At 40.4% G+C, this 241,513-nt stretch overlaps 1 protein-coding gene, 1 non-coding gene and 3 pseudogenes across 5 annotated transcripts; 2 read left to right on the top strand and 3 right to left on the bottom strand.

Annotated features, from left to right (window-relative positions):
* The first annotated feature begins 32,817 nt into the window (after window positions 1-32,817).
* LOC136321181 (small nucleolar RNA SNORA5) lies at window positions 32,818-32,950 on the top strand. The gene has a single exon (XR_010728468.1). It is a non-coding gene; the product is annotated as a small nucleolar RNA SNORA5 (small nucleolar RNA).
* Window positions 32,951-44,487: 11,537 nt separating this feature from the next.
* PAK1 (p21 (RAC1) activated kinase 1) lies at window positions 44,488-214,982 on the bottom strand. Of its 4 annotated transcripts, XM_066249597.1 has the most exons (16): window positions 214,438-214,982; window positions 176,390-176,503; window positions 106,075-106,285; window positions 88,680-88,780; window positions 88,027-88,174; window positions 84,247-84,284; window positions 75,379-75,495; window positions 72,838-73,012; window positions 70,689-70,752; window positions 66,515-66,563; window positions 60,666-60,778; window positions 57,266-57,383; window positions 53,635-53,734; window positions 52,415-52,611; window positions 49,368-49,505; window positions 44,488-45,823 (listed from the first exon to the last, which is right to left on the bottom strand). In XM_066249597.1, the coding sequence occupies exons 3-16, from the start codon at window positions 106,262-106,264 to the stop codon at window positions 45,737-45,739; spliced, it is 1,635 nt and encodes a 544-aa protein (XP_066105694.1). In that variant the 5' UTR covers window positions 106,265-106,285; window positions 176,390-176,503; window positions 214,438-214,982; the 3' UTR covers window positions 44,488-45,736. The 4 variants fall into 4 exon arrangements, with proteins under 4 accessions (XP_066105694.1, XP_066105686.1, XP_066105676.1 ...); XM_066249589.1 differs by lacking the exon at window positions 176,390-176,503; XM_066249579.1 differs by lacking the exons at window positions 176,390-176,503; window positions 214,438-214,982 and adding an exon at window positions 125,211-125,432.
* Window positions 102,067-103,619, bottom strand: LOC136322118 (spindle and kinetochore-associated protein 3 pseudogene; annotated as a pseudogene).
* Window positions 214,983-218,457: 3,475 nt separating the features above from the next.
* LOC136320548 (protein S100-A10 pseudogene) lies at window positions 218,458-218,770 on the bottom strand (annotated as a pseudogene).
* A 20,597-nt stretch (window positions 218,771-239,367) lies between these two features.
* Window positions 239,368-240,122, top strand: LOC136319572 (small ribosomal subunit protein eS8 pseudogene; annotated as a pseudogene).
* Window positions 240,123-241,513: the final 1,391 nt, after the last annotated feature.

Genomic DNA, 241,513 nt, shown 5'->3' with positions numbered 1-241,513 from the left:
AACAGGGTGGCTTTCACTGGGAACTGAGAATATAGAAACTGAGGCAGCAAAGGGGGTGAATAGATCTAGGCCGCGGCACAAACGGCCGAACCAGGCTGTGGCATAGAGATCCAAGCCGAGGAAAAACTGTTCCTGTGGCAACCCGGGCAATACAAGCTAACACTCGCGCCAAACCCAGACAAAGAAAGACAAGTGGGGCAGCCATTTTCCCCGATCTCCTGGTCGATGCGCGCAGATAGTGGGCAAGAGATTCCTTCCAAAGCCCCGAGAGTGTGCGCCCATGTTGTCCCACAGAGAGGCAGAGTCAGAGGCCTTTGTGTGGGCCAAAAGTGGAATCTCTGGGCTGCCCCAGCGCCCTAGGAAAGCCACGCACGGAGAGGGAGCGAGAACTAATTCCAACGCTGGAACTTTTTCGTGCGGGAGGGGGAGTCACTCAGAGGGTGAGGTGGCTGGCCTGATATCCTGGTCAGCACTCATGGAGAGTGGGCAAGAGACTCCTCCCAGCACCTCAGGAGTGGGAGCCCATGTTATCCCACAGAGGGGCAGAGTCAGAGGCCTCTGTGTGGGCCAAAAGCGGAATCTCTGGGCCGCCCCAGCGCCCTGGGAAAGCCACGCACGGGGACAGAGAGAGAGCCAATTCCAACGCTGGAACTTTTCCGTATGGGAGGGGGAATCACTCAGAGGGTGAGGCGGCTGGCCTGATATCCTGGTCTGCGTGCGCAGATAGTGAGCGAGAGATTCCTCCGAGTGCCTCGGCAGTGCCCGCTCGTGTTATCCCACAGAGGGGCAGAGTCAGGGGCCTTTGTGTGGGCCAAAAAGCGGAATCTCGGGCCGCCCCAGTGCCCTGGGAAAGCCACGCATGGGGACGGAGCGAGAGCCAATTCCAACGCTGGAATTTTTCCATGCGGGTGGGGGTTTCACTCAGAGTGTGAGACTGCTGGCCTGATATCCTGGTCTACGTGCGCAGATAGTGGGCGAGAGATTCCTCCAAGTGCCTCGGCAGTGCACACCCATGTTATCCCACAGAGTGGCAGAGCCAGAAGTCTTTGAGTGGGCGGAAGCCCCGCCTGATTATGCTAGCAGCTCTGACTGACTGAGCCTTACCCAGAGCCCTGTGCTGAGTGGGAATAGAGTGGGGAATTGCCAGCTCTTTGAGCCTCTTACTATCCAGGCAGAGGCAGCAGCAACCCCATAGCTGGATTATCAGGCTACTAATTGAGGAAGGAAAGACTAGGAGAAAGGCTCCAGGAACACGGACTCTCTCACTGGTGGAGCCTATAAATGCTAATGAGCCTCGACTGCCAACGAGACTGAAGCACAATACAGGATATTGCCATAGAGACTTATCAACTGCAAACCTCTACCTGAGCGTGCCAAAGGGGCATAACCCGAGGTACAGAGTCACCGACCAGTAAGAGGGAGAGAAAAGAAAAAGCAAGAAGATAACCTCTCAAAATCAAGAATAATACGCAGACTTTATAGCCTATCCCATTTTATTATATTTGTTCGTTTGTTTCTCTTATCTTCATTCTTGATATTTTTTATTCCTCCTCCAATTTGGTCATTTAACTCTCTCCAAGTCTTACTCTTTCCTCTCCTTGAACTACACTACCCATAAGTGTTACATCTCCCATTATTTTTTCTTTCCTCTTACTTTCTCTCTATGAGGGTTGCACTCCAAAACCCTTAACTCTCTCTCTCTCTCTCTTTTTTCTTTTTTCTTCTTTTAGTGGTTCTCTCTTTTTTTTCTATCTCTCTCTTTCTTTTCTCCCTCTATATTATTTTCTTCCTTTCTCCTTTACGTCTCCTCTCATTCAAACCTCAATAACAAATAATATCTTATCTAGGACTCAAACTTATGTTTGTGGCATTTTGGGGGGTTTTGACTTCACCTTTTTAACACACTAGCAGTGCTCCCATCCCTGGCTCTTCATTTTATCTAATTCTTGTTCCACTAAATACAATAGTAATTTTTTAATTTGTCCCCCCTTTTTCCTGTTTCTCTCTTATTCCTCTCATCATAACTCTAAGTCAACCAACACCTAAAAGCAAATCATTTTATTCTTGACCCAATTTTTTTTCTTATTTGCTTTTTGTGGGTCCATATGCCATTTTTTTTCTTTGCCCCTTTATTACTTCTCCCCAATTCAGGCCCTCCATTACAGGCATTGTTTGTTCTATTTAGTACAATATAATTCACAGTTCACCACAAGATTTTCTCAAGAAAGAGGGGAGAGGAAAGGAGAGAAAAAAAGAGGGGGGAATAATTTCCTTTTAAAAAAAAAATTTATTTTATTTTTCTTTATTTCATTATTAATTTTTTTAAAAAAAACAACTCTTCGATTTTTTATTTATTTATTTATTTTTATAAATAAATTTTTATTTTAATGGGGTGACATCAATAAATCAGGGTACATGTATTCAAAGAAAACATTTCCACGTTATCTTGTCATTCAGTTCTGCTGCATATCCATCACCAAAAGAGATGGACCTCCGTCACCTTCTATCCAGTTTTTTTTTGTACCCCTTCCCCTCCCCTCCCCCCTCTCCTTCCTTCCCTCCCCCCCCACCCCCCCGTAACCACCACACTCCTGTCCATATCTCTTAGTCTCGCTTTTATGCCCCACCAATGTATGGAATCCTGCAGTTCTTGTTTTTTTCTGATTCGCTTATTTCACTCCGCATAATATTATCAAGATTCCACCATTCTGCTGTAAGTGATCCGATGTCATCATTTCTTCTAGCTGAGTAGTATACCATGGTGTATATGTACCCCATCTTCTTTATGCAGTCTTCTAATTTTTTTTACAGTGATTAAAAGCCTTTAAGCCAGGGGTCACAAACTCAACTCAGCATGTGGGCCGCAGAGCAAGATCACAGCTGTTCGGCGGGCCGCACTAGGTCTACAAAAGGCAACTGTTACGCAACACTTTTCAGTGTCACAAAACGACCAGAAACTGTAGTTCGTGGATTAGTCTGCGGGCTGCAAAAAATTGTTCGGCGGGCCACATGCGGCCTGCGGGCCGCGAGTTTGAGACCTCTCCTTTAAGCAAACTCTTGGCAAATACAGCAAGAATCCATAAAAGAGTAGTGTCCTTAACATGTTCAACAAGTCCAAGTTGGCCCCATCACCATGCCAAATCCCTGAGAAATGCAACCCAACCACAGTTCAGTCTGTTAGGATCAATTTTTTATTTTTTTTAACTTTTTATTCTTTATTAAATCTCATTAATACTATCAACAAAACCACCCTCAGATGCCATTAAGGAAGAGAAAATCAAATATCATGGATACAAAAGAAAGGTAACACAGATAGATGAGGAAAAATCTATGGAGAAAAAATTTAATATATTGGAAACCTTGGAGCTAAATGACAAAGAATTTAAGATAGAAATCCTAAAAATCCTCCGAGATCATACAAGAAAACACAGAAAGGCAATTTAGGGAGCTCAGAAAACAACTCAAATGAACACAAAGAAATATATTTCCAAAGAAATTGAAACTATAAAAAACAAATCAAACACAGATGAAAAACTCAATTCACGAGCTGAAACACAGAGGTAACAAGCTTAGCTAATAGAACAGGCCAGATAGAAGAAGAGGATTAGTGAAATAGAAGACAAGCAATTTGAGGCACAACAGAGAGAAGAAGAAAGAGAGACTCAAAAATTTAAAAAAAAAATGAGATAGGCCCCTACAAGAATTATCTGACTCCATCAAAAAGAATAACATAAGAATAATAGGTATATTCAGAGGGAGGAAGAGAGAGAAAAATGGAATGGAGAACATACTCAAACAAATAATAGATGAGAACTTCCCAAGCCTGTGGAAAGAACTGAAGCCTCAAATTCAAGAAGCAAACAGAACTCCGAGTTTTCTTAACCCCAACAAACCTACTCCAAGGCATATCATAATGAAATTGGCAAAACCAACAGCAAAGAAAAAATTCTCAAGGCAGCCAGAGAAAAGTAGAATACAACATATAAAGGAAGGCCCATTAGATTATCATCTGATTTCTCAACAGAAAACTCTACAAGCTAGAAGAGAGTGGACCCCAATATTTAAAGTCCTGAAAGAGAGGAACTTTCCAGCCGACGATATATTATACCCATCAAAGCTATCCTTTAAATATGAATGAGAAATAAAAACATTCACAGATACAGAAAAGATGAGGGAATTTATCATTAAAAAAAAACCCACTCAAGGAATTACTAAAGGGGGTTCTCCAATCAGATACAAAGAACAAAAAAAAAAAAACAAAGCCACAAGTAAAAGCTCCAAGAAGAACACAATAAAACCAAATTTAAACTGTGACAACAACAAAAAGAAAGGGGGGGGAGAGGATGGAGATTAACAGTAGCAAAGGACAATGAAGTGCAAAAGTACTCACAAAATAGTGCGCTACAATGACCAGGGTAGGAAACCTTTTCATTACTTAAAGGTAACCACCATTGAAAAAACCACCACAGAAGCCCATGAGATAAAAAAGATAGCAACAGAGGAAAGATGTATGGAATACAACCAAATAAAAACAAAAGGATAGAAAAAACGAAAGACAAGGATCAAACAAGACACAAAACCTAACAGAAAGCAATTATAAAATGGCAATAGGGAAACTCCAAGTGTCAATAATTTACAAATAAATGTAAACGGATTAAAGCTCACCCAATAAAAAGGCACAGAGTAGCAGGATGATTAAAAATGAAAAATCCAACTGTATGCTGCCTACAGGAAACTCATCTAAGTAACAAGGGATAAAAACAAATTCAAAAGTGAAAGGCTGGAAAACAATACTCCAAGCAAATAACATTCAAAAAAAAGCAGGCGTAGCAATACTCATATCTGATAATGCTGACTACAAGACAGCAAAAGTACTCAGAGACAAAAATGGCCAATTTCATAATGGCTAAGGGGGACACTGAATCAAGAAGACATAACAATTCTTAATATAATATGCACCAAACCAAGGAGCACCAAATATAGAAGACAGCTACTTATTGGACCTTAAAAACAAAAACTGACAAAAATACAATCATACTTAGAGACCTCAATCACCGCTGACGGCTCTAGATCGGTCATCCAAACAAGAGAATCAACAAAGACATAGTGGCCCTTAAACAAAACACTAGAGCACCTGGATATGATAGACATCTACAGGACAATTCATCCCAAAAGTGACTGAGTATACACTTTTTTCTCCAGTGTACATGGATCATATCTCAAGAATTGATCCATATGTTGGGGCCACAAAAACAACATCAAGCAAAATTCAGAAAAATCGAAGTTGTACCAAAGCCAATATTTTTCTGATCATAAAGCCCTGAAACTAGAATTCAACTGCAAAAAAGAGAAAAAAAAAACCACGAAAATGTAGAAACTAAACAACATACTTTTAAAAAATGAATGGTTCAAAGAAGAAATAAATGCAGAGATCAAAAGATATATACAGACAAATGAAAATGACAATATGACATATCAGAATCTATTGGGATGCAGCAAAAGCAGTGATAAGAGGTGGAAAGTTCATATCACTTCAGGCATATATGAAACAAACAAGAAGAGAGCCCAAGTGAACCACTTAACTTCACACCTGAAGGAACCAGAAAAAGAAGAACAAAGACAACCCAAATCCAGCTGGAAGAAAGGAGATAATAAAAATCAGGAGCAGAAATAAATGAAATAGGAGAACAGAAAAACTATAGAAAAAAATTAATAGAACAAGGAACTGGTTCTTTGAAAAGATCAACAAAACTGACAAAACCCTTGGCAAGGACTGTACCAAGAGATAAAAAAGAGAAAGAACTCATATAAACAAAATCCAAAATGAAAGGTAGGAGAAATCACCACAGGGGACCACCGTCAGATATACAAAAAATTATTGTAGGAATACTATGAAAAAACTTTATGCCACTAAAATCAACAACAATAGAAGAAATGGGACAAAATCCGTAGGAACAATACAACCTTCCCTAAACTGAGTCAAGAAGAAGCAGAAAGCCTAAACAGGCCTATATTGTAGAGAAGATAAATAAAAAAAAAAAAACATTAAAAAACCTCCCAAAAAATAAAAGGGTCCAGGCCCTGATGGCTATACCAGCGAATTTTATTCAAACACCTCCAAAGAAGGCCTTGGTTCCTATTCTACTGAAATGTCTTCCAAAAAATTGAAGAAGAAGCAATACTTCCAAACATTATTTTATCGAGGGCCAACATAACCCTCATACAAAAACCAGGCAAAGGATGGCACAAAAAAAGAAAAAACTACAGACCAATATCTCTAATGAATACAGATGCTAAAATACTAAACAAAAATACTCAGCAAATCGAATATAACAACATAATTAAAAAAATAATACATCAATGATCAAGTGGGATTCATCCCAGAATCTCAAGGATGGTTCAACATACGTAAAAACGGTTAACATAATACACCATATCAACAAAACAAAGAACAAAAAACACATGATCTTATCAATAGACGCAGAAAAGGCTTTCGATAAAATACAACCAACAATTTTATGTTTAAGACCTCTCAACAAAAGTGGGTATCAGAAGGCAAAATATCTCAACATGATAAAGGGCCATATATGATAAACCATCAGCTAACGATCATATTAAAATGGCACTAAAACTGACAGGCTTTCCCCCTTAAATCAGGAACAAGACAGGGTTGTCCACTCTTATTTAAATGTGGTACTAGAGGTTCTAGCCAGAGCAATCAGACAAGACAAAGAATAAAAGCTATCCACATCGGAAAAGAAGAAGTAAAGGTATCACTTTTTGCAGATGATATGATCCTATACATCGAAAACTCCAAAGAATCCACCAAAAAGATCTACCTAGAAACAATAAGCCAATACAGTAAGGGTCGCAGGATACAAAATTAACAATACAGAATTCAATTGCCTTTCTATATGCCAACAATGAAAACATTTGAGAATGAACTCAAAAGAAACAATCCCCTTCACGATTGGCAACAAAAAAAAAATAAAATACTTAGGAAAACATAACAAAGAAATGTAAAAGGACTTATATAATGAAAACTATAAACCATTGTTAAGGGGAAATCGAAACAAATATAGATGAGATGCGAAGGAATATACCTTGTTCTTTGGTTAGGAGAAGAATAAATATAATCAAATCGGCCATAATTATCCAAAGCAATTATACAAATTTTAATGCAATTCTCATCAAAATTCCAATGGGACATTGTTTTAAAGAAAATGGATCAAAAAAATCATCAGATTTATATGGGAACTATAAAAAACCCCGAATAGCCAAAGCAATCCTAAAGAAAAAGGAATGAAGCTGGGGGCATTACAAAACCTGACCTTCAAACTAATTTATAGAAGGCCACGACAATCAAAACAGCATGGTATTGGTCAGAAAAAATAAACACTCATACCAATGGAAACAGAAATAGAAAACCCAGAAAATAAAAACCACATATATATAGTCAAAATAATTTTGATAAAAGGGGCCAACAACACACAATGGAGAAAAGAAAGCCTCTTCAACAAATGGTGCTGGGAAAACTGGAAAGCCACATGCAAAAGAATGAAACTGGACTACAGTCTGTCCCCTTGTACTAAAATTAACTCAAAATGGATCAAAGATCTAAACATAAGACCTGAAACAATTAAGTGCACAGAAGAGGACATAGGTACTAAACTCATGGACCTGGGTTTTAAAGAGCATTTTAGGAACTTGACTCCAAAGGCAAGAGAAGGGAAGGCAAAAATTAATGAATGGGACTACATCAGACTAAGAAGTTTTTACTCAGCAAGAGAAACTGATAACAAAATAAACAGTCAGCCAACTAAATGGGAAATGATATTTTCAACCAACAGCTCAGATAAGGGCCTAATATCCAAAATATACAAAGAACTCATAAAACTCAACAACAAACAAACAAACAATCCAATAAAAAAATGGGAAGAGGACATGAACAGACACTTCTCCCAGGAAGAAATACAAATGGCCAACAGATATATGAAAAGATGCTCATCTTTGTTAGTTATTAGAGAAATGCAAATCAAAACTGCAATGAGATACCACCTCACACCTGTTAGATTAGCTATTATTAACAAGACAGGTAATAACAAATGTTGGAGAGGCTGTGGAGAAAAAGGAACCCTCATACACTGTTGGTGGGAATGTAAAGTAGTACAACCATTATGGAAGAAAGTATGGTGGTTCCCAAAAAACTGCAAATAGAACTACCTTATGACCCAGCAATCCAGCAATCCCTCTACTGGGTATATACCCCCAAAACTCAGAAACATTGATACGTAAAGACACATGCAGCCCCATGTTCATTGCAGCATTGTTCTCAGTGGCCAGGACATGGAAACAACCAAATAGCCCGTCAATAGATGACTGGATAAAGAAGATGTGGCACATATACACTATGGAATACTACTCAGCCATAAGAAATGATGACATCGGATCATTTACAGCAAAATGGTGGGATCTTGATAACATTATACAAAGTGAAATAAGTAAATCAGAAAAAAAACAGGAACTGCATTATTCCATACGTAGGTGGGACATAAAAGTGAAACTAAGAGACATTGATATTGGAGTGACGTCACGGAAATGGCGTCGTGAGCAGCGCGTCCGACAGCTCTCCCCTAAATCACAACAAATTTATCAACGAGAAACAGAAAAATTTATCCTCGGAGCATTCCGGAGTTCCACACAAACTGATAGCGAAAGGACTGTTATCACTTGAATCTGAGAGACGAGGGTGTGGAGGAATCTACCACAGGGACGTTCTTTCAAACCGCAAGGAAGTGCGCATGTGGTGAGTCAGCCCATATACTTGGGAACCACGAGCCGCCGCGAGCCCGGAGCGGCCGCCACGAGCCGCCGCCGCCGCGAGCCACCGCGAGCAGCCGCGCGCGCACGCCCGGTCGGGTTGAGCACCGCTGACGTTCCCAGCGGCCCACACACTGCGAGTGGGGGTCGCCGGGCACCGGTGCCCGGAGCGCCCCATTCGCGCGCGTGCCTTGGGCATTCCACTTGCCCAGGGCGCCCTGCTGGCCCGCACACCCAGGGGGCTCCATTATCCTGCGCCTGGTGCGGTCCAGCCGCCAGCGGCGGGGCGAGTGGGAGAGGCTTGGGAGATTCTCTCCGTGGGCGGGGCACCTCACCCAGCCATTCAAGCTAACAATCAAGCGTTGGGGGAGGGGCGCGCGCAGGCAGCCTAAAATACCTTCGGAAGCACAGCTGCGACCCAATCACTGAAATTAGCTTAACCCATGAAATCTGCGCACCCTCGGTTCTAATTGATAAGATCTCTCTCATTTCAGCGTTCCAAGACAAGAGGCGTGATATTTTTTAGTGCCTCTCGCTAAAGGGGCGGGGGCAACTTCTGATTAATAGAGCCTCCATATTTAGGGATAAACGCTAACAAGAAGGACTTGGCAGATAATAAGGTCTATACTACACAAGTCGTAAGCAGAGACTAGTGCCTCTTCTTCCCTGCAAAAACAGGCTACAAAGTGTGGAAAGCCTGGGTTGAGAGGTCCAACTAAATGATAGGCGCTGAACAGTCACCTTGACAACAATTGATTCCCACCCCCGCCTGATTACACTGGAGGCCCTGACTGTCAGAGCCTTTCCCAAAGCCTTGCACTGAGTGGGGATAGAGTGGGGATTTCCCAGCTCTTTGAGCCTCTTACTCCCCAGGCAGAAGCAGTTGCAGCCTTATAGCTGGATCACCAGGCTGCTAATTCAGAAAGGGGGGACTAGGAGAGAGAATCCAGGAAAGCAAACTCTCTCATCGTTGGACCCTGCAAACGCCAACAAGCCTTTACTTCCAGCAAGACTAAAGCCAATTATATGACATTGCCATAGAATCCCATCAACTGCAAATCCCTACCTAAGAGTGACACAGGGGCAGAGCCGGGGTACAGAGTCACCGACCAGGAAGAGGGAGAGAAAAGAAAAAGGAAGAAGTTAACCTCTCAAAATCAAGAAAAACCCACAGACTTTACAACTTGATCCACTATTTTTTTGTTATTGTTGTTGTTGTTGTTTCTTCTATCTTTTTGCCTTTATTTCCTCCACCTCGGTCCTCCTATTCTCTGCCCATCTTATGCTTCCCCTTTCTTGAACTACACTACGCATGAGTGTTGCATTTTATTTTTCTTCTTCATCCTCACCCTCCTTTAAGGTTATACTCCAAAACACTTAACTCTCACTCTCTCCTCTTTTTTTTTTTTTTTGTCTTGCTTTATTTTGTTTTTTTCTCTTCCTATTTTATTTCTTCCTTCGTTTTTCTCTTTTCTTATTTTTTCCTTTCTATTCGTTTTTTCTTTTCTCATTTTACTTTCCTCCCATATAATCCTCAATCACGAACAAATTAGTTAATTTGGGACTCAAGGCTTTTTTTTGGCTTTATTTCTCTTTTTTGCTTTTTGTTTTTATTTTTTTTTCTTGTTTATTTTTGTGGCATTTTGGGTCCTCCCAACCCAAGGTCTCCATTGTATTTAGTCTTCGCTCCACTTAATACAACAGATTTTTACTTATTATTTTTATTTTTCTTCTTTATTATTCTTTTTTGGTCCTTTTTTCTGGTTCCCTCTTATCCCTCTCATTATATCTCTTAGTTGACCATCACATACAAGCAAATCATCTTATGCTTGTCTAAGATTTTCTTCCTTTTTTTTTTTTTTTTTTGCATTTAGTAGGTCCCTACTCCCTTTTTTGCCCCTTGAACTCTTCACCCCAAATCAGGCCCTCCATTATAGGCACGAAATTTCCCTGAGGAGGGGAGAGAGGGAAAGAGAAGAGAGAAAAAAAGGGGAAATAATAAATTATTACTGTTTTTTTTTGTGGGTGTTTTACCTTTTTTTTTTTTTTTTTACTTTTTACTCTTTATTAATTCTAATTAGTGCTATCAATAAGACCACCCTCAGATGCCGATAAGAAAGAGGAAATCGAATATTATGGATACAAAAGAAAGAGAGGTAACACAAATAGATGTGGAAAAATCTATGGAGAAAAGACTTAACATATTGGAAGCCTTGGAGCTAAATGACAGAGAATTTAAAATAGAAATCTTAAAAATACTCAGAGATATACAAGAAAACACAGAAAGGCAATATAGGGAGATCAGAAAACAACTCAATGAACACAAAGAATATATTACCAAGGAAATTGAAACTATAAAAACAAATCAAACAGAAATGAAAAACTCAATTCACGAGCTGAAAAACGAGGTAACAAGCTTAGCTAACAGAACAGCCCAGATTGAAGATAGGATTAGTGAAATAGAAGACAAACAACTTGAGGCACATCAGAGAGAAGAAGAAAGAGACTCAAAAATAATAAAAAACGAGAAAGCCCTACAGGAATTGTCTGACTCCATCAGAAAGAATAACATAAGAATAATAGGTATATCAGAGGGAGAAGAGAAAGAAAATGGAATGGAGAATATACTCAAACAAATAATAGACGAGAACTTCCCAAGCCTGTGGAAGGAACTAAAGCCTCAAATTCAAGAAGCAAACAGAACACAAGTTTTCTTAACCCCAACAAACCCACTCCAAGGCACATCATAATAAAGATGACACAAACCAATGACAAAGAAAAAATTCTCAAGGCAGCCAGGGAAAAGAAGAGTACAACATATAAAGGAAGGCCTATTAGATTATCATCAGATTTCTCAGCAGAAACTCTACAAGCTAGAAGAGAGTGGACCCCAATATTTAAAGCCCTGAAAGAGAGGAACTTTCAGCCAAGAATACTATACCCATCAAAGCTATCCTTCAAGTATGAAGGAGATATAAAAACATTCACAAATACAGAAAAGATGAGAGAATTTATCAACAGAAAGCCCCCACTCCAGGAAATACTAAGGGGGTTTTCCAACCAGATTCAAAGAACAAAAGAAAACAACACCACAAGTAACAGCTCCACCAAGAACACAATAAAACCAAACTTAAACTGTGACAACAAAGGAAAAAAAGGGGGAGAGGATGGAGATTAACAGTAGCAAAGGATGATGAAGTGCAGAAATACTTATAAGATAGGGTACTACAATGAATATGGTAGGTACCCTTTTCATTACTTAATGGTAACCACCCTTAAAAAAACCACCACAAAAACACTTGACTTAAAAAAGGTAGCAACAGAGGAAAGAAGTATGGAACACAAACAAAAACAAATGATAGAAAAACAAAAGAGAAGAATCAAACTAGATACAAAACTAACAGAAAGCAATTTATAAAATGGCAGTAGGGAACCCACAAGTGTCAATAATTACACTAAATGTAAATGGATTAAACTTACCAATAAAAAGACACAGAGTAGCAGAATGGATTAAAAAAGAAAATCCAACTATATGCTGCCTACAAGAAACACATCTAAGCAACAAGGATAAAAACAAATTCAAAGTGAAAGGCTGGAAAACAATACTCCAAGCAAACAACACCCAAAAAAAAGCAGGCGTAGCAATACTCATATCTAATAATGCTGACTACAAGACAGAAAAAGTACTCAGAGACAAAAATGGTCATTTCATAATGATTAAGGGGAAGTTGAATCAAGAAGACATAACAATCCTTAATATATATGCACCAAACCAAGGAGCACCAAAATATATAAGACAGCTACTTATTGACCTTAAAACAAAAACTGACAAAAATACAATCATACTTGGAGACCTCAATACACCACTGACGGCTCTAGATCGGTCATCCAAACAGAGAATCAATAAAGATATAGTGGCCTTAAACGAAATACTAGAACACCTGGATATGATAGACATCTACAGGACACTTCATCCCAAAGCGACAGAGTATACATTTTTCTGTAGTGTACATGGAACATTCTCAAGAATTGACCATATGGGCCACAAAGACAATATCAGCAAATTTAGAAAAATTGAAATTGTACCAAGCATATTTTCTGATCATAAAGCCTTGAAACTAGAATTCAACTGCAAAAAAGAGGGGGAAAAACCCACAAAAATGTGGAAACTAAACAACATACTTCTAAAAAATGAATGGGTCAAAGAAGAAATAAGCGCAGAAATCAAAAGATATATACAGACAAATGAAAATGAAAATACGACATATCAGAATCTCTGGGATGCAGCAAAAGCAGTAATAAGAGGAAAGTTCATATCACTTCAGGCCTATATGAACAAACAAGAGAGAGCCGAAGTAAACCACTTAACTTCACACCTTAAGGAACTAGAAAAAGAAGAACAAAGACAACCCAAAACCAGCCGAAGAAAGGAGATAATAAAAATCAGAGCAGAAATAAATGAAATAGAGAACAGAAAAACTATAGAAAAAATCAATAAAACAAGGAGCTGGTTCTTTGAAAAGATCAACAAAATTGACAAACCCTTGGCAAGACTCACCAAGGAAAAAAGACACAGGACTCAAATAAATAAAATCCAAAATGAAAGAGGAGAGATCACCACAGACATCATAGATATACAAAGAATTATTGTAGAATACTATGAAAAATTATATGCCACCAAATACAACAATCTAGAAGAAATGGATAAATTCCTAGAACAATACAACCTTCCTAGACTGAGTCATGAAGAAGCAGAAAGCCAAAACAGACCAATCAGCAGGGAGGAAATAGAAAAAACTATTAAATATCTCCCCAAAAATAAAAGTCCAGGCCCAGACGGTTATACTAGTGAATTCTATCAAACATTCAAAGAAGACTTGGTTCCTATTCTACTCAAAGTCTTCCAAAAAATTGAAGAAGAAGCAATACTTCCAAACACATTTTATGAGGCCAACATAACCCTCATACCAAAACCTGGCAAGGATGGCACAAAGAAGAAAACTACAGACCAATATCTCTAATGAATACAGATGCTAAAATACTAAACAAAATACTGGCAAACCGAATACAACAACATATTAAAAAAATAATACATCATGATCAAGGGATTCATCCCAGAATCTCAAGGATGGTTCAACATACGCAAAACGGTTAACGTAATACACCATATCAACAAAACAAAGAACAAAAACCACATGATCTTATCAATAGATGCAGAAAAGGCTTTGATAAAATACAACACAATTTTATGTTTAAGACTCTCAACAAAATGGTATAGAAGGAAAATATCTCAACATGATAAAGGCCATATATGATAAACCATCAGCCAACATCCTATTAAACTGCATAAAACTGAGGACTTTCTACCAGGAACAAGGGGGGGGGGGGGGGGGGGGGGGGGGGGGGGGGGGGGGGGGGGGGGGGGGGAAAAAAAACAGGGTTTGTCCACTCTCTCCACTCATTCAACGTGGTCTAGAAGTTCTGGCCAGAGCAATCAGACAAGACAAAGAAATAAAAGGCATCCATATCGGAAAAGAAGAAGTAAAGCTATCACTTTTTGCTGATGATATGATCCTATACATCGAAAACCCGAAGGACTCCACAAAAAGATTATTAGAAACAATAAACCAATACAGTAAGGTCGCAGGATACAAAATTAACATACAAAAGTCCATAGCCTTTCTATATGCCAACAATGAAATATTAGAAAACGAACTCAAAAAATAATCCCCTTCACGATTGCAACAAAAAAAATAAAATACCTAGGAATAAACATAACAAAGAACGTAAAGGACCTATATAATGAAAATTACAAAGCATTGTTAAGGGAAATCGAAAAAGATACAATGAGATGGAAAAATATTCCTTGTTCTTGGATAGGAAGAATAAATATAATCAAAATGGCCATATTACCCAAAGTAATATACAAATTTAATGCAATTCCCATCAAAATCCCTATGAGATTTTTTAAAGAAATGGAACAAAAAATCATCAGATTTATATGGAACTATAAAAAACCCCGAATAGCCAAAACAATCCTAAGGAAAAAGAATGAAGCTGGGGGCATTACAATACCTGACTTTAAACTATATTATAGGGCCACGATAATCAAAACAGCATGGTATTGGCAGAAAAATAGACACTCAGACCAATGGAACAGAATAGAAAGCCCAGAAATAAAACCACATATATATGGTCAAATAATCTTTGATAAAGGGGCCAACAACACACAATGGAGAAAAGAAAGCCTCTTCAACAAATGGTGTTGGGAAAACTGGAAAGCCACATGCAAAAGAATGAAACTCGACTACAGCCTGTCCCCGTGTACTAAAATTAATTCAAAATGGATCAAAGACCTAAATATAAGACCTGAAACAATAAAGTACATAGAAGAAGACATAGGTACTAAAATCATGGACCTGGGTTTTAAAGAACATTTTATGAACTTGACTCCAATGGCAAGAGAAGTGAAGGCAAAGATAAATGAATGGGACTACATCAGAATTAAAAGTTTTGCTCAGCAAGAGAAACTGATATCAAAATAGACAGCCAACTATATGGGAACTGATATTTTCAAACGACAGCTCAGATAAGGGCCTAATATCCAAAATTTACAAAGAACTCATAAAACTCAACAACAAACAAACAAACAATCCAATAAAAAATGGGAAGAGGACATGAACAGACACTTCTCCAGGAAGAGATACAAATGGCCAACAGATATATGAAAAGATGCTCAGCTTCATTAGTTATTAGAGAAATGCAAATCAAAACTACAATGAGATACCACCTCACTCCTGTTAGATTAGCTATTATCAACAAGACGGGTAATAGCAAATGTTGGAGAGGCTGTGGAGAAAAAGGAACCCTCATTCACTGTTGGTGGGACTGTAAAGTAGTACAACCATTATGGAGGAAAGTATGGTGGTTCCTCAAAAACTGCAAATAGAACTACCTTATGACCCAGCAATCCCTCTACTGGGTATATACCCCAAAACCTCAGAAACATTGATACGTGAAGACACATGTAGCCCCATGTTCATTGCAGCACTGTTCACAGTGGCCAAGACATGGAAACAACCAAAAAGCCCTTCAATAGAAGACTGGATAAAGAAGATGTGGCACATATACACTATGGAATACTACTCAGCCATAAGAAATGATGACATCAGATCATTTACAGCAAAATGGTGGGATCTTGATAACATTATAAGGAGTGAAATAAGTAAATCAGAAAAAAACAAGAACTACATGATTCCATACATTGGTGGAACATAAAAATGAGACTAAGAGACATGGACAAGAGTGTGGTGGTTACCAAGGGTGGGGGGGAGGGAGGACAAGGGAGGGAGGGAGGGAGAGAGTTAAGGGGAGGGGGAGGGGCACAGAGAACTAGATGGAGGGTGACGGAGGACAATCTGACTTTGGGCGAGGGGTTTGCAACATAATTTGATGACAAAATAACCTAGACATGTTTTCTTTGAATATATGTACCCTGATTTATTAATGTCATCCCATTACCATTAATAAAAATTTATTAAAAAAAAAAAAGAGACATTGATAAGTGTGTGGTGGTTACAGGGGGAGGGGGGAGAGGGAGAGGGAAAGGGGGGAGGGGAGGGGCACAAAGAAAACTAGATAGAAGGTGACAGAGGACAATCTGACTTTGGGTAATGGGTATGCAACATAAGTGAACGACAAGATAACCTGGAGTTGTTATCTTTGAATATATGTGTCCTGATTTATTGATGTCGCCCATTAAAAATAAAATTATTAAAATAAAATTTTTTAAAAAGCAAAAAAAATAAAAAATTAAAAAAATTTTTTCAATGGTAGAAAGACCAAATTATGTGGTATGTGGCTTCACAATGTCATTAAGAACCAGACACTGTCCATCTTGCTGTTCCTCTGCAGCACAGGGCTTCCTTCTCAGGGTCCAAAATGGCTGTTCAAATATGTTCATTACTCCACATTCTAAATAGTAGTTAGAAGAAAGAAATGAAGAAGGGTGTCCTTCCTTTATTTGAAGGGCATTTATAGAAACTAAACATGACATTTCACTGACAGGGATTCTCTTACTAGTAAAAAAAAGAAAAAAACAGATATTGAGGGACATCTAATTGTCACTACTGCATTTTCTTATGCTACTGTGATGGAGTGTTGTTCTCATATATAGAATATTTTAGAGAATGTGTGAAATATGGGAGAGGACAAATTATTAAAAAATGAACATAAAGTTTTAAAGGACCTAACCCCAGGCAATAGTCTCTGCTCCTGAAAACATTGTTGTGCTCCACTGTTTGTTTGTTTTTTTGTGAAAGGCACTCTACTATTGTATTTAAAAGTGCACAGTCTGAATGTCTACTTCTGTCCAAGATGGAGAACAGGGATTGGAACCTTCTCACCTCACTAACTAAAAACTGCAGCAAATATGAAACAACAGTTTCCAGATTGTGGACAATAAGCAGCAATCCTTGAGAGAAGGGAAGCAATAGAACTGAGTAGTATAAATAGCCCCTTTATAAGATGGAGCACTGAAACTCAGAGGTAGGTGGTGCTTGGCAGTATCCCTGAATTTAGCAGACAAAAATGGGAGATTGGGAAGGTAAGGGTTCCCTCCTGTGTCTCCCTCTGACTCTCCAATTGAATACTAATCAGTACATGCTTTTGAACAAATTATTTGAGGCCACCAAAATAACCCACAAAAGAAAGTGGTGAGACAATCTCCAAGGCTCACAAAAGGCCAGCAATAGTTCATGTTCCCGCCAGAGCAGAAAAAACTTTGTAATACATGAGGCCCTATGTAGCATACCCAAGGGTATTGCCACAGCAGTGGAAAAAACTAGGCATAGATTCAAGGCTGCTAGGGTCTGGCTAGCAAAGCTTAAAAGTGAAGTTTGTGGCCCTGGCCGGTTGGCTCAGCGGTAGAGCGTCAGCCTGGCATGCAGGGGACCTGAGTTCGATTCCCAGCCAGGGCACATAGGAGAAGCGCCCATTTGCTTCTCCACCCCCTCTCCTTCCTCTCTGTCTCTCTCTTCCCCTCCCGCAGCCAAGGCTCCATTGGAGCAAGGATGGCCCGGGCGCTGGGGATGGCTCCTTGGCCTCTGCCCCAGGCGCTGGAGTGGCTCTGGACGTGGCAGAGCGATGCCCCAGAGGGGCAGAGCATCGCCCCCTGGTGGGCAGAGCGTCGCCCCTGGTGGGCGTGCCGGATGGATCCCGGTCAGGCGCATGCGGGAGTCTGTCTGACTGTCTCTCCCCGTTTCCAGCTTCAGAAAAATACAAAAAAAAAAAAAAAAAAAAAAAGTGAAGTTTGAAAGAATCAAACTGTTTCCAAGAAACAAAGTTCAGAAATATTTTTAATTCAAGAAGCAGCCAAAAAAGCAAAATTCACAATGCCTAGCACCCAATCAAAAATTAGCAAGCAGTGAAGAATTTGTGGTCACGGTGTAAGAAAACCCTGAACTTACTTTCTCCCATGGACACAAGAAATTTAAAGCTACATACAGAATAATTTCTCTCTGAAAAGAACCTTAGAACTAGATAAACAGCAACTTCATACAAAAGGTAAAAAAGACACATAGAGACAGAGAAAAGAGACAGAGACTCATAGGGAACGTCATCCCAGATGTGTGCTCCCACAAGTGGGAAGGGATCCCAAAAATATGGAACTTTCTTTGAAGGAGTGAAAGTACTCTGTCCCACATCAGGAACCCCAATCCCTGGCTCCAGCACCATAAAAACAAGCTCCCAATAGGTTTGGTCTTGAAAATCAATAGGGATTAAATCCAGGGGAACCACAGAGCTATAGGGAATGGAAAACAAGCTCTTAAAATGCTCACACAAAGACCCAAAGCACAAAAGCAACAGTTTGAAAAGCACCTAAACCACCTGTGAGGAAAACCCACTTATTTATCCTAACATGGTTTCCAGAAACACTGGAACCTTTGCACACTTTCTCCAAGGTCAGAAAACACTGGCTGGAGCCATTTTTGCAATCTCATTCTAACATGATGGTAATAGAGCTGGCAGGTATCATTTTTGGTTCCTCCCTGTAGCCTGCTATACCAGTGGACATGCTCTGTGCCACACCCCATACAGCACAGAAACCAAGAACCTGCTATAAAGGGCCAGCACACAGACCTACTCACTTTGTGATCCAGCACAGAAGCAACAGTTTGCAACACACATAGCTGATGAGGGATGCCCACTTACTAGTCCTAAAATGCCTGCCAAGGAGGCAGGAACCTGCAGAGAATGTCTCCAGGGGTGGAAATGCTGCAGGTGCCACTTTTGCAACTTTATTCTAACTTGCCAGTGATGTCGAGGGTGGACATTATTTTTATGCCCACCTGTTAGACTGCTAAAATCAGTGGATGTGCTCTGTGCCACACCCACCACACACAGTAGCCATGTCATAACTGGGATGAGCAACAGTCATACTACAACCACGTGAGGCAAGTGCCCTGCACCCAACCCACCAAGTACAGCAACCTCAGCCCTACCATAGCCAGTAAGAAGCAGCAGTCTGCAAGAGGACTGCTCTTGCAAGAAGTAGCATGTTAGAGGATTTCAACACCAGAATGAAAGAAGTAGAAGCAAAAGTCAGTGAGCCAGAAGACAAAGCAATAGCTCTCACCAGATACAGAAGCAAATTAAAACAAGAATTTTCTTTCTTTCAAAAAGAAATTTATTTAAAATTGATTTTATTGGGGTGACATTGGTCAATAAAATCATACAGGTTTCAAGTGTACAGTTCTATAATACATCATCTATATATTGTACTGTGTTCACCACCTCAAGTCTTCTTCCATTATTATTTAGACCACTTTTACCCTCTTCTACCTCCCCCAACCCTCTTTCCCTCTTGTAATCAATATACTGTTGTCTGTGTCTATTAGGTTTTTTTTCTTTGCTTAATACCTTCACTTTTTACCCAGCCCCCAAATCCTTTCCCCTCTGACATCAGTCTGTTCTGTGTCTATGAGTCTATTTCTATTTTGTTTGTTCATTTATTTTTTTCATTGATTCCACATATAAGTGAAATCATATGGTATTTGTCTTTCTCTGACTGGCTTGTTTCACTTAGCACAATACTTTCCAGGTCCTTCCATGCTGTTGAAAAAGGTAAGAATTCCTTCTTTTTATGGCTGAGTGATATTTCATTGTGTAAATGTACACTGTTTTTTTATCCACTCATCTACTAATGGGCACTTGGGCTGCTTCCAAATCTTGGCTGTGTAAATAACACTGTAATGAACATAGAGGTACATATATTCTTTCAAACTGGTGTTTTGAGTTCCTTTGGATATATTCCCAGAAGTGGAATTGCTGGGTCAAAAGGCTCTTCCATGAAGTAACTCCATGCTGTTTTCCAGGGTGACTGCAGCAATCTACATTCCCACCAATAGTGCAAGAAGGTTCCTTTTTCTCCACACCCTTGCCAACATTTGTTGTTTGTGAATTTATTGATGATAGCCATTCTGAGAGGTGTGAGGTGATATCTCATTCTGGTTTTAATTTGCATTTCTCTAATGACTAGTGATGTTGCACATCTTTTCATATGTCCCTAGGCCATCTGCAGGTCCTCTTTGGACAAGTGTCTATTCAGGTCCTTTGCCAATTTCTTAGTTGAGTTGTTTTTCTGACATTGAGTTTTAAAAGTTCTTCATAAATTCTGGACATTAAGCTCTTTACAGATGTATCAACAAATATGTTTTCCCATTCAGTGGATTGTCTTTTCATTGTTGATGGTTTCCTTTGCTGTGAAAAAAACTTTTTAGTTTAATATAGTCCCATTTATTTATTTTTTCTTTTGTTTCCCTTGCCTGTGAGGTATCAGAAAAAATATTGCTGCAAAAAATATCTGAGATTTTATTGTCTGGGACTTTAGTAGTTTCAAGTCTAATATCTAAGTCTTTAATCCATTTTGAGTTTATTCTTGTGTATGGTGTAAAAAAATGGTTTCATTTCAATTATTTTGCATATATCTATTCAATTTTCCCAACACCATTTCTTGAAAAGACTATCTTTATCCCATTATATATTTTTGCCTCCTGTGCCAAATATTAATTGACTATAAAGGCGTGGGTTTATTTCTGGACTCTCAAGCCTGTTCCATTGATTTATGTGTCTATTTTTAGTCTATTGCCATGCTGTTTTGATTACTCTGGTCTTGTAATATAGTTTGGTATCAGGTAGCATGATGCCTCCTAGTTTGTTTTGCTTCCTTAAGATTTCTGTGGCTCTTTGGAATCTTTTGTGGCTCCGTATAAGTTTTAGTATTATTCTAGTTCTGAGAAATACATCATTGTAATTTTAGTAGAAAATGCGTTGAATCTATACATTGCTTTGGGCAGTATGGACATTTAAATGTTAACTTTTCCTTTGCATGAGCATTATATATGCTTCCAGTTACTTGTACCTTCTTCAATTTCTTTCTTCAGTATTTAAAAAAAATTTTTTTCAATTACTATTTACTTTCAATATTATTTTGTATTGGTTTTACGTTTATAGTATAGTGGTTAGACAATCATATACTTTACAAAGTTTTCCTGCCAATACTTCCAGTACTCACCTGGCATCATATGTAGTTATCACAATATTATTGACTATCTACCCTAGGCTGTACTTTATACCTCCATGACTGTTTTGTAACTACCAATTTGTGCTTCTTAATCCCTTCACTTCTTTCACTCAGCCCAACATCCTTTCCTATGGCACTCCTCAGTCTGCTCTCTGTGTCTATGAGTTCATTTCAAATCTGTTATTTTGTTCCTTAGATTCCACACATAAGAGAAATCATTTGGTACTTTTCTTTCTCCAACTAAGCATAATACCCTCTAGGTTCTTATTCAGTGTCTTATAATTTTCCAAGTACAGGTCTTTTATATTCTCAAATAAATTTATTTCAAGGTATTTTATCTTTTGATGTAGTTATAAGTGGAATTTTTTTCTTAGTTTCCCTTTCCGATAATTCATTATTGATGTATAAAAATGCAGTAGTTTTATGAATATTTATTTTGTATCCTGCTACTGTATCCTGAATTTATCATTTCTAGTAGTTTTTTGGCGGAATCTTTAGGGTTCTCTATGTACAGTATCATGTCATCTACAAATAATGACAAGTTTACTTCTTCCTTTACAATTTGAATGTCTTCTACTTCCTTTTATCTGATTGCTGTGGCTAAGACTTTCAGTACTATGTTGAACAAGAGTGGTTAAAGCAAATATCCATGTACTGTTCCTGATCAGAAGAAAAACACTTTTAGTTTTTGCCCATTGAGTATGATGTTGGCTTTGGGTTTGTCATATATGGTCTTTATACATTGAAATATGTTCCCTTTAGTCCCACTTTGCTGAGAGTTTTTTGGGTTTTTTTTATATTTTTCTGAAGTTGGAAGCAGGGAGGCAGTCAGACAGACTCCCACATGCGCCCGACCAGGATCCACCCGGCATGCCCACCAGAGGGCGATGTTCTGCCCATCCGGGGCATTGCTCTGTTGTGACCAGAGCCACTCTAGCACCTGAGGCAGAGGCCATGGAGCCATCCCCAGCGCCCGGGCCATCTTTGCTCAAATGGAGCCTTGGCTGCGGGAGGGGAAGAGAGAGACAGAGAAGAAGGAGAGGAGGAGGGGTGGAGAAGCAGATGGGCGCCTCTCCTGTGTGCCCTGGCCGGGAATCGAACCCGGGACTTCTGCACGCCAGGCCAATGCTCTACCACTGAGCCAACCGGCCAGGGCCTGCTGAGAGCTTTTAATATAAATGGGTGCTAGATTTTACCAATTGCTTTTTCTGCATCTATTGATAAGATCATGTGGTTTTTATCCTTCATTTTGTTTATGTGATATATCGTATATATTAATTTGTGGATATTGTACCAACCTTGCTTCTCTGCAATAAAACCCACTTGATCATGGTGTATGAACTTTTTAATAAATTGTTGAATCTGGCTTGCTAATATTTTGTTGAGAATTTTAGCATCTATGTTCATCAGGGATATTGACCTATATATTTTTTTCTTGCTAGTGATTTTTCTGGATTTGAAATTAGGATAATGCAGGCCTTGTAAAATGAGCTTGGGAGTCTTCCCTTCTGTTAAATCTTTTGTAAAAAATTTGAGAAGAATGGGTGTTAGTTCTTCTTTGAATGTTTGGTAAAATTAATCTATGAAGTAAATTTTAAATTTTTGAAGGGAGTTTTGATTACCACTTCATTTTCACTAGTTGTAATTTCTCTATTCAGATTCTGTGATTCTTCCTGATTTAGTTTTGGAAGATTGTATGTTTCTAGGAACTTAATCATTTTGTCCAGATTGTCCAATTTGTTGTCATATATTTTTTTGGCATTAACTTCTTATAATCCTCCCTCTTTTGTTTCTGATTTGATTTACTTGGGTTCTCTCTCTCTCTCTCTCTCTCTGAGTTGAAAAAATAATTTCAAAGACCTTCAGGAACCTCTAGTCAAGAAAAATAACATTTATATTATAGGGGTTCCAGGAGGAGAAAATATAAAAAGGCTAGAAAAATTATTTGTAGAAATTATGGCCTGACCTGTGGTAGTACAGGGGATGAAGCATTGACTTGGAATACTGAGGTCACCAGTTCAAAACCTCAAGTTTGCCTGGTCAAGGCACATATGGGAGTTTATGCTTCCTGCTCCTGGCCCCTTCTCTCGCTTTCTCTCTCTAGTGCAGTCTTTAAAAAATAAAATTTTAAAAATTATTGCAGAAAAATTACCTAATCTGGAAAAGGAAACAAACACCCAGTCCAAGTAAGCCCAGAGAGTACCAGATAAGATGATACCAAAGAGAACCACACCAAGATACATTATAATTAAAGTGGTTAAATTTAAGAATAAAGACAGTATTTTAAATGCAGCTACAGAAAAACAATGTATTACCTACAAGGGAAACCTGAGGTTATCAGAAAATCTTTAAGCAAAACCTTTCCAGGCTAGAAGACAGATGCTTGATATAGTCAAAGTGCTGAAGGGAAAAATGTTTAATCCAGAATACTCTACACAGCAAGGTTATGCTGAATTAAAGGAGAGATAAAGAAGTAGCCAGACAAACAAGAGTTAAAGGAGTTCGTTCCTACTATACCAGTCTTACAAGAAATGTTAAAGGGACTTCTTTAAATGGAAAAGACAAGACTATAACTATAACTAAAAAAAAAGGCAACTTCACTTATAAAGCTAGTATGAAAATTTAAAAAACAAAAGTAATCAAATAAACTAACTATAATAATTAGTTAATGGATAAACAAAATAAAAAGATACAAATTATAACATCAAAAATATAAAATGGGACTGGCAAAAATGTAGTGCTTGTAGAATACATTCAAACTTAAACTAATATCAAATTAAAATGTACTGAGATTACATATATATTTATCTTTATAAATGAACCTCATAGCAATCACAAACCCAAAACATATAAAACACAAGAAAATAACGGGAAGACAATCCAAATATAACACTAAAAAAAAAAATCATCAAACCACAAAGGAAGAGAGCAAAAGAACAAGAACAGAAAAAAATGAACAAAATGGCAATAAATACACACATATCAATAACTTATTTAAATATAAATGGATAAAATACTCCAAACAAAAGACAAGTTGGCCAATGGATAAAATACAAGACCCATCTACATACTGCCTATAAGAGACCCACTTTAGAACCAAAGACAAACACAGGCTGAAAGTAAATGTATAGAAAAAGATATTCCATGAAAATGGAAACAAAAAGAAAGCTGAGGTATCACTTCTATATAAGACAATAAAGACTTTAAAACAAATACTGTAACAATAGACAAAGAAAGGTACCATATAATGATAAAAGAGTCAATCCAAGAATATGATATACCATTTGTAAATATTTATGCATTCAACATAGGGGCACCTAAATATACAAAACAACTATTAACAGACATCAAGAGAGAAATTGACAGCAATATAATAATAGTAGGGGACTTTAATACCCCACTTTTATGGATGGATAGATTATCCAGAACGAAAATAAATAAGGAAGCAATGGTCTTAAAAATTTCATTAGAACAGATAGAATTAATAGATACAAAATATTCTATCCAAAAACAGCAGAATACACATTCTTTTCAAGTGCATATGAAACATTAAACATGCTATGTCACAAAACAAGTCTCAATAAATTTAAGAAGACCAAAATCATATTAAGCATCTTTTACAATCACAATGGTATGAAACTAGAAATCATACAAAAAGAAAACTGGAAAAGACACAAATATGTGCAGACTAAACAAGACACTATTAAACAACCAATGAAAAAACAAAGAAATGAAAAAGAAAATTTTAAAAATTCCTTCAGACAAATAAAACTGGAAACACAACATTCCAAAAACTGTGGGACACAGCAAAAGCAGTTCTAAGAGGGAAATTTACAGCAATACAGATCTACCTCAAGAAACAATAAAAATCTCACTCTAAATTCACACCTAAAGAAACTAAATAAATAAAAATAGACAAAGCCCCAAGTTAGTAGAAGGAAAGAGTAATAATAAAGATCAGAGTGGAAATAAATAACATAAAGACTAAAAAATTTTAGAAAAGATAAATAATACTAAGAGCTGATTCTTTGAAAAGATAAACAGAACTGATAAACCCCTAGGCCAGATTCATCAAGAAAAAAAAAGGAGGGCCCCAAATAAGTAAAATCAGAAATAAAAGTTACAACCAATACCAAAATAATACAAAGAATCAATATAGTCTACTATTAATAATTATAAATCAATAACTTGGACAACCTATAAGAAGTGGATAAATTCCCAGAAACATACAATCTTCCAAAACTGAATCATGAAGAAATAGAAAATCTGAACAGACCAATTACTAGCAATGAAATTGAATCAGTAATCAAAAAACTCCCCCCAAAAAAGTTCACGACCAGACAGGTGAATCCTAGCAAACATTTAAAGAAGAGTTAATATCTATACTTCTTAAATTTAAAAAAAAATGAAGAAAAGGTACATTTCCAAACTCATTTTACACAGCTAGCTTTACTTTGATACCAAAACCATAGAAAGATACTACAAAAAAATAAAAAATAAAAAATTACAGGCCAATATCCCCAATGAACATAGATGCAGAAATCCTCAACAAAATATTATCCAATTAAATTCAACATTACATTATAAGTATCATACACCATGATCAAGTGGAATTTACCACAAGATGCAGGATGCTTTAACATTTTCAAATTAACCAATGTTATATATCGCATTAACAAAACAAAAGATAAAAATCACATAATCACCTCAATAGATGCAGAAAAGCATTTGACAAAATCCAGCATCCATTTATGATAAAACCTCTTAACAAAGTGGGTATAGAAGAACTTAGCTCAACATAGTAAAGACTATATAAGACAAACCCACAGCTAATATATATACCCTGATACTAAGATCAGGAAAAAGATAAGGATGCCCCACTCTTATCACTGTCATCCAACACAGAAAAATTAAAAATTAAAAAAATTAAAAGAGAAAACAAGTTAAAGGCATCCAAATCAGAAAGAAAGAAGTAAAGCTTGTGACATCTTAGGACAAGCGGTGCAGGCCACCAGCCGTGAAAACTGAGTACATCCAGTACATGGCTAGGAGGCAAAAGATAAACAACCGTTAGAAATGTAGCAATATTTTCCACTGAACTCTATGTACCCAGATCAAGGAAGCCCCTACCCTAGAGACTTAGCCAAGAATGAGGTCAGCTAACCGCACCCCTCCCGCCCTTGTAAACGCTGCTTGCTTGCTCAGCCTAGATAGCCACCCTATAAAAAGGAGCCATTTTAGAAGCTCGGGGCTGCAGTGTTCCCTTGCATTGGGTTGCCTGCAGTCCCTGTGCAGGTTTGCAATAAAACTTATAAAATTCACTTTGGGTTTGCTGTGGTCTGTCTCCTGGGATGTAACAAGGCTATCACTGTTTGCAGATGATGTGATACTATATACAGATCACCATGAGAAAACTATTAGGATAAATGAATTCCATAAAGCATAAAATTACAGGATATAGCCTGACCTGCAGTGGCACAGTGGATAAAGTATGGACCTGGAGTGCTGAAGGTGCTGGTTCAAAACCCTGGGCTTGCCTGATCAAGGCACATACAGGAGAGTTAGTGCTTCCTGTTGCCCCCCCCCCCCGCCCCGTTTCTCTCTTTCCCTCTCTGTTTCCTCTCAAAAACAAACAAACAAAAAAATTTACAGGATATAAAATTAATATACAGATATCTGTTGCATTGTTTTACACTAATAATGAACTATCAGAAAAAGAAACTTTAAAAACAACCTCATTTACAATTGCATCAAAAAGAATACTTAGAAGTAATTTAACCAATGAGGTGAAAGACTTGCACACTGAAAACTATAAGACATTGATAAAAGACATTAAAGATGACACAAATATGCCTAACCAGACAGTGGCACAGAAATAGAGCATCAGCCTAGGATGTTCTAGTCAAACCTGGGATGAGGACCCAGGTTCAAAACTCCGAGGTCTCTGGCTTGAGCACAGGCTCATCTGGCTGGAACATGGGCTCACCAGCTTGAGCATGGGGTTGCCTGGCTTGAGTGTGGAATCACAGACATGACCTCAGAGTCACTGGCTGGAGCCCAAAGGTTGCTGGCTTGAAGCCCAAGACTGCTGGCTTGAGCAAGGGATCACTGGAGTACCCTAGTCAAGGTACATATGAGAAAGCAATCAATGGCCTGACCTGTGGTGGCACAGTGGATAAAGCGTCGACCCGGAAATGCTGAGGTCACCGGTTTGAAACCCTGGGCTTGCCTGGTCAAGGCACAAATGGGAGTTGATGCTTCCAGCTCCTTCTCTTCTCTCTCCCTCTCTGTCTCTCTCCCTCCCTCTCTCTCTTCTCTAAAAATAAATAAATAAAATTAAATTAAATTAAAAAAAAAAGAAAGCAATTAATGGATGACAAAGGAGCTGCAACAGAGAATTGATGCCTCTCATCTCTCTGCCTTCCTGTTTGTCCCTGTTTGTCTGTCTGTCTGTCTCTCTCTTTTGCTAAAAAAAAAAAAGTGACATATATAAATGGAAAGATATATCATGCTCATGGATTGGAAAATTAATTTTTTTAAATGTCCATGCTACCCAAAGCAATCTACAGATTTAGTGCAATTTCTATCAAAATTCTTATGGCATTTTTCACAGAACTAGAACAAAGAATTCTAATTTTGTATGGAACCACAAAAGACACCAAATAACAAAGCTATCTTAAGAAAGAACAGGAACCTGACTTCAAAATATAATACAATGATATAGTAATTAAACAATACAGTACAAAAACAGACATAGAGATATTAATGAAATAGCAGAGAAAACTGAAAAGTAAATCCACACTTAATATCATCAATTAATCCATGACAAAGAAGGTAAGATTATATAACAGGGTAAAGACAGTCTCTTCATTAGATAGTGTTGAGAAAACTGGACAGCTAGAGGCAAAAAGAAAAAAAAAGAAACTAGACCACTATCTTAAACTACATACAAACAATAAACTCAAAATGGATTAAAGACTTAAATGTAAGACCTAAAACCATAGAATTTCCTAACAGAAAAAATAGGCAGTAAACTCTTTGATATTGGTCATAGGAATATTTTTTGGACCAGTTTCCTCAGGTGAGAACAACAAAAGCAAAAATAAATGAATGAGACTACATCACACAAAAAACCTTTTGCATAGCAAAAAAAAAGAAAGAAAGAAAGAAAAAAGGAACCTACTGAATAAGTAAAGATATTTTGTAAAGCATATCTTTCACAGGAGGCTGATATCCAAAAGACATGAAGAAGTCATACAACTCAGTATCAGAAAACAATGTGATTAAGAAATGGCCCTGGCTGGTTGGCTCAGTGGTAGAGCATTGGCCTGGCATGCAGGAGTCCTGGGTTCGATTCCTGGCCAGGACACACAGGAGAAACACCCATCTGCTTCTCCACCCCTCCCCCTCTCCTTCCTCTCTGTCTCTCTCTTCCCCTCCCACAGCCAAGGCTCCATTGAAGCAAAGTTGGCCTGGGCACTGAGAATGGCTCTATGGCCTCTGCCTCAGGCACTAGAATGGCTCTGGATGCAACAGAGCAACGCCCCAGATGGGCAGAGCATCGCCCCCTGGTTGGCATGCCGGGTGGATCCCAGTCAGGCGCATGTGGGAGTCTGTCTGACTGCCTCCCCTTTTCCAACTTCAGAAAAATACAAAAAACAAAACAAAACAAAAAAAGAAATGGACAGAGGACTGCCTAACCAGGCAGTGTGCAGTGGATAGCGCACTGGCCTAGGACACTGAGTACCCAGGTTCAAAAGCCCAAGGTCATCAGCTTGAGTGAAGGCTTCTCCGGCTTGAGCACAGGCTTGCCAGCTTGAGTGCGGGGTCGCTGACTTGAGCATCAGATCACAGACATGACCCAATGTCGCTGATTTGAAGCCCAAGGTTGCTGGCTTGAGCCCACGGTCGCTGGCTTGAGCAAGGGGTCACTGGCTAAGCTGGCCCAGGTCAAGGCACATATGAGAAAGCGATCATTGAACAACTAAGGTGCCACTACTATGAGCTGACGTGTCTCTCCCTTCCTGTCTGTCTGTCTCTCACTCACACACACACAGAAGAAAAAATAAAAAAGGAAGGGCAGAGGACCTGAACAGATATTTTCCCAAAGACATACCGATGGCCAATAGGCACATGGAAAGATCCTCGATATCACTAATCATAAGTTAAATGTAAATCAAAACTATAGTGATATACTAACTCACACCTGTCAGTAGGACTGTTATCAAAAAGACAAGAAGTAGCAAGTCCTGGTGAGGATGTGAAGTAAAGGGAACCCTTGTTCCCTGTTGGTAGGAATGTAGTTTAACCCCTATGAAAAACAGTATGTAGATACCTCAAAAAATTTAAAACTCTCATTCACTGCTGGTGGGAATGTAAATTAGTACAACCATTATAGAAGAAAGTATGGTGGTTCCTCAAAAAATTAAGAATACAACTATGATATGACCCAGCAATCTCTTTACTGGGTATCTACCCCCAAAACTCAAAAACATTGCTATGTAAAGACACATGCACCCCGTGTTCATTGCAGTATTGTTCATAGTAGCCAAGACACTTTGGAAACAACCAAAGTGTCTCTCGATAGAGGATTGGATAAAGAAGATATGACTCTACATACAATAGAATACTACTCAGCCATAAGAAATGATGACACGGTGCTATTTATGACAACATGGATGGCCCTTGAGAACATAATATTAAGTGAAATAAGTAAATCAGAAACACCTAAGAACCGCCTGACCAGGCAGTGGCGCAGTGGATAGAGCGTTGGACTGGGATGTAGAGGATCCAGGTTCGAAACCCCGAGGTCGACAGCTTGAGCATGGGCTCATCTGGTTTGAGCAAAGCTTACCAGCTTGGACCCAAGGTCACTGGCTTGAGCAAGGGGTTACTCGGTCTGCTGTAGCCCTACGGTCAAGGCACATATGAGAAAGCAATCAATGAACAACTAAAGTGTCGCAACGAAAAACTAATAATTGATGCTTCTCATCTCTCTCTGTTCCTGTTTGTCCCTATCTATCCCTCTCTCTGACTCTCTCTCTGTCTCTGTAAAAAAAAAAAGAAAGAAAGAAAGAAAAGAAACACCTAAGAACTATAAAATTTCACACATAGATGGGATATAAAACTGAAGATTCATAGACATAGATAAAAGTGAAGTGGATATCAGGACGAGAGGGATGTGGGGGAGGGGGTGTGGAGGAGGGTGTGGAGGGAAGGGTGTAAAGAGGGACAAATATAAGCTGACGGAAAACAATTTGACTTTGGGTGATGGGTATACAACATAATCAACAGTACAAATGGTATAGAAATGTTTACCTGAAACCTATGAACTCTTATTGGTCAATGTCACCCTATTAAATTTAATTTTCTAAATAAATATTTTAAAAATTTAAAACAGAGAAGCCATGTCATCCAGTAGTTCCACTTGTGAGTATTTATCTGAAAACAATAAAAACACTAATTCAAAAAGATATAAGCACTCCTATACAGTATTCGCGGCAGCATTATTTACAATAGCCAAAATATGAAAGCAACCTAAGTTTCCACTGATAATTCAATGGATAAAGAATTATCCATTATCAATAGTCTATGTATACAATGGAATATTACTCATCCTAAACAGAATATTATACATCTTTAAAGAACTGAAGAAAACAAAACATAACATATTAGAGTTCAACACCCAACAAAAACATTTTTAAAAAATAAAGGTAAAATAAAAACATTTTCAGATATTCAAAACTGGAAGAATTCATCTCCAAGTGACTTATATTACAAGAAATAATAAAGTCACTCAGTATGAAGGAAAAATTACCAGGTGTGAATAGCATCCACATAAAGATATGGGGTGCAGTGGAAATATAAAATATATGAATGGATATAATATAATGATGTTCTTATTTATAAAATCAGTTCAGAAGATAGTGAACTAAAACAGTAAACAATGACTATTACATCTTATAACAATTGTAAAAGTTCAAAGGTGAAGAGCAAGAAAATTAATGTGTACTGTTGTACAATTCCCATACTCTATGGGAACTGGTATTAAATTACTTGAGGGGGTCCTGGCCAGTGGCTCACAGGATAGAGCATCAGCTGGGCATGTGGACATCCCAGGTTCGATTCCCAGTCAGGGCACACAGAAAAAGTAACCATCTGCTTCTCTCCCCCACTGCTCCCCCTTCTCTTCCTCTTCCCCTTCTGCAGCCAGTGGCTTGATTGGTTCAAATACAGCCCCAGGCACTAAGGATAGCTCGGGTTGGTCCGAACGTTAGCTTCAGGCACTAAAAATAGGTCGGATAAAACTGAGACCAAGAGACATTGACAAGAGTGTGGTGGTTACGGGGGGAGGGGGGAGAGGGAGAGGGAAGGGGGAGGGGGAGGGGCACAAAGAGAACTAGATAGAGGGTGACAGGACAATCTGACTTTGGGTGATGGGTATGCAACATAATTGAACTTTAAGATAACCTGGACATATTACCTTTGAATATATGTATCTTGATTTACTGATGTCACCCCATTAAAAATAAATAAATAAATTAAAAAAAAAATAGGTCGGTACTCAAGCATCAGCGAGATTGCCGGGTGGATCCCAATCAATGTACATATGGGAGTCTTATTCTCTATCTCCCCTCCTCTCACCTTAAAAAGAAAATATTGCTTGAGGGTAGATTCTGATAAATTAAAGATATATACTATGAACTGCAAAGTAACCTCTGGGGAAAGATGTATGGGTATAATAAGCCAACAAAGGAAATAAAAAGAAATCATAAATACTACTCAATAAAAAAAAAGCAAGAAATAAATGAAAAAGGAGAACAAAAAGAAATCAAATAGTAAATGCCAGATTTACAACTAAATATGTCAGTATTCCCTTTCAATGTAAATGTCCTCAAAAAAAGAACAGAAATTGTCTAACTGGATTAAAATAATAAAACCCAGCATATGCTCCTTACAAACGGTTGGTTTGTTAAGACAGTAGCAGGTAAAACAATGGAAAAAGAGATATACCTTGTATGGTATATGATATTTATCAGTGTTGCATTACCACGATAATGCCATGTACCAACCAAAGGCAAAACCTGTCATGTAAAAATAAGCATTTACTGTTCACACACCTGACCTGAACAGTTACTGTTCTGTGAGCTAGACTGGCCTCAGCTACTGTGACTCAGGTGACCTGGTGCTGCTCCATGTGTCACTCAACCATGTTGGCCTTAGCATATTCTTATAGAGATGGAAAATGTCCAAAAAAGCAATTTCCCACATGCAAGTCCATTTACAGCTTCTGTTTCAAGAGATGATGTGAAGTCTAAGGCCAAAGGAGAGCTGGTCAACTCATGGTAGGAGGGCACTGTAAAATTACATGGCATAGTGTGTGAATATAAAGGGTTTAACTAAAGGGAGAGTGATGCAGCGTGTGGAGTTAGTGCCTGCCCCGCCCATGGCAGGCTCTGGCCCAGAAGGCTGCCACAGAAACACTGTGACTCATGGGCCCTGATCCCCTCTGCTGGGCCTCAGGGATAAATTTGGTTACAGACACCAGGAAAAAATAAAATAAAATAAAAATAAAGGGAGAGTGAGAATTGGAGCCATACCTCACTATATTACCAGCAGATCAAAATCTTGAGGAAAGAGTATTAGTAGACACAAAGAGGGACATTTCATAATAATTAAAATGATTTTCTTATTTCAGTTTATAGGCACCCAATCACATAGCCTCTATAGAAAAAAAACAGAGCCACAATCATGGAGATTTAGCACACCTATCTCGATAAAGGATATAGTAAGCAGATTTTTAAAAATCTGGAAGGATATAGAAGATTCTAACAACTTGATTAACAAACTAGTTATAAAACACTATATTCAATGACTACAAAATGTACATTCATTTTATTAAAAATTGATTGATTGATTTCAAAGAGACAGAAACTTGTCATCAACTTGTTCCACTTATTTATGCATTTATTAGTTGATTCTTGTATGTGCCCTGATCCTAGATTGAACCTGTAACTTTGACTTATGGAGATAATGCTCTAACCAACTGAGCTACCCAGCCAGGGCCTAGAATGTATATTCCTTTCAAGCAGAAATGGAACATTCACCAAAAATGATGTATTGAGCTATATGACTAGTTTTAATAAACTTCTAAAAATTGAAATCTTAAGAGTATATTTTCTTCTACTTTGTAATTATATCAGAAATCCATAAGAAGAAAATGATACCTAGAAAATTCCACATTTGAAAATTAAATACTATTATTTTTTTAATTTTTCTCTTACAGTTGACGTTTAATGTTATATTAGTTTCAGGTGTATAGCATAGTGCTTAGACATTTTTATAACTTATGAAGTGATCCCACTGATAAGTCTAGTACCCACCTGACAGCATACCTAATCATTTCAATACTATTGACTATATTTCCTGTGCTATAATTTACATCCCTGGACTATTTTATAACTGTTAATTTGTACTTCTTAATCCCTTTACCCAGCCCCTCAACTTTTTCCTGTCAGGCAACTGTCAGTTTGTTCTCTGCATCTATGAGTCTGTTTTCTTTGTTCATTTTATTTAGATTCCACGTGTAAGTGAAAACATGTACCAGTTGTCTTTGTTTGATTTACTTCACTTAGCATGATACCCTTTAGGTCCATCCATTTGGTACAAATGGTAACATCTCTCATTCTTTTCTTTTTTATGGCCAAGTTATATTGCATCGTATATATGTGTACCACATCTTCTTTATCCAATTTTCTGTTGATGGGCCACTTGGGTTGCTTGCATATCTTGGCTATTGTAAATAATGCTGCAATGAACATAGAGATGCATATACCTTTCTGAATTAGTGTTTTGGATAAACACCCAGAAGAGGTAGGTCTATTTTTAATTTTTTTGAGAAACCTCCACACTTAAAACCATATTTAAAAAAAAAAAAACACCATTGGTCAAAGGAAAGTGATCACAGTGAAAATGAGAAAACAGTTTGAATTATTTGATGATGAAACCACACAAACTTGAGAGAGTGACATCAGAGAATGGCAGTGTGAGAGATACTCCCAATCTCTTCCCTTGAAATTTCAACAAATTCTACAACTATAAACAGAGAAAGAAAAAAAACAGATGAATCTGACATATATACACACCAGATAAACAAGGGTATGATAACACGAGAAGGCAGGCCAAAGATAGAATCTGCTCACGGAAGAAAAAGCTTGAAGGACAGAGTCTTTCTCTTTCCTCACAGATCTGAGGGAGGGAGGCACTTTTAGCATGGGCTTTGTTTCAGAGCAGGGAGAAGAGAAGACTGAGGGGAAGGAGCTGAAATAAGACCAGCAACCAAGACCAGGAGCAGGGCCGATTCCCAGCGTCTGTTGCAATTGCAGGCATTGGGTGCACGCAAAGCCTGTGGTGCGCTCCCAAGAACTACATGCAAATAACCTGTGATGATCAGCCCACAGGGCCCTGAGGCATGCTCAATCTGCTCATGTGGGCCTGCGGAGTTTGGACTGTCTAGCACAGAGGCACGTTCCAGCTGCCTTCGTGGCCCGTGGAGTTTGGCCTGTGTGGTGTGAAGGCGCACTTGATCTATGATCTGCACCCCACCTGCTCCCGAAGCTCAGGCATCAGCTTGTGGTGCACAGCTCCTGCCCTGCCCATGGCTACACTTTGAGTGGTATCAAAGAAGGGACCAGCCTGTGTCACTCCAGCCTCTTGGGTCCTGCATTGCTCCCCTTGCTGTGTGAACAGTGGCAGTGGCAGAGCCCCCTCAGTAGAGTCTCCAGGCTGCTTTCTCCTGTGAGAGGCAGGGATGCCTAGGCGCTTAATCCCCTGCTCTATTGGGACATGGGTACCATATGGAAGGGGCACAAGAGGACCCCAGATGGCCATTGCTAGAGCCATAAAATTGCAAAGCCCTAACAACAAGCCCCTCCTACCAACACAACTGCGGCCCTGCCAATATCATTAAGACAGTGATGACTCAGCAGAATTCCACCCAAGAATCATGCAGAGGCAAATCTTGTAGTATGGAGCCTCCTACCGGAAAAAAGAAGTTACCTCTCAAAACTGGAAAAAATATTTTTTTCTTTTTTCATTTTTTCTTCTTTTCTTTTTCTTTATTCTTTTTTTCCCATTTGAACTTCATTATCCTCAGTTGTTATATATTTTATTCCTAGTTATTGCAAGGCTTTCATTTCTGACACTTCTTTTTTTCTCTCCCTTCCCTTTTCTTCCCCTTCTCTCTCCTTTTTTATTTTTATTCCTCTCACCTGAACATCATTTTTCATCAAATTATTTTATTTTGGACTCACACTTCTTTTTGTGGCATTTTGCTTGTTTATGACTTCATTTTATCTCTTTTTTCAATTTTTCTCTTTGTGTTTCTTATCAGTAGTGTTTGTCCTACTTATCATAATTTATAAAATTTTCATTTTTTCACTGTATTTTTTATTTATTTTTTATTTTATTTTAGTTATCTCTTGTTAGAGTTATTAACAATACCACTATCAAATGCCATCAGGGAAAATAAAATCAAATATGGATATTTAAGACAGATAGCTTAGATAGATGAAAAATCTCAGAAAAAAATCTCAATTACATGGAAACACTGGAGCTAAATAACAGAGAATTCAAAATTGAAGTTCTAAACATAATAAGATACAAGAAAATGAAAGGCAATTTAGTAAGCTCCAAAAACAATTTAATGAACAAAAAGAGTACTTCACCAAGAAAACTGAAACTATAAAAAAGAACCAAACAGAGATGAAAAACTCAATATGTGAAATGAAAGATGAGTTAACAAGCTTAGCTAATAGAACAGGCCAGATAGAGGAGAGAATTAGTAATATTGAAGACAGCTAGAGATACTACAGAGAGAAGAGAGAGACTCACGAATTCAAAAAAATGAGAAAGCCCTACACGATTGTCTGACTCCATCAGAAAAAGCAATATAAGAATAATGGGTATATTAGAAGAAGAAGAAGAAGAAAGGGAAAAGGGAATGGAGAACATATTCAAACAAATAATAGATGAGAGCATGTGCAAAAGTTAGAGCCTTGAATCCAAGAAGGAAACAGAACACTGAGTTATTTCAACCCAAATAGACCTAGTCTAAGGCACATCATAATGAAATTATCACAAGTCAATGATAAAGAAAGAATCTTCAAAACAGCTAGAGAAAAGAAGAATATAACATATAAAGGAAGGTCCATTAGGCTATCATCAGATTTCTCAGCAGAAACTCTACAAGCCAGAAGAGAGTGGACCCAACATTTAAAGAACTAAAAGAGAGGAACTAACAGCCAAGAATACTATATCTATCAAAGCTATCCTTCAAATATGAAGGGGAAATGAAAACATTTACAAACATAGATAAACTGAGAGAATTTATCACCAGAAAATCCCCACTACAGGAAATACTGAAGGGGTTATCTGACCAGATACAAAAAACAAGACAAAACTACAAGTAAAAGCTCCAACAAGACCATAATAAAAACAAGGATAATCTGTGACAACAATAACATTAAAGGGGAGAGGATAAAGATCAGCAGTAGCAAAACCAGATGGAGTGCAGAAGCACTCATGAGATAATGGACTCTAATGATATGATAACATTTCTTTGAATAACCTAATGGTAACCACTCCCTGAAAATGCCACTACTGAAACACATAGCTTAAAAAAAGAAGAAATAGAGGAAAGAAGTATGCAATACCACCAAACAAAAACAAAAGACAGAAAAACAAAAGAAAAGCACCAAACAAGACACAGAACTATCAGAAAGCAGTAAAGTGGCAATAGGAAATCCTCAAATGTCAATAATTACACTTAATGTAAATGGATTGAACTCACTAATAAAGAGGCACAGAGTAGCAGATTGGATCAAAAAGCAAAACCTAACTATATGCTGCCTTCAAGAGACACATCTAAGCTACTAGGATAAAAATAGATCAAAGTGAAAGGTTGGAAAATGATTCTCCAAGTAAATAATATCCAAAGAAAAGCAGGTGTGGCCATACTCATATCTGACAATGCTGACTACAAGACAACAAAGGTAACCAGAGACAAAGATGGTCATTTCATAATGATAAAGGGGACACTGTATCTAGAAGACATAACACTTCTTAATATATATGCACCAAACCAGGGAGCACAAAAATATATAAGACATCTACTAACGAATCTAAAAATACAAACCGACAAAAATACAATCATACTTAGAGATCTCATTATATCATTGATGGCTTTAAATCGTTCATTCAAACAGAAAATCAATGAAGAAATATTGGCCTTAAATGAAACACTAGAACAAATGGACATAATAGACATCTATAGGACATTTCATCCCAGAATGTCAGAGTATACATTTTTCTCCAGTGTACATGGAACATTCTCAAGATTAGACCATATGCTGGGAAACAAAACTAACATCAGAATTCAGAAAGACTGATATTATACCAAGCATATTCTCTGACCATAAGGCTTTAAAACTAGAATTCAACTGCAAAAAATAAGTAAACAAATCCACAAAAATGTGGAAATTAAACAACATACTTCTAAAAAACGGTGGGGTCAAAGAAAAAATAAAAGCAGAGATCAAAAGATATATACAGACAAACAAAAATGACAACACGACATATCAAAATTTCTGGGATGCAGCAGAAGCAGTAATAAGAGGGAAGTTCATATCATTACAGGCTTATATCAAAAAACAAGAGAGAACCCAAGTAAACAACTTAATATCACATCTTAAGGAACTAGAAAAAGAAGAACAAAGTCAACACAAAATCATCACAAGAAAGGAAATAAAAATTAGAGAAGAAATAAATGAAATAGAGAATAGGAAAACTATAGAAAAAATCAATACAACAAAACACTGGTTTTTTGAAAAGATCAACAAAATTGACAAACCCCTGGCAAGACTCACTAAGGAAAAAAGAGAAAGGACTCATATAAACAAAATCTGAAATGAAAGAGGAGAAATTACCTCAGATATAATAGATATACAAAGGATCATTGTAGAATACTATGAAAAACTATATGCCACCAAATTCAATAATCTAGAAGAAATGGATAAATTCCTAAAAAGATACAATCTTCCTAAACTGAATCACAAAGAAGTAGAAAGCCTAAATAGACCCATAAACAGGGAGGAAATAAAAACAACTATCAAAAACCTCCCCAAAAATAAAAGTCCGGGGCCAGATGGCTATACTAGTGAATTCTACTAAACATTCAAAGAGGATTTGGTTGCTATCCTTCACAAAGTCTTCCAAAAAATTAAAGAAGAAGCAATACTTCCAAACACATTTTATGAGGCCAACATAACCCTCATACCAAAACCTGGCAAGGACAATACAAAAAAAAAGAGAAAACTACAGACCAATATCTGTAATGAATACAAATGCAAAAATCCTAAACAAAATACTACCAAATAGAAAACAACAATACTTTAAAAAAATAATACATCACAATCAAGTGGGATTCATCCCAGAAGCACAAGGATGGTTCAACATACATAAACAAATTAACATAATATACCATACCAACAAAACAAAGAACAAAAACCATATAATTCTGTCAATAGATGCAGAAAAGGCATTCAATAAAATACAACATCCGCCTGACCTGTGGTGGCGCAGTGGATAAAGCATCAACCTGGAAATGCTGAGGTGGCCGGTTTGAAACCCTGGGCCTGCCTGGTCAAGGCACATATGGGAGTTGATGCTTCCAGCTCCCCCTCTTCTCTGTCTCTCTCTCCTGTCTCTCCCTCTCTCTCTCTCTCTCTCCTCTCTAAAAATAAATAAATAAAATAAAATTTAAAAAAAATACAACATCCTTTTATGTTTAAAACACTCAATAAAATAGGCATAGAAGAAAAATATCTCAACATAATAAAGGCCGTATATAACAAACCATCAGCTAATATCATACTAAATGGTTAAAAGCTGAAAACTTTTCCTCTAAAATTAGGAACAAGACAAGATTGCCCACTCTCTCCACTCCTATTCAACATAGTGCTGGAAGCTCTAGCCAGAGCAAACAGACAAGAGAAAGAATTAAAAGGCATTCATGTTGGGAAAGAAGAAGTCAAGATTACACTTTCTGCAGATGACATGATCCGGTATATCAAAAAACCCAAAGACTCCACAGAAAGGCTTTTAGAAACAATAAACCAATACAGTAAGGTCACAGGATACAAAATTAATACACAGAAGTCTATTGCTTTCTTATATGCCAACAATGAAACTTTGGAAAATGAACTAAAAAAAAAAAATCCCTTTTACAGTTGCAACAACAACAAAAAATAAGATACCTAGAAATTAACATAACAAAGAATGTAAAGGACCTACATACTGAAAACTACAAAGCATTATTAAAGGAAATCAAAAAAGACACAATGAAATGGAAAAATATTCCTTGTTCTTGGATAGGAAGAATAAACATAGTTAAGATGGTCATATTACTCAAAGCACTATATAAATTTAATGCAATTCCCATCAAAATTCCAATGTCATTTTTTAAAGAAATGAAACAAAAAATTATTAGGTTTATATGGAACCATAAAAAACTCCTAATAACCAAAGTAATCCTAATGAAAAAAAAAACGAAGCTGGAGCCATTACAATACCTGACTTCAAATTACACTATAGAGCCACAATAATCAAAACAGCATGGCATTGGCAGAAAAACAGACACACAGACCAATGGAACAGAATTGAGAGCCCAGAAATAAAACCACATATATATGGTCAAATTATCTTTGATAAAGGAACCAAAAACACACAATGGAGAGAAGAAAGCCTCTTTAACAAATGGTGCAAGGAAAACTGAAAGGCCGCATGCAAACAAATGAAACTTGACTGCAGTTTGTCTCCTTATACAAAAATTTATTCAAAATGGATCAAAGACCTAAATATAAGATCTGAAACAATAAATTACATGGAAGAAAACGTAAGTACTAAACTCATGAACCTTGGCCATAGAGAACATTTTATGAATTTGACCCCAAAGGCAAAGATAAATGAATGTGACTATATCAGACTAAGAAGCTTCTGCACAGCAAAAGAAACTGACAACAAAACAAACAGCCAACTAAATGAGAAATGATATTTTCAAACAACAGCTCAGATAAAGGGCTAATATCCAAAATATTAATAAAGAACTCACAAGATTCAGCAACAAACAAGCAAACAATCCAATAAAAAAAATGAGAAGAGGACATGAACAGACATGTCTCCCAATAAGAAATACAAATTGCCAACAGATATATGAAAAGATGCTCATCTTCATTAGCTATTAGAGAAATACAAATCAAAACTACAATGAAAAAAAAACTACAATGAGATACCACTAACACCTATTAGGTTAGCTATTATCAACAAGATGAGTAATAACAAGTGTTGGAGAGGCTGTGGAGAAAAAGGAACCCTCATTCACTGTTGGTGGGAATGTAATTTAGTACAACCATTATGGAAGAAAGTATGGTGGTTCCTCAAAAAATTAAGTCTAGAACTACCATATGACCCAGCAATCTCTCTACTGGGTGTCTACCCCCAAAATTCGAAAACATCGTAAAGACACATGCACCCCCATGTTCATCGCAGCATTGTTCATAGTGGCCAAGATATGGAAATAACTGAAGTGCCCTTCAACAGAGGATTAGATATAGAAGATATGGTACATATATATAATACAATGGAATACTATTCAGCCATAAGCAATGATGACATAGTATCATTTATAACAACATAGATGGGCCTTGATAACATTATAATGAGTGAAATAAGTAAATCAGAAAAAGCTAAGAACTGTATGATTCCATACATAGGTGGGACACAAAACTGAGACTCATGGACATAGATAAGAATGCAGTGGTTACCAGGGGGAAGGGAAGGGAGGAAAAGGAAGGGGTGACGGAAGGGCAAGGGGCATAAAGAGAAACAAATATAAGGTGATGGATAATGATTTGACTCTGGATGATGGGTATACAACATTATCAACTGTCCAAATGATGTGGATATGTTTTCTCTAAATCTATGTCCTCTAGTTGACCAATGTCACCCTGTTAAATCTGTCTAAATAAAAATAAGTAAATTTTTTAAAAACTACACAAACTTGGTGTTTATGTGGTAAATATGTAAATATTAGATTGCCAAAGAGAGATATGAGCAAATGCTCTGTGACTGAGAGGACAGTAAACAGCTTGAATACTCAATAAAAGGCAGCATTTTATCCAGAATCTATCACAACCATTTCCCACATATCTACAGGTCCTTTAAATTTGAGTCTACCAGGCAGGGTAGCCAAGTGCACATTGAAAATTTAATTACATTTAGGGGAAAATCAATAAATACTGTTTCCCTTCTAGACTTCTTCTCTGATTCCCAAATTCATATATCTGAAAGCCCACTTAAATTTCCACCTGCATTTCTCACAGGCTTCTCAAATTTAATTATCCTGAATCCTTGATTTTCCCTCCAAGATCCATTCTTCCCCAAGTTTCTCCCACCTCATTCAGGGGAACCATTATTCACTCAGCTGCTGGAGTCAAAAACCAGGGTGTGACTGTCAGGATAGAAGAACTAGAACAGGACTTAGCCTCCCACCATAAACAACCAGAAAACTGGACAGAATTCATTAAATAACTGTTTCTAGACGTTGAACAACACCAAACGTTGGGCTGTGATGTGCAGACAGAAGAAACAAAGGAGCCAAGCCCTTCACACCTGCAGGGGACTTCCGGTAAGCCCACCACAGGCCACCCTGGGTCTGCGGGACTTGGTGACCTTGTCCTATGGGGACTGACCCGCACAGGTGCAAGCCCCTTGGTCTCAGCTTCCTCCTATGAGCCCTGCAGGGAATGGCAGCTCCAGGTTCAACCGACACGGTGAGCCAGCTGGGTCCAAGGACCTCGGGTTTGGCTGCCAACTTGATATTAAATATAGCTCCTATTTCAGGAGACGCTTAAGTGGGAAACAGGTAGCTGGACACATTACTTACGGTGACTTCAAAGCCCAAACCCAAGTCGGGATCCTGCACTGGCGCAGACCAGCGTCTCTCAAGATGGAGGTGGGGTTGAACGACGCACCTGAGTGGGTGGGAGTGGGCGTGGCCTAGATGCTCCCTCAGGTTCTGGGAGAATGAATTTAAAGCCCACCGCACCCTTAGCTTGGAGCAGCACATCTGAAATGCTCCTTCTAGGGCATAGTCTCTGCTTTGTTCTGTTTGGGTTCTTATAAAAATAATTTATGTAAACTTAGTTTTTGTTAACCATTCAGTCAGGTATTAACTATTTTTATTAGCTTGGTTATTCATAGATTGCCTCTCTTTTTTTTTTTTTTTTTTTTACTATTTTTCTCGTTTTTTTCCCTGACTGGCTTCAAACAATGGGCCTGTTTTAACTTTGCTTAATCTTTGTTTCCTCTGGCTATTTCTCGAGCTCTGACCTCAGTTCTGAGCTCTAAACCCCTAGATCCAGGAGCCTAGATCCTTAACAGATGACTGAGAGCAGACAGAACATGGTAGGGTGTGCTGGGGAGAATTCTAAGATGGCACTTTGATTTCAGCCTAATAAGACCCTGAGCAGAAAATCCAGCCCTGCTTGCTTACAGCTCTGAAGTATAGAACCTGTGAAATAATTTGTTTCATTTTAAGCCACCGTGTTTGTGGTAATTTGTTAGGTAGCAATAGAAAACTAACACATAGGAGATAGATATGTTCAGCACCATTATGAGATTAGATAATCAGCAACTGTCTGTGAGCAGAGACTTTCAGAGTTCTCTTGCCTCCATTACTCTGCAGACATTAAAAGGCATGGAAATACGGTGTTAAACAGCCTAGGCAAAAAGAATGTTCCATCATCTGAGTAGATGTCAGTATCCCAGCAGTTAACAGTCATCCTTTAATGCTTAAATTGAGTGTTGCAAAGTTCACAGGACAGTTAATGCTTCTGTTCTAATATCCAACTAATCACACAACTCTAAAACTGTAGAGGGGCTGGCTGCCTCCCCGTTTCCAACTTCAGAAAAATACAAAAAATTAAAAAATTAAAAAAAAAAAATATATATATATATATATAAAACTGTAGAGGGGCAATCAGCTAACAAGTCCTCAAGCCTAATCCGACTAACCAGTTTACCCTTTCATCCCAAAGTGAGGAGGTAGTCTTTGGGTTCTCATCACTTCTGTACCAGCATCTAACATTCCTTCTCTCTTACACATAAGCAGTCCAATTGTACTTGTCCTTTCAGTAACTGCATGGAGGATCTCCTGTGCCTTTGTATTTTTTCTTTTCACAAAATAATACTGGGGCCATCAATCTTAATACATGACCCCTTGATCTAAAAGCCATAACCACATAGTATTTAGAAGAGTCGTCAGCTCATTTAATCACCTCATTCACCTGAAGGGGGAGCTGGGGAGTGTGGTGGTTAACTTTATATGACAACTTGATTGATCCATGGGATGCCCAGTATCTGATTAAACACAATTTCTGGGTGTGTCTATAGGGTGTGTCCAGAAAAGGTTCACATTTGAATTGGTAGACTCAGTAAAGTAGATGGCCCTCCCCATGCAGTTGAGCATCATCTAATTAGTTGCCTGCAAAGAACAAAAAGGTGGAAGAAGGTTGCTCTCTCTCTGACTGTTGATCTGGGGCTGTGATCTTCTCCTGCCCTTGGTGCTCCTGGTTCTCAGACATCAGAATTTGACTGAAATCTATACCATTGGCTCTCTGGCTATCTGACTTTTGAACTGCATCACTAGCTTTTCTGGGTCTCCAACCTGCAGGCACAGATCATAGGTCTTTTCAGGCTCAACTGCTTCAGCCAATACCTTATAAAATACAAACATTTTGGCCCATTTCTCTTCATTTATATTTAAAATAAATGTGTTAAGAAAGAATACACATTAAAGTATATAGAGGTAAAAGAGCATTTTATCTGCACTTAATCTCAAATGGTTCAAGAATATATTGTTTTATATATTTTCTTAAGTTTTCTATGTTTGAGATTATTTCAAAATTAAAAAAAAACATGAAATAAAGGAAAAGAGGAAAGGAAGAAACAAAGGCATATACTCATACTAGAGTATTTTAATCTCCTTTTATTGAAGGAAATAAAACTTGTGCTGCAGAGGCAGTGGTACCTCAGAGCACGACAAGGTAGCCAATGGGGCTGACATGACAAGCCACAATGCTGGCCAGGAGTCCAACCAGAGTGGAAGGACCAAAACCACAAAGATAGCAGGAGGTAGCAAACATCCCAAAAACCCAGTACAAGCACTTGCATTTGCAGAGAGCTTGGCCATGCACTGTAAAAACAGGGTCCCCTCATAGCTGGCAGAGTATCATCTCAAGCCTCCAAATCTATCCAAAACTAACATGTAGTCTCAGATTTGGAGATCCTTCCCTTTAACCTAAAGATTCGAGCCATCAGAAGATCTCCGTTAATCTTTCAGCTCCTTATCCCAAATGGAAAGAGACTGAGTTCTTAAAATATCACATAAGTATAGCTGGACAGGTGACGTCCAGCCTTGTTCTAAAAGCAGCTAAATTATTTTTCCTGACTTCTCATGCTGTTCTCACCCAGCATATGCCCTAGGAAACTTAATAATCTAAACAAGGACAGAATGGGAACAGCAGCCTAGGGGATGTAGGGAGTCAGAAGCTGCTACATAGCCAAGACCATTTCACAAGAAATAGCATGGGGAACACTACTGGGTCAAGATCCTCCCAAACAGCTGCTAGGAACACACACAAAGAAAAACATGGTAGCTGTCTCTCCCACATCAGGATCAGCTGTGTCCAGGAAGTTGAGCTATTTCATGTCCCTGATAGGTTATCAACCACCACGGCATTACTCAAGCTGTTGCAATTTTCAAGTACAATAAGGTGCCTGGACAGTTAAGTCACAGAAAAATCAAGCCCTAAAGAAACCTCAACCAATTACAAATTGATAATGTTATAAAGCCAAAAATTTATACAGTCAAAAACTGATTGGCTGGGGGCTTGAGGGAGGCGGTATATGGAGAAGATTTTGGTATGTAGAAACAGGAGTTCAAGGGTTTATTCATACAGGCCCTGATCATAAACCACCCTCACATCCACAAATTGAGAGGGAATTCCTTATTTAGTTGACCATCATCTGATTAGTCAGTTGCAGTTCTTTTCAAAGCTGGACACATAGTTTTCAAGGATCAAAGTCTTGAGAGCACTTAGACCAGGAAATGGGAGGATCAAGGCAAAGAAGAGAGAGCATCAGGGGTAGGCATTTCTGTAAAGAGCATTAATTTCACAGAAGGCTTGGCACAATGAGGCTGGGGTGAGCGTGGTTTTAGTGATTGTTCTTGGTTGCCTCCTTCGCTGCAGCGATCAGTGGAGTGAGGCTGGAGAGGGGCTTGGCAATCTTCAGGAACTGATGCTAGAAAAGAGAAAAAAGAGCAAAAGACATATGACTATTTACCATTCTTCCTCAGCAACCATTACAAGAGGTTAAGGGCACCCATGTTTGCACAAGATGCTACAAAGAAAACTTTAGATCATGCCCAAATTGAAGGACATCTTTAAAAGATAACAAACCATTTTAGAAAACTGTTTGGCAATATCTACCTTCAACTAAACACAATCTATCCTATATCCCAGCAATTCCACTACTAGGTATATTCCCAAGATAAAGGAATTTGGTATCCACCAAAAGACATGCAGGAATGTTCACAGCAGCTTTACTTATAATAGTCGTAACTAAAAAGAACCCCAATGTCCAAGGGAATGAAAGAATGAATAATGCTATATTCATAAAATACTATACAGATAATTACAGATATAAAAAAAATAAATAATTGATACACTGACAATAAGATGAAATCCACAAACATTATGTTGAGTGAAACCAGCCAGATACAAGAGAGTTTATATCATATTAGGTAAGACTAACATATAGTAATCATTAGAATAATAATTTCCTCTGGCGGAAGGTGTTGACTAATCATGACTCAATGGTACATTGTAATACTGCATTTCAGGAGCATTGATCTCATAATTTGTTATGCTATCCTTAAGTCCAGAAGGGCTAATTAATCCAGTATGGTCAATAGCTTGGTCCTTTCCCAAATCACTTTTACTGGGCTATACTTTGTGCTACATCCACCACTGTTAAAGAAGACCATTTTGGAGAAAACACCACTTGAAAACTGCATCTACATTTTCAGTAAAACTGTTATAAAAACTTTTTTTTCTAACTGAGAGAGAGAGTGAGAGAGAGATGAACAGAAGGGGACAGACAGACAGGAAGAGAGAAAGGAGAAGCATCAACTCATAGTTGCAGCACTTTACTTGTTCACTGATTGCTTCTCATACATGCGTTGACCAGGGGGCTCCAGCTGAGCCAGCGACCCCTCACTGAAGCCAGTGACCTTGGGCTCAAGCTAGCAATCATGGGGTCATGTCTATAATCCTCAGGTTTTGAACCTCGGTCCTCAGCATCCCAGGCCAACATTCTATCCACTGTGCCACTGCCTAGTCAGGCTGACAAACAATTCTTTATGTGACTCAAAGCCTCTTACCTGAAAACAATTTTCTTGCATATAGTACTGAAAAAACTTGCGTCTTGAGGATGGGGGATGTTTCTTCCATTTGATAAGAAAGATTTCCTTTCCTATCCTGACTACCAGAAAACTGAGAACCAAATTTGATAATTAAACAAAACTATTTAACTCAAATTATTTGCATATTTGATTTTTTTGCCATCCTGATAAGTCCCTTTTTAATCATGTTCTATATGTGTATAGACACACATATTGACATATATACACATTCTTTGCTAGAAGTTGCTTCAGCTTCCTCTTGTACAGAGATAGGCCATAAAGAGGTACTGAGAAGAAGAGGTGGTTATGAAAGGAATGAAGATCTGGCTAAATCATGCAGCTATTAATTCCAACATAACAGCCTATGTACTTCTGTCCACATATGTGTTCGCACAGGAGAAATAAATGTGAAGCTTTCCTTATTTAAGATTCTGAAAGTCATGGTTTTGAGTATTTACAATGTACAGTAAGAAGTTAAAGAGCCGATGTCCTCAGATCACGTTTCTACAACCCTCTGGGTTGAAATAGCAGCATGATCAAATACCCATCCAGGAGGCTTCAGTTTCCTTCTCTATGTAAGGAACAAAATAGACTGGAGAAACCCTAAGGCCCTTCCAGTTTTACACTCTTTAAGCCAAATGAGCAGTGGCCAAGAGCAAACAAATTTGAGAGCCTAATAAACAAACATAGGTTGAAATCCTGGATTCACCGCTTATCGGCTATGTAATCTAGAAAAGTTACAAAACACTTGAACCCTCAGTTTTCTCACATGTAAAAATCGTAGTAACAAAACCTATGGCTCTCAGGGTTGTTATAAAGTACAGATGAAAAATATATAAAGTGCTTAGTGTCTAGAGTGTGGTAAAGATTATATTTAATGCCTTTATTATTAATTATATTATATTATTATATCAGAAAGAAAACTCTAGAGGGCACTAATCTCTCAATAACTACAATTTAGTGCCTAATTTAACAATAGCTTCACCAATCATAGGCTTAAAATAGTATTTGCACATTTCCCAATGCTTAGGGTTTCCAGGACCTCATATGAAGGGATCCTATTTGTACTGCCTGTTACAAGGGGCTCTTAGTCCTGAAGATTCTAGAGGCTATTGTATTACACTTGGCAAAATTCAGATCTCATACCAAATAGACCAGTGCTTTGTAACCAGTAACTCCAATTACAAAGAAATGCTAACTATGTTCCAGAGGCGAACATTTCAATGAAGGTAAATACTTTAAGCAATTCCATTCAATATAACTTTTTTTTTCTGAATACCTGTTGTGAATTAGGTCATAAGTGTAAGAGGAGACCCCGAGAGTAATAAAATGGAGGTTATAAGCTAGTAGGAAAAACAGAGATGTTCATAACTAACTTTAATGCAGGGTATTGGTGTAGGTCTGCTCTGCCTGCCCTCCTCAGTTGCTCTTGATTCTCATAATATAAAAATAACGTGTGTGCCTACAGATTAATCAGTCATAAAGTTGCAAGTGATACTTATATTAAATCACCACAGGCGCTGTAGCAAAATACACTAGTAATAAGAAATTGTGCCTGAAACATAAATGTTAAATATAAATAATATGGCCTGCTAAAGGTAGTTTATGCAACCACGTGAAATGATTATGCTGCATACTTAGAATTACACAGGTGGTAGTACAGACTTGGTAAACCCGACTGTAGGCTTCCCCAAGCCTGGTCAATGTCACTGCCACCATCCGAAAGGGTTTTGAATAAGACTTGAAAAGCTTCACTCTATCCTCTACGCCAGGGGTCTCAAACTTGCGGCCTGCGGGCCACTTGCGGCCCGCCCACCAATTTTGTGCAGCCCGCAGACTAATCAAACTTCGTGGATTATTAGTCTGCGGGCCAGTGTGCGGACTGCACAGAATTGGTGGGCGGGCCGCATGCGGCCCGCGGGCCCGAGTTTGAGACCCCTGCTACGCTATGTCCTCTGATATCCTTTTACTGAAAATGCATCTTTTGAGTTTATCTCCCAGTAAAATATAACTTTTATAATATTTGCACATCAGAGAACTTCTTCTCCCTCAAGACTCAAACTCTGCTAGACTAAATCAGGCAGAACAAAACAAGTGCTAAAGAGACAGGCAAAGTTCAACAAGAGCTCGGAAAGCAGGTCTTTAAGCAGAGCTTGGTGGAATGCAAAGTTTTAATAGGCTGAAGAAGAGCCTAAGGGAGTAACAGGAGCAAAGGCCCAGGATGAAGATGGTTAGGGAGCTCGGAATATAGGTTGAGTATGGAAAGTGGTTGGAAAGAAGAATGACCTATAATAACCTGTACCACACAGACAAAAATGAAGCAAATGAGGCTTGGTTTAGTGATTCCAAGAATCAGGTGCTTCCCTGCAGAGGGACAGTTACCTGTAACAGCTCTTTAGCTGAACCTCTCTTCTCCACATCCATCTCAAGACAGCGGTTCAGAAAGTCTCGGAAGATAGCTGACAGCTTCTCTGGGTTCTGAAGCTCTGGGGTCCCATTGGTGGCAATGAGGTACAAGGCCTGGTGACACAAATGGAGAATTACCTTAGGTTCGAACTGAGGTTCTCTCTTGGCCCCAGACATGCCTCAAGGACACAAAGAGGCAGCTTGGGTATACTGGGAAGAATGTGACCTAAGGCTCAGGTTTAACAGTTAAAATCATGTGACCACATGCAAGCCAGTGAAGTTCCAACTTCCTCATCTGTACAACGAGGATGTTAACAGTGCTAATCCCAGCATGGCCTGTGGGGGTGCAGTGGATAAAACGTCATCCTGCAACACTGAGGTCGCTACTTTGAAACCCTGGGCTTGCCTGGGTAAGGGACATACGACAAGCGACAAACAAGCAATGAACAACTAAAGTGAAGCAGCCATACTTCTCGCTTCCCTCACCCCTCCCACTCTCTCTGTAAAACCAGTAAATAAAATCTTTCAAATAAAACAGTGCTTTCTCACACATCTATAAAAATAAAACAAGATGGTATACTGGAAAGTACTTTGTAAACTTAGGAATTGTGTTACAGACCCAAAGGCTTATAATTATTCTTGATTACAGATCTATAGGATTCATTATTCATTTATCCTGAGGTTACATATCTGCCCATTTGCAGGAAGAAATTACCAGTGCCTTCAGTAATAATTTCCCAGTCATCTAAGAACGGATGTCTTCTAGCAGGAAAGGAATATGAAAAGGAAATGTTCTGTAAAACAGCAACCTGTTTCACTGTTGCCTTCCTGGTCCCCTACTATGACGCATCTCTTGGGAAAGGTTAAAAAAAGGAAAAGGAGTAATACTAAACCTTTTTAAGCACTCAATACTTTAAAGATCACAGTAAGTCTAGATAATAGGCAGGACAAGAATGATCATCCCCATTTGACAAAGTCCAGAAACATCAAGAGATATGCCTGGGATCACACAGTTCATCTATGCTCATGTCCTCTGATTCATATCCAAGTCTTATGCCCATCGCACCCTACTGACCATCACTTTCAAGGCCATTCTGATGTGGGGGAAGATGAGTGGTACGTGGATTCAGAGGGCAAAGCTGGGACCAAAAAGAAGTTTCAATTTGGTACACTGACGAACTTTCCAGTAAGAGGTATCCAGTTAAAATTAGATGGCCACCTATCTGCAACAGCATACAAGGAATTCCTGCATTGGTTAAAATAAATGATAAAATAAAACCAATCAGAATAACTCTACTATTTACCCATGACCAAAATGACCAACCTACTTGCATCTGTATTCTTATATTCTGGTTTCCCTCTATTACCATGGATAAATTGTCCTTACACAAATCCTCTTCACCTTTAGTACTTAATCTAGTTTATCTCACCTACTTAAGGGCATCACTCCAATGTCACTTCTCTTATACACGACCATTTTCCTTCTCTCTATTAGATCATTGCTGTCAGCTCATAAACATGCTATATCTTTTTTTTTTAACTCCAAGATATTGCTCAATTTTTCTGTCCCTTAACAGGAAAACTCCTTAAAAACAACTGCTTACACATGCCATCTCACCTTCTTATTCCACTCTTGTGAATTTACTCTAATTAGACTTTCATTCCCATAACTCTATGGATATTGGTTATCAAGGTCGTCAGTAAACTCGACATTAGCAAATTTAATGTTCATTTCTCAATCTTTTTATAGGCAACTAATCAAGCACATGTAATACATCCTCCTTGAATGTTTTTCTCAGTTCTCCTATTAAGGAAGCAACTCCTTGCTTATACATTGCTAGTTTCCCCAACCTCAAACACAACAGTACCCCAGAGCTCAGTACTCAATTCTCATTCCCTAGGTGAGTAATCTCACCTATCAGCTAGTTAAGATTTTTAAATAAGCTACCTATATACTGCCTACTAATAAATTTATATTTACAGTCCTGACCTCTCAACTTTGAACTCTGGACTCATGCCAACACTACTCACTATCTCCAGTTGGATGTCTAATAAACAGTTCAAATTAACACATTCAAAATCAACTACTTGCTCTTCAACCTTCTCAGTAAATGGCAACTCAATGTTTTCTGCAATTAAGGCCCAAAATCTTATAGTCATTGTTGATTCTTCCCTCTCTGACATCCAATTCATCTTGTCAGCTGTATGTTCAAGATATCTCCTGAATCCAACCATTTTTCACTTCTACTCCTACCAATATAGCTCAAGCCACCACTCTTAACTGAATGATTACATCAGTATCTCACAGTTTATTTTCCAGAAAAGCAGCCAAAATGATTCTTTTACAATATAAATCAGATCATGTTACACTTCAGCTCAAAATCCTCCAATGGCTTCTAATCTCTTGCAGAATAAAAGTTCACACAATGGCCACAAAAATCTTGCCTGATGTGCTCCCTGCTAGTTCTGTGACTTTGGCTACCATTCTGCACCCTGCTCACTCCAGGAACACTGGCCTACTTGGTTTCCCCTGCATACAAGCATGTTCTCAAATCAACTCCTTTGTACATCAAATTCCTGGAAAACTCCTGGGTTAGATTAATCTCATGGCTTCCTCCTTTACTTTCTTTGGGTTTATTCACAAATAACTTGTAAGAGAGGACTTGCTTCTCTGCACTAAATGAAATAGTACACTTCTCCCTTTGTCCTCATTACTCTCCTGAACTCCTTATTCTGCTTTTTTTCATAGCATTTATCTTCTGTTACTATATATTGATTTTATTATCATTGGAACAGTTTCTTGCACATGATAGGAACTCAACTGTTGAATGCTATAGTAAATGAATGAGTGACTGCTGATGTTCATTTTTCTTTGAGCATTTATACTTTAAATTCAACAATGCCAGGTTTTATCCAGAAAAGAGGGATCTGGGTTGAAAGCCATAGAAAAATATCCTGAGTCCCACTTCCCGGGACTAAAGACAACAGCCCAAACATCTTGAAACGAGACAAGCAACACTCACTCTCAGAGGGTTTTCATTGAGGTATGGGGGCTCCCCTTCAATCATTTCAATGGCCATGATGCCCAGTGACCAGATATCAACCTTGGGCCCATAGGCTTTCCTTGTAACAACCTCTGGTGCCATCCAGTATGGGGTTCCCACCATGGTGCTCCGTTTGCTCTGCTCTGGAGTGATCTGGGCACAGAATCCAAAATCAGCTAAAAAAAGAAAAGAGCAGAAGGAACGGATTTATATTTAGGGTACTCCTTCATGAGTACTGACTATATGCTTACTGAAGTGTAAAGCTCTATCTCACTCCCACCTGCTGCAATCCCTGTGTCCAAAGCTGAAGTGACACAATTGCCACCTGCATGTCCAGCTCCTAGCCTGCCCCCTGTTCAACCTTGAAGTAGGAGGAATGTAACAAATATCACCTCTGGCCAGAAGGACTAGGTGCTAAAGTCCAAGTTGTCCATCTGGCCTTCATTACTGGCCCCCATTCTTTTTTCTTCTTGAAAACCATTCCCATACCCCCAAATCTGGCAACTAGGTCCTTGCTTTATTTCCTAGGCATGAGTCCCAGACTTAAACTCTAATCACCTACAGCTAGGCACGTCCCTGCTTCTATCAGTTCCTCACTCTGTACCCAGAGGAGAAACCGCTAACAGTCTTCCCATGGGCTGCCCATCCACTCGTGACACACCTGTTTGTCTGGGCTACGGGTCCTTACACTTCTGAACACAGTTTTCTGCCTGAAGTTCATTTAGATTGCATTTCAAGTATATGTTTGTTTGTTTGTTTTTTTGTTTAATTATGAGGCCTTTGATAGGAAGGACTATGTCTTCTTACTCATCTGTTTATTCTCAGAGGGTCCAGGATATAATAGACATTTAGTATAAGTTTGTTGAATGAATAACTGACAGAAATTACACTAAACTCATTTTTGTAATTATGTATTTCATGTTTCATGTATTAGACTAAGAACTACTGAGGCAAAATAGCCTCAGTGCCCATGAGAAGACCCAGCACATAGTAGACATTCAGTAAATTTTTTTGGCTAAATGTATAATTGAATGAAAAAAATAAATGACACACTATATAGTGCTGAGTAATATAAAGATCGTGCATCTCCCAGGAAATAAATAGACTTTTCAGTGAGTCCTATAGCTACTATTATATGACTGCCATCCCACAGAAGACAGGGCCCCACAGGGAAGAGAAGTATTATCACTCCTACTCACTTAGCTTGACAGAGCCATCCATTCCCAACAGGATGTTGTCACTCTTGATATCTCTGTGAATGACTTGGTTGGAATGCAGAAACTCCAAAGCCTGTAGGCACTATTGAAGCAGTGTGGGCAGAGGAAGAAAGAAAAAACACATTAATATAAAAAGACTTACAGAAAATCAACTAATCCACTCTCTTAATTCTATGATAAAAGAAGTGAGGCCCCAAGAAGTACAAAGACTTGCTCCAAATCAGTGGCACAGATAGCTCTAGATGCTAATCCTCTGTCTCATGGCTCAGCATTCTTTTAACACTCCATGCTGCCTTATACCTTTCTTATAATATACCTTGTTTATTATATTATACCTTATTATAATATACCTTATAATACCTTATATAATGGTTTTCTTTAAGAACATAAATATATTTTGGAGCTTTTTATACAGCATTAGATACTTGGCAAAGAACCTATGGCCCCCAAAAAACTACTGAGGAAGAATGAGAAGGATTTTGTAATGATAAAACTGGAAGTGACAAAGAAGAGTCATACTTGAGAAACTAGGCATCTGGAATTGATATTAGAAGCAGTGAAGTTAAGAGGATAATCTTATTTTGGTGAGGAGATAATTTATACTGTTTTGGGTAATGCTAAATTTTATATAACTATAAATATTTATAGATGAATGTCCAGTAGGCAACAGAACATATGAGTCTTAGTTCTCTACAGAGGTCTGGACTTGAATTAAATATCTATGAGTCATTTGTGAAGAGGTGATTTTTTTTTAAGTTACAGAAATGGTTGGAACTGGCAAATGTTATGGAAGCTAAGAGGAGAAAGAAAAGAATGATGGAGAACACCTATACTTAGCAAGCAGAATGAATAACACAGAGGCTGAACAGAGTAATGAAAGTGTCTGGTTCTGCCACAACCTGAGGGACTAAATCATTCTAAATGTATCACTTACTTTCACTGGGCTACTGTTTTCCCATTTGTAAAATATGGAGATCAGAAAAGAAAACCTCAGGTTTGCTACTAAATCTACTAGGTTAAGTCCATAACTCTAAGCTAAAATTTTAGAAGATACTACCAAATGAAAAAGAATAAAGATATAAAACAATTGGAAAATACTACTTAAATGTTCTAAAAATAATATTTCATTTCTAAAAACATAGTAATGGCTAAATTACAAACAAAACAATATCCAGAAGTGGCTACTGCCTCTAAAAGTAAGAGTTATTTTCCTTAGGAGGCTTCTGGATGTCAAAAATTATGATGAAAATGGATGATTTCAAGAAATTGGAACCCTCATGCCCTGCTGGCAGAAATATACAATGGTACAGCCACTTTGGAAAACAGTTTGGCCATTCCTCAGTAGCCAAAAACATCATAAGTGGGATCTATCCATAAGTCAGGACCATCTGTACATTATACGGGTGAATTGCATAGCGTGTGAATTATATCTCAATGTTAAGCCTAGAAGTTCCACTCCTGGGCATATACCCAAGAGAAATTAAAACATACATCTAACCAATAATTTGTAAATGTATGTTCACAGCATGAGTCATAATAGCCAAAAAATGGAAATGACCCAAATGTCCATCAATTGATGAATAAATAAATGTAATCTGATTTGCTATAGACTCCTATTGTCTATAATACGGATGAACCTTCAAACCACTAAGTGATAGAAGCCAATCACAAATAAACAAATATCATATGATTGTATTTATATGAAATGTCCAAAAGAAGCAAATCTATAGACAGAAAAAAGATTAGTGGTTGCATAAGGCTGAGAGGGTCAGGAAGTGGGGTGAGTGGAAAGTGACTGTTAATGGGTATGGAGTTTCTTTTGGGGCTGATAAAATTTATTATGGTGATGGCTGTACAACTCAATATACTAAAAGCAATAAAATTATATATTTTAAGTGAGTGAATCAAAATTCAAAATTCAAGGTATGGTTTCCACTGAATGCATATTGCTTCATAAAGTCAAAAACATCATAAGTGGGATCCATCCATAAGTCAGGGACCATCTGTACATTATATGTGTGAATTATATAGCATATGAGTTATATCTCAATAAAGCTATTCTTAAAAAGGGGGATAATCTCTATAAGAATTCAAGAATAACAGTAATGCCACCTATTTATGTAACATTTAAAAATTCTTGCAAGTTTGTTTTTGATCCATACAGCACCTCTAAGATATATACAGTGTGAATTTTGATGTTAAAGATAAATAATCTGAGGCAAACTGATTTGCTCAAGTACACATGCATATATTTTACACCAGTGGAAGTGGGTTCCTGGGGTGAGTGAAAATCATCTTAGTTATTATGATGGTTAATGGTTTCCGAAGGGCCACAGTACATAAACAGATATACAATATAGTATATCTATAGTATTGAAATTTCAAGAAGCCAATGTAATTAGAAAAGAAGTCCTCAAACGCTCTTTAGGGTTAGGGGAGAAATTTTTTTTTTTTTAAAGCTGAGAAACACTGCATTAGTGGTAGATAGAAGAAGTCAGACTGTCTAAGAAGCCCAAGGCTATGTTAATTCTATTAACCTATTGCGCTTGTTCTAGATTGCAGGGTTTTTAATGCAAAGGTAATCATATTTTCTAGTGATCAGTATTGATTTCACATGATTTTATGTTTCCTAATATTGACTGAATAAATACCTACATAAATTTCATCTGCATACCTCCAGATGTTACATCATCAAACCCCAATCAGACTTAGACTCATCCCCATAAAACTTGGGACCTAATATAATCTTCTACTCTCTCTTTCCCCAATTCCCAAATTTCTCTCTGGGTTATTGAAAAGTTCCAGTCTCATATCAGCAAAACACCCAATATCCTCAACTTCTCTGAATATTCCCTTCATCTTGCTCTAATGAAAATGCGGCTATCCCCTGAGTGCTGCTTACAGAGCTCCTGTGGAGGGTTTTATTCCCCTTCTTACACAGCATGTTACAGACCTCAGACATTTAATAGCAATGAGGAGAAAGGAGAATACTTATTTAAGCTTTGCTTTCTATTTCTTTTGCCTGGAAATATTTTACAATAGATTTTAGCTTGGCTTGCTTTTTCATGTTATTCAGATTTTTATTCAAATCTATGCAAAGCCTTCTCTGATGACTGTCTGAAATAGTACTTCCTCTGTCACCACCTTCTTCCTCTGCTTCATAGGAACTTCAGAGCACATGAAGAAAGTAGGAAAGCAAAATAAAAATATGATTTAAAAATCAGGCTGGCTTTAGCTCAGCAGTGCCTTTGAGTCAAGTCTGCTTGCTAAAAATAAATATTTATATAAAAGAGATAAAGAAAAATATTACAAAGTGTCAATAGCAGTTGTTTTTAAGGGCTGAAATTGATTGTGAGTGACTTTATATATATTTTGGCACTTTCTAATTTTTCTACAATGAGTTTGTAATTTTATAATCAGAATAAGAAAAAAAATAATGGCAATAGAAATTTCAAAACAGGTATAATAAAAAATGACGGGAGAGTCTAACTTCCCATCTAATTTCTCCCACCTGCACAGTGCCCAGGCTGAGATCTCTTCAAGTGTAGAACTTTGACAGACATGGATATGGCAGCCACATTCTGGTCTAGGCTGGTTTGGCCACTGTCCTTACCTCACGGCAAACAGCTGCAATCTGGCCTTCATCCATGCAGGTTTCTGTCACCACATCTGTCAAAGAGCCTCCAGCCAAGTATTCCATGACAACCCACAGCTCATCTCCCACGAGGTAACTGTAGGGGTACAGATAAAGGACAAGAAGGAACAGAAGACATAGCATTGGATTTCGAAGACTGAGCAAATACACAGAGAAAACTTGGATTTCCATCAGATCTGGACGAGTCTAGGGTTCTGTTCTCTGGGGCAAAGCAGAATCTGGAGGACAGAATCACTAACTTGATATCTCTTAAGAATTCACTTGAACAAAACAAAGTGGGCTATTCTGTGAAGCCATAAAGGGCAGAACTAAAGATCACTAGGTTGAAGATGTGAAATATAAAATTATATTTCATCACAACACAAAGTAATGCCTCCTAAAATTAGACATGATTCCCATACCTCTAGAAACACCAAAGTAGAGAGCATCTAACCATTTTACAAAGATAGAATTCTGAGTCCATGTTACCAATATTACAGAAGGTTACTAAACCTCCTTGAGAGTTCTACTAGATCTGAGACCCATGAGACTAAGCACTAGGTCTTGTTCAAGACTCCATCCCCAGAGTACAGCACAGTAAATGCCAATATTTACTGAATTAATCAATGAGTAAAATAAAAGATAATTATAAATATTAGAAGGAATAATGGCTATAAAACCTAAGTGTTATACACATAGTCATTATGCTGACAATGATCTTCATTTTGAGTATCTCTGATTCCAAGAATGGAATGAATCCAGCAAGAGCTGCAGAGCCAAAGCCTCTCTGGTAAGCCATGGGCTGCCAATTAGTACTATATCCCTAAAGAGATTGTAAGTTTGATATGAGTTTCACTGACAGACTAGGTCAATCAGTCCTGTTATGTGGTAAATAAAAAAATAACTTAACCTGTCTGATTAGTTAGTATTCTCTGCTGTAGAATAAGACAAATAAAAACAAGTATAGCCCAGAGCTATAGTGTTATAGTTTCAGACAAAGAAACTAGATTGGATATAATTAACCGTCTTGTAGTTTTTTAATTTCCTTAAAGAATAAATATGACAGGCCCTGGTCATTTGGCTCGCGGTAGAGCATCAACCTGGCATGTGGAAGTGTCGGGTTCAATTCCCAAGCAAGGCACACAGGAGAGGCAACCATTTTCTTCTTCTCCCTCCCCCTTCTCTGTTTCTCACTATCTCTCTTCTCCTCCCACAGCCATGGCTCAACTGATTCGAGCAGACTGATTCGAGCACGTTGGCCCAGGGAGCCCTGGCCTCAGGTACTAAAAATAGCTCTGCTGCAAGCAGCCCCAGATGGGCAGACTATCAGCCCCAGACAGGGGTTGCCAGTGGATCCCAGTCAGGGTGCATACGGGAGTCTGTTTCTGCATCTCCCCTACTCTCATGAAAAAAAAAAAAAAAAAAAAGAAATAAATATGATAAATTAAATCTTTCGTCAACAATCTCTTTTGAGAGAGAAGACTATGGAGATTTGGACCAAAAGAGAATTCGGGACTGGTAAAAATTCCTCCACTGACATGAACCTATTCCTTCCTGACAAAATTTTTTTTAAATGCATATTTCTGGTCTCTCACCCAGCACATCGAAAAGACGTCTATCAACTTGGACTAACTAGGGAGACAAATATTAGGGTCCAAGAGACACTTAACAGAGCAGAGCCCATTTACCTGGTCACAGATCTAAAACAATGCCAGTCCAGATTTAAGCTGTGCTGAATACTGTGTAGCTACACACTGTGCTAAGGTACCTTCAAAATTCCCATCTTTAGATAAAGCCTCAGAACATCACATATTTGGAGAAGAACAAATATGGATGAAATTCTCTTCTGGGACAACTCATAAAAACCACAGATTCTTAATGGCAATACCTTCACTGAATGCTCAGGTTAAACCACCCACTTCTGTCCTCCCACAGAAGCTGCTCCTCTTTTCTTCAGCAGACTAGGAGCTATTTGAGGGCAGAGTCTGAGCTTGTATACTTCTGATTACACAGTTTAAGTCTCTTGATACCCCAGCAAAGGCAGGATCAATAAATTTATAAATCTTCTAATTCCATTACCAGAACACATATCCCTTCAATAACATGGTCATGCATTTTACTGTTCAGTTACCTCCAGTGATGAGGAACTCACTATTTTATGGGATAGGCCACACCCTTATTGGACAGCTTCTTAAAGCCTTCAATAGTTTGTCCAAGCTATATTCTCTGTATAAAAAGTTCTTAAGAGAGAAGGTAATAACTTCCATAGGATTCTTCAGAGCTGGTCCTAACCCATATCATAAACAACCTCCCCCTTAAAGGAGAAGGCTTTATTCTCCACAGCTATCAACAGCATGTGCTGGGAAGGTCAAAGTACAACTCCTTTCCTCTTTAAAGACACTGAAGCTCACCCATGTCTAGGACACAGAACAAGAAATCTGGCAGAAATGAAATGTAGTTGGCAATACAATATAAATAGTAAAGAAATTAAAGTCCAACGCTTACTTAGTCCAACATCACCTCAACCTGTGTTGTCTCTGAATCTCAGGCAAGAAGCTAATTTTCTTTTCTCAAATATGGAAGAAAAAAACAGGACATGATAGAAAGGGCACCAATGTCAGTGCTAGGAATATTCAAATCCAAAACCCCCATTTGCTACTTACTGACCTACTGTTCCTGGACTAGTTATTAACTTCTATAAACCTCAGTTTCTTAGATAATAAACCCTACCTCACAAGTAAAGCATAATGCAAACGCTCATAATAAGTACTGTTATTATATTGAAGAACAGAATTCCAATGAGCTAGAATAAAAGGCTGAAAAAATCAAAATGTGATTTAATGACAGCTAAAAAGTTCTACGTTACCAGTTTAAGGTAAGCTCATGTAAAAAAAAAAAAAGGCTCAGCGATTTTAATTGACTACAGACTTACTAAGGATCAACAAAAACACAGGCCTCCTAAAGAAACAAAATAATGAATGGAATCATTAGGTTGTATGACTGTCACATTTTACGAGAATGCAGACAGACTAGAAGTTATTCAGGAGGGTGAACATGCTGAGGAAAGATCTGTGATGCAGAATGATTTAAAGGCCTACAGATCTGACCCAGGCAGATGGGCTGAAGGGCTTCCCTAAGGCAGAACAAACAAATGACCAGCTGTTAGGAGCTATAGGGCGGTAGGGTTCAGTCTAATCCAGAAAGATTGTGCAGCAATCAGAGGTGTGTGCAGGGTATGCAGGGTTGGAGGCATAGAGAGAGCTAAGCATCACAGAACATTCTTAAATGGAGGCAGTTCTGAGTGCTGGTGTTGCCTTCTCCTTTAACAGCTCCACCACAGTCCCAAAGGCCCTATCTCTCTGATAGGACCTCTCCATACCTGTCCAAGTAGTTCACAATATTTGGGTTCTTATTTTCCCTCATTACCAGGATCTCATTAATAATCAGCTCTTTCTTCGGCTGCTGCTGAAGGTTCATCTGCTTAATTGCCACCTGAAATCAGAGTACATTCAACATGCAATTAGAGTCACTCAACATTTATGGAGCACCTACCAAGTACCAGATCTTAAACACTAAGCAAGTATGATATGGTCTTATCATTAAAGAATTCACAATTTGTTAAACCACATACATATATAAGAGCAAATCACCTTTGATAAAGGAGCCAAAAACACACAATGGAGAAAAGAAAGCTTCTTCAATAAATGGTGCTGGGAAAACTGGAAAGCCACATGCAAAAGAATGAAACTTTACAACAGTTTGTCCCCTTGCACAAAAATTAATTCAAAATAGATCAAAGACCTAAATATAAGACCTGAAATAATAAATTACATAGAAGAAAACATAGTTACTAAATTCATGGACCTTGGCCATAGAGAACATTTTATGGGGGGGGGACATAAAGAGGGACAAATATAAGGTGACAGAGGATGATTTGACTTTGGGTGATGGGTATAGAACATAATCGACTGTCCAAATGATGTGGAGATGTTTGCCCAAAATCTATGTACTCTAGTTGACCAATGTTACCCTGTTAAATTTAACAGTCTAAATAAAAATTTAAAAAATAATAATAAAGGCCCTGGCCGGTTGGCTCAGTGGTAGAGCGTCAGCCTGGCGTGCAGAAGTCCCGGGTTCGATTCCCAGCCAGGGCACACAGGAGAAGTGCCCATCTGCTTCTCCATCCCTCCCCCTCTCCTTCCTCTCTGTCTCTCTCTTCCCCTCCCGCAGCGAGGCTCCATTGGAGCAAGGATGGCCCGGGCGCTGGGGATGGCTCCTTGGCCTCTGCCCCAGGTGCTAGAGTGGCTCTGGTCGCAACAGAGCGACGCCCCGGAGGGGCAGAGCATTGCCCCCTGGTGGGCAGAGTGTCGCCCCCTGGTGGGCGTGCCGGGTGGATCCTGGCCGGGTGCCTGCGGGAGTCTGTCTGACTGTCTCTCCCCATTTCCAGCTTCAGAAAATACAAAAAAAATAAAATAATAATAATAAAGTACTAAAGTACTTATCAAATCACTGAATTTTCTCTTTCCCTCTTCATTTCTGAACATTTGTTGAGTACCCACTGTGTGTTAGGCTGTGTGCTTGGCATCAGGGATACAGAGCTTTCAATGAATTCTCAAGTTTCTAGCCATACACATCCTAACTAACTATCATGAAGTGGGGGTTTTCTGGGGATAAATTTCCTCAGCTTCTGTAAGTCTATAAATGTTTTTATTTCCCCTTCATATTTGAAAGATAGCTTTGATGGATATAGTATTCTTGGCTGGTAGTTCCTCTCTTTCAGTACTTTAAATGTTGGAGTCCAATCTCTCTGGCTCGTTGAGTTTCAGCTGAGAAATCTGATGATAGCTTAATGGGTCTTCCTTTATACGTTATATTCTTCTTTTCCCTAGCTACCTTGAGGACTTTTTCTTTGTCACTGATTTGTGATAATTTCATTATGATTTGCCTTAAAGTAGGTCTGTTTGGGTTGAGGTAACTCAGTATTCCGGTTGCTTCTTGGATTCAAGGCTCTAATTCTTTCCACAGGCTTGGGAAGTTCTTGATTATTTGTTTGAATATGTTCTCCATCCCCTTCCTCCTCTCTTTTTCTGACATACCCATTATTCTTCTACAGTGGTACCTTGAGTTACGAACAGACTAACATATGAATTTTTTAAGATACGAGCTGCGACTCGGTTCATATTTTTGTTCGAGATCCGAGCAAAATTCCAAGATACAAGTCATGATTCGGGAAGCTGCCGCTAGTTGGTGCATTGGAGCACAGGTCCAGTATCGGCAGTTTGATATACAAGTTGACTGACTTATGAACTCGGTTACAGAACAAATTAAATTCGTATTTCAAGGTACCACTGTATTGCTCTTTCTGATAAAGTCAGACAATTCTTGTAGGGCTTTCTCATTTTTTAAATTCGTGAGTCTCTCTTCTTCTCTCTGTAGTATCTCTAGTTGCCTGTCTTCAATGTCACTAATTCTCTCCTCTATCTGGCCTGCTCTATTAGCTAAGCTTGTTCACTCATTTTTCAGTTCACATATTGAGTTTTTCATCTCTGTTTAATTCAAGAACATAAATACCTAACAGAACAACTAAATGAGTCTTTCCAGAAGCAACAAGAAGTATAAAGGATAAATAATTCAAATTTTTATGGATAAAACCTTGACTCTATTATTTCTTCAGGTCAAGTATGGACAGTCTTCTACAGAGATCCAGTTCAACAAGAAGAATAGAAATAATTCTTTTAAATCCTTTGACCATTTCTATTCCCTACAACAAGTGAGAAAAAATTACTTTGGAGTAGGATCTCCTATCAGGTTTGGTTTCTAATCTGCCTGCAGGTTTCTAGTAACAGTTGATAGTTGATGGTCAGCTTTTTCTAATGTCTAAAGGGAAACACACTGATCTAAAGATACATAAGTATAATAAGCCCTTATAACACATGTTAAGATTTTGAAGCCAAAGGAATGCCATTGGAGTTCCCCAGGCCATCTTGAAGGATAGAACAGTATTTATGAACCTCACAGAAGTCACTGCCAGCAGCAAAAAGGAAGAAGAGAGGCAGGCAGAGGAGAACATAAAGACTGTGGCAGGACATCAGGGCTACTTTTTAATACCTACTGACTATGGCCTAGGCTACATGCCCTTCACTTAATCAGGTCCCTCCTATTCAAGCCAGCAAACAGAAAAAGAACTGAACTGGAACTCTGAGAACTGAAGTTGTAGGACTGAGTTGCCACTTACTGATCTTTATCAATCACAAACTCTCTAAGACTCAGTCTCTTCATCAATACAGTGAGGATAATAATACCAACACTGATTCCCTTCTTCACAGGATTGTTTTGAGAACTAAATGAGATAGTCGCTTTTTTATATTAATATATGAGTAACATATATATATATATATGAGTAACACATATATGTTCAGTTCACATATATGTGTTACTCATATAAAAAGGAAATTTAAACAATAAAGTAAGGCAACAATGAAAACGTTAGTCATAATAATAACTGCATCTGACAAGCACCTGGCACAGAGCAGCAAAAGTGACAACATCAACAGGAACAACAGCAAAAAGCAACCACCCTCCCACCACTACTATTTACCTACTGTGAATACCTACTGTGTACCAGGCGCTATGTTAGATGCTGTACTTACATTACCTCAGTAAAACTTAACAACAACCCTGCCAGGTAAAAATTATTACCTGCATTTTCAAGTGAGGAAATCAAGGCTTAAGACATAAGAAAATTGCCCAAAGTCAGAATCAATGCCAACAGGTTGATATGACTTCAAAGCCTATTCCAGTCTATTCTATTATACATGTTCCCTCTAAAAAATGGGCTTGAAAAATAATTTTTGAATCTGTTTCAAGAAGACTTCCCACTACTAACATGCTAATCTTCCTATAGCTGACTGACAATAGCTCTGTTCTTCCCACCTGGATTGCCCCAATAAGTACTCACTCACAAAGCCTAAGAGCATCTTGCCAACTCTACTAAAGATTTATACTCCCTGAGGCAGGAAATGAGGCCTCCCTGACCATACTGCATTAGCCACCCTAATGGACTCACTTCCATTCATACTTCTGTAACCACAAGGCAGGCACATAGTAAAGTCAAGTTTCTGTTTCCTGTGGCCAGCTTCTCACACATGCAGCCTCCAGGAACTGCAGACCATGAGCCAGCTTTCCATTACAGACTGTAAAACCCAAGAGGCCAGAAATATGACAAGGGGCCCTAGTGCCTAATCTTTGCTCTGGAGTGGCCTTGCAGCCCGGAAAGCCCAGGTTTAGGTTTTAGAATTAAAAATTTCTAACCCAATCCTTGCTACTGTACAACACTACAAAAATTAAGCTCCCTGGGCCTCAAATTCCTCATCCGTAAAAAGGAAATAATATTACCTCATAGGGTTCTTTTTAGGCTTGATATAACCTCCTCTTTTTCATCTCTGTCTCCAGGTCACCTTATTTAAAAGTGGCGCAATGATACCGTCCTTCCTTCCTTCCTCACCATTATTTTAACACAGATTCCTGTCAGCACTATAAGACTTTCATATGTACAAAATGGAAAGGATTGTCTCTTACATTAATATATGATTTGGGGAGTGAAGGTGAAGGGTCAGGCAGACAGTGATATCCTACATCCTCAGCCTGGCAGGGATCTCCCCAGCTTCACAGCCCCCCAAAGCCACTTATATATGATTTCAATGTCTCAGCGTTTGCACTGCACTGACCTTCCACATAGGTCTTATTTCTTAGCACAAGGCATGGCATAAAATAAATGTTCAGTAAACACTATATAGAATAAATATGTACAAATAAAAGTTAATATGTAATTAAGTATATGACTTATTTTCACATGCGCTGCTTTACTAATTTCTTTCAACACACTTGTGAGGCATATGTGATCATGCACATTTTATAAATAAATGAAACTCAGGCTCAGAGAGATCAAATGATTTGCCTAAGGTTATATAAGTAGCTAAAGGAAAACATTTACATTGTTAAATTCTTACCTCAAAGAACAATTAATAAATCCTTAACCATGATAATATTTTTAAGTGTTTTCTGAAATAACTTTATTTCTACATTTTTCATTCAGATGTGAGTTGAATTAGGTATTACTATCTTGGACGTGTTGGGCTTAAAAAACATATATAAACTATTCCCTCCTATCAGCTTATGGATACTGCTGTACCTATCAAAAAATGCCAGGTTCCCTTTTATGTACTTAACACAATAATGATATTTTTTAAAAATTGGCTTACCCCTGATAGAACCTCAATATTTGGCTTAGACACTTGTAAATGATTGACCATAACACAGTGAGATATATCCTGTCCATATTAGCCATGACTTCTCCAGTGTACCAGAAGATTTCAACCACCAAACATATAATCGGGTCCTAGTAGCCTTCCTCAGAGGAGCCAAATTTTACTTTCATTGGAACTAAAGGTACCTCTCTAATTTCTGAGCACCAGTACCCTCTAAACTATGAACTTGCCCAGGCAGCTCCCATATATTCCCTTCATGCCTTCCTTCTGCTGAAAATAACATCTTGGGTCAGCAGGTCCTGGCAGGAAGGTCAGAGTTCTCCCAGCTGAATAAAGTGAGACAAACAAAGAGGTGCTTCCAAATGAGGACTTCAATGTCTACTGGAATCCTGGACACAGAGTAATGGAAGGGTAACTAGATTAGGTGTCAAGAGACATGTGTTTAAATATCTTCTGTATCACATTTCTCTCCCAAGCACCAAACTTGCATGAACAGTTATTCAGTTGGCAGTTCCAGAAGATCTCTCAGGCAGAATCCAACTTCTGCAAACCTACTCTTCCACCTTTCTTCTTTCTCCTTGATTAATAGCCATCACTTGTGAGTCATCTTCACACTCAGTGAATCACCAATTCTGTCGAATCTACCTAACTGACTCTCAAATCCATCCACTTCTCCCCATTTATACTATGCTACCACCTTAGTCCAAACCACAGTGTCTTGCCTGAAGTGATATAATAACCTCCTGACTCACCTGTTCCACTCACCCCCTCCAATCTGTTGTCCACACTGAGCCACAGTAGCTTTTTACAAAATCTATCTCACCATGTAACTCCTCTGTTTGGTTCTAGTCTGCTATAGTAAGAAACTAAAAGTATCCCTATTGAGCTAAGAAAGGTTAAAATTTAACCAAAAATAAAAAGAAACAATAAAGCTGAAGGAGCAAGAGTTGTAGATACTCACCTCTTGTCCTGTGGCCACGTCCATAGCAGTGTATACAGTGCCTGAAGCACTGGACAGCAGGTGGGAAAAGGGGGGGGGGGAAACACAGGTATTAAGTCAAGTGATATCGTCAAATGCAGCTCTACATACAAGCTGGCAATGCAAATGTTAATAATAACAGCAGCAAAATAATCTTCCCCACTGCCCACCCCCCATCTCCTCATATTTGAGAGGTAGTAGGTGGTAGTAAAGAGAGTACAGGCTCTAGTGGCCAAAAGATCTGAGTTCCAAACTAGAACTTCTATCTAGTATCTACTAAACATATAATCTTGAGCAAGTTATTCTCTGAGCTTCACTGTCCTCATTTGCAAAAGAAGATAAGAATATAAGAGAATTTATTTATTTTGAGAGACAGACAGATAGGGACAGACAGGAAGGGAAAGAGATGAGATGCATCAATTGTTCATTGTGGCACCTTAGTTGTTCATTAATTGCTTTCTCATATGTGCCTTCACCGTGGGCTCCAGCTGAGCCAGTGACCCCTTGTTCAAGCCAGTGACCTTGGGCTTCAATCCAGAAATATCTGGGCTCAAACCAAAGACCATGAGGTCATGTTTATGATCCCACACTCAAGGTGGTGAACCTGTGCTCAAGCTGATGACCACAGGGTTTTGAACCTGGGTCCTCCAAATCCCAGGCCGATGCTCTATCCACTGCGCCAACCGCCTGGTCAGGCAAGAATGTAAGAGAATTTAAATCAATTAGTTCCTAAAGCACTTGCCAAGTGCTTTCAAATACAATAGGTCTTCAATGTACAAGGTGGGGCAAAAGCAGTTTTACAGTTGTTTGTATGGAAAATAATAAAATAATTAATAATACAAGAATAAACTGTTTCACATACTCACCACTGTAAATCTAATTTTGCCCACCTGTATACTAGTTTCCTGCTCTGCCTTCTCATCTCCCCTCCTCCATCTCTCTTAACAAGTTGCTTTCATCTTTTGTGACCTAAAACACTTCATCTGTAAACCAGGCTGTAAGATTACATCTATGATTTTCAACTGTTTGTTAGGAGCAAAGGGAAAGTGGTCCTAAGGAAATTTTCAGAATGAGGTGGGGAATGGCTCATATTTTTTAGCAAAAAGGGATATAGACTTCTGGGGTAACAGTACTATTCTGTTTCTTAACCTGGGTGTTGGGTACATGAGTGTGCTCACTTTATAAAAATTCATCAAGTTGTGCATTCATGTATCTTAGATTCAATTAAAATTTACATTAAAAACCTATAACTACAAAAAAAACGGTAAAAACTTGAAGAACTACGCTGAATAAAACAATTTCAAGGTGCCCTTTCCAGTTTGATACTAGGAACCTTTAAAAGAGTGTTTTTCAATTATTTATGCTATCAGAAAGATATGTGAACTTTATTTTGTAGTTTGTATTATAAAACAGGTTTGTATTTTTCACTTTTTCAAACATAAAATATACTCTTTCAAATATATATGCTCCTAGACAATCTGATACTTCTACCCCACCACCAAGATATCCTCACTATACATATATGTGTATATACACATATGCACATGTGTGTATATGTGCATGTACATGTATGTATATCTATATGCATGCATGCACAAAAAGAAAAATAGTGGGAAGGATTGAGAGAAATACTAGAAATAATGCTAGGAAAGTAGTCATGTCCACTCTAACTAAAAACCTCATTTTATGTATATAAGTATGAACCCTGTATATTTGTAGGTGATAATATGCAGCAATATTTATAACTTTACATGTCACATATTAGATATGTAAGATGCAAACTAAAGAAATTTAATTCCACATATTGCAAAAAAACGTATTCTAGGCAAGCCCTGAGATTATGCTTCCCGAAGAAATGAGGCCAATTCAGGGAGAAAAGTCACTTGTAAGTTTACCTTGCAGCTAGAAATTATGGTCACCAGTTTCCTAACCACCACTTTTTAGTTGGGACCCTAGCTACATGCCAGAAAAAATGTGATCATGAGATATGGGCTATCAAATAAGGATTGGATTATCTTCATTGGCAGTTATTTCCCCACTGACCATCCTAACTCTAGTCATCTTCTGTCATAAAGCTGGTGTCTCTCATCCCATGCCGACCCTCCTCCATCCCACCAGATGCACTATTCTTAACAGGCAAATATGCCCGGGCCTTGGGGGATGGACATTTAGGGACTATGTCTCCATGATTACAGAAGTCTAGAAAGCTACTCAGGCCCACTGGTTAGTACTTGATCATTTCCACCTTGAATAGACATATAATTAGACATATAAATTGAGTCCCCCCCCAAAATCTTCAGGTCTTACAGGGAAGAACAAGCAAAAATTATAATAGCACTAATTCACCATATTTATGTGGCAATTATTTTTTAAAAATCATGGAATGTGAAAGCATCAACATAGGTGATTAATAAATATTTCATTTCCCCTTTACACTGACAGACCTGTCAAATAAGCGAGGAAAACGCATTTTGTAGATGTTGACTATTTATGAGCCTCACGTGTCTGAATTTTTTTTAAAAAGTCAAAAGTTTTGGAGGTGAAAGGCCCTGAATCTACAATTTCTCTCCCTTAAATTTATGGATGAAGAACTGAAGTCCAGAAATAGGACCTGACTTGCCCACGCTTGTCCAAGCACCTTTCTGCTACATTCTCAGTATCTCACTGTGATTGGCTACAGGAAATGCCACTCCAGATTACTCTCCATTTCTTTCTCAAAATGTTAATGCCCTATACCAGTTAGACTTACAAAAGCAAGTCTTATAGAAAAAGCAGCCTACCAGGAAAAAATGAGATTCATTCAAGTCCAGAGTTGTTTTAAGGATTAAACAACAGATGCAAATAACAACTGTATACCGTAGAATGCTATACATGTAAAACACCAATATATTATACAATATTTTATCTTATTTTCAGAAGTTTTTGGATGCCTAAGAAAAAATTAAAACAGAAAATTTCAATGATTAAGCAACAATGCTTTCATTCAGCTGACAGTGAGAGCTCTCTATAAGCCAGATACTATTTTCAGTTTCTTTTTCATTTTAGCTATTTCTGTAGGTCTATAGAAATAATCATTATTTTTCTTTTTCACAAAGAGGTATAACTTACCTAAAATATTTGCAACAAAAATTAAGTGAACTTGATGATTTTTCAATATGTATATATCCATGTGTCCAGCACCAACACCCCTGAAGGTTCCTTCATGCCCCTTCCCAATTAAAATGCCCCCTTAGGCACAACAATGTTTTTTTACTTCTATTAGCATATATTAGTTTTGCCTCTTCTATAACTTCATCTAAATAAAATCATAGAGTATCTGCTCATTTATGTCTGGCTTCTTTTGCTCAAAAGAATGGCCGAGCACTTTTAAGACTTAGCACAGATTACAGCTGACCCTTGAACAACACAAGGGCTCTTACTTGTTATTGAAAATCTGTGTATAACTTTTGACTCCCCAAAAACTTAACTAGTAATAGCCTGCTAGTGACTGGAAGCCTTACCAATAACAGTCAATTAACTGTATTCTTATAATAAAGTAAGCTAGAGGAAAGAAAATGTTATTTAAAAAATCATAAAGAGAAAACACATTTACAGTATTTATTGAAAAAACTGCGTATAAGTGGAGCTGTGCAGTTCAAACCTGTGTTGTTCAAGAGTCAACTGTATTATCATTCTTTGTTTGACTATCTCCTTCCGTAGACATGAGGTCTTTGAAAGCAGAGATTGTGTCTGATATGCAACTGTATTCCCAGTGCCTATTACATAACAGGACGCAGTTCAGCAGAAGGGTCTACAGTTCTGAGAACCTTCCATTTCATATTAGTGCTGGTAGCTCTCAGCACCAGGGTAAACAAGGTTAATCTGGAAAAGCAAAACTGTAATTTGGGAAGTATGTTTTATGCTAAGACAGTGAATGGTTTTTCCATTCTCAATGCAGGGGTATTTTTAGCAATGTGATCAGATAATGGCATATCTCTCACTTTAAGCATAATTCTGCCAAACCTGAAGTCAGCCTATCATAACACCTGCAGATGAGATGGGCAAGGGGTGAAGTGGAGAAAGAATAACAAGGTTTAGGAGAGGCAAAACAAAAGTAAAATCACCAGTACACAGAATTTTAAGTCATTTCTCTAGGGAAAGAAAAGTCCCTACTAACCCTTGTCCAATCTTCTCAAACCGTGTATATTTCTTCTTAGGATCGCCCACACTCACTATGCTCCCTTTGAAAGAAACAGAGACCATGAATCATTTTTTTCCCAGATCAAGATACAAAACAGGCCCATGTTTCCCCAAACCCTGGAGTCGACAAAAGTACCTCCAATACCCAGAAGCCATACTCAGGAGGTACTCGGCTTTCTCCCATTCGCTGCGTCCAAAAGTTTCATTTCCTTACACTTTTATTCATAGTAATCTATTCCATTTCTAAACTCCTAAAAGCCATTTTTAAATTCATTCATTCAATAAACATTTACTCATTTAATATGCTCACTTACATGTGCCACACGCTGTGCTGTGTACCAGGAATAAAGAGATAGATGAAACAGTTAAGACTGTCTCTGCTCTCAAAAAGCTCAATTTCATGGAGGAGACAAACAAGCATAAAGTTCCATGAAAATATTATTATTGTGCTAGATGGCAAGGGAGTACAGAAAGAGGCACAAAATACAGGTTGGAAAGGCTTCAGACAGGAAGTGATACCTGGATTGATTTTTACAGGGTAAGCAGGGGTTAGTCAGGGAGACAGAGTTGAGAAGCAGTCACAGCAGGAAGTAGGTCAAGTGCAAAGACACAGAGGTATGAAAGGGTTCACTGAGTTTCACATTTGTATTCTAGACATGGTGAACCTGAGGCCACAGAAGGGAAGGTACCGCCCCCCAAGGTCACAGAATATTGGTATCAGAGCTAAGATTAGGAGTTTGATTTTTGATCTTCCAGTCCAAAGTGCTTCTCGCTAATACCAATTACTAAGACTTGGTCCTCTTCATATACATTATCTCACTTGATTTACACATAAGACAGGTATTAACATCCCTATTTAAAAGATAAGAAAAAGGAGGCCCAGAGAACAGTAAAAATTTGCCGAAGTCCCCAGTCTGTGGCAGGGCTGGGGCTTCTACCCAAGTGTCCTTAACTACCAGGGCAGTCTGCTTTCCATAATGCTAATTTTTTCAAATCTGGCTTAGAGAAAAAGACTACATATAAGAGAAAACAGATGTCTAGGTAAGTGGCTTTTCTTATTTCATCATATCATAAGGGCTCTGGGCAATTGTTAAAAGAGTGAATTTATTTTTTAAGTCAAACAAGAATTACCAGGAAGAAAGTGAGAGCTGCTAAGCAGGAGAACCAGAAACCTCTGCTTCGGAGAGCAATGCCACCTTGCAGATTTGGCCAAATCAGTTACATCACATCTTCTTTAGAAGTAGACAGGCACAAAGAATAAATCAGAGACCTTTTCAAATGATTTTTTTTCAAGCCCACAGACCAACATAGTTCTTCCTTCTAATATAAATTCTCTTGCAGTTTACTGGATCACGAAAACAAGCTACCCTAAAAGACCCCTCGTTATGGCCATTAAAGAAAGTAACGTCTTAGTTTTCACCTGAGAGCAAGAGGCAGCCAGCTCTAATTACAGGACAAGTTGTGTTCTAACCCCAGCCCTGTCACTTGCTGGCTGTGTGATTTTGGGACAAGGTATTTAGTATCCCTGAGCCTCAAAAACCTTAACTGCAAAAAATAAAGACTATAATGTCTGTCTTCACAAGGATAATAGAGGGATAAATGAAAAAAATCAAGAAAATACCTTGCTTGTCATTTGGTACATAGTACAGGCCCACAAAATGTTAGTTCCCCTTTCCTCTTTTCCTACAATCAAGATGGCAGAACTGTCTTCTCCTAGGTCAATGGCAAACATACAAATAATAAAAAAATAATAATAATCAATCATAGCACTCTTTCCCACCAGGTATAGACAAGGCCTCAGTCTTTCTCAATACAACATTCCAGATTACTCACTAGCTAAAATCTATTTGTCATCTATATAAGTCACACCTAAGTTCTGAAGTGAGCTATCCACACTCTCTCTTACCACATTCCCATCCTAATGTGGGATTCAATCAAGGCTGGTGAGACAGAGGAGGTGAGTAAAAGGTCAGGGTGAAAAGTACAGTTTGTGGCTAAAATACAAGCATAGCTAACTAGCGAGACAAAGCAAGCCTAGGACTAAAACTTTATAGCAACAACATTCTGTCTCTGTGCTCAGCTAAGCATATAGTAGAGGAACTTTCAGAAAGCTACAAAGTGCTTACGTAATTTCTCCAAGATCTCTTCATCAGACATTTTAGGTTTCTTCTTCTGCTTCTCAGTGTTCCGGGTCAGAGCATCTGGAGGAGTGGTATTACTCTCAGTAGGTGAAATAGGAGATGTAGCCACGTCCCGAGTTGGAGTGACAGGAAGTGGTTCAATCACAGACCGTGTGTATACCTGCATTGTTGGTACAAGCATTTGGCAAGTCCAGCCTTTGTTAGCATAGGGCAACTCAGGAGCCTCTCTTAATTGTGTGCTACAACATCCTTAGCAGAACAAATCCCAACAAACTCATCCCTTCTCCTAGAACAAAACCTATGTTCCTCCCCCTCTGTGCCAGGCCCATCCTTTGTGCTTGGAATGGCTTTCCTTGTTCTCAGGACAGGGGTTAGGTGAGAGTCTGAAGGCTGAAGAGACTCAACACAGGTTAGAAAATTAATTATTTTGTAAAAGGATTAAAATCATGCCCAACAGATATTGAGCTTTCAGAATTTTGCTAATACTTTTATATTTCCTATTCATTTACTCAAACATTTGCTGAGAATCTACCCTTTGCCTCACTGTACAAAATGGTGCCCTATCCTCTTGTGAATAAAGTCTTGTGAGAAAGTTATAACTACAAGGGCCGACAGGGATAAATGACATTAAAAAATAAGCAAACTGTATACTATTAAGCTTTAGATAAGTTATTCCTCCTTCCCCTAGAAGATCCTTTAAGGCATTTATCAGATTTTTTGTTCATAAAAATATCACTACTATCTTTTGACCAGTCTATACACTCTATAAGGACAGTGGATGGGTCATTCATCCCTGAGCTCCTGTATCTAACCAGCTACCTAACAAAAAACATGCATTTAGATAAATGTTTGATGACTCAAGGAATAAATAAATGGGATTCTTCAGCTGAATCTTAAAGGATAAACAGGGTTTTAATAGGTGAGAATGGGAAGGAATTTAAGTCAAGACATTTGAGATCAGACCAGAGCTTCTTTCCTAACTATTCTAGCATAAAGATTTCTTAATTTTCTACTCTTATATCTACAAACTATATCCCTGGCACCTGAGGCCTGTACTTTCATGCTTTATCCTCCTTCTTCAGTTCTCCTGACATGGCTCCTTGTCAGGAGACAAACCGTGCCTTTTCCTTCTCTAGCAGTCTCCTTCACTGGCTCCCAGCACAGACCTGCACACACAGAAAGGCCACTGTGCTGTGGCGGAAAGCGACCTGGACTTAGTATAAATTACCTGCTTTCAATCCTAGCTCTTTTGCTCACTAAGAGAATTAGGGCAGATCAATTTACCTCTCTAAATCTCAGCTTTTATTTTTCCTTCTATAAATTAGGAATTAACAATGAAAGGAATGCTATGAGAATCAAATTTATCAATTCGTTCATTCATTCAATATTTACAGCTTTTCTGAATCCTGCCAAGAACTATATTATGCACTGTAAATACATATATATACTTATTTTCTCTACTTTTGAGGAGTTCATGATTTAGTAGAGAAAAAAAATTTTAAATGTACATGCCTGCAAACCAAAAAAGGCCATAGCAATGTGAGGTATCTGGACAACTCCAATTTTGAGGTCCATTTTCCTTAAGGCGGCTTTGTGACCTACAAAAAGGGCGATGCCACAGATCCTGTTTATAAGTCCTCATCCTAGAAGGTCATCAAAACTCCTTGAATATTCTCCATGTCATCTCCCACAGTCAGTCAACCAACTTCTGCTTAAACTCCTCCCTGAAGGCTCTAATCCAAAGGCAGCCTTTTTCCATATCATCACAGAGTCTAAGCCTAAGATCATTCTTTCATTACAAAGCTATCTGTCATAATAAAAAGTCCAAAGGAAAAGAAAAAAAAAAAACACTAGTAGAGTATCATCTGATGACAGGTCAGTGCTCACTGATGCTAAATCAAGTAAAATATATGGGGCCTGTACTGTGCAAAGTGAGGGCAGGACTGTAGCTATTCTGAAATGAAAGAACCTCCAACGAAGTTAAATAAAAATCACTGCCAATATCAGGCCTCAAAATGCACTCCGGATGTCCAGCATATTAATAGCACTAACGTACTTATCAACTCTCCTGGGTCTGTTGCTATCATCAATGCTGTTCTAAGAGACTGAACGCTGCACATTTAGCAGAGAAGAAAAGATCTGCAGCCAGCTGATTTGTTGCTTCCCAGGAGACTAAAATAATTTATGTTAGTCCCGCACTGAGTAACAGTAATTCTGTATGTCTTCCTGTCTGTGGAGAACAGACTAAGTAAACGAAGGCTGGGCTGGTATAAACACCAATTATTTATTTAGGACACTTTGGGACTATCTGCAAACCCATGATAAATATATATACTACTTATTGTCTTGAATCATAAAGAAAATACCTTTCAATCAAACTGCTTCAGTGATCTCAATAAGTCCAAAATCTAATGGCCACTACCAGAGTATTAAACCTCTAGGCCTCACGCATCAACACCCCCCCACACACACACTGCCTCCATACTCTAATCAATCACCAGGCTCTCCCCATCTCCAAAGACTCACAGATTTTGTGTGCTCTGGGCGGGGAGCAATCACTGGAGGTGGGGTAGCATCATCGTCATCATCTTCATCTTCTGAAACTGGTGGCACTGCAGGGGTCTCAGACACAGTCTTCACATTCTGTATAGCACAGAAAAAGCTAGATTCAGCAGGTCCAGCTGACCTGGATCTTAAAGTACCAGGATCAAAATCTCCCCACCTCTCCCCCAGAGAAGCCTCATCCTGACACCCCTTCTGAAACCCACATCAGCCTCGGAACTCTCCACCTTTGTGTAGCCAGTCAAGAAGTCAGTCGGCCTCCCTGCCCTTAGTTACCACTATCCACTCAGTGCCTCTTCCCCATCCAAAGCTAACTGCAGATTGGGAAGCCGGCTTACAGCTTTTCCACCTGCCTTCTCCAATCCAAACCCCAAAGACAAGCTTATAGTGCCTTCTTTTGAAGGGATCAAAAGTTTGGAATTTTTAAAAATTATCATTATAATTCCTCAGAAGGGATGAGAAGTTTGGAGTCTTACAAAGTTTATCATTGTCATTCTTTACTCCTGTCTGATATGGTTAGTGGAAGCCAGACAGGCGCCGGCCTCTCCTTTTCCCTTCTTTACCAAAATCTACCATACACTCATTATGTCCTCAGGTGTCCTCGCCTCAGCCTGAAGATTCAGAACATCAGGAGCCCCTTGTCTCAAGAGAACAGTGAGTTTCTCCCTGGACTGGCTGCTATCATTTCATTCAGCTTTGCCCTGTCCTGGAATGAACCTTATCAGCAGGACTAATTGCATCTGCTGTAACCTCAAACAACTTGATTTTCACATGCAAACTGTAACAAAGCTGGGCCAAGAGTAACAGGTTCTGGGGCAGGTCCAGGCAAAAATATCATACCATAACTGTTCATAACACTGATTCAAGAGACAAAGTAGCTCCAAAACATGAGATGCTTGGTAGAGATTAAATGATTACAGCATAGAAGCAGAGAGGCAATAGAGAGATTTTAATACACCTGGATATAATCCAACAGTTTCGGATATCTCAGAGCACATATTTGTGCTCAGTAAGATACTGCGATGGGTACTGTTGATGTAAAGGTATGAGGATGAAAAGGGGCGGTTCACGTCCTGAAGCAGCTCATCATCTGATGTAGGAGACAGAGGGTGAGTTCCCCTTCTGCCTGCCATTCGGGGCTTCCAGAAAGAGAGAATCAGTAGGGAATCAGAATGACGAGGGATAACGGAAAACTTACCTAGTGGGGTACCAGACTAGCACTACCGTTACTGTGTGGCCGACTGGCCTCTACCACGCTTTCCATACTAAGCTAAGGAAAACTGGCAACCTCACAGATTTTAACAGGACCTCTGGGCTGGGCATAACTTACAAACTGACAGTGCCAGGCCTATGTTAGCAACTTTGGTGACCATAGGCAATGACTCTTTCTTTTTTGTCTCAAGTTTCATCACTTGAGGAATGTGGAGGAAAAGTACTAATATAATTATAATAGGTCACTTTCACTTCTAAAATCCAACAGAGGTGTTCTCCCCGTCAAAGCATATATTTTGATAGTTTTCTTCTCTAATTTCTTATCTCCCCACTATTCCTCTCAACAAAATTTAACTAGGAACTCAAAATAGGAATTAAGTTAATTCAGCAGCCTCTTCATCATCAGGTTGTGGCCTTGGGGCACGCTGATGTATACTAGGTTTGTGTGATGTAACACTAGGTTTGTTTGCCGCTTAAAACCCTGGAGAGAAGGGGATTTCATCATCTTCCTTAGCAACACATTCTGTTTTCCCAGGTGAGGGCTTTGAGTGGTAGTATTAACAACTACTGCATTCAAGAGACACAGGTTTTCGTGCCAGATTTTTATTTCTTATCCCTGTGTCCATGGGCAAGGCTGTCCTACTCTAAGCCACAAGTTCCCCATCTCTAAAACCAGGATAATGACAGCAGCTCTCTACCTACCTCAGAGGGCCACTAGGAGGAGGAAATGAAGTGATGTGGGTATGAGGACACTTTGATAATGGTAAGAAGCCAGAAGAAAGAAAGGAATCAATTAAATTGTAGTTATGTCGAATAACCACAAATCACTGCTTTTACTTACTTACTTACTTACTTACTTATTTATTTTTAAGTGAGAGTATGGGAGATACAGACACAGGCTCTCACATGCACCCTGACCAGGATTCACTCACAAACTCCCTTCTGAGGCTGATGCTCTGCCCATGTGGGGCCACTTGCAACTGAGTTATTTTTAGTGCCTGAGGCGGAGGGTCCACAGAGCCATCCTCAGTGTCAGGGGTGATGCACTCAAACCAATCAAGCCATGGCTTTGAGAGAGGAAGGAGAGAGAGAGAGAGAGAGAGAGAGAGAGAGAGAAAGAAAGAAAGAAAGAGAAAAGGGGGAAGAGGAAAGGTGGAGAAACAGATGGTCTCCTCTACTGTGTGCCCTGACCGGGAATCAAACCTGTGACTTCCACACACCAGGCCAATGCTCTATCATTGAGCCAACCAACTGAGGCGCATATATTTCTGCTTTTAAAAAAAACAATGAGCCCTGGCCAGTTGGTTCAGTGTTAGGGTGTCTACCCAGCATGTGGATGTCCTGGGTTGATTCCCGGTCAGGGTGCCCAGGAGAAGCACCCATCTGCTTTTCCTCCCATCCCCCTTCGCTTCACCCATCTGCTTCTCCTCCCATCGCCCTTCATTTGGCTCACGTGCTCTCTCTCTCTCCTCCCCTCCTTTGCAGCCATGGCTCAGTTGGAGCAAGTTGGCCCCAGAAGCAAAGGATGGCTCCATGGCCACCACTTCAGGCTCTAAAAGAGAGCTCGAATGCTGAGCAATGGAGCAACGCCCCAGATGGGCAGAGCATCACCCCCTAGTGGGCTTGCCAGGTGGATCCCAGTCCAAGCACATGCAGGAGTCTGTCTCTGCATTCCCTCCTCTCACTGAATAAAAAAAAATAAAATTAAAATTAAAAAGACAATGACTTCAACTCATTCATTCACTTGGTATCAGGCTCTATTCTATAGTTTGGGGCTATATTGAAAAACGAATTAAAGTCCCTGGTCTATAGCTTACATTTTACAAGAGGAAACAGTCAAAATTAACCAACATGCTAGAGAGCTGTGATAAGATAAACTATGAAAGACGAGAGTGGTTGAGATTAGGGAACTATTACCCTAGATCAGGGGTCCCCAAACTGCGGCCCCCTGAGGCCATTTATCCAGCCCCCGCCGTACTTCTGGAAGGGGCACCTCTTTCATTGGTGGTCAGTGAGAGGAGCATAGTTCCCATTGAAATACTGGTCAGTTTGTTGATTTAAATTTACTTGTTCTTTATTTTAAATATTGTATTTGTTCCCGTTTTGTTTTTTTACTTTAAAATAAGATATGTGCAGCGTGCATAAGGATTTGTTCATAGTTTTTTTTATAGTCCAGCCCTCCAACAGTCTGAGGGACAGTGAACTGGCCCCCTGTGTAAAAAGTTTGGGGACCCCTGCCCTAGACAGAATATTCATGGAAAGGCCTCCCTAATCAGAAGTCAAATAAGCAGTGGACTGTACAAGCCATGGGACTCACTGGGAAAAAGAATACTACTGGCAGATGGAAGAATTCAATGATTTTAAATAAATTTTTAGGGTTGCTCAATTATCACCATAATTTAGTTTTTTGGTTTGTTTGTGAATAACACTACAGAATAATTCAACTGGACCAATTGAAGAAACCTCCCTGTTTTGTCCTTAGAATTTAGGCTGGTCACAAGCAGAGAAGAATCTTCTAATCTCCTGCTTTAAGAATAGAAGTTTGACTACTAGTATTCTAGGAGCCCAGTAAGGGGAGAGGATGAGTGTTCAGTATGCATATATTCATTTAATTATGGTTTTTGATATGATACTCTTATTTTTAACTGTGCCTGACATCCTATCCAGAAATCCTCAGTTTTACCTTCTCTAGAGAATAAACCTCCAGTTTTCTGCTAGGGAAGAGAAGGGCAATCACTCAGTGGTATAGAGCAGGGGAAGAGATTTAGGGATCTGACTGCATCTTAAATAACTTCAGTTGCATCTGCCGTTAGTAGTCTCCCCTTCCACTCTATGTCATCTCCAGAGTGAGAAGTGCTACCAGTTTCTGAGCTTTCTGAGGATTCTATGGTTCAACCCTTGGTCAGGACACATACAGAAACAGATCGATGTTTCTCTCTCTCTCTCTTCCTTTCTCTCTCTCTCTAAAATTAATAAATAAAAATACATGCATTAAGAAAAATGTTTTAATCAGCTTTGCTCACTGTCAGCTTATCTGTCGTTCTGCTTTCTATCTGCCCTTGCCTCCTATCTTGCAGCTCTTGCCTCATTTGCTGTTCTCTTCATCCTTCTGGGTTTAATGCCTTTAAACAACCATTCCTTTATTACAGTTCCAGGGAGATTTACAGTTTCTTTAAATAGATGCCCATGTTCAACCTGCCATCTTTACCGGACATTCCTGAGGAATGTTCCCTTTTAACTCCTTTTATTTCTATATTATTTAAAATGTATATTGAGAGTTGACTGGTTTTACATACACTTTAAAATTTTTACTTTTACAAAGCTGCTTTGTTAAGGTATTAGTTACATATCATACAATTCACCCATACAATTTCAATGATTGTTATTAATTTTTATAAACTTGTGCAACTATTGCCACAATCCAGTTTCAGAACATTCCCATCACCTCCAAAGTCCCCTTGTGCCCTTTTACCCGTCATTCAAACTCCCATGCCCAGCTCTACGAGACCACAGTTCTTCTGTCCATCTGCAGATTTACCATTTTTATATATTTTATATAAACAGTCTCATAAAGCATACGGTCTTTTGTGTCTAGCTTCTTTCACCTAGCATAGAGTTTGAGAGGTTCATCCAGATTGTGGCATTATCAGTAACTTCATTACTTTTTATGTTTGAATAATATTCCATTATATTGATATACTTGTTTTTAATCCATTCATCAACTGATGGGCATTTGGGTGGTTTCTACTTTGGGTCTATTATGAATAATGTTCATATGCACATTCATGTACAAGTTTTTGTATGAATGTATGTTTTCATTTCTATTGGATATATTCTAGGAGTGGAACTGCTAGGTCATATGGTGACTTTATCCTTATCTTTTTGAGGAACTGCCAGACTGGTTTTCACAGAGGCTGTACATTCCCACCAACAATTATGAGGGTTCAAATTTTCTTCCTTCGATTATTTTTTTACTCCAGTGCCTCAGTTCCCGAATTCTTCTAAAATCTCCTTGCTTAAACACCCTTGAGTCCCTTATTCTCAGATTTTTCCATCTATGTTTACAGCTTATATCTTTAATTTACTGTTAAATGTATTCGGTTTTTAATCCTTGTGGATCTATTTATTTAATAATAATTTTAATTTCTAAGAATTCTATTTAATTCTCTAAGATGTTAGTTTAGACTAAAATGCACATTCAACTATATCAATCCCCTATTTAAAATATTCCTTAGCTGTAGCACAAAGTCCAAGATCTTTGGCCTGAAATAATGAATCCTTAACTTGGCTTTTGGTCATACACTGTCAGACATGAAAGCACTGTCCTTTTCTCTGGCTGGTGTCATTACCTGTGCTTACCTGACACCATATTATAAATCCTTGTTTAAATGTCCTGGTTCCTGCCCTGGCCGGTTGGCTCAGCGGTAGAGCGTCGGCCTAGCGTGCGGAGGACCCGGGTTCGATTCCCGGCCAGGGCACACAGGAGAAGCGCCCATTTGCTTCTCCACCCCTCCGCCGCGCTTTCCTCTCTGTCTCTCTCTTCCCCTCCCGCAGCCAAGGCTCCATTGGAGCAGAGATGGCCCGGGCGCTGGGCATGGCTCTGTGGCCTCTGCCTCAGGCGCTAGAGTGGCTCTGGTCGCAATATGGCGACGCCCAGGATGGGCAGAGCATCGCCCCCTGGGGGGCAGAGCACCGCCCCTGGTGGGCGTGCCGGGTGGATCCTGGTCGGGCGCATGCGGGAGTCTGTCTGACTGTCTCTCCCTGTTTCCAGCTTCAGAAAAATGAAAAAAAAAAAAAATGTCCTGGTTCCTAATTTGTGAGATCAACAGCAAGAACCTGACTAGTCCTCGACTCCTCAGCCTATCACACAGTAGTTGTTCATTTCATAAATGAGAATTCAGGCACTAAAAGGCATACTATCTGAGCTCTCAGACCAATGCCACAAATAACAGAATTTTAGAGCCAGAAGGCCCTTAAAGATCACGTTTGTTAATGGAAAAAATCTTTAGGACACAATAACTCTGTGCAAACTTCCCTGAACTACCAGACAGAATAATCACTCCATCAAATATGACCCCCATGGTACATTATTTATACCTCTCTTGTAGCCCTTATCCCTATAGTGTATTGTTAATTTTTCTCTTAAGGACTGAGACAGTATATATTAATTTTTGTATCACCACCACCTGGGCACAAAGAAGGTGCTAAGTAAATATATATTTACATATGAAGGAATAAATGAATGATCAGGAGAACTGAATTTTGTATTGGTTTCTACTGTTAACTCAACAGTAAAGAGCAAGTCATTTAATTTCTTTGAGTTTCGATTTCTTAACCTGTGTTACAGGGATAGCAATCCTGTCCAATTATTTCACAAATCGAGGAAATGACCCATAAGAAACCAATATAGTAAATAATGACATGCTACTATACTACAAACCATATCCCCCATGTAAAACTAGTGTGGAAATATATAGAATACTGAGCCACAAGGGCAAATGTTCTGAAGTAGAAAATAAAATGTCCTTGACAGGCTGAGTGATTTAAATTGTAGATACTAAACCAATACAGGTTTTTACCAAGCAGGTGTTATCCCCTCTGCCATATGGCATGAGCCCCAGGGCTCCCTCTTCTCGCTGACAAACAGCATAGCTATGGCTTTACTGCAGTCTCCTTTATAAGACCTTTCTGACATCTTCTTTCTCAGTACCCTGCCACAGTGAAAAGAATCCTGCGCTAGCATTCAGAAGACCCTAGTTCTAATCTAGCTTTGTCACAATCACTAATTATGAGTCTCCAGTAAATTTTGTTTTTCTACTTCTGAAATGGAAATAATAGTTTCTTCACAAGATAATTGTGAAGACTAATTAGGCATACACACACACACACACACGCACACACACATATATATATAAAATTATTAGCACAGTGCCTGGCACATATTAGCCAGTCAATATATGATACCTGTCAATTCTCCTATAAAAGCATACAGATAGCTGAGCCACAAAGCGCAACTCAGCTTTCTTCAATAATTAACTATTTTAGAGTAGTAAGAACATCCCAAAGATTTTAATATTTGCAAATTCCTCTCTATCTTCTAAATATATCTCTTCCATTTGATGAAAGAATGAATCAAAGGAAAGCAAGATTGGCAATCTGATACCTATTGCCATTAACCCTTCTCAATTTCAGTTTTATCACCTATAAAACAAAAATAATAATCCATCTCATTAAACTCCTGTGAGGATTAAAAGAAATAGTGAATAAGTATGCTATCAGGCACTGGACATGTGAACATTTTTTAAAATTGATAATCGTATCAATATCTCTGAGTAAACCAATCCACATTTCTAAAAGCATGGTTTAAAGTATTTTAATGGTGACTCAATATTGTGTTAGAACTTACTACTCCCCTGCTTAAAATTCTTCACTAGCTTCTTACTACCTTTCAGATAAAGTTAAAACTCCTACATGATATGACCTGTTTATCACTCCTCCTTGTCATCCACTTTTAGTCCCTTCGTACTTCACATTCCAATCATAACAAACTTATTGCAGTTTCCTGTACAAGTATACCTTGTGAGTTACCTTGTCATGGCACATGCTATTTACTCTATCTGTCTGGAATACCCTCGTCTACCCTTAGTTCTTACCCTAGATAACTAACTCATTCAGCTTGGATTCTACCATCAAGAAACATTTTCTTCTACATCCAACCTTTCATTTAGTAAGTGGTTACCTACTAGATGCCATGCACACAGCAATTAACAAATCAGACCTAGCCCCTGGCCACATAAATTTCTAGCACACTGCACTATAACTGTTTGTTGTTGCTGTCATGTCACTCACAAGACTAGGAGGTTAGGAGGAATTGGGACACTGTCTGATTCGTCCCTGTATTGCCACTTCTCCATAGGACTTGGCACAGAGTAGGGGTTTTTCAAATGATTGGTAAATCAATATGCTATAACCACTTTGTTCAAGAGACAATCTCAGGTATAAAGAATAGCTGCTTACTATTTAAAGACCTATTCAAACACATTGCCATATTTTATTTGCTCTGAGAAATCAGATTTAAAAGTTGAAAGGGACAGAGGGGTCTTTGAGGTCATCTAGTTTTAGTTTCCAGTCCTTCATGTGACAGGGCATTCAGAGGAAACCTTAAACGAACAGAATAGGGTCCCTTCAACAATTAGTCCTAATCCTGGTTTTGATAACCAACCAACCAAAAAGAGAGAATTCTCTTCAAAATTCAGATTTATGACATGTCCAAGTAAGGCAAGTGCATCGTCCTCTTTTCATCGATGAAAAAACTAAAGCTCAGAAGGGCAACTGGCTTTCCCAAGGTTCAAAACTGCAAAAGAAAAACTGAGCCTAGAGGCCAGTTCTGGTCCCAAGATTAGGATTTCTAGAACAATAAAAATTAAAGCTGGAAGGGATACCTACTGTTTATTAAGTCCAACTCCTTTGTAGTTGCCTGTACAGAGAGGGACTCTGAGGCCCAGGGTGCAGGAGTAACCAAGATGAGTGCCCCCAGCCCAGGCTCGGCATCTATCACACTACCTCTGATCCCTCACCACCCTACCTGCCCATATCAGAAGAGAGGAAATAAAGACTTACCAAAGTGTTCGAAGAATTATAATCCTCAGCTAATTTATCTACAAAGGAAAAAAGACCAGGGATTCAGTCAGTAAATAATTACAGTTAATGTTCTTGAGAGCTATGGAAGCCTGTCCAGTCAAGTAGTGGCCAGGCTCAGAGAATAACAACAGCATTATTGGTACGATGGGCCCAACACCAACAATGCTAAGCACATTATACACACTACCTCCCTTAACCCTTGCTACAGTTCTGAGTACTATTATTACGTTTACTTTTATAGACTTGGAAACTGAGGTTCAGAGATATTGAGTAACTTGCCCAGGGTATATACAGGTTATTTGAGGAGTCAAGATTTGAGTCCTGGTCAAACTCTAAATACTATGCTAGAACTACTGTATATCCACATCAGCAACTATGTCATCATTAGGCCTGGATGGTCAAGGAAGTTTCTTGCAGTCTAAAAGAAAAAAAGAATTCATGGCTGACACTGTCCTGACTCATCCATGACAAATTACGAGCAGCCTGTAGCTTCAGCTTTTAGAAATATCCTCTACATTCATGTCTATTTCCTACACAGAAAGGCATTAATCATGTCAAGTCTAATTAAAGGCAGGGTCTTGTTTCCAATAATAGATTCAAACTCCCTCAATGAGGGAGGGAAATTACCATATTTCATTGATTCTAAGATGTACATTTTTTTCACATTAACATCTCTGAAAGAGATGTGTCCTACAATCAAAGGCACCACATGTTTTAATTGGCCACTTTTCTTATTTAGTGGTATATAAGATAATGATGCACCTTACATTCAGTGATATATTTGACTTATATGAAACATATACTCAATAAAGATTTTAGCAAGAAAAGTTTAAAGACCCAGTACTGTGTTTGGTTTAATTCTTAAATTCCTGACAATGCAAGAAGAAAGTGACTTTGCTGGTTCACCACCAATGGAATTAAGGAGGAGAAATATTCGACCAAATCCAACAATATTCCTCACCAAGAACCAATCCAGAGAATGTCCAAGATCCTGATTCCATTATACTGTAAAAGAAAGTGCCCAGTATGGATTCTTTGATCTTATGACAAACAATGAACCCACAAGCTATGACAAAATGTTCTTAAAACAAGTCCTGAACAGCCAGCTGTACTCTGGAGAAATCAGTTCAGGATATACTTTAAACGTATTTATTCTTTTTGCCCAAAAGAACATCAGTTTAGGCAAAGCAAAGCACAATACTGTGCTCTCACTGCACTACCCCAACCTTATGTACTGCTAATGTTTTTGAGGACTCGGTATGTTTTTATAATAAATATATCTCATTCATATAAGATATAAGGAAGCATTGCTCTTTTTAACTATAAAATACAATTTCTATACATCAAAATCAAATTTCATAGCACAGAATAACAGAGCAGACAGTACTTCTAATCCCTTCATTTTATAAATGAAGAACTAAGATTCAGAGAAGAAAAGAAAGTAACTCAAGATCACATAAATCAGTGGCAAAACAGGGCTAAACTCCAGAACTCTGAGTTGTCGATCTACATCTGCCTGTCACGTAAGCTACTAATTGGTACAGAAAATAAAGCATTGAAAAAATAGAAAACATGACAAAAACTGGCACAGAGGATTATGCTTGGCTTATAAATAGCAACGAGTTTAAAGGTCCAAGTTTAAAACACACTTCCATCATATATCAGTTGAATCACCCTAAGTTAAGTCACTTAGTTTCTCTGGGCCTAATTAATTTATCTGATTTTATAAAATGGGGATAGTAATCCTTGCCCTACCAACACCACAAGGCCATATGAGAATCAAATGAGATCATCCATACAAGCACATACAGATTGAAGTAATGTTATCATAATTAATAGCATGAAAAGAAGAGAAGCAGAAAAAGGAAAGATATGACATTAAAAATAGACTGTGCCAGATACTTCTAGACTACAGGTACTTCATGACTCATTTCTATCCTCACAAGCTGAAAAATCAGTTTTTTAAAGGAACTTATCCATGGTATTGAAATACTGACCCTCAAAAATGATGACTGTACTACTCTGGAAAGAACTACTGATCTAAAATATCTTTGCAAAGTCAATACATATCTTTTAAGTCTTTTATAAATATTTTACTTTTGTAAATAAATGTTACAATTTGAAATAATTTAAAAAAATAAACTAGGCCAAACATTAAGTTTTGCCTACAGTTGGCCCTGGTCTTCAACTTCTAGAAAATTAAAAACCCTGCATGCATGCATGCACACACACATACACACACAAATATACTTAACGTATTCACATATATGTGCACAGATGAATATACACACAATTACCTGAGTATGTACATCTATTCATTCATGAATACTTAAGTGGACTTTGATTCTAAACATAAGCAAACCCACAGTGCTATGCTTCCATATGCATATATAGCACCTGTACACACCTACACACATGTACACAAAAACAAATTCTTCCTGCTGAGGCTTTCAAAGCCAGCTCTAATCTCCTATCTCCATGACAAACTCCCTAAAACACAAGCTCTAATCTCCTGACTAGAAAACTTGCCCCTTAGTACCCCTCAAACCCAATTCCCCTTGGAATGCCCCAGTCCTTCAATGGAGAAGTAAGACAGACCCAGCGGGCCAGACGTGAAGAAGAAAATAAGGCTGGGAACATGGACGACCCTCTCCTGGGCACCACCATGGCAGCATGACCGAAGCCGCAGTCTGTCATCCTCACCATCTGTGCCCTTTGATACAAGCCAGATCCTGGCTGGGGAAGCATCTTTCAAAATTAGCTAGCTCATCCTGGTTCTCACCTTCCCAAACAATACTGCCCTTTGAAAAAGACAGCATGAACTTTGGAAAGAGCACTGGACCTAGAGATAATAGACCAGCTTTGCCACTAATTTAGCCACTCTAGAAAAGCCTGTTATTGGCTATGTCTGCAAAACAAGGGAGAACTAGAAGTGATATACACAAAGGATATTTCTTGCTCTAACATTCTAAGATTCTATATAAAATGTTAACTTTCCAGAAATGTAGGCCTTCTCATAAGTCAGCTAGGAAAAGAAGAATTTCTCTGCTATGAGAGGAGGTTCTCCAAACAAAGTAACTAGAAGCAAGTAGTAAACTCAAAGGGTGCTGGCATAGAATTAGGGGACCTGGATTCCACTCTCAATTCTGCTATTAAAACAACACTGAAAAACATAGTCCCTTATATAGAGAGTACATCTAAAGAATATTTATTATTACTAACCTATTTTTCATTTGACTGATAAAAATTAGTGCCTTGAGGAAGAAACTTGACTTGCCTACTTAAAAGATACACATTAAATGTGTTATTAAATAACTTCATAACTCTAAAGATAATGATGATAACAACAGCTACATTTCCATGGTACTGCTTTTAACCTATAAAGACCTTACACATCATGTGGTCATTTATTCCTCACTACAACCTCTAGAAATAGAAATTATTATTCCCATTTTGAAGCTCAAAGAAATGAAGTGACTGCCAGAACCTATTAAGTGTCAGAATTTAGATCTAGCACAAAGTTTATGTTCTTTACATGCTACTTTTTAAAAATGTACAGTTTCAGAGCAAAGACTCAAGTTTGATGCAAAAAAACCATCATCTTGGCTTTAAAATTCCAAAATTCTACCTTAGTGAAAGTACCATCTCCACTCTTCCCAACACTATCTTCTCTCACCCCATGCCAACAGGCAGGTGAATCTTTTCCACCCAGAAGAAAATCGCTTTTTCCCTAGAATGTCCTGGACACAATCCTCATACCTGTGAAGCTCATGTACTTCTGGCTATTGGAGGTCTTCTTTGAGTTGTAGAATTCCAGTACATCCAGAACAGCCTGTGGGTTTTTCTTCTGTTCCGACTTAGTTATATTTGATGTCTGAAGCAAGCGGGCCCACTGTTCTGGCATCCCCTATAAGAGAGACATGCAAGGCTGTCAGGAAGACAGTCACAGGGAGCCCTGAAGGAAAATCATAGCTCACTCTGATATCTGCTGGCAGCCAAAGATGGATTTAGTCATTCCTTGCTCTCTATAAACTCAGAGAGGTACACAAGCCTCTGTTATAATACTTATATCTCATTGTATTAGTCATTTCTTGAGATTTTGCTCTTTCACTAGTTTATTCTTCCTTTAGAGTAAAAACCATGTCTGATTTGTCTCTGCATCATCAGTGCCCAGCACAGAGCCAACTGCCAAAGGGCCACTTCATAAATCTCAATTTAAGGAATGGAGATTTCAACGTTCCTTTGGTACAGTTCTGGAGATGAGTAAAGTGTCCCTCTCGTGAATATAAGAAGATAGTGATGAGGAGCTCAGGCAAAGACAGAGACACCAAGAAGACTAGAATGAACTGACTCTAACCATGCATAGCCAAAACTCTGAAAGACCAAAGGCCTTTCTGGGACCCGGCACTTACTGTAAATTCCCCTGTGACAGCATCAAAACCAACGTGAATCGTGTGCTCAAAATCTGAAGGAAGCGAAATCTCTGGCCGTTCCTTCTCCTTCTTTTTATTTGCTGCAAAAGAAACAAGGAAAAGAAAATCTTAAAAAATCAGACACATTATTACATGTTTAGGTTTATTTAGCTATTTGTTGAGCAGTAGGCTCCTTTAGAGGCCAAGAACTGTCTACTTCACATATGTATTCATAGAGCCCACTGCCAGGCATAAATTGGAGTAGATGCTTAATGCATGATCAATGTATGATCAAACACTTAATTTTTTGTTGAACTAAAGTATGAAACGCACGGAAAGAACATCCATCAAAGTTAATGGTCCTGGTTCTACCACTAATGAGCCATTTGATACAGGGAAAGTCACTTCCTTTTTCTGAACCCTTGTCTCCCCCCATCTGTACAAAGAGAAGGCTCAAGCAGATGTCTCTAAAGACACCTGCAACCCTGACATTCTACATTCTATGAGCTGCTAGAACCTGTGTCCTACTTGTTTGCTTTTTTATTATGGGCTACTTTCAGATTCTCTAAATTATAAAATATTATATTTGGAAGTTGTTTTAATAATATGAATCGATAATATTTTATCAAGTGCTTATCAGGTAATGATTCAAGTTCTTTATATATATTAATTAACTTTAGCCTCACAGCAACCCTATCAATTAGGTACTATCATCCTTATTTTACAGATAAACTGAAGCACAGAGATTAAGTTACTTGCCCAAGATCACATGGTCAGTAACCAGCAGTGCTCAGACCCAAACCCAGGCAGTCTGGCTCAGAGCCTGAGCTCTAAACCACTGTACTATGTTGCCTCCCTAGGTTAGGACCTTAAAGGATCATTAAGTCCAAATACTTGTAGTCATTCCTCTCCCATCAAGGGTCTTACACAAAATAGATGTTCATTAAGGTTAGAGAGCTAAAGTGCCCTTGTTAGGGATTGAATTGTGTCCCCTCCCAAAATATGTCCTTAACTCCTGGTACCTCAAAATATGACCTTATTTAGAAATAGAGTCATGGCGGATATAATTAGTTTTGTATCTGTATCATGCTCTAGTGTTTACAAGGCATGTGCACATATATTAGTTCATTAGAGACTCAGAACAACTGTGTGATAAGCACCGCAGTGATTATAATGCCCATTTGACAGAAGAAGAAACAGAGGTTCCAAGAAGTTAAGTAACCTTCCCAAGGTCACAGAGCAAGTTAGAAGCAAATGTGGGACCAGAACTAAGCTTTTCAGACTCTCAGCTCTAAGGCCTTTCTCTTCTGTGACTCTCCCTCCCAAAGATTGCTGCTGCTTATAATTATGTTATTTCTTCTCTCTCCCAGTGCATTCATGTCCCCAAGTTATATATATTAATGATTTTATCTTCTACACAGTGATCAAATTTATCCACTCTTCTCCCTCTTGGTGCCACAACCCTATTTCAAATATTGTCATCTGTGGTCTGAATCATTCTAACAATAACCTATCACCTTCATTCTGGTCCTCTCCAATGCAAACAACAGTCAAGGTAATCTGTAGATCTGCTATTCAAAGCAGCATCACCATCACTTGGGAGACTTTTGAAAATGTAGATTCTCAAGTTCCACTGTAGACCTTTTGAATCAAAATCTGAATTTTAATAAGATCCCAAATCATTCACATATATATAAAAGTTTGAGAATCAAACCACAACAAACATCATACTCAATTAGCAAAAATTAAAGGTGTTTCCATTAAGATCAGAAACATGACAGGGATGTCCACTTTCACCAGTCTTAGTTAACATAGTACTGGAAGTCATAGCCACAGCAATCAGACAAGAAGAAAAATAAAAGGCATCTAAATTGAAAGGAAGAAATAAAACAGTCATTATTTGCAGGTGACATGATACTGCATATAAAGAGCCCTAAAAATTCAACAACAACAAAAAACTACTAGAACTAAGAAATTAATTCAGTGAAGTAGCAGGATACAAAATAAATATCCACAAATCAGTTACATATTTATACACCAATAATAAACTATCAGAAAGGGAGACTAAGAAAACAATCTTACTCAAAATAGCTTCAGAAAGAATAAAATACCTAGGAATAAATTTAACCAAAAATGTAAAAAGATCTATACTTGGAAAATAATAAGATGCTGAAGAAAGAAATTTAAAAAGATACAAATATAGTGGAAGCATATACCATGTTCATGGACAGGAAGAATTAACATCAAAACATCCATACTACCTAAAGCAACCTATAGATTCAACACAGTTCTTATCAAGATACAAATAGCATATCTTAAAGAATTAGAACAAATATTCTAAAAATTAATATGGAATCACAGAAGACCCCAAAAAGCCACAGCAATATTTAGAAAGAAGAACAAAGTTAGAAGAATTACACTACCTGATATCAAACTATACTATAAGGCCACAGTAATCAAAACAGCATGGCACTGGCATAGAAACAGACATATAGAGGCCCTGACCAGGTAGCACAGTTGGTTAGTGTCAGTGAGATACACTAAGGTTCTGGGTTCAATCCTGGTCAGGGCACATACAAGAATCAACTAATAAATGCATAAATGGATGGAGCAATAGCTTTATGTTTCTCTTTCTCTCTCTCTCTCTTCAATTAAAAAAAAAACAGGTCTAAGAAAAAAAGAAACAGGTCTATATGTCAATAGAACAGAATAGAGAGCCCAGAAATAAACCCATGCCTTTATAGTCAATTAATATTAGCATACAATGGGGTAAAGACAGTCTATTCAATAAATGGTGTTGGTAAAATTGAACAATATATATATTTATAAATATATATAAAATACATGATAAAAAAATGAAACTAGACTACCAACATATACCATGCACAAGAATAACTCAAATGGATTAAATACTTAAAAGTAAGTCACAAAAACATAAAAATCCTACAAAAAAGCATAGGCAGTAAAATCTCAGACATTTCTCTTAGCAATATTTTTTCTGACATATTGCCTTGGGACTATATCAAACTAAAAAGTTTTTGCCCAACAAAGAAAACCATCAACAAAATGAAAAACAACCCACTGAATGGGAGAACATACATCTGATAAGGGGTTAATATCCAAATTTATAAAGAAATTATACAACTCAACCAAAAAACAATCCAATTTAAAAATGGGCAAGGATCTGAATAGACTTCAGATGGCCAATAGACATGAAAAAATGTTCAACATCACTAATCATCAGAGAAATGCAAATTAAAACCACAATCAGATATTACCTTACACTTGTCAGAATGGCTATCATCAATAAATCAACAAACAAGTGTAGGTGAAGATGTGGAGAAAAGGGAACCCTCGTACACTGTTTGTGGGAATGCAGATTGGTACAGGACAGTATGGAGTTACCTCAAAAAATTAAAAATAGAACTGTCTTATGACCCAGTGATTCCACTTCTGAGAATATATTCAAAGAAACCCAAAATACTAATTTGAAAGAATATTTGCACTCCTATGTTCATTGCAGCATTATCTACAATAGCCAAGATTTGGAAGCAGCCCAAGTATCCATCAAATGTATAAATAAAAAGGCTGTGGTATATTTATCCAATGTAATGGAATACTACTAAGCCATAAAAAAGAAGGAAATCTTACCTTTTGCTACAGCATGGATGAACCTGGACAATATTATGCTAAGTGAAATAAATTAGTCAGGGATAGGCAAGTACCATATGATATCACTTATATGTGGAATCTAATGAACAAAATAAACTAACAAAACAGAAAAAAACAGAAACAGACTCATAGAGAACAGACCAACAGCTGTCAGAAGAGAAGAGGGTTGTGGGGCTGGGTTAAAAAAAGTGAGGGGATCAAGCTAAAAATTAAAAAACTACACTAAAAAAAAAGAGTAGAGCAATTAATGTGGTGGCCATGATTGCAATTATGTAAGAGAACACAGAGGCACATGGACAAGGGACGTGCCAAGATGGAGAATATTAGTGTTAATAAGGTGGTGAACTTATGGATGACTTTTTCTCTTTTGGCATTTCAGAATTTCTGTATTATTCTATTGCTTTTTTAAAGAGGATATAATTTTTAAGTATATATTCGAAGTAACATAATGAACAAAATAAACAAACAAAATAGAAACAGACCCATAGATACAGAGAACAGATGAACAGCTGTCAGGGGGTGGAGGGTGGGGGGTGGGGGGCTGGGTATAAAAGGTAAAGGGATTAAGTACAAAAAAACTCATAGACACAGACCACAATATAATGATTACCATAGAGAAGGGGGTACAGGGAGGTGGAAGAGGGTAAAGGGGGGATGTATGGTGACAGAATGAGACTTGACTTTGGGTAGTGAACATACAATACAATATACATATGAGTACTATAGAGTTTTACACTTGAAACCTATATAATTTTATTAGCCAATGTCACCCCAATAGAATCAATAAAAAATTAAAGTTTGAGAATCAAGAGAATGAGAAAGCAAACCAAAGACAGGGAGAAAATATTCGCAAAAGATATATTTAATAAAGAACTATTATCTCAAGGGAGATGTGGAGGGGAATACGGGGGAGGGGGGATGCATTTAGGGCAACACCAGAATCTATGTAAACACAATAAATTAAAATCAATTTAAAAAAAAGAAAAGAAATTCTCTATTAAGGATATTAAATGACCATATTCTCAAAAAAATTTTTTAAGAAAAAAGAACTATTATCTGAAATATGCAAAGAACTCTTGAAACTCAACAATAAGAAAACTCAATAATTTTAAAAATGAGCAAAAGGCATGAATATACACATTGCCCAAGAAGATCTACAGATGGAAAAGATGCTCAACATCATGTCATTAGGAAACTGCAAATTAAAGCAACAATGAAATACCACTCTGCACCTGTTAGAATGGCTAACATCCAATACTGACAATATCATATGCTGACAAGGATGTGAGGCAACAAAAACTTTCATTCACTACTATTGGGAATGCAAAGTGGTACAATAACTTTGGAAGGCAGGTTGAGAGTTTCTTACAAAATTAAACATACTCTTTCCATAAAATCAAGCAATTACAATCCTTGGTATTTACCCAAGTGAGTTGAAAGCATGTCCACACAAAAAACTTGCACACAGATGTTTATACCAGCTTTATTCAAAATTGCCAAGATGGAAACAATCAAGATGTCCTTCAGGGGGAGAATCGATATATTTCCAGAAAACGGAACATTATTCAGCACTAAAAAGAAATTATCTACCAAGCTATGTAAAGAGGAACCTAAATGCACATTACTAGGTCAAAGAAACCAACCTTAAAAGACTACAAGTTTCAACTATTTATGCACTTGACAATTTCTCTTCCAGAAGCAGCTGCTTTGAGAGAGGGAAGACTAAGGGTTTACCAGTGCCGAAATTAAGCCATTATTTATGACATAAACCCACCTGTCTTACTCATAACTAGTAGAATGCAGGGAACACGCTGCAAGGCTTTGGAATTCTGTTCCTAAATTTCTTTTGATCTAGTCATTTAAGTCTATTATAAACAATTGTTATTTTTATATTTCATTTATATTTTGTTTTACATTTATATGTTATATTTTTATATATGACTTCTATTATGTCATTATACTATATAATACACCATCATAGGGATGGAATGTCAAATAGAAAAGGAATTTTGCTAATGAAGTCACAGAAAGAGAGTGGCTCAGAGGATGAGCAGGCTATAGAAAAGAGCCCCAGGGAAATGAAATAATTTAAAACAAACCGTAGGATAATGTTGAGGGTGGCTCTGCTTCCACAGGCCACTCTTTGATCTATACCTCCCACATTCCAACCTCCAAAATTTTGCTCATTTTTTCTGCCCTTCCTCTCATTCTCCCTGTTAAACATTTAGCCATTTTAAAGACTGTTTCAAATTCCACTTCTTCCAGAATGGATCTCCTGACCTTCCCTCCCTCTGTGAATTCCTAAGACACTGAGTCAGCATTTAGTCATTTCCCATCTTAAATTATTCGTTGAGGTTTGTAAGACTTACCTCCTACCAGAAGATGTAAGCTTCTTGAGGACAAGATCATGGACCCAAATAATAACAGTAGCTAGGTTATTGTTGTTACTATTTTAAGGCTATTATTATTGTGTTATTTCTCTGTTATGAACTATTATTTTATTAGTTATTATAATTTTGAAGACAAACTATGGTAAAGAAAATGTATGTCTTATAAGCTAAAGTTATCATTGTAAGGTGAGTTACCTTTAACATAAGAAAGCATCAGAGACATCATTAATGCAACCTCATGAGAGTGCATGTCAGAACTGCCCAACTAATCTGCTCCTGAATTTCTGACCCTCAAAAACTGCACGATAACAAATGTTTTGTTGTCTTAAGATGCTAAAAAAAAAAAAGTCTGACCAGGTAGGGGCACAGTGGATAGAGCGTCAGACTGGGCCGTGGAGGACCCAGGTTCAAAACCTCAAGTGTCGGTAAAATAAGTTTGTAAATATGATGTATATGTTTGCTCGCTTATAGTTTGCATTGGGTGTGGGAGACAGGCAGGGTCCTTATAGCCTAAGGCAGTGGTTCTCAAATTGTGCGCCAGGGCGCACCGGTGTGCCCTATGGTATTCCAGAGAAATATGTGCCTGTTGGGGACCAAAAATGACAGTCTGCCCAACCCCCCACCTCACTTGCCTGATTACATTGCAAAAAGGCTGTTAAGCTGTGGTGCTGGATTGTTTACACTACCCCCATGTTCCCCAGAAAGACTGGAGGCAAGTTTCTTCTATCCTTTGTTTGGTGTGAAGTTAAGTTGATATGTATGGTGGGGGTTTTGGATTGATGATTAAACATAAGGAATTATCTCTTGAAGCCTTTTGGGTTTCTATAAAAGAATATGTGGCAATATCTTAAAAAGCTTTGAACATTTAACTACAATTTTCAACATTCTATTTATGTGAATTAGGATTTTCTACCCTCAACACAAGAATAAAAAGAGAGGAATTCTTCAATGTATTGATGAGGAAATGAGAGTTTGCCTTTCAAATATATGTCCAAACATTGAAGAAATCACTAGGACACTTCAGGCTCATATTTCTCATAAACACAAGAATGAAAAAACTTAACACAACTGTGCCGGGATCTGTCGAATTTACTAAATCTTACTAAGAATGTATCTATATATATATAAAAAGATAACTTTTTTGTTGTTTTTTTATTTTTCAACCCCTCTTTTTTAAGAATTCTAAAAAACATGACTCAAAAAATGTAACATAAAAATGTTTTTTAATGTCAGAATAATTTATTTTTGTCATATTTATTTCATTTAATTACCATAAAAGCATGCTTGGACTTTATAATTTTTTTCTTTAATATTTGACTTAATTATTGTAAGGTATTTTCCCCACTGTGGAAGAAAGAAGGGCATAGCCACCAAGTGTGGATAAGCAAAAGCTTTATTTAGCAGAGCGCTTCCCGGACAAGGGTGATCGAGTTGATATGACATGGCGAAATTTCATTGGCTGACAGACAGTCATTCTTTTTCAAAGGGCTCTTGGGAAGTTTCTTTTGGCACGCATGGATGTGGGTGGTTCCAGCCAAAGTTCCCGAACATGGTTCCTCATGTGACCTTTCCCCATTGCCAACTGACCTCACAATTATTATAACATATTTCTCAAAAATTTGTATATGGTATGCCTACAATTATTTGTAGGATTTTAAATGTGCCCTGACTTCAAAAAGTTTGAGAACCACTGGCCTAAGGCTTACTTTTAAGACTAAGCCTTTTCCACCCTTTTAATACTAAGATCTTTTCAAAACTAAGCTTTCCCCCACACCCTTAACTGTTGCATGATGTGGGGTGGTGCACTCTTATGAGGAATCCCATTTATGCCTCAGATAAGTGGCTTTGTATCAGAGACTTCCTTATTTGTATACTGGCTTAAAGGCTTTAATTTCTACACTATAAAATAAGGGAAACCAGGAGCTCTCTCTCTCAGTTCCTGAAATTAGCATTGCAGAGGAGAGGCAGCCAAGATGGCGGAGTGCTGAAGGAGAAGCCAGTTTGTGCAGTGTTTGTGCAGAGAGAAGGCGATGAGGAACAGAGGTGAATAAGACTAGTGAGGTAGAAACCTTTGAGTCTAGGAATACTCAGATGGGTCAGTGGCTTTGGGAGCTCTGAATGGAAAGGGAAGTGTTTTCCCACTGTGTATATTTCTCGACCACCGGGTGCAAGCTAGGATTAAAGGTAATGGCCCACCAGTTCTTGGCTCCATTGTTTCATTACCATCTGTCCAAATCAAATGCGAACTTGCATGGGCCAAGTGGCTGTGATGGTGGCCGTAGCTACTGGCTTTACACCAAGGTCACCAGCTTGAGCATGGGCTCATCTGGTTTGAGCAAGGCTCACCAGCTTGAGCCCAAGGTCACTGGCTTGAGCAAGGGGTCATTCAGTCTGCTGCTTCCCCCCTCATCCCACCCTCCAACCCCTGGTCAAGGCACATATGAGAAAGCAATCAATGAACAACTAAGAAGCCAAAACAAAGAATTGATGCTTCTCATCTCTCTCCCTTCCTGCCTGTCTGTCCCTATCTGTCCCTTTCTCTGTCACAAAAAAAGACTAAAAAACAAAAGAGAAGAGGGGAGGGGGGAGGAAGGGGGGAGGGAAAGGAAAAGAGGGAAGGGGAGGGGAGGATGTCAGAGAACCATATTCCCCATGTATAAGATGCACCTTAATTTTGGGAACCAAAATTTGAAAAAAAATGTATTACATAAAGTTATTGAACTCAAGTTTTATTCATTATAAAATTCACACAACTCATCATCATTGTCAAAACTCCCATCCATTAGCTTGTCCTCATCTGTTGTCTGACGATGAATCACTGTCTTCAACAATGAGCGCAAAAAACAAGCACAAAAAAGCGGGAAATGAAAGTAAAAATAATCTACAACTGCTATATAAGACACACCCAGTTTTTAGACCCCAAATTTTTTAGAAAAGGGTGTGTCTTATACATGGGGGAATACGGTAATAGTTCTCAGCCCACTCATTAAGACTGAAAACTGGCTGAGAAGAAAGCAGAAAAAAATCGTACTGATTTCCTGTAACTAGAGATCACAAGCTTACAGACATAAAGTGGAAAAACAAGCTTACCACCTCACACGTCCTGACTTGAGCTGTATCTTTGGCCTAGGCCATTCGGCTTTTTAATAAATGGGAAATGAAGCTGACACTACAAAACCCCATGTTGCTGTACAGCCATCCAAGTTTTAGCACAAGTCATTGGCCTTATTTTTTTAAAAAAGATTTATTTTTAAGAAGCACCTCCCATTGGTTCAGCTGAGCTAATCTGAACTCAAGGCAGTAAAACACTCCAAACTTGGAGAGATAAACATTGATGTAGTCCAGTTTTAAAATTAACTTTGCTAAATACTTCCCAAGCTCAGAGAATTCCACTTTGGTTGTGAAAATGTGGCCAAAAAGATTCCAAACAAAATGCTGCAGGACTTAGAATAAACCAAAGGCTCCAGATTCTAACCGCAGGATCCAGGCTTTCCCACACAGAATTCTGCAGCTCAGCACCACCTCTTCCAGGCCCTCGATGACACCTTCTTCCCATCATGGTGCATCACCAGGGCACACACTGAAGCCTGCAGGGGGTCAGCCCACAGACATCCTCCCCATTGCCAACTCAAATCTCAGTCACCACCACAGCCCACGGAGAACTCTACTCCCAGATCTCCTTAGAATCCTAAAGCTACCCCTCTAAAAATTCTGGATCCAAAAGTCTGGGTGAAACCCAGGTACCTGTAGTTTTTAAGAGCACCACGAGTGAGTCAGGTGTGTGCCCTGGGTTGAGAACAGCTGACAGAAATAGTACGCTAGGAGGTACCACATACTTTAAGAAGACTTAGTTCCACACTCATCCCTGCCATTTCCCAGCCGGGAGACCTTGCACAGTTTACTTTTCTCTAATTCTCAGACTCCTCAACTGAAAATGAGTTGTTGTAGGTATCAGGTAAAACAAGAAATGAAGTTTTTAGTTATAAAAAAAAAAACCTACTTCATATTGGCATAGTGTTTTACAGTTTAGAAAATGCTTTTACACCCACTATGTCAAATGATAAAAGTCTACTAATAGTATGAAATACATGTAAATTATGATTATTATCATGTTACAGCTAAGGATACTTGGGGAAAAAACAAAATCACAGAGTTAGTAACTGTCAGACGTAGTACTCAACCTAGGTTACCTAAGTCCAGTTCTAGACTATTCCTCTATGCACCTGATATAAACTCTCAAATGCTTTATGAAGGGCATACCACTTCAATGACCATTCATGCTGCTATGTATCTTGCTAAGACTACCATAAGTTAAGCATAAAGCACAGGTCACAAATACTGATTGGTTAAATGGCAACATCAGCATGCACAAAAATTAAGCTCCAAACAAAAAAATTTTTCATTTTAATGTACAGATGAATCATAGTCATCTAGAATCTTAAACCTATGTGCTCAGGCATGTATGGAAAATCTATAACTCGGGGCTGAAAGAGAGGTTACTAGATCATCTCACAAGACCTTCTTGTAACTCTATGCTTTCTACCTCTGTGCTTTGAATTTACAGAGACGCAGCATTAATCTTGAGGTAAGAGACGTACTTTCAGACCAGATTTGGCCTAAGGTCACTCAGCAAGGACTTCCAGAAGAACCTCTGGGGCTACAGCTTTTTCACGACCCAAGTACTTTACAATGGCCTGGATTCTTTTCATCTTCATATAACTCGGTCCGACTTCATCTTACAATATAACATTTACTAATTACAGGATTGCAAAGGTATAAGAGTATATATGTCCACTGGATTGATTTTAATTTTTTAGATGAAGACACTGAAGTCTACAGAAAAGTAATTGACCCAAACCAGGCAGCCAACTTATGGGAGAACCAAGACTACAACCCAGATATCCAGACCCCCACCTCCCTACTCAGTACATAAGGTCATTCCCTCAGTTCCCAATGCTGTCTGAAGGCTGTGCTTCCATCTGATGTTCCAGAGAGGAATCTTACTTTTTAAAAGGAGCTTTACTGATATATAATTCATATACCAAACAATTCACCTATATAGTGTACAATTCAGTGGCTTTTAGTATCAATATATTCACAGAGCCTGGCAACCATCCCCACAATCAGTTTTAGAACAGTTTCATCCCTCAAAAGAGAAAACCCATATCACTTAGCCAACCCCCCAATCCAGTTTGCCTCCTCCACAGCCCTAGGCAACCACTCATCTACTTTTTGTCTATGGATTTTCCCATTTTGAACATTTCATATAAAAGGAATCATAAAATATGTGGTCTTTTGTGACTGCCTCCTTTCACTAACAGTTTTCATGGCTTACCCATCTGGTAGCATGGATCAAGACTTCATTTCTTTGTTACCAAATAATATTTCTCATATGGATATACCACATTTTATTTATCTATTCATCAATTGGATTTGAGTTGCTTCTATTTTGGGCTATTATAAATAATGCTACTACAAACATTCATGTACAAGTTCCTGTCTGGACATATGTTTTCATTTCTGTGTTATAAGGTAACTCTATATGTTTAACCTTTAGAGGAACTGCTAGTTTTCCACAGTTAGACTACACCATTTTACATTCCCACCAGCAGTGTACAAGGAATCCAATTTCTCTATATCCTTGCCCACATCCTATTGTTATCTCTTTTTATTATTGCCATCCTAGTGGGTGTGATGTAGTTCTGATCTGCATTTCTTTAATGGTTAATGATTATGAGCATCTCTTCATGTGTTTATTGGTCATTTGTATATCATCTTTGGAGAGATGTGTATTCAGATCCTTTGCCCATTTTCTTAGTTAAGTTGTCTTTTTATTGTTCATTTATAATAGTTTCTGATATATATATATATATTTTTATATAAGTCTGTTATCATATATATAATTTGGGAAATTTTTCTCCCATATGGTGGGCTATCTTTTTTACCTTCTTGATGGTATCCTTTAAAGCACAAGTTTTTAATTGATGATCCTACTGGGCAGGAATTTTAGTCTGTCAGCAAGAATAATTCCAACCTTTTAATTTTAATGTTAATTTTTAGAACACAGAATAAATCAAGTTTTGTTTTCATGACAATTTTCTGACTAAATTAAGAGAGCACAATGTCTTCACATTTGACTTTCACGGCACAGTCACAGAAGAGGTACTCTACTACATCAAATTCCCCACAGCTAAGCCTATGAAACACCTTGTCATGATACTTGGCAATTGTTTCTTCCCAAATTCTCAACTGGTCTTCACAATATGCTAGTTCCTTATTTTCCCATTGGTCATAATCTGAAATGCCTGTCAAAATACTTTCATGAACTTAATTAGGTAAAAGTAATGTACAGTTATACTTAAACTGGAAGGATCTTAGGCTTGATAGAACAGTGTGAAGCTATCAGACAGCTCTAGATGCATTTCATCTCCTGATTCCTGTGGCCACAGGTGACAGCCCAGAGAAGGGCACCTGGCACCTGGTCCAGGAACAGTCATCAGAATTTTCCAGAGAAAGTGAGGCCTCAGGGTCTGAGGGCAGGGCAGCCACTGGAGGAGAACTTGGCGAGATCAGCAATCATATGTTGGAAAGAGCTGTGTTGAGAGGATGAAACTGACAGCAGGTGAAAAGTTGGGAGTAAAAAAAAAGAAAAACACACATCCTAACAGAAGTAGGTGAGTCCCTGATTCCAATGTCTGTGACCCACCACAGTGCAGTTATCTTAGCCTGTAAATTCCTCGTTTCCTAAATGAAGCTGTCAGTTGTAAACAACTGTGTTTTAAATGAGCAATGTTGAAACAAAAGGTAGAAGAGACTCTGGGACAGTCACGGAGGAGACAGGAGAGGGCAGAGTCAGGGTTAAGGAAGAAGCCCTGCTCTAGCAGACAGTAGTTACTGTCCAGCTCAGAGAAGACTGGAGGTAGCCTTATTTGAGTAGCAAACAGTAGCGCTTTAAACTTAAAAAAAAAAAAAATTGATCCTGCCACCTAGTATTACTCAATCCATTATTAGATTTGAATGGGTAAATTTGAAATCAATGAAATAGTGATATTTAAAAACTGAGTAGCTGAGCTACATGTCAACAAGACTGAGGTTAAAACTAAATCAAAACTTAATATAAAGCCTATTATGACATCAGTGTCCATGGTCACCTTTGATATGGACTGGTTTTTAGAAAGGGAGAAAGACACAGGGGAATGTGCAAGTGTGAGAAACAAAGCAAGTCTATCTCTGCTCACACCTCATTCTGTTCCGTTTCTATAATAGACAGGTGGACCCACTAGAGTTTTCTCACCAGTTTTTCAGTTGCCAACACCTCAGATGTCCTATCCTTTGCATCTAGTAAGAAATGCTTTGCTGGGTGGCATGGCCTTAACTGTCACCGAAGTAGTAGCTAAGTTTGGGTGGCATTTTGATAAAATCTGGTGAATGTCTTCTGGAATGTATTGGAGTTGCTTTTGGAGGTTCTGAGCAGACTCTCATCAGCAGAAATCACAGGAAAAGATGGAGCTGCACAATTCTCAAAGTTCTTGTCTGAATTGAAAACTAAGGATGTATAGTCTTTCCTTTCCAAACCATTGGATAAACTATTTGTTTTTGATAATAGATCACCTGTGGATACCAAAGCTGTACTATTCATTGTAGAAAGAATTTTCAAACTAGGAGTACAAAATGTAGGTGACAGGGAGATTGTATATTCAGCATCACATTTTTCCATTTGCTGGTTCATAAAGCCAGGAGGGGCACTATCACTGGACACTGGTTCTGCTTCTATGGCTTCCTCACTCTTATTTTTCACATTTTGTGTGTGTGTGTGTGTGTGTGTGTGTGTGTGTGTGTGTGTGACAGAGACAGAGAGAGAGACAGAGAGAGGGACAGATAGGACAGATAGACAGGAAGAGAGAAAGATGAGAAGCATCAATTCTTCGTTGCGGCACCTTAGTTGTTCATTGATTGCTTTCTCATATGTGCCTTGGCTGGGGAGCTACAGCAGAATGAGTGACCCCTTGCTCAAGCCAGCGACTTTGGGCTCAAACTGGTGAGCTGTGCTCAAACCAGATGAGCCCACGCTCAAGCCAGCAAACTTGGGGTTTCAAACCTGGATCCTCTGCATCCCAGTCCGACACTCTATCCACTGCGCCACTGCCTAGTCAGGCTTATTCTTCAGATTTTTAAGTTCCATTGTGTAATCTTCATTCAAACACATAGTATATTCAGAAATACCAAAGTGCTCTAATTTAGGAGTCACACACACAAAATTGTCCATATTTAGTGCCCATTTTGAAGTTTTTTGTATTTTAATTAGTTATTGTTTGGGAAATGGAGTTAACATTTTTGGCTCCTCCCTTTGGTTTTTTACCACCTATGGGGGGTTTGATGGAACTTGAGATATCAGGTACCGCTCAAGTCCAAAACCTGAAAGTTGTGGACTACACGGAATCTTCTCAGAAACAGGGCTGCTTGAATTAGACATATCATCCTTCACATCAGGCTATTGAAGATTTTCATCCCTAGTGGACTCTGGTTTAGAGTCAATGGCTTCTTGGTCACTCACTGATTCTTCTGGGCACATCGATTCCATCCCTACTTCTGGGGAAAAAATTCTCTTATTTTCATGATATCCACTGAATATTTTATTTTCAATAGTTGCCTTTATAAAAACCAATGCTTTCTTGACTTTCCAAAGTTGCTTTATCAGGAATATTGACATCATCCTCTATAATACAAACTTCTGAATGAAGGTCATATAAAATTCTCATTTGATAATATTCCAAGATGCTGTTCTCCCTTCCAGGGCCCACTGCAGCTGCGCCATCTCCCCGTCCAGGGTGACCGTCAGGGACCGCAGCTTCACACAGAAGCTTCAGGTCGGGTCCATGGCAATGATACCATGCCGCGGCACCTGCCAATCACTTGAATGTTTGGTGCCAAACCCAACCTTTAAATTTTTAATTTTATTTTTATTTATTTATTTGTATTTTTCTGAAGCTGGAAACGGGGAGAGACAGTCAGACTCCCGCATGCACCCGACCGGGATCCACCTGGCACGTCCACCAGGGGGCGATGCTCTGCCCACCAGGGGGCGATGCTCTGCCCCCCAGGGGGCATCGCTCTGCTGCGACCGGAGCCACTCTAGCGCCTGGGGCAGAGGCCAAGGAGCCATCCCCAGCGCCTGGGCCATCTTTGCTCCAGTGGAGCCTCAGCTGCGGGAGGGGAAAAGAGAGACAAAGAGGAAGGAGAGGGGTGGAGAAGCAGATGGGTGCTTCTCCTGTGTGCCTGGCCGGGAATCGAACCTGGGACTTCTGCACGCCAGGCCGACGCTCTACCACTGAGCCAACTGGCCAGGGTTTAAATTTTTAATTTTAAAAGTCCTCTTCACTACATGTAGAAACTTGGGCTGAAGGCCTACTTCTTTATAGAGCTCTTATAACAATTATGGTTGATAAAAACACAATATTAAAAATAAGCATATATCTAAATTGAGGGATAAACAAAATGGCTATATGTGGAAGAAGGTGCCGGGGCAGGGTAACACCACCTACACCATAGCCCCTGTGTCTAGGAAGTTGGTAGCTACTACATAAATGAATTAGCCAGAAAATGCAAGTTAAACAACATACCCATCTCTTTTTTATCCAAAACTGAAAAGAGTTCACAATGAAGGTAGAGCAGGGGAAAGGATAAACATGCAAAGACATAAGCCCAATGTACTCAATGAAAGTTCTCAATAGTTCTCATTTCAGTTATTCAATAATTATTTCCTATTTGTTAGATCACTACTTATTAGACAGCTCTATGTCAAGATATTTCAAATGCAAAGTGTCTGAAATTATTTTTTCATCTCAAATGCAAAGTGTTTAAAGTCATCACCTTCCCTGCTCTCAACCACCAACCCTCATGACGTGTGCCTCTTCCTGTGTTTCCTATTTGGTTAATGATGCCATCATCTGCCATCTCCCCCAATCTGTAGCTATGCAGCTATATTTTTTCACAACACAAGATATTTTCTGCAATTCAGCATTGGTTGTTATATTAGGCCTACTGTTTCAGAATCCCAATTCTAACTTTGTCATGTAATCTACTAGGCATGCAACCCAACAAATGAGTAAAAAGAAAGGGAACTAATATTTGCATGTCTTCTGTGCAGAAGCTACTGTGTTAGGAACTTTGCATGTCATCTTCACACAACCCTGTAAGATACTATGCCAGTTTTAGAGATAGGAAAATCCCAATCTTTCCTAGAAATAGAAAACTAAAAGTCAAAGGAGTTAACTGACATACCTAAGGTCAAGAGAGCTAGTAAGTAAAGAATCTAGGATTTGAACCAAAACCATATAAATTAGAAGCTCATGATAAGTATTTACAGAGAGAAAGTCAATTTCTTCAGCATGTCACAAGAACAAAGCCCTTGCAAGCATGAGTCAGAATTTTACTTCATATCAATAGACACTTAAATAAATATTTGGAGAAGAAGGTGTCAAACAAAAGTCACCTATCCATATGGACAGCCAAACCTCTATTTCATTGTCTTTTCCATAGGATTTCAGTGACTTTATCAAATACACTGTTTAAATCTGATTATTCTTCTAAAAGCTTCACCAATGAAAAGGAAATGAGCCTGACCTGTGGTGGCGCAGTGGATAAAGCGTCAACCTGGAAACGCTGAGGTTGCCGGTTCAAAACCTTGGGCTTGCCTGGTCAAGGCACATATGGGAGTTGATGCTTCCTGCTCCTCCCCCCTTCTCTCTCTCTCTCCCCTCTCTATAATGAATAAATAAAATCTTTAAAAAAAAAAAAAAGAAAAGGAAATGAGCCTGTCTAGTATGACTTATACTTAGTGAACTCATGCTGAGTCCTGCTTCCTTTCCTAAGCTATTACTTCTTACTGATAATTAATCCCCAAAGCCAAGTGTGAGCTCAAGACACATGAATAAAGAAGAGACGATCAAGAATCTGGAAAAGAGACATTCCAAATAAAACTAGTTTGGAAGAAAATCTTTCCAAATAAAGACATGTCAACATTTCTTACATTTTGAGAGTTCATAAACAGTTTAAGAACTGAAAAAGTCAATAAACATATACAGATTATCCAATGTCTGGCAAGAGCATAATTATTTTCTTAGAATTTTGCTCAAAATAATTAATAGTTAGGGTTTAAAAATAGGTCTATTTTCTATTTGACTTCAGCCACTTTAGGAAAGAAAGACAAGGGAAATAGCTAATAGGAAAAAAAGGTAGTAAAGGAAAATTAAGTCAAGGAAAAAACAGATCTTTTATTCAGGTTAAAAAAAACTTAAGTATACAAATGATGAGAAAGAAATTAAATACTGTACTTTTATCTCCAGGTAAGATGGATCGGTAAAATCGGTCCTTCTTTTTCTTCTCCTCTGGATTTGGAGGTAGAGGTTTGGAACCGTGATTTAGGGTTCCAGCGTCTTTGTTACCAGCTCCAATCATAGTGCTGGTGTTTCTCATTGGAGGGGCTGGGGGTTTATCCTGAATGTCTAGGCCGTTATTTGACATTATCACCACCACCAGCAGCTCCTGAAATCAGAAAAAAAAGAACATAACACTTTTATTATTGTTGAGCAAAACAAACAGGTGTTGAAAAGTTTAAAAGAATCCAAATTATCCAGTTCTCGCTCCAGGACCCAGTTCAAGCCCTTCCACTGCATACCATGAGTACTACCGTATTCCGTCAGCAAGACTAAAGCATACAACACCTACTCTGTGCCAAGCCTGATGAAAATGCACAATTGCTTCCCTCTGCAGCCCCCTATTTAGAAGGCATTGGAGAGCACAGAAAACCATGATGATGTAGTTTAAAAGAAAGAAATTTGGCCTGGCCAACCTAAGTATGAATCCCAGAGCCACTTAGTAGCTTTAGAAAAATTTCCTTCATTATTGGGTGCCTGTAGGGCCCGTAGTCACGGCCATCACTGCTATTTACATGCAGGTTCTCACTGGATTCAGGCAGATGGTAAAGAAACAGTGGAGCCAAAGAATGGTGGGCCATTCCTTTATTCAAGACTTGCCCTGGCCAACGAGTAAACACACAGGGAAAACACTTCCCTCTTCATTCAGAGCTCACAAAGCTACTGACATGTTATCCGGTTCTACAACCAGGAGAATCTTCTCTGGTTCCTCCTAGAATCAAAGTCCTCACCAGTCCTAAAGCCCCTCACCTCTGGTTCCCCATCTGCCAACATGGCTTCTTACTCTGCAAAAACTGGCTTCTCCCTTTCCCTGCCATCTCGGCTTCTCCCTGCTTCTCCTCCTTCCTCTCTTTCTCCTTCCTTTTAAAACTTTTCTGGCTCAAAAACATCTCCTCCAGCAAACATTAGCGTAACAATGGCCCTTCCCAAGCAGGAAGGTAATTTGCAGTTTCACAGATCACATACCTGGTGATGCCTAGCACCATTTTCCAACACTAAAAGTGAGCAAACCCAAAAAATACAAATTTTACAAACTCATTTGCCATTTATTCATTCACATGAAGATTAAATAAAACTGCTAACAGCTCTATAAGAGTGAATTCTCTGCCTAACTCTAATTTTATAACCTAAAAAAAAAATCACATTCCCTCTCTGGAATGGACTATGTCATTATATCAGCTATGTATTTGCCCCTTTGAGTAGTACGAACATTCATGTACAATCATCCTTGTGCCTCCTGACCACCCAGAGTACAATTTATTTAAAAAATGTGTAAGGCAACATTAAAAAAAGGCAATTGTGTGTTCCTCTTGTTTCCATAAATTGGTTATCAAACAAACATGATTTTAAGTTAATAAAACTGGAACTGGAACTAATTTCATTTTTTTTAAAAAAAAAAAACTCACTCCCAGGGGTCAGCAAGTATCAAAAACCTCAACAAAAGGGTTACAAAACCTGTAAAGCTGCAGTTTTATAAATAGTTTAATGAAATATAGCAAGACCCATTCATTTACATTATTGTCTATGGTTTCTTTCACATTCCAATGGCAGGGCTGAGTGGTCGCAACAGAGACTGCATGCCCACAGATCTGAAATAACTTATTATCTGGTTCTTTATAGGAAAAGTTTGCTGACACCAGGCCTATATCACTCCTGCACTCTCTTCCTTCCTCTAAAACTTGATCTAGTTTTAAATATATGATGGGTCAATGCAGTAACCATCCTATTCTATATGATGCTGGATTTGCTGGCAATCTCTAATGTTTCTGGAAAATACTAGAAGGAATGAAATAATTTTTTTTAAAAAAGGAAAAATAATCCCTATCACATGGCAGCAATGGTTTTATTGAAGATAGACATTATTACCTCAAATAAGTGTCAATGCACAGACATGAATGTTTCCAGAATTTCTTGCACGCTACAGCGGAAATTATATATCTTGAACCATGACTACTTAAAATATAAGGTCCTTAAAGTCAAACACAGAAGTGTTTTGGAGACTAAAGTTTTTAATTAAAAAAAAAAAGTGTAATAACCACCAAGAGCTTTTTAGAAAATAGAGATGCCCTGAAAAGAAAAATATAGAGAGAAAGATGCCCTGGTTTGACCCACCCACAAATTCTGATTTAGTATGGCTAAGCTAAGGCCAAAAATCTGCAACTCAAAAATTAATGATTGCAATGCCAGCCAGATTTGAATACCACTGCTTTAGATACCAATGCTATAATCAAAATCTATAGGAGTCATTTTAACATTTTCTAATAAATGCAGAACTAAGTGATCCCCTGCATTCATTTTTTTTCTGCAATCCTTTCTCCACATGCCCTTTGGAAATGTTCTCATTTCTAAGGAGTTAGGTGTCTCCTCCAGAATCCCAAGGCAATGGGTATTATTTCCAGGTTATTACATTTGTTTTTACTATGTTATACTTGTCTTCGCCCAGAGCTAGAATGTTCCCCAAAGGGTGGTCTCCATTTTGTCACCTTTACAATCTAAAATTGCCAAAAGTACAGTACCTGACTCACAGGAGATTCAACAAATATTTTAATTAATCAAGAGTAATACAGGCCCTGGCCAGTTGGCTCAGTGGATAGAGCATCAGCCCAGCATATGGAGTTGGCAGGTTTGATCTCCAGTCAGGGCACACAGGAGAAACAACCATCTGCTTCTCTCCCCACTCCCTCTCCCCCTTCTCTCTCTCTTCCCTTCAGCAGCCAGTGACTTGATTAGTTCAAGTGTCAGTCCAGGAGCTGAGGAGAGCTCAGTTGGTCCTAGTGTCAGCCTCAGGTGCTAAAAACAGCTCATTTTATTCGAGCATCAGCCCAATACAGGGGTTGCCAGATAAATCCCAGTCAGGGTACATGCAGGAGTCATTCTCACTATCTCCCCTCCTCTCACTTAAAAAAAAAAAAAAAAGAGTAATACCTTACCATTAAGGAGTTCAGGACAGATGAAAATGTAAGGTTTTTCCTAATCAGACATTGACCCACCTTACAAACTAAGCCACCATTCCTGAATACAGCTTACATTCAGACTACACCTCAGAAATCTCTGTTCTCCTGAATTTGCCTTTCTAGTATTTTACCCTTCTCCTATCCCTCCAATGCTTCTGGTCAATGATTTCTCCTACCTCTGGATGATAAAAATCTTACTCATTTTTCAAGGTCAAATTCAAACTTCATTTCTTTGTATAATTCATCCTGACCTTCCTCTGACAAACCAACTGCTCCTTACTTCTCTTTTTAAACAAAAGAAATCAAGTCAGCAAGGACAAGCTTGTTCATCTAGATTCACTTTTGGGTGGTGTGTGATTCATTCATTTCTTCCAGTTTCAGATTTGCTTTTGTTTTCCCTACCAGACCCAACTCAAGTCCCTCAGCTGTCCCAAAGAGAACTTCTGGCTCAGTGCTCAAGAATACCTTCCCACTCCCAACTGCCAGTTCCAAAATGATAATGATACTCCCCGCGGCCACCTGATCCCCTAAGCAGACCCTTCTTTACCCCTCCAGCCAACAACTTTGTTGACTGTAACTCCCTTTCAGGACCACAGCCCAGAACCGTGCCAAATAAAGGCTTCATCAACCTTTCAGATACAGCTTTACTGCATTTCTCAGTTTTTTCACCAGGCTTGAAGAATTCTTGGAGGCAGAGCTCTACTTTCAAAAAGATTCCAAATTACTTAAAACATAAAATCTGCTGTTAAAACACAACGTTTGAATTCTCCATACCATAATCCAGGTCATCCAGCCTATGCCTGAAACCTCCAGTGACAAGAAATCCACCGTCTCAAAAGTCAGCTTATTCTATCTTTGTTCACCTCCTTTAGAGAGTTCTCACTTATATGAAGTTCTACCTCACACTACATGGAATCACTTGTTCACACACTGGCCTCCCCTTTTACTGCCCTCCAGCCTTAGGTTATGAACTCCCTTAAAATACAGAGTTCAGTCTTACTTGTTTCTCAATATCCAACACCAGACCTGGCAAAGAACAGGTAATCAATAAGAATTTATTGAACAAATAAACAAATAAAAGAATGGGTGAACAGATAAACAAAACTACTTCCATCTATTAGTCCTAAATCCTATTTCTTAGGGCTATTCAGAAAAGATTATTGCCTCTTCCCCAGACAGAACTTTAGATTCTTGAAATCATCTTTCAAGATCGTCCCCCCAAATCAAAGAGATTAAGAAGCACAAATTGCCAGTTATAAAACACAGTCGCAGGGATGTAAAGTACAGCATAGGTAATATAGTCAATACTTTTGTAGTAATGCTGTATGGTGTCAGATGGGTGCTAAACTTATCAGGCTGATCACTTTGCAAATTATATAAATGTGTAATCTCTATGTTGTGTACCTGAGACTAATATATATAATAGTGTATGCCAACTATAATTGAAAAATTTTATGTACTTTATTATTTTTTAATTAATTTATTTATTTATTCATTTCTTTAGAGAGGAGAAGGAGAGACAGAGAGAGAACGGGGGGAGGAGGTAGAAGCATCAACTCCCATATGTGCCTTGACCAGGCAAGCCCAGGGTTTCGAACCGGCGACCTCAGCATTTCCAGGTCGACACTTTATCCACTGCGCCACCACAGGTCAGGCAAATTGAAAATTTTTTTAATTAAAAATTTTTTAATACAGTGAAAGAATAAAAGACGCTTCCTAAATCTATTTTCTTAATGCTAAACACTGCCAGTAACTTCAACTCACAGAACACAATTTTGTGCCTTCCTTATCCTTCCCTCTGAACTTAGGTGGACTTACTGTTTTTCTATTATTTTTTCAGTTTCCCTGTAACCCTCCGGCCAGTCCTTTCCGATGGTATCTCCACAAGTTTCACCCCCTTTACATTTCATAGGTCCCCTCACTGTTCATTCTGTCCATCTATATTCAGCACAATACTCACCACATTTTAAAACTTACACTACTTTAAACTTTGTTTACAAAAAATAAGTCCAAGAGAAAGAAGAAATACACTCAACTATTGTATAAGGAGACCAAACACATCTTAAATTGTCTACTAGTCTCTGTAGGCCAGTTTGGGAGAATGACAAACCAATGTCCTCCAACATGCTACATACAGTATAAAGCCAGGCCTAAGGCCAACATGTAGAATAATAGTTCAGATGGCATCCCTCTATCCACCCTAGACAACAAACCAATATAACAGACAGAAAGACAGGGTTACTGTGAGCTTTCAAAAAACTACTGTTATGATGATATAGTAAAAAGATGGCTGGAGTTAAAATCAGGAGACCAGAGTTTAATTCCTGGCTCTGTTATTCATCAGCTATATAAGTCCCTTTACTTATGAGCTTAAGTCTGTTGTTTCCCATTATGTAGTCTCTAAACAGACACTGGTCAAGAAGCAACCGATAAGGGGAAGATTTTGTGTCTCTTTTTCTGTAAAAAGCATCAAGGTTAATGCTAGAGTAGAAAGCAGGTAAAGAAAATACTTTTAAAGTGGCCACAACGTGTAAGGTCCTTTACATACTGGATGAAACAAGACACAGATTCAGGGCAAGAACATGCTCACCAACAACTACTTCTTTCCACTTTATCACATCTGGATTCCACAGCCACTAGTATAAAACAGAGCAAGATAATCAAAGATATTAAGATACACATAACATCAAAGCCAGAAGCAATCTTAGAGGTCATCTAATCTGACCAACTCATATAACAGATAGAAATACTAAGTTAAAAAAAGAAGAGGAAGAAAATTACCTAAGATCACACAGCAATTTAAAAATGGCAATTAGAACCCAAGCCTTGGCCCTGGCTGGTTGGCTCAGTGGTAGAGCGTCAGCCTGGCGTGCGGAAGTCCCGGGTTTGATTCCCGGCCAGGGCACACAGGAGAAGCGCCCATCTGCTTCTCCACCCCTCCCCCTCTCCTTCCTCTCTGTCTCTCTCTTCCCCTCCCACAGCCAAGGCTCCATTGGAGCAAAGATGGCCCGGGCTCTGCCCCAGGCGCTAGAGTGGCTCTGGTCGCGACAGAGCAACGCCCCTGGTGGGCATGCCGGGTGGATCCCGGTCGGGCGCATGCAGGAGTCTGTCTGACTGCCTCCCCGTTTCCAGCTTCAGAAAAATACAAAAAAAAAAAAAGAACCCAAGCCTTCAGATTCTCTGCCAAAGGATTTTCCAAATATATTTGAGGTAATTCTAGCCCCTTTGTACATTTCTGACCTGAATTTTGCTATTTCTGATTTACATTTAGGTTAGTCAAATATAGCCAATAGCAAATACAGAAATATATAAGCATGTTTGGGCTGGACTTGATTGATATTTACCAAATTTCTGCCATGAGCTAAGTACCAGAAAAGACATACAAATTCTTGGTCCTCATATCTGCCATGTGAAAGTTATATACCTTTTGCTGCAGTTGCAGGTTCTTCATTCAAGTACAATCCAAATCAATAAATTTTTACTATGTACTTACATGTAAGGTACTATACCAGAAACCAGGAATTTGGAAATAAATAAATGAATAAGATGTGATCCCAACTCTAGAAATTCTCACAGGCTAGAGAGCAGGAGAGACAGGACCTAGAAAACCACACTGCCAGGCCATTTGTAATCAGTGCTGTGGAACAGTTAATAATCAATAAAATATCAGAAGACAAAACAAAGGAAATTATATTGAATTAAGGTGATGAGGTAGTATTAATAAGGGTATGGCCTTGGCCAACTGGGTCAGTGGTAGAGCGTCAGCCCAGTGTGTGGATATCCCAGGTTCAATTCCCTGTCAGGACACACAGGAGAAGTGCCCATCTGTGTCTGCTTCTCCACCCCTCCCCCTCCCCTCTTGCTTTTCTCTCTCTCTCTCTCTCTCTCTCTCTCTCTCTCTCTCTTCCCATCCTACAGCCATGGCTTCATTGGAGTGAGTAGGCCCCATTCTCAGGTGCTGAGAATGGCTCATGGCCTCCACCTCAGGCGCTAAGAAGAGCTTGGCTGCTGAGCAACAGAGCATCACCCCACATGGGCCCAGCATAGCCCTCTAGTAAGCTTGCCGAGTGGATCCTGGTCAGAGTGCATGCGGGAGTCTGTCTCTCTGCCTACCCTCCTTTCACTGAATTAAAAAAAAAAAAAAAAAAGAGTACAGGTATATTAAAGAATAAATAGGTCAGACTAGTGGTCTTTGACTTTTGACTATTAGAATCCCTATGAGCCTTTTAAAATAACAACTGAAGTACTTGCAGGCGTCCCCAAACTACGGCCCGCGGGCCGCAATGCAGCCCCCTGAGGCCATTTATCCAGCCCCCACTGCACTTCTGGAAGGGGCACCTCTTTCATTGGTGGTCAGTGAGAGGACCACTGTATTTGGCAGCCCTCCAATGGTCTGAGGGACAGTGAACTGGCCCCCTGTGTAAAAAGTTTGGAGACCCCTGATAGAGGGAAGTCTACTAAGTATCTACAACTTGCTTTGAAATGCATTTTTAAAAAGTAAGATTGATTAATGAATGAACACAGGGATGTCATATAACATACATGTCAATATATAATACATAATAGATGTGATAAAGCAAGTATATAAAAATGTTTATGATAGAAGGATCTAGATGGTTATATAAGTATTCATTATAAAATTCTCTGAACCAGGCTATACGCCTGAAAATTTTCCTAATAAAAAGTTGAGGCTTATATGACCCAGCAATCCCTCTACTGGGTATATACCCCCAAAACTCAAAAACATTAGTATGTAAAGACAGGTGCACCCCCATGTTCATTGCAGCATTGTTCACGGTGGCAAAGACATGCAAACAATCACAGCGTCCCTCAATAGAGGACTGGATAAAGAAGATGTGGTACATATATACACTGGAATAGTACTTAGCCATAAGAAATGATAACAAAGTGATACTTATGACAACATGGATGGACCTGGAGAACATTATACTGAGTGAAATAAGTAATTCAGAAAAACTGTATGATTTCACACATAGGTGAAATATAAAACTGAGAATCATGGACATAGATATGAGGGGGAGGGGAAGGAAAAGGAGGAAGGGAGTAAAAAGGGACAAATATAAGGTGACAAAAAATGATTTGACTATGGGTGATGGGTATACAACATAATTGACTATTTAAATGATGTGGAGACGTTTACCTAAAATCTATGTACTCTTGTTGATCAGTGTCACCCTGTTAAATTTAATTTTCTAAATAAATAAAAAGTTGTGGATTAAGAGCTCTAATTTAATTAGTCTGGGTTAGCCCCAGGCATTGGTATAGTACCTGGACCAAAGAAAACAGATCATAAATAAATAAATAAATAAATAGATGGTTTTGATGAAGAGCAATGATGACAAATGCATCCCAGACCACAGGAATAACATAAGTATGAGAGTACATACAGTGTGGTAGAATATAACATGAAAAGGAAAAAGTAGGTCACAGGGATCACAGAGGGTCTTTTATGTTCTGCACACTTACAGCACTTTCAGTTAGAAAAACGGTCCCTTCTAAGCAGTTCTAGATCTGTGCAGTGCATGTCTCAGGTTAAAAATAAAAGATGACACTGTAAGGCTGTAGAGAGATGACAATGAAAAAAGAGGTGCGGCCTGAAGGACAGACCAGCTGTCACCCATCTGCAGTGGATACTCTGTGATGCCCAGTCACACAGTGAGATTCGGGGAGTTTGGAAGAGTTCTCTAACTGCCTAGAGACTTCCAAAATTCTAAAAAATAAAAAATAAATTTAAAAAAGATTAAAAAGAAAACAGCAGTTTCCCCAGAGAACCTTCGAGATAAACTGTCTTTACAAATAGGATTTCAGCTTTCATTTGGGACTGATACTTGAATAATCACTCATATTAGATCACATGTAGCAGTTTATAGAAAGCTTGGAAATCTGTTCAATTGGTATCACTTCTCAATTGTTCATGTAAATGTTTCTTTATCACCTACTATTTGCCAGGCTGTGCAAGGTGCTGGGAATAAAACAGTGAGCAAGTAGGAAGAAACAAAATCTCAGAGATGTTGCCAGTCACCCAGGGTCACATAGCTAGTGGGCAGCAAAGGCAGGACCTGAAATGAAATATGTACCTAAGACCTCCTCTCTTTCCACTGCACCACACTTCACTGTTCACTCTAGAGGCAAGGGAACGAACCAGATCAGGGGTCCCCAAACTTTTTACACAGGGGGCCAGTTCACTGTCCCTCAGACTGTTGGAGGGCCAGGCTATAAAAAAAACTATGAACAAATCCCTATGCACACTGCACATATCTTATTTTAAAGTAAAAAAACAAAACGGGAACAAATACAATATTTAAAATAAAGAACAAGTAAACTTAAATCAACAAACTGACCAGTATTTCAATGGGAACTATGGGCCTGCTTTTGGCTAATGAGATGGTCAATGTCCGGTTCCATATTTGTCACTGCTAGCCGTAACAAGTGATATAACGCGCTTCCGGAGCCCTGACACGTGTCCTGCGTCACTGGAAGTAGTACTGTATGTGAGCTACATCGCGCTTTGTGGCGCTGCCAGATACAGTGCTCCTCTCACTGACCACCAATGAAAGAGGTGCCCCTTCCGGAAGTGCCGCAGGGGCAGATAAATGGCCTCAGGGGGCCGCATGTGGCCTGCGGGCTGTAGTTTGGGGACCCCTGAACTAGATAATCTCTAATAACCCCTTAGACCAGTATTTAAAATGAAGGAGGGACAGGAAAAAAAAGAAATAAAACTTGTTTGGTATACTAATCATATTTCTCAGTTCCAACGACTCAGAGCAGCTGAGACTGGGCATGAGCACACTCCCCCCAGGACTGGGGAGTACTGCATGCCCTTGACACCTTCTTATGAGAATCTGATCTTTAATTAAATTGTGCCAGGAGGTTTTCTTTGGCAGAGGCCTAGAATGCTGCAATCTTGAATTTGCTGAGGGATGTCCTTCTGACGCAGCAAAGACACTCCCGCTCTATAGCCTTCGGCCACTTGCTCTGGTTTAGCAACAATAAAACAACTGCTGAGGTAGCAGAGAGGAAAACTGGAGGCCGTTTCTGGGCTGTTAGGAAAGCTACTTCAATTTCTAACTCTCAGCTTCCTCAGTAAACTACAAATAAGGCTATCTACTAATAGAGTTATCATGAGAATTAAAAAGCATATATAAAAGCATCTAGAATGCTACTGGGCGCAAAATAAATGTCCAATAAATATTTGTTCACATCCCCCACCCATCTTTCCTGTTCTTCTCTACTACACCCTAAACTTGTCATTCAGCTCAATATGCTTTCATACCCTAGCTTTGCCCACACTGTTTTCTCTGCCTAAAATGTTCCAACTTGTCTTCCAAACAAAGTCCTGCTCCTTCTTCAAGACCCAGCTTGACTCGCTTCCTCTATGAAAACATCCACAGAAGCCCACCCTCACATCTACCTTTCCCCCACTTTAATAGCATTTTATACAACTTCTATGCAGCAGTTTCCACATTTCATCATATTAACCTCACCAGACCATGAACAACGCAAGGGATAAAAGTGAATCTGATTAACCCAGAGTCCGACCCAACACAGACCTGGTAATAGGAAAGGCTCACTGACTAAGGCAACCTGTTTTGGAGGGGGGTGAAACAAAGGCAGGAACTGGAAGGATCTTAAAAAATCAGTCCATTTCAAACTTTTATTTTATAGTGGGAAACCTGAAACCCATAGGGGTATGCAATTTATTTAAGATCACACAATGAAATAGTGAGAAGGACGTGACTAGCCTCTGGTAATTCTGATTCTCTTAGAAAACACTCTTTCTACACTAATAATTATCTAAGGCAGAATGAACAAAGAGTCATACCTGGGAGGCTTCCTGCACTGGACAGGTATGGAGGCAGCACAGTGAAATGGAAAAGGCAGAGAGATGTGGTGTCAAACTTAAATTCACTAAGGCTGGCCCTGTACCCTTAATCCTCACCTCCCTCCGCCAATCACACCTGTACATCTTCCTCATTCCTACCAGCCCTGCAGAGTCACTAGAGTTACTTGCAGAAACAAGCACCAAAGATCTTAAAATCCTCTCCCTACCATCCTGGGAAATTTCTGACCTGCAGCCCCAGCTACTGCTGGTTGAGCTATTCCCAGCAGTAAGCTTCAAATCACTAGACTTAGCAATGAATGGCCTGACCTGAGAGAATCATCACTAAAAAACCTGAAGCCCATACAATCTGAGAGCTGAAAAGAACCAATAAGGCACCTGGTTTAACCTTCCAAGAAACACTGGCATCTGTTCTACTGTCTCCTAGATGGATGACCTTCCAGGCAATCTCTGCCTGAACATACCCTGTGATTTCCCACACCACCACATGCTGCCTCAAAGGAGCACTTTCTCTTGAAAGTATTAAGAACCAAAGCATGAAAAGGGACTGCCCTCGTCCTCTAAAGGACATCCAGACTAAGCCAGTCAAGCTTCCAGTGTCCAACTACTTCAGACACCCTTAATCACCCAAATTCTCATCCCCAACCCTTTCTGTATGCCCACTAATCTGACCAAATTCCTTGCCCCTTCCCAGCTCTAGAGCCCTTTCACTGTTTTCCTTTGGAACTTCCATTTGTCAAGGGCTATCTGTCCTTGCCTCCTTACCTTAAAAGAAGCCTGCTTGTCTTTGTCTTTGTCTTTTTTGTATGTGTGTGTCCTTTTTTCATTAGATTCTGCATAAGTGAAAGATAATTGGGAACCTGTTGTAGAATTAATTATGCTAACCAGTGCCTCCCCCCCAAAAAAATTCAATTAAAAAGAAAAAAACTGGTTGTCACCTGGAGAAGAGCTCTCTCTAGCAGCCCTGTCAACTGGAGGCTGTGTTTACTCTCACACCCAACCTATCAGTGTTGTCCTTAATCTTCAGTGCATTTCATAAAACCATTCCTTCCTCTTCCTCTTATAAAAGCCTTTATTCCTTTTAGTAGTCTCTACTGGCTACTATCATACTTCCATGCTGCCTAAATATCCACTCGTTGGTCGCCCCACTCAAAGAATTTAGTTCCTAGGTCAGTCTTCTTCTGTACCACAACAGTTATCATTCTAGGTGACTTCTGCAGCCACATTAATAACTCCAGCCACTTCATTTGCTGACCTCCAGTCCAGCTTAGCCAATATTCCCACGATCATACGCGGAACCTTATCTCCAAAATTTGCATTAACTACAACCTGGAACGAATTCTATATATACTCCAAACACAACCTCCTATCCATGCAGCTCACCTATTCAAGAACTTCTATTACAATTCTTAGACTTCACTTTGAGTTCCAATACACTATCCAGTAACCCCTGCCTTCACTTCTTTTTCCCTATTGTCCATCAAAATCATTCAAAAAATAAAAAATCATCAATCCTCTAAAACTCAATAACCACACACACACAAAAAGAACCTGATTCAAAAATAGGAAACAGACTTGAATATACATTTCTCCAAAGAAGGTACACAAATAAGACATTCAATTTTACTAATTATTAGGAAAATGCAAGTCAAAATCACAACGAAATACCACCTCATACCCATTAGAATGGCTATTATTAAAAAAAACAGAAAAGAAAAGAAAAAGAAAAACAGAAAACAAGTGTTGGTAAGGATGTGGAGAAAATGGAACCCTTGTGCACTGTTGGTGGGAATGTAATATGAAAAAGTCACTGTAAAAAACAGTACATGCCTGACCAGGCAGTGGCACAGTGGATAGAGCGTCGGACTGGGATGCAGAGGACCCGGGTTCAAGACCCCAAGATCTCCAGCTTGAGCGCGGGCTCATCTGGTTAGAGCAAAAAGCCCACCAGCTTGAACCCAAGGTCGCTGGCTCCAGCAAGGGGTTACTCGGTCTGCTGAAGGCCCGCGGTCAAGGCACATATGAGAAAGCAATCAATGAACAACTAAGGTGTCGCAATGTGCAATGAAAAACTAATGATTGATGCTTCTCATCTCTCTCCGTTCCTGTCTGTCTATCCTTCTCTCTGACTCACTCTTTCTCTCTGTAAAAAAATAAACAAATAAAAAAAAATTTTTAGAAAAACAAAAAAACAGTACAGCGGCTGTGGCCAGTTGGCTCAGAGTCAGAGCACCAGCCCAGCATGTGAAAGTCCTGAGTTTGATTCCCAGTCAGGGCACACAGGAGAAGTGACCATCTGCTTCTCCACCCCTCCACCCTGCTATCTCTCTCTCTCTTCCCCTCCTGCAGCCATGGCTCGAATGGCCCTGGGCACTGAGGATGGTTCCACAGCTTCAGCCTCAGGTGCTAAAATAGCTTGAGTGCCCAGCAATGAAGCTGCAGCCCAGCTGGGCGGAGCATCACCTGGTAGGGGCTTGCCCGGTGGATCCTGGTCAGGATGCATGTGAGAGTCTGTCTCTGCCTCCCCACCTCTCACTTAATAATAAAAAAAAGAAAACAGTATAATAGCACTGCCTTACAAAATTAAAAATAGAATTACTGTATGATCCAGCAATTTCACTGCTGGGTATATACCCAAAAGAACTTAAAGCAGGGTCTCAAGGAGATGTCTGTATACCCATGTTCATAGCACCATATTCACAATAGCCAATGTGGGTGCAACCCAAGTGTCCACTGACAGATGAATGGATAAGTAAATTGCAGCATGTTATGCAATATGCAATGGCATGGATAAGCCTTGAAGACACTATGCTAAGTGAAATAGACCAATCACAAAAGGACAAACACTTTATGATTCCACTTACATGAGGTACTTAGGGTAGTCAAAATCATAGAGACAGAAAACATGATGGTGGTTGACAGGGCTGAATATGTCTCTCTTAGATATATTCAGTCATTCAACAAATATTTATTGAATACCTACAACATACCAGTACACATCACTTCTCGGCCTTTTAACTAAGGTCAAGTGCACAATGTACCAGTACTAATCTAGTTGAATAAGACAGTCCCTGTGTTCATGGAGTATATGAACTAGTAAGAGAGGCAAACAGAGAAATAAGCAAATAAATATACATTTCAGCTCTATAATAAAAATTAAAGAGTAGTGCATGTGAAAGGGGGAAGGGGAGACAGCGGCGAAGATGATACATAAAATAAGGTGATCAGAACAGAGGAAGAGACACTTAAGACCTGACTGAAACGAGACAGCAGATCACAGTAATCATATATGAAAGCATTTTAGGTAGAGGAAGCAGTAAGTACAACCGTTCTAGATATGAATATTGCAGGCACGGAGAACAGAAAAAGGCCAGCCAGACAAGAGTTGAGTGAACAAGGAGAATGTGGTAGAAGACTGAGATTAGAGATGACAGCCAGAGGTCAGATTATGCAGGCTCTTAGGGACACAATAAATCTGAATTTTGCCACAAGTGTGAGAACACTCTGAAGAGTTCTGAGCAGTGATCTCGGGGGAGTAAAGGAAAAGTAGTGAGACCAGTAAGAAGTTATTTTAATATTCCTAGTGAAAACTGATGGTGGCTTGAACGGATGGCAGTAGGTAGAAAGAACTATTGCAAAGGGAGATATGTTTTGAAGGTAGAGCCAAATGACTTAGAGACTGTATGTACAGTATGAGAAAAAAGGAAAACTCAAGCTTATCTCTAAATTTTTTACCTGACCTGAGAACACCGGGTGAATATAAATATCCTATAGTGTCTCCAGGTCAAACAGACACACACACACCTCTCCCTGGACACCCACACTGTCCTCCAAACACCATTTATTTCTTTGTTCACCTTTATAGCAAAACTTCTCAAAAGAACTGTCTACTTACACTACTTCCACTTCCTCCCCTCCTGTTTGCCAACTAACAGCCTACTATTTCACCAAAAGCAATCTCGTCAAGATTACCAATCATCTCCATGTCGCCACATCAAATGGTCACTATTCTGTCCTCACCAATTCAATCTCTCAGCAATATTCAACATAACTGATCTCTCTTTCCTTCAAATGCTCTACTTTCTTGGCTTGTGGGGATGCCCATTCACCTGGCTTTCCGTCTATCTTTCTGTCTACTCTTCCCTCTGCAGACTCTTCCTTCACTAGCTATCCTCTATATATCCAAGACTAGGAACCACCATCCCTCATACACTACATTCTTCCCCAAATGACATCGTTCATTTCCAGGGCTTTACATATCATTTGTAGTGGTTTTCAATCTTTTTACATTTGGAGACTGATGAAAATAGGAGAATTATTTTGGGGACAGCTAAGACAGAAATCACCTTGAGCATAAGCAAATGCAACTAAGACCATTGGGTCTATAATCTGCATACGACATCAGGGTGGTTGATTCTTTCACAGACCTGCACAAAATTTCTGGCAGAATGGTCCAGGGACTGACAGTTGAAAAACACTGATCTATATATATATTGACAATGCCCACATGTTTATCTCTAGCCCAAAAGCTCTCTTACAGACTAAAAACAATCTGTTAAACAACTCCCCCTGTATTTCTCATCAGTATCTTAAACCTAACATGAACAAATGGAACTCTTGCTTTTCACAGCTCCTATCATGAATTTTAATTCTATTTGCTTACTTATTATACATCTTGCTCAATAAACAAGAAGCTTCATAAAGTAGCAACTAAGTCGATTATTTTTACCAGTGTACACCTAGCAACTAAATAGTGCTCAGCGAGAGTACAAACCAAGCACACCAAGATTTATTAGATACTGTGGCTGTTCTCAGAATATTCACATACTAATGGGACGAGCAGATGCATACACCACAGTGATAAGACAGCATGGTAAGCATCAGTCTGAGTGCTAAGAGGAAGCACATGAGGGCTTCATGCATCCAAAAGAGGGGCCCTCAGTGGGGGAAAACTTCCTTAAGAAGGTGACTTCAGAGTTTACCCCTGTAAGTAAGAATAAGTATAGCTAAGAAGTGCCTACTATATATTTTTATTTTTATATAGAATTATTCATAAGCTTTACTGTAGCTCTTCAAGGTAGGTATAAGTATCTCGGTACTAAGTAGTAGAACCAGAATTTGAATTGAGGTCAGTCTGCTTACAAATTCCTACCCCTCTTCTTTTTTTTTCTCTCTATATCTCAAGGCATCATTAAAAACAATACCATTATACTTGCCACCTACTATCTGTTTGACCTCAAACAAATCACCATACCTCTCAACCTCAGTTTTCAGCATGAGGCTCAATTATTAGTCTCCAAATCATTCTCTATCTAGCTCTCTTCTTTTCCTTTATTATTAAGGATTGAGGCTCCATTTTAGTCCATGAGCAACCCCAGGTACTTCTTTCAGGCTGCAGCATCTGAACATTTTTCAAGGCTAAACATGCATTCAGGAACAACTACAGTAACATCTGTATACAGCACTTTACTGTTTACAAAGCAGTTCAGACATTCATTATTGCATTCGATCTTCACCAATCCTATGAGCTGTTAAATCTTTATATTACAGAGGCCAATGAAAGTAAAATGCCTAACCTAGCTCCATATGGTCTCTGGAATCTACCTACTGCCCGCCAGAAAATGAATTTAAGAAAATTAGAGGGATGAGGGGTAAGGGGAAGGAGAGGAAGAAAGCAAATGATTCATAGAGGAAGCTCAGCACCAAGTCACCCAAATGGCCTAGAGCCAGGAGAGCTTAACAGCGGCCAAGTCTCTTTCCCTTCCAAGGTAATGAGTGTCTGTTTGGCCATGGCACAGTGACCTCGCATACAGAACTGTTCTTTTTCTTCTCAGCAACACCTAGAGTCTAATCCCACAGGTAGACAGAAAGTGTCTATAAGAAAACTCTGTTTACTCTATATGTGCACACAGGTCCCGCGATAACATGGTATAACAGGTGTCACCTTTAAAGAAGATATGATTAGTACCCAGCTCTGTCAATGATTTGATGAATCAAAAGTCCCTCTGTGTTATCACACCCCTTTGCATTTCTTACATCACATATACTTATCACATGAGGCTACAACCCACACTCCTTGACCGGTACTAGAAGGCAGCAACTGAGTCCGATTTCCATTTTTTGCACCCCCAGCACCTGGCAGCATAACTAACACAGAATAGATGGTTCAGAGAATGCCTGATGATGAATGAATGCCCTAGTCAAAGCTTTTTGTATAAACACACATTCCACATTCTAGTCTAGACAGCAAGTGCCAGGAAAACAGCAGTCCTGTTTCATCTCTGCTTCCCCTCTTGCTCTCCTACATTGAGGACACTGCCCAAGGAAAGTTTGCTGAGTAGAAACAAACCAGTCCAAAAAGCCAGGCTTCAGAGGGAAAGAGAATTAATCTATATGTTCCTCTTTCCCACCACACCCACCACTGTCCTCAAATAAGCCCTATCTCATTCAGGCCACCCTCTTCTTCAAAAGACCACTGCTCTCCCCCAGAACTCCTCCTTCTCCCCCTCCCCATCCCTGCTATCCCCCTCATCTTCGCTAGGCTCACACAGTCTTACCCCTTCCTCCAGGTCAGCAACACCTCAGAGCTGCCAAAGAGTCTGTTCCTCTCCCAGTCACTCTCACTAGAATGTGAGCGTCTCTCCTCCTACGCTGGACTTCAAGCTCCCCACCTCCCATCTCACTCCCTACTGCCTGCTGCTGTCCACTCCCATCCAGGAAGAAGGTAGGGAACAAATCCAGGGAGAAAGACGGCTTATTGGCAGGACCAAAGCAAGGTACAGAGGCAGTAAGGAGAGAAACTGGCACTTGGAGAAGATAGGATTTGTAAGTAAAAGCCAAAAGCAAGGGAGTTATGTAGTGTTTGGACCTCACAAACACCACAGCAAAGGTTCCTACAACCAGTCACCCACTAATAATGAGAAAGCTTAACAAAATTTTCTAAGAGGAAGAGAAGAAAGCCTAATGAAACAGGAGAAGGACCCAAGAGAGGGAAGGAAAAACTATCAGTGGATGGGGAAGGAGAAAGAAAAGGGAAGCAGAAAGGGAGCAGGAAGAAGGGAGAAAGTAAGGGTGGGAGAAAAGGTAGGTTGGGGGCAGAACAGAAAAAATAATCAAGAATAAGAAATAGAAAGAAAAGTAGGGAGACAGAAATCAGGAGGAGGAATCATAGAAAAACTAGGGAGAGGATAGAGGTCCGAAATAATCACGTTAGACTTAGTATCAGGACTGACGTGCATTTCCTAGCCCCAGATAATCAAGAAAGAAAGATTATAGTGATTAAAACATTACACCAACCCAAGGTCTGTTGTTAACTTGGCAGAGTAAGAAGGGGGCTCTGGAGAAGACAGCCTATTTTAAAACTGCTTTATTTCCAAGTTGCAAAAGAATTGGCCATTTCGGAGAAAAACCACTAGCATACCTTGACCTGTTTCTTCCTATCCCACTTCCCTACACCCCACATATCCACACTCAACACCAAAACAATCAGCATTCTCAACCTCTCCTTGCCCAGGAAGTCACTAGGTTCTGAGCAGACCAGCAAGATGCCATCCAAAAGGCTGGCTGGAAGACAGGATCCCAAGGTAGGCTCCCTAAATTCACCTGTCTCCTACAGTGTTGAGGGAGGACATCTCTGCAGCCCATTGATAAGACTTTAAACCAGCTCACCTTTTCAAAAGGCAATTTGACGGCCTGGAAAAGCCCGAATTACAAACAGAATGCAAGCCCTTCACTGAACAGATAAGGAAACTGAGGCCTTCAGAGGCTACCAGAACAGGACCAGCCCCCAATATTCTTCCACAGTTTCCTATCTCCCAGTTCACTCCACCTCTTAACAGGTCACTTATAATATAATGCCCCTCCCCAGCAACCAAGGGAAAAAACCCCGCCATCCTAGCAGGCCATCAGCTAAGCCTGGGTAGAGAAAAGTAGCACCCTAGCCACCAAGCAGAAGGGTGCTTGTAAAGAAGCCCGGTGCCAAAGGCAGAGCAGTTCCCCAAACCCAGCTTCCCCTCACACCCTGCCCTGGCCAGATCTCTGAGTCCAGCACTGGCCTAGCCCCGGCTGGGCTCATTAGACAGGTCCACCCTCAGCCTTCCTCTCATTTAGGATCTCTTAAGGGTGGAGACCCTAAGTCTACCGGACCCTGCATCACCACTGCCCGGAAGCCGATGGAGAGCACCTCCCTCTCCAGCATCGTCCAGCTGGGCCGGCAATACCTGGTGGGGTGAGCTGGGCCCGGCATCTCTGGCTACTGTTTGTGTCGCAGAGCCGCACCTCTCGCCGACTCGGCCTGGCCACGCAAAGCCCTGGCTCCACCCGCGCCTCTGGACTCGGCTGGAGCAGGGTTCCCAGCAGCTCAGCCGCCAGCTCCCGGTGCAGCAGGCTCCCGCCCTCGCAGGGCGCAGGGAAGGCGCTGCTCCGTGGCTGGCGAAGCAGAAGGGGCGGGGGAAGAAGGGAGGCGAGGAGGCGGGAGGAAGCCGCGCTTCTCCTTTCTGAGAAGTACCGAGGGCGGGAAGACTGCTCAACCTTCCCACCGCCTCAGCTCTTCTTCGCCACCTACTCTCCAGCAGAAGGTAATTCTTCACTCAGCCCAGACTTCTCAACGCCTGTTAAGAGTCCTGGATGAGCCCCCCGAGTCTAGGAAGAGAACCTTTGTGCAGAGGGGTCTGGTCTTCAGGAAGACTGAAGTCATCCTAGGATCCATCAGATTAGGCTTCAGAAAAGGAGGCGCAACCACCCTCCCAACCCCCACAAAGCTGTCAGGTTCTAATTCTAATGTCCTAGGGAAAATGACAGGTGGACGCTTCTACGTATTCTAAGCAAAGAAAGCTCTGCAGCAGTTACCATTTATTACGTGTTATCGTGTACCAGGGACTAAAATGTTATGTCCATCTCACCACAATCTTAGGAAGCAGGCACTCTACCAGTTCACACATGTAAAAGCTGAGGTCCAGAAGAATGTGTTTTCATACAATAAGTATTTCTTAAATCAGGCATTGTAATTGGGCCCGGAGCTAAACAACACATCGCAGGACTTTGCCAACCCTGGCCCAGACTCCCTAAATGCCTGTAGAGCCCTTAATCAAAACAATATACAGACACCACACATTGCCAAATGCTCCCTAGGAGGCAATGTGACCTCACCAACACCACCACCCCCCCATGCTGCCCTTAAGAGATATGGCAGGAGTGGGATTATGCAGGGTCTCTTCCAGGTCATAACTAGGAGTTTGGATTTTGTTCTATATTTTAGCAATGGGTAGGCTTTGGAAGGTTTTAAGCGGAATGACAAGATCTTATTTACAATTTTACAAAATCACTAAACAATGAGGAATAGTGGAGGGTGGTAGAAACCAAAAAACAAGTTAGCAGATTCTTTCAGAATTCCTGGAAAGAAAAGATGGTAATGATTTAAATAATATATTGAAAGATGAAATAAAAAGAAACAAGTACATTCTAAGGCTCCAGCTTGGAAACAGCAGCAGAAGTTGCTGAAAGATAGACTATGATAAGTGAGAAACAGCAGTGACTTCCCCAACACTACAAAGCTGATAAATGGCCAAGTTGTCCCAACTATGGTCTGACTCCTAAACTTGTTTTATTTGTCTCTGCCATGTTAGTCAATTTTATAGCAACTGCCATATCCCTCTCCCAACTGCCCAGCAAAAAGCAGGGAACCAGCTTTATGTCCGATTTATATGCGTGCTAGAGAGAAGTTTTATGATATTTATCCATTTTTCCTGACAAATGTCCACACCGCCGTTCAATGTGCCTAAATTAATCTAATTGCAGAAGGGTACCGGGGAAGAACTCATGAGGGCAGAAAGAGCTCTTCTGTTAAGTATTTTTCACCTTTCCCAGGCCCTGAGTATTTGTGCTATTCCAACTACCAGAAGTCCCAAATTTGGTGGGGACAGGGTATTTCTTGAAGACATCTACATTACAGACAGAACGGGTCAATAATACAGATGGGGGGTGTGGGTCTAATGCACTATGATAGCTCAGCTTCCAAGTAGTTTTAGAATGTTCTTTTGACTCCACATCATCCTTCATCTAAATTTATACAGAGTGAATGAGGGTCAGAAACAGCACTCCACCTTGTACATAGTTTTTCAAACTAATAATCAATAACCATAGCGTTTGATCTTACCATATTTCCACATACACCATCCTCTTAGAGACGGCTTTCCAGGCCCCGCAGGAACCTATCCAGGAACAGACAGCTCACTTGCTGTTACCTTAGCACTCCAAGGTGCTGCTTCCTAATATTCAGTCAGGTGCCTCCATAAACTTCAAATTCTGACTCCCAGAGTACTCAGAAAACATCCTTCAGGGCATATCATATAAAAGGTTTCCAGATACGTGTGTTTGGTGATCTGTGGAGCCCCTAAACTTTTTCTCTCCTCCAGAACAAATACCCTGAGTTCTTCTCATCATTTGTTCATTCAACAACTAAGCATCTCATATAAGCTACTTCTTCAAGGAGTTTATGCTCTTGTTATGGTGGTTTTCAAATCTCCCTGTGCATCAAAATTACTTAGGATGGTTTAAAAATAAACTGAAGTCCTACCAGAGATTTTGACTCAACTGATCTGGGATATGGCCTAAGCAATATAGCTTTATAGATATAACTGTAGCTACATAGATATATATCAGAGGACTAATACTATTCAACTTCAATACTTACTGTAAAGCTACTGTGATCTAGAGTGGTATGGGATAAAGAATAGGCAAACCAACAGAACCCAAGAGAGAGGCTAAAATAGACCTACACAAACACTGTCAACTGATCTCTGACAAAGAAGAAAGGAAATTCAATGAAGAAAGAAGTCTTTTTTTTTTTCTTTTTTTTTTTTGTATTTTTCTGACGCTGGAAACGGGGAGAGACAGACAGACTCCCACATGCGCCCGACCGGGATCCACCCGGCACGCCCACCAGGGGGCGACGCTCTGCCCCTCCAGGGCATCGCTATGTTGCGACCAGAGCCACTCTAGCACCTGGGGCAGAGGCCAAGGAGCCATCCCCAGCGCCCGGGCCATCTTTGCTCCAATGGAGCCTCGCTGCGGGAGGGGAAGAGAGAGACAGAGAGGAAGAAGAGGGGGAGGGGTGGAGAAGCAGATGGGCGCTTCTCCTGTGTGCCCTGGCCGGGAATTGAACCCGGGACTTCTGCACGCCAGGCCGACACTCTACCACTGAGCCAACCGGCCAGGGCAAGAAAGAAGTCTTTTTAACAATGGTGCTAGAAACAGTTCTCCACATGAAAAAATAATCTAGACACAGACTTTATACTCTCACAACTATTTCAAAATGTATAATAGACCTAAATGTAAAACATAAAATTATAAAATGTCTAGAAGATAACAGAGGGGAAAATCAAGATGACTTTAGGGTTGACTATGGTTTTTAAAATACAATACGAAAACCACAATTCATAAAAGAAAAAGTTGGTAAGTTAGAGTTAATCAAAATGTAAAACTTCTGTTCTGCAAAGACACTGTTAGGAGAAATAAAAAAAAGAAAAGTCACAGACTTGAGAAAATATTGACATGGCACAGATCTAGTAAAGAACTTGTATCCAAAATACCCAAGGAACTCTTGCCTGACTAGGCAGTGGTACAGTGGATAGAGCAGGGGTCCCCACACTTTTTACACAGGGGGCCAGTTCACTGTCCCTCAGACCATTGGAGGGCCGCCACATACAGTGCTCCTCTCACTGACCACCAATGAAAGAGGTACCCCTTCCGGAAGTGCGGCAGGGGCCGGATAAATGGCGTGGCCCGCGGGGCCATAGTTTGGGGACACCTGGTAGAGCGTCGGACTGGGATGTGGAGGACCAGGTTCAAGACCCCGAGGTCGCCAGCTTGAGCACGGGCTCATTTGGTTTGAGCAAGGCTCACCAGCTTGAGCCCAAGGTAGCTGGCTCGAGCAAGGGGTCACTTGGTCTGCTATAGCCCTCCCCCCATCAAGGCACATATGAGAAATCAATCAATGAACAACTAAGGAGCCACAACAAAGAACTGATGTTTCTCATCTCTCTTCCTTCCTGTCTGTCTGTCCCTCCCTATCTGTCCCTCTCTCTGACTCTGTCTCTGCCACAAAAAATAAAATAAAACAAAACAAAATACCCAAGGAACTCTTAAAATTCAAGAAGAAAAAAGAACAAACAACTCAATCAAAAAATCTAAATAGTGACTTCCCCAAAGATACAGAAATGCAAATAAACATATGAAAAAAAATCATCATCATATGTCATTAGGGACTTGAAAATTAAAGCAACAATGAGATACTAGTGTACTAGAATGGCTAAAATTCAAAACAATGAAAACACCAAATTCAGGTGAGGATGTAGAGCTACTATAATTCTTTTTCACTGCTGATGTGAATGCAAAGTCTTACAGCCACTTTGGGAAACAGCTTGGCAGTTTCTTACAAAGCTAAATATAGGCTTACCATACAATCCAGCAATTACATCTCTAGGTACTTACCCAAATAAATTGAAAATTTACATCCACACAAATATGTCCACAAATAGTTATTGCATCCTTATTAACAATAATCAAAATTCAGAAGCAACCAAGATATCCTTCAATATGAAGGATTAATAGATAAACATTCATACAATGGCATATTATAAAACAGCAATAAAAAAAAAGAATTATCAAACCATGAAAAGCCATGGGAAAAACCCTAATTGTATACTGCAAAGTGAAAAAAGGACGATTCCAGATATATGATATTCTGGAAAAAGCAAAACTATAGGAAGAACAAAAAGATTGGTGGTTGTCAGGGGTTCAAAAGGGAAAGGGGGTAAGGATGGATAATAGATGGAACACAAGATATTTTTAAGGCAGTGAAACTATTCTGTATGATAATATAATGGTGGATATATGATATTGTTATGCATTTGTCAAAACCCACAAAACAGTAAAACACAAAGAATAAACACAAATATAAACTACAGACTTTAGTTAATAATAATGTATCAATATTGACTAATCAATTGTACCGCACTAATGCAGGATATTGATCATAGAGGAGGTACTTAGGGGACAAAGGAGAGTATACAGTAGCTCTTTGTACTTTCTGGTCAATTGTCTGTAAACCAAAATTGCTCTAAAGATAACGTCTACTAAAATAAAATTTAGAAAAAATTTTAAAGTATCAAGCATGAAAAAGGATATATATGATAAACCTCATTTTCCTTTTTTATTAGATTAGACAGAAAATTACTCTGTCAAACTACTGTAAAAGTTTCTTTTTTTTAATTAATTTTAATGGGGTGACATTTAATGGGGTGATGGGTATGCAATATAATCAAATGTCAAAATAACCTGGAGATGTCTTCTCTGAACCTATGTCTCCTGATTGATTAATGTCACCCTGATTCATGTAAAAGTTTCTAAACACTCTCAATTTCTCTCAACTTCATTGCAGATTGGGAACGGTCATACTCTTTGAGTAGTGGTGATCTAGGGCACCTTCCACTGCAGAAAGACCTGTGACCCTCTTACTGCCTCACACCCTAATAGAGATGTATTTAATTATCTGGTCCCAGATAATTAAAAAGTTAAGATTATAGTGATTATGATGACTGTCCTATAATGATCCTCTTACTGCCTGGTACCCTAAAGGGGACATGATACTCTAAGTGCATTGTGTCCCCTACAGAACATAACTGAACTATCATACTTTAACTGTACTTAGTGCTTCCCATAATTCAGTCTAAAACTGCATTAGCTTTTCAGCAGCCATTACAATGCCTTTGACTGACATTGGTTAGGCAGCCAAAACCACTATTTTAATAAGAATAGCATCATGCTAGTTCTCCTCCAGCTTGCCCATATGTTGCCATTGAGACTTAAAATGCAGAAGTCCTTCAATTTCCTCTTGTTGGCAACCCATCTTTTCAAGCTATCTCTTTCTCTGCCATCTAGCATAGTAGTTTTCCTTCCAGTCTTTGTCACCTGCAAATCTAGTAAGTATGCAATCTCTTCAAATACTTATCAAACATCTACCACATACCCTTGTCTAAGGGATTGAAGATGACCTAAAAATGTCTTATTTCTCTAGGAATTACCACTAATAAGGGAAGTTGACATATATAAACTATAAAAAGTACTGCACTAGAAAACTGAATAAACAAAATAAATAAGAGAAGAAACAATAAAACATGTATCATACAGTATAAGGAAGAACCACTAATGTCTTCAGCAGAAAAAGTCAAATTCAGCCATCTTCTATTTTATATTTCAGTTCTCAGAAATCAGATGCTGATTTGGGTAACAGAAGGCTGATTACCTGGCTCACACACTGACTCTTTCAATGGTGGGTATTGCTACCGGAAGCTTGGCTAAGCTCAGATCCCTAGAATAAAACACAACACTCATGCCTGACCAGGTGGTGGCGCAGTGGATAGAGCGTCGGACTGGGATGCGGAAGGACCCAGGTTCGAGACCCCGAGGTCGCCAGCTTGAGCGCCGGCTCATCTGGCTTGAGCAAAGAGCTCACCAGCTTGGACCCAAGGTCGCTGGCTCCAGCAGGGGGTTACTCGGTCTGCTGAAGGCCCACGGTCAAGGCACATGTGAGAAAGCAATCAATGAACAACTAAGAAGTCGCAACGCGCAACGAGAAACTGATGATTGATGCTTCTCATCTCTCTCCGTTCCTGTCTGTCTGTCCCTGTCTATCCCTCTCTCTGACTTACTCTCTGTCTCTGTAAAATAAATAAATAAATAAATAAAAAATACAACACAATTAAAAAAAAACAAAAAACAAAAAAAAACACAACACTCATGAAACTGAAGCTCACTGGTAAGAATCCAGCAGTTTTATTTATCACTGAGAGCTAATAGTTTATAATCAAGGGAGAAACTGTTAGCTAAAGAAATGAAAAAGCACAATCAAATGAGGTAAAAGGGACTTTATGGATGAAACTGTACTTTCAAAGAAAGTCATTAATCCAAGTAACTTGCCACAGTTTATACAAGTTCACAGTTAACTTGCTTTCAGTGCAATAACTCCTTGCACTGATGTAGTCCTTTGGTTTAGAAAGTAAATAATTTACAAAGTATTCTTCCATGGCCCTTAATCAGCAATGTTTTGTCTGTGTAGTCATTTTAGGCCTCAAATCACTCACCTGGATTCTGCAGACATATGAGTTTGTTACTCTTGGTACCACTATATAAAAGTTAATGATCAGTAATAATTAGCAAATTTTATTTAGACCATACAGTTTTCAGCATAATGGCTTTGGTATTTAACTGATGACTATCAGTCAACAATGATAATTTTGATTATAAAATAGTCACCTAATATAGCATTCTTTCTTGTAACTGGATGGCAGAGCCATTTACCTATTATGGGCTCTCTACAGGCCAGAAATAAACCCACTAATATATGGACAACTAATTCTCAACAAAGGAGCCCAAAACATTCAATAAATGGTGTTGGGAAAACTGGAAAGCCACTTGCAAAAACATGAAAATAGATTTCTATCTGGCACCATACACAAAAATTAACTCAAATGACTTGAATATAAGACCTAAAATAATAAAACACAGAAAAAAAACATAGACATTAAACTTACGGACCTTGGTCTCAGAATTATTTTGGTGACCTTGACACCAAAGGTGAGTAAAAGCAAAAATAAATGAATAGGACTACATTAAACTAAAAAGTTTCTGCACAGCAAAAGAAAACATCAACAAAACTAAAAGCAACCAACTGAATAAGAGAAGATATTTTTTCAAACAACACATCTTATAAGAGGCTAATATCCAAAACACGGAGATTGCAGGTTCAACCCCCAGTCAGAGCACATAAAGGAACAGGTAGATATTCCTGTCTCTCTCACTAAAACAAATAAAGAAAAAAGAAAAAAGAAATCTCAATGAGATACCATCACACATGTCAGAATAGCTATTATCAGTAAGACATGAAATAAGTGTCGGTGAAGATGTGGAAACAGGAAACCCTCATTCACTGCTGGTGGAAATATAAATTGGTGAAACCACTCTGGAAAACAATATGAAGATTTCCCCAAAAAAATTAAGAATAGAGGTACCATAAAACCCAGCAATCCCACTCCTGGATATCTACCTGAAAAATTTGAAAACACTTATTCATAAAGATATATGTACCCCTGCATAATGATAATCACTGCAGCATTATTCATAATAGTCAAGACATGGAAATAACCAAAGTGTCCTTCAAAAGATAATTGGATAAAGATATTGTACATCTATACAGATGAAACAGCTGCCATTTGCAACAATATGAAAGGGTCTTGAGAATATCATGTTAAGTGAAATAAGTCAGACCAAAAAGGACAAGAAATGCATGATGTCATTCCTATATGGAATATAAAACAAAAAGCAACAACTGAACAAACAAAACAAACTCACAGATACAGACAATAGATAAGTAATGGTAGTTACCAAAGGGGAATAGGAGTGGGGGGACGACAAACAGAGTAAAGAGGGTCAAATATATGGTGATAGAGGAAACTAGACTTTGAGTGGCGAACACACAATGGAGTATACAGATGTTGTGTTATAATGTTGTACACCTGAAATTTATATAATGTAATTAACCAATGTTACCCCAATAATTTAATTTTTTAAAATTAATCATAAAAAGGGCTGTCTATGAAATGAGAGTATAAAATAAATAATGTTAGCTTACAAAAATACTGCAAGAAATAAAAAGCAATGGAAAGATAGATATGGGGGGAAAGGCAAAATCTATTCAGTGGCAATCAGTTACAATGCCACCAATTATAAATAAAATCAGACCCTGGCCAGTTGGCTCAGTGGTAGAGCATCTTCCTGCCATGTGGATGTCCTGGATTTGATTCCTGGTCAGGGCACACAGAAGAAGTGCCCATCTGCTTCTCTACCTCTCCCTCTCTCATCTCTCTCTCTCCCTATCTATCTCTTCCCCTCCTGCAGCCATGGCTCGAATGAAGCAAAGCACAGAGGATGGCTCCAGAGCCTCCACCTCAGGTGCTAAGAGGAGCCTAGTTGCTGAGCAGCAGAGCAACACCCCACATGGACAGAGCATCGCCCCCTAGTGGGCTAGCCAGGTGGATCCCGGTCAGGGCACATGCAGGAGTCTGTCTCTGCCTCCCTCTTCTCACTGAATAAACAAAAAAGTAAAATAAAATAATAAAATAAAATAAAAATAAATCAAATAGTACTTGAAGTTCAAACAAGTCAAAAATGCAGAGAAGGGAGACTTTATATATGTAGAGCTGGGGAAAGTTTTGAGAAGGAGAGAGTATCTGAAGTGATATTGAAGAATTAGAATTTTCACAGAGGTATGAAATTGGGGATAAGAATAAGATAATTCCCATAAGGGAACCACAAATGGCCCAAAAGAAGAAAAAGCATGAGTTCTGTTTAGGAAATAGTAAGTAATCTAGTCATTCAAGGAAATAGTAAATAACCTCATCATTCATTCACCATTTATTGAACATGTTGTACAGGTCAGACACAGTGCTAACTGCAAGGCATCACATGAGGAAATATAGTTACTTTCAAGAAGAAAAGCATTTTGGGTGTATTGCGAAGCATCTGGAGGCTCCAAGTATAGGTTTTTCTGTTTCTGGTTGAAGATCTTGTTGAGTTTTGGGGGAGATTTATCGGTATCGCTTCCTACCCCGCCATTACTCTCAAGAAAAGCATTTTGAAGGACAACAGAAAACAAAACTGTGTCACTGATGGCCAGACTTAACAGGTCCACAATCTGTTCCTTCTTTGGTTGTCCCCCTCTTGATAAATGGCAATTAAGTTCTTCCAGTTACTCAAGCCATAAATCTGGTACACCTTTGGCTTCTCTTTTTCTATCACCTCTACACTAAATCCATCAGCAAATCCTGTCAACTTTACCTTCAAAGTGTATCTACAGACCAATCACTTTTCACCACCTTTATGGCTACCATGTTGGTCCAAAACACTAGCAACTTTTACCTACAGTAGTGAGTGGTTCTTAACGTTTGGGGAAGGAGAGGAGACACTTTGCTCCCCAGGGGAAATCTGCAACTATAATATTTGTAGAAATTTATGTTGAAATGACAGAGTAGGTGCTATTGGCATCTAGCAGGAAGAAATCAGAGATGCTACGAAACATCCTACAATGCACAGGACAGCCCCTCTCAACAAAGAATAATCTGGATCAAAATGTTAACAGTGCCACTGTGGAGAAATTCTGACTTAGAACATTGCAACAGTCTCTTAAATGGTCCACCGTTGCCTTCCAGAATAAGTCTTTGATAATGAAAGTCTCAAATCACATCATTCTCTTCTGCTCAAAATCTTCAAGTGGCTTTCAAAATCACTCAGTGTAGAAGCTAAAGTCCTTACAAAGACCTGCATAATCTTACAAAGGCTTGTATGATCTTACAAAGGTCATACACGATCCTATCTCACTCCTCCCTTCCACACCATCTCACGCTATTACAGATCTCCTACTTCTGCCTCCTTTACTCACTCTGCTCCAGGAACAATGGCTTCCACTGACAGGCTTTGGGCCTTTGGACCTTACTTAGTACACATTTTCCCCTAGATATCCATATGATTTGTCCCCTTACTTCCTCAGGTCTCTATTCAAATGTCACTTTATCAGAGGTCTTCCCTGACCACACTTTATAAAATGACAAAAATCACTCTCCACTCCATCTGAGAACTCTATTTCCACCCTACCACTCATTATTTGTATACATGACACTAATCATGAATTGACATTTATTTGCTTGTTGGTCAACTCCCTCCAATAGAACATATGCTTCACAAGAGTAAAGACTTTGTCTTTATCTCCAGATCTCAGTACTTACTCCTTGCAAACAGTACATGACCGAAAAGTAATGGCTGAATGAATGAATGGTGCTGGAAACACCAGTCAGAAGAAACTACAGAGAACCCTGAAGGCCAGGAAAAAAACATAAATGCAGTGGCTGCAATCTTAGAATTGTGTTAAAGAAGTGATTGCTCATACACATTACTTTGTGCCCTCTAAAAGGGGTGGGGGGAGGGAAGGGGCAAGGAAGGGAAGGAGAAATGGGTAAATGGGAAATTCTATACTGTACCAATACAAGAAAACTATAATAATCAGGTGTCTAATAATGAAATGGACAAACTTTAAGGTAGTAACACACCTAGCCAACCTCTCAACAGGGAGGATACGATAACAAAATAATCCCCTTAATTTTCTTCTTTCTCTGTTTGTCTTTTTAGACTCAGTTCAAATTTACCACATCTACAAAAGCTTTCTAGAATCACTCCTACTTATGGCCCTCAGAACAATCTGTCCACACTTACTTCAATTTACTAAAAGTATTTCTTAATATATTGTTAAGGACTAAACTGTGCTGCCCCTCAAAAATTCATATGTTCAAGCCCTAACCCTCCTTGTGAGTGTTTTGAAGATAAGGCCTTTAAGGAGGTGATCAAGGTTAAATGAGCTCATAAGTGAGGAGCACTGGTCCAATGGAAGGGCTGTCTTTATCCAAGAGGAAGAGGCACTAGAATCTCTCGCTGCCGTCTGCTCTGTGAGGCACAGTGAAGAGGCACCAGTCCACCAGCCAGGAATAATAGTGCCACTGCTATGACAGCTCTCCTCAGAAACCAAATCCTGCCAAAACCTTGATGTTGGACTTCTCAGCCTCCAGAACTGTAAGAATTAAATTTCTTAAGCTACTCAATCTATGGTATTTTGTTATGGCGGCCTAAGCACACTAAAACATATTTCTTTCCACCTCTAGACTGAAAAAAATATATCTTTTCATTTATTACCATATCCCAGCCCGGAATAAGGCAATGTTAATAAAACACTGGCACTACTATATATTTTTATGGAATAATACAAACACATTTTTTTAAAACCATATTAAAAAGTCAAGTGATTTCAAATTAATTTCAAGTCAAATGATTTCAAATTCCTAACCAATATCTATTCTTGCTATATAAACCCTAAATTTTTCCAGAAAGGAAATGAGATAACTAAAAATTAATTAGTTTGGTGTGCCCATATGACATAGTTCTAGCCAGTAAATCATACAAAAAGCTCTAAGAATTCTAGGGAAATAGTTGCTTTAATTATAAAACAGGACATGGAAGGAGTATTGGTTCTGCCTTCCCACTTTCTTCTTCCTTGGTCATCCTGGAGCTATTGTTGCTCTCTTGTAACCATGAGGTCATAAGCCCACATGTTAAAAACAAACACTCTGAGGCTGCAGAGTGGAACAACAGAAAGAGCCTGGGTTACAAATGGTACTGTGAGTAACTGAACCCATGCTAGCAACCTACCACCTCTCTCCAGACTTCTTGGTAAGAAAATTAATCCCTACAATGTACGTCATTGTTAGGTTTTCCACTAGTATAGGTGAAGATATTCCTGATTGTTACAAGCAAGAAGCATATTAGAGAATCAAGAGAAAAAGGATTCTTACTATTCTGAAACATTATTTCCTTATCAACCACTTGTCCCTAACCATGAGTGAATTCCTCTTATTAGAATGAGATTAGAGAAAGTATAGCAAATTAAGACAATAGAGAGTAGATAAGAAAGGAAGATTGAATGATCCCAGGAGCTAGCCAATCACTCTCTTGAAGAAGTCCTTATTTTTATACAGAAAAACAGTACAATCCTGTCCACATCAAAAATGGCTTTCACACTGCTTACACATATAAAGGAGTGTGTGTGTGTGTGTGTGTGTGTTATATCTCTACAGACAATGGTAATCATCAATAGGATACAGTCAGAATGTAGAAGAAAATTATAGCAAGTACAGGCACACACCTTGTAGATACTGCAGATTCAGTTCCAGACCTTTGCAATAAAGTGATTATCACAATAAAAACAGCTATAATCTTTTTGCTGGTGGAAGGTCTTGCCTTCAATTTGTAAAAAATGTATTACCTGTGAAACACAATAAAACAAACTGCAAAATAATGAGGTATGCCTGCACCAAAAGCCCTTGTTAGATAGAGGTAGCTATCGTAATTCATGATCAACTATTGCTCTGAGCATTCTGGAAGCCAAACCAAAATCAAGAGGGAGGAAGTGAAACTCAAACTATTCAACTCTTATTGTCTGATGAAAAAAAAGCATTTCAATATTTTTTTTATTATTTTTAAAAAAAAATTTTTTTTGTATTTTTCTGAAGTTGGAAACGGGGAGGCAGTCAGACAGACTCCCGCATGCGCCCGACCGGGATCCACCCGGCACACCCACCAGGGGGTGATGCTCTGCCCATCTGGGGCGTCGCTCTGTTGCAACCAGAGCCATTCTAGCACCTTAGGCAGAAGCCACAGAGCCATCCTAAGCGCCTGGGCCAACTTTGCTCCGATGGAGCCTGGGCTGTGGGAGGGGAAGAGAGAGACAGAGAGGAAGGAGACGGGGAGGGGTGGAGAAGCAGATGGGCGCCTCTCCTGTGTGCCCTGGCCGGGAATCAAACCCAGGACTCCTGCACGCCAGGCCAACGCTCTACCACTGAGCCAACCGGCCAGGGCAAGCATTTCAATTTTTTTTTTTTTAGAGAGGAGAGGGAAAGAGAGAGAGAGAGAGAGAGAGAAGGGGGAGGGAGGAGCAGGAAGCATCAACTCCCATATGTGCCTTGACCAGGCAAGCCCAGGGTTTCAAACCGGCAACCTCAGCATTTCCAGGTCGACGCTTTATCCACTGCGCCACCACAGGTCAGGCCATTTCAATTTTGTTAAGAGACAACTATTATCAGTTAAGGTGGGCGTTGGAAAACTTTTTTCTGCGAAAGGACAGATAATAAATATTTTAGCCTTTGCAAGCTTTTTCATTACTCTCAACTACTCAACTCTGCCTGTAGCATAAAACCAGACATAAAAATATGTAAATTGATAAGTATAGTTGTACTCCAATAAAACTTTATTTGTCCCACAAGCTGTAGTTTGCTGACCCCTGAGTCAAAGAATTCTTAAAGATAAGCACCAGACTCTAGCTGATTAAGCACAAAATGAATCTGCTGAAAGGGTATTGCGTAGCTCACAGAAGTCTTGGGAAGGCTGAAGAAACAGGTTTAAGGCTAAACTTCCAGAACAAAGCACAAAGACACACTGAAGAACTAGTCCAATGAGGAAACCACTGCAATTACTTACGAATATCAGATGCTACTGCCACGTGGGGGCCAAGAATCCACTCTTTGTGCAACAGCCACTAGCACCGAGATCACTTCAGTGCCAGTAACTCAACTTGCAGCGGTGCTGCTGTTCGCTCCCCATTACTTTCTCTCTCATATCATGAAGTCCTAAATCCGAATGTGGTGTAGGCACATGGTATTGGTGAAACCTAGGTCACAGTCTGCGTCCTAGGAGCAAGGAAGTTTGAGAAACAAGTATCTACATTTTCGTCTCCTTTAGAGGATAGGGCTCTCCTTTAGGGATCTTTGCCCCCAAGAAAACTCACAGAACGGGGTACATAAAATGCTGTGCAGTAAAAGCAAATGACAACTATTCATTTATTCCCATATATAAATTGTATTATCCCCATATGTGAATTGTTTTTTAAAAATATTCCACATTAGCCCTGGCCGGGTAGCTCGGTTGGTTAGAGCGCCATCCCAATACACAAAGGTTGTGGGTTCGATCCCCATTCAGAGCATATACAAAAACAGATCAATGTTTCTGCCTCTCTCTCCCTTCCTCTCTCTCTCTAAAATCAATTTAAAAATGTTTTTATTTTAATAGTACTCTGGCTGCACATTCATATTTTTAAAAATACTCCATGCTAACATATTGTCATTAACACTAAATCAAATGCTCTCACCTGAAAGGGGGACAAACCAGCATTAAATTCTAAGGAATTTATCTCCTAGTTGTTGAGTGAGTGCTTTAAGTCCCATACTACTCTAAGCCTGCATGCCTTTGTCCATGCCGTTACCTCTACCTGGCGGCCTTGTCTCCATTACCCTCTCTTCACAGGTTATCTCCCCTGACTTGCCTCTGGTATAGTCCAGCCCACAGGCTTAAACAGGTCCTCCTCCTTTAGGATCACCTGAAAACTCTTGTCACTTTAAGGTGGTCTATATCTTCAGCCAGGCTACATGTCCCTTTTGTTAGGAAATGTTTCACTCATTTCTGTTCCCTCAGTACTAATCAAAGCCGAGGACATAGAAGGTTTCCAACAATTAAATTTGCCAAATCCAAACAAATTTAAAAATAAAGAAATCACATATCTTCTGGCATTTAATTCAGCCACCCAATTTTTCTGTCTTGCTCTGATTCTTTTTATACCCCAGGATATCTGTTTGTTTCCAACGCTGCCTTAAATATCTCTCCTCGTTATTATAAATGCTGCAGCAGTACCAGTGGTTTTTGTAAAAGTGATTATAAGTTCTTTATAAACCCAGAAGTAGTTTGAAGGCCCACTGTGTCATCAAAGCAGATGACCATTTTATTTATTTATTTGTTTTAGATTATATTTATTCATTTTAGAGGAGAGAGAGAGAGAGAGAGAGAAGGGGGAAGGAGCAGAAAGCATCAACTCCATTATGTGCCTTGACTAGGGAAGCCCGGGGTTTCGAACTGGCGACATCAATGTTCCAGGTCAATGCTTTTACCCGCTGCACCACTGCAGGTCAGGCCCAGACGACCGTTTTAATAAGCATACCTGCATTTTAAGGACTCTAGATTCAAAACACTTTACATGCAGAATTTTTTTTTAATAAGCTCCCAATCTTTCTTGCCATTGAAATATTTCCTCTCACTTTAATTAAGCTTAGACTACAACTATGGTGTTTCACTGGGTCAGCCAAGGTTTTAGGAAAGAAGTGCTTTCTATCAGATATGACAATCCCTAACATTTACGCATTTCTTTACAATTAACAAAGCACAGTCACACATACTCAACTTGATTCTTACATACAATCCTGTGAGACGTCTCCTCACAAGCAGGGATCAGTCCCAGAGCCATCTCCCCTAGACTGCTACCACCACCAGTGCCACCACTTCCCCTCCACCCAACACACACACAATGGCTATAGCTCTTCTCACCTATACAGACGATCTACAACCCACAGTGATGTGTAAGCAGCTTGAGGAAAGGGACCACGCCTAGCAGATGCATAGCAAAGGAAATGCTCAGTAACTGTACTGAATAAACAAAGTGAGTTAGGCAGAACAGCTAGAATTTTTCTTTTAATAAGGTAGAAATTGGATGGCTCCCAAATTCTTCTAGCGAAGACAATACTCAGGGTATTCTTGACTCTCAGTCATTTCTCCATTCATGCTCCTAGGACTGGGTCAGTGTACAAAGGCGTCCTGACTAGAACTCCTCACAAGTCCTGGTCCTCAGACAAGTGGGTTAATGTCTCTGAGCATGTTTCCTCCTTTGTCAAATTGGAACAGCCATACTGTCTTTCCCTCTCTAAACACACTGTGAAAATTACATAAGATTATGTGAGTAAAAGTGGCTGGAGAAGTGTGAAATGATATGCGAAGTCAGAGACAGTGCTGAAGTTGATGACTTCCACTGTCAGCAACAGTCAAAATCAGAGTCTTCCCTAGGAGAGTCAACTTCATCTGCACAGCTCTAAAAATCAGTTTAATTATCCTCATTTTACAGTTGAGAAAAAATGAGGCAAAGAGAGCTTAACACTTGCCCAGAACTACAAACCTAGTAAATATCTGAGCTAGAAGCGGAGTTGATGTCCATTACACCCATCTTTCCATATCGCTTCCCCAACATGAAATGGAAGAAGAGTAACAGTTTTCAATTACCACTAGGCAGACAGAACAATGCTAATCTTATCTGAGAACGTTCCACTGTCTCTGAATCCAAATCAAAGTAAGAGTGAGCCTTGTCTAAGTGCAGCTTGACTGCCACCTCTCCAGTGCCGCCCTTCAGTAGGATGAGCTAAAAATTGAATATGTATGTCAGAAAATGTCCTGACCTCAAATTTGAAATTAACTAGACTAAAAATCTAAAAGGAAAAGCAAAAGTGAACAATCCATTTTTTACCATTCATTGTTATGATTATGAAACTTGGAAAAGAGCCCACACTTAGAAATCAAACAGTTCAAACTTAGGGTGGAAAAGAAGAGCCTAGACAAAGCCCTGAAGGAGGGAATAAGCAGAGCAAGAGAAGAGAGAGAGGATCAAGGTGTGACTAGGGGTGGGGGAGGCAGGGGGAAGAGATGTGGTTGGAGCAATGCTGGTAGTGAGACCTAAGAAAATACAGTCCCCTCTCCTTCTCTTCCTTCCCAGACATCCCCACATACTGCAAGGAATCTAACCTGTGATGCTTCTTTTCGCTCTACAGCACCGGAAAGTACTGATTCTTAAGTCACTAAGAAAGTCTCAAACCCTCCTCTGCTGACACTTCAGCCTAAATGCTTCTCCAGAGACGGATTAGATGGCAGACAGGCTGCCTGAAGTCCCGTTGTCATTACACTGCCCTTTACACAGTTTGGGGCAAGTTTCCTGGCAGAGGGATATAGCTGCTATTATTTCCAGCTTTAACTACCCATATACCTGAAATTCTTTTATTTGATCTGAGAATGTAGAGAAAAATATTAGGACATATTTGGAGTGCGAATATATAATTTTTTCAGAAACAGCTCTGGGACAGGGCAGGCATCTGACCCAGAAGTGCTACAGTCCCAACCCTTTCCTCTAGTCAGAGCTTCTCCGACGTCAACAGGGCCGGTAAACAGACATTTGCTCAAATTAGAGCGACAGAACTCATTTCCTCCACAAGTTCCACCAGCCTGCCCTGAGCATCTAGCAGGGGCAATGCCATGTGTTGTGTGTTGGGTGCATTCAAGGAGCAGCCAGTGAATCAAGGGCTACAGATGAGAGTTAATTATTAAAACAGGAAGAATAAAGTACTCCATCAGAAGGAAGGAAAATAAAGACTAATTCTGACTATGATGAATGAGAGGCAGCACCAAGTGATCTGCTCCCCTAAAGGATTCCCAGCTCACTGCACCCAGACGCTGACTTGGCCAGCAGAAGCTCCATTCAAGTTAGCTTCATGTGCAAAGTATTAAATTGGATCTCTACCTCATAACACATGAAAAAGGCAACTCAAAATGCCTCCTAGAACTAATTCTACAAAATTCTTAGAAGAAAAGATAGGTATAAATATTCATGACCTTGGACTAGGCAGTGGTTTCTTAGATATGGCACCAAAAGTACAACTAGATAAACAAGAAAATGAGAGCAACTACCCTACCTCAAAATTAAATATTTATGCGCTGCAAGCAAGAGCAACAAGAAAGTGAAAAGACAATCCACAGAACAGGTGAAAATGTTTGTAAATCACGTATTGGATAAGGGAATTGTATCCAGAATATATAAAGAACTATAGTAATAGTAAAATGACAAATAACTCAATTTAAAAATAGACAAAGGATCTGATCAGGCATCTGTCCAAAGATATGCAAATTGCCAATTAGCACTTTAAAAGATGTCCAACACCATTAGTCATTAAGGAAATTCAAATCCCTATCAAAATAAAAGAGATTCCATTTCTATTAACTATGATGACTATAATAAAAAATACAGATAATAACAAGTATTGGTGAGGATGTGGAGAAATTAGAACCTTTATACAAGGTTGTGACCATGTAAAATGATGCAGTCACTTTGAAAAAAAAGTCTCGCCCTGGCCGGTTGGCTCAGCGGTAGAGCGTCGGCCTAGCGTGCGGAGGACCCGGGTTCGATTCCCGGCCAGGGCACACAGGAGAAGCGCCCATTTGCTTCTCCACCCCTCCGCCGCGCTTTCCTCTCTGTCTCTCTCTTCCCCTCCCGCAGCCAAGGCTCCATTGGAGCAAAGATGGCCCGGGCGCTGGGGATGGCTCTGTGGCCTCTGCCTCAGGCGCTAGAGTGGCTCTGGTCGCAACATGGCGACGCCCAGGATGGGCAGAGCATCGCCCCCTGGTGGGCAGAGCGTCGCCCCTGGTGGGCGTGCCGGGTGGATCCCGGTCGGGCGCATGCGGGAGTCTGTCTGACTGTCTCTCCCTGTTTCCAGCTTCAGAAAAGTGAAAAAAAAAAAAAAAAAAAAAGAAAAAAAAGTCTCGCAGTTTTTCAAAATGTTAAAATAGAGTTGCCACATAATCCAGCAATTCTACTCCCCAGTATATACCTAATTTAAATAGGAATGTACATCCACACAGAACCTGTGCATAAATGTTCATAGCAGCATTATCCATACTAGCAAAGAAAGTAAAAACCACTCAAATGTCCATCAACTGATGAGTGAAATAAAATATGGTATATCCATACAATGCAATGTTATTGATCAATAAGTAAAATTACATGGATAGAAATAAATAGAATTTCATACAATGGGTTATTACTTAACTAAAAATGTTGCCAAATATTATTCAGCAATAAAAAGAAAGGACACATGTTACAATATGCATGAACCGTTAGTGTTCATGTTATGCATGAACACTAAATAAAAGAAACAAAATACAAAAACCACATATTGTACAATTCCATTTATATGAAATGTCCAAAATAGAAAAATTAAATCTATCAAGACAAAAATAGATCAGTAGTTGCCTAGGGCTAGGATGATGAGGATGGGGGAGAATAGTGAGTGATTACTAATGGGTTTCTTTTAGGAGGACAAAATGTGACAAAACTAGATTTTGGTGATAAACCCGTGACTATACTAAAAAACAGTAAATTATATACTTTAAGTAGGTGAATTTTATGGTATGTAAATTATATCTCAATAAAGCCACTAAACACACACACAATATGATAAGTGGCAGGAGCACCCACTGGTCTTAAAAGTCTGACCTAGGTTCAAGTCCAGTTTCTACTATTCACTACCTGCATGACCATGACTTCTCGTTCAGCTTTACTCATTTATAAAATGAATAAATAGTAATAGTAATCACCCCTTTGCCAGATGGCTGGATAATGAGCTAAGAAAGCAAACATGAAAGTGCCTTGCATACAACTGATTTTCTACGACACTTTCTTTCTTTCAGTAGATAGTTCTTGTCACTAGTTTTACTGACCAAAGCAAAAAGAGGACACTTTTCTCATCTAATTTAAGTAGCTCTGTGGCATTTTCCTGTAAGTAAAAAGGAAAATGAGCAGACTTTAAAATTTAAAATGAAGAACAAGGAAGTATACGAAATATACTCCAACATGTATGAACTCAGGCACTCAATGAGCAGTCCTGAATAAAGAAGGGGTATAGTAGATACACCTATTGTGTTCTTCGCCTGGAACACAAACTTACTTTCTGTTTCAATCTGTATACCCTGACCACAACCACGTCACCACGAAAACAGGAAGCAGTTGTTCAGGACAGATACCATGATTTCTAGTTCTGGATTGGCAATGGAGAGTGAAATGAAGTTTCCCTGGTCCTCAGTAGACGCTCATCCTGTGGTTGGAGGCCACACCAGAACATCATTGGTGGGCAACCAAAGACAGGAGAAAAGAACAGCTGTTTAATACTTTTGTTTATAGAAGGGAAAACTGAGCAATCTACTTATGGCTACGCCCCAAGATCCTATAGCACTGCCAATTGTATGATAGGTATATGGCAAGCAGTACAATGATGTACAAAGAATTCCAGGCCTAAAGATAAGAAAAATCAGATCTAGTCCCCAAACTGCTACCAAGTTGCTATCTACTCTTTTTTTTTTTTTTTTTTTTTGCATTTTCTTTTCTGAAGCTGGAAACAGGGAGAGACAGTCAGACAGGCTCCCGCATGCGCCCGACCGGGATCCACCCGGCACGCCCACCGTGGGGCGAAGCTCTGCCCACCAGGGGGCGATGCTCTGCCCATCCTGGGTGTCGCCATATTGCGACCAGAGCCACTCTAGCGGCTGGGGCAGAGGCCACAGAGCCATCCCCAGCGCCCGGGCCATCTTTGCTCCAATGGAGCCTTGGCTGCGGGAGGGGAAGAGAGAGACAGAGAGGAAGGCGCGGCGGAGGGGTGGAGAAGCAAATGGGCGCCTCTCCGATGTGCCCTGGCCGGGAATCGAACCCGGGTCCTCCGCACGCTAGGCCGACGCTCTACCGCTGAGCCAACCGGCCAGGGCCGCTATCTACTCTTGAATAAATCAATCTCTCTGACTCCCAGTCCTTTTCCATTATATGTATATTCATTCAGAAGTTCCATGAATAAATGTAACTACCGCATGCAAGGCACTGGGCTGAGATATTGTGGTAAACAAAACAGACACAGTCTGTTTACATATAAGTCTACCGTTATGAAGCTTACAGGATAGAATATTGCAGAAGTCAGATATTTAAAAATAAGCCAATTATAACGACTAGCTTGCGACACACGGCCATTGTCAATTGAGAAGAAGCAGGTAGGGGAGCGCATATGCAGAAGAAAAACTCACCAACAAGCTTTAGATAACCAATCAGGAGGAGCTCCTCTCAGCTCTCCATCCACCACAACCAGGGACACAGTATTTCTTTGCCACACGCTGTCATCTGACTGCCTGATATTCTGTGTGGCTCGAAGCATCATGGTCACCCAAAAGCATAAAACATAAACAACAAATGCCAGTCACCAGTTTCTGCCCCTTTCTCTCTCTGAGTCTCAGGATCTTTCAGGTATAAAATGGGGATACAGGTCTCCCCCACTATCCAAAAGTAGAGTGTTCCTATGGAACCTTTTATAAGCTGAAATTGCATAAAGCAAAGAAGAAATTACCTTAGGACACATCTTGCCAACAGCTGCACAAAATAAATCAAGATAAAGCACACATGTTCAGAGACCCAGTTCAAAGCCACGGCGGCTCGATGCAGAGCTGCTAAGTGCAGTCTCAGCACCAAGGAACTGGGCGATGCCACTCTCACTGCTTGGGGTGAGCACTGCTGCCTCTAGAACAACTCACTGCAAAGCGAATGCAGAACAATGCTCTTTTGCTTTTTGCCTTTTTCATAAAAAAGAAAATTCTCTTCAGACTTCTTTCGGTTAGCATTAAAAAAAAGGCACTAATGTAGGTCTTTCATAAAAGCAAAGTGGTGTACAGCAAACTCGAAAAGCGAGAGCTACCCATAATGCTACCTACTTCACAGTAAGTAAGATTAAATAGGAAAAAGTACCCTGGAAACTAATCTACAGTACTCCAGTGTGCCCACAGTGCTCGGTACACGGTTAGGCACACTACAGCGTCCCTACCTGTAAAACAGTGATAATATGTATACCTACCTCACAGGGTGACTGTGAGGATTAAATGAGATAACAAATAGGTAAGGTATTTAGCAGAGTCCTTGACACATAGCAATTCATGAAAACATTAGCCACTATTAATTCACTAACCTTTTCCCCCTCGGTTTCCTCATCAGTAAAACATGGACAGTAACAGCACCTAACCCATACGATTATTTTGGGGATTAAATAAACTAATATATTTAAAGACTTAAAACAGTGTCTGGCATATAGTAAGTGCTATAAAAGTATGAAAATGTTAGTATTTTTTAATTAATTTTAGCTGTCCTTACAATTTGCATGTTTATAGACCACAGATTCTCAATTAGGGTTGATTTTGTCACCCAGGGAACAAAAATGTCTGAAGACATTTTTGATCGCCACATGGGGGGGGGTAGGTAGATGCTACTGGCATCCAGTGGGTAAAGGACAAGGATGCTACTAAACACTCTACAATGCACAGAGCAGCCTCCTAAAGTATACAATCCAAAATATCAACGGCCCCGAGGGTGAGAACCTCCTGTATGAACCGAGCAAATCAAACAGACATTCTCTCTTCTTCCGCCTCTGAACTCCTAGAGTATTTTATTTGGATGTCTTGTCTAGACTTTATTAAGTAGATATAAAAGTGTTAGACCTAAAACAGGTTTTAGCAAGCCCCTTACTTTACCAAGGCCTAAAAGGGCAAGTAGTTTACGAAAGGAGAAAGTCAGTAGGAAAGTCAGGATTGGAACCCAGGTCACCTACCAGACTAGTGCTACTTCCACAGCTAACTCAGATAGATATCTTATAAGCACTTTCTCTTTCCCTTCCCCCCTCCTTTCTGCCCTCTCCCTTTTCTCTCTCCCTCTCTCCTTCCCAGGTTTGGAAACAACCTGTCTGTCCTTTCTAGCATCATCAGAAGCCAGACATAGGACTGACCTTTCTCCCCACATTCCCAGTTGCCTACCTTCTCAAGGACCTGCCCTCTGGAACTGCAGTCTGGACTCTAGACCAGAGGCTAAGAACTCTTCCCATATGCCTTACCCAGGGTCCTTTCTTACCGGGGCTAACCTGAGCCAAGATCCAATGCAGGTCCGCCTGTTTAAATCCAATATCCATATTCTTTTCACCACACCATAGTGCTGTGCAGCATGAGAGGTTCTATAATGAGGAACATTTCCATGAGGGGTGGGGGTGGGTAAAGGGAGCTGTCAGGAAATTTCACAAAAGTGAAGATTTCTGAGTTATATCCTGAAATAGGAATTTTCAAGATTTGGGTGCATAAGCTTCTATAGATGTACTATAAATATTTGTGGATGGAACCCTGTACCTTCTCTTGTGATGTTGAAAACAGAATGATATTTTGAGATAAAACAGCATGATATTTTTATATGGAAATCTATGTAATTTTTAACCAATAGCTGTCTCTCCTAATAGAAACCTCAAGGAACACAGGCCACATGGCACTTAAGAAAAAAAAATTTTAAGTTTGGTAACAACTTCTTTAGAAGAGCTATCTCTAGAAAGACATCGGGACTGGCTACCAGGAGACCAGGGTCCTGAACCTAGTTCTGTCGCAGAGTTTTCATGTTGCTTTGGGCAGATGTCTTTACCTCTCTGCAGTTCAATGACTCGCCTTTAAAATGATGATAAAAACACACCATATGATCAGTATGTTTTTTTTCTGGTGATAAAATATTCTAATCATAGTAATTCCTAATGATCCTAATAATTTCAGCAAGTCCATGAAAAGAATGAATAATTTTAATAAAAACCACTCACCCACAAAGACATGAGGATGGATCTGAGGCTCAAGAATGGAGATCCTGGGTCTGTCTGCCTGAACCCCTGGCTGGAAGTGGGATGGAAGATGCATACCCAATGGCCTGGCATACACCATTTCGTCTGCCACAGCCTAGCTTTCCACACGCGAGGGGCCAGTGGTTAGAAGCCACTAAGGAACAGATTTTAGTTTTAAGAGTCAAAGTCAAACCAGGAAAATGACTGCCTCTAGCAACAGAGAATTCTCCATACGGAGTATGCAAGCAGATACTGGAGACACACTGGCAGGAACTTTGCAGAAGGGATTCAAACATGGAATAAAAGCTGTTTGATGCCTTTAAAGGGACACTTCTGCCCTAAAATTCAGTGATTCTCTCTTCACACAACAACAAAACAAATAGCCTTAAGCAGATTTTGGAGGGGAAAAAAATAGCCAAGGAATTTTCTGGTATTTCCTCTTCTCCTTCCTTCCTCCTTCCTAGTGTTCCATCCTAGCACACTATGACACTCACTCCCAGAGACTTCATGGCGTGTCTCTATTTGCCTGCTCTTTTCAGGATTCATTTTTAGAACAGGGAAAGAGGGGTAAATGTGTTAAGGGAAGAACCACCAAGTATATCTGCAGGGGCCCAGGTCTAAACCAGTGAATACTTCTCAGGAGAGTAAGAAGTTACCAGATTGACTCTACTCAGCAACACTCAAACTCAAGATGGCCACTGGCCTCTCTGGGCACACAGATTAAGTGCCCTCAAAACAAAAAGTCAGGAACCTAGTACAGAGAGTTAATCCAGGCCCAGCCACCCAGACTAGACTAAGACATTCCTGTCACTGGAGAATGAAGCATTAGAAACCAACTCCCGCCTGACCTGTGGTGGCGCAGTGGATAAAGCGTCGACCTGGAAATGCTGAGGTCGCCGGTTCAAAACCTTGGGTTTGCCTGGTAAAGGCACATAGGGGAGTTGATGCTTCCAGCTCCTCCCCCCCTTCTCTCTCTCTGTCTCTCCTCTCTCTCTCTCTCTCTGTCTCTCCCTCTCCTCTCTAAAATGAATAAATAATAAAAATAAATAAATAAATAAATAAATAAATAAAAGAAACCAAGTCCCTACAGTCTCCACTGGATGACCTGAGGCCACTCGCTTCTTTACTCTGAGCCTGAGCAATTCCAATTACAAAATATGCCAACTCTAGGGCCCTGGCCAATTGGCTCAGTGGTAGAGCGTTGGCCTGGCGTGCAGGAGTTCCAAGTTCGATTCCCGGTCAGGGCACACAGGAGAAGCGCCCATCTGCTTCTCCACCCCTCCCCTCTCCTTCCTCTCTCTCTCTTCCCCTCCCGCAGCTGAGGCTCCATTGGAGCAAAGTTGGCCCGGGCGCTGAGGATGGCTCTATGGCCTCTGCCTCAGGCACTAGAATGGCTCTGGTTGCAACAGAGCAATGTCCCAGATGGGCAGAGCATCGCCCCCTGGTGGGCATGCCGGGTGGATCCCAGTCAAGCACATGCGGGAGTCTGTCTGACTGCTTCCCCGTTTCCAACTTCAGAAAAATACAAAAAAAAAAAATATGCCAACTCTAAAATAAATATGTAAGATAACCTGTATAATTTATTTCAATATTGATTTTGCTATTTTAATATAAAATAGTATTCTTATAATTTATTTAGCATCTATCCTAAATTCTCAAAAATATAAGTACAAAATAATAACGTAAATACTTAGCACCTAATAAGTATGAATTAGGGGTCAGGCAGAGTATTGTACATGCTTATCTCCTTTTAATCTTCACAGCAATCCCATTTTACATATAAAGAAAAAAAAATTAAGAAATTTGCCCAGCCTGACCAAGTGGTGGCATAGTGGATAGAGCATTGGACTGGGATGCGGAGAACCCAGGTCTGAGACCCCGAGGTCGCCAGCTTGAGCATGGGCTCATCTGGTTTGAGCAAAGCTCACCAGCTTGGATCCAAGGTCGCTGGCTTGAGCAAGGGGTTACTCGGTCTGAAGGCCCACGGTCAAGGCACATATGAGAAAGCAATCAATGAACAACTAAGGTGTTGCAATGAAAAACTAATGATTGATGCTTCTCATCTCTCTCTGTTCCTGTCTGTTTGTCCCTATCTATTCCTCTCTCTGACTCTCTCTCTGTCTCTGTAAAGAAACAAAAAAAAAAGATTAAGAAATTTGCCCAGTTTCACTCAGTCAAATAGGAGAGCTGGCACTTCACCCAGAGCTACTGATTCTAAGTCCAGTCCTCCTTCCACTAAATATTCATCTCCGGGCTTCTATTCCAAAAAGAATATTGACTTGGAAAGTAAGAGAACAGAGAGTAGGGAAAAGATGGCTACAGGTTAGCTTCAATCAGCTGGCAAAGATCTGCTTTCTACAGCCAACAGGGAAGTAACAAAAAATGTCAGAGCCACCAAACGAGAAGAGCCCTCCCAAGCTGTTTGAAAGCAAAATTCAGCTGAATTCCTCCCACCTCTACCCACTCCATTAATTCCCAAAAGACTGATGGCCTTGGAACCATTAATAGCCAAGGAAAGTACGTTTACATTTTAAAAATACAAAGAAGGCCAAAGTCCATTTAGAAGACAAGCCCGGCCCTGGCCAGTTGGCTCAGCGGTAGAGCGTCGGTCTGGCGTGCAGGGGACCCGGGTTCGATTCCCGGCCAGGGCACATAGGAGAAGCGCCCATTTGCTTCTCCACCCCCCCTCCTTCCTCTCTGTCTCTCTCTTCCCCTCCCGCAGCCAAGGCTCCATTGGAGCAAAGTTGGCCCGGGCACTGGGGATGGCTCCTTGACCTCTGCCCCAGGTGCTAGAGTGGCTCTGGTCGCGGCAGAGCGACGCCCCAGAGGGGCACAGCATCGCCCCCTGGTGGGCAGAGCATCTCCCCTGGTGGGCGTGCGGGGTGGATCCCGGTCGGGCGCATGCGGGAGTCTGTCTGACTGTCTCTCCCCGTTTCCAGCTTCAGAAAAATACAAAAAAAAAAAAAAAGAAAAAAAAAGAAGACAAGCCCTTCTGACCTGCTGCTGATCCCCCAGCCTCCTCCTCTCCCAGGATCCCTGCTCTATGACCTCTGCCTCTCCAAGGCAGGCACTCACCCCTCCATATCTGGATCCCGACTCCTAAAGAAGCTACACCACTTTAGAGATGGGAGATGCAGCCAACAGCAACAAATGTTCATCTCTCCCAACACTGGAAAAAAAATAAATCAAAAAAGGAAAGGGTGATAGAGAAGTCTCGGTTTCTTAGGAGACAAGTAGGTCCCCCGCTCACTGTTACTGCCTGTAGAAATGTAGAGTACTCCAGCACTTCCTAGGCTATTGCTTGCCCAATGGCATCGGAAAAACCAACCTCTTTCTTTACACAGAAGAATTCGTTGAGATCACTCAATCCAGTGGTTTCCAAGTTTTTAAAACCTATCAACTTTTTTTCTCAATCAAATCTTACACAAACACCAATATTTAAACAGATAGAAAGTAGAGAGCTACTCTGGCTGAGAGGGAAGTGGGGAAGTTTCGCTTTTCTCAGCCTCTTCCCACCCCCTGATCTCATCCCAGTAAACTGTGAGATGGCACTTCAAAACCCTGAGGATAGAAGAGGGTAAAAGGTGGGGTAAACGGTGATGGAAAAAGACCTGACTTGGGGTAAACACACAATGCAGTGTACAGATGATGTGTTAGAGAATTGTACACCTGAAAACTATATAATTCTATTAACCAATGTCACCCAATAAATTAAAGAAAAAAGAAAAAGAAAACCTAAGATTCTACTTTAACACCTCTGTGTTATACTTAAGGAAACTGAGGTCAAGAAAGAGCCCATGACTTAGTCAAAATCACACAGTCAGTGCTAAAGCTGGAACTCAAAATTCAAGATATACTTACTTACAAGGCAGTCAATTGCCCATATCCTCACACTGCTGTGCTACGTTGAGATGATCACATGGAAATAAATGTGAAAGGGTTTTTAGCCTGACTGGTGGTGACACAATGGATATAGCACTGACCTGTGATACTGAGGTCCCTGGTTTGAAATCCCAGGGTCACGGGCTTGAGCATGGGCTCACCAGCTACAGTGCAGGGTCGTCGGCTTGAGCATAGGATCATAGACATGACCACATGGTCAATGGCTTAAGCCCAAGGTTGCTGCCTTGAGCAAGGGGTCACTGACTCAGCTGGAGCCCCCGGTCAAGGCACATATAAGAAAGCAATCAGCGAACTAAGGTGCCACAACTACACATTGATGCTGCTCATCTCTCTCCCTTCCTGCCTCTCTCTCTAAAAAAAGGGAGGAAGCTAAAAGCACCAAGTGCTGGAGGTATGTACAGTTTCTCCAGCTTACTTTCTCTGCAGGCAAAAGAATCAAAATAGACTTTCAAGGACAATTTCACCATATAACATCCAATGGCAAAGAAATTCTCTCATGCTCCCAACCCCTCAGTAGAGTGTCTCTGACTATAAAAACAGGCACAGCCTGACCAGGCAGTGGCGCAGTGGATAGAGCGTCGGACTGGGATGCTGAAGACCCAGGTTTGAGACCCCAAGGTCGCCAGCTTGAGCATGGGCTCATCTGGTTTGAGCAAAGCTCACCAGCTTGGACCCAAGGTCACTGGCTTGAGCAAGGGGTTACTTGGTCTGCTGAAGACCCGTGGTCAAGGCACATATGAGAAAGCAATCAATGAACAACTAAGGTGTCGCAATGAAAAACTAATGATTGATGCTTCTCATCTCTCTCCATTCCTGTCTGTCTGTCCCTATCTATCACTCTCTCAGACTCTCTCTCTCTGTCTCTGTAAAAAAACAAACAAACAAAAAACAACAAAAAGAAAAAAAACAGGCACAAAACTTGACAATAGATAAATGAGGCACAGGAGACTTCTGAAGATTTCCCTGCTCACCACATCCTGAAAAACCATCCCCCAAAGGCATAAGGGAATTCTGGTATCCACCATGCCTGGACTATGAAATAGAATCTCAACCCATGTATTAATGTTAACTCCTTAATAAATGATGTGTATATCCTGAACCCCACAGTTTCTCTACAATTGTGGTAGCCAGCCTCTAAGACAGTACCCAATGATCCCTGCCTCCTGGTATTTGCACCCTTATATACACTCTCCCATCTGGTAGAAGACCACTCCGTATGAGCAAAAGAATACAGCAGAAGTAACAATATGTCATTTCTGAGGTTAGATCATAAAAGACACTGCAGCTTCTGTTTTGGTCTCTTCTCTCCCAGATCACTCATTTTGGGAAAGCCAGCTGCCATGTTGTGAGCTGCCCTTTGGAGAGGCCATGCAGCAAGGAAGTGAAGACTTTGGTCATGGCCAGAAAGAAACCAACATGGACTGGCAACCAGATGAGTGAACATAAAAGGGAACATTTCACTCCTGAAGACTGTAGCCCTGAGCAACCGCTTGATGGAAACCTCCTTAGAGACTCTGAACTACAACCACTTAGCCTGGCCATTCTATGATTCCTGACCCTCAGAAATTATGTGAGATAATAAATGTTAATTTTTTTTAAAGCTACTAAGTTTTTCAGGCAATGTATTTATGCACCAATAGAAAACTGACACAACTATGAAACTAAGGTTTCTTGGGTTTACATCAGCAAGCCCTTTAAGAAATCAAAAGTCTGGCTGAAACAAAACCCAAGGCCTCAAAGGGTTGCAGCTTTTCCTTAAACAATAACTATCTCCATTACTTATTCATAAGCTGATTAGCTGCAAGTCACTTCATCTCTCTTAACTGTGGTTTTCTTGTTGAATATATAAAGACATTTTCCTTGCAGATTATTGTAAGGATTAAGTGAGAATAGTTCATAAAGGTATCTTTAAAACAGTATAGAACTATACAAATTAAAATTGTTATAATAAAGACTCTGGAAGGTACCCAACCAAGCCTACTCTGAACAGCCACTGAAAGATGACTCTGCTCAATGAAGTCAATGGAAAGGTCTCTAATATACCACTGATCTATTACAAGCATCCCCCTCTATCGCTGCTTCTCATAATAACAATAAGCAACAATCACCAGTGCTTGACATACCAAGCAAAGTGCTCAGTGCTTTCACATTCTTTTCTCATTTAACACACAGGGAAACTAAAACTTTGGCTAAAATGATTTAGTTAGTATTAGAGCCAGGATAGAACCTCATATCCATGCAACAATAAAGACCATGTTCTCCCCCCTGAACCAATGTGCTGTTCACTACATCAAGGAGCCTTGAAAGTATCCAACACAGAAAGCATTCAGGCACAATATAACCAAGAGAACTGGAAAAAAAATAAAGAAAGAAAGAAAAAAGAAGTAAAACATCACTTTTCAAGTTAATGAGGAAATTCAAAGATTCAGGAGGTGTGGATTCTGGGCCTATCTAGGGCTCAAAGCAGTCAGTTGCACCTTGGGCAAGTTATCAGTCAGTGAAAAAGAAAGATTTTAAACCCTCCCATTTATATAGTACTTTGGAATCTACAAAGCCTTCTGAAGTACCTGCAAATATTTTATTTTCACAGCAACCCTGGAATGTAGTTTTAATTATCTCCAATCTATGAATAAGAAAACTAAGACTCAAAAACAATTTCAGTGACTTGCCTATAGTTATTAACTTACCTGGTACATGCAAGAGATAATATACCTAAATTTCTGTATCCCCAGAGGTACCTGAGACTCAAACGTTTAGGGAATGCCCAATGGTCACAACAAGGACAAGCATCCAGTTTTTTTCTTATTCCGCTAACCCAGTGAGCTACAAACAGGTATGCAAACTGGAGACCTTTTTAAAAAACACATGTTTGGGCTCTATACCTGCTCCTACCCCTAAATTTAATTTATTTGGTCCAGGGTGAGAACTGAGTATCTACATATTTTTAAGCTTTCTAGGAGTGGCCAAACTTGAGAACAGCTGCTTTAACCCCAGCAGCCACAGATTAAGAAATAGCATGATCTACCCTAACTTCCTAATACAAAATTCCCTGAGTGTCATTCATCTATTTTTTGGTAAACTCATCACATTTACCAAGCAAAATCTCTTCTATTATTATAAATGACTATGTAAGTATAAATAATTTAATTTGTTACCTAAGAATAAATTCTTATGCACCATGAAATCAACATCTTAAGGGTTAAGAACAGGATATGTGGCATGAGGCAGTAACATTGCATATCGTAAAAGAAAAGCTGTCCACAATAGTATACTTTAAACCAGGCATCCCCAAACTACCGCCTGTGGGCCACATGCAGCCCCCTGAGGCCATTTATCCGGCCCCCCACCGCACTTCCGGAAGGGCCACCTCTTTCATTGGTGGTCAGTGAGAGGAGCACTGTATGTGACGGCCCTCCAACGGTCTGAGGGACAGTGAACTGGCCCTCTGAGTAAAAAGTTTGGGGACCCCTGCAAAAACTAAGGAAAATACTGAAGTAACATTGTTTTCTCCAAACATCTCCCCTACCCCCACTTGGGGTTCTAAGAACTCTTTAGTTCCATCAGGATGAATTTATCTGGAGTGCCCTCTTATGAGGGTTTGAATATTACAACCTATCTCACAATATCTCCACTTTCCTCTGCTAATTTAAATATTATCTGAGCAAATTCTTTCCTTAAACCATCAAGTTCACTGTTATGGGTTTGAATTGTACCTCCCAAAAAGAGATAACCCAAAGTCCTAACCCCAGTACTTCAGAATGTGACTGTTTTTGGAAATAGGGTCTTACAGAGGCAATTAAGTTAAAATGAAGTCATTAGGGTGGGCCCTAATCCAATCTCACTGGTGTAGTTATAATATGGGGAAATTTGGGAGGCGGCAAGATGGTGATGGAGTAGGAGACATAACAACTTCCACCTCCCAGAACCAAAGTGGATTACAACTTAATTTTAAGAACCATCATCTGGAAAAACCAACTTTAAGAACCATCATCTGGAAAAACCAACTTTGGACTAAACTAAGAGGACTCTGTAACAAAGGAACACTGAAGAAGCCACATTAAGACTGGTAGGAAAAGTGGAAAGGTGGAAAGGGCTGCCCAGCCCCTGGGTGTGAACCACAGCCACTCATGTGGCAGGAAGCGAGTTTAGCAGAGAAGGGAATGTCCTGGGCCCCAAGACCAAAGCCCCAGCCTGCAGTCCCAGAGACTAGAAGAGGCATATGGACAGTATTTAGCTGCAAAACAAGCCAGGATACTGTTTGTGAAAAAGAGAGATTTCTCAGACCCAGGATTCTTCTTAAAGGGATCATGCAGAAAACCTTTCACAACCACTTACATGGGACCCTGGGGGACGGGGAGAGATGAGAGAACTGGAGTAGCAAAAAGAGAGAGTAATCTAGGAGGCACAGGGATAAACACCTTGAGGGACAGTCACTCTAACCCCTGGGTTGAGTCACTCCCCAAATCTAAAGTGAATATTTCCCCTGGAACCAGCAATACCAGCAAAGGGAAGCAGGACACCAGCCAAACAAGCTCTCCTGTGGCACTCAGAGCACAGTCGCTTAGAAGAAAGGAGCCTTCAGGAATATAGTATTGAGTGCTAGGGTCTGAGCTGCAGCACCCCTACCCACATGGCTGAGGGCTTGCTGGAGGATGGGCAGCAGCAGGACGGAGAACCGTGGTCCCCTTGGCAGGGGTGGAAGCAAGGCCAGACACGACTGAGGCCAGCGTGAGCTCAGTACCACCTGGTGGGGGCAGGAGGGGCCCACAAAAGCGGTCTGACCCAGCTGTAGGCCAGGTGAGTAAGAGTAGTCTCGCCTGCAATCCTGCTCACAGAGGCAAGGTGAAAGCCAGGCAAAAGCCGAGAACAAGTAGAGAGCTGCGGCTGAGCAAGGACACATAGCCCTGCCATCGGTGGCTGGGCGAAAGCCAGGGAATAGGCAGAGACCTGAGGCTGAGCAAGGGTGCGCAGCCCCACCCCTGGAGCCAGGTCTTGCGGCCATCGGGAGCACAGCCCCACCTGCAGGGGTGGGGCAAAAACTGGATGAGAGGAGACCCGTGAGTGAGCATAGGTTGTGCAACCCACCCACAGTGCCAAGGCTTGAGGCCCCCACGCAGAGAGCAGCCCCGTTGCTTCAGCAAGGCCTGCCAGGGCTTGTAGCCCGGGCTCATGAACACAGCCCTGCCCGTGGAGGAGAGGTGAAAACCGCAGTGACTGCTGCAGCTGGCCAGCACCTGCAACGCCCATACCCAAATGCTTGAGGCAGCAGCAGAGGGGGTGGTGGGCCTGCAGACAGACCACACCTAGGAAACACAAAGGCCACATCCATTAGATTCCTGTGGCCACACCCTTCTTCTACACAGACAGAATGGGAAGGCAGAGAAATGCAACCCAAATGAATCAAGAGAAATCCCCAGAAAAGGATTTAAATAAGTCAAATATAAATAAATTACCAGATGCAGAGTTTAAAATAATGATTGTTAGGATGCTCAAAGATCTTAGAACAGCAAGAGATGGACATAATGAGCACCTAAATAAAGAGATAGCAAATATAAAAAAGGACATTGAAATCATAAAAAAGAATCAGTCTGAAATGACAAATACAATATCAAAAATGAAGACCACAATGGAAGAAATTAAAAGTAGGATGGATGAAGCTGAGAATCAAATGAGCAAGGTAGAGGACAAGATAAACAAAGGCATGGAAGCAGAGCAGCAAAAAGAAAAGAGACTGAAAAAGTCTGAGGAAACTCTAAGAGAGCTCTGTGACAACATAAAGAGAAATAACATCTGCATCATAGGAGTCCCTGAAGAAGAAGAGAAAGAACAAGGGATAGAAACCTTGCTCGATCAAATCATAGCTGAAAACTTCCCTAAATTGATGCAGGAAAAAGTCACACAAGTTCAAGAAGCACAGCGAATTCCATTAAAGAGAAACCCAAAGAAATACACACCAAGACACGTCATAATTAAAATATCAAAGGTAAGAGATAAAAAGAAAATATTAAAATCTGCTAGAGAAAAAACGACTATCACCTATAAAGGAGCCCCCAAAAGGATGACATCTGACTTCTCAACAGAAACACTTGAGGCCAGAGGGAATGGCAAGAAATATTCAAAGTAATGCAGAACAAAAGCCTACAACCAAGACTACTTTATCCAGCAAGGCTATTGTTTAAAATTGAAGGAGAATAAAAAGCTTCCCAGACAAAAAAACTCAAGGAATTCGTTACAACCAAATCAATGCTGCAAGAAATGTTAAGGGGCCGGTTGTAAACAGAACAAAGGGGGGAAAGAATATAGTAAAAGAGGAAAATAGCTTTAATGAATAAAATGGTAAAAAACAAGTACATATCAATAATAACTTTAAATGTAAATGGATTAAATGACCCAATCAAAAGACATAGGGTAGTTGCATGGATAAGAAAACAGGACCCATACATATGTTGTCTACAAGAGACACATCTCAAAACAAAAGATACACATAGATTAAAGGTAAAAGGATGGAAAAAATATTTCATGCAAATGAAAATGAAAAAAAAAGCTGGGGTAGCAATACTTAGATCAAACAAAATAGACTTTAAAACAAAGGCTATAGTAAAATTAAGAAGGTCACTACAAAATGATTAAAAGAGAAATCCAACAGGAAGATGTATCCATTATAAATATCTACGCACCTAATATAGGAGCAACTAAATATATAAAGCAGACTTTGATAGATAAAAAGGGCGATAGAGATGACGTCAGAGTAATGGAGGGGTAGGAAGCGATACCGATAAATCTCCCCCAAAACTCAACAAGATCTTCAACCAGAAACAGAAAAACGTATACTTGGAGCCTCCAGATGCTTCGAAATACAACCGAAGGTATGGTCTAGTAAAAAATTGGCTAAATAGGCCTGACCTGTGGTGGCGCAGTGGATAGAGCGTTGACCTGGAGGTGCCGAGGTTGCCGGTTCGAAACCCTGGGCTTGCCTGGTCAAGGGACATGTGGGAGTTGATGCTTCCAGCTCCTCCCCCCTTCTCTCTCTCTGTCTCTCTCTCTCCCTTTATCTCTCTTCTCTAAAAATGAATAAATAAAATTAAAAAAAAAAATTGGCTAAATATATAACCAAACCCCGAAGGAAATAGGGAGTAAGAAATGCTCCGCCTTCCTCACTAACCTAAACAGGGCGGCTTTCTCTGGTAACTGAGATATAGAAACTAAGGCGGGCAAAGGGGGTGAATAGATCCAGGCCGCGGCACAAACGGCCGAACCAGGCTGTGGCACGGAGATCCAAGCCGAGGAAAAACTGATCCTGTGGCAACCCGGGCAATACAAGCTAACACTCGCGCCAAACCCAAACAAAGAAAGACAAGCGGGGCAGCCATTTTACCCGATCTCCTGGTTGGTGCGCAGTTAGTGGGCAAGAGATTTCTTCCTAAGCCCCGGGAGTGGGTACCCGTGTTACCCCACAGAGAGGCAGAGTCAGAGGCCTTTCTGTGGGCCGAAAGCAGAATCTCTGGGCAGCCCCAGCGCCCTGGGAAAGCTCCGCACGGGAGTGAGTGAGAACTAATTTCAACGGTGGAAATTTTCCGTGCTGGTGAGGGTTTCACTCAGAGGGAAATGCGGCCGGCCTCATATCCTGGTCTGCGCGCGCAGATAGGGAGTGAGAGATTCCTCCGAGTGCCTCGGCAGTGCGCGCCCGTGTTATCGCACAAAGGGGCAGAGTCAGGGGCTTTGTGTGGGCCAAAGTGGAATCTCGGGCTGCCCCAGCGACTTGCAAAAGCCGCGCATGGGGACGGAGCGAGAGCCAATTCCAACGCTGCAACTTTTCCATGCGGTTGGGGGTTTCACTCAGAGCGTGAGACTGCTGGCCGGATATCCTGGTCTGCGCGCGCAGACAGTGAGTGAGAGTTTCCTCCAAGCGCCCCGGAAGTGGGCGCCTGCCTGTGTTACCGGACAGAGTGGCAGAGCCAGAGGTCATTGAGTGGGCGGAAAGCACGCCTGATTATGCTAGCAGCTCTGACTGACTGAGCCTTACCCAGAGCCCTGTGCTGAGTGGGAATAGAGTGGGGAGTTGCCAGCTCTTTGAACCTCTTCCTATCCAGACAGAGGCAGCAGCAACTCCATAGCTGGATTATCAGGCTACTAATTGAGGAAGGAAAGACTAGGAAAGAGGCTCCAGGAACACAGACTCTCTCACTGGCGGAGCCTATAAATGCTAATGAGCCTCGACTGCCAACGAGACTGAAGCACAATACATGACATCGCCATAGAGACTTATCAACTGCAAACCTCTACCTGAGCGTGCCAAAGGGGCAGAACCCGGGGTACAGAGTCACCGACCAGGAAGAGGGAGAGAAAAGAAAAAGCAAGAAAACCTCTAAAAATCAAGAATAATCTGCAGACTTTATAACCTATCCCATTTTATTATATTTGTTCGTTTGTTTCTCTTATCTTCATTCTTGATATTTTTTTTCCTCCTCTAATTTGGCCGATTAACTGCCGGTCTTACTCTCTCCTCTCCTTGAACTACACTACCCATAAGTGTTGCATCTCCCATTATCTTTTCTTTCCTCTTCCTTTCTCTATATCAGGGTTGCACTCCAAAACCCTTAACTATCTCTCTCTCCTCTTTTTTCTTTTTTCTTCTTTCTTCTTTTAGTGGTTCCCTCTTTTTTTCTCTCTCTCTCTTTCTTTTCTCCCTCTATATTAGTTTCTTCCTTTCTCCTTTACATCTTCTCTCATTCAAACCTCAATAACAAACAAATTACCTTATCTGGGACTCAAACTTATGTTTGTGGCATTTTGGGGGGTTTTACTTCACCTTTTTAACTCACTAGCAGTGCTCCCATCCCTGGCTCTCCATTTTATCTAGTTCTTGTTCCACTAAATACAATAGTAATTTTTTAATTTGTCCCCCCATTTTTCTGTTTTCCTCTTATTCCTCTCATCATAACTCTTAGACAACCAACACCTAAAAGCAAATCATTTTATTCTTGACCCAAATTTTTTCCTTATTTGCTTTTTCTGGGTCCATACCCCCTTTTTTTTCTTTTTTTTTTCTTTTTTTTTTCTTTTTTTTCCCCCCTTTATTACTTTTCCCCAATTCAGGCCCTCCATCACAGGCATTGTTTGTTATATTTCACAGTTCACCACAAGATTTTCTCAAGAAAGAGGGGAGAGGAGAGGAGAGGAAAAAAGTAGGGGGGGAATAATTTCCTTTTTTTAATTTTAATTTTATTTTATTTTTCTTTATTTCATTATTAATTTAAAAAAAAACAACTCTTTTCAATTTTTTATTTTTTTATTTTTTTAACTTTTTATTCTTTATTAAATCTCATTAATACTATCAACAAAACCACCCTCAGATGCCATTAAGGAAGAGAAAATCAAATATCATGGATACAAAAGAAAGAGAGGTAACACAGATAGATGAGGAAAAATCTATGGAGAAAAAATTTAATATATTGGAAACCTTAGAGCTAAATGACAGAGAATTCAAGATAGAAATCCTAAAAATCCTCCGAGATATACAAGAAAACACAGAAAGGCAATTTAGGGAGCTCAGAAAACAACTCAAAGAACACAAAGAATATATGTCCAAGGAAATTGAAACTATAAAAACAAATCAAACAGAAATGAAAAACTCAATTCACGAGCTGAAAAACGAAGTAACAAGCTTAGCTAATAGCACAGGTCAGATAGAAGAGAGGATTAGTGAAATAGAAGACAAGCAACTTGAGGCACAAAAGAGAGAAGAAGAAAGAGACTCAAAATTTTTTTTAAAAAATGAGATAGCCCTACAAGAATTATCTGACTCCATCAAAAAGAATAACATAAGAATAATAGGTATATCAGAGGGAGAAGAGAGAGAAAATGGAATGGAGAACATACTCAAACAAATAATAGATGAGAACTTCCCAAGCCTGTGGAAAGAACTAAAGCCTCAAGTTCAAGAAGCAAACAGAACTCCGAGTTTTCTTAACCCCAACAAACCTACTCCAAGGCATATCATAATGAAATTGACACAAACCAACAGCAAAGAAAAAATTCTCAAGGCAGGCAAGGAAAAGAAGAATACAACATATAAAGGAAGGCCCATTAGATTATCATCAGTTTTCTCAGCAGAAACTCTACAAGCTAGAAGAGAGTGGACCCCAATATTTAAAGTCCTGAAAGAGAGGAACTTTCAGCCAGGAATACTATACCCATCAAAGCTATCCTTCAAATATGAAGGAGAAATAAAAACATTCACAGATACAGAAAAGATAAGGGAATTTATCATCAGAAAACCCCCACTCCAGGAATTACTAAAGGGGGTTCTCCAATCAGATACAAAGAACAAAAAAAAAAAAAAAAACAGAGCCACAAGTAAAAGCTCCAAGAAGAACACAATAAAACCAAATTTAAACTGTGACAACAACAAAAAGAAAGGGGGGGAGAAGATGGAGATTAACAGTAGCAAAGGACGATGGAGTGCAAAAGTACTCACAAAATAGTTCGCTACAGCCCTGGCCGGTTGGCTCAGCGGTAGAGCGTCGGCCTAGCGTGTGGAGAACCCGGGTTCGATTCCCGGCCAGGGCACACAGGAGAAGCGCACATTTGCTTCTCCACCCCTCCGCCGCGCCTTCCTCTCTGTCTCTCTCTTCCCCTCCCGCAGCCAAGGCTCCATTGGAGCAAAGATGGCCCGGGCGCTGGGGATGGCTCTGTGGCCTCTGCCCCAGGCGCTAGAGTGGCTCTGGTCGCAACATGGCGACACCCAGGAGGGTCGCAACATGGCGAAGCCCAGGATGGGCAGAGCATCACCCTCTGGTGGGCGTGCCGGGTGGATCCCGGTCGGGCGCATGCGGGAGTCTGTCTGACTGTCTCTCCCTGTTTCCAGCTTCAGAAAAATGCAAAAAAAAAAATTAAAAAAAAAAAAATAGTTCGCTACAATGAACAGGGTAGGGACCCTTTTCATTACTCAAAGGTAACCACCATTGAAAAAACCACCACAGAAGCACATGAGATAAAAGAGATAGCAACAGAGGAAAGATGTATGGAATACAACCAAATAAAAACAAAAGATAGAAAAACAAAAGAGAAGGATCAAACAAGACACAAAACTAACAAAAGCAAGATATAAAAAGGCAATAGGGAACTCACAAGTGTCAATAATTACACTAAATGTAAACGGATTAAACTCACCAATAAAAAGGCACAGAGTAGCAGAATGAATTAAAAAAGAAAATCCAACTGTATGCTGCCTACAGGAAACTCATCTAAGTAACAAGGATAAAAACAAATTCAAAGTGAAAGGCTGGAAAACAATACTCCAAGCAAATAACATCCAAAAAAAAAGCAGGTGTAGCAATACTCATATTGGATAATGCTGACTACAAGACAGGAAAAGTACTCAGAGACAAAAATGGCCATTTCATAATGGCTAAGGGGACACTGAATCAAGAAGACATAATAATTCTTAATATATATGCACCAAACCAAGGAGCACCAAAATATATAAGACAGCTACTTATTGATCTTAAAACAAAAACTAACAAAAATACAATCATACTTGGAGACCTCAATACACCGCTGACGGCTCTAGATCGGTCATCCAAACAGAGAATCAACAAAGACATAGTGGCCTTAAACAAAACACTAGAGCACCTGGATATGATAGACATCTACAGGACATTTCATCCCAAAGTGACTGAGTATACATTTTTCTCCAGTGTACATGGATCATTCTCAAGAATTGACCATATGTTGGGCCACAAAAACAACATCAGCAAATTCAGAAAAATCGAAGTTGTACCAAGCATATTTTCTGATCATAAAGCCTTGAAACTAGAATTCAACTGCAAAAAAGAGGAAAAAAATCCCACAAAAATGTAGAAACTAAACAACATACTTTTAAAAAATGAATGGGTCAAAGAAGAAATAAGTGCAGAGATCAAAAGATATATACAGACTAATGAAAATGACAATACGACATATCAGAATCTCTGCGATGCAGCAAAAGCAGTGATAAGAGGGAAGTTCATATCACTTCAGGCATATATGAACAAACAAGAGAGAGCCCAAGTGAACCACTTAACTTCACACCTTAAGGAACTAGAAAAAGAAGAACAAAGAAAACCCAAAACCAGCCGAAGAAAGGAGATAATAAAAATCACAGCAGAAATAAATGAAATAGAGAACAGAAAAACTATAGAAAAAATTAATAGAACAAGGAGCTGGTTCTTTGAAAAGATCAACAAAATTGACAAACTCTTGGCAAGACTTACCAAGGAAAAAAGAGAAAGAACTCATATAAACAAAATCCAAAATGAAAGAGGAGAAATCACCACGGACACCATAGATATACAAAGAATTATTGTAGAATACTATGAAACACATTATGCCACTAAATTCAACAACCTAGAAGAAATGGATAAATTCCTAGAACAATACAACCTTCCTAGACTGAGTCAAGAAGAAGCAGAAAGCCTAAACAGACCTATGAGTAGAGAAGAAATAGAAAAAAACATTAAAAACCTCCCCAAAAATAAAAGTCCAGGCCCTGACGGCTATACCAGCGAATTTTATCAAACATTCAATGAAGACTTGGTTCCTATTCTACTCAAAGTCTTCCAAAAAATTGAAGAAGAAGCAATACTTCCAAACACATTTTATGAGGCCAACATAACTCTCATACCAAAACCAGGCAAGGATGGCACAAAGAAAGAAAACTACAGACCAATATCTCTAATGAATACAGATGCTAAAATACTAAACAAAATACTAGCAAATCGAATACAACAACATATTAAAAAAATAATACATCATGATCAAGTGGGATTCATCCCAGAATCTCAAGGATGGTTCAACATACGTAAAACGTTTAACGTAATACACCATATCAACAAAACAAAGAACAAAAACCACATGATCTTATCAATAGACACAGAAAAGGCTTTTGATAAAATACAACACAATTTTATGTTTAAGACTCTCAACAAAATGGGTATAGAAGGAAAATATCTCAACATGATAAAGGCCATATATGATAAACCATCAGCTAACATCATATTAAATGGCACTAAACTGAAGGCTTTCCCCCTTAAATCAGGAACAAGACAGGGTTGTCCACTCTCTCCACTCTAATTTAATGTGGTACTAGAGGTTCTAGCCAGAGCAATCAGACAAGACAAAGAAATAAAAGGCATCCATATCGGAAAAGAAGAAGTAAAGGTATCACTTTTTGCAGATGATATGATCCTATACATCGAAAACCCCAAAGAATCCACAAAAAGACTACTAGAAACAATAAGCCAATACAGTAAGGTCGCAGGATACAAAATTAACATACAGAAGTCAATAGCCTTTCTATATGCCAACAATGAAACAATTGAGAACGAACTCAAAAGAATAATCCCCTTCACGATTGCAACAAAAAAAATAAAATACTTAGGAATAAACATAACAAAGAATGTAAAGGACTTATATAATGAAAACTATAAACCATTGTCAAGGGAAATCGAAAAAGATATAATGAGATGGAAGAATATACCTTGTTCTTGGCTAGGAAGAATAAATATAATCAAGATGGCTATATTACCCAAAGCAATATACAAATTTAATGCAATTCCCATCAAACTTCCAATGATGTTTTTTAAAGAAATAGAGCAAAAAATCATCAGATTTATATGGAACTATAAAAAACCCCGAATAGCCAAAGCAATCCTAAAGAAAAAGAATGAAGCTGGGGGCATTACAATACCTGACTTCAAACTATATTATAGGGCCACGACAATCAAAACAGCATGGTATTGGCAGAAAAATAGACACTCAGACCAATGGAACAGAATAGAAAGTCCAGAAATAAAACCACATATATATAGTCAAATAATTTTTGATAAAGGGGCCAACAACACACAATGGAGAAAAGAAAGCCTCTTCAATAAATGGTGCTGGGAAAACTGGAAAGCCACATGCAAAAGAATGAAACTGGACTACAGTCTCTCCCCCTGTACAAAAATTAACTCAAAATGGATCAAAGATCTAAACATAAGACCTGAAACAATTAAGTACATAGAAGAAGACATAGGTACTCAACTCATGGACCTGGGTTTTAAAGAGCATTTTATGAATTTGACTCCACAGGCAAGAGAAGTGAAGGCAAAAATTAATGAATGGGACTACATCAGACTAAGAAGTTTTTGCTCAGCAAGAGAAACTGATAGCAAAATAAACAGAAAGCCAACTAAATGGGAAATGATATTTTCAAACAACAGCTCAGATAAGGGCCTAATATCCAAAATATACAAAGAACTCATAAAACTCAACAACAAACAAACAAACAATCCAATAAAAAAATGGGAAGAGGATATGAACAGACACTTCTCCCAGGAAGAAATACAAATGGCCAACAGATATATGAAAAGATGCTCATCTTCTTTAGCTATTAGAGAAATGCAAATCAAAACGGCAATGAGATACCACCTCACACCTGTTCGATTAGCTATTATTAGCAAGACAGGTAATAGCAAATGTTGGAGAGACTGTGGAGAAAAAGGAACCCTCATACACTGTTGGTGGGAATGTAAAGTAGTACAACCATTATGGAAGAAAGTATGGTGGTTCCTCAAAAAACTGAAAATAGAACTACCTTATGACCCAGCAATCCCTCTACTGGGTATATACCCCAAAAACTCAAAAACATTGATAAGTAAAGACACATGCAGCCCCATGTTTATTGCAGCATTGTTCAAAGTGGCCAGGACATGGAAACAACCAAAAAGCCCATCAATAGATGACTGGATAAAGAAGATGTGGCACATATACACTATGGAATACTACTCAGCCATAAGAAATGATGACATCAGAACATTTACAGCAAAATGGTGGGATCTTGATAACATGATACGAAGCGAAATAAGTAAATCAGAAAAAACCAGGAACTGCATTATTCCATACGTAGGTGGGACATAAAAGTGAAGCTAAGAGACATTGATAAGAGTGTGGTGGTTACGGGGGGGAGGAGGGAATGGGAGAGGGAAAGGGGGAGGGTGAGGGGCACAAAGAAAACAAGATAGAAGGTGACAGAGGACAATCTGACTTTGGGTGATGGGTATGCAACATAATTGAACAACAAGATAACCTGGACTTGTTATCTTTGAATATATGTATCCTGATTTATTGATGTCACCCCATTAAAAAAATAAAATTTTTTTTTTAAAAAAGGGCGATATCAATAGCAATACTATAATAGTAGAGGATTTCAATACCCCACTAACATCATTAGGTAGATTCTCAAGAAAGAAAATTGACAAAGAAACAGCAGACTTAAAGGACATACTAGATCAACTGGATTTAATAGATATCTTCAGAACCTTTCACACTAAAGCAGCAGAATATACATTCTTTTCAAGTGCTCATAGTACATTCTCTAGAATAGACCACATGTTAGGGCCCAAAAGAGGTATCAACAAATTTAAGAACATACAGATGGCCAATAGGCAGATGAAAAAATGCTCAACATCACTAATCATTAGAGAAATGCAAATTAAAACCACAATGACATATCATCTCACACCAGTCAGAATGGCGCTCATCAACAAAATAACACAGAATAAGTGCTGGCTAGGATGTGGAGAAAAGGGAACCCTCCTGTATTGCTGGTGGGAATGCAGACTGGTGCAGCCTCTGTGGAAAACAGTATGGAGATTCCTCAAAAAATTAAAAAGCGAACTGCCTTTTGACCCAGCCATCTCCACTGTTAGGAATATACCCCAAGAACACCATAGCATTGTTTGAAAAGAAGAAATGCACCCCCATGTTTATGGCAGCATTGTTCACAATAGCGAAGATATGGAAACAGCCCAAGTGTCCGTCAGTGGACGAGTGGATTAAAAAGCTTTGGTACATATATACTATGGAATACTACTCAGCCATAAGAAATAATGACATCGGATCATTCACAACAACATGGATGGATCTTGATAACATTATACTGAGCCAAATAAGTAAATCAGAAAAAACTAAGAACTATATTATTCCATACATAGGTGGGACATAAAAATGAGACTCAGAAACATGGACAAGAGTGTGGGGGTTACGGGGTGGGGGGAGGAGAGGGATGGGTTTGGGGGAGGGGAGGGGCACAAAGAAAACCAGTTAGAAGGTGATGGAAGACAATTGGACTTTGGGTGATAGGAATGCAGCATAATCAAATATCAAAATAAACTAGAGATATTTTCTCTGAACATATGTACCCTGATTTATCAATGTCACCCCATTAAAATTAATTTTTTTAAAAAGAAGATTGAAATCATATCAAGCATTTTCTCTGATCACAATGGCCTAAAACCAGAAATCAACTACAGCAGAAAAACTGAAAAATACTCAAACACATGGAAAGTAAATAGCATGATATTAAATAACAAATGGGTTAACAATGAGATCAAAGAAAAAATTAGAAAATTCCTAGAAACGAATGATAATGAGCATACAACTCAAAATTTATGGGACACAGCAAAAGCAGTACTGAGAGGGAAGTTCATAGCACTACAGGCATACCTTAAAAAGCTAGAAAAAGCTCAAATAAACAATTTAACCCTGCATCTAAAAGAACTAGAAAAAAAACAGCAAGTAAAGCCCAGAGGTAGTAGAAGGAAAGAAAGAATAAGGATCAGAGCAGAAATAAATGACATAGAAGTTAAAGAAACAATACAGAGGATCAATGAAACCAAGAGCTGGTTCTTTGAAAGGGTAAACAAGATCGATGAACTGTTAACCAGACTCAACAAGAAAAAAAGAGAGAAGACTCAAATAAATAAAATTAGAAATGAGAGTGGAGAAATAACAACTGACATAACAGAAATACAAAATATTGTAAGAAAATACTATGAAGAACTATATGCCAAAAAATTAAACAACCTAGGTGAAATGGACAAATTCCTTGAAACATATAATCTTTCAAAAATCAATCTGGAAGAATCAGAAAACCTAAACAGACCGATTACAACAAATGAGATCAAAACAGTTATCAAAAAACTCTCAATAAACAAAAGCCTTGGGCCAGATGGCTTCACTGGTGAATTCTACCAAAGGTTCAAAGAACTAACTCCTATCCTTCTCAAACTATTTCAAAAAATTCAAGAGGAAGGAAGACTTCCAAGCTCCTTTTATGAGGCGAGCGTAATTCTGATTCCAAAACCAGGCAAAGACAACACAAAGAAAGAAAATTATAGGCCAATTTCCCTGATGAATTTAGATGCTAATATCCTTAACAAAATATTAGCAAACCGGATCCAGTAATACATGAAAAAAAATCATACATCATGATCAAGTGGGATTTATTCTGGGGAGGCAAGGATGGTACAATATTCATAAATCAATTAATGTGATTCATCACAGAAACAAAAGGAGAAAAACCACATGATAATTTCAATAGATGCAGAAAAAGCATTTGATAAAATTCAGCAGCCATTCATGATCAAAACCCTGAGCAGGCCCTGGCCAGTTGGCTCAGTGGTAGAGCATCGGCCTGGCGTGCAGAAGTCCTGGGGTTCGATTCCCGGCCAGGGCACACAGAAGAAGCGCCCATCTGCTTCTCCACCTCTCCCCTTCTCCTTCCTCTCTGTCTCTCTCTTCCCCTCCCGCAGCCAGCCAGGCTCCATTGGAGCAAAGATGGCCCGGGCGCTGGGGATGGCTCCTTGGCCTCTGCCCCAGGCACTAGAGTGGCTCTGGTCGCAAGAGAGCGATGCCCCGGAGGGGCAAAGCATCGCCCCCTGGTGGGCATGCCGGGTGGATCCCGGTCGGGCGCATGCGGGAGTCTGTCTGACTGTCTCTCCCTGTTTCTAGCTTCAGAAAAATACAAAAAAAAAAACAAAAAAAAAAACTCTGAGCAAAGTAGGAATACAGGGAACATACCTCAACATGATAAAGGCCATCTATGAAAAACCCACAGCCAAAATCATAATTAATGGGCAAAAATTAAAAGCAATCCCCCTAAGATCAGAAACAAGACAGGGGTGCCCCCTTTCACCACTATTATTCAACATAGTACTGGAAGTCCTAGCTACAGCAATCAGACAAGAAGAAGAAATAAAAGGCATCCAAATTGGAAAAGAAGAAATAAAACATTATTTGCAGATGATATAATACTGTATATAGAAAACCGTAAAGTCTCAGTCAAAAAACTACTGAACCTGATAAATGAATTCAGCAAGGTGGCAGGGTATAATATTAATACTCAGAAATCAGAGGCATTTTTATACACCAACATTGAACTGTCAGAAAGAGAAATTAGGAAACAATCCTCTTCACTATTGCAAAAAATAAATAAATAAAGTACCTAGGAGTAAATTTAACCAAGGAGTTTAAAGACTTGTACTCAAAAAATTACAAAACATTAATAAAAGAAATCAAGACAGATACAAAAAAGTGAAAGCATATATACCCTGCTCATGGTTAGGAAGAATAAACATCATCAAAATGTGTATACTACCCAAAGCAACTTACAAATTCAATGCAATACTAATGACATACTTCAAAGATATAGAACACATATTCCAAAAATTTATATGGAACCAAAAGAGAACACAAATAGCCTCAGCAATCTTGAAAAAGAAGAATAAAGTGGGAGGTATCACACTTCCTGATATCAAGTTATACTACAGGCCATTGTAATCAAAACTGCTTGGTACTGGCATAAGAACAGGCATATAAATCAATGGAACAGAACAGAGAACCCAGAAATAAACACACACCTTTATGGAAATTGATATTTAAAAAAGGAGGTAAGAGCTTACGATGGAGTAAAGACAGTCTCTTTAACAAATAATGTTGGGAAAATTGGACAGCTACCTGCAAAAAAATGAAACTAGACCACGAACTTACACCAGTCACAAAAATAAACTCAAAATGGATAAAAGACTTAAATGTAAGCCGTGAAACCATAAGCATCTTAGAAGAAAACATAGGTAGTAAGCTCTCCAACATCTCTCACAGCAATATATTTGCTGATTTATCTCCATGGGCAAGTGAAATAAAAGACAAGATAAACAAATGGGACTATATCAAACTAAAAGGCTTTTATACCGCTAAAGACAATATGAATAGAATAAAAAGACAAACTACACAATGGGAGAACATATTCGACAATATGTCTGATAAGGCATTAATAACCAAAATGTATAAAGAACTTGTAAAACTCAACACCAGGAAGACAAACAATTCAATCAAAAAATGGGCAAAAAAAATAGACACTTCTCCAAAGAGGTCATACAGATGGCCAATAGATAGATGAAAAAATGTTCAACAACACCAATCATTATAGAAATGCAAATTAAAACCACCATGAGATACCACCTCACACCTGTCAGAATGGCGCTCATCAACAAAACAACACAGAATAAGTGCTGGCGAGGATGTGGAGAAAAGGGAACCCTCCTGCACTGCTGGTGGGAGTGCAGACTGGTGCAGCCACTGTGGAAAAGAGTATGGAGATTCCTCAAAAAATTAAAAATGAAACTTCCTTTTGACCCAGCCATCCCACTTTTAGGAATATATCCCAAGAACACCATATCACTGATTCAAAAAAAGAAATGCACCCCCATGTTTATGGCAGCATTGTTCACAATAGAGAAGATCTGGAAACAGCCCAAGTGTCCAACAGTGGACAAATGGATTAAAAAGCAGTGGTACATATATACAATGGAATACTATGGGGCCATGAAAAAGAAGGAAATATTACCTTTTGCAACAACATGGATGGACCTGGAAACTATTATGTTAAGTGAAATAAGCCAGGTAGAGAAAGAAAAATATCATATGACCTCACTCATATGAGGAATCCAAGGAACAATGTGAACTGAGGAAAGGAATCAAACCTGAAGGGAAGGGAGGAGGGAGCAGTTGGGAGGGGGGCAAGGCATATGTTGAGGGGAATATGGGGGAGGGGGGATGCAATCAGGGCAACACTAGAATCTATGTAAACACAATAAATTTTTATAAAGTGGGGGGATTCAAACACAAGAGACAGACAAACACTGAGGTAAGACTGTGAAGAAACACAGGGAGAAGATGTCCATCTACCTACAAGCCAAGGAACACCTGAAGCTGCCAGGGGCAAGAGAGGCCTGGCTCAGGCCTCCCCTGTGTCTTCAGAGGAAGCCTGGTGCAGCTGACACTGATTTTGGGCTTTGGCCTCTAGAACTGTGAGGCTGTAAAACTGTCGTAAGCCAACCAGTTTGTGGCATTGTTACAGCAGCCCTGGGGAACTAATCGCCCACCTTTCCCTAAACTCTTAAAGTTTGTACCCAGTTTATCTGGTGGAACTGTTCAATTTTTTAGCATATGCAGCTTACATTCCTAATGAAATCAAAGCCTCTCGAGGACAGGAATGCCATCTTACACTTGCTTTAAGTCGCCAACCACTCTTAGGGAAAGACCGGCCTCTCAGAAAAAGCATTTAGGAAACATCTGTTCACTTGATCACTTTCTGGAACTTGTTCAAAAACCACTGTTGTTATTTTAGAATTTGATAACCAGAAAATCACTTTTCCTATTTCTATAACTGTCATACTGGAGCTAGCTATTTTAAAATCAACATTCTTCTTCATGAGCTTTTTATATAGATCATACCACATAGTCTCTGGTAATCATAAACAATAGATTCATAACCAAAATCATAGATTCATGAACTGTTAAGGACTGGGAGAGAGGTTATAGGCCATATAGTATAATTCTGAAATAATATCTTCTTTAATTCATGCAATACGGATTTTTCTCTCTTTTTCAGGAAATGGCACATTCTGCCTTATCTGTTGTATTAGTTATTGGCTAACAGGGCTCCTATCTACCCACCCCTCAATAGGCTAGAAATACATCAAAGGTTGAGACTTTCATTCATTCCCAGTGCTTATCAAAATTCATAGTGTACGCGCACTCAACAGTTCCCCAAGTTTTATTTTCTCTTTCTTTGCCACTAGTCAAAGAGCTTCCCCAAGAGAGGAACTGGATCTTACTCATTTTGTACACTTACAGTCTACCACAGTATGTAGCATATAATAAATACCATAATATTTGCTGTTCATGAAATAAAAATGATTTACTTGTTCTTTCTATGCCAGGCTGTTCTGGCCCATACTTACTAAAGAGTTCAGATTCCCAACAATCAAAAAACAAAGAGTAGCAAAGTCAAAAGAGAGAGCCAACTTTTAGTCCAAAAGGTAATATATTAGTGAAATACTTTAGGAGAATTAAATATGAAGGTACCTTGAATACCCTTGCCTGCCTAGGATGACAAGTGAAGATACCAAACCGTTCTCTCTCAGGAAGCTCTCAAAAAGGCAGACATAGCATGACCAGGTGGTGGCACAGTGGATAGAGCGTCAGACTGGGATGCAGAGGACCCAGGTTCGAGACCCCGAGGTCATCAGCTTGAGCGCGGGCTCATCTGGTTTGAGCAAAAGAGCTCACCAGCTTGGACCCAAGGTCACTGGCTCGAGCAAGGGATCACTCGGCCTGCTGTAGCCCCCCCCCCCCCCGGTCAAGGCACATATGAGAAATCAATCAATGAACAACTAAGGAGCTGCAACAAAGAATTGATGCTTCTCATCTCTCCCTTCCTGTCTATTTGTCCCTCTCTCTGACTCTGTCTCTGTCACAAAAATAAATAAATAAATAAAATAAAAAAGGGCAGACATCGTGTTCTGCTTAACTGACATACATTTATTAACAGTATCCAAACTTCAAACAAAGAACTACAGTCTTGCCAAGTATCTTGTTGCTCCATGTTCCCACTAAAATAAAGAGAAGTCCAAGCCCATATCAGAAAAACAGTAACTCAGACTTGCAAAGAACTTTTCAGTTCCCAGCAGGCTCCAAAGACTTCCCAAAGAATGAGTCCTCTAGGTTGTGCTGAAGCCCAGGGAAAGGGCGGAGCAACGGTAAAAGACATCCACACACTTGCAGACTGGTGAACTCCTGCTCATTCTTCCACACTCAAATGTCACCTGCTCTGTGAAGTCTTTATTGCCCCTTCACCTCCCTCCCCCCTTCTTGCTTAGATAATATTTTGTTCAACTCTCTAATACACATTCGCCACTGAATATTATACTAATTCTGTCCCTCTATCCTACTAGAGGAGACAATAACTGCAAAGAGCAAAGGCTTCCCATGCTAAGACCTCATTTACCCCGGGCTTCTCTTAATCCCAGAAGGAAAAGAAAAATGGGTAAAATATTTTTAAACAGCTGCCTGCTTACCCTGCATTGTCTAAGAGCCATGGATTTCACACAGCGATTCCTCTTTCAAGTATCATGCTCTGGTCAGTATGGTAGGCAGATACCCACACACTGCAGAACAGCCAATTCTGTTTGTCTGCGTCCTAGGCCTGAGTCATCTTGAACAAGAGACTGGAAGTTAGCATCAAAGGACCGGCGCTCTTCAAGAATCAGGAAAATCTCAGACCCCTTAGACTAGTAAGGACAGACAAAGCTGAGAGGGCACCCAGGCCAGCTTCCTTTTCTAGGGAGGCCCAAAAAGGGGAAAATATTTGGTCCAGGTCTGCTTAAGCAATGCTGTGTTTTGGTTCTTAGTCCATTATAATTTCTGATGTATCTTTTCTCTCTTTTTCAAAACACATTTCAATCTCAAAAGTGAGGTTTTAGGAAGTGATTTGTCCAAGGTCACACACCTAGTAGATGATGAAGCCAAAATGTGAATCCAAGACATATCCTGGAAAGGTCTATCTCCTCATTTACTCTCATGATGAAGTTCTTGCAACTTCAGATGCAAATACAACTTGACTTTCTGTTCCTTTAACTTCCTCTGAAGTGTGTGCTTCTAGTTAAATTTGGCAGATTCCCAAAATCACACTAAAATGACAGTAAAAATATAAAAAAGGTATAAACCTCAACAAGGATGAGAATGAGTGAGGGAACATCAAATGAGAGACTTCATGTCAGAGCTGCTGTCCCTTTGGAGAAAACAGAGCCTGATTCCCTTTTGAACAGACTTTTGGACTACAGATAGTGACAGAGAATTTGTGACTTAAAAAAAGAAGGGCAGGCCCTGGCCGGTTGGCTCAGTGGTAGAGCATCAGCCTGGCATGCAGGAGTCCCGGGTTCGATTCCTGGCCAGGGACACAGGAGAAGCGCCAATCTGCTTCTCCACCCCTCCCCCTCTCCTTCCTCTCTGGCTCTCTCTTCCCCTCCTGCAGCCAAGGCTCCATTGGAGCAGGGTTGGCCCGGGCACTGAGGATGGCTCTGTGGCCTCTGCCTCAGGTGCTAGAATGGCTCTGGTCGCAACAGAGCAACGCCCCAGAGGAGCAGAGCATCGCCCCCTGGTAGGCGTGCCGGGTGAATCCCAGTGGGGCACATGCGGGAGTCTGTCTGACTGCCTCCCCATTTCCAACTTCAGAAAAATACAAAAAAAAAAAGAAAAAGAAGGGCAAAGGAGCTGTAACTTGGAGCCCCTCGCATGGCTCCTAGGCAGCAGGGTCACATCCCCTGGAAAGAATTGCTGGATTAAAACACATAAAGAAGACTGATCTGTGGTGGCACAGTGGATAAAGCATCAACCTGGAATGCTGAGGTCACCAGTTCAAAAACCCTGGGCTTGTCTGGTCAAGGCACAGATGGGAGTTGATGCTTCCTGCTCCTCCCCACTTCTCTCTCTCTCTCTCTCTCTTCTCTCTAAAATGAATAAATAAAATCTTTTTTAAAAATAAATACATAAAGGAACAGGCCTAGGAAGTATAAATCACTTGCCCAAAATTACAGAGGGCCAACAAGAGTTTGAACCCTGGTCTTCTTACTTTTGTTACCTTTCTATAACACAGTTGCTATTAGTTGATTTAAGAGAATATACAGGATGACACTATAACCCAGTCACAAAAACAAGGAGGCAGAGTTGTCTCCCAAGTTCTACCTTTTGGCCGCCTTTAGCAACTCCAAAAAAGAAATCCTTTGTGGCTAGGCTCTCCCTGGTGAGAGCTCAGGCTGTTCAAACAGTTGGGGTAGACCCCATATTTCATGATCTGATCTGCAGCTCTGAAAAAGTAGGTTACCAGCACCTGACAAAAATATGACAAAGCTTGGAAGTGAAAATTCTCAGAAGCACTAACATTGTTTCAGGTCAAAGCTGAGCTCATCCACCTTGTGACAGTGTGAGAGAAGCAGCTTTCATCCCTTTTTAGAACAGAACATGCCTAAAGGTAGGTGTTGTTACATCTGCTAACCAGCTAAAACAGAATCATTTTTAAACACCAAATTATAGGATTGTGTATAGTACCAATTAAAGCAATAATGACTCTGTGTTCTTAATACACAACAATTCTGTGAATGCCACAGCTATTCACACCCTACTCCCATTTAAACTCTTGTCCATCACTAAATTAAACACATCTCAATTTGTGTTTCTCTGATGTACACAGAAAGAATACTGAATTCAGAGTCAAAAGAATAGTTTTAAACACAGCTCAAGCTTTGGAGTCAGCAAACAGGTTTGAATCCCAGTCCTCTGCATTACCAGCTATGAGATCATAAATGAACCACTTAATCTCTCTGGGCCTCAATTACTTTATATGTAAAATGGCATAAAGCCTACATGAGAGATCTGTTAGAAGGACTAAGGGAGAGTATCTATAAAGCACAGAGTAAGGCACTCAGTAAATGTGAGTTTCTGCTTTTATTGATCACCTGATATAAACTAGAATCTTCTAACCTTGGGAGGGCTAATTATTTTTGAGGAAGTGTTTAGGGAAAGACAGAAGAGATAAGTAAATAATTATAATACAATACAGTAGGAAAAAAACAGTAAAAGCTGTCATAGCCATTGGAGCAAAGCATCATACAATACTGAAAAGGGGATGACAAGTTTGTTTGGAACAAAAGGAGAACGTCAGGGAAAGTATCAGAGATAGAATTACTTAACTGGGCCTTGAAATACAACAAACAGATGAAAACAACATCTAGAAAAAAAAAGAAAGAAAAACTATGAGAAACAAGTTAGGGAAACATGAAAGAAATTGTATAGCTTATTTAAGCAATAGTGAGAAAACTTAAGAATGGGTTACACAGAACCAGAAGACTAGCATAAAGAAGAGCTTCCCCATAGGAATTTTTTGTGGACAGAAAGGCAACATGAGAGACAAAGAGAGGTAATCATCCGAGAAACTTTTTTTTTTTTTTTTACAGGGACAGAGAGAGTCAGAGAGAGGGATAGACAGAGATAGACAGACAGGAACGGAGAGAGATGAGAAGCATCAATCATCAGTTTTCATTGCGACACCTCAGTTGTTCATTGATTGCTTTCTCATATGTGCCTTGACCATGGGGCCACAGCAGACTGAGTAACCCCTTGCTCGAGCCAGCAACCTTGGGTCCAAGCTGGTGAGTTTTTTGCTCAAACCAGATGAGCCCGCGCTCAAGCTGGCGACCTCAGGGTCTTGAACCTGGGTCCTCTGCATCCCAGTCTGATGCTCTATCCACTGCACCACCGCCTGGTCAGGCCCGAGAAACTCTTGAAAAAAAATATTTACTAGAGAAGAACAGAAATAAAATAACCACTGTGATTATGAAGAATTGTAATATAGAGGAGAGCTTGAATTTATTTAAATGACCAAAGGGTCAATCTTAGGAAGGTGAATAGAAATTAAAAGAGTGACCGAAAACTGGCCCAGGGATAGAAATCATACATAGAGTGAGGTGTTCAGAATGTAAAAGAGAATGTTCCTTCTTAAAGTGGTGAAATTAGCCCTGACAGTGCACGGAAGAAATTCTCATCTGCGGGCTACGGAACTTAGGCTTTCTCTTCCTCTTTGGGAAAAGAACTTGACTTGATGGGCTTTTGGTGCAACCAGGTTTGAGGAAGGTGCCTCTGCCACTTCCTGAGGCGTTACATAATTCAATTCAACCTCAAAAGGGAACACTAGCCCACAGAGAAACAGCCTAGAAAAGAAATCTAAACTAAAGCAGACCATAGACTTTAAAGGAAAGTAGGCAGTGGGCTTAAAGAGAGACGGGGAATGGGGCTGCCGAACATCAGAGGCATCTGTTACTGCATTAACAGAAGAAATGAGCATGGAAACGTTGCAAGACCATTATCTAAATGTCTGACTTGTCTGGAACCATAGAAGTCATTCAGTCCTACACCTCATTGTGCAGACAGAGAAACTGAAGCCCAGAGGGGGACAAGGCAGGTAGAATGAGTCCTAAAAACAATAGAACAGTTCATATTTTCAGCAGACTATTTCACTCATATTATCTCAATTTTTCTCAAGATACCACAGTGAATGAGGTGTTATTTTCCCAGTGAAACACTACACTCTATAAAGCATTATATTGTTGGTGTGAATTCCTGTTATGAACTTCTAGAGAGAATAATGTTTTCCTTTTTGATCCCATGGGTTATAAAAAGTTTACCCTGAGAACAATCCCAAAATTTGTATGGAATCACAAAAGATCCCAAATAGCCAAAGCAATCTTAAGAAAAAAAGGACAAAGTTGTAGCCATCATGATCCCTGACTTAAACTATATTACAAAGTTAAAGTAATCAAAACAGTGTGGTACTGGTAGAAAAATAGACACAGAGCAATGGAACAGAGAGTGCAGAAATGAATTTATGTATATATGGTAAACTAATTTATGACAAAGAATCCAAGAATACACAATGTGGAAAGAACAGTCTCTTCAATAAATGGTGTTGGAAAAAAACTGGACAGCCACATGCAAAAGAACGAAACTAGACTACTACCTTACACGACACACAAAGTCAACTCAAAATAAATTAAAGACTTAAATGTAAGAACTAAAATCATAAAAATCCTAGAAGAAAATATAGTTAGCAAGCACCTTAACATCGATCTTAATAATTTTTTGTATCTGACTCCAAAAGCAAAAATAAACAAGTGGGACTGCCTCAAACTAAAAGCTTCTGCAGAGCAAAGGAAATCATCAACAAAATGAAAAGGCAACCTACTGAATGGAAGGAAACATTTTAAAATCATACGTCTGATAAGGGGTTAATATCAAAAAATATATAACAAACTCATACAACTCAACAGCAAAAAAACAATCCAATTTAAATATGGACAGAGAATCTGAACATACATTAAAAAAAATACATAAGTCCAACAAGTACATTAAAAGATAATCAACATCACTAGTCATCAGGGAAATGCAAACTGAAGCCACAATGAGACTCACATCACACCTGTCAGAATGGCTAATCTCAAAAATATAAGAAATAAGTGTTTCAAGGATGTGCAAAAGGAAACTTTTGTGCACTATTGAAAAAAATGTAAATTGGTACAGCTACCATGGAAAACAATATGGAGGTTCCTCAAAAAATTAAAACTAGGCTGACCAGGAGATGGCACAGTAGATAGAGTGTCAGACTGGAATGCAGAGGAGCCAGGTTTGAAACCCCAAGGACACCTGTTTGAGTGCAGGCTCATCCAGCTTGAGCCCAGGGTTGCTGGCTTGAGCATGGGATCATATACATGACCATGTGGTCACTGGCTTGAAGCCCAAGGTCGCTGGCTTGAGCAAGGGGTTACTGGCTCAGCAATCGCCCCCCAGTCAAGGCCCATTTAAGAAAGCAATCAATGAATAACTAAGGTGACACAACAAAGAATTGATGCTTCTCATCTCCCTCTCTCTCTGTCTGTCTGTCCCTATCTGTCCTTCTCTCTCTATCTATTTCACTATCCCTCTCTCACTAAAAAAAAAAAAAAAAAAAATTAAAACTAGAACTACAATATAATCTAGCAATTCCACTTCTGAGTATTTATGTAAAGAAAACTATAATACTAATTTGAAAAGATCTATGTTCACTGCAGCATTAATTACAAAAGCCAAGATATGAAAACAACCTAAGTATCAATGAATGAATGAAGAAAAGTAGTATATATCATATATATTTTATATACCTTACATATAGTAATAAAATACTATTCAGCCATAAAAAGAATGAAATCTTTTAACATTTGCAACAACATGGATGGACCCTGAGAGCTTTATACTAAGTGAAATAAGTCAGACAAAGACTAATACCCTACAATCTCACTTATATGTGGACTCTAAAAAACAAAACAAAACAAACAAAAAACAAGCTCATAGAAACAGAGAACAGATTGGTGGTTGTCAGAGGGAGAAGGGGGGACAGATGATAGGTGAAATGAGTTAAGGAAATCAAAAGGTACAAACTTTCAGTTATAAAATGTCATGGAGATGTAGTGTACATCATAGTAACAATAGTTTCTAATACTTATAATAGCATATTTGAAAGTTGCTAAGAGAGATCTCAAAAGTCCTCATCACATACACAAAAAATTTTAACTACCAGTATGTATAGAAATGGATGTTAACTAGACTTACTCTGATCATTTTGCAATACTTATAAATATCAAATAATTGTGTTGTACACCTGAAATTAACATGTTATATCAATTAAAAAAATTCACTTTGAGGATGAGGGTTCTTCTGGACAAATGACACAAACAGTTTCTCAATACCTCATCCCAACTGCCCTGCTCTCTGAGTCTATGACTTTTCAATGTATTAAATGTTCAATGAAATTGACTCTATTTCACCTGGCCAGGTAGCTCAGTTGGTTAGAATGTCATCCCTATACTCCAAGGTTATAGGTTTAATCCCTGCTTAGGGCACATACAAGAATCAACCAATGAATGCATAAATAAGTGGAACAACAAATCAATGTTTCTCCCTCCCTTCCCCTCCAAAATCCATTAAAAACATTTTTTTAATTATTCTATTTCAATTCCTGTGCTGAGAATAACAAACACAAATTTGAACCAGGCAAGACCCTGGCTTTCAAGGAACTTCCATTCTGGTAACACACAAAGACATGGTAAGTAGTAATTATCACTGAGTCATAAAGATCTAGGTTCAAGTCCTGAATTTACCCTTACTACCTAAGGCAAGTCATTTCCTTTATCTAAACTCCATATTCCTTATCTGTGAAATTGAGAGCAATGTCATCAGCTTAACTCATGGAGTTACTTGATATAGTCTGGTGAGATAATATATTTAAAACATCCAGAAGAAGGTCTGATCCATAGCATATATGCCTAGTATGCATGTACTGAATTAATGACTTGGCTGAGAGTGTCCTTTCTGGCAGGAGGAGAAGGAGAGAACCTATCCAGCATTATGCTTTCCCTGGAACCTCTAAGGAAGTGTTTGCCTGATCATGTAGATTTCATGTTCACCAGCTACAATGCATGAGAACCACAAAACTCTTCCCAGCATTAAAAACCAGGAAGAGGAACCTGGCAGGTTCCACACATGACTAAGGTTGAAGGAAATAGCTGTCTGGCCTGACCAAGGTTGCAAAGGGAAGTCAGCAGTAGAACAAAATTTTAAAAAACCCAACACCTGAAATCTTGCAAATTCTTAAGATTAAAACCTAGAAAAGCCTGGTTAAATACAAATATCTGCAAGGTGGAGGTAGGCGGAAAGATGAGAGGTCACCTGAGACTTACAGACCTCTATGGGCTACAGCAGCTCTCCACTCCAGATTGTCGTTCTTGCAGTAAGAATATATTGCATATCCACTGTGGAACAAGGATTTGGAGCAACAGAGGACTCAGATATGCTCCCAAGACTTTGAGGCACTTACAGTGACAGACACTGAGATCACAATGAGATGTTTCAGCACTCAGGTCCTAACATACTGATATTCAGTAAACTGCAGGCAGTGTTGACCAAAAGTAGCACTACTTTTCCCACTTCCATTCTCCCTCCTGGGTTTCCAACCACCAAGCTTCCTCCACCTCTTCTTCAATCAGCTCACCACATTTAATGCCTCCTGTCTCTTGAGACCCTTCCCTGGACATAAGAGCCTGTCCATGGGCCACTACAGTTTAGAATGGAACCCTGAATAAAAGTAAAGCCCATACCTTTCCCCACCTGCAGCCTCTAATTCAAATTCTACAAAACATTTTTAAAGCCAAAGGAGAACAAGTTTTGCTACATCTATTTTAAGCCTTTAGTTCTGAGAAGACAGAACTAAATCTTCTGAGATCTCACTTACTGAACACCTATTATGTACCATGCAGCATTTTGAATGCTTTGCATATACTAATGTCCTCAAAACAACTCTGCAAAGGAGCTATTATTATCCCAATTTTACAAAGGAAACTGTATTTACAGAAATTAAATGACTTGCCTAAAAATTACACAGTTTATAGGTGACAGAGTTGAAATCCATAAGCCAATTGGCCATGTCTACTTTAAAGTCTTCCTTTTTTCCATTGCATCTCGCATTTTATTCTAATAACAACCCTATGAGGCAGATAAAGAAACGTATCAGCATTAACTCATTTTACAAATGAGGAAACTGGTACTCACGGAAGTGGTATTACTCTCAAGAACAAGTCAGTAAGTGGCAGAACCATGATTTGTACTCAGATCTATTCTTTTCTGTGCCCCATTTTTCTTCTTGCATTACGCCATGCAGAGGGAGTAGGAAGTGCTGAGACATAGTCCTGACTCTGTTACTAACTTATCATATAATATTGAGTGATTTCTATTTTTCTCTTCAGTTTTCTCACTCATAAAATAAGGGTGTTGGATTTGATTACCTTTAGGTTCCCCTTTAACTGGCAACCTAGGTTTTAATTAGTACCAACAAGTATACGAAAAGCAGTTTCTCTGGTTTCCTTGCCACAAAGCAGTAAGCCTCTTAAAAAAACAAACAAAAACATTAACGGCTATTTTTAGATAATGTGAGATGTGCTCAGCATCACAGAGTAAAAACTACCCATTCCATTTCATTCCTTCCTCAGACACCCAACCTGCAAACACAGAAGATGCCACAAGCTACCTAATAACACAATGCGGGCGCACTCAGTGACTGGCACACCTGAGTAACATGCTGCGTATGAACAGAGTGCTCGCGGCAAGCAGGCCCTTCTTCCCCCTGCTGGATTCATGACGTTCCTATCCACCAGGTAATCTCTATTCCTAGATCAGAACATCAGCTCTGCTTCACTACGGCAGACCAGGCTTACGACTTTAACTAAATCCAATCAGATGTCAACAATTTGAAGGGGATTTTAGCCTAGTTCATATTACAGAACAAAAAATAAAATTTAACTTCAGATGTAAATTCTTCCATGCCAAGAAATAGGAACAGGGCAAGAAGCAGGATACAAGACTTTGGGCAAACTACTTTCCTATCATAGTTTCTTTACATAACTAGGGAACAAGTCCAAACCAATCCTGAACACCTTCCCCACTCCAATGTAATAGGAATTTATAAATATTCTATACGGAAAAACAAAAATTAGGAGGAAGAAGGCATAGAGTTACAAATTAAAACGACCTCATAGAAGAAAATAGGAAGAAATGAGTAACACTGCCAAGACAGAACATAAAATATGCATGGTCACATCACCCTGAATACATATTAGTTATAAAAGCAAAAAGGAACCTCTATATCCCAGTGACAGTTGAAGTAAATAATTCATGTAATGCCCCAGGATAAGACAGCAGAGGCGGAAACCATTGCTCATTCAGGAAAACCAATGCTGATCTGAATATGATCAAGGGCCGGAGACCAGAAACAATTACTGAGAACAAGGGAATTGTCGTCAGAGGCAAGGGAGCCCTCAAGGGCGCCACTAGACTCATCCTGGGAATAAAGCTACCTTAGCCAAGCATCATTATTTTAGTATATATTTACTTATTAATATGTTAAATGATGAACTACGCAATTCCACATACATTTGTTCATTTAATTCTCCTAACATAGTGGTAGTTATATTCCCTATTTTACAGAAAAGAGTATGAAGCTCAAAGAGGTGAAGAAACCAGAATAAGAACCCAATCCCTGAATCCAAGTTTAATGCAGTTTTCATCTCATTCCTGTTATAATCTATCTCCTTCATTGCAGGTCCCTCACACATACATAATCCAGTTTTACATTCCTCGACAATCTTGGGAGATAGATATCCAAGACTCCTCATGAACTGACCCCTACTCACCAAACAGTTTTGAAATGGATGCTCTTGGCTGCCTATCCAACATCTACTCCTCTCTTCCTCCTTCCTCATCCAGTCCTGCCTTTTACCTGTCATCCCTCAGCAGCTTATGTTACTAAGGCAGTTCTCAGATGTTAGCATAATCATCTGGAGGGCATGTTAAAACACAGATTCCTGGGCCCCATAACCAGAGTTTTTGATTCAGTAGGTCTGGTACATGCCCTGAGAATTTGCAGTTTTAGTAAGTTCTCAAGTGACCACAGTCTGAACATTCTTGCTGTCCTAAGGTAAATTTATCCCCAAACCTAGCTCCAGGGGTAGGTCTCTATTAGTTTAAGAAATCAGGCTTAACCAATTAGCACCTGGCATGTCCCACTATACACTTATAGTTCAGAGATGGGCAAGTAGCCTAAATTGGTCCAATTGGACTAAGTAGAAGATTTTTCCCCCATTTTGAGTGACAAATTCAGTATCTGTCTCTTTGCCTCTTTTCTGCCCCTCTCCCTGTCTCTCTCTCTCTCTCTCTCTCTCTCTCTCTCTCTCTCCCTCACACACACACATTACCCACCCTCAGCCACCTATGTCCATTGTTTAACAAAGAAACGTAACTCCGCAACTGTTTTTATCAGCCAATTTACCACCATGATGGAAGCCAGCTCAGGGATAAAAGTAACACAAGTTTGATATAAATATCAATATGATCTAAGCAAATCTGAGCCAGAATTTCTGCTTGCAGAATTCCAAATGATACATAATTTGGTACTAGAAAAGGGTACAAGCCACCTGCATACTGTCGATGGCAAATCTGTAAATGATTTGTTAAACATCTACTCACAGTCCCCTCCTAGCTTTGGGTAATACACATATTGGAGAACAAAAAAACTGTTTTTCCCAGACTCCCTTCTAAATGTGATTTAGGTTCTGCTAATCAGATGCCCTCACACTAGCTAGTGATTTGGAATTAAATTCAATGAGGGGAGATACTAGGCACAGAACATCCTTTTTGCTGGAACAAACTGCAGCAGAGGCACACAGATCTAGATCTACCAGTTGTAGCAACGGCTTCCTGATTCTCCAGCTTCTACACCAGGGGTCGGGAACCTATGGCTCGCAAGCCAGATGTGGCTCTCTTGTGGCTCTGCATCTGGCTCGCGGACAAATCTTTAATAAGAAAAATAATGTTAAAAATATAAAACATTCTCATCCATTCATTTCCTACCGCTCATGTTCATGGTTGCGGGTGGCTAGAGCCAATCACAGCTGTCCTCCAGGACAACACCAAATTTTTATTGGATAATGTGTAACGTATACGGGTCGTTATATGGCTCTCATGGCATTACATTTTAAAATATGTGGCATTCATGGCTCTCTCAGCCAAAAAGGTTCCTGACTCCTGTTCTACACTATGGCAAAGGCAACAGCATCCTCGAGAGCTCAGTTCTTCATTGCATTCAGGGGAGTTAGCTCCAGGAAGCTCAGCCTGGATCCATTTCTTCTGCTTTCCCAAAGACTCTTTAACCTACCTGGTACTCTTAATAAATCCTGTTTCCATGAACTTGCTACAGTGGGTTCTGTTGCTTGCCCCTATTAATAAGAACCTTGACCAATAAACTGTCCTCTACTAAAAATCACATATAATATTCACTATCGTATTCCCATAACACCTGACCTTATCCTTCCTTATCTTTCCTTATCTTTACATCAACTCTTCCCTCAATGTCCCCATATGCAAAATCGTCCCTTATGCAAAAGTTACCAGTTTACTCCACAAAAAGAGATTTACATAAAGTGGAGTTAATCACAGAGGAAAGGAAGAAAATCAACCTGACAGAGGAGATGGAGCCCTGAAAAATGAGCAGTACGGCATCTGGCTGAGAAGGGGGACAGAGGAGAAGAGGAGTGCTTCAACTGTAGAGAAAAACATTCACAAAGGCAATAAGGTGCCTCTTGCCACCAAGGACTGACCTACAAATTCCCAACTTCTTAGAGTTGAAAATTGATGCCACAGTATATAATAGTTTTTGCTCAATAAATTAATGTTAAATGTAAGTGATACTTACAACCAGTTATCAGTAGTTACCAAGCACTAGTAACTGTGCCAAAAAAAAAAAAAAAAAAACCACTACGTCAGGAGCAATAAGAAAGTTACCATAACAGGGATCACAATCCCCCACTCTTGATGAGTTACATGCATAGGGAAACAAAGACATCTGAAAAGATCAAGGACTCAACAGAAATAATACTAAGACAAGTACATATTCATATAAACAACTGTAAAGAAAAAAATAAGATTCAATCATTGAAGTATCAAAAAGTAGATGTTACTCAGAGAAAACTTCCCAAAGAGAATTGAGTATATACTGAGAATCCCTTCTATACTAAAAATTATTCTAGGTGCTGAGGACAGAGGGAAGCAAGCAGACAGGTCCCTCTTTCACAAGGCTAGATTCCCACTGAAGGAGAATGAGGAAAAAAGGTTTCAAAGATAGGGCTATAAATGAAGCACTGATCATTAGATTCAGTCTCGCTTCCTTGCCCTGTAATAATAATAATGCTAGCGAACATTTATTGAGCACTTGCCATGCAGCAGAAGCTGCTAAGTGCTTTACAAGTATTATCCCATTTAATCCTAGTAACAAACCTATACACCAGGTACTATTACTGGCGCCATTTTAAGAATAAGGAAACTAACACTAGGGTGTTTAAATAACTACCCCCAGACAGTCAGGAAGTGTCAGAGCCACAGAATTCAAAGTTAGCTCACTGGCAGAGGTTTTCACAGCTATGCAATATTGAGAGAGGACAAAATTGTATTTCCATGAGACAGAGCTTTGTTAAAATGAGAGGAATGGAATTATTAATCAGGCATGAGCTTTATCATCTCTTATAGTTTTGTCTTTATTTCCTCATCTCATAAAATGAGGAGTTAGACTCCCTATGCAATGGTCACCTTCCAGCTTGTGTTTCCATGGTTTCAGAAATAATGTGAAAAGGCATTCAGGTGCCTAGCACAACTGTTGTTAATGAAAGGGTCCTTTGAAGGCTGACACTGTACAGTTCTTATTCACCAGCTGGGTCCATGTTTTTCCATGCATTCATTAAGAGGCACATTAGCATTATATTAATTGCTATAAACAGCTGTAGCACAAACCTCCAGCAGATAGGGGGCTGGAGGCACAGAGAACAAAAGGAAAGCCAGGAAAGCACTGATTGGCTGACCTGGATTCGTTTAGGTCAGGCATGGCATCTGATCCCTCTGCATTTCTAAGTTCTCATGAATGTGGATGCCCAGGCAGCAGCCCGAAACCTTCCTCATTTCCATCTCAATCTCCAGGAAGAATTACAATGAGAACAAGAGCTATTGAGGCAGACAACAAACTGAATATTAATTAACACACTGAGCAGGAGCTGGCAAAAGGAAGTGTAAGAGAGGTTTTCCTTTAGGACCTAACAGAGTATACTGTCAAACCCCACTCACTCACCTGCCATACAAGCTCTCTTCAAGAAGCTTTTTCCACATCCCTTCAATGATTATTCTCTTCTTCTATCTCTATGCATTTATTAGGTATCTCCTATGTACCAGATTCTGAGCTAGGTGCCATAGGAATACAATGAATGAGCACAACACCAAACTTGGAACTAGATCTCATGGGGGCATGAGAATTAATCTTATCTGAGAATTAATATCCACAAATGCCATTTATGTTAATTCACGAGAGACCAAAATTTCCTAGTAAATTTTTTTTATAGTTGATTGGGCATTTGGCCCTGGCCGGGTAGCTCAGTTGGTTAGAGCATCAACCCGATACACCAAGGCTGTGGGTTGGATCCCCGGTGTGAGCACATACAAGTATCAACCAATAAATACATTAAGTAAGTGAAACAATAAATCGATGTTTCTCTCTCTCTCTCTCTTTCCCTTCCTCACTCACTCTCTCTAAAACCAATAACTTTTTTCTTAAAAATTGATTGTGCCTTTAAATATAAACACAAATTTTTTGAAATTCTTAATTTAACAAAATTTAAGTTATAATTGCCACTAAGGTAATTCTTAAAACAAAGAACATCTGTCGCTTCACAGTTGGCTTTTAATGCTGGTTAATAAGAGGATTGATTTTGTCAAAATATTCAGGAGCTTCACCAGTTTCTCCCCAGGGTCTCTCCTAATACTTTGTTCCTCGAATCATTGTCTTCTGGATCTCCTATTGTCATTATTCACATCAATTTATCCCTCAATTTTAAACTGGTATAACTTTACCTCACTGTCATTTATTAATTGTGTATGTGTGTTTCAAGCCATTCTCCAATATCACTTTATTTCAAATTCATAAAAATTCTTCATGTTCTGCAAAGTTTTCAGTTTTCATTTTAGAATCTGTTTGTATTGTATTGTTAGCTGTTAATTGTCCTGACATTAGAAAGGCACTTACTGACAAGAACAGTGAAGAGGGCAGAGCCCAGTGATGAGCTGGGAGGGATGCTGAGTTGAGGGGACTAATGTTATAAGTGATCAGTTCCTATAAATAACAAATGAACTTCTGTATATCTAATTATAGAGCAAAGGATAAGGAGAGTGCTATGGGAATTCAGAAAATCTTAATAAATATTTTTCAGAGAGAAGTAAATTATTTTATTCAATCATCAAGAAGTATTGGCTTATTAGTAGTGACACAGTAGGTAGAGCATCAACCAAGAGTGCCGAGGTTGCCAGTTTGAGACCAGAGGTCACTGGTTCAAGCCTGAGGTTGCTGGCTGTATGCCAGGATCACTGGCTCAATCCTGAGCTCCCGGATTGAGCCCAAGGTCACTGGTTTGATCCCTGGTGAAGGCTCATATGAGAAGCAATCGATGGATGCACAAATATGTAGAACAACCATTTGATGCTTCTTGTTGTCTCTCTCTCTCTCTCTTTCCCTTTTCCTCTAGATAAATAGAAAGATAGATAAATAAATAAATAACATTTATTTTTTTTAAAAGAAGTACTTATTGAGAGCCTACTATATGCCAAACACTGTTAAAGATGTCGAATATGTAGCAAGGAAAAAAACAAAATATTACTCTTAGTCCATTTGAGTTGCTGTAACACAATATCATAGATGGATGGCAGAAAATTATTCCTCACTGTTCTGGAAACCAGGAAGTTTAAGGTCAAAGCGCACACACACACACACACACATCAAAGGACCAGAAGATTCGGTGTCTGGTGAGAACCCTCTTCCTGGTTCACAGATAGCTGTCTTCTCACTATGTCCCCATATGACAGAAAAGGCAAGGAAGTTAGCTCTCTGGGGTCTCTTTTATAAGGACACTAATCCCATTCATCAGGGCTCCACCTCCCAAAGACCCCACCTCCAAATATCACATCAGGCATTGGGATATAACATATGAAATTGTGGGAGATACAAACATTCAGTCTACCCTCAAGGAAATTATAATCATTAATGATAGATGAGGACTGGAAGCCTATGTAGAAGAAATAGCAGCCAAGTTGTATCTTGAAGAATGAAGAATTTTAATTCTTCAGAGGAAGAAAGAATTCCAAGCTGAGGGCACATGATGACATATGAAAGAGAATGCAAAGAAAATATCAATAAGTCTTTTTAGAAAGACAGAGTAGGGTCAGGAGAAAATGAGGCTGAAGAGGTAGGTATGGTCAAATTCCTGAATAACAAATTAATATATATCATCTTACAAGTAATGTGAGCACAATGATGGCTTTTGGGTAGAACAGTGACAGGATCAGAAAAATTATTCCAGGCAGAATAATGGATGAGTAAGAGGACAGAAAGACTGCTGGGCAGAAAGACTGTCACTAGTTAAGAGGTGATTAAAAGCCTAGAGAAAAGATGCTTATGATCTAAATCAGAGCAGAGGGGATAAAAATAATAAAAACACTATTAAAAAAAACATCAGAGATAAAGCCTACAAGGTTTGATAATTCAGTAGACTGAAAGTGTGAGCTCATTCATTCAATAAACATTTATAACACTCACTGTTCCAGACACCGTACTAGGTGATGGGGTACCATGGTGAATAAGCAAAATACGATTTTTTAATTCCATGGAACTGAAAGTCTAGATACACAACAGTCAAATAAATATAGAGGTACAGTCATTACAAATGTCATTACAGAAAATAAAAAGGACTGTAAGAGGATTATAGAGAAGATCTTCTTTAGATTAGAGTCATCCTGGCTCACAGTAGATAACTTAATATTTGTTTACTAAAAGAAGAAAAAGAGGGGAGCAGAGAGGAGCCAGACTAGTGAAGAAGCCAGAATTGGGGAGGAGCACACCAGGTGAGCAGAACAGGTGTGAAGGCCCCAAGGCAAGAAAGACTTTCTCAAACTTTGTACAACAGGAGAAAAAAAATGCCAGTCACTCTGAAGCACAGCCACAGAGGCAGAGAGTGACACAAGATGAAGTTAGAAAAACAAAAGCCATGTCATTCAGAACCTTCTAAATCATGTTTAAGATTTAGCATGTTCTCCTAGCTTTCAGCTTTTGGCTTGGAGGAAGCCAAGGTGCAACTTTCCCCAAATCTAGGTCCATCCAACACCAGCTACCTCCACCATGCTATGGAAGTTCAACCCCAAGGAGATCAAAGTTGTACACTTGAAGTGCACCAGTGGGGAAGTCAGTGCCACATCTGCCCTGACCCCCAAGGCCGGCCACTGGCTCTGTCTCCAAAAAAATGCTGGTGAGGATATCACCAAAGCAACCAGTGATTGGAAGGGTCTGAGGAATACAATGAAGCTGACCATTCAGAACATATAGGCCCAGACTGAGGTACCACCTTCTTTCTGCCTCTTATCTGGTCAGCAAACTCTAAAAATACCACCAAGAGACAAAAAGATGCAAAAAGGAAAAAATTAAGCACAGTGGAAATATCACACTACACTTGATGAGATTGTGAACATTGCCTGGCAGATGCAGCACCAACCTTCAGCAAGAGAATACTCTAGAACCCTTAAAGAGATCCTAGGGACTTCCCAGTCTGTGGGCTGCCATTGTGGTGGCCACCACTCTCATGACAACAACAGTGGTGTTAATGGGATACCCAGATGGCTAAGATTAACTACAAAAAAATAGCTTTTGGCCCTGGCCGGTTAGCTCAGTTGATTAAGAGCACCTTCCAGAAATGACAAGGTTGGGGGATCTCCAATCAGGTACACATGGGAAGCAACCAATAAATGCATGACTGAGTGGAACAAATGAATGCTTCCCTTCCGCCTCTCTTCTCTTTCCTATACTATCTCTGTCTCAAATTAATTGATTAATTAATTAAAAATAGATTTCAATTAAAGATCATCTGACAAAAAAATATATATTGGCCCTGGCCGGTTGGCTCAGCGGTAGAGTGTCGGCCTGGCGTGCAGGGGACCCGGGTTCGATTCCCGGCCAGGGCACATAGGAGAAGCGCCCATTTGCTTCTCCACCGCCCCCCTCCTTCCTCTCTGTCTCTCTCTTTCCCTCCCGCAGCAAGGCTCCATTGGAGCAAAGATGGCCCGGGCGCTGGGGATGGCTCCTTGGCCTCTGCCCCAGGCGCTAGAGTGGCTCTGGTCGCAGCAGAGCGACGCCCCGGAGGGGCAGAGCATCGCCCCCTGGTGGGCAGAGCATCGCCCCTGGTGGGCGTGCCAGGTGGATCCCGGTCGGGGGCATGCGGGAGTCTGTCTGACTGTCTCTCCCCGTTTCCAGCTTCAGAAAAATACAAAAATATATATATATTTTTCTCCTAAATAAAACAAAAAGTTTTATGCAAAGAGCTCAGTTAAAAGATTACTGCAGTATTCCAGGGTAGAGATAGTAGTGCTTAGATTAGAGAAGTGACAACAGAGATGAAGAGATGTAAATAGATTCAAGAAATACAAATAAAAGTGGTAAGAAACATTCTTGAGCCTGCCTTCTGGTAAGCAATTGTATTCACTTGTCTTGAGTGTATATCAGGAGTTAAATTGTTGGGTCTTAGGGTAGCATACACTTAGAATTTTGAGCATTCTGTTGTGGTGTTTTGGTATCTCATTGTGATTTTAATTTAGATTTCCTTGAGAATAATAATATTGAATACTTTTTCATATGCTTATTAGTCATATGGATTGCCCCTTTTTTGTGAATGCTTCTTCAGTGTTTTGCTCATTTTTAAATCAGTTTGCTTTTTTTTTTATTTGTGGTAGTTTTTTTGTGACAGAGACAGAGAGAGGGACAGATAGGGACAGACAGACAGGAAGGGAGAGAGATGAGAAGCATCAATTCTTCATTTTGGCACCGTAGTTGTTCATTGACTGATTTCTCGTATGTGCCTTGACCAGGGGCTACAGAAGAGCTACTGACCCCTTGTTCAAGCCAGCGACTTTGGGCTCAAGCTGGTGAGCCTTGCTCAAACCAGATGAGCCTGCACTCAAATTGGCAAACTTGGGGTTTCGAACCTGGTTCCTCCGCATCCCAGTCCAACACTATCCACTGTGCCACCGTCTGGTCCAGCTGATTTGTGGTAGTTCTTTTATACATCAGATATTAGTGCAATGTGAGATTTAAACTGAATATCATCTCTCAGTCTGCCATATCTTTTAATTCTCCTAATGTTAACTTTGATGAATAGAAATTCTTTATAAACTGGACTTCAATGAAAACTTTTTTCTTATATTAAAAAAAAGAAATATGTAGAAAGTAAAATTGACAAAACTGGGGTAGAAGGAAAACAGAGGATAAGAGAAGAGGTGCCAGGGGAAAATCTTAAATTTCTGCTTTGAGCAACTAGAGAAATGAAAATGCCACTTACTAAGACAAGGATAACAAGGGAAGGACCACTTGTGAAAAAGATCAAGAATGCAGTTTCAGAGCATACGAAGTAGGAGATACTATAAGACCCCACAGTGGATATATCAAGTGGGAAACTGGATATATGGTTCTAGAGTTAAGGAGAGAGGTTTAAGTTATGGGGAAAATAGGAGGAGTTTCCAGCATATATATAGTATTTAAAGGTAGGACAATGGATGAGATCAAGTAGGAAGAGAGTACAGTGTAAGAGGAGAAGAGAAATCTCTCCCTTAAGTATTCCAACATTTAAAATCAAGGTAGAAAAAGTCGACAAAATAAACTGAGGAATGGTCAGAGGCAAACAAGGGAAGTCAGATCACAGCAGGCAAAAGAAGAACATATTAAAGAGAAGGTAATCACCCTGGCCAGATAGCTTGGTTGGTTAGAGCATCATCCAGAGGAGCAGAGGTTGCCAGTTTGACACCCGGTCAGGGCACAAACAGGAATGGCTCGATGTTCCTGTTTCTCTGTCTCTCCTTTCGCTCAACTAAAATCGATAAATTAAAATTTTTTTAATAAATAAAGAGAAAGTCATCAAGAATGGCAAATATACTGAGAGGTCTAGTAACATGAGAATGAAAAGGAAATTCATGGCTGCTAACATAACAAAAAGAGGGACGCCCACACCTCATGAGCCTCCTGATGAAAGGATGCACCCAAACCTATGAGGTGGTCATTAAAGGGAAACAAAACTCAGAATCTGATCAAGCCTCTAGATCAGGGGTCCCCAAACTACGGCCCGCAGGCCGCACACGGCCCCCTGAGGCCATTTATCTGGCCCCCTCCGCACTTCCGGAAGTGGTCGCTCTTTCATTGATGGTCAGTGAGAGGACCGCAAAGCTCAGCGTCACTCACATACAGTACTACTTCTGGTGACACGGGACGCACTCGTCACGGCTCTGGAAGTGCGTCATATCACTTGTTACGGCTAGCAGTGACAAATATGGAACTGGACATTGACCATCTCATTAGCCAAAGTAGGCCTATAGTTCCCATTGAAATACTGGTCAGTTTATTGATTTAAATGTACTTGTTCTTTATTTTAAATATTGTATTTGTTCCCGTTTTATTTTTTTACTTTTAAATAAGATATGTGCAGTGTGCATAGGGATTTGTTCATAGGTTTTTTTATAGTTCGGCCCTCCAACAGTCTGAGGGACAGTGAACTGGCCCCCTATGTAAAAAGTTTGGGGACCCCTGCTCAAGATACTAACTCACAAGTAACATACATTATAGAACCAAGGAACTTTTCAAACTATAACAGAAAGATGAGGCCCTGGCCGGTTGGCTCAGCGTTAGAGCGTCGGCCTGGCGTGCGGGGGACCCGGGTTCGATTCCCGGCCAGGGCACATAGGAGAAGCGCCCATTTGCTTCTCCACACCCCCTTCCTTCCTCTCTCTCTCTTCCCCTCCCGCAGCCAAGGCTCCATTGGAGCAAAGATGGCCCGGGCGCTGGGGATGGCTCCTTGGCCTCTGCCCCAGGCGCTAGAGTGGCTCTGGTCGCGGCAGAGCGACGCCCCGGAGGGGCAGAGCATCGCCCCCTGGTGGGCAGAGCGTCGCCCCTGGTGGGAGTGCCGGGTGGATCCCGGTCAGGCGCATGCGGGAGTCTGTCTGACTGTCTCTCCCCGTTTCCAGATTCAGAAAAGAAAAAAAAAAAAAAGAAAAAAAAGAAAGAAAGATGAAAAATCCAGACAGTGGAAAACAACAGGACAAACACTGGTTTCTTCAAGAAATTAACTGACAGGGCAAGGGGAAGGATAAAGAGAATTTAGAGAATAAAAGAGGCACAAAAGACATATCACCAATCTCTCTGTGAATCTGTATCTGAATTCTGTTTTAAAGGAAAGGAAGAAAGGAAGAGAAGAAAGGAGGGAGGGAGGGAAAGAGGAAGGGAGGGAGGGAGGGAGGGAAAGAAAAAGACATTTGAACCACAACTGAATATTCTGATGCTATGAAGGGATTATTGGGGGGGGGGGTGACTATGGTTTGGGAGGTTAGTTTGCTTATTTTTTTTTTTTAATTTTTTTTTTTTTTTACTTTATTTATTCATTTTTAGAGAGGAGAGAGAGACAGAGAGGGAGAGAGAGACAGAGAGAGAGAAGGGGGGAGGAGCTGGAAGCATCAACTCCCATATGTGCCTTGACCAGGCAAGCCCAGGGTTTCGAACCGGCGACCTCAGCATTTCCAGGTCGACGCCTTATCCACTGCGCCACCACAGGCCAGGCTAGTTTGCTTATTTTTTAAGATTTGACACCATTATGGGCCTTAGCAAGAGCAGCCATGATGAGGTGGTGGGGCAGCAGTAGAGTGGAGCAGGCTGTCAGCTAAATCGGAGGTATGGCACCGAAGCAGAGGTTGTAAACAGCTACTTAAAAGGACTGGCTTTGTTTTCTGATTTACTTATTTCGCTCAGTATAATGTTATCAAGGTCCATCCATGTTATTGTAAATGATCCGATATCATCATTTCTTATGGCTGAGTAGTATTCCATAGTATATATGTACCAAAGCTTTTTAATCCATTCGTCCTCTGACGGACACTTGGGCCGTTTCCAGATCTTCACTATTGTGAACAATGCTGCCACAAACATGGGGGTGCATTTCTCCTTCTGAAACAGTTCTATGGTGTTCTTGGGGTATATTCCTAAAAGTGGGATAGCTGGGTCAAAAGGCAGTTCGATTTTCAATTTCTTGAGGAATCTCCATACTGTTTTCCACAGAGGCTGCACCAGTCTACATTCCACCAGCAGTGTAGGAGGGTTCCCTTTTCTCCACATCCTCACCAGCACTTATTCTGTGTTGTTTTGTTAATGAGCACCATTCTGACCGGTGTGAGGTGATATCTCATTATGGTTTTAATTTGCATTTCTCTAATGATTAGTGATGTTGAGCATTTTTTCATATGCCTATTGGCCATCTGTATATCCTTTTTGGAGAAGTGTCTATTCATTTCTTTTGTTCATTTTTTGATTGGATTGTTTCTTTCTGGTGTTGAGTTTTACAAGTTTTTTATACATTTTATGAACCCATGCATAGATGGGACATAAAAATGAGACTCAGAGACATGGACAAGAATGTGATGGTAACAGGGAGTGGGGTGGGGGGGGGTGGGGAGGGGGCGAGGAAGAAGAGGGAAGGGATGGGGGGAGGGTAGGGGCACAAAGAAAACCAGATGTAAGGTGACAGAGGACAATTTAACTTTGAGTGAGGGGTATGCAGCATAATCAAAGGTCAAAATAATCTGGAGATGTCTTCTCGGAACATATGTACCCTGATTTATCAATGTCACTGCATTAAAATTAATAAAAATAAGATTTTAAAAAAAGAAAGAAATCTTAAAAAAAAAAAAAAAAAGACTGGCTTTGAAGAACAGCAAAGACAGGGTTTAGCTAGAGCCTAACATAGGATCTCATGCATGATTTTGATTGGTGAGAGAAATTGTTTTCCTTTAAATAGGACCTTTAAATGCTGTTAATGATAACGCAGTAGAAAGCAAAACTTAAAGATACAATAAGTGAGGTTTCTAAAATAGGACCATAGAAAAAAATCTAAAAGCATGTGAAGGAGCAGGCCTTTCCTTGAATGAAGGCCACTTCCTTCATTCTATAGGAAGGGGTGAAGGCAAAACAAAACTGGGTGCAAATTCAAGTAGATTCTTGGATTTAACGGAAGGAATCTGAAGCTTCAATTTTATCTGCAATATCTGGGGCTAAGTCTGGGGTACAAAAGGAGGTGAAGAGAAGGACCAGGGAGAAAGTGACATGTGAGGGGGGTTGAGGATAACCCTGAAGCAGCTGTTTCCAGAGCTAGATATTACAGGGAGAAAACCAGGTTTGTGGAAATGGGAAAAGAGTCAGTCAAACAGACCAACCCTTTAAGACATATTAAAAGAAAGGCTGAGGTGGTGTTTTCAGTTTGCAAATATCAAATCCTGTCAAGAGCCCATTAGTTCTTCATACCCTTGACTCAGTGTTCCCACCTAAGGAAATTTATCCTAAAAAAAAAATAATTTTTGGGCCCTGGCCAGTTGGCTCAGCGGTAGAGCGTCGGCCTAGCGTGCGGAGGACCCGGGTTCGATTCCCGGCCAGGGCACACAGGAGAAGTGCCCATTTGCTTCTCCACCCCTCCGCCGCGCCTTCCTCTCTGTCTCTCTCTTCCCCTCCCGCAGCCAAGGCTCCATTCGAGCAAAGATGGCCCGGGCGCTGGGGATGGCTCTGTGGCCGCTGCCTCAGGCGCTAGAGTAGCTCTGGTGGCAACATGGCGACGCCCCGGAGGGGCAGAACATCGCCCCCTGGTGGGCAGAGCGTCGCCCCATGGTGGGCGTGCCGGGTGGATCCCGGTCGGGCGCATGCGGGAGTCTGTCTGACTGTCTCTCCCTGTTTCCAGCTTCAGAAAAATGAAAAAAAATAATAATAATAATTTTTGAATGGCAAAAGCTATATGTAGAATTATAGATAAAATTATACTGTTTTATAACAGGAAAAGAAAGACTTAAATGATTGCGATATTTAAGTTTTATGTGTCAACTAGGCTAGGTTATATGAACTAGACACTAATGTCAGTGTTGCTGTGAATATATTCTGCAGATGCGGGACATATCTACAATCCATTGACTTTAAATAAAGGAGGTTATCTGTCATAAGCTGGGTAGGTGTCCTCCAATCAGTTGAAAGGCCTCAAGAGCATAACTGAGATTTCCCTGAGAAAGAATTCTACTCCTTATGTTTTTCTGGTAAAAGAGATACAATAGCTTTAGACAAATAATGGAATAGCATCTTAAATTTTATAATGAACACTAAGAAGTAACATGGGGAAATGTTTATAGGTCAAGGAAAATGTTTATAGGGCAAACAAACAGGTCTACGTTGTGATTACAACAATTTAACTATGTATCAATATGTATGTGTACAGATAAGATAAAAAAGAAACAACAGTTTTAGTAGAGTGGTGGAATCATGTTATTTATTATATATAGATCATCTCAAATGTATTAATGGTATTACAAAAGTTTGTGAAATAGAGCTTTGTTATTTACAATGGAAGAAAAGTTAACATGTATGTTAAACCTTATTAGAATTATGTGATTGTGTGACACTTTAAACAAACTCATACTAATTAAAAGAAAACTGCCCATTTTGAAATGTTGCCTTGGAAAGTATTAAGAAGAATGGATCCTCTGGAAGGCAAATATGCCCATCAGGGCCTCAACTCAGTGCCATTTTTTAGTACCATGTAATTCAATTCAAATGAAATGAAGACCAACTCAGAATGGTCAAGTAGCTGGTGATTAGCTTAATTTTCCAAATTCTTAGTTGAAGGACACACCTTCAACTTTGACTCAGGTCAGTTATTTGTACTAGGTAGCAAAATATTTAGCACAGTGAGGTCTCTTCTCTCTTTCTCTCTCCCAACATGACACTGAAAGGATTCTTGTATGTTTGTTGAACTTGAGAAAAATCAAACAAATGTTCTTAGTAACAAAGTCATGTAGACCTCAATTTGAATGATGGTCTACTTTTATTTATTCAATCAAAAAATATGTGAGTGCCTACTATATGGTGGAATTGTGAATACAACTGTGAGGGGAGGGGAAGGGAGGGGGGGAGGAGGAGAGGGGAGGGGAAGGGAGGGGAGGGGAGGGGAGGGGAGGGGAGGGGAGGGGAGGGGAGGGGAGGGGAGGGGAGGGGAGGGAAGGGGAGGGGAGGGAAGGGAAGGGAAGGGAAGGGAAGGGAAGGGAAGGGAAGGGAAGGGAAGGGAAGGGAAGGGAAGGGAAGGGAAGGGAAGGGAAGGGAAGGGAAGGGAAGGGAAGGGAAGGGAAGGGAAGGGAAGGGAAGGGAAGGGAAGGGAAGGGAAGGGAAGGGAAGGGAAGGGAGAGAGAAAAAGATACCTTTTATTTGAAGGTAAAGGATACTATGTTAAAACTCATTCTCTTTAGGGTACATTCCTTAAAGAGAAATGATTCTCTGTAGCTTAGGGCAAATCGACATCAATCAAACAATGTCATAGTGTATATAGAAAAGTAAGGTTCTATGTGAACAAATAATGGCATGAATGCTCAAGTGTTTAAGGTTGAAATGTACTGATATATTTGCAACTTATTCTGAAATATGCTTCCAAATAAGATGGATTGATGAATAAATAGATTAAGAGGTAAACAGGCAGTAAAGCAAATATGGCAAAATATTACAGAATCTAAATAATGAGTATATGGGTGCTCACTCTCCATAGTCCTCACCCAATATTTTATTATAAAGAATGTACAACAAAGTTGAAAGAACTGTACTATGGAACAGTTTCAAAAGGAGTCAGCCTACTGGAGGGATTTCTTTTCCTTTAGTGCAAGATTTAGTCTTTGGCCAACAGTGCCATTTAGATACTATAGATACCCAGAGGCAATTTCAAAACCACTTGAGAACTTGGATTAATCAATTTATTCATCCACATTTATTTGCTTGTTAATCCACACTTATTGTCTAGCTGACAATGAGAGAACATTCTCTCTGGTCGAGAACTGCTGGAAGTGCTGGCTCAGCTATTCACTCTGGCACTGCGAGGGGCTTCTCTCCATCTCCAAAATCAGATTTAGAAATCCCTTCGCAGTCTCTCAGAATCAACTAGGATACTGCACAGGATAGCATCTTGAAAGGTCCCTTTCTACCACTCCAACTTTGACTCGCACCATTGACTCTTACTCCCTGAGACCCAGACATAATCACTTTTTCTTTTTTTTTTTTTTCATTTTTCTTAAGCTGGAAACAGGGAGAGACAGTCAGACAGACTCCCGCATGCGCCCGACCGGGATCCACCCGGCACGCCCACCAGGGGCGACGCTCTGCCCACCAGGGGGCGATGCTCTGCCCATCCTGGGCGTCGCCATGTTGCGACCAGAGCCACTCTAGCGCCTGAGGCAGAGGCCACAGAGCCATCCCCAGCTCCCGGGCCATCTTTGCTCGAATGGAGCCTTGGCTGCGGGAGGGGAAGGGAGAGACAGAGAGGAAAGCGCGGCGGAGGGGTGGAGAAGCAAATGGGCGCTTCTCCTGTGTGCCCTGGCCGGGAATCGAACCCGGGTCCTCCGCACGCTAGGCCGACGCTCTACCGCTGAGCCAACCGGCCAGGGCATGACTTTTTCTTAGTTCCACTGTGTTAAACTAAACCATCACTATCCAACAGAAATATAATGCAAGCCACCAACATGAGTTACGTATGCAATCTTTGTTTTTAATTTATTCATTTTAGAAAGGAGAGAGAGAGAGAGAGAGAGAGAGAAAGGTGGGAGGAGCAGGAAGTATCAACTCCCATATGTGCCTTGACCAGACAAGTGCAGGGTTTTGAACCGGCGACCTCAGCATTCCAGGTCGATGCTTTATCCACTGTGCCACTACAGGTCAGGCAAGTATGCAATCTTATATTTTCTAGTAACTGTATTTTTTAAAGTTAACAAAGCAGGTGAAAATAATTTGAAAATATATTTTAACCCAATTTATCCAAAATATTAACATTTCAACATATAATCTATACAAAAAGTTATTTTAAATTATTTTTACATTACTAAGTCTTCAAAATCCGATATTTTACACTTATAGTACATATGTGACAGCTTGTTTGGAGGGTCTAGCAGAGGAGCGCAGCTACTCATATACCCTTGACCAAAGAACAGTCCTCTCCTCTATCAGGTCAGGCCGTCCTCTTCAACTGAGCATGCAACTTCGAGAGGGACGGACATGGAGCAGTGAGGGAAGAAGGGGATAACTGCCTACCCACCAGATCAGCCAAGTCAACCCTGGTGATCAATGGAGTGACAGATGTCGCAGCCAGATCGCCCTCACATCCATAAACTTATAGTACATTTGTATGTGAACTAGCCACATTTCAAGAGCTCAACAGCCACACTGGATAGTAGACACCATATTGAACAGAAAGCTTTAAACTTTTACTTTCAGGACCATTGGGCATTTACAATATTCCCCCTGCCTGACATGTTCTACACCAGGGGTCTCAAACTCAACTCAGCATGTGGGCCACAGAGCAAGATCACAGCCATTCGGCGGGCCGCACTAGGTCTACAAAAGGCAACTGTTACGCAACACTTTTCTCACTGCAGTTGAAAACAAAAAAAAAATCAGTACAACAAGCACAATCGTACATGCAGTTTACTCAGTGTCACAAAACGACCAGAAACTGTAGTTCGCATCACAACTGCTGTTAACTAAGCTAATATCTAGCTAGGATGCTAGAGAAATGAAAAATACAAGTAGGCCCCTAGGCTTACTTAATTTTATCCAAAATATTTTGAACTTCGTGGATTAGTCTGCGGGCCGCACAAAATTGTTCGGCGGGCCGCATGCGGCCCACGGGCCACAAGTTTGAGACCCCTGTTCTACACCCTATTCTCTGCATGACTAATACCTACTTATTTTACATATCTTAGTTTAAAAACACCATCTCCTCAATGAGGGCTTCCCCTTATCACTCCAAAATTTTCTACATTAGTCCTTTCTGACTTTAGTAGGACTTATCAAAACATGCAACTAATTATTTGTACATTTAACACTTTTCTCTGCATTTCCTCTCTGGAATGTAAGCTTCAAAAAAGAAAGGACAGGCTCAGCGGTAGAGCGTCGGCCTAGCGTGCGGAGGACCCGGGTTCGATTCCCGGCCAGGGCACACAGGAGAAGCGCCCATTTGCTTCTCCACCCCTCCACCGCGCTTTCCTCTCTGTCTCTCTCTTCCCCTCCCGCAGCCAAGGCTCCATTGGAGCAAAGATGGCCCGGGCGCTGGGGATGGCTCTGTGGCCTCTGCCTCAGGTGCTAGAATGGCTCTGGTCGCAACATGGCTACGCCCAGGATGGGCAGAGCATCACCCCCTGGTGGGCAGAGCGTAGCCCCTGGTGGGCGTGCGGAGTGGATCCCGGACGGGCGCATGCGGGAGTCTGTCTGACTGTCTCTCCCTGTTTCCAGCTTCAGAAAAATGGAAAAAAAAAAAAAAAGAAAGCACAGGACAATTTCTGTGTTGTTTAGGATTGTACCCTTAACTAAGCACATGCTTTACATGTAGGAGGCAATCAAATATTTGTCAACTAATTTAAAAACAAATAGAAGCACTGTAGAGATATACTGGTTTTGTACACTATACGTAAAAATGTGTGGTTGAGGCCCTGACCGGTTGGCTCAGCGGTCGAGCATCGGCCTGGCGTGTGGGGGGACCCGGGTTTGATTCCCGGCCAGGGCACATAGGAGAAGCGCCCATTTGCTTCTCCACAACCCCCCCCTCCTTCCTCTCTGCCTCTCTCTTCCCCTCCCACAGCCAAGGCTCCATTGGAGCAAAGATGGCCCGGGTGCTGGGGATGGCTCCTTGGCCTCTGCCCCAGGCACTAGAGTGGCTCTGGTAGCAGCGGAGCAACGCCCCGGAGGGGCAGAGCATCGCCCCCTGGTGGGCAGAGCATTGCCCCCTGGTGGGCAGAGCATCACCCCCTGGTGGGCGTGCCAGGTGGATCCCGGTCGGGCGCATGCGGGAGTCTGTCTGACTGTCTCTCCCCGTTTCCAGCTTCAGAAAAATACAAAAAATAAAATAAAAATAAAAAATGTGTGGTTGACCCCTACTCTATTTGCCCATCAGTAAAAATATACTCAAAATATACTACTTTCACCAAGTAGTCCACTTCAGACAATTCTCTGGCAAGCAACAGTGGATAGAAACAACATGATTTTTTGAAAAAGAGTAAATTGTAAATAGCTTTTGACAGAAGATACAGATTTAAGATTCCAATTTGCAAACTCACAGTTATGTTATAATGGATAAGCTACTTAACTTCTCCCCATCTGTAAAAATATGATTCCTTAAGGAGAGAATTAAATAAGATTCTATATAAAAGTGTTTGAAAAAAAATAAACCCTAATTGTCTCTAGGCTGCTCAGGAAACTTGGACTTTCCAAAGTCTATCATTGTGAATTTTTCCTCTTTGTTCATTTGGCTTCTTACTTTAAATTACTTCACAGATTATATATAGATAACTTGAATTAAGCAAGCAAAATTGATCCTGATACCAAATAAAAAACTCAGATTCTGGACTGCTCAAATTTCAAAAGAGAAAATAATCTTAAATGGAAGAAAATGTTATAAAATAGTAACTCTCCAACAAGTGCTACAGGGATTGAATCCTTCCAACTATACCAGGTCCCTCTCTATCCATCCCCCAACATGAAAATTTAAATTTTGCTCCTCTAGCCCATTGAGAATTCCTTCCATAGTGAAACACCGTTATTGATAGACTATGTCCTACTACAGCAATTTTCAACCAGAGTGCTGCAAGAATTCTTAAAACAATCAATATCTGACTACTTAGTCAGGGACACTGACCTGTTTTCCCTTAGATTGTCAAATAAAAAATGACAACAACCAACACAACAATAGCCATCTGGTGTGAATGAATCAAAATCAAACCTAGTTTTTTTGTCAGATCAGCTTAAAATAATGTATATCTTGGTGTGCTGCAGAATTTTAATAATAGTTTATGTGTGCCATGAGATGAAATGGGTTGAAAATTGCTGTTCTGCCTGACCTGTGGTGGCGCAGTGGGATAAAGTGTGGACCTGGAATGCTGAGGTCGCTGGTTTGAAATCCTGGGCTTGCCTACTCAAGGCATATATGGGAGTTGATGCTTTCTGCTCCCCCTCCCTAAAAATTAAATAAAGTCTTTTAAAAAGAAAAGAAAATTGCTGTCCTAGTATATCATGAGAAAATGGTGAGGACAAGGAGGAAAAAAGAATGGAAAAACATCACTGTCATAAAATATTGGAGCTGCAAAGTTAGCATCAAAAAAAATTTTATAGTGCACTCAAACACACAAGAGAGAGAAACAGAGACAGAGAGACAAAGAAAGAGAGACAGACAAGAAGGGAGAGAGATGAGAAGCATCAACTTGTAGTTGCATCACTTTTATTTGTTCTTTGTTTCCTCATATTTGCCTTGACTGAGGAACTCAAGCCAGGACAGTGACTCCTTGCTCAAGCCAGCGATCTTAGGCTCAAGCCAGCAACCTTAGGCTCAAGCCAGCGACCTTGGGCTTTAAGCCAGTGAACTTTGGGCTCAAGCCTGCGACCATGGGATTATTTCGATAATCCCACACTCAAGCCAGATGAGCCTGCACTCATGCTGGCAACCTCGCAGTTTCGAACCTGGAACCTCAGCATCCCAGGTCAATGGTCTAGCCACTGTATCACCACCGGTCAGGCTGGTATCAAATTTAATAATCTATATGACAGCTAAAGAAAACTGAGGTTCAGGGAGGTAAAGTCACACAGTAATAATCACAAATATGGCTTCAAATCCCAGCTTGATCTCTCTGCTCCTAAATTTTCTCATCCATAAAATGAATATAAATCTAAAACCTGATTCTTTTGAGGAATAAATAAAAAATCAAATGTAAAGTGCTTGGCACTGTGAAAGTCCTCAATAAAAAGTGAGTTATAATGAGGCTGATGATGGTGATTGGTTCCTGATCTCATATACCCTCAACATACAATGAGGATACCTGAGAAATCAGGAAATGCATCCCAAACTCATTTCTTAAAAAGATAAGATGAAATGCTGCTACTAGCTATCATTTTAAATAAAACTCTGATGGATTTGTTGGTTTGAGTGTTTTTTTGTTTGTTTTTGTTTTTTTACCTCTTATTCTTCTGTATTCTCCAAATTTTCTAGGAAAATCATGTAACACTTCCATAATAAAAGAAATATAAATATATTTTAAAAACAAATAAAGGCCCTGGCCAGTGGCTCAGTGAATAGAGCATCAGCCCAATGTATAGACATCCCAGGTTCGATTCCTCGTCAGGACACACAGGAGAAACAACCATCTGCTTCTCCCTCCACCTCTCCCCTCTTCTCCCTCTTCCCCTCCCACAGCCAATGGCTCCTTTGGTTCCAGCATGGCCCTGGCACTCAGGATAGCTCAGTTGGAGCGCATCAGCCTCAGGCACTAAAAATAGCTCAGTACTCAAGCCTCTACCCCAGATGGGGTTGCCAGTTGGAGCCCAGTCAGGGCACATGGAGAAGTCTGCCTCACTATATCCTCTCCTCTAACCTAAAAAAAATAATAATAAGGGAGGTTGAGGGAAGACAAATTGGAAGAGTAACAGTCTGATAACATTTTGGCTCACTGGACTTCGATTATCAACTCCTGGAAAAAAGAGTATCTGTTTCAGAGATTAAGGAAAATCCTAGGAAGTGCCCACAGAATCTTGGACCAAAAGCACTTTTGAAGGCCACTTAGTCCAAATTTCCAATTAATAGGAAACACCAATCAGCACTTTACAACTTACAAATTGCTGTGCACTTATCAGTGGAGCACATCTATCCTCACAACCCTGTGAAGGCCCAGGACAGCTAGGGTATAATGGAAGAAGCATGAGTCTGAAGAAGCTCCAGAATCTGAAGGGCCTGGCTTCAATTCATAGCTTTGCTCTACAGTTTCAGGCAATTCAATTAACTTCTGTTTTCTCTTCTTTAAAACAGAGATAAAACAATACCTGTCCTGCCCTGGCCAGGTAGCTCAGTTGGTTAGAGCACCATCCAATGTGCCAAGGTTACAGGTTCAATGCCCCATCGAGGCACATACAAGAATCAACCAATGGCCTAACTGGTGGTGGTACAGTGAAGAGGGTGTCGACTCAGAACACTGAGGTGCCAGATTTGAAACCCCAAGGTCACTGGATTGAGCACAGACTCATCCAGGTTGAGTACAGGTTCACCAGCTTGAGCATGGGGTCACTGGCTTGGGCATGGAATCAGCAACATGATCCCATGGTGCTGGATTGAGCCCAAAGGTTGCTGGCTTGAAGCCCAAGGTCACTGGGCTTGAGTCCAAGGTCACTGGGCTTGAGTCCAAGGTCGCTGGCTTGAGCAAGGGGTCACTGGCTTGGCTGGAGCCCCCCAGTCAAGGCACATATGAAAAGGCAATCAATGATTAACTAAGATGCCACAACTAAGAGTTGATGCTTCTCATCTCTCTCCCTTCCCCTGCCTCTCACAAAAAACAAAACAAAACAAAACAAAAAAACCCCACCAATGAATGCATAAATAAGTGGAAAACAAATCAATGTTTCCCTCTTTCTTTCTCTCTCTCTAAAACCAATAAATAAGAAAATTTAAAGAAATAAAACAACTCCTGTTCTAGCTAACCCAAAGAGCTGTAGAAAGAACAAAGTGAGAAAATATCAGTGAAAGTATTTTGTGTATTATACAAAAGGGCCTTCATTATCAGGGCCTTGCCTTCCTCTCTGCTCTTACCACTCCCCACCTTGCATCTATCCTCTACCAGGGGTCCCCAAACTTTTTACACAGGGGGCCAGTTCACTGTCCCTCAGACCGTTGGAGGGTCACCACATACAGTGCTCCTCTCACTGACCACCAATGAAAGAGGTGCAGCGGGGGGCCGGATAAATGGCCTCAGGGGGCCGCATACAGCCCGCGGGCCGTAGTTTGGGGACACCTGCAAGCGCATCAAGCCCATCAGGGTTCCCAAACATGCTCTCACCTTCTAGCCCTCATACTGTTCTCTCTCCTTCAGGAAGGTCTTTCCTCCCCTATCTTCTGACCCCCCCACCACTATATTTGGTTAACCCCTGCTCATCTCCCAGAACCCAACTTAGGTGTCACTTCCCTTAAGGTTTCCCAGGCTACCCCCTTTTCAGGCAAAGTAGATGCCTTTTCTGTCTTCACACTGCAGTAGCATAGAGCTCCATGTGTCATTTTTGTCTCAACATAATATTACTGCCTACAGACACCTCTGTTTCTCAACTACAAACTTAAGGATAGGGACCAGGTATAATTCATCTGTTTCTCCAGAGCCCGTGACAATGCCTGATGCTTCATGTGTTTAGGAAATGAACTTTAAATAAAAATTAACCTGGCCAGGTGGCTCAGTGGATCAAGTGTCAACCCAGCATGCCAGAGGTTGTGGGTCTGACCCCAGTCAGGGCACATATGACAAGCAACCAATGAGTGCCCAACTAAATGGAACTAAGTAAAACAACAAGTTGATGCTTTTATCTCTCTCTCTCTCTCTCTCTCTCTCTCTCCCCCTTCCTCTCTCTCTCTCAAGTCAATGGAAAAATTAAAATAAATAAATAAATTTTTAAAATTAAGTTTTTATGTAATAGGTATTTAAGACATTTACACAAAATATAAGGTAGTACTTCTCAACCTTGACTGTGTATCAGAATTACCGATAAACCTTCAAAAACCGAGATCCCAAGAGATTTTGCTTAAGTAGACCTGAGATAGAACCCAGGCAATTTTTTTAACATCTTCATACGTGGTTCAAATGCATGGCCAAAATTTAAAATCACTGCTATATATAACTGTAGTCATGAAATTACAACAATTCTACCTAACATCTATGTACTTAACGTCTTACAATTCATTTTCACATATATTATTAATTTAATCTTCACAACATCTCTGTGAATTCGTGATTCTCTTTTCCCAATGAAGAAACAAAGATATAGATAAGTTAAATGTCCAAGTGTGTCTTTGCCTTATTCAAATTTAGTGTTATTCTTCTATATCCATGTTCTTCCCTAGAAAGTGACAGATAATACAGCAGCAATGTACAAAGTACTATGAGGATAAGGGTTCAAATGAGGAAAATATTAATCCCAGCTTTGTGGGAATCGGGGTGAGAATAAAGAAAGCTGGGCCTTGAAGATGTATGCACACAGATAAGGGTGGAAGCCACACGTGTACTGCCACTGTCATGTACCATCCCAAAACGTTCAAAAGGCAGATTCCGTAGAGGGAAATGTTCTTGCTAGCCTCCACCGGTACTTACAACACAGTCTGAAAAGGGTAGAAGCACATCGGACAGGGATGGAAGTAGAAAAGTGATAAAAGAAAGCCCCATAAATGAGAATGAATTTCTCAATTTTGCATGCGAATTACCTCATCCTGACTCCATGAATAAGAGCCAGGAGATAATGACTTTGTTATAACTAAGACTTAGATCAATTTTGGAGAATTAATCAATACCAAAGTCATATTAGAGAGGAATCAATGAACCTCTGGTTCTTTCTATTCCTAGAGTGAGAATAATCTGGACAATCCTGGTACATCGCAAAGAACGATGGGAGAGGGGAAGAAGTTACTCAGAAGATAAAAGGCTTAACACAAGAGCAGAAAAATGTATACATTAAGCTAATACATTTATGATGGCAAAGGGAAATGAATATTCAGGAAAAGGTGACTCAGAATACTGGATGAAGTCTGACCTCTCAGCTTCAGCAGTGAAGTGTTATTTCTAAGTCTGCAAAATCATGACCATCTGACATATAGTTTTATCAGCATTGTGTGTGTGTGCGTGTGTGCGTGTGTGCGTGTGTGTGTGTGTGTGTGTGGACTTCAGTCAGGATTGTCAGGGGGAAGAGGCCAAAGAGATTAGGAAGCATTCTAAAGAGAATTTCTAGTGCACCACAGTTTAGTTTGACAGAGTTGAGAAGCCAATATGATATAGTGGCAAAAGTAAAGCACTACGTTTAGATTCAAAAAACGTAGACCCTGGTCGGTTGGCTTAGTGGTGGTAGAGCATCGGCCCAGCATGTGGAGGTCCCAGGTTCAGTTCCCGGCCAGGGCACACAGGAGATGTGACCATCTGCTTCTCCATCCTTCCCCTCTCCTTTCTCTCTAACTCTCTCTTCCTCTCCCACAGCCAAGGCTCCATTGGAGCAGAGCTGACCCCATGAGCTCAGGATGGCTCTGTGGCCTCTGTCTTAGGCACTAGAATGGCTCTGGTTGCAACAGAGGAACGCCCCCTGGTGGGCATGCTGGGTGGATCCTGGTCAGGCACATCTGGGAGTCTGTCTCCCTGCTTCTCACTTCAGAAAAATACAAACAAAAAAATGTAGTTTTAAACAAGTATTTAGTCATGTGTTAATAATGTGCAAGGCAAGACTTCTATGTTTCTCAGTCTCCTAACTCTTGTAAAATGGAAATACCTATCTCACAGGACTGTTGTAAAGACTGAACAAAACACCAGGGCTAAGATGTTAGACTTTTCCCTGTAGGACACATAAATGTAAATGCATGTAAATCTGTCTTCACCAATTTTTCTATGCACAGAAGAAGAGAGCAGGCTAAATAAGGAAAATTTTTATTTTAACTTGTGTAGCAACATACGTGCCAAACATTCCTATATCCTCTACACAGAAAAATTACAGCACCTGGGTAATGAACATAACACAAAGCTGCTGGTATCAGATGGATACTGATAGAAACTGAAGTCTGCCACTTACTTTCAGCAAAACCTTGAACAAGTTCCACTTGCCAGTCTGAGCCTCAATCTCTTTATCCATGAAAGAGAGCTAGCAAACATCTCACATGCTTATTTCAAAGACTGGAGAAAACATCTCATATAGTGTCTAATATATCACAAGTATGCAGCAAACTACTGTTAATAAGTTTACTAGCAGCTAACAACCAGGTAACCAATTATACTTTTCAAAGGTTTCTTTACATTCAATATTTTATTTAGTTGCTTCATGACCTTGTAATCTGGTCATAGAAACTTTTACTATCCCCATTTTAGTTTGGAAAACAGGCACAGCGATGAAATTGCGCCCATAAGGTCATGTAGTAATAGAGAAACTAAAGTAAGGCCTCCTGACTTTCTCCTGGTTTCATTAATTCCTCCCTCCCCGAATTACAACATTAATCTTTAGGAATTAAAATGACATTTATAAAACAGCATCTTCTTTATTATTATTATTAAATGAAAGGCAGGGAGGCAGAGACAGATTGCCAAACACACCCCACCCAGCAAGCTCCCTACCAAGAGGTGCTCTGCCCATCTGGGCCACTGCTCCGTTGCTCAGCAACAATCTATTTTAGCACCTGAGGCGAGGCCATGTAGCTGTCCTCAGCTCTTGGACCCACCTTCGCTCAAACAATTCGAGCCATGGCTGCGGGAAGAGGGTGGGGAGAGAGAGAAAGAGAGAGAGATGGGGGGTGAGGGGTGGATGGTCGCCCCTCCCAGGATTTCCACATGCCAGGCTTACGCTCTACTGCTGAGCCAACTGGCCAGGGCCACAATATATTCTTTTGATAACCTTAAACTTCTCTTTTTACTATACAATAAAAAGGTTTCTTTCCCTACTTTCTGGTTGTGACTTAGAAAGATAAAAGGGAGAAAGGAAAATTCATTAAAACAAGAAACAACAGAATTGAAAATGATCTCAGATTAGCAATTGCTGATTCTACTTTGATTTTTGTTTTTGTTTTCCCCAATAAAGCCATCAACCTCTTAACTAAAAAATTTTAAAGTCTGTTTATCAAAATGATGCTTAATTGATAAACTATTCCCAAATTGGGGGTGAGGGGATTAGAAAGGCAGCTTTCTCCCATCTTGCATGTATCTTTTTTTTATCCCTTCAATTCAGGACTTATCACACCATGTTGTGATATCTTTAACTCCTTAAAGACTCAATATGTATATCAGAACATCCTGCCCCAGCATGAGCCCTGGCACATGGTAGGGAAGGACTCAATAAATGTTTATAAATAAGTAGATAAACAAATGAAGCCACTCTCCCAGAGGGAAGTGAGGATAGGAGAAAACTGGCTATTGTATCTTAGGGCTAATAAGAAAGTGAAAGAAAAAGTATATTTTAAGAACTTCATAAAGAAGAAAAAAAACCTTTGTGTGGAGTCGACAGGCCCTTGTATAGCTTTAAGTATCACTAGAGAAAGACAAAAACCACAGGAGATCCGGAAGAGACAGTTTCAAGTTAAAAATTAGGGTGCTTATTTAGACTTGCAAAACCAAGTTGCAAATTCCTAAAAAACAATCCTGGTCTAGAATATTTCAACAGCAGTTTTCAGGTCTCAACTAGAAGAACAAGAGCCGAAAAATCCTGCAGGTTTGGTGGAGAAAGACAGATATAAAAGGGAAGAAAAGCTCAGTCTAAAATAAATCCCCCAAACATATTAGAATCCACTTGGGTTTTCATATTAGAGCATGGTTCCTCTTCATTCTGAGAACTGTTCTTGAATAAAAACTCCAGTGTAGCAGCCCACAGTTAATGGGATTAAATCATCCTATTCATTCAATATCTGAGTGCCTGCATAGAATCACTATTCTAGGCACTGGAGTTAAAGTCGTCAACAAAACAGCCAAAATTCTCTGTTCTCAAGAAACTTTCAATCTAGTGGCAAATGACAGACAATAGACAGGTGGAATGGAATAGAATGTCAGGCAGTAAATTTTCTGAAAAAGAAGAAAAAAAAAAGAAGGGAGGGAGAGAGGGACTGGCAAGGAACTGGTCTTATCAGAAGCAGATCTCTTAATCCAGCCATTTTCAAATTTAAACATGTATCAGAATCACCAACATGGCTTGTAAAAGCAGAGGTTTTAGGGCCCCAACCTCAGAGTTTTTCATTTGTAGGTCTGGGATGGGACAAATAATTTGCAAATCTAACAAATTCCCAGATTATGTTAATGCTGCTGGTGCAGAGAACACAGGTAGGGATAACTGCTCTAATCCAAAGGGTTAGGTATCCTCTCATCTCCTGGGCCTTGACTTGCTTCTTCATTCATACACTCATTCATTTTAAACATTTACTCAGTGTCAGGAACATTGTTAGGCACTAAAACTAAACAGATCCTGCCCTCAAGAAATTCACAGGCTAATGGAAAAGACAGACACAAACTCAAATAATTGCAAGTGCTATAGAGAGCTATAAAAGCGGTATGTACAAGAGCCAGAGAATGAAGGAGCAACTCATTCTATGGAAGTAGCAGAAGGAGAGACTAAGGGATTGCTGCTTCCCACAGGTCCAATAAGCACTTCTCCACAGGCAGGTAGAGGGTGGGAGGCCGGCCTTACAGAAGGGGATGGGGGAGGACAGCACAAACAAAAGCAGAGAAAGTGTATGGCAGGGGAGTTATATAAAGTGAGGCTGCAAAGGTAGGCAGAAGCCTGATCTCTAAAAACTTCATATTTAGGTTTGAGTTTGAAAATTTTAGTCTAGAGTAGGGAAAATGATGTGACAGCTTTTGTTTTACAAAGATCTCTCTGGATACACAGTACCCTTTCAGAAAGCACTGCTTCCTCCAATCCCAGCACAGGGCCTCCTGACACATCCTTAGTAAATGCATATTGAATTGAATTGGACAAGCTTCTTATCAAGTGCTGTCTTATGGATGTGAGGCAGGTCACCACCTTCCCTACAGGACTCACTTTGGCCAGGACAAGACTTGTAAAACAGGTCCAGCAGCCTCAATTATTGCACATTACTCCCTGTATAGCTGAAGTCCCCCAAAGATTAGAGCAGGCCTTCATTGTTTACATGTCTACCTCACCCACTAGACTTTGAGCTCTTTGAAGACAGGGAATGTCTTAATAGACTCTGAATCCCATAGCCACAGCAGGAGGCCTGAAACACAGAAGCTTTCTACACTCCAGTAATGGGGAGGTCAATGGATGACTGAATAAGCATATTAACCAGATAAACCCATCAGCCCATATAGGTAAGGATATGGAGAAGCTCCAGGGAATGTTTAGAAGTCCAAATTCTCAAAACCTTTTTTGAGAAGTTGAGGTGAGGTGGATTTCCCAAACAGAAAGAACAACAAAAATGTTACAGGTGCTGTGGTAAATCCTACAGGCCTCTGAGGGCTCCAGTGAGAAGTCAGTTTTGATGAGTTTGGGAGTGGAGACTAGCAAAGACTTTGAAGTGGGGAGAAGGGGGTGGGGGGATTCTTCAGTGGAGTCTTGAAAGCCGAGTAGGTGCTTGATACCTGCCTATTTCTAGGGCACAAAAACAAACTCCTAGAACTTCAATGCTAGAAGTGACCTGCTCAAGGTCACATAGGAGGGAGGTGAAGTCACAAGGTAACATCAATGAGAAAACTAGGTACCATGACTCCTGTCTTCTCCTGACAAATTTAGAGAGCCCAAAGACACAGTAGGCAAAATTAAAGCTTTTTCTCAGAAACAATTCTTAAAGGCTAGACTAATGAATTTTAATTTTTATTGGTATCCATAGTTTCATGGTTTGGGGGGGGGGGGCATGACAGTTACCCAAGGAATTTAACAAACATAAGCACTTTGCTCCCAGCACCCACAAACACCCACAACTTCTCAAGTATTCTTCCAAAAACACTCCCACCAATGTTACTATTAAAATATTCAAGACAGTAAAGGCTACAATGATCGTGTCTTTGAAAAGGAATGATGAACATAAAATAATTCTTCTTTCCCTATTTGCTTTTAACTCCACAAGTTACAGAGTATTCCCGGAGTGGGGGAGGGGCTGCAGAAGTCAGGCTCCGTCTAGTTGAATTCTTCAAGGAGTTGATCCCTACAGGTGATTCCTCCGGCCCGGCCCGGACAGGGGTGGTTTTTCCATACAGAACAAATTGGACGCCGCTTCGCCAGGCTTTCCGAACGCGGGCCAAGGTTAGCGCCAAAGGACAGCAAAGTTCCGCAGGGAGTCGCTCCCAGATCCGACTCTGTCGGGTGTCCCGGCCCCTCCCCCGCCCCTGCCCTCTCCGGGGTGCCCCCGGGTCACCCTGAGTCTGGGACCCGCGGCCGCGTGGGTCAGCGCACAGGGAGCCTTTGTTGGTCCGATAGGAACCAACAACCTCGCGGGGCCACGGCCCCGCCTCATCTCACCTGGCGCCCTCGGCCGCCCGCCCGCACCGGCCGCGGGGAATGAATGGGCCCAGGCCCCCCACCTCGCGCCGCCCCCACCCCCGTGCCGCAGCGGGCAGCCGGAGACGCCGGGGGTACCGGCGGGAGGCCGCCTCTCACCTTCCGCGCTCGCTAGGTCGACCGGGCTCCTCCTCTCCTCGTCCACCCTGGCGGCGGCGGCGGCCGAGCCCGGGAGTGTGCGCGCGAGGGGGCGCGAGGGGCCGCGCTTCACTTTCACCCTCCGGCCGCGGCGCGCCCGGGCCGGCCCGGGAGTTCCCTTGGACCCGAGGGGGTACTGTGGGGCGGGGATGAGACGAGCCTCCGGCGGCCGCGGGGGCTGGAGGTGGGGAGACACAGTTCTTCGATGGGATCTTCAGAGCGGAGAGCTCGGTGAAAGCGGATGAGAGAACGAGGGGAAAGCCTCGATAGAGCCGGACGGCGGAGCCCCCGAGGGGGGCGAGAGGAAAAGCCGAACGGGAGGGACGGTGCTGAGGCGGCCGTGAGGGGCGTCTGCTGTCCCGCTGGCACTCAGGGCTCCAGCTGCAATCGCAGCCCCCTCCCGCAGCCGCGCTATTGTGCGCCGCGGGCCCGCCCGACAGCCTCTCCCACCACCCCCAGCCCCTCCTGGGCGAGGAAGCGGTGAGCCCGGAGTCCGCCCGCCCCGCCTCCCGCAGGTGGGAGGGGGCGGGGAGGCCTGGACAGACCTACAGGAGCGCCGCCCACCCTGGCGTGCGGGGTGGGGGAGGCGAGTGCCTGATGACGTCATCGGCCCTTGGCGTCAGAGGCTGAGATGGCCCAGCGACCATGTGACATCATTACTCTGACCTCTTTCTTCCTTCGCACTCCGCTGCTGCAGGCCTTTTTATTATTATTATTATTATTATTATTATTAATTGATTTTTAGATAGATAGGAAGAGAGCTAGAGAAACATCACTTTGTTGTTCCACTTATTCATGCCCTGGTTGGTTGATTTTTGCCTGTCCTCTGACCAGGGATCTACCCACAACCAGGGTAGGTCTAGAGGGCACTCTAGCCAACTGAGCAGTGGCGGTAGAGCCTGTGGGCTCCTTTAACTGCAGCCTTTGGGAAGGTTTGGGGGCGATTTCTGGGGGCATTAATGATGTGGTCAGGGTGGGAAAAGACGACTACACCCCCTGGTCTTGTGATAGGTCCTCTTCAGGTTACAAAGCACCACCGCATCAGTGCCAAGAGCAGAATTTGGAAACCTCCTCATCTCCTGTGACCTCAGAGCCAGGCATTCTATAATATGATTCAGGGTTTTATGGGGGACAGGGGTGGGGTAACAAAGAAATAATAATGGAAATTTGAACTATCTTATACTGACATTGAAGGGGAGGGGCTTCCTTTCCCTTTTTTCTCCTACCAGGGAGACTACGTTCAACCCAAATCTTTCCCCTGAGCTCAGAATCTGTATTTCCCAGTACGTACTTCCTCGACAGCGTCACATACTACACCATACCTAAAATGCTGCATATCCAAAACTGAAACTTTAGTGACTGAGGATCTGGATGGAGATTTTCTTCCTTCAAATCACAGCTGTACAAATGTTAATGACAGGACCTTAATACTTATAAGCCACAATTTCTTCATAATAAGTAGTATCTCTGTATACGTTTTAGATTTCCTTTTTTTTTTTTTTTTTTTTACAGAGACAGAGAGAGAGTCAGAAAGAGGGATAGATAGGGACAGACAGGAATGGAGAGAGATGAGAAGCATCAATCATTAGTTTTTCGTTGCAACACCTTAGTTGTTAATTGATTGCTTTCTCATATGTGCCTTGGGGGGGGGAGCCTACAGCAGACGGAAGAACCCCTTGCTCAAGCCAGCTACCTTGGGTCCAAGCTGGTGAGCTTTTGCTCAAACCAGCTGAGCCCGTGCTCAAGCTGGTGACCTCGGGGTCTTGAACCTGGGTCCTCCGCATCCCAGTCCAACGCTCTATCCACTACGCCACCGCCAGGTCAGAACGTTTTAAATTTTTATTTAGTTAAATTTAACAAAGTGACATTGATCAATAAAAGTAGGTAAACATTTCTATAGCATTTGAACTGTTGATTATGTTGTATACTCATCACCCAAAGTCAAATAATTTTCTGTCATATTTGTCCCTCTTTACACCAATACCTGTGTAAACTTAGTCTCTCCAAGCTTCGGTTTTACCATAATAATAGAACTACAGTTTAGCACACATTAAGACCTTTGGAATTTTTGCTGTACCTATTAGCATTTTCCCCCAAAGGTGCGACTCATATTACTTCTTGGTCTCAGTAAATGGACCACCATCCAGCATTTCGGTAAGCCAGAAACCTGAACACAGAGCTCCTATTCTTCCTCTCTCAACATCCTTTCAAATTAGTCACCAAATCCAGTACAGTCTCCTAAATATCTCTCAAGTACTTTCCCTTTTTTTACTCACTACCATTACCTGGACAACTGGAGCAGCTTTCATTAAATGAAAGATTTAATCCATTCTTACTGGTGACCCAATTTAGCCCTTTTGTGTGTGTGTGTGTGTGTGTGTGTGTGTGTGTGTGTGTATGTGGCAGAGACAAAGAGAGTCAGAGAGAGGGACAGACAGACAGGGAGACAGATGAGAAACATCAATTCTTCATTGCAGTTCCCTAGTTGTTCATTGATTGATTTCTCATATGTGCCTTGACCAGGGGGCTACAGCAGACCGAGTGACCCCTCGCTCGAGCCAGCAACCTTGGGCTCAAGCTGGTGAGCCTTGCTCAACCAGATGAGCCTGCACTCAAGCTGACAACCTTGAGGTCTTGAACCTGGGTCCTCCACATCCCAGTCCGACGCTCTATCTACTGTGCCATTGCCTGGTCAGGCCCAATTTAACCTTTTAAAACCATAAACCTGATGATGCCCTTGCCTGTTTAAACACTCTGAAAGGTTTTTGTTGCTTTCAGAATAAAGTCCAAACTCCTTAACTTGACAGTATACAACCTTGGTGCTTACATCAGCCCATCTAGTTTTATTGCACACCTTTTATCTTTTGTTCCAGCTACACAAAATGCTACTTAATGTTCTTTAAACACACATTTCTTCTTGGCTCTGAGTCCTTCACTCTTTATAGCTCACTGGCCACCACCTGTTCATTCTACAAAGTCCAGCTCATATGTCATGATCATTTATTCATTGAACTAATATTTCTTAAGTTTCTGTGAGCCTTCACAATGTTGTAAACCTGTAGTACTTCCATGCCTCTTATGGCATGTAGCACACTGTGTAGTGACTGTATTTGTGTCTGACTCCCTGAGCTCTTTGAGTTCAAGTCTTGTTCCTACCTATACTTTGCTTATCTCCAGTATCTCGAGCAGTGCCCAACAAGTGGTTACAGAATCAATGTTTTAAAAATGTATCAAATAAATGCTAACACGTGCTTACTGTATGCCCAACACTGTTCTAATCACTATCTCCTTTAAGCCTCTAACAACCCTTTGAAATAAACTGTTATCATCCTATTTTATGGATGAGGAAACTGAGGGACAAAAGAGTTAAGTAGCAACCCAAGATCACAACCCAGTAAATTAATCCTAATCTAAACTATTTTTCTATGGTCTCTGTGGTGGGCAGCATAATGGCTCCTTAAAAATATTCACCTTCTTTTTTTAAAATATTTACTTTATTGATTTTAGAGAGAGGAAAGTAGACAATGAGAGAGAGACAGGAACACCAATCTGTTTCTGTATGTGCCCTGACCAGGGAAAGAACCAGCAACCTTTCTACTTCTGGATGATGCTCCAACCCACCAAGCTATCTGGCCAGGGCAAATATTCACCTTCTAATCCCCAAAACCTGTGAATATGTGACCTTCCATGACAAAAGGGACTTTGCAGGCATAATTAATTAAATTTAAATTTTTTTTTTTTTAGGAAAAAAGGTATTTATTAAGGGCAGGAGGATGCAAGCAAAATAAAAATCAGAAGCTTGTCTGGCTTAAATTGACTTTTCTTTCACTTGTTAAATGGGAATGGAATTTTATTTATACATTTTCTAAGGATCCCAATCTGCTCATGAAGTCCTTATACAAGGGAAGCTGTGAGACAGAGATTCCTTAAGGGACCCACTGGGAGAATTCTTATCAGGGGAAGAGAACTGCTTGGTGCTGCCTACTTCTTTCCCTTCTGCTTCAAGTGCTTCAAAATAGATGTTGCACGTGATGCTGAGCCCAGCAATTAGTGAAAACCTCTGGAAGCCCACTCTGTCCTCTCGGCACTGCTCCAGATCCTTCATTATATTGTTCCCTGCCAGAGGGTCTTTTTGATTTTGGAGGAATTCAGAGTACTCCTTTCCCATGAGTACTCTTAGGTCCTCCTAGTATTAAGGAGCCTTTGTCTTTAACACAGTCTTTGATCCCCAGCAAATTTGTGGGACATGAACATCATGGTTTCTTTCCATGGCATGTTCCGTTTGAGATGGCATTTTGATGAGGTCTTGGCCGGAGGAGGGACAGGCTGACTGGGATGTGGGACCAGTGCTAAGTTAAGGATCTTGAGGTGGGGAGGTTGTTCTGGATTATCCAGGTGGATTCACTGTAATTCCACAAAGATCCTTAAAAGTGAAAAGGGAAGCAAAAGAGTGAGGAAGAGGTAGGTTAGGAAGAGAGCAGATGTGAGTTGTGATTCAATGTGAGAAGCATTCCACCCACCCTTTGAAGAGAGAGGAAGAGAGCTACCAACAGAGGCAGAGTAAGGTCTGTTGAGACCCTGGGCATAGAAGAAAATATTGGGCTCCTTTAAAAAAGAGAGAGAGACAGAAAAAATAAAAATTTATAATAACCATATTTCTAAATAAACAAAAAATATTATGTACCATTAATGTTAAAATTGCACCTATGAAACAAAACTTGTCATTAGAAAATAGTGTAAAGTTGGGGTTTTGCAGGCCCTTCAGAAATCGGGGCCCAGGGCACACACCTGGTGCACCTGCCATTAAATTCACCTCTGGCTACCAGAGAAAGAAGAAGAAGAACTCCAAAAAGCTGGAAAAGACCAGAAAACAGATCCTGCTTTGGAGCCTCCAGAAAGAAAAAGAGCTCTGCGGACATCTTGATTTTAGCCCAGGGACACCCATTTCAGACTTCTGAACCACAGAGCTGTAAAATAATGTATATTTGACTGAATTAGGAGGATGTGACCACCAAATACTTAGCAGGTAGGGAGGCAGTGGGGGTAAAGAGTGTGATCAGAAGCCCTGGCCAGTTGGCTCAGTGGTAGAGCGTCGGCCTGGCATGCAGGAGTCCCGGGTTCGATTCCCAGCCAGGACACACAGGAGAAGCGCCCATCTGCTTCTCCACCCCTCCCCCTCTCCTTCCTCTCTGTCTCTCTCTTCCCCTCCCGCAGCCAAGGCTCCATGGGAGCAAAGATGGCCCGGGTGGTGAGGATGGCTCTATGGCCTCTGCCTCAGGCGCTATAATGGCTCTGGTTGCAACAGAGCAACGCCCCAGATGGGCAGAGCATCACCCCCTGGTGGGCATGTCAGGTGGATCCCAGTTGGGCACATGCGGGAGTCTGTCTAACTGCCTCCCCGTTTCCAACTTCAGAAAAATACAAACAAACAAACAAAAAAAAGAGTGTGATCAGAGAGTCTTGCCCTTGTGTAGTGAATGAAAGCCATCCCTACCCTCATGCACATATCCACATACCTCTCAAACAGCCTGAACTACAAAAACTAAAATAATGATGTGTGTTGTTTTAAGCCATTATATTTGTGACAGTTTGTTACAGCAGCAATAAACTAATTCAGTCTCAAATCAAGGGTGACAACTCTCTCCTAACAAGTGGGAGGGGGCTCCTAGCTAGAGGTACAGGGTTCTCAGTTGCATCCGCCCATGTTCTCCACCCCAGGCCTCAAGGTCCCACTCCTGATCTACAGGAATCTTGGCTTTAGCATAAGAGAACAGTCAAAGGATCTCTGCCACCCCATCAATTACATTCTTGGCCTGATTTTCAGCACAGGCTGAGGAGAAGAAAGTTATGGGGGGGGGGTTGTATTTTTCCAAAGTGAGAAGCAGAGGGGGGGCAGACAGACTCCCACATGCGCCCGACTGGGATCCACCCGGCATGCCCACCAGGGGGTAATGCTCAGCCCCTCTGGGGTGTTGCTCTGCTGCAATCAGAGCCATTGTAGCGCCTGAGGTGGAAACCATGGAGCATCCTCAGCACCCGGGACAACTTTGCTCCAATGGAGCCTTGGCTGTGGGAAGGGAAGAGAGAGATAGAGAAAAAGGAGAGGGGGAAGGGTGGAGAAGCAGATGGGTGCTTCTCCTGTGTGCCAGGAATTGATTTGATTCCTGGCCAGGAATCAAACCTGGGATTTCCACACACCAGGCCAACGCACTACTACTGAGCCAACTGGCCAGGGCCAAGAAGAAGGTTTTTATAAAAACCTTCCATGAAGGGCTTCTGGATTTCATACCATGTCCTGAATTGATAGGTAGATAACTTGAGCCTGAAATTCTTTTTCGTGGTGGCTTTTAAGAGAGCTAACAAAACCCCCAACCAATTCCATGAAATTATAATTAACATTACCCCCATACAATTCAAGTGCCACAGCATGAATTCTCAGTAGGGGTGATATCTCCCCCAAGGAAGCCAAAAATATTCCTTAAGTGGACCAAACAAAAGTCTTTGATATTATAATGGTTTAGGGCCTCCAAAGTTCAATCCTATTTAACAAAATCTTAATCCCTAGTATTTAATTTCTCTGGCTAGGGATATTTATTTCTATTGAGATAGAATTGAAATATAACTGATTAGGTATACAACTTAATGATTTGATATATGTATATATGCAAAATGATTACCACCATAAGTTTAGTTAACATCCACCACCACATATAGTGACAATTTTATTTTTCTCATGTTGAGAACTTTTAAGATCTACTCCCTTAGCAACTTTCAAATATACAAAACAGTATTGTTAACTATGGTCATCATGCTGTACACTACATCTCTGGGACTTGATTATCTTTTTTTAATAAACTGGAAGTTTGTGCCTTTTTCCCACCTTCACACCTTTGTCCCCACCACTACCCCCACAAACTTGGGATACTTTAATTTTTCTCCTTAAGCAGGCAATATTTTTTTTAAAAAAAGAAAAGAAACTGAAGAATTCCTATGCTAGAGCTACCGTGTAATCTAAGGCACCCCATCCACTTGGAATTGCAATCTGCCACAGGTGAGGAGCATAGTGTAACAGCTCAGCACATCAGGGACTAGCACTGCTCAACTTGTCACCTACATAGAGTCTGTTGCCATCTGATCAGTGAGTGAGTCCATCCCAGAATCCCATCCTGAGCTGTTCTCTCTAGGGTAACTTCTGGTACCAACTACCTAAGTTTAGGTTTCCCAGAAAGCAGAGCCTGAGGTAAATACTTGGGTGCAGTTTGTTCATTTGGGAGATAATCCTAAGAAACAGGAATGAGACAAGGGAAAGAAAAAGTCAAGGTAGGGTATGTTATTGAGGGTCTCACTTCTGCCAGAACCTCAGAGAAGCACACAGAATGTCTCCCAGAATAGATTGCCTAAAAGATGAGAGCTTTTCTCCACTGGCTTCCATGCATCACTGGGTGAGGTGTTTCCATGGCTGTTGACTCGCCTGGACTTTGTGGCTTTGCTTGCAAAGCTAGCAAGCAATGACAGATGTCAGAGAAGACCCTAGGGCAAAATAAAATAAGATGTGAGGTATATGCTAGAGATGACACACTAGAAGCATGAGGAAAGTTGGGACTGTCCACCACAATTGTGGCTGCAAACAGGTAAGCTAAGAAAATGTGACAAGTTCCAGAAATATCTGCTACAGACTAAGCAAGTTACATTTATAGGTTCACATTATAAAACCAACTTTAATATATAATTCCAAACCTATTTTCTAAAATACTTGAACCAATTTACACTCCCACCAACAATGTATGAGAGTTCCAGTTATTTCACATCCTCACCAATACTTGGTGTTATCAATCTTTACTATTTTATTCACTCAGGTGGTTAGGTAGTGATATTGCTGTTTTGTAACAGGCATTCATTTGATCATTAATGAGGTTGAAAACCCATTTATAAGTTGGTCATTTGAATATTCTCTTTTGTGAAGTGTCTGTTCAGATCTTTTGCTCAAGTTTTTAAAATCAACTTTATTGAGGTAGAATTTACATGTAATAAAAATATACCTATCTTAAATGTTTAGCTTGGTGAGTTATGACAAATGTGTATCTTTTGTAAACACCATCATACCCCTTCAGACCCAGGAAGCTCCCTTATGCCCCTTTGCAGTCAATCTCCTAACTCCCTGACCCCCTGACAATCAATGATCTACTTACTGTCACCTTAAATTAATTTTGCCTGTGCTAGAATTTCATACAAATAGAATCATACAGTAGGTGCTTAATTGTGTCTTGTTTATTTCATTCAACATAATGTTTTGCGATCATGTTTCATGTGTCAGTCAGTATTTCCTCCTTTTATGTTGCTGAGTAGTATTCCATTGTATAGGTATACTACAATTTGTTTATTCAACTGTTGATGGAACTTCAAGTTTCGGGCTATTATGAATAAAGCTACTATGATCATTCATGTACAAGCCTTTGTGTGGAAATTTTTTTTCCTTTCTCTTGGTTGTGAAATGGGTAGGTTGTAAGGTAAGTATATTTTTAATTCTATAAGAATTTTAAATGTGCTTTCCAAAATAGTTGTGCCATTCGGTGTCCCTTTGGCATGTCCTCATCTTTCTTTGAGTACTTCCTTGCTTTTTTGGCCCATGAAGTTCTAGGCTCTTCTTGTCCTTTCTTTGATCCAGCCCTCAAATAAGCTGGTTCTCCAAAGAGTTCTGATTCTTTTCATTGAAAAATAGAATTTAGAACCTAAGATTTAAACACTAGGTGAACCCATTACTATGAAGTGTCACTGTGTTCAAGTACTCTCAGTCTATATAAGACTCCAAGACAACTCACTCTCGCTCTCCTTCTGGCCTTTAAAAAGCACGCTGCCGTGAGTTCTATTGCTGCAAGGAGATCAATTCTGTCAACAACTTCAGGGTGCTCGGAAGCCTCTGATGATAATACAACCCACCAACACCATGGCTGTAGCCTTGTGAGACCCAGAGCAAAGGACCAGACTCCTGACCCACAGAAACTGAGATAATAAGCATGTGTTGTTTTCAGCCGCTAAGTTTGTGGTGATTTGTTACTAAGCAATAGAGAACTAATACAAGAGGGTGGGGTAGGAGGGAGAAGGCTCCAAGAATTAGAGACACCCATAAGAGTTTGCAAAGGCAAAAGTGAAACAGGGATCATTTTCCAACTGCTCTAGCTGTTACTGCTGGGAAGAACAATTGTGTAGACTGGGGGGGGGGGGGGTAGGGGTTGCAACAGTATCTCTGTGGGCAGTCACTAACTTTGTGGGTACCTAGAGTTAGTTGTGACAATAGCAGCAGCAGCGTCCTGATCCCTCAGTCGCACTGTGTGGTGTATGCTTGAACATCAGTTGAACACTGGTGGGCTTCTGCTCCCCCACCTCCCTAACTGTGCAGGAGGCAGCAGCTCCACCGGAGAGGCCAGCTGGCAGTGCTGCTCTGCGAGTTATTCCTGGAGGTTCAACCTACAACTCATTCCTTCTAAATTTGAAACAACATTATAAGGACCTCGTTTCTCTTTAAAACTCTTTTGACTTAAATAGCTAGAATGATTTCTGTTTCCTTTACCTGAACCTAGACTAATATACCCGCCTTTGCTTGAGCTAGTTCAAAGGCTTTCTGTTCCTTGTAGTCAAGTGGTACTAGTCTAAGATACCAATGGGGGCACTAAGAGTTTGACTGTTGTGACAAGGGGTGGGAGACTGGAGAGTTCAGTGATGCTGTGCGAGGGTTAATTCATCCCCTGTTCTGTGTCAGGCCTTGGAAATACAGAGATAAGTTATTAACACCCCTGCCTTCAAAGAGTTCAAAAGCCAGTGGGGGAGACAAGTACACATAGAATAAATAACAGTACAACATGTTATGACCTGTAAAAGGAATTAAATCAGTGTAGTGGGAGCCCAGAGAAGACAGCAATAATTCTGCTTCTCCAGGGATATTGGGAGATGGCATCAAAGCTGGGCCTTATAGGATGAATGAGTCTAAAAAGACGCAAAAGAAAAAGGACCCACCACTCATGAGCTTTGTTGAACTCAAAATGAGCACTCGTGAGCTTTGTTGAACTCAGTTACTTATGCATGATGCCATTTAACCCTCACAACTTCCTCATAGGTTGGTATTATTATCTCCTTTCTACAAAAAGGATGGTGGGCCTCAGAGAGATTTATAATTTGGCAGTGTCACACAGTTGGATATAATGGAAACAAACTCATAGGGTCCACCCTAAATAGTGTAAGCATAAAAATATTCACTTCAGGGTATGAAATCACTTGAAGAATCACTGCGGGTATTAAAGGAATAGACTCCAGGCTGAGCTTTCAGGACTGGCAGCCCAAGTCCTATAGATGGAACCACAAAGGGAGCTGTGGCCCTAGCACAATCAGAAAGCCCCTCTTAGGCTGATGGCTCCAGTACCCTGCCGTCTCCACTGCAGTTCATATCAGCACAAATGGTTACATGGTGCCTTGTCCCCTTCCATTTAAGTCAGTTCCTAACTCAAGTCTTATAAGAATGTATCTGATTTGTGGACTCTAACTGGAAACAAGTATTAGAATGTGTTTTGGTTTTCCAGCCTCCAGTACAGCAAAACACACCAGAAGGCAGCTGGAGTAGATATTGAGTGAGCCAATCCATCATTTCTGCCACATTCAGTTTGCTGAACTTAAGAATATTTATTCAGCCCTGGTCGGTTGGCTCAGCGGTAGAGCATTGGCCCGATATGTGGAAGTCCCAGGTTCGATTCCCGGCCAGGGCACACAGGAGAAGCACCCATCTACTTCTCCACCCTTCCCCCTTTCCTTCCTCTCTATCTCTCTCTTCTCCTCCCACAGCCAAGGCTCCATAGGAGCAAAGTTGGCCCGGGGGCTGAGAACAGCTCCATGGCCTCTACCTCAGGTGCTAGAATGGCTCCTGCCACAACAGAGCAACACCTCAGAAGGGCAGAGCATCGCCCCTTGGTGGGAATACTGGATGGATCCTGGTCGGGCGCATGCAGGAATCTGACTGCCTCCCCACTTCTAACTTTGAAAAAATACAAAAAAAAATATTCATTCAACAAACACTAAAGTGATTGATAATGCCAAGCATGTGTGAAAACAGACATTCTCATACACTAAAGTGATATAAACATATTGGAAGGTACTTTGACAGCATTTAATAATGTCAAAAGCATGCATCTGCTACAAGCCAGCAACACCACTTTTAGAGGTCTATCCTACCAAGAAAAACTAACATAAATACATATTTATTGCAGCATTGTAGCTACACACACAAATCTGGTATTAACCTAAATATCCATCAATAGGTGACTAATTAAATAAATAAATGATACAACCATCCAGCAAAATATTATGCAGGCATCAAAAGAAATTAAATGGATCTCTATGTATTGGCCTGAAAAAATGGTTCTCATATATTGTTTAGTGCAAAAGAATAAGTTGAAGGTAGTTTGTATAACAACATCTCACTTTTTGTATTATAAAATAGATGTAGAAGATATGTCAGTATAAGAAAAATTATTGAGAGTATTCTTGAGGAATGAAAAGGTAAAGATCGGGGATTCTATAATATTTAATTAATTTTTTTAAAGATTTTATTTATTGCCTGACCAGGCGGTGGCACAGTGGATAGAGTGTCGGACTGGGATGTGGAAGGACCCAGGTTCGAGACCCCGAGGTCGCCAGCTTGAGCGCGGGCTCATCTGGCTTGAGCAAAAAGCACACCAGCTTGGACTCAAGGTCGCTGGCTCCAGCAAGGAGTTACTCAGTCTGCTGAGGGCCCACAGTCAAGGTACATATGAGAAAACAATCAATGAACAACTAAGGTGTTGCAACGAAAAACTGATGATTGATGCTTCTCATCTCTTTCCATTCCTTTCTGTCTGTCCCTATCTATCCCTCTCTCTGACTCTCTCTCTGTCCCTGTAAAAGAAAAAAAAAAGATTTTATTTATTGATTTTAAAAAGGCTGGGGGAGGGAGGAACGGGAAGCACCAGTTTGCAGTTGCTTCTTGTATATGCCTTGACCCAGCAAGCCCGGCTCTCAAACGGCAACATCAGCATTCCAGGTTGGTGCTTTATGCACTGCGCCACCAAGGTCAGTCAGGGGACTTTACTGTATATACTTTATTTGATATAATTTTTTAAAGCTAGGGATTATAGGTTAGATTTGCTCTTTATGGTTTTGAGATATATACATATATCTCAAATTAGAGATATATATTCTAATGAACTCTCATCAGATCTTTAATCATGGACTTTTTAAGTCTTTTCTCATTTGTAGGCAATTATTGTTTTACTCTGATACTTTTGCAAAGTGTTCCTGAAACAAGTGCTTTTTATCTTCAGGGAGATTCATGGAAATGACTCTGACAAGTACAGGTCTCTGATAACTAAGATCAATTTGCCTTCATGTAGGAAGGGCAAAATTGGATCTCTCAAGTGCTTCCCCACCATATGTCATGAGATGATAGCCTGAGACCTGTCCCTGTTCTCCTTCCCGCATCAGTGAAATGGGCCCATTACATTTATGATATAATGTCAACATGTGACAGTGTATAGGCTTTGCTGGAACATCTGCAGGGGAGAGGATGAAAGATGAACTCATAAACAACTCAAGGCCCAGGCACTGTCATGAATTTTTTGGGAGTCATTTGGTCAGGTAAGACGTGTGTTATCCCAGAAGCTGTGATTGATAAGATTCAAGCCTATCCAACCCTTAAGTGTGTGAAAAAGGTGCAAGCCTTTGTAGGGTTTGGAGGGTTCTGCAGGACTTCTCTTCCTCGCTTGGCATAGTGCTTCCATCCCTTATGGCACCTGGTAAAGAATGGGCATTTGTGAACTAGGGATCAAAGCAGCAAGCCTCCCTTGAGAAGGCAAATACACTAGTGAAGGAGATTGAAGCTCTAGGCGTCTCCCAGGCAGGGCTGCCATTCCAGTTTCATGTGTCTGCCTTCTGAAGCTATGAGTTGGGCACTGTGGCAGAGACAACGAAAGGAGAGTGTGCCCCCAGGATTCTGGTCCCAGCTCTGGAAGGAGGCAGAAACCTGATATACCCCCAAAGAGCAACAGCTCATAGCAGTGGACACAGCACTCCTCCAGGTAGAGCCTCTCACAAAGAAAGCAAGTCATGGCAAGAACTCCCCTCTATTCAGGGGTGGGTTGAAAATAAGTTCCATGAAATTACCTCGGCCTTGGCCCAAATTCCACATTGCCTAAGTGGCATGCCTTCTTTGCAGCAGAGGAACACCCTGTTTGCCGGTCCACTACCTCCAGAAATACAAGTGCTACTAGGCCCTGGAGAGTATGTTGATACTCCAAATGCCCCTGTTCCTGTGGCAGCCTCTGCAGCCTCCAGGGAGGGAGTGGGGGAAATTCCTGATGATGCCTGGTATGCAGATGCCTGGAAACAGGAACAAACCACAGCATCCAGTGAGCTGAACTCAGAGTGGTTTGGCTGGTGATCTCATGAGCCCTCGCTGTTAACCCTTTGCACTGACAGTGGGCTGTTCTGAAGGGATTGATGCTATGGCTTGGGAAATGGGGAGCTGAGGGGGGGATGATCATGAATAAGGCACGGTAGGGACAGAATATGCGGAAAGACATTTGGGTTTGCCTGCAAAAACTTGAGGCAGTCCCCACTGTTTTCCATATCCTGGCTCATAAGGAGTTGATACCCCCAGCAATCAGGAAGCTGATGCCCTAACTCAGGTAAAAGCCCTAGTAATTGACACTTCAGTAGATACATCCGAATGGATGCATGGGAAGAGTGGCTACCATAGTACCTGGCAGTACTAGTTTATGGCCAAGGATGCCAGATTGCCCTCGAAATAGACTAACTTGTTTAATGCAGTAACAGCAGATCCTGTGTGTTCTAAACAACACCCAAGACAACTCTCAAAGAAGTCTGGGGCATCCACCAGAGAGTTCTGGACTTGTGGAGGATTGAAAAATTGCTTATATTGGCCCTTTCCCTCCAAGTGAGGGTTCTAAGTGTGTCCTGGCTTGTGTGGACAGTGCATCTAGCCCACCCAAGCTTCCCCTGTCACCTTACAAACCAGGTGAGGGGATTGGAGAAGCTGAGTACCATGTACAGATAGTACCTGGTCAACTAGACAATGATCAGGGATCACTTTTCTGAGGCCATGATATACAAGACTGGGAAAAAGAGCATGACATTGAATGAAGGTTCTATCTCCCCTATAACCCGCAAGCAGCAGGGTTAGTAGAAAAGAAAACGAAATATTGAAGCAGCAGATTAAACTCCTAACACATAAAACCACGTTGGCCAGGTAGACTAAAGTACTATCCCAGGCTCTAATGCATCTGAACAATCAGACAGTAGGGCTCGTGACTCCTTATGATAGACTAGGAGCCTCTGCCAAGAGACCCAACATTGTAAAGATGTGGATGACGTGGAGACAGCCATTGCCCTGACTCACATGGTGAATCAATGTGCTATGCTGCTGAGAACCCTGAGCCCCATCACACCTGGAAAAGGAGTGATCTACTAGGATTTGCAATGGAACAACCCACTGGGATGGGTAAAGGGAACTACTCAGTCTCCACTGGCATCCTGCTATCCTGCTGTAGGCTGGGCCTGTTGGAAAGCACTGTATTTGGAATAGAACATGCAGTGCACCACTGAGAGAGAGGAGAAGGTGAAGGTCCTGATCTGTCACATCCCACCCCTCAGGCCTGACAGTGCTGCCTCTCCCATGTATGTAGTACACAACCAGGTCAACTTCCAAAGCTGCCAGCCTCCCTCTCCTCAAAACCAGGTGGGCATATTCCATTTGCACTGATACAGTCGTTTTGCTGCCATCTTCGTTCCTTCAATTGGCTTAGAGGACTTATAGCACACATAGGAGCTCTTACTAAATTCACTCAGCAAGCCTTAAATGATAGGCAACAATGCCTGTCTGTAGGAATATGCTGTGAAAATATGCAGTTAAAGTAAACAATGAGAGACAGTGAGGCACCTTAGGGTGAAAGCCCTCAGCGAATGAGAGTCCAAGGGCCTCTCTGACCCCATGCTGGAAACAGCAAGACTGCACGATAAGGTTCAGCAACACAGAAGTTATGTTTAGGCTCTCAGTACAGAGATTAGGAGTGAGCATGTTTCTTGTCCTTTACTTCACCCCCCTGAAAACTTCTGCTGTCTGCTTCCTTGACTTATTTGTACTAGCTAATAAACATCTGAGTAAGGCTGGGGACAGGACTTCAGATCTTCAGTCTGCTGACCAGGACTGTTGTCTCCCCTCGGCCCCTCAGAGCATTTCATCTGGTCTCCAAGTAGCTCATTGTCACCATGACATTTTCCTTACTGAACACTGAAACGTCTCTAATAAGAAAAGCGATCCTCAGTTCTGGCCAGTTGGCTCAGCAGGAGAGCCTCAGCCTGGTATATGGAAGTCCCAGGTTAGATTCCCAGTCAGGGCACACAAGAGCAGTGACCATCTGCTTCTCCACCTTTACTTCCCTACTATCTCATTCTCTTTGCCTCCCATAGCCATGGCTTGAATGGTTCAAGTGAAGTTGGCTTCAGGTGTTGAGGATGGCTCCATGGCCCCGCTTCAGATGCTAAAATAGCTCAGTTGCCAAGCAACAGAGCAGCAGCCCAAATGGGCAGAACATTGCCTGATCGGAGTCTTGCCAGGTGGATCCCGGTTGGGGTGCATGTTGGAGTCTGTCTCTGCCTCCCTGTCTCTCACTTAATAAAAAAAGAAAGAAAAAAGAAAAGTTGTCCTCCAAAATAGGATGGGATTGGATATTATTACCACTTCACAAGGAGGCACCTGTGCCATCCAAACTGAACGTGTATGTTCAGACTTGATGAGTATACTAATGTATCTTCTTTATTAAATCACCTGAGGACACAAGTGAATGTCTTGAGTGATCCGACCCTCAGCTTAGAGGACTTAATAAATTAGTAGATAGGATCATGAGAATCTTGCTGGAAAACATGTCACAATTTTAATTATCACTGCCTTAATCTCTGTTCTGTCGTGCATGTGCCTCTATTGTTGCTGTGGCATCTGCCCCCAGAGAAGCCGGGCATCCACCAAGCGTGCTCCCCCTACACTAGTGAACCCCTTTGCTGACTGCCCAGGGCAGAAGAGAGGTGGCGTGTGAGATTATAGGAGCTGGTCACAAGGGGTGGAGTGTTGGAGGAGGTAGACAAGAGGACATAACCGCCGATTGACCTTAAGCTGGGCCCAGGAAGTTGGTGACTTTTACCACCTCTCCCTGTCCTTGGAATGTCTGCTCTGCTTACCATTCCCACATGGGAGTTGCTTCAAGGACACAGCCTTGAGAGAACAAAGTGTTGTTGCCACCATCTGGGTGGTATATGTTACTGAGCCCAGTTAAGGCCTCTGTATAAACTTTTAAGATTCTGCATGGAAGGTGTGGAGATCTTCTTGTCCTGTGGCCACCCAAGAAAAGCCTCATAAATAAGTTCCCTTGTTTAGTGTTGGGTTTTTTTAAAGATTTTATTTATTCATTTTAGAGAGAAGAGAGAGAGAAAGAAGAGAGAGAGGAGCAGGAAGCATCAACTCCCATATGTGCCTTGACCAGGCCAGCCAAGGTTTTGAACTGACGACCTCAGTGCTCCAGGTCAACATTTTATCTACTATGCCCCACAGGTCAGGCATTTTGTTTATTGGTTATTAAAGCTGCCACCAAGCTGAAGCGGTCTTTTTTTTTTTTTTTTTTTTTTTTTTTTTAGTCTTTCCCTGCCCTCTGTACAGGGGGCCAATTTACAAATTTACAAATTAACAACTCCTCTTCTCTCCAATTCCATATCTTAAGGAAATCCAAAGCTCTCCTCAAGATTTCAGTTCTTTCCCAGTGGTCTTCTTCATTTATTTATTCATTTTTTTAAGTGAGAGGAGGGGAGATAGTGAGACAGACTCCCACATGTACCCTGATGGAATCCACCAGGCAACCCCTGTCTGGGGATGATGCTTGAATCTACTAAGCTATTTCTAGTGCCTAAAGCTGACTCTCAGACCAACTGAGCTATCCTCAGCACCCAGGGCCAACGCTTAAACCAATCAAACCACTGGCTGAGGGAAGGGAAGAGGGAAAGAAGGGGGACATGAAGAGGGAAAGAAGCAGATGTCACCTCTCTTGTGTGCCCTGACTGGGAATTGAACCCAGGACATCCATATGCTGGACTGACACTCTATCCACTGAGCCAACTAGCTAGGGCCCTCAGTGGTCTCCTAATACCAGAGCCAGTTTGCCTCTAGGCTCCTGGTTCCATACCTTGTCCTGTGTTCTGTGATGTAAATATTTCAGACTCAGACTTATTCTGTTTCAACCCCAGCTGTTCTGACATCAGCTGGTATATTGCAATTCAATTCTGACACTAAGCATCTGGAAGAGTTATTGTCAGACTCCACAGGTTAAGAACATAGTCCCCAACAACATTGCCTTAACTTCAGGCATCAATAGTAAGTAGAGCCCCAGACTACCCATACTTCTTGCCAATGAGCTGCAAACCCAGGTGGTTCCTACAACCCCCCTCAGGTTCTATAATTCACTAGAATAACTCACAAAACTGAGGATATCACTATACTGACAATTACAGTTTTATTTTAAAGCATACAAATAAGATCAGCCAAATGAAGAGACACATAGGGAAAGGTCTTGGAGCATTCTGAACACAAAGCTTCTATGCCATCTCCCCATGGAATAAGGGCACCTCATGTTCCTAACAATGTGTTCACCAACCATGAGCTTCCACTGAGCTTTAGTGTTCAGAGTTTTATTAGAGCAGGGGTAGTCAACCATTTTATACCTACTGCCCACTTTTGTATCTCTGTTAGTAGTAAAAATTTTTAACCGCTCACCGGTTCCATAGTAATGGTGATTTATAAAGTAGGGAAGTAATTTTACTTTATAAAATTTATAAAGCAGAGTTACAGCAAGTTAAAGCATAAAATAATAATTACTTGCCGAGTACTTTATGTCTGATTTTCGCTAAGTTTGGCAGAATAAATCTTTATAAAACAACCTACTATAGTTAAATATGTCTTTTTATTTATACTTTGGTTGCTCTGTTACCGCCCACCATGAAAGCTGGAACACCCACTAGTGGGTGGTAGGGACCAGGTTGACTACCACTGTATTAGAGTTTCATTGTATGAGCATGATTGATTAAATCATGGACCACATGATTGAAGTCAATATCCAACCTCTCTCCCTTCCCTGGTTGGGCAGACTCAAAGTCCCAACTTTCTAATCAATGTTTGGTCTTTCTGGTGACCAGTCTCCATCCTGAAGCTATATAGCATCCATCCCACCATGAGTCACTTTATCAGCATGAACTCAGGAGTGATCCAAGAGACTATGAATAATAAAGACACTTTTATCACTCAGGAAATTCCAAAAATTTTAGAAGCTGGGCTGACTCCACCTATGCCAATGATCCAAACTAGTGATCATGCCCAGATAATGACCTTGGTCAGACTCCTACTGAAGGACAAGCCTGCGGGAACTCTTGGTAAGTGAAGAACTCTTGCCCCTGGAGTCAGTGAACTGGTAGAAAGGTCAGCCTAGCATTGCTAGTGCCCATCTTTGCTACCACATGTGCAGAGCCTGATTAAGAGTGAATCAGACAAAAAAAAAAAAAAACAAAGTCAAAAGATGGAGAGAGAACTCAAATATGGAGGACAAAGTTTGAGTCCCTGAATTTAGCCATGTCTCAGTAGAAACCTAGGTTTCTTTCTTAAGCCACATTGAGTTAAACATCTATTTATAATTGCAAGTGCTGACAAATACCTTCTTTCTTCCCCGTCCTTTTCACAAGCAGTAAACCAATTTCTCTTTTTGCGTCACTCAAAGCAGTTTCCCCTCTTCTGAGCTGGGCATCTGCTGACATCCGTGCCTGCTGAGTACTTCAAAGTATTTTCACAAAGACAGCTTCCTTTGTATGAGCTATATTAGTGCCAACCATTAGGATAACCTTTTTTTACTTTGTTATAAAAAAAATATTTATATAATCAAGACTGAACTTTATAAACAGTTATTCAATTTTCAATCAACAAATATTTATTTTAAAACTATATGCTAGTCATATTCTGGGCAACTAATGTTCTATGTTGAGACTTTCCCCATGCCATTAAAAAGACTTTATAAATATCATTTATTATTTTTAACTAGCACAGAATATACATCAAACAGGTAGCCTTTTTTATAAGACTTCATTTTTTTAGAGCAGTTTTAGGTTCACAGCAAAATTAAAGGGAAGATCCAGAGATTTCCCCATATACCCTCTGACTCTCTTCCAAATAGTTTTAAAACTAAACCTTTCTTCTAGAACATTTAGTTTGTTTCCAAATTTTATGAATAATGATAGACACATAATGCCATCTAAGTCATCATTTCTGTAAGATAGATACTAAGCAGTAGAATTTCTTAAAGAACTTTATATTTTACACTAAAAAAAAAAAAAATGCAGAAAAATAATTGACCGGTTGCTGCTATAGCAAAGTCTCTGACCCTCTGACCCCACATAACCTGAACAGCTCTGACCTAAAGTACCTTCAGATAGAAGAAGAACCAGGATCCTCCTTGGGAGCTTCTTGATCCCTCTGAGTGCCCTCCTCAGCTGTCCCCAAGGGGCTTCTGATTGGCAAGCAGCTGCCCCTCCACCCTGCGGCAGGCGGCCTCTGGAGGTGGAGGGCACGCATCTGCTTGTAGGGGCTGTTTGAGAAGTACGGCATTCAGGGCAGGCCTGAAAGGGAAATGCCAGGACAAGAAAGTCAGGGCTAATTGTCACTCAATTTTCCCTTTTAAGGCTCTATTTTTCTACCTTTCTTTTTTTCCTTAATAAGCATGTTGATTTATTATGGGGAAAAAAAAAATGAGTTCCTCAAATTCAGTGTGGCACTGGAGATAATCTGGTTCCTGGAACAGCAGCTGTGAGTTGTCTGGCTTGGCAACGTCTCCGACTAGTGACTGGCTGACGCAGAAGAATACACATGCACTTTAGTCACTGGAGTTGAAGGACAAGCTGATTCTCCCTGGAGCCACCACAAAGGGCAATTGATGACTGTCTTCCAGACCTGGAGGAGGGTTCCAAAACACAAGGGTGGATCTCACACCAGTCTGTGGGAACCTCCAAAACACAGATTTTTGACTCACTGCCAGAACTTTCTCGCAGGCAGAGTAGTCCAAAGATAAAACCAGCTGCTCCAGGAGGTGGTGACCTCCCATCCCGGGGAGTGTTGAAGCACACGCCGGAGGCCAGTTGTCTTGGGTAGGGTGGCAGGGATCCAAGTGCAAGGCAGAACATCAGTTCTCAACCTCTCTGGTGTCAGGACTCCTTTATTGTCTTAAAAATTATTGAAGAGTCCAAAGAACATTGTTTATATGAGTTCTAACTATCACAGTTTACCATGTTAGAAATTAAAACAAAAATCATTGAATTCTTATTAATTTTAAAATAACCTTAGATATTCTTTTGTACTTAAATAACATTTTTATCAAAAATAACTACATTGTCTCAAACAAAAAAAAATAGTGAGAAGAGTATCATTGCTTCTACTTTTCTTTTATATTGCTTCTATTTTTCTTTTTTTATTGCTTCTATTTTTGTTATCTCTTTACTGTCTAGATTACTAGAACACAGCTGGACTCTCCTACCTGATCCTACATTTAACCAGTTGTAATATGGTCTTTGGGCTGCAGTATAATGAAGATAATTCATCCTCCTATATGTAGCTGGAAAAGGGAGGAATATTCTAATGCCATTCTCAGGGAAGGGAGGATATTTTTCCTTGATACATCACCATAAAGTTGACTCCTGGGAGTTTCTTAAAGATTGGTTACAATGTGGAATCTGAAACCATATCAATGAACTTTTCATTCTCTGTGAACTCATGTGAGAATGAGACTAAAAGAGACAAATAAAACCTTAGTATTATTATGAAAATAGTTTTGTCTTCACAGATACCCTCAAGGGGTCTTGGAAACCTCCACAGGTTTACAGATCACATTTGAGAATTGCTCATATAGGGGCTAGAAACAGTCATTCATTCATTTCCTACACACATACTGAGCACCTACTGTGTTAAATATCTGGGATACAACCGTGACACAGACCCTATGCCCTAAAGAGGTCACAGTTTAACAATAAGAGAAAGCACTTATGGAGTGCTTACCCTTATCCAAGTTCTGTAGGAAATATTCTACATACATTAGTTCAGGGGTCCCCAAACTACGGCCCACAGGCCACATGTGGGCCCCTGAGGCCATTTATCTGGCCCCGCCGCACCTCTTTCATTGGCGGATGCATCCTGTGCTCCTGGAGTACTGTATGTGGCGGCGTCGCAAAGTGAGGCATTGCTCACGTACAGTACTACTTCCAGAGGGACACGCGCCTCATGGCTCTGGAAGTGCATCATATAACTTGTTAAGGCTAGCAGTGACAAATATGGAACCGGACATTGACCATCTCATTAGCCAAAAGCAGGCCCATAGTTCCCATTGAAATACTGGTCAGTTTGTTGATTTAAATTTACTTGTTCTTTATTTTAAATATTGTATTTGTTCCCATTTTGTTTTTTTACTTTCAAATAAGATATGTGCAGTGTGCATAAAGATTTGTTCATAGTTTTTTTTATAGTCCAGCCCTCCAACGGTCTGAGGGACAGTGAACTGGCCCCCTGTGTAAAAAGTTTGGGGACTCCTGCATTAGTTCAAACAAGTTATAAAGGAAAATTACCTATGTTTATAGATGAAGAGCCTGAAGCTTAGAGGAGTTATATACCCTATACCAGGTCACAGACTGGTGAAGCCAGGATTGCTAAATTTTTATTCTTCAATTACAGTTTACATTCAGTAATATTTGATATTAGTTTCAGGTATACAACCTAGTGGTTAGACAATCATACAACCATCAATCTGATCTCTGTATCTAGAATCTGTTGAAGCCAGGATTTTGAGCCAAGATTAGAACAACTGGGTTAAATTGCTTCTCTGTATATTAAAAAAAATTTTTTTAAAAATTTGATTGGTCTTCATTTCTACAAATGAGAAAAGAAAATTATGAAACCTGCATCCAAGAGGTAGGCAATGTCTGCTGATATTAATTATTCGTGGCTCTGGCCAGTGGATAGAGCATCAGTCCAGCGTGCAGAAGTCTCAGATGAGATCCTGGATCAGGGCACACAAGAGAAGTGACCATCTGCTTCTCTCACCCACCCTCTCCCCCTTCTCTCCCTCTTCCTCTCTTGCAACAAGTGGCTCGATTGGTTCGAGCCTCAGCCCTGGGTGCTAAGAATAGCTCGGTTGGTCCGAGCCTCAGTTTCAGGCGCTGAGGATAGCTCGGTTGATTCGAGGGTCAGCCCCAGATAGGGTTTGCCAGGTGCATCCCGGTTGGGGTGCAAGCGGAAGTCTATCTCCCTTTCTCTCACTTAAAAATAAATTATTCAGATACTTCCAGATCATCTCAGAGAATATCCAGAATCATTAGGGTGCAGCTTCTGAACCTGGCAGTATTGATAATTTTTTTAATTTGTCATGGTAAAATATACATAACATACAATTTACCATTTTAGCCATTTTTTTTTTTTTTTTGTATTTTTCCGAAGCTGGAAACGGGGAGGCAAACAGACTCCCGCATGCGCCCAACCGGAATCCACCCGGCACGCCCACCAGGGGGCGATGCTCTGTTGCAAACAGAGCTATTCTAGCGCCTGAGGCAGAGGCCATAGAGCCCCCACCACCACCAAAGCACCCGGGCCAACTTTGCTCCAACGGAGCCCTGGCTGCGGGAGGGGAAGAGCGAGACAGAGAGGAAGGAGAGGGGGAAGGGTGGAGAAGCAGATGGACGCTTCTCCTGTGTGCCCTGGCCGGGAATCGAACCCGGGACTCCTGCACGTCAGGCCGATGCTCTACCACTGAGCTAACTGGCCAGGACGATTTTAGCCATTTTTAAGTGTATAATTCAGTGGCATTAAGTACAATCACAATATTCTGCAACCATCACACTATCATTATCCCAAACTGAAATTTTGTACTCATTCCTTCTTTCCCTCAGCCTCTGGTAACCTGTACTCTACTTTCTGTCTTTATAAGTTTGCCTATTCTAGGCACCTCATATAAGTAGAATCACACAATATTTCTTCTTTTGTGTCTGGCTTATTTTGTTTAACATAATTTTTAAAAGATTTTATTTATTCATTTTAAAGAGGGGGAAGAGAGAGAGACAGAGACAGACAGAAAGAGAAGGGGGACTATCAACTCCCATATGTGTCTTGATCAGGCAAGCCCAGGATTTCAAACCAGCAACTTCAACGTTCCTGGTCAGTGTTTTATGCACTGCGCCACCACAGGTCAGGCAGCATAGTGTTTTTAAAATTTAGCCACTATGCGCACTGGATAGAGCATCGGACTGGGATTCAGAAGACCCAGGTTCGAGACCCCGAAGTCACCAGCTTGAGCATGGGCTCATCTGGTTTGAGCAAAAGCTTACCAGCTTGGACCCAAGGTCACTGGCTTGAGCAAGGGGTTACTCGGTCTGCTGAAGGCCCACGGTCAAGGCACATATGAGAAAGCAATCCATGAACAACTAAGGTGTTGCAACGAAAAACTGATGATTGATGCTTCTCATCTCTCTTTGTTCCTGTCTGTCTGTCCCTATCTATCCCTCTCTCTGACTCTCTCTGTTTCAGTAAAAAAAAAAAAAAAGTTTAGCCACTATGTAGCATGTATCTATAATTCATTTCTTTTTAAGACTGAATAATATTCCATTGTATGTGTATTCCATATTTTGTTTATCCATTCATCTGTGATGGATGCTTCTCGGTACATTTTAAACAAATAATTACAATGTGTTGTAATAGAAGTAAGCGCAGTTTCTAAGAGGGAGAGGCAGAGGAGGAGCAACCAATCCAGCGTGGGGTGGGGCAGCCAGAGACTGATACCTGAGTAGACTTGATGGACTAGTGGGAGACCACCAGGAAAAAAATAGAAAGGGGAGAACCCCAGTATCAAAGCCCGGAGGTGTAAGAGAGAGAGCCACAGCCAATTCTGCGGGACTGAGTGGGTTTGTGTGGAAGAGGGTCAAGAAGTGAGGCTAGAGGGGCAACGATGCTGACATTGCAGAGCATGTAAGCTGAGCTGAGTTCTGTGTGAAGCCTCTTAGATGTTTGAAGTTATTTAAACATTGCATCAGGCCTCCAAGAAAACCAGGGCTTCTTGATTGTATACTAAAAGTGAGGTACTGTTCTTAGTGATTTGTGTGAAATAATAAATTTAATCCCACAACAACTGAATCAGGTTAGCGCTATTATCATTCCCATTTTATAGTCAGGCACAGAGAGGATAAAAAACTAGCCCAAGGTCATGCTAGTAAGCTGGGGTTTGAACCCAGATTTCAGCAGCTATGCCCATCATCTGACAGCCAAGGGCATGAGGACAAGGTAAGGAATTTAGACTTTCATCTCAGACAGGTTTAGGCAGAAAGCAACTGCTTCTGACCTGCATTTTATCATCATTCTAGCTGCTGAATGTAGAGTGATAGGCAAGAACAAGCCTGGAGACAGACACCAGTGAGTAAGCCAGATGAGAAAGGATGAGAATGGGGCAGGGCAGTGGTAATGCAGACAAGTGAAAGGTTTTGAGAGAGATTCAGGTCTCAGATTGGTCAGCCTATAGTGCTTTATTGGAGAGGGGTCAGGGATGACTCCCCGGTTTCTGAGAGAACGACAGTGCTATCACCAGGATGGGGGATACATGAGAAGGGCAAGTTTAGGGGTGGGGAGAATCAAGTGGCACAGATAATGACATAATTTGGATAGACTGAGTCTTAGGCACATCCAGGGAGAGAGATCTAGGCATGTAAGCTCCATAAAGGCAAAGATCTTTATTTTGCTCACTGATGTATCCCAGTGCCAGAAAAGTACCTGGTGTAAGAAGACACCAGCTCTTCTCAGGCAGCACCAAGTCCTGGGCATGTCTTTGGACAACTGACACAAGCACGCAAACTGGGGGCAAGAGAGAGCCCTGCCTCACAAAGTGGAAATATGAGCTGGGATGCCCAGCTGCCAGCACTGAGACTGGCCCCTGCTGCGCGCACACAGTCCGCGTGCAGGGAGGCAGCAGAAGTACTGTGCCTTGAGGTAGACGTGGGCAACTTGTCCTGGGGCTTGGAGTGCTGTATGAGCAAAACAAGGGTGACTGATGTTATCTACAATGCATGCAATAACAACTGCTCCGCACCGAGACCCTAGTAAAGAACTGCATCATGCTTATTGACAGCACACTACACAGGCTGTGGTATGTGTTCCACTAGTCCCGGGCCCTGGGCTGCAAGAAGGAGCCAAGCTGACTCCCAAGGAGGAAGAGATTTTAAACAAAACACGATCAAAGAAAGTTTAGGAGAAGAAATATGATGAAAGGAAAAGGAATGCCCAAATCAGCAGTCTTGGAACAGTCCGTGCAGGACAAGCTTCTTGTGTTCATCACTCTGAGACCAGGCTGATACAGCTGTGCTATATACTTCCGGGCAAGGAGCTGGCATTACATTCGAGGAAAATCAAGGCCTGGAAAGGCAAATCAATCCTCCTCCCTCCTATCTTAGCTCAGGTAATAAAGGCATTAATTGTTCTACAACAAGAAAAAGGCACCCTGTAAATAATTGAGTATGGATGAGTATGGGCCTAGAGGAGGGATGAGCTGTGGCCCAGAGGTTAGGAAATCATGACGGAAGCTGGGGCCATAGAGATGTCAACAGCATGTAGAGGGATGAGAGTTTATAAGGACAGAACTCTGTGGAAATTAACACTTAAAATATAGGCAGAGAAAGGCAACCAAACCCTATAGGGACTGAGGAGTAGCCAGAGAAGGGGGGCTAGAGGAAGGGGAACCTATCAAAGGCAATCTCAGATTTTTAAGGTAAAGGAGACTCTGCATTCCTTTAAACCTTTTGTGTGTGGCGGGGAGACAGAGACAGAGAGAGGGACAGGTAGGGACAGACAGACAGGAAGAGAAAGAGATAAGAAGCATCGATTATTTGTTGCAGCTCCTTAGTTGTTCATTGATTGATTTCTCATATGTGCCTTGACGGGAGTGAAGGGTGGCTACAGCAGAGCCAGTGACCCCTTGCTCAAGCCAGCAACCACAGGGTCAAGTCAATGATCCCACACTCAAGCCAGTGACCCCGTGCTCAAGCTGGTGAGCCTGCGCTCAAGCCAGTGACCTTGGGGTTTCGAACCTGGGTCCTCTGCATCCCAAGCCAACACTCTATCCACTGCACCACCGCCTGGCCAGGATAAATTCAATGAATAATATAAGCAACCAACGTTTAAACAGTACTTTTTAACTTACAAAACACACTTTCTCAGATTCTTCTTTTTCTTTTTAATTTCAATCCAATTCTACCTTTTACTAATTTTTTTATTGAGGTAAAAATTATTGTAAGGTGCAATCATCTTAAGTGTATTGCATGATGACTTTTTGCATCTTTATGTATCTGCGTAACCCTCATCCAATCACAGCAGAGAAAACACTCCAGCAGATGACATGATACTGTATATAGAGAACCCTAAAGATTCCATCAAAAAACTACTAGCACTGATAAATAAATTTAGTAAAGTAGCAGGATACAAAATAAACATCCAGAAATCAGTTGCATTTTTATACACCAATAATGAACTATCGTATTTCCCCACGTATAAGACGCTCCCATATATAAGACGCACTTTAATTTTGGGCCCCCAAATTTGAGAAAAAATGTATTACATACAATTATTGAACTCGTTTTATTTATCATAAAATTCATACAACTCTTCATCACTGTCAAAACTCCCATTCGTTAGCTTGTCCTCATCTGCGTCTGATGACGAATCACTGTCTTCATATATATTGCCTCATCCTCAGTTCCATCTATGGCACTTGAAATGCTACAACGACTGTATAAGATGCACCCAGCTTTTAAGCCCAAATTTTTCGAAAAAGGGTTTTATACATGGGGAAATATGGTATTAGAAAGGGAAACTAAAGAAAAACAACCCCATTTATAATTC

Source organism: Saccopteryx bilineata, chromosome 1 (genome assembly GCF_036850765.1).
Source record: "Saccopteryx bilineata isolate mSacBil1 chromosome 1, mSacBil1_pri_phased_curated, whole genome shotgun sequence".
NCBI lineage: Eukaryota > Metazoa > Chordata > Mammalia > Chiroptera > Emballonuridae > Saccopteryx > Saccopteryx bilineata.
The sequence above is the reverse complement of the archived record's forward strand: the minus strand, read 5'-3'. Positions and strand labels throughout refer to the sequence as shown.

Excerpts from the sequence above, each read along its gene's own strand:
- PAK1 (XM_066249597.1), bottom strand. The coding sequence starts at position 106,264 with ATGTCAAATAACGGCCTAGACATTCAGGATAAACCCCCAGCCCCTCCA. Across the intron at positions 52,612-53,634 it reads GGATGGCTCTGTCAAGCTAA|CTGATTTTGGATTCTGTGCC; the intron begins GTGAGTAGGAGT and ends TTCTTTTTTTAG. Across the intron at positions 45,824-49,367 it reads CAGCTAAAGAGCTGTTACAG|CATCAGTTCCTGAAGATTGC; the intron begins GTAACTGTCCCT and ends TCTCTTTTCTAG.